General features: G+C 45.8%; 1 long non-coding RNA gene across 1 annotated transcript; it reads right to left on the bottom strand.

The window, feature by feature from the left end:
• Window positions 1-71,898: 71,898 nt before the first annotated feature.
• Window positions 71,899-235,507, bottom strand: LOC141264509 (uncharacterized). Its single transcript, XR_012319977.1, has 3 exons — window positions 235,012-235,507; window positions 197,275-197,370; window positions 71,899-72,151 (listed from the first exon to the last, which is right to left on the bottom strand). It is a non-coding gene; the product is annotated as an uncharacterized lncRNA (long non-coding RNA).
• Between the last annotated feature and the right edge of the window lie 52,851 nt (window positions 235,508-288,358).

The following is a 288,358-nucleotide window of genomic DNA, read 5'->3' as shown; positions in this document are numbered from 1 at the left end:
AATTTTTGGTAGCCCTTGCAGTAACTGCATATGCAATAACAGTATAGGAGACCCACTCTTTAATAATGGGAACAACAAAGCATAGCCGACTGCTGGCCCTTTAAGAATAGTAAGGCTGTAAAAATAGCGTTTGTGACTTTCACAATCCCTCCTTCATAAATGAAACATGATGTGTCTGATGATATTTCACACAACACATGGCCAGATAAGGTTGTAAAATGTTAAAATTTCCCGGTGAATGCATTTGTCTTGGTTGAAAGCAATGCAAAAGTGCAAAAACGCATCAAAAACGCTACGTGTGAACACAGCCCAAGGTGTGGAGGAGAATTTTTGCTTTTGGTTATTTATTTTACCTTATATACAATTCATTATCCTGGAAAAGATGTTCCTTAACATTCTTCCCAGGAAAATCCATTTTGGTTTCGTTTTTGTATGTTTTATTGTGAGTCCGTAAAAGTGGCATAATACCTCTGACAACATTGTTGATAGCAGTGATCTGGGAGTCAGAAATGCTTACAGGGGTCTTCCCCATGCTGTTCCTATGTCATTTGAGCACTGTTCCCATTGATTTTGGCAATTTTTAGGCCCTCTGCAGACCGCTGGGGGGAGTCGCTGGAAAAATGCTCGAGTTTCCCATAGACTTACATTGGGCTCGTTTCTTGGACCGAACACTCGAGCATTCCAATTTGCTCGACCCGAGCAACGAGTACCCGAGCCTTTTTGGTCATCTCTCATCACTTCTAGGGATTCTTCTCTACCACTGGTGGTATATTTGAATTCCATCTCATTCCACCTCTGAGAGTCTGAGCCCGATATCTTCTGCAGCTTCGGAGACAGAATAAGCCCACAGTCCCCGACATCTATCCCGAGTTTCCCAGGCCGGTAAAGAGGACCCATGCGGAGGGGTTCTATAGCAATCCACAGTTGTCCCTAGCAGCCTTTGAATTGAGCCTGCTGCTTGTCACCTCTCTTTACTGCTCACAAATGAAATCACTTCTTCCTGTTCCTGAAAACTACCAGAGATTCCCAAAGTGCCCACCCATTATAGGCTGTCCTCACACTTAGTTAACTCTACCATAACTGTCTCTATTCCTGCTGTGTAACTGGGCAGACTTCACCTTTTACCTACTTTCTAGACAGAGACATCTTGTGACAGTTAATACAGCTGCCCATTGGGAAACATATTAGGATTCAGGAACAAAACATTATTCACATTCAATACCACAGCAGCATTGATGTCTTCAGGGGGAACACAGCAGCTGGTCCATTTCCTAACACAAATACAAGTACCTAGAAGTACTAATATTGTTTTAAAGGCAAAGGGTAGTCACGTCAAATATTGATTTTGATTTCTATTTTTAGTAATTCACTTTGCCTTTTGTTAATTGATAAAAATAAACTATGAACACTTCTATTTTTTAAGGCATTCTTACTTTGTAGCATTTTGTCCCCCACATCCTGCCTAAATCTTTGCACAGTACTGTATGTACCCCAAATGATGGCATTATAAATAACTACCTCACCAAAAAACAAATCCTCATATGCTTACACCAAAAATGAAAAAAAGATATTAACCTATAAATATGGGTTTAATATACAGGTTAAATTGCATTATAATCTAGCCAGTGCCTACACTTAGACCACTGCTGCTGGGAGAAAATTAACTTTATTCCTCCCCTTAGAGTTCGGGTTTCGGTTATGGGATCTGTGCTAGCATTCATTCTGTTATTGATCTGTGTACAGAGCGTGGTGGCTGCAACCGTCCCGGCGATGACTGACAGCCGGCCCTAATGCTGAGTTGCTGTCAGTCAGTGCCGGAGGTGCAGTTACAGCCGCCGCTCTCTATACACAGAGCAGTTACTGAACCCGCATTGGTGCTGCCCCTGTGACTGAAACCCAAACGCTACCGGGATGAATATAGTTAATTTTCTCTCCGCAATGGGGGTCTAAGTGCAGGTGCCGGGCAGGTTCAAAAACCACTATTAACCTGCAGAATAGCCCAATATCTGCAGGTTATAGTGTTTTATTTCACGTGACAGGTTCACTTTAAGCCCTGCCAAAGAAACATCTGCACAGGTTTAATACTGTATAATTAGTATTCCAATGTCTTCTTATGAAATTGTCTCTATCGTGTGTGTACAAATTACATTGTGTGCCCTTGAGACCAGAGGGTTATTTTGCCATTATATAAATACTGGGAAACACATTGGGTTAACATGCAGCAAATAATTTTTACATTCTTTCTAATAGATATGTGGCTGGCAACTGGGCCAAGTAAGGGGATTGGGAAGGGTTAACTCTGATCTAAGTGAATTGTATCCTTGTATTGTGGGATAAGGATAGTTTTGAGGGAAAATAATTGAAAAGGTATTATGGGATAATAGAGGGCAACACTATGACAATGAGTGTATAAAGATTGTATTGTAGTGTGAGAAAATCTATGATAAGCGATCAGGAAATATAAGAAGGAAAGAAAGGAAAAAGCAAAAGCATGAAAAGTAAATAAGGAGCATAACAAATAGCGGACAGTGTTGGCAGAGATTAGCGTTGCGTATTTACTAAGCTTGAGACCAACAATGTAGCATAGAAAATTTATCTTGGCACTAAGAGGTGGTATATAATGGGGGCTTTTTTACTCGATCATGAAACAGTTTAAGGGGTTCAATGGGAATAAAAAATTCTAATAAATATCTAAATGCCTTTTGTTATGAAATCAGAATTGTTCTGTCTTTGGAGTAGTCACTGTAATACATTAAAATGGCTGCCATCTAGTTAAATTAGCATAAACCTGTACTAGGATGTTGATAAGACAAGTGTACGAGAGCATGTGCAGTAGAAAGCTCTTTCACCTTCCTTTCATGTGTTGAAAGATGTGCTCTCTCTCTAAAGCTAGAAATACCAGAAGTACTGAGGTAAAAAGAGGCTGCTCGCACTGCTGTCCTCCATGTCTATCTGGTCTAATACTGAAGACACCAGGGGTGATGAGGTAAGAAGAGGCTGCTCACACTGCTGTCCTCCATATGTACCTGATCTAATACTGGAGATACCAGGGGTGCTAAAGTAAGAAGAGGCTGCTCACACTACTATCCACCCTGTCTACTTGATCTAATACTGGAGATACCGGGGTGCTGGGGTAAGAAGAGGCTACTCACACTGCTGTCTACCTTGTCTATCTGATCTAATACTGAAGATATCAGGGGTGCTAAAGTAAGACGAGGCTGCTTACACTGCTGTCCAGACAGTCTATCTGATATAATATTGGATTAACCTTGAGTGCTGAGGTAAGAGACCACTCACACTGCTGTATACCTGGTCTATCTGAATATTACTGGAGATATAAGTGTGCTGAGGTACGAAGAGGCTGCTGACACTGCTGTCAACCCTGTCTTATCTAATCTAATACTGGAGATACCAGGAGTTTTGATGTTGAGAGGCTGCTCACACTGCTATCCACCATGTCTATCTGATCTGATACTGGAGATACTGGAGATACCATGAGTGCTGAAGTAAGAGGAGTCTGCTCACACTGTTGTCTACCCAGTCTATCGGATATAATATTGGATATGCCTGGAGTGCCAAGGTAAGAGACCACTCACACTGCTGTCTACTTCGTCTATCTGAATATTACTAGAGATATCAGGGTGCTGAGGTAAGAAGAGTCTGCTCACACTGCTGTCAAGCCTGTTTTATCTAATCTTATACTGTAGACACCAGGAGTACTGGGGTAAGAAGTGACCCTTCACACTGCTGTCCATTCTAATTAGCTATTATTTACCAAGACAATGAAATTCGGATTCTCATTGATTGCTTTGGGCAGAAAAGTTTTTATATATGAGGTCAAATGAGCCAATGTGGACTTTAATCTGGTTGAGAACATAGATTATAGGAACTGTATAAGACTTCCAAAGGCTGCCCCATTGAAAAGAGCCACAAAAGGTGTAGTTTATTAAGATCCACATTTAATGCATAATATCTTGACAGTTCTAGGGGTGGAACCAGGGCAGGCTTAAAATGACTCACAATTTTCAAAGTAAATGTTGAGAGGTATTGATGAGTCCCTTAAACCCATTAACACATTTCCGACTAGGCAGTTTTCCACTTTTTCATTTTTTCCTCCTTTTCTTCCAATAGCTATAACATTTTATTGTTCCTCACACAAAACTAGGTTTTGTTTTTGTGAGACAAGTTGTAGTTTTCAAAGATGCCATTCATTTAACCATTCAATGTACTAGAGATTGCACAAAATTGCACAAAAATCACAACTTTTTGGAGGTTTGTCCTTACCGTGTTTATTATGTGATAAAATTATTTTGGTAAAATGATTCTACAAGTTATTATGATTATGGCAATGCCAAACGTGCATATTTAATAAATAAAAAAAAATGCTTGTGTCATTGTGTTCTGAGACTTGAAGTGTTGATGTTTTTTGTTAATGCTTATCAAGGCTTATTGATACTATTTGGGGGTAAATACAAAGTTTTGCTAACTGCATTTCTTGTGGATTTGTGGCAACCAATAAAAATCAGAATTTGGGCGCTTTGATTTTTTTTTCCGATTAAATATTTAATATTTTAATAGATCAGTGGAAATACCAAATATGCATATTTTTTCTTTATTTCCTTATTTTTAATAGGATAAAGGTAGCGTTATTCCAACTTTTAGTTTTTTTTTTTAATTTTTAAAAACTTTTTATTTGTACTGTATTTTGTAGTCTCTTTGGAGGAGCATGCAATTGTTTGATCGCTTATAGTGTGTACTGCAATACTACAGCAGTGCCACATAAATAAAAAATCGCCATCTCCTATGAAGCCCAGAAACATGCTGAGCTCCATAGGAGCACTGTCTTCAGCATAACAGGGTATGGCTGACTTGGATTGAAACTACCCCGTCATCTCTCCTCCCCAAATCCACTTTCGTCCGTCTTCCCAATTAAAACAATGACACTTTTTACGCTTGGATAATTTTGACCACAGCGGCCATTTAATAAAGCATTACAACATTAATTTAAGAACAATACCATGTAGAGATCTGGCACCACCTACTAAAATTACTAAACGACCATTTTACTCTCAGCCGTGAACCCCAGCTCGAGGACACCATACTACCACAGCCTGTGATAGCTTACCAACCACAAGCTCCCAGGGTAAAACCCCATCCAGAGCCCAATAAAAGTCAGATCAGATCAACCCTTTTTCCATATTAAACTGAAAGTGAATTATCCAATATAATTCCTTCCACACCAATAATACAGCAACTCCAAGGACCCCCACCCCCCACAATAACCACTGTGACAATTCTTTTTTTTTTTTTAAAGACTCTATTTAAATATATACGCCTATACATGTGTAAGTAACTAGAATCATAGAATCATAGAATGGTAGAGTTGGAAGGGACCTCCTGGGTCATCTGGTTCAACCCCCTGCTCAAAGCAGGATTCACTAAATCATCTCAGACAGATGTCTGTCCAGCCTCTGTTTGAAGACGTCCATTGAAGGGGAACTCACCACCTCTCGTGGCAGCCTGTTCCACTCATTGATCACCCTAACTGTCAAAAAGTTTTTTCTAATATCTAATCTGTGTCTCCTCCCATTTAGTTTCATCCCATTGCTTCTAGTCTTTCCTTGTGCAAATGAGAATAAAGATGATCCTTCTACAATGTGACAGCCCTTGACATATTTGTAGACAGCTATTAAGTCTCCTCTCAGTCTTCTTTTTTGCAAGCTAAACATTCCCAAATCCTGCAACCGTTCCTCATAGGACATGGTTTGCAGACCAGTCACCATTCTGGTCGCTCTTCTCTGAACTTGCTCCAGCTTGTCTATGTCTTTTTTAAAATGTGGTGCCCAAAACTGTACACAGTATTCCAGATGAGGTCTGACCAAAGAGGAGTAAAGACCGATAATGACTTCACGTGATCTAGACTGTATGCTTCTGTTAATACATCCCAGAATTGTATTTGCCTTTTTTGCTGCTGCATCACACTGTTGACTCATGTTCAGTCTATGATCTATTAGTATACCTAAGTCTTTTTCACATGTACTGTTGCTTACCTCTATTCCTCCCATTCTGTATATGCTTTTTTCATTTTTATTGCCCAGATGTAGTACTTTGCATTTTTCCCTGTTAAAAACCATTCTGTTGGTTGCTGCCCACTGCTCCAGTTTATTTAGGTCTTTTTGAATCCTCTCTCTCTCTTCTCTACTATTAGCTATCCCTCCTAGCTTTGTGTCATCAGCAAATTTAATCAGTTTACCCTCAATTCCTTCATCTAAATCATTGATAAAGATGTTGTACAATACAGGTCCCAGGACAGAGCCCTGTGGTACCCCACTTGAGACATTCATCCAGCTGGATGTGAAGCCATTTACAACCACCCTTTGAGTCCGATCACTAAGCCAGTTATGAATCCACCTAACAGTTGCCTGGTCCATTGCATACTTGGTCATTTTTTCAATAAGGATGGTGTGAGATACTTTGTCAAATGCTTTGCTGAAGTCAAGATATACTATATCTACAGTATTTCCCTGATCCACCCAGTCAGTGATTCTGTCATAGAAGGAAATTAAGTTAGTCTGACATGACTTGTTAGTTACAAACCCATGCTGACTCTGGTTAATCATTTCATTCTTATCCATGTACTTACATATATGTTGTTTAATAATTTGTTCAAAGATCTTTCCTGGTATAGAAGTCAGACTCACCGGTCTATAGTTCCCTGGGTCCACCTTCTTCCCCTTTTTGAAGATAGGAACAACATTTGCTCTTCTCCAGTCTTCTGGGACTTCTCCTGTTCTCCAAGAATTTTCAAAGATTATGGAGAGTGGTTCTAAAATTTCTTCTACGATCTCCTTCAGTACTCTGGGGTGTAATTCATCTGGACCTGGAGACTTGAACTCATTTATGTTAGCTAAATATTCCCTCACAATCTTTCTGTTTACAGATAACTTGGATTCCTCTATTCCTTTAAAAGGACAGTGAAGATCAGTTGATGTTACATTTTCTTTCTGAGAGAAAACAGATGCAAAATAGGAGTTAAAAAGTTCGGCCTTCTCAACATCCTCTCTTACCATTTCTCCATTTTCATCCTGTAAAAATCCTATAGCATCTTTGACTTTTCTTTTACTTTTGACATACCCCCAAAATCCTTTTTTATTGCTTTTGACATCTCTTGCAAGCCTTAATTCATTGTCAGCTTTAGCTAACCTGATACGTGCCCTACAGGATCTGCAGGCTGCATTATAATCTTCTTTAGATATGCCTCCCTCTTTCCATTTAATAAACATTTCTTTCTTTCTTTTTAGCATGTGTTTAAGTTCTGTGTTCATCCATCCTGGTTTCCTTAAATGCTTCACATTCTTCCTACTTTTCGGGATTGTTAACGATTGTGCTTTGAGAATCTCATTTTTAAAAATTTCCCATCCTTCCTGGACATTTTGTCCTTAAGGACATCTAGTCATTGGATCCCTCCTATTCTCTTTCTGAGTCTATTAAAATCTGCCTTTCTAAAATCTAACCTTGAAGTTTGAGTCTTCATATGTCTTCCTCCTCTAGTTATCCAAAATTCTATAATAGCATGATCTCTGCCTCCTAGGGTCCCAGCCACCTTTACCTCCTCAACCATTTCCTCCCTGTTTATAAGGATTAGATCCAAAGTAGCAGATCCCCTTGTTTTCTCCCCTACCTTTTGGAAGATAAAGTTGTCAGCAAGAGAGGATAAGAATTTGCTTGACCTGTTAGTTTTACTTGAGAGAGATTCCCAACAAATGTCTGGATAGTTGAAATCTCCCATGACCACTACGTCATATTTTTTGGAGAACTTGGTCATTTGATACATAAAGAGTTCATCCATATCTTCAGCTTGCCCAGGTGGCCTGTAGTAAATGCCTACAATGGTGTCCTTTCCGTTGTTCTCTCCTTGTATTCTTACCCAAACAGTTTCCACAGAACTCCCAGTCTCTGAAGCTTCAATCTCTGTGCAGATATACGCTTTTCTAACATACAATGCGACACCTCCTCCTCGTTTATCAAGTCTGTTTCTTGCAAATAAGTTGTATCCTTTTAGCCTTTTATTCCAATCATGTGTATCGTCCCACTAAGTTTCAGTGATTCCAATGACATCATATTTCTTTTCCTGAATTAGTAGTTCCAATTCTCCTTGTTTGTTGCCCATGCTTTGTGCATTTGTATAAAAACATTTTAGTTTGTGATTGGTTTCTCTTCCTCCCATATTTTTATTATTTAACTATAAGGCTGTGTGCCCACAATGCGTTTTTAATGTGTTTCTGCAGCGTTTTTGCATTAAAAACGCATTAAAAACGCATGGTAGAAGGGCAGCAATGTTACCCAATGATAATCCGCATGTGCTGTGCACATGCTGCGGAAATTTCCGCTGCGGATTATCATTGCGGAAAAAAGCGCGGCACTACCAATTATTTTGCGGAAGTGCTGCATCTTCGCCGCCATTGACTTGCATTAGACCGCATGGATTACGCATCACTGTATATGTAGATGCGTAATCCATGCGTTCTAATGTGCGGATGGTACCCGGGTGTAGATGAGAGGAGAGTCTCCTCCACACCCAGGTACCATTAAAAAATCTGTAAAAAAAGAATAAAATAAAAAATAAATGTATATTTACCTTCTGTCGGCCCGCGCACCGCTCCTACTTGCTTCCCGGTACTTTGCAGTGAATTGAAGGACCTGCGCTGATGTCAGAGTCATGTGACGGGTCACGCGACGTTGACGTCGGCAGGTCTTTCAATTCACTGTTGCCGGCAAGGGAGAACGGAGTGAGCGGGACACCGGGGGCCATCGGAGGGTAAGTATATATTTATTTTTTTATTTTTACCACTCTCTCGGGTCACACTATATAAATCCATGCTGTTTGCATGGATTTATATAGTGTGACCTAGTTGTCACAAGCACTTTCCAAGTGATGCTAGCATAGCCTAACAACATATTGCCCCTACCAAACCCCGCTGCACTTCACAATGTCACTGACCCAAGAAGGCCCCTCTCTCCCACATCTTTCCCTAAATACCCCTCATCCTCCTCCCCCTTTTCCCAACCACCAATGACTACCCTTAAGGGAGCACCTGCATTATTTCAACTATCCCTCCCAACCAATCCCAGTCATGAGGGGCTTCCACCTAATTCCATTTGCCTTCGGCCCCTTTCTGACTTCTGGCTGTCATGGCTCTCCATTGTAAAGAGAAGATCCCGGGAGTGCCGATGAGTGCCTAGAACAATGTTTCCCTGGGCCATGCTCTTTAAATGCCACTGTCAGAGACCCTGCCAAAAAGAGCTTACACTATAATCAAAGTGGATCCTGCCAATAGGAGCTGCCACTCTACAGAAGAGAAGCTCCAGTCAAGAAGACCTTACACTCTACCGGAGAGATGGCTTTGCCCATAAGAGTTGACACTATACAGGAGAGAGGTTCCTGCCCATAAGAGCTTACACTCTACAGGAGAGAGGACCTTGTCCTTAAGAGCTGACACTATATAGGAGAGAGGTCCCTGCCCATAAGAGCTTACACTCTACAGGAGAGAGGTCCTTGCCCATAAGAGCTTACACTCTACAGGAGAGAGGTCCCTGCCCATAAGAACTGACACTCTACAGGAGACAGAACCCTGACCGTAAGAACTGACACTCTACAGGAGAGAAGACACTAACCATAAGAGCTGACACCCTACAGGAGAGAGGTCCCAGCTCATAAGAGCTTACACTCTACAGAAGAGAGGTCCCTGCCCATAAGAACTTACCCTCTACAGGAGAGAGAGAGGGGACCCCGCTGACCATAAGAGCTTACGCTCTACAGGAGAGAGGTCCCTCCCCATAAGAGCTTACACTCTACAGGAGAGAGGACCTTGCCCATAAGAGCTGACACTCTGCAGGAGACAGGACCCTGCCCATAAGAGCTTACATTCTACAGAAGAGAAGACACTAGCCATAAGAGCTGACACTCTACAGGAGAGAAGACACTAACCATAACAGCTGACAATCTACAGGAGAGAGGACCCTGACCATAAGAGCTGACACTCTGCAGGAGAGAGGTCCCAGTTCATAAGGGCTGACACTCTACAGGAAAGAGGACCTTGTCCATAAGGGCTAACACTCTACAGGAGAGAGCTCCAGCCCTAAAACAACTTACAATAAAATGGAGTAGGAATATTATGCACTAGGTATATAGCTAATATGGTTCAGGGGACCATCAGCCCATTATTCTGGATGGGGAGTATAAATAAAGCTAAATAATCAATCATTTACAAGTTGTTAGTAACTGAAGCAACACATGGAAAGTGAGGGAGCCAACAAGGATACCCAGTTGAGAACAGAACAGGCGGGAAATAAACTTTTTGTAACCAGGTCAGGTTGAGAACAGTACATGGACTATGTGCAGGGGCTGGCTGGCAACTTTTAGCCTGGGTGACAAGCACACAGCCATGGCTCATGAGTTGCGGTGGCCCATATTTAAAGCTCACCTGTCAGCAGGATTGTGCTCAGTAATCTACATACACTGTCAGGTGGGCAAGATTACATTGATTAAAATGATACCTTGGTTGATGAAATACGTCCTGTGGTTCTTGTGTAATCTTTACTTTCAGTTTGGAGATAATGATATGCTTATGCTCCGGGGTGGCCTGTGCAGGGCGCTCTATCTATCTGTTCTGTTTATATATTCATCTGTAAGCTTTTATGACAGCTTACTGATCATTCACTGACCTGCCTCCTATTTTGCATATTGCATCTAGTAGTGTGGGGCTAGGTAAAATAGGAGGCAAGTCAGTGAAGGCACTGTCCGTGACCTGTCATAAGAGCATACAGATGAATATGTAAGCAGAGCACCAGATAGAGCGCCCCCCACAGGCCGCACTGGAGCATGAGCATACAATACAATCAGGTAGCAACTGTGGCCCTATTTTTCACGGATTTTTTCACTGTTACAGCAAGTAAGCCCACTTGCTTTTGTCATTATTGATACAGTGCATGTGTTTCTTTTTTTATGTTTTAAATGTAAAATAATAAAATTTGATGTTATTAGTAACGTGGACTCTTGTTCTCTGTTTTATATCTTGTTTAGTTGCTACAAATAGATGAGTATTATTGATTATTGATCAGTATGTTAACCTGGAATGATTGAAAAATTATCAGGAATCTAAATGCAAATCTAGTAGTCCACTACACCAAAAAAATGAGTGGACTGCATACATAGCACTCATATATATATTATATATATATATATATATATATATACATATATATTTATATATATATATATATATTTATATATATATATATATATACACTGCTCAAATGAATAAAGGGAACACTTAAACAACAGAATATAACTCCAAGTAAATCAAACTTCTGTGAAATCAAACTGTCCACTTAGGAAGCAACACTGATTGACAATCAATTTCACATGCTGTTGTGCAAATGGAATAGACAATAGATGGAAATTATTGGCAATTATCAAGACACACTCAATAAAGGAGTGCTTCTGCAGGTGGGGAGCACAGACCACATCTCATTACCAATGCTTTCTGGCTGATGTTTTGGTCACTTTTGAATGTTGGTTGTGCTTTCACACTCGAGGTAGCATGAGGCGGACTCTACAACCCACAGAAGTTGCTCAGGTAGTGTAGCTCCTCCAGGATGGCACATCGATGCGAGCTGTGGCAAGAAAGTTTGATGTGTCTGTCAGTGTAGTGTCCAGACGCTGGAGACACTGCCAGGAGACAGGCCAGTAGACCAGGAGACGTGGAGGGGGCCATAGGAGGGCAAAAACCTAGCAGCGGGACCGCTACCTCTGCTTTTGTGCAAGGAGGAACATGAGGAACACTGCCAGAGCCCTGCAAAATGACCTCCAGCAGGCCACAAATGTACATGTGTCAGCACAAACGGTTAGAAACCGACTCCATGTGAGTGGTATGAGGGCCCGACGTCCACAGATAGGGGTTGTGCTCACAGCCCAACACCATACAGGATGCTCGGCATTTGCCACAGCACACCAGGATTCTCAAAGTCGCCACTGGCGCCCTGTGCTCTTCACAGATGAAATCAGGTTCACACTGAGCACATGTGACAGACGTGAGAGACTGGAGACGCCGTGGAGAGCAATCTGCTGCCTGCAACATCCTTCAGCATGACTGGTTTGGCAGTGGGTCAGTAATGGTGTGGGGTGGCATTTCTTTGGAGGGCCGCCGAGCCCTCCATGTGCTCGCCAGAGGTAGCCTGACTGCCATTAAGTACCGAGATGAGATCCTCAGACCCCTTGAGAGAACATTTGCTGGTGAGGTTGGCCCTGTATTCCTCCTAATGCAGGACAATGCCAGACCTCATGTGGCTTGAGTGTGTCAGCAGTTCCTGCAAGATGAAGGCGTTGAAGCTATGGACTGGCCCGCCCATTCCCCAGACCTGAATCTGATTGAGCACATCTGGGACATCATGTCTCGTTGCATCCACCAACATCACGTTGCACCACAGACTGTCCAGGAGTTGGCGAATGCTTTAGTCCAGGTCTGGGAGGAGATCCCACAGGAGACCATCCGCAACCTCATCAAGAGCATGCCCAGGTGTTGTAGGGAGGTCATACAGGCATGTGGAGGCCACACACAATATTGAGCCTCATTTTGACTTGTTTTAAGGACATTACATCAAAGTTCGATCAGCCTGTAGTGTGTTTTTCCACTTTAATTTTGGGGGTGACTCCAAATCCAGGCCTCCATTGGTTAATAAATTTGATTTCCATTGATTATTTTTGTGTGATTTTGTTGTCATCACATTCAACTTTGTACAGAACAAAGTATTCAATGAGAATATTTAATTCCTTCAGATCTAGGATGTGTTATTTGAGTGTTTTTTTAAACAGTGTGTATATATATATATATATATATATATATACATATATATATATATATATATATATATACACACCGTATTTTTCGGACAAGAAGGAACACCGGACCATAATACGCACCCCCTATTTTGGGGTGGAATATAGAAAACAAATATTTTTAGAAGATAGGGGTCCATCTTATAGTCTTAATAGGTACGGTATCTTACCTGGGGGGTGGTGGAGCAAGGGTCGCAGGAGGCAGGGTCCTTCAGAAATCCGGTGCTCCAACAGGGGGGATTTGTGGTGGAGCAGGATGGCAGGGCCCTCTGTTCCCTTCCTCAGGAATTTGGCGGCTGCAGCAGAAGAGATGTCTGGGGCCCAGTGCCTGGCTGGGGGCTGGTGCCTGGCTGGGGGCCTGGCTGAGGCCCAGTGCCTGTCTGGGGGCCTGGATTAGGGCCTAGCTGGGGACCTGGGGCATGGCTGAGGCCCTGTGCCTGGCTGGGGGCCTGGAGCCTGGCTGGGGGCCTGGCGCCTGGCTGAGGCCCAGTGCCTGGCTGGGGGCCTGGCTGAGGGCTGTGGGCCTGGCTGAGGGCCTGGTGTCCTGGCAGGGGGCCTGAGGCCTGGCTGAGGCCCGGAGCATGGCTGGAGGCCGTGACAGGTGTTTGGCGACCGGGGCCTGCCTGGGGGTTGGGACCGGGGTCTGGCTGTGTGCAATTGCCTGGCTGCGGGCCGGTGAGTGGCGCAGGTTTCCGGTGTGCACGGCCATCTTCCTGAAACTGTGATCTAGAGCAAAATGGCCGCCCAAGCTACAAGTCTGCACATGCGACAGCTCGGGCAGCCATTTTCCTGTGGATCACAGCTTCAGGAAGATGGCCGCGCACACCGGAAACCCACGCCGGCCCCCAGCCAGACACCCGCAGCATCTCACCTCAACATCCTTTGCTGCCGCCACAACTGCTGGGATCTTGAAGGAGGGAGGCCCTGTGATCCCACTCCACCACCACAACAGGTACACAATGTTCGAAGCATAAGACGCACCCCCCATTTTCCTCTCAAATTTGGAGGGTAAAAAGTGCGTCTTATGGTCTGAAAAATACAGTATTTACACATATACATACAGTGAGGAGAATATGTACTGTATTTCATAAACTGCCGATTTGGCTAGTTTTCTCACCTACAAAGAATGGAGAGGTCTGTAATTTTTATAGTAGGTACCCTTCACCTGTGAGAGACAGAATCTAAAATAAAAACCAGAAAATCACATTGTATGATTTTTAAATAATTAAATTGCATTTTATTGCTTGAAATAAATATTTGATCACCTACCAACCAGCAAAAATTCTGGCTCTTACAGTCCTGTTAGCTTTTCTTTAAGAAGCTTTCCTACTCTGCACTCATTACCTGTATTAATTGCACCTGTTTGAAGTAGTTACCTGTATAAAAGACACCTGTCCACACACTCAATCAATCACACTCCAACCTCTCCACCATGGCCAAGACCAAAGAGCTGTCTAAGGACTAGAGATGAGCGGTGTTCGACTCGAACTGTTCGCCAATCTCAAATTCGAGGTGTTTTGGGCGGTGTTCAAGCCGTTCGGCGAACACGAACGATTTGAAAAAAATTCAGCTGTTCGAGGTTATGTTCGATAACTGTTCGTGCACCAAAATCATAACTGGATTTTTTCTCAGTAATGATGAAAATTAATGTTAATACGCAGTTTGAGTGTACAGCGGGGCGGGGGGAGGGGCAGGGGATGGATCTCTGCAGGAATAATGAAGATCTCCATTTTTTTTTCTCTTTCCCGCATTTACAGTGGGGAGGTGCAATCTGTCAGCCTATCAGCAGCGCACACACGGAGTGAAGTGCTTTTTTTCACACAAGCAAGGGCATGTGTCAGTGGCAGTGTATGTCACATGTCCTTGCCCTATAAGACCCAGCCATTTTCCATGTCGCCACCATTTTCTCACTGCTGCAGCTGCGTGTTAGACGGCACCGCTGTTGCTGTGTGCGCTATACCTTGTTAATTTCAAGCCAATTTTCGCACAAATCTACAGATAGCTTGGGAGTAGGGAAGAGTTGTGATTGCAGTCCTTTTAAGGACTAGGTTACATCATTTCCTACGACTTTTATCAGGCAGGTCTGTGCTCTTAAATATATAGGTTGTGGGAGTAAAGACTAATTATAATTGCAGTCCTTTTCAGGACTAAGTTACATCAGTTCATATCAGTTTTTGCCAGGCAGGTCTGTGCCAGTGCTGTGTAAGTTTTTTTCACAGCATTTGGCTAAATCTAGCAAAGCTAATCCTTTTTGGCCTATTGCAGAGTGTGTTAGTCAGTGGAGTAGCCTATCTGTGTTGCAAGCTACACCACCTGTGTATAGAATACCAATTTTTTTACTGCACCTAGTGAAGTAAAACCTTTTGGACATAGCATCATTCTATTAGTCCATCTATACTGACCTCCATAAGGTTGCAAATTGAATATAATTTTTTTCTGCATCTAGCTCTGAAAAAATATTTGGCCTTCTAGCTGTGTGTAGGACTTGTTCTATTAGTCCATCTATACTGACCTCCATCAGGTTGCAAACTGAATATAATTTTTTTCTGCATCTACCTCTGAAAAAATATTTGGCCTTCTAGCAGTGTGTGGGACTTGTTCTATTAGTCCATCTATACTGACCTCCATCAGGTTGCAAATTGAATATGATATTTTTCTGCATCTAGCTCTGAAAAAATATTTGGCCTTCTAGCAGTGTGTGGGACTTGTTCTATTAGTCCAGCTATACTGACCTCCATCAGGTTGCAAATTCAAAATAATTTTTTGTCTGCATCTAGCTCTGAAAAAATATTTGGCCTTCTAGCAGTGTGTGGGACTTGTTCTATTAGTACATCTATACTGACCTCCATCAGGTTGCAAATTAAAAATAATTTTATCTGCATCTAGCTCTGAAAAATTATTTGGCCTTCTAGCAGTGTGTGGGACTTGTTCTATTAGTCCATCTATTCTGACCTCCATCAGGTTGCAAATTAAAAATAATTTTTATCTGCATCTAGCTCTGAAAAAATATTTGGCCTTCTAGCAGTGTGTTGGACTTGTTCTATTAGTCCATCTATACTGACCTCCATCAGGTTGCAAACTGAATATAATTTTTTTCTGCATCTACCTCTGAAAAAATATTTGGGCTTCTAGCTGTGTGTGGGACTTGTTCTATTAGTCCATCTATACTGACCTCCATCAGGTTGCAAATTGAATATAATATTTTTCTGCATCTAGCTCTGAAAAAATATTTGGCCTTCTAGCAGTGTGTGGGACTTGTTCTATTAGTCCATCTATACTGACCTCCATGAGGTTGCAAACTGAACATAATTTTTTTCTGCATCTACCTTTGAAAAAATATTTGGGCTTCTAGCTGTGTGTGGGACTTGTTCTATTAATCCATCTATTCTGACCTCCATCAGGTTGCAAATTGAATATAATATTTTTCTGCATCTAGCTCTGAAAAAATATTTGGCCTTCAAGCAGTATGTGGGACTTGTTCTATTAGTCCATCTATACTGACCTCCATCAGGTTGCAAACTGAATATAATTTTTTTCTGCATCTACCTCTGAAAAAATATTTGGGCTTCTAGCTGTGTGTGAGACTTGTTCTAATAGTCCATCTATACTGACCTCCATCAGGTTGCAAATTAAAAATAATTTTTATCTGCATCTAGCTCTGAAAAAATATTTGGCCTTCTAGCAGTGTGTCGGACTTGTTCTATTAGTCCATCTATACTGACCTCCATCAGATTGCAAACTGAATATAATTTTTTTCTGCATCTACCTCTGAAAAAATATCTGAGCTTCTAGCAGTGTGTGGGACTTGTTCTATTAGTCCATCTATACTGACCTCCATCAGGTTGCAAATTGAATATAATATTTTTCTGCATCTAGCTCTGAAAAAAATATTTGTCCCTCTAGCAGTGTGTGGGACTTGTTCTATTAGTACTTCTATGCTGACCTCCATCAGGTTGCAAACTGAATATAATTTTTTTCTGCATCTACCTCTGAAAAAATATTTGGACTTCTAGCAGTGTGTGGGACTTGTTCTATTAGTCGATCTATACTGACCTCCATCAGGTTGCAAATTAAAAATAATTTTTATCTGCATCTAGCTCTGAAAAAATATTTGGCCTTCTAGCAGTGTGTGGGACTTGTTCTATTAGTCCATGTATACTGACCTCCATCAGGTTGCAAACTGAATATAATTTTTTTCTGCATCTACCTCTGAAAAAATATTTGGGCTTCTAGCTGTGTGTGGGACATGTTCTATTAGTCCATCTATACTGATCTCCATCAGGTTGCAAATTGAATATAATATTTTTCTGCATCTAGCTCTGAAAAAATATTTGGCCTTCTAGCAGTGTGTGGGACTTGTTCTATTAGTCCATCTATACTGACCTCCATGAGGTTGCAAACTGAATATAATTTTTTTCTGCATCTACCTCTGAAAAAATATTTGGGCTTCTAGCTGTGTGTGGGACTTGTTCTATTAGTCCATCTATACTGATCTCCATCAGGTTGCAAATTGAATATAATATTTTTCTGCATCTAGCTCTGAAAAAATATTTGGCCTTCTAGCAGTGTGTGGGACTTGTTCTATTAGTCCATCTATACTGACCTCCATCAGATTGCAAACTGAATATAATTTTTTTCTGCATCTACCTCTGAAAAAATATTTGGGCTTCTAGCTGTGTGTGGGACTTGTTCTATTAGTACATCTATACTGACCTCCATCAGGTTGCAAATTGAATATAATATTAATCTGCATCTAGCTCTGAAAAAATATTTGGCCTTCTAGCAGTGTGTGGGACCTGTTCTATTAGTCCATCTATAGTGACCTCCATCAGGTTGCAAACTGAATATAATTTTTTTCTGCATCTACCTCTGAAAAAATATTTGGGCTTCTAGCAGTGTGTGGGACTTGTTCTATTAGTCCATCTATACTGACCTCCATCAGATTGCAAACTGAATATAATTTTTTTCTACATCTACCTCTGAAAAATATTTGGCCTTCTAGCAGTGTGTGGAACTTGTTCTATTAGTCCATCTATACTGACCTCCATTAGGTTGCAAATTAAAAATAACTTTTATCTGCATCTAGCTCTGAAAAAATATTTGGCCTTCTAGCAGTGTGTGGGACTTGTTGTATTAGTCCATTTATACGGACCTCCATCAGGTTTGCAAACTGAATATAATTTTTTTCTGCATCTACCTCTGAAAAAATATTTGGGCTTCTAGCAGTGTGTGGAACTTGTTCTATTAGTCCATCTATTCTGACCTCCATCAGGGTGCAAATTGAATATAATTTTTATCTGCATCTACCTCTGAAAAAATATTTGGGCTTCTAGCTGTGTGTGGGACTTGTTCTATTAGTCCATCTATACTGACCTCCATCAGGTTGCAAATTGAATATAATATTTTTCTGCATCCAGCTCTGAAAAAATATCTGGCCTTCTAGCAGTGTGTGGGACTTGTTCTATTAGTCCATCTATACTGACCTCCATCAGGTTGCAAACTGAATATAATTTTTTTCTGCATCTACCTCTGAAAAAATATTTGGCCTTCCAGCAGTGTGTGGGACTTGTTCTATTAGTCCATCTATACTGACCTCCATCAAATTGCAAACTGAATATAATTTTTTTCTGCATCTACCTCTGAAAAAATATTTGGGCTTCTAGTTGTGTGTGGGACTTGTTCTATTAGTCCATCTATACTGACCTCCATCAGGTTGCAAATTGAATATAATATTTTTCTGCATCTAGCTCTGAAAAAATATTTGGCCTTCTAGCAGTGTGTGAGACTTGTTCTATTAGTCCATCTATACTGACCTCCATCAGGCTGCAAACTGAATATAATTTTTTTCTGCATCTACCTCTGAAAAAATATTTGGCCTTCTAGCAGTGTGTGGGACTCATTGTATTAGGCCATCTTTACCAAGCTCCACCAACTTTTAAATTAATAATAATTTTTAGCTGCATCTAGCCCTGAAAATAATTTTTCTTCCCAATAGTGGTAGCAATAGAAATATGGGTCGCGCTCCTGGCTTACCAAAATATACTCTTCATAACAAAAAACACCAGCCTAGCGCACTGCATTAATAAGATGGCATCATCGTCTCTCCCAGTGCTAGGCCTTCTACCCAGGCTGGCATTCCTGTGGCTAAAACACAATGTATGGGTCCGCGCTAGCCACTATGCTGAGGGGTCTAAAGCTGCTGCTAACGCTTTATAACAATTCAATTGGCAGATTTTCACAGAGCTCTTCCACAATGCCCAACCATCGGGCAACAGTTGCCCACCTTCCCTATGGGATCTAGTGGCGAATAGTTGATTCCATTAATCAGAGCCTCAGTTGCCCCGTCGACGTGGCAAGCATACGGTAAGGCATGGGAAGAGTGGACACGACTAGTAGCAGGCAGATGGGTTGACCAATGTGAACAAGCCAGATTACAAGTCACCATAGAATTTCTCCACCAGCTAATGATGAGGGGCATATCAGGAGCGTCAGCGCAGCGGTGTCTGACCGGAGTAGCATTTCACTTCCAACTACTGAATTGGGGAGATGTGACAAAGATTCATCATCAGACAATCCATAAAAGGGTGGAAAAGTGGTCACCAAGTCAGGAGTGTAGACGTCCCGTCCCGTGTCACTAAAACTGATTTCTCACATCATATCCCTAACACCATTAACATGACAGTCACAATTTGAAGCAACACTACTGTCTACTGCATTTGTGATCGCCTTCTTCGGGGCGCTATGCATAAGCGAATTAGTCCCTCAATCCAAAATTACCACCAGTGGAGGCTTATTACACCAGGACGTGGTCATAGCCAATAATGCAATACGTCTACGCATACACAAATCGAAAACGGTTCCAGCGGGCAGGGGCACTTGGGTAATTCTACAACCCACAAACGGTACACTGAGTTGGGTAACAATAGTAAAAACATATCTAACCATCAGATCACAAAGTAATTTCTTCCTATCACACATTGATGGAACGCCATTATCAAGATACCAGTTCCAAGCTATATTTAATAAATGCATAACATCGGCAGGGAACCACCCCAAAGATTACGGGACACACTCATTCCGCATAGGCGCGGCCACGGAAGCAGCAAGAGCAGGACTGTCAGAAACGGAAGTTCAGAGGATAGGGAGATGGCGATCCACGTGTTTGGCAAGATACATAAGACCGGACTTGTTATCCTAACGTGGTTTGTTTCTTTTACAGGTGACGCTAAGCCAACAGTGTGGGTGATAGGCCACTCGTATATATATTGGGCAGAAAAAAGGGCGAAAGTCCGCCCAGGCGGGAGGAAATTAGAGTTTCATAGCACATATTTCAACTGGAGAGGTATTAGAGGCCTGCTATGGCCACAGGTACTAATGGAGGTAATCAAGGTAGGGAGAGAGGCAAGATGTCCGGTCGTCTTAGTTATACAGGCCTGGGGAAACAACCTAGGTCATCACAAGAGCGCATAACTAATGGCAATAATGAAACTAGACACTGAGCGCTTCAGAGAATTTTTCACAAAACTAGCTATAGTATGGTCAGAGATTGTGCCGATAGCGGTCTGGCAAGGTGCGCGAGACATCACGGCCATCGAACGGACAAGGCGGGTAATAAATATTCGGATGGCAAAATTTAGAAGAGACAGAGGTGGTGTAGTGGTACGACACCGACAACTGGAAGGAGATAAAGCAGGCCTCATACGGCCCGACGGTGTTCACTTAATGGATATTGGACTGGACATATTCCTGTCAGGACTCCAGGACGGAGTGGAACAAGCGTTAAGAGTGATGGGTGGGGGTCAGAGTCCTGCATACGAGTACGCAGGATCCTCCGTGGCCTGGAAATAGAAAGGACATGTTGGAGAGTTACACTTGTTGGCCAAGTTGCCGGAGTGGAGACCCAGGGCATGCTGCAACAAGCTGAATCATTTTAGAAATAAAATGCCTTTCTAATGGAATGAGTATAAAGAGTTAATAAAGCTGTGACCGATCCTCACCCATCCAGTTGTAAGAGTTACATTATTGTATTGTCAAGGAAAGGGGGGCGGTAGGGGGGCTGAGCGTTTGGGTTTGGTTGGGGGTCCCCACAGTCTGCCTAGGCTAGATGCATTTAAAAATTCTTATTAGATACACAGGCGGTGCAGCTTGCTTTGCAGCTGGGCTACTACGCCCAAAGTATTGCCTAGGCTAGATGCAGTTAAAAATTCTATGCTGACTAGCAGACACTGAAGATTTGGAGCAGACCTCTGAGTAAACAGCTCTTCAGACTCAACCATCTGTGTTACTCCAAGCCATAGTGTATGTAGTTTCTTACAGTTAAAAGGGGGGGGGGCGACCCAACACACCTGGAATTGACGATGCCAATGTCACGTAAGACACAGCAAGGGGACTCCAAAAAGAGTCTCCATTTTTTCCCAAAATTGTGGCACAGACACCACTTAACCCTAGAACGCATACCTGGGGCCTCGCAGTCCCGCCCTGTTAATTGTTTTCTATTTTCTGCAAGATTACTTTAGTTAGAATTTTGATTTTGAGTTATTCCATGTTATTTGCACACGGGCCTAAAAGGCCCCAGGTATATGAAAGTGTAGATTTTTATGGTCATGCTTTCTAGGGTTAAGTGGCATCAATTGCCCCACAGTTGCTTAAAACGGTTGGTGAGGTGATATTACCAAATCCTCAAGCTTTTAGTCTCCCAAGGATAACACAGGGTTAGAAAAGTCCTTGCGAATCCATGATTTGTTCATCTTTATGAACGTGAGTCTGTCTACATTCTCAGTGGACAGCCAAATGCGCTTATCTGTCAGCACACCATCAGCAGCGCTGAACACACATTCAGAGAGAACACTGGCTGCAGGGCATGACAAGATCTCCAAGGCGTGAGTGGTGAGCTCCGGCCATTTTTCCAGATTAGAATACCAAAATGAGCAAGGGTCCAGTGACACAGTCATGGCTTCGATGTTCACTTGGAGATACTCCTGCACCATCCTCTCTAGGCATTGACTATGTGTCAGACTTTTTGTCTCCTGTGGCCTTGCAAAGGATGGTCTAAAAAAGTGGTGAAACGATTCCACAAAATTGCTGTTACTAGCAGATACTGTGTTACTGTTACGGTTTGAGTGATGAAGACTCGACAGTCCCACGGTTTGCACGTTAGAACTGTGAGATTCACTTCGTGCACCACTAGTGTTTTGTGGAAAAGCACATGTAAGATTCTGCAACAGCGTCTGCAGATACTCCTGCATGCGTCAATCCCTTTTTATGGCAGGAATTATTTAGGCAAATTTACTTTTGTACCGGGGATCTAAGAGTGTGGCAACCCAGTAGTCGGGATTACTTCGAATTCTGCAATCTGAGGGTCATGTTGCAGGTAGTGCAGCAAGAAGGCACTCATGTGTCTTGCGCATCCAGGAGGACCAAGTCCTTGTTGTGTTGGTAGCGAGGTAAGAATCATGCTTCCTTCCTCTGCCCTCTCAACCCAACCTCGCACAACAGAAATGTGATCAAGGTCTCCCTCATCTGATGAGTCTTCCATGCCCATCGCCAGTTCATCCTCCACTTCTTCCTCGGCTCCCGCACCTTCCTCAACAGTTTGGCTGCTACCATGCGCCCTGGTTAATCCCTCTCCCCCACCCTCCCATGCCTGACACCTTGGTACTGCTAACCGTCTGGACCTTGGAGATGTTATCCCTTCCGCATACGAATCCTCCTCTACTTCCTCCACCTCCTCTTGTCCCACCACCTGACTCTGAATTCTGTTTAATGCGTGCTCCAGCATGTAAATCACCGGAATAGTCATGCTGATAATGGCATCGTCGTCAGCACTAAACATCTTCGTCGCCATTTCAAAACTGTGCAGAAGGGTGTGTGGCGCCCCTGAGAGTTCAGTCGCCACAGAGTTAGTGCATCTCACCCAGAGGTGTGGTATCTCACCCTCAGGTAAGGAAGGCGTATGGCTCGGGACCCTAACACCTGCATCCAACACATACCCGCAGTGGGGGTAGGGCGAGATTGCTCCTAAGGGAGAGCACAGTCCCAGGTCCCTAGCTGGTGGGAGGGACCTATGTAGTGGGTGCTTAGGGGAGCAGCTTAGGGGAGCACTTGACAGGGAGAGTATAAATAGGAAGCCATCTTAGAAAGAGCAAGCCAGTCAGAGGAGGAAAAGTGACAGGAGCAGAGGCTCGGCATGAGCTCTGCTCTGGAAGCGGGCCTAGCCTGGGAGGCCCAGGACTGAAGGAGAGAAGAGAGGAGTGGGAGCAGGAAGGCTCCAGGAACCGAAGGGACCCTAGGGCTATGGGCCGTGCAGAAGGCCACCGTACTCCCGCTGCTACCAGTAGGTAGAGGTGTCAGGCCAGATAAGGGGAACCGGTCCCTCAACTAGAGGAAAAACAGCAAGGCTCAACTAGAAACCGGAGGCTGCAGCATCTCATGTACTGCAGGCAAAAGTCCACACCAGTCTCACTAAGAAGGTAGCCACATAGGACCCAGGGGACGGAACACAAGTCGCCCGGCAAGGCCCGAGGATACCGGATAGAAGTGTCACTGGGTGTGAGGTGCAGGGAGAAGGCCAGAGAAAGGACACACAGAAGGGGGTCCTGCTAAGTACTCCGGAGCTATCTGGGGGTGGACTGAGCCCCTCACTGAGTACGCACAGCACGACGGGTGAGATTGCTCTGGTACCTGTAATCTGGACTGCAACAACTGTGAGTAAAGATCTTGGGACTGCATCACACGGACTCTGTGTTCATTACTGACTCCCTGCACTACAACCACCATCATCCACCCACACTGCCCTGAAGCTACACTCTTCCTGTGGTGAGTAATAATACCATTGCTGCAAAACCACCAGCTTCAGAGGACTGTTCCGCATCGGCGGCCCCTTTGGCCGCACTCCACAGGTGGCGCAGTCGGACATTATAAAATCCATATATAAAAATTACCGTTGGATTGACCGCCCTGGGTCACGGACCGGGTCATCGCCACAGTGACTACAACCCCCAGCGTCTACCGGCCCGGCTCAGGGTACCCCACGGCCCAGGGGGCGCGTCAACTTCATAGGTCCCAGATCTGAGACCACTCCTGCAGCGTGATTTGCCCCACCTCTGGATCTCGTTGGCCCAGGCTATACGTCAGAACGTATTGCACCAGGGCTTGTGGGTGCTGCCACAGTCGCTGCAACATGTGCAGAGTTGAATTCCACCGTGTCGGCACATCGCATTTCAGCCGGTGAACTGGCAGGCACAACGACTTCTTTAGAAATGTAAGTCGTTGAGCTGCGGGATGCGAACGGCGGAAGTGAGCACACAGCGATCGTGCCCTCTGCAGAAGGCCATCTAGTCCGGGATAGTGGGCTAAAAATTTATGGACAACCAGGTTCAACACGTGAGCCATACAAGGCACGTGTGTGACATTGCCCCGGCGAAGGGCCGCACCCAGGTTTGCAGCAATGTCGCACACGGCCTTCCCTGGTTGCAGGTCCAGTGGAGACAACCATTCATGAAACTGGGTCTCCAGAGCTGACCACAAGTCCTCAGCTGTGTGACTCCCATTTCCCAGATATTTCAAAGTAAACACTGATGCCGTTGAGCCCTGCTGCCAGCATAGTAAGGAGGTGTGCAGGATTCCTTCTGCGCAGTTAGAAAGCAGGTGGCATTACCAGACAGGCTTTGGGTGCAGGTGGAGGACCGAGAGGAGGTTGAGGAGGCAGAAGCAGTGGAGGAACTTCGAGATAAAGAGGATTGACGCAAAACTCGTGGGGATGGAAAGACTTGGACAGCAGCCCCTTGTCCTGCTGTCACCATAGTTACCCAGTGCACAGTCAGCGACATGTAACGCCCCTGTCCATGCCTACTCATCCCAGTGTCTGTGGTGAAATGCACCCTGTCACACACAGAGTTTCTCAAAGAAGCGGTGATGTTGTGTGCGACATGCTGGTGGAGCGCAGGCACACCATTCTAAGAGAAGTAGTGCCAACTGGGCATCTGGTACTTGGGCACTGCGACGGACATAAGGTCTCAAAAATCCACTGTGTCCTCCAGGCGGAAAGGCAGCATTTCTGTAGCCAACAGCTTGCAGACGAGGGCTGGCTGTTGTGCTTTGACGGGGTTGAGTAGGGTGTCCCCGGCAAACTGCCGGTCTGTGAGGAAGATGCAGGCGGACATGTTAGGTTGCCTTGATCCAAAGGTGGTGCTCTCGATGTCAGAGAGCGCTCAACACCAGCAGGTGTTTCCACTTCCCAATGAACTGACGACCTGCCAATCACACTGGCTGTTGCAGGTAAAGAGGTGACAGGTCTGCATCCAAAAACATGTGTGACTGCTGTCCCCCCAGTCACAGAGGATGAAGAGGCCGCGGATGCACAAGATGGGGCAGACGGTGGTTGGCCCAGCCTGCTAGGCCGCATTGTAGCACAGTGAGCTTCCCACTGCAACTTATGCTTCATATCCATGTGACGGTACATGCATGAAGTACTCAAACTATGGATTTTTTGGCCTCTACTTAGCTTTTGGTGACAAATATTACAGATAACACGAGTTGGGTCATCCTTATCGATCTGAATAAATGCCCAGGCTATGCAAGGCTTAGAGCCCATGCGACCTGAAGAGCCACTACAACTTGTGGTCAGAGGCAGAGTTGTGGTTGAGGATGCAGTTGTTGACGTGCTTCCAGTACTCCGTCTCTGTCCAGGAAGGCGCAACCTAACCTCGTCTTCAATAGCATCTGTGACGCCCCGCTGCGCTTGGTATCACAGATCCTAGAAGAGTGTATTGATGGAATCCTCCACAAGAGGCCCCCATAAACATTCACACATCTCCACCTTCCACCTCAGACTAGTAGAGGGAGCCCGTTAGGGATATAAATAGGGAAGGTGGAGCTAGGCAGTTCAGTTCCTCTGAAGAGTTCCTGCAGTAGAGAAGCCTAAGAGAGGTCAGTCTGCAGTGGAGCTCAGTCTAGTCTAGAGAACTCAGTTAATAGATCAGCAGTCAAGCACGAGGCTCCTGCTAGCTAGATTCAGGGTGCCCAGATAGAGCTTAAGGTGTGCCGGCGCCATAAGATCGGTGAAGCGCGGCAAGCTGCCGTTAGTGTGCATAGCCTAGTAAGGGCCCGAGTAGGCCGAAGGCGAGTGGCAAGTTAGTACATAAGGGGCAGAGGAGCTTAACCAGCTCACCCCGAAGCATTTACCAGACACCGGATCTGAGCTTACCGGGATCTCTCTGACCCAGTAAGACATAACCGGAATCCCTGGAGAACTACAAGTCCCAGGATCGCTAAGGTGCTGATACGTAACAGAGCCAGGAGACGCTTAGGCCCGCATACTGGGAGCGTGAACTCCAAGAGAAGGCCCTACCACAAGGTCAGCCAGCGCAGGACAGAGACAAAGTTAGGCCTAGCTCCCGGCAGGTCAGAAACTTACTACGCAGAGGCAAGAAACAGGAGGCCCTACACCCACTCATTGGGGAGGATCCTGATATGCACCCTTCACCCTACAGTGCTCCGGGATTTGCCTGAATTTCTTCCAGTAAAAGGTACTGAAGTGACTACCGTGTCCGTTCCCGTTCTTGCTCTGACCCAGCTGGGTCTCACCTGTCCTGCATTCCCCCTGCATACGCTGCCCTGAGACCTAGCTCCACCTGTGGGGAGCTATACCATTGAGCTGCCTTATCACGGGCCTCAGTGGACTGCTGCAGCGCTGGTGCTTCTCACCAGATACCACAGGTGGCATCACGAACTCTTATAAAATTAACAATTATCCACCCTTTTAAAGAGTGACCCCAGGGTATGGGCCAGGGAGCCGACCACCGCGACATCCCCAAGGCCAGGCAAAGGCCCGGGTGACCTCAACGACTGGCTGACTGTGGGTTGACAGTAAGTGGGATCTCCAACCTTGTCATCATCACCCTGTGTGTTATCACACCCGTCGTCCTCAAAGCCAACCTCTTCCTGCCCTGACTGAAAAGTCAAGTTGTCGCTCCATTCAGGTATTTGAGTCTCATCATCGTCTTCATCATTGTCTCCACCAACAGGAGTTACAGTTTGGGAACGAGGGTCTACATTATGCTCAGAACCTTCTTCATCTGGTCCTGGATCCGACTTATAAACATTCTGGGCATCAGTGCAGATCATTTCCTCATCTGGATTAACAGAAGCTCTGGAGCAGACCTCCGTTTCCCAGGCTATAGTATGAGTAAACAGCTCTGCAGACTCAACCATCTGTGTTACCCCATACTCAGACGGGCAGCTGGAGACTTGGGAGCTGTGAGGAAGCAAGTGCGATTGGGGTGACACCTCTGAGGACTGGAGTATTTGTGATGTTGAAATTGAGGTGGAGGAGAGCCCACTTGAAGATGTGCCTCATCTGGAATTTGTAGCGATGGGCGTGTCCGTAAGAAAGGGATCGTATCACATTGTCCACGAAAAGAAGTCCACATGTTAGTTTGGCTGGAAGATGGTCTTTCTTCTGCAGATGTTACTCCCCCCCACCACGGAGGGGCTCGACCCAACAGCGGACAGGCACCAGTATTGGGAGAGGGGGGCTGGCCGTCAGGGTCCACCGCGGCTCTGGCACAAACCCGGCGACACAGAGGTGGCACGGGCAGGAACGGACTGGCCATGTCGGCTTCTCACTTTTTGGATTTTAGAAGGGCATGACATGCCTATATCTGTGTCTCCCCCTCCTTTTACTCCTCCACCTCTTTTCTTTTCGTATGACTATATGTACTTGTCACTTTTCCATGTGTTAGTTATGTCTTCTGAGCAGTTTGTCAGCTTTTGGACACCTTTGAAGGTGTTTTCTATGTGTTTCCATGTGTTTTTGTTTGCCTGCCATTGGTTTTAACGGTGTTCGAAGGTGTTCGACGAACAGTTCGACAAACAGTTCGGCGAACACACGGGTGTTCGACGAACCGAACCGAACTTGAACACTACGAGGGACACCAGGGACAAAATTGTAGACCTGCACAAGGCTGGGGTGGGCTACAGGACAATAGGCAAGCAGCTTGGTGAGAAGGCAACACCTGTTGGCACCATTATTAGAAAATGGAAGAAACACAAGATGATTGTCAATCCTCCTCAGTCTGGGGCTACACGGGAAGACCTGGTCAATTACCTGAAGTGAGCTGGGACCACCGTCTCAAACATTACCGTTGGTAACACACTACGCCGTCATGGATTAAAATCCTGCAGGACACGCAAAGGTCCCCCTGCTCACTCCACCACATGTCCAGGCCCATTTGAAGTTTGCTAATGACCATCTGGATGATCCAGAGGAGGTATGGGAGAAGGTCATGTGGTCAAATGAGACAAAAATATAACTTTTTGGTATCAACTTCACTTGCCGTGTTTGGAGGAAGAAGAAGGATGAGTACAACCCCAAGAACACTGTCCCAACTGTGAAGCATGGTGGGGGAAAAATCATACTTTGCGGGTGCTTTCTGCAAAGGGGACAGGATGACTGCACCTTATTGAAGGGAGGATGGATGGGGTCATGTATCGAGAGATTTTGACCAGCAACCTCCTTCCCTCAGTAAGACAATTGAAGATGGGTCATGGCTGGGTCTTCCAGCATGACAATGACCCGAAACACACAGCCAGGGCAACTAAGGAGTGGCTCCGTTAGAAGCATTTCAAGGTCCTGGAGTGACCTAGCCAGTCTCCAGAGCTGAACCCAATAGGAAATCTCTGGAGGGAGTTGAAACTCAATGTTGAACTTCGACACCCCCGAAACCTGAAAGATCTGGAGAAGATCTATATGGAGGAGTGGACCAAAATCCCTGCTGCAGTGTGTGAAAACATGGTCAAGAACTACAGGAAATGTCTGACCTCTGTAATTGAAAACAAAGGTTTTTGTACGAAATATTAAATTCTGTTTTTCTATTGTATCAAATACTTAATTCATGCAATAAAAAACAGCTGTAAATCATACAGACGCAGGGACTCGAACATAATATACGAGCATGCAGAAGATACTCGGAAAGCACCCGAGCATGCTCGCTCATCACTAACCACATGCAATGTACAAGGTAATATGTAATAGGTGACTGGTATATGATACAATATGATGGTGTACTGATATGATGATATACAGACATTAGATGTTATACAGGATAGTATCTGATGGTATATATTATACTATGAGTACAGACATCAGATTTTACACCAGCCACATATTATCCTGTATATATCATCTGATATCTGTGCGCATAGTATGACACATATGGTTTACAGGAGAATATGTGATGGTATATGATAAACTGTTACTATAGACATACAATGATATATACTGTATAATATGTGACTGTTGTATGCTATGACTATAGACATCAGATGTTACACTAGCCACATTTTATCCTGTATATAACATCGGTGATACAGACATCAGATGTTATACAGTGTACACAGTCATATAGATGTACACTACCGTTCAAAAATTTGGGGTCACTTAAAAATGTCTTTATTTTTGAAAGAAAAGAACATTTTTTTTCAATGAAGCTAACATTAAATGAATCAGAAATACACTCTATACATTATTAATGTGGTAAATGACTATTCTAGCTGCAAACATCTTGTTTTTATTGCAGTATCTACATAGGTGTATAGAGGCCCATTTCCAACAACCACCACTCCAGTGCTTTAATGGTACACTGCGTTTGCTAACTTTGTAAGAAGGCTAATGGATGTTCAGAAAACCCTAGAAAACCCTTGCGCAAGTATGTTAGCCCAGCTGAAAACGGTTTGGCTGATTTGAGAAGCTATAAAATTGACCTTCCTTTGAGCTAGTTGAGAATTTGGAGCATTACATTTGTATGTTCTATGAAACTCTCAAAATGGTCAGAAAAAGAGAGCTTTCATGTGAAACGCGACAGTCTATTCTTGTTCTTAGAAATGAAGGCTATTCCATGCGAGACATTGCCAAGAAACTGAAGATTTCCTACAACGGTGTGTACTACTCCCTTCAGAGGAGAGCACAAACAGGCTCTAACCAGAGTAGAAAGAGAAGTGGGAGGCCCCGCTGCACAACTGAGCAACAAGACAAGTACATTAGAGTCTCTAGTTTGAGAAATCGACACCTCACAGCTCCTCAACTGGCAGCTTCATTAAATTGTACATGCAAAATGCCAGTGTCAACATCTACAGTGAAGAGGCGACTCCGGGATGCTGGCCTTCAGGGCAAAGTGGCAAAGAAAAAGCCATATCTGAGACTGGCTAATAAAAGGAAAAGGTTAATATTGGCAAAAGAACACAGATATTGGACAGAGGAAGATTGGAAAAAAGTTTTATGGACAGACGAATCAAAGTTTGAGGTGTTTGGATCACACAGAAGAACATTTGTGAGACGCAGAACAACTGAAAAGATGCTGGAAGAGTGCCTGGCGCCATCTGTCAAGCATGGTGGAGGTAATGTGATGGTCTGGGGTTGCTTTGGTGCTGGTAAAGTGGGAGATTTGTACAAGGTAAATGGGATTTTGAATAAGGAAGGCTATCACTCTATTTTGCAATGCCATGCCATACCCTGTGGACAGCGCTTGATTGGAGCCAATTTCATCCTACACAGGACAATGACCCAAGCACACCTCCAAATTATGCATGAACTATTTAGGGAAGAAGCAGGCAGCTGGTATTCTATCTGTAATGGAGTGGCCAGTGCAGTCACCAGATCTCAACCCCATTGAGCTGTTGTGGGAGCAGCTTGACCGTATGGTACGCAAAAAGTGCCCATCAAGCCAATCCAACTTGTGGGAGGGGCTTCAGTAAGCATGGGGGAAATATCTCAAGATTACCTCAGCAAATTAACAGCTAGAATGCCAAAGGTCTGTGACGCGCCCCCTGGGCAGTGCGGGCCTTGTTGGATGCTGGGGGTTGTAGTCACCATGGCGGTAACCCGGTCCATGACCCAGGGCGGTCAAACCAGTGGCAGTCTATGTGTATAGGTTTATATAATCCGACTACGCCACCTGTGGATTGCGGTTATGGAGAACCGCCGCTGCGGAGCAGTCAACTGAAGCTGGTGGTATGCGCAGCAAGTGTAGTATAACTCCCCACAGGAAGAGTGTAGCTTCAGGGCAGCGCAGGTGAATGATAGTGGTGGTTGGGCACGGGAGCAGTAGTAACGACTCAGAGTCTTGGCAGTGCAGTTCAGAGCCTTTACTGATGGCAATTATTAAGGTCCCGCAGGGATTACTGGCTAGCAGTGGAGACCCGGCCGGTCTGAGAGCAAACTAAGAGTTCCGCTGGCCAGGTGAAGTTGTAGGCCTGCCGTTGACTGTACTCTTTCTGGCTACCCTGCTGTAGTCATGTGGTAGCCCACGTCCCTGAGTGTACCGTGTGGTGCTCACCCGTATGGCTGGCGACTTGGGCCCTTGGTATTCCTCGCTCCTCTGTGGTGGTACCGGTCCCCTTCGTGTGGCTGAGCCTCTGGGCTTCCTATGGCCAGAGGACCTGAAATCCCCTGCCGTGTGGTTTCTGCTGCTGGGCGTATAATCCCCACAGCCTCGGACTCCGGTGTCCGGTTCGTGGTGTCTCCAGCCAGGACGAGCTCTAATCGCTCCCGTCCCTGGCTCTCTGCTCCTGTCTTGCCTACAGTGCTCCTTGCTTTGCTGCTCTGTCCCTGTCTCTGGAACTACTCCCTAACCCTGCCCCAGATCCAGTTTATAAAGGGCAGAATCCTCCCCTTCCTGGCCTGGGGCAGGAGGTGATGCATGTAAAGCTCTCCTGACCAGGAAACTCCTGCCTGCTCTCAGACATGGTATTGCTACCACTGTGGCAACCAGACCCCCTGGGGTGCCACATCTGCAATGCTGGAATTGCTGCAAAGGGAGCATTCTTTGACGAAAGCAAAGTTTGAAGGAGAAAATTATTCTTTCTAATAAAAATCATTATTTCTAACCTTGTCAATGTCTGGACTGGACTATATTTTCTAATCATTTTGCAACCCATTTGATGAATAAAAGTATGGGTTTTCATGGAAAACACAAAATTGTCTGGGTGACCCCAAACTTTTGAACGGTAGTGTATATACTATAGATATAAAGTTTAAAATTGCGCCAGCGATAGTGGAATAGATTGGGGAGACAGGCTAATTAGTTAAAATTCCTTTATTGGGTTACAATTTGTTATAAAAATGTGTAAAATTGGAATAGAGTAGGATAAAAGATAGTCCGTAAAAAGTACACTAGGTCCGGGTGTGTACGGTAAATATTCAATAGATAAAATAAAGTAAATAGAGTGCATAAATTTCAATACATGAGTATCAGTCAATAGGCCAGCAGGTAGTTCAATTGGACTGGGTCAGTACTGGCATATGGTTCCGGTTTTCCTTGATGGAGGTATTGGTGCGGAGACCTGGTCAGACGTGGTGATTGTTCCTCAGCGTAGAGGGGTTTTTTGCTCCTTTTTGGATTTAGCTAGCGAGGAGGAGGAGGGAGAGAAAATTTAAGTATAGAGTTGTGCATGCAGTTGGGTGATTGGCCCACTTTTATCGTTGATCCTGTCTGTGGGATCTGTAGGGCCTGTAGACTTCACAGTGTATTAGTCATATTCAATCGCTGGGTCAGATTCGAACATAGCCAATGTCCTGAGGAGGAAGAAGCGGGGTAAGTAGGATCCTGCCTGGGGACCCTGTTTAAGTGGGGTCTGACATAGGTGGGGTACCCGTCCTTTTGGACGTGCTTTAGTGTGTAAGTTCACTGACCTGTGATGGGTTCAGGGGGTGGGTGTCCTTACTGGAAGTCACCTGGGTTTGAGCGTGGTGGGTGCAGCAGGAGGCTCTGGCTGAGCTGTCCGTGGCGGCTGCGATGGAGGTTAACGTCCTGAGGGGCTGAACAAAAATGAGCAATGAGGGTGGTCCCAGAGTGCTGCAAAGCAAACACAGAGGGGTTTCTGTAGTGCAAGGGGTACTTACACCGAGTGGTTGTGCCTTTTGTAAGCCAAAGGGCTTAGTGGTGGTCCAGAGAGGTGGTAGTAGAGTATTATGGAGAAGCGCTCGGTGTCATACAGTCAGGTACGGCAGAAGATGCACTGGGTTTCCCAGGGTCACATGTAGCAAGAGGCTCTGGCTGCCCTATAGGGGAACAATGGTAGGCAGTCAGGAGGTAGCCACAGAGTGATGTAGGCTTATGTAGAGTGGTTAATATAGTGCAGGAAGTACCTTATATGAGCTGCAGGTGTATTGGTGGTCCAGAGGAGTGTCAGAGTTCAGTGCAGGGACACTGGGTCTCATAGGGTTAGGAAAGCCACCTGGTCTCATGCGGTCAGATGCAGCAGGAGGCTCTGGCTGCACTATGGGTAGTGTATATACATTGTATATACATCTATGTGAGTGTGTATACTGTTTAACAGTCGCATCCTGTAAAACAGCAGAGGACTTGACGGCCCTTTACAACTGCTTGGGTACCGGACTGGGGGGCATCTGCCCCTCTGCCACCCGGCCAAGTCCGCCCCTGACTATGTGTATGTGAAATAACCCCTCTTAAAGCAGAGGGGTTATCAGACTTCACAATATTAATTGGGTACAATACTAAATAGATCTATCAGTGCTTACTTTATTAATTTATCTTAGAATGGATATATGATTCTAAAATTATAAAATGCTGAACTCATAAAATGCTCATTTAAATATCAGGAGAGAAAAAAACTTTTAAAATGGATTATACAGGCATTCGGACATGTATTTTCAAAGTAAGTACACCAGCAACAATCTATTTAATCTTGTTTGCAGTTTGCATAGTGAAATCTGGCGACTAATCGGATTTAAAGTATTTATTTTTCAAAGTATACTTAAAGCTGGAAATGTAATGGGCAACTCTAATGGTGGTAAATTCAACAGAATTGGTGCAGCACGTGAGAAATCCAATAAATACTAATTAGAGGATGTAATAAGGAAGAATGAAAGTTGCAGATCATTGGCTGAGCAAAGAGGCATGAATAGGTTAAACTCTGTATCAATATTTTATTTCCAGAATTCATGAATAAAAGAGGACCTGTCTGCAGAACATTCGACCCCTAGCTGAAGGTGTGAGTGCAAAACCCCTTTAATGCATATTATATTCATACCTTGTTAGTAGAATTTCGTTGAGGCATTTTTGAGAAATTTATTCTTGAAGTATTTATGTTCATGTGCAGCAGAGCCGACACACTACTCCTCAGCTCTGTTGTAAATCGCCGCCCACCACCAGCTTCTGGTTATTGATTGACAGGTCTCTGTTTCCTCAGTGATCTGTCTCAGCTGTGCAGGTGCCATCATTGCAACAAACCTGGGAAATTATGGTGCCTGAACAGTGAACTCCTCATGACGTTGGAGCCACTGCATTGATCCTGCAACATTATCAGGAGCTGACTGTGCAGGTGTTGCCCCTTGTGATAAAATTAACCTAAACAATGATGGCGCCTGTGCAAAGGAGACAGATTACTGAGGGTTCTGTCAATCAATGACAAGAGGCCGGCAGTGGGTGTCGAAGTACAGCAGAGCTGAGATGTGATGTGCCCGCCCCACTGCACTTAAGAATAGAATGGATTTCTCAAAAAAGCCTCGATGAAATTCTACTAGTCAGATATGAATAGGATAAGAATTAAAGGGGCTTTACACTTTTACCTTTAGTTTGGAGTCGAATATTTTGCTGACAAGTCCTCTTTAAATTTGTTGCCTGTAAAAAAAACTATTTCAGTTTTTCAAACTAAATCACCTTTTACTTCCATCTGCATAAAAACTTGCTAATATTTATTAGGCAACATCAGTTTGTATGTAATCCCTGGCATAAAAAAATCCTTGTCACATCACACAGATGGGGGAGGGATGACACAACTTTACAAATAATGCATGGATTTCCCCTGTGAATGGTGATCACGCCATCTCTGCTAAAAATGAAAGAACTTGTATTTTTGATCATTTTTTCGTTGGTAAAATATCCCAAACCCAACAGGAATATCACTATTAGAAGTTGTCTCCGAGCCTACTGCTTCATAATTGCATAAAAATTCTAAACTATTCATGCTTGAAACAGTAGCCTGTCTTCTATCGGCATTTAATCCTCCTGTGGATAGAAAACCGACAGCTTTAATCAGTCTTTCCGTGTGAGTAAAACTGCAAAAAACGGCTTTTTAAAATAAAGGTTAAAATCGTATTTTATCAAAAACCAAAGGAGAAACAACATGAACATATAAAGCGATATCCAAGTTCCTTCTATATTTATAATGGTTGCACTTTCTAAAACTTAAGTAAAGATAATTATACCAAACATATTTCCTAAAGGTGGATTTGTAAATAGAGACGATGCCCCGGGGTGAAAAAAAAGAGTTTACATTAATGCAAATGTGGAAGACAGAAACTACTTTGATTGTTGAGCGGTAAGGTTGGCTCCCGGGGGGATATTGCTCAACACACAATTTCACCATTGTAGTCAGTCTCAGAAAATTTTTGGAAAGATACAGTTTTAGGCCACAAGACTTTTGCCCTTCTGTTTAAATATTACAGATCTTTAATTTGAATACTAGTTGTGTTCAGCTCCAAAGTATTCTAATTATTTTTATTACGGGAAAAGTTTTCTCGATGAGAAGTTGAATGTAGCCTAATTAAAGCGAATCAGGCACTACAACATGGCTTTTAAAGCGTTTCCATATACCCTGTTGGGAATTCTAAGTGAAGAACATTTATAAGAGTATCTCTCGATCAGGAGGACCTGTCCTGTCCTGCATTATACAGACAATATCTCTTTTTGTATGCTTCTATTCCTCTTTGGAGGTGTTACATGGTGTTTGAACACTTAAAAGTAGATATACCTCTTAAAATAACAGCAGATCATTGGGAGCTCCAGCAAGCAGCACGGCAAAAGAAACGCGTGGGTAGTGCTACCTTGAAGGAGGTCTGTGCATGCCCAGAAGGAATTGCCAATTCTCTCAGAAGTCTTATAATGCTCCTCTTATTCCATGTGCATGTTCAGGAGTAGTTGGAAAGTATGCTGTTAATGCTCCGCATTCATTAGCCTCATGATACTTGTTGATATTATGGCAGGTATCAGTAGATGTTACCTGTTTGGCTCACCTTTCGATGCGGAATTGTGTGAAGCAGGAATAACTAGAGATTCACTGGGCAAGTGGACAAGGCAGGTCATGTTAAAAGAAAATGTATTATTCTCCCTCTCTCAATCTAACCTATTGATTAGTATTCTACGTAAATTGAATTTTGGGGGAAAATTTGGCAAAGGTAGCACTTACGAAAAGAATCTGCGTCTGTGAATATGATTGCACCTTCTTTCCTCTAGATGTAGAGGATGCCCTCTTGTCTCCATCACAGGCTTAAGTGTAAAAAGATCATTAGAAAGATCTCTGTACTGTCCCTTCATATATTTATACATAATAATAAGATCACCTCTAAGCCTTCTTTTTTCTAAACGGAATAACCCCAAGTTTAATAACCTAACTTGGTATTGCAATCAACCCATTCCCTTAATAATGCTGTTCTCTCTTCTCTGCACCCTCTCTAGTTCAGCTTTGTCCTGGAGACAAAAATTGTACACAGTATTCTAAGTCTGGCCGTACTTCTGACTTGCATAGAGGAAAAACTACGTTTTTGTCATGAGCATCTATGACTCTTTTAATGCATCCCATTATTTTATTTGCCTTGTCAGCAGCTGCCTGGAATTGGTCACTAAAGTGGAGTTTGCTGGCCACCCATATGCCCAAGGCTTTTTTCAGTGACAATTTTATCCAGTGTTTTACAATGTAATAAATAAATAAGTAGTAAATGCACAACATGCATGCCTGTCTACATTACTGGTATTGGACTTTGATATTTCTGACTACCCTCCTGTCTACCCTCCTGACTGTGACGCGCCCCCTGGGCCGTGGGGTACCCGGTGCCGGGCCGGTAAATGCTGGGGGATGTCACAGTGGCGGTGACCCGGTCCGTGACCCAGGGCGGTCAATAAAAAGGGGTTATAGATAGGGGATTTATAGTGATTGTATAAAGTTCGTGACTCCACCTGTGGTATGCGGTTAGGGGAGCCGCCGCTGCGGAGCATGTCCTCTGGAGCTGATGTTACTGCAGCAGGGATGGTGTGGCTCTCCACAGGTAGAGCTTAGCTCCAGGGCAGTGTAGATGGTATGGGTTATGCTGGGCATTGTAGTGCAGGGTTTGATGGTGCAGCAATAATCACAGAGACAAGGAAGTGCAGTCCTCAGGGTCTTTACTCACGGTTATTGCAGTCCAAGTTACAGGCGCCAAAGTAACTTCCCTCATTGTGCTGCGCTTACTCAGGGAGGGGCTCAGTCCACCCTCAGATATCTCTGGAGTACTTAGCAGGACCCCTTTCTGTGTCCTCTCTCTGGCCGTCTCCCTGCACCTCATACCTAGTGTCCCAATCTGGTACCTGCGGGCCTTGTCGGGCGACGTCTGTTCCGTCCCCTGGGTCCTATATAGCTACCTTCTTGGTGAGACTGATATGGACTGTTGGCTGCAGGACTTGAAATACTGCAGCCTCTGGTTTCTAGTTGAGTCATAAAGTTCTCTGCTAGTTGAGGGACCGGTCCCCTTTGTGTGGCCTGACCCCTCCAGCTCCCGGTAGATTCGGGCGTATGGGTGGCTTACAGCACTGCCCGTACCCCTGGGGTCCCTTCTTCCGTTCCTGGAGCCCTTCCTGCTCCCATCTCCTTCTCCTTCAGTCCGGGGCCTCTCCTCATGCCCTCTGCCTGAGCAGAGCTCCTGCAGAGCCCTGCTCCACTCCTCTCACTGTAGACTGTTCTCTCTCTCTCTGCTCACTGTTCTGATCTGACTAAACAAGATGGCTTTTCTATTTATAGCTTCCTCTCATGTGCTCCGCTTACCTACTTCCTCCACGCACACCCACTACATGGTTCCCCCTCACTAGGTCCCCCCCCCACTCCAGCCAGGGAAGGGGCTCAGCAAGAACCAGAGGCATCTTGCCCCCTCCTGCTGGCCTGGAGTGGTGAGTTGGATGTGGGTGTTAGGGTCCTGAGCCGTACTCCTTCCTTACCTGAGAGTGAGATACCACACCTCTGGGTGACATGCAGTACCTCTGTGGCGACCGAACCCTCAGGGGCGCCACAACTGTCCTTCTGACTGCCCTTCTGATTACCCTGTTGACTGCCCTCCTGACTCCCCTCCTGACTCCACTCCTGACTGCCCTTCTGACTACCCTCTTGTATGCCCTTCTGACTACTCTTCTAACTGCTTTTCTGACTACTCTTGTGGCTGGCCTCCTGACTGTCCATTTGACTACCCTCCAGACTGCCCTCCTCACTATCCTCCTGATTTTCCTTCTGAATACCCTTCTGACTGTCCTTCTGACTACCCTCCTGCCTACCCTCTTGACTACCTTTCTGACTGCCCTTCTGACTACCCTACTGACTGCCCTCCTGATTGCCCTTCTGACTGCTATTCTGACTACCCTTCTGACTAGCCTCCTGACTGCACATCTGACTGTCCTTCTGACTACCCTCCTGACTGTCCTTCTGACTATACTCCTGACTGCCACCCTGACTGCCCTCCTGGCTGCCCTCTTGACTGGCCTTCTGACTGCCCTCCTAGCCGCCCTCCTGATTTCCCTTCTGACTACCCTCTTGACTGACCATCTGACTGCCTTCCTGAGTGCCTTCCTGACTGCCCTCCTGACTGCCTTCCCGACTACCCTTCTGAACACTCTCCTGACTGCTCTTCTGACTACCCTCCGGACTGCCCTCCTGATTGGCCTTCTGGCTACCCTCCTGACTACCCTCCTGACTGCCCTCCTGATTGCCCTTCTGACTATTCTCCTGACTGCCCTTCTGACTACTCTTCTGACTACCCTCCTGACTGCCCTTCTGACTGCCCTCCTGGGTGCCCTTCTGACTGTCCTTCTGAGTGCCCTCCTGACTACCTAACCTCCTGACTTCCCTCCTGACTGCCCTCCTGATTGCACTTCTAACTGCCTTCCTGACTACCCTCCTGACTTCTACTGCTGTTTAAAAGCACATAACAGCTATACATGGCCAAAGTTTCTCGACTATTGGCTAATGCTACTCAACTATGATACCACATCTCTGACTGTCAGACTCCCAAAGCCAACACCTGTACCATCTGACTATAACTCCTGGATTGGTCTTAGTTTCCCTCAGCTATCACTATCTAGAGAACTGACCAGTAGATATGATAGCGGCACCTAAGTATTGACATCAATTGATCTACCTCAATTCTAACCAGAGTCTTGGGAAAGGGAGCTGCTCTAGATGATCAGACCATTGTTAGAGTTATATAAGCAAGTGTTGGTGTATTTGCTAAACAAACCCCCACCACCTATGTTGCCAGACAGACAGGCAGACATTAAAAAGAAAAGTCCTTGTCAGTTAAGTGCATCACACACTATATCTTCAAAGCTTCTGAATTACTGAGATACTTAGGCACATGATTGGGATACTTGGGCATGTGATATCTATCAAGGATATTTAAAGGGAACCTGTCACGTCCTAGCTGCCCTCTAGACGGCCTCCATAGCGTTGTTCGTGATGCAATGTGCATCACTAACAAGCTGTTTTCATGAAAATTGGTGGTAGTATAATGATTTTATAACGTTTAATATACTTAGATCCTACCTGCGTTTTCAGTCATAGGGGCGTGCTTGTCATATTCAGTCATGGGCGGGCGCAGCATTCACTCACTGCTGGCGCCGCCCATGTATTTGAATCCTGTTCCCGGCAAGCGCTGATATTGTGGGGCGCAGGCGCACTTGTATATGTCCGGCAGCCTGCGCAGTGAGGTTGTGTTATTACCAGCGTCACTGCGCATGTCATAGCGCATGCGCAGTGAAGCTGATAACCACACAGCCTCACTGCGCATGCACGGGAAATAGAGCGTCATAGCGTATGCGCAGTGCAACTTCGAACTGCATAGCTTCACTGCGCATGCACTATGAGGCGCTATGTTCCCCGCGCATGCGCAGTGAAGCTGGTAATCACACAGCTGCACTACGCAGGCGGCCGGACATATACAAGTGCGCCAGCGCCTCACAATATCAGCGCTTGCCGGGAGCAGGATTCAAATACATGGGCGGTTGAGCATGAATGCTGCACCCGCCCATGACTGAATATGACAAGCACGCCCCTATGACTGAAAATGCAGGTAGGATCTAAGTATATTAAATGTTATAAAATCATTATAGCTGCACCGATTTTCATGAAAACAGCTTGTTAGTGATGCATATTACGTCACTAAAAACGCTGTGGGGGCAGTCTAGAGTAGTGTTGAGCCACCCCCGTAGTGTTCGAGTTCGGTTCGGTTCGTCGAACACCCGTGTGTTCGCCGAACTGTTCGTCGAACTGTTCGTCGAACACCTTCGAACACCGTTAAAACCAATGGCAGGCAAACAAAAACACATAGAAACACATAGAAAACACCTTCAAAGGTGTCCAAAAGCTGACAAACTGCTCAGAAGACATAACTAACACATGGAAAAGTGACAAGTACATATAGTCATGCGAAAATAAAAGAGGTGGAGGAGTAAAAGGAGGGGGAGACACAGATATAGGCATGTCATGCCCTTCTAAAATCCAAAAAGTGAGAAGCCGACACGGCCAGTCCGCTCCTGCCCGTGCCACCTCCGTGTCGCCGGGTTTGTGACAGAGCCGCGGTGAACCCTGATGGCCAGCCCCCCTCTCCCAATACTGGTGCCTGTCCGCTGGTGGGTCGAGCGAGCCCCCCTGTGGTGGAGGCAGCTCTAAGCTTTTTAATTTAAATTGTCTCTCTAATTTGAATGAATACACTTTAAATCCATTTACAAGGATCTTTTGGAGGGCAAGTCTCATGCCAGCAGCCGCGTAATTCCAGCTCCAGTAGCGTCCACTAAAGCTGCTGCAGTTAAAAAGCTTTTATAAGGATCGAGCTCGGCTGTCCACCGCAAGGCATCCTACTGCCAGTCCCAGCCCCTATGCCTTGGGGTGCCTCCTGATGCTCTTCACTAAGTATCCCATGGTCCCGAAGCATTTCCTTTGAAAAAATTAAGTGTCTAAACTACAGGTGGTGTAGCTTGCTTAACAGCCGGGATAATCCGCTGACTAGCAGACACTGCTACTAGGCACAAAGTATTTCCTGGGATAGATGCAGTTAAAAATTTGTAATTAGATACTCTCGTTGGATGCTGAGAAAGCATTCCATAGAGTCTCCTGGCACGCCATATATGATTCTCTTAAAAAGCTTGGGATAGTGGTCTAGGGGACCCTTTTATAGCCAAAATCACGGCCCTGTATCACAATACGTCACCTAGGCTGAAGATAAATGGAAGTGTAGCACCCTGAGGGCTCGGTTGCTACAGACGTATTGCACCTCACCCAGAGGTGTGATATCTCACTCTCAGGTAAGGATGGAGTGTGGATCAGGACCCGACACCTGCATGCATTACACCACATTGCCGTGGGGCAGGGCGACCAATATGCCCCTGAGATGGGCACGACAGTCCCTGTCCCTGGCTGGAGTGGGGGGAGGGAACACTGAGGAAGGGGAACCCTGTAGTGCAGGAGCAGGGAGGAAGCAGTTCCTGGGTGCATTGAGAAGGGAGTATAAAAGGTGGGCACCATCTTAGTTCAGTGCAGAGAAGTCTGAGCAGAAGTGGCAGGGAGCAGGGGCTCTGCATGAGCTCTGCTCCGGAGGCGGGCCTAGTAACAGAGGCCCAGGCCTGGAAGAGGGAGAAGGAAGGAAGAGGAGTGGAGAAGACTGCAGGAACGAGGAATGAAGGGATCCCAGGGGTGCGGACGGGCGAGTCGCCACCGCACGCCCGAATCCACCTGCGTGGAGGGGTCAGGCCAAAGGGGGAGACCGGTCCCCGAACTAGTGGAGGCAGGAAACGACCCTCAGCTAGAAACCGGAGGCTCTGACATTTTATGTGGCGCAGCCCCTCGCTACACCCGCTAGGAAGGCACCACATAGGGTCAGGGAAACTGGCGCCAAGTTTACCAAGAGGAGGCCCGAGGCAGCCGGACAGAAGTGTTGGTAAGAAAGGCCAGACAAAGGACACACAAAGGGGGTCCTGTGAAGTGCTCCAAAGTTATCTGGGAGTTGTCTGAGCCCCTCACCTGGTGAGCACAGTACGACGTGGGCAGCCGTTACCTGCAGACGTGGTCTGGATAATAAGAACTGTGAGTAAAGGCCCTGAACTGCATCACTGACTCCGTGTCGTTACTGCTGCTGCCCTGCACCATCACCCCCATCCTCCGCATACACTGCCCTGAGGCTATACTCCTCCCGTGGGGAGTTATGCTACGCTCTGCTGCACCCACAACACCAGCCTCAGCGGTCTGCCCTGTAGCGGCGGTTCACTCTGACGGCTATCCACGGGTGGCGTAGTCGTACATTTAAACATCAAAACCACATAAATAGTTCCGCCACTGGTTTGACCGCCCTGAGCCACGGAACCGGGTCGCCGCCACGAAGACTACAACCACCAGCATCCACCAAAAAGGGTCCGGCTCCGGGTGTCCCAAGGCCCAGGGGGTGCGTCAGAACATTTTCATCACCTTTCACAATCACCAATGGGACAAGGCAGGGATGTCCTCTGTCCCCTCTCTTATACATCCTAGTGACGGAGCACCTGCTCTCATCAATTCGCCATAACCCCAATATTAGGTGGATTGAGGTGGGAGGCACCGAGTACAAGTGCTCTCTATTTGCTGATGATGTCCTAGTATATATCACTCAATCACATATATCCATCCATGCTGTTATGGCTGAAATAGATCACTTTGTTACATGGTCAAATTTTAAAATCAATGCAGCGAAGTCTGAGGCCCTCGATGTCTCCCTCCCCAAATCCATATAGGATTCCATCCAGTCCAACTTTCCCTTTGCCTGGCCCTCACAGGGTATCAAATACTTAGGAATTCCTATTCATAGAGACCTCTCCCATCTATGTTATCTTAATTTTGGGCCCTTTATTGAACAACTCCATACAGACCACGGTTGGCAAGTTAGAACTGTAAGATTCACTACGTGAACCGCTGGTGTTTTGTGGAAAAGCACATGTACACTGCGTTCCAAATTATTATGCAAAAAGTGTTTAGGAGTGATAAGGGAAGAATTTGTTTGTTTGTCAGTTAAACTCATTGATGGTGATGTGTGTCAGGGCTCTTTATATCACTGTAAGCAATTGCAGACACCTGTGCTAATTAGTTTGGCAGGTGTGTCCAATGAAAGGCAAGACTACTTAAGAAGGCTCTCTCACATTATTAAGCAGCCTACATTTTCTGCCAAAATGGGAAAGAAAAAGGATGTGTCGGCTGCTGAGAAGCAACAAATTGTGGAGTGTTTAGGTCAAGGCATGACTACAATCAACATTGTGCGATGATCAGGATGAAGTGTCTTGGCAATCAAGAAGTATGTAGCTGATTCACAGTACACACGTGTGCGTGCTGATAAGGGCAAATTGAGGACTCTTTCCTACAGGCAATTACGTCAGGTTGAAAGAGCAGCGGCAAAAAAGCCTTGTCATAGCAGCAGACAAGTTTTTGAAGCTGCTTGTGCCTCCAACGTCCCCCGAACAACAAGATGCAGGGTCCTTCAGAGGTTTGCAGCTGTGCATACGCCATCCTGTCGACCTCCTCTATCCACTTCACACAAGCAGAAACGGCTCCAGTGGGCCACACATTACATGAAGATTGATTTCAAAACAGTTTTGTTCACGGATGAGTGCCGTGCAGCGCTCGATGGTCCAGATGGATGGAGTGGAGGATGGCTGGTTGATGGACACCCCACGCAAACACGGCTACAGCGCCAACAAGGAGGAGGTGGAGTAATGTTTTGGGCTGGAATCATGGGGAGAGAGATTGTCGGCCCCTTTAGGATCCCTGAAGGCGCTAAAGATGAACTCCATAATGTATGTGGATTTTCTCAAACAGCACTTCCTGCCATGGTTCAAGAAGAAGAACCGTGTATTTCACAGCAAGATCATTTTTCTGCATGATAATGCACCATCTCATGCTGCACATAAAACATCTGCATCTCTGGCTGATATGGGCATAAAAGGGGACAAACTTATGGTGTGACCCCCATGCTCCCCTGACCTCTACCCCATTCAGAACCTTTGGAGCATCATTAAAATGAGTGTCTATGATGGCGGGAGGCAGTTCACATCTAAGCAACAGCTCTGGGAGGGTATTCTGTCCTCATGCAAAACAATTGAAGCAGAAACCATCCAAAACCTGACAAATTCAATGGACGAGAGAGTTCAGAAGCTCCTTTCGAACAAGGGGTCCTATGTGAAAATGTAACATCACCTAGAATAAAGTTTTGAGTTGAAAACTGTTTGATTTCAGTTTCTAACAACCTGCTAATGCTTATAATTTCAAAAATGACCATTTTTTTGGTCTTTATTAAAATGAAAAGGTTGATCGAAAAGTTTGGGGGATCTAAGAGTGTGGCAACCCAGTAGTCATGATTACTTCGAATTCTGACAATATGAGGGTCATGCTGCAGGTAGTGCAGCAAGAAGGCACTTATGTGTCTTGCGCATCTCGGAGCCCCAAAATTATTTTCCGGGCTAGATGCAGCTAAAAATTATTTTTAATTTTAAATCTGGTGAAGCTTTAGTATAGATGGCCTAATAGGATCAGTGCTGCACACTGCTACAAAGCCCAAATTATTTTCCAGTCAAGATACAGATAAACATGATTAGTAATTTGAAAGCTTAAAACGGTTGGTTGAGTGATTTTAACCAATCATTAAGCTTTTACTCTCCCCAGGATGACACAGGGGTAGAAAAGTCGTTTCGGATCCATGATTTGTTCATCTTTATGAACTTGAGTCTGTCTACATTATCAGTGGAGAGCCGCGTGCGCTTATCTGTCAGCACACCACCAGCAGCGCTGAACACACGTTCAGACAGAACGCTGGCTGCGGGGCATGACAAGATCTCCAAGGCGTAAGTGGCTAGCTCCGGCCATTTATCCAGATTGGAAGCCCAAAAAGAGCAAGGGTCCAGTGACACAGTCGTGGCTTCAATGTTTACTTGGAGATACTCCTGTACCATCGTCTCTAGGCGTTGACTATGTGTCAGACTTCTTGTCTCCTGGGCCTTGCAAAGGATGGGCTAAAAAAGTGGTGAAATGATTCCGCAAAATTGATGTTACCAGCAGATACTGTGGTTCTGTTACGGTTTGAGTGCTGAACACTTGACGGTCCCACGGTTGGCAAGTTGGAACTGTGAGATTCACTACGTGCACCACTGGTATTTTGTGGAAAAACACATGTAAGATTCTGCAACAGTCTCTGCTGATACTCCTGCATGCGTGCATCCCTTTCTATGGCAGGAATAATTTCTGCAAATTTACTTTTGTACCGGGGATCTAACAGTGTGGCAACCCAGTAGTCAGGATTATTTCTAATTCTCACAATTCAAGGGTCATGTTGCAGGTAGTGCAGCAAGAAGGCACTCATGTGTGTTGCGCATCCAGGAGCACCAAGTCCCTGTTGTGTTGGTGGCGAGGTAACAATCATGCTTCCTTCCTCTGTCCTCTCCCCCCAACCTCGCACAACAGAAATGTGATCAAGGTCTCCCTCATCTGATGAGTCTTCCATCAGTTCGTCCTCCACTTCTTCCTGGGCTCCTGCACCTTCCTCACTAGTTTGGCTGCTACCATGCGCCCTGGTAAAACCATCTCCCCCACCCTCACATGCCTGCCGCCTTGGTGCTGCCGACCGTCTGGACCTTGCAGATGTTAGCCCTTCCGCATACAACTCCTCCTCCTCTACTTCCTCCATCTCCTCTTGTGCCACCACCTGACTCCGAATTCTGTTTAACATGTGCTCCAGAATGTAAATCACCGGAATAGTCATGCTGATAATGGCATCGTCAGCACTAAACATCTTCGTCGCCATTTCAAAACTGTGCAGAAGGGTGCATAGGTCCCTCATCTGAGACCACTCCTCCAGCGTGATTTGCCCCACCTCTGAATCTCGTTGGCCCAGGCTATACGTCAGAACGTATTGCACCAGGGCTTGTCGGTGCTGCCACAGTCGCTGAAACATGTGCAGAGTTGAATTCCACCGGGTAGGCACATCGCATTTTAGCCGGTGAAGTGGCAGGCCCAACGACTTCTGTAGAGATGTAAGTCGCTGAGCTGCGGGATGCGAACGGCGGAAGTGAGCACACAGCGACCGTGCCCTCTGCAGAAGGCCATCTAGTCTGGGATAGTGGGCTAAAAATTGCTGGACAACCAGGTTCAACACGTGAGCCATACAAGGCACGTGTGTGACATTGCCCCGGCGAAGGGCCGCACCGAGGTTTGCAGCATTGTCGCACATGGCCTTCCCTGGTTTCAGGTCCAGTGGAGACAACCATTCATGAAATTGGTTCTCCAGAGCTGACCACAACTCCTCAGCTGTGTGACTCACATTTCCCAGACATTTCAATGTAAAAACCGCCTGATGACGTTGAGCCCTACTGCCAGCATAGTAAGGAGGTGTGCAGGATCCCTTCTGCGCAGTTAGAAAGCTTGTGGCATGACCAGACAGGCTTTGGGTGCAGGTGGAAGACCGAGAGGAGGTTGAGGAGGCAGAAGCAGTGGAGGAACTTTGACATAAAGAGGATTGACGCACAACTCGTGGGGACGGCAAGACTTGGACAGCAGCCCCTTGTCCTGCTGTCACCATAGTTACCCAGTGCCCAGTCAGCGACATGTAACGCCCCTGTCCATGCCTACTCGTCCAAGTGTCTGTGGTGAAATGCACCCTGTCACACACAGAGTTTCTCAAAGAAGCGGTGATGTTGTGTGCGACATGCTGGTGGAGCGCAGGCACACCTTTCTTTGAGAAGTAGTGCCGACTGGGCATCTGGTACTGGGGCACTGCGACGGACATAAGGTCTCGAAAATCCTCTGTGTCCACCAGGCGGAAAGGCAGCATTTCTGTAGCCAAGAGCTTGCAGATGGTGAAATTCAACCTCTTAGCTTTCTCATGGCTAGGAGGAAATGGTCTTTTACTTGTCCACATCTGAGGGACCGAGGGCTGGCTATTGTGCTTAGATGGGGTTGATAAGGGTGTCCCCGGCAAACTGCCGGTCTGTGAGGAAGATGCAGGCGGACATGTTAGGTTGCCTTGATCGAAAGGTGGTGCTATCGATGTCGGACAGCGCTCAACACCAGCTGGTGTTCCCACCTCCAAAGAAAATGATGACCTGCCAATCACGCTGGCTGTTGCGGGTAAAGAGGTGGCAGGTCTGCGCCCCAAAACAGGTGTGACTGCTGTCCCCCCAGTCACAGAGGATGAAGAGGCCGCGGATGCACAAGATATAGCAGACGGTGGTTGGCCCGGCCGGCTAGGCCGCATTGTAGCACACTGAGCTTCCCACTGCAACTTATGCTTCATGTCCATGTGACGGTTCATGCATGAAGTACTCAAACTATGTATTTTTTGGCCTCTACTTAGCTTTTGCTGACAAATGTTACAGATAACACGAGTTGGGTCATCTTTATCGATCTGAAAAAATGCCCAGGCTATGCAAGGCTTAGCACCCATGCGACCTGAAGAGCCACCACGACTTGTGGTGAGAGGCAGAGTTGTGTTTGAGGATGCAGTTGTTGACGTGCTTCCAGTACTACGTCTCTGTCCAGGAAGGCGCAACCTGACCTCGTCGTCACTAGCATCTTCCTCCACCTCCTCTGCTGACCTCATCTCTTGGCTGACTGTGGGTTGACATTAAGTGGGATCTCCAACCTCATCATCATCACCCTGTGCGTTATCACACCCGTCGTCCTCAGAACCAACCTGTTCCTGCCCTGACAAAAAACTAAAGTTGTCGCTCCAATCAGGTATTTGAGTCTTATCATCGTCTTCCTCATTGTCTCCACCAACAGGAGTTACAGTTTGGGAATGAGGGTCTACATTATGGTCAGAACCTTCTGCGTCTGGTCCTGGATCCGACTCATAAAGATTCTGGGCATCAGTGCAGATCATTTCCTCGTCTGGATTCACAGAAGCGCTGGAGTCGACCTCTGATTCCCAGGCTATAGTATGAGTAAACAGCTCTGCAGACTCAACCATCTGTTCTACCTCATACTCAGACGGGCAGCTGGAGATTTGGGAGCTGTGAGGAAGCAAGTGCGATTGGGGTGACACCTTTGAGGACTGGAGTATTTGTGATGTTGAAGTTGATGTGGAGGAGAGCCCACTTAAAGGAGCACTTGATATCCGTTGAAGCACCTGCTGTTTTTGTGCCTCATCTGGAATTTGTAGCAATTGGCGTGGCCGTAAGAAAGAGATCTTATCACATTGTCCGCTAAAAGAAGTAGACATTTTAGTTTGGCTGGAAGATGGTCTTTCTTCTGCAGATGTTACTGTTGCTTTAACACCTACCCCACGGACACAACCTTTTTTCCCCTTCCCAACACGCCTATTCCCCTTTCCACCAGCAGCAGGCCTTTTTCCACTCATTTTGGTGGTTAACTAATTCACAACTCTGGAGTTGTTTGCACAAAAAAACAATGGATGGTAACCGAGCAGAGCTGAGTGGCCAAACTGTGGTATTAGGCCAAAACTATTGGCTGGGTTAGATGCAGAAAAAAAATTATATTCAATTTGCAACCTGATGGAGGTCAGTATAGATGGACTAATACAACAAGTCCCACACACAGCTAGAAGCCCAATATTTTTTCAGAGGTAGATGCAGAAAAAAATATATTCAGTTTGCAACCTGATGGAGGTCAGAATAGATGGACTAATACAACAAGTCCCACACACAGCTAGAAGCCCAAATATTTTTTCAGAGGTACTGTAGATGCAGATAAAAATTATTTTTAATTTGCAACCTGATGGAGGTCAATATAGATAGACTAATAGAGAAAGTCCGACACACTGCTAGAAGGCCAAATATTTTTTCAGAGCTAGATGCAGAAAAAAATTATATTCAGTTTGCAACCTGGTGGAGGTCAGTATAGATGGACTAACAGAGAAAGTCCCATACACTGCTAGAAGGCCAAATATTTTTTCAGAGCTAGATGCAGAAAAAAATTATATTCAGTTTGCAACCTGATGGAGGTCTGTATAGATGGATTAATAGAACAAGACCCACACACAGCTAGAAGCCCAATATTTTTTCAGAGCTAGATGCAGAAAAAAATATATTCAGTTTGCAACCTGATGGAGGTCAGTATAGATGGACTAATAGAATGATGCGTATTAACATTAATTTTCATCATTACTGAGAAAAAATCCAGTTATGATTTTGGTGCACGAACAGTTATCGAACATAACCTCGAACAGCCGAATTTTTCTCAAATTGTTCGTGTTCGCCGAACGGCTCGAACACCGCCCAAAACAGCTCGAATTTGAGATTGGCGAACAGTTCGAGTAGAACAACGCTCATCTCTAGATATTCGCGGTATCGGAATTCCGATACTTAATTCCGATACTTTTACAATATCGAATACCGGAATCAGAAGTTCCCATAAAGCCTGCGCTCTGCAGTGTCTCTGAAGGATGACAAGCTGAATGGCAGCGCTCAGCTGCGATCCAGCCTGTCATCAGAATGCCATCCCAGCGTGAGAGAATTCTCCTGATTGTTTAAAAGCCGGCGGGCAGTAAAAAGCCGCCGGCTTTTAAACAATCACACAGCCCCATACTGCTTCCCCGCAGCCTCCCACCCCGATCCTCCGCTCCCCTCGCCACCTCCCATCCCGATCGTAAGTTAGGACCGGGCGGGGAGCACAGCACCAAGGAGCGGGGAGCGAAGGACCCGGGTGGGGAAGCCAGCAGTGAAAAGACTTCACCGCCGGCTTTCCCGTTCTGTGCTGCGCTTTCCCGCCGGTTATTTCAAATGAACAGGTGAGGTATCAGGTAATGCCGATCAGCTGTTCATTTGAAGTAGCCGCGGTGCCCTCAGAGGGTTCATGTGAGTTCATGCTTGACTGCATTGCATGAACTCACATGAACTTTCCCACGGTCGCACAGGTCAGCCTCACTTCCCAGACCATCAGCCCGTTATGATTAGTGCGTGCAGGTGTCTGTGCGATGTCTGCGGGTGTCTGCGGGTGTGTGCGCGGTGTCTGTGCGATGTCTGCGAGTGTGTGCGGGTGTGCGCGGTGTCTGTGCGATGTCTGTGGGGGTGTGCGTGCAGGCAGACATAGGCCGATGTGACACTACTACTCCCATCGGCCTATGTCTGTCCCCCGTCCACTCGTGCCAGCAGGATCAGCTCGATGGGAGCAGTAGTTCCCATCAGCCTGATCCTGCTATTTAAATTGCCCTACTGTGTCCCCAATAAATTTTAAATACATGTCATTGGTGGCCAGTGGTTACCTACAATAAATTAGTTCATACATTACCTGTCCCCGCCGATCGCCACCTAAAATAAAGTAAAAAAATAAAAAACTACACCTATACTCACCTAGACACCTAATTCCCCGAAGCCATCGATCTCCTGTAATAAAATATAAAATAATAAGCCACAACCTTATCCTTACCCCTCCGTAGTAGTCCACGAGTGTCCCACGATGATCTCCAGTTTAGAGCAGCCACATAGAATGAGACCGCTCTGAACCGCTGCCGCCGCTAGAATGACGGGGCCGTAAAGCAGCCCCGTCACTGCATAAGCGGGTTCGCCGGAGTTCAGGCAGCGCTGCTCCGGGTAGCTCCTTTACGGCCCTGCTGTATCGTGAGAAATTCCCACGGTACAGCAGTGCCGTAAAGGAGGTCTCCGGAGCTGCGCTGCCTGAATGCACTCCGGTGACCTCAGTCAGGGGCTCCCGCTGCCGGGAGCGGACGTGTTCCCGGCAGCGTGAGCTTACAGCAGCCATGCACAGCTGTCACCATCTCCAGATGTGACAGCTGTGCATGGGAGATCAGTGCAGGAACGTGGACAGGTAACTATTTTTTTTTTTAGTAAACTAAGAATGAAATAAAATGGTGTGTTTTATTTCAAATAAATTATTTTTTTCTGGTTGTAGTGTGTGTTTTTCTTTTTAACACTTTGTAGGTTAGTAATGGGGGTGTCTTATAGACGCCCATCATTACTAACCTGGGCTTCATGGCAGCTGACGCTGACATGAACCCCAACCCCATTACCCCACTGCCACCGCTACAGGGCAGTGGGAAGAGCGAGGCTAAGTTCCAGAATTGGCGCATCCAATATTCATGGCACCCTTCCTGGGCTATTAATATCAGCCACCAGCTGTCTTCCTAGCCTTTGCTAGCTATTTAAATAGGGGGGACCCCACATAATTTTTTTGGGGGGGTCCCCCATTTTAATAGCTAGTAAAGGCTAGGTATTCAGCTGGGGGCTGATATTAGTAGCCTGGGAAGCTCCGTGGGTACTACCCCCTTCCCAGGCTTCAAACATCTGCCCCAGCCGTCTGCTTAACCTCCGCTAGAGACTAAAATTATGGGGAACCCCACGCCAATTTTTTTTTTAATAAATCCTTTATTTTAACACTAAATGACAAGTACAGTAATCAACACTATCACTGTACTTCTTATATATATGTGACTGACATGTTTCTATCTATCTAATCTATGTGTGATGCTCTATTCTTCCTATTCTAAATTGTCGGGTACAGATGCTGAATTGCCGGCTGGCTTTTTTAAAGAGACGGTGCATGAAAACACTAATATTTTTTTTAATAAATCCTTTACACTAAATGACAAGTACAGTAAGCAACACTGTCACTGTACTTCATATATATGTGACTGACATGTTTCTATCTATCTAATCTATGTGTGAAGCTCTATTCTTTCTGTTATAAATTGTCGGGTACCGGTGTATGCCGCTGCTGAATTGCCGGCTTTTCATGTTTCACTGTGAGCACTGTTCCCATCGATTTGGGCAACCACCTCCCCCAATACATTCTACATTATTGTTAGTTGTTTTCCTTCATGTAGAATTAACCTAAAAGGAAAGAAAGGGTTTATTTTCATTCCGATATTTGTGTCCCATTGACTTGCATTGGTTGCCGGCATCGGAATCGGCGATATCCGATACTTTTTAGGTATCGGCCCGATCCAATCCGATCCGATATTTCCTGATATTGGAAGGTATCGCTCAACACTAATCACAATCAGTATTTAAAAAAAAATATACAGTATAAAGAATTATTATATAAGAAATGTTTACACTGACCAATGGGGCAATTTTAGTCTCATACATCTTGTTTTTTTTTTCAGGATATTCACATGTACATTAGCAGCAATAGATTGACTCCCACTCTAGCATTTCTATTGAATTATCTAATGAGCATATGAAAAGGTTATTGTGAATGGAGGAGCAGCAGTGCGAGCTGTGACATCACCAATTGTGATTGGTGGTTCCTGTGTTATCATTCTAGTCCTGCCTCTGATGATATGGAAACTGCTGTAAAATCTTCCTGAAAGTTCAGGAAGCATAGCTCTAAAAAATTCCTCAGTGGCCAGTGGGAAAATTGCAACATTTCTGATTTTGCTTTGTTTTGTTTTTTTTGGATAAATTGTGATATTGAAAAAATCACATTGACAAAAAAATTAAAAATACATGTAACACAAAAACTTCATTTAAACAATAAGTCATTTTGTGATTGCGTACTCCCTTTTAAATACAGGTAATATAGGACTGTATACTCCACCTAGTGGTAATATTTGTACATACATAAAGGTAATATAGTATAAGTAAAATCAGTTTGCATAATAGTTTCATGCTTCTGTAGCTTTAAGCTAAGTCAGGGCAGTGATAATTTAACGGTTGTACAATTTATAGCATGGGACACGGTTTTCTTTTCCTTTGTCTTGTTATTGTGTTTAATGGCTAGTCTTTCATTTCCATGTCCACGCTTTGTCCTTAATCTGACATTTACATACCATTTCAACAGACGAATATTGGAAGCATCAATAGCTCAGTCCATTACATCCACCATCTGCCCAAAAATATTTCTGCATGTAGGATGGGCAGAGTACCTTCCCTCATTTTTACCTTTTTTTCAAAGGTAAAAATGTAAGTTTACGGCCTGGGCTGCAAGGAGACTCCGGTCACATAACAGCAAGTCGCTGGCAACCCAGAACATTTATGCCACTTATCTAATATCTATTTCATATAGATTGTAAGCTTGCGAGCAGGGTCCTCAATCCTCCTGTAACTGTTGAAATGTGATACATTGTATTGTTTTTATTGTCTGCACATGTCCCTACATAATTGTAAAGTGCTGCGGAATATGTTGTAAGAATATAAGTAAAAATTATTATTATTATATTATCATATCCATTGACCTATATATTGATCTATCTATCTATGTGATATCTTTCTATCTATTTCTATCTATTTATCTATCTATGTACAGTATCTCTCCCTATCAATCTATTTCTATCTATTTATGTATCTATCCATCTACATATATATTGATCTATCTATCTCTCTATCTACCTATCTAACATATACCTATTTATCTATCTATTGATTTCATATCTATCTAATGTGTATATACTGTATATATTTATGTATCTTATCTAATAACTATCCGTCTTTCTATCTATTTTGATCTAACTAGTAGTGTTGAGCCACCCCCGTAGTGTTCGAGTTCGGTTCGGCGAACACCCGTATGTTCGCCGAACTGTTCGTCGAACTGTTCGTCGAACACCTTCGAACACCGTTAAAACCAATGGCAGGCAAGCAAAAACACATAGAAACACATAGAAAACACATAGAAAACACTTCAAAAGGTGTCCAAAAGCTGAAAAACTGCTCAGAAGACACAACTAACACATGAAAAAGTGCCAAGTACATATAGTCATGCGAAAAGAAAAGAGGTGGAGGAGTAAAAGGAGGGGGAGACACAGATATAGGCATGTCATGCCCTTCTAAAATCAAGAAAGGCTGGAGTAAAAATCTAAAATCAGCCTACCAACACCCAGACGTCGTGACAAGAAAATTAAAAAAAGAAATATCTTTAGGTAGAATGGCGGTTCCATTCAGAACACTTTACTTACAAGACGTAGTGGTATCCCCATTGTGAGTTGTGCCAAAAACGGAAACCAATACATTCGGACTAATCCACCATTTGTCATATCCAAGGGGCAGGTCCGTAAACGACAATATCAACGCGGAACCAAGTACAGTAGTATATACTGTACATCCTTTGACAAGGCAATCAGGCGGATAAAGAAGTTGGGAAGGGTCACCCTAATGGCCAAAACAGACATTGATGTGGCGTTCCGGTTACTTACTACCTGTGCCTCCGAATAGTGTCCACCTATTGGACTGCTTCTGGGAAGGAGCATACTATATAGATCGCTGTTTGCCCATGGGGTGCTCCAGATCCTGCTCACTATTTGAGGCGTTTAGTTGCTTCCTCGAATGGGTTGTAATGGACCTTTCTAAGGGGGCACATATTATCCATTACCTCGACAACTTCTTATGCCTGGGCCCAAAAGATTCGCCACAGTGTGAATACACGCGGTAGTCCACCTGTGAGAAGGAGAGAGCTGGAGGGAGAGTGGACACCACAGAGCCGAGGGGTTAGATGGAGAACAGAAGAAGGAAAGAGGGCGAGGGAGGTAAGGGAGTACAGTGGAAGGCCGAACTGAGCTCCCCCACGTTCCTGCTGGGCGGGGAACAGCCCTGGGAAGAAAAGCCGCTTGCGCATCCCTTTGAGGTTACGGGCGCGAGCGGGCAGAGGGACTAGGCTGGAGTGCCAAGCCGACACGGCCAGTACGTTCATGCCCATGCGACCTCCGTGTCGCCGGGTTTGTGCGAAAGCCGCTGTGGACCCTGACGGCTAGCCCCCCTCTCCCAATACTGGTGCCTGTCCGCTGGTGGGTCGAGCCCCCCCGCGGTGGGGGGGGGGAGATCTGCAGAAGAAAGACCATCTTGCAGCCAAACTAAGATGTCTACTTCTTTTCGTGGACAATGTGATATGATCCCTTTCTTACGGACACGCCCATCGCTACAAATTCCAGATGAGGCACAAAAACAGCAGGTGCTTCAACGGATATCAAGTGCTCCTTCAAGTGGGCTCTCCTCCACCTCAACTTCAACATCACAAATACTCCAGTCCTCAGAGGTGTCACCCCAATCGCACTTGCTTTCTCACAGCTCCCAAGTCTCCAGCTGCCCGTCTGAGTATGGGATAACACAGATGGTTGAGTCTGCACAGCTGTTTACTCATACTGTAGCCTGTGAAATGGAGGTCTGCTCCAGAGCTTCTGTTAATCCAGACGAGGAAATGATCTGCACTGATGCCCAGAATCTTTATTAGTCGGATCCAGGACCAGATGAAGAAGGTTCTGAGCATAATGTAGACCCTCGTTCCCAAACTGTAACTCCTGTTGGTGGAGACAATGATGAAGACGATGATGAGACTCAAATACCTGATTGGATCGACAACTTGACTTTTCGGTCAGGGCAGGAAGAGGTTGGCTCTGAGGACGACGGGTGTGAGAACACACAGGGTGATGATGACGAGGTTGGAGATCCCACTTACTGTCAACCCACAGTCAGCCAGTCGATGAGGTCAGCAGAGGAGATGGAGGAGGATGTGACTGGCCCAGGGGATGGGGATGACTCGGTACCCGGGCCTTTGCCTGGCCTTTGGGATGTCGCGGTGGTCGACTCCCGGGCCCGTACCCAGTGGTCACTCTTTAAAAGGGTGGATAATTGTTAATTTTATAAGAGTTCGTGACGCCACCTGTGGTATCTGGTGAGAAGCAACAGACCTGCAGCAGTCCACTGAGGCCGGTGATAAGGCAGCTCAATGGTATAGCTCCCCACAGGTGGAGCTAGGCGTTAGAAAAGCGTATGCAGGGGGAATGCAGGACAGGCGAGACCCAGCTGGGTCAGAGCAAGAACGGGAATGGACACAGTAGTCACTTCAGTACCTTTTACTGGTGGAAATTCAGGCACATCCCGCAGCACTGTAAGGTGAAGGGTGCATATCAGGATCCTCCCCAATGAGCGGGTGTAGGGCCTCCTGTTTCTTGCCTCTGCGTAGTAAGTTTCTGACCTGCCTGGAGCTAGGCCTAACTTTGTCTCTGTCCTGCGCTGGCTGACCTTGTGGTAGGGCCTTGTCTTGGAGTTCACACTCCCAGTATGCGGGGCCTAAGCGTCTCCTAGCTCTGTTGCATATCAGCACCTTAGTGATCCTGGGACTTGTAGTTCTCCAGGGATTCTGGTTATGCCTTACTGGGTCATAGAGATCCCGGTAAGCTCGGATCCGGTGTCCGGTAAATGCTTCGGTGTGAGCTGGTTAAGCTCCTCTGCCCCCTATGTACTAACTCTCCACTCGCCTTCGGCCTACTTGGGCCCTCAGTAGGCTATACACACAAACGGCAGCTTGCCGCGCTTCACCGATCTTATGGCGCCGGCACACCTTAAGCTCTAACTCGGCTCCCTGAATCTAGCAAGCAGGAGCCTCGTGCTCCACTGCTGAACTATTAACTGAGTTCTCTAGACTAGACTGAGCTCCACTGCAGACTGACCTCTCTTAGGCTTCTCTACTGCAGGAACTCTTCAGAGGAACTGAACTGCCTAGCTCCACCTTCCCTATTTATATCCCTAACGGGCTCCCTCTGCTGGTCTGAGGTGGAAGGTGGAGATGTGTGAATGTTTATGGGGGCCTCTTGTGGAGGATTCCATCAATGCACTCTTCTAGGATCTGTGATACCAAGCGCAGCTGGGCGTCACAGATGCTATTGACTACGAGGTTAGGTTGCGCCTTCCTGGACAGAGACGGAGTACTGGAAGCACGACAACAACTGCATCCTCAACCACAACTCTGCCTCTGACCACAAGTCGTAGTGGCTCTTCAGGTCGCATGGGCTCTAAACCTTGCATAGCCTGGGCATTTTTTCAGATCGATAAGGATGACCCAACTCGTGTTATCTGTAATATTTGTCACCAAAAGCTAAGTAGAGGCCAAAAAATCCATAGTTTGAGTACTTCATGCATGAACCGGCACATGGATATGAAGCATAAGTTGCAGTGGGTAGCTCACTGTGCTACAATGCGGCCTAGCGGGCCGGGCCAACCACCGTCTGCCCCATCTTGTGCATCCGCTGCCTCTTCATCCTCTGTGACTGGGGGGACAGCAGTCACACATGTTTTTGGATGCAGACCTGCCACCTCTTTACCCGCAACAGCAAGTGTGATTGGCAGGTCATCATTTCATTTGGAAGTGGAAACACCAGCTGGTGTTGAGCGCTCTCTGACATCAAGAGTAGTGTTGAGCCACCCCCGTAGTGTTCGAGTTCGGTTCGGTTCGTCGAACACCCGTGTGTTCGCCGAACTGTTCGTCGAACTGTTCGTCGAACACCTTCGAACACCGTTAAAACCAATGGCAGGCAAACAAAAACACATAGAAACACATAGAAAACACCTTCAAAGGTGTCCAAAAGCTGACAAACTGCTCAGAAGACATAACTAACACATGGAAGAGTGACAAGTACATATAGTCATGCGAAAATAAAAGAGGTGGAGGAGTAAAAGGAGGGGGAGACACAGATATAGGCATGTCATGCCCTTCTAAAATCCAAAAAGTGAGAAGCCGACACGGCCAGTCCGCTCCTGCCCGTGCCACCTCCGTGTCGCCGGGTTTGTGCCAGAGCCGCGGTGAACCCTGACGGCCAGCCCCCCTCTCCCAATACTGGTGCCTGTCCGCTGGTGGGTCGAGCGAGCCCCCCTGTGGTGGAGGCAGCTCTAAGCTTTTTAATTTAAATTGTCTCTCTAATTTGAATGAATACACTTTAAATCCATTTACAAGGATCTATTGGAGGGCAAGTCTCATGCCAGCAGCCGCGGTAATTCCAGCTCCAGTAGCGTCCACTAAAGCTGCTGCAGTTAAAAAGCTTTTATAAGGATCGAGCTCGGCTGTCCACCGCAAGGCATCCTACTGCCAGTCCCAGCCCCTATGCCTTGGGGTGCCTCCTGATGCTCTTCACTAAGTATCCCATGGTCCCGAAGCATTTCCTTTGAAAAAATTAAGTGTCTAAACTACAGGTGGTGCAGCTTGCTTAACAGCCGGGATAATCCGCTCACTAGCAGACTCTGCTACTAGGCACAAAGTATTTCCTGGGCTAGATGCAGTTAAAAATTTGTAATTAGATACTCTCGTTGGATGCTGAGAAAGCATTCCATAGAGTCTCCTGGCACGCCATATATGATTCTCTTAAAAAGCTTGGGGTAGGGGTCTAGGGGACCCTTTTATAGCCAAAATCACGGCCCTGTATCGCAATACGTCACCTAGGCTGAAGATAAATGGAAGTGTAGCACCCTGAGGGCTCGGTTGCTACAGACGTATTGCACCTCACCCAGAGGTGTGATATCTCACTCTCAGGTAAGGATGGAGTGTGGATCAGGACCCGACACCTGCATGCATTACACCACATTGCCGTGGGGCAGGGCGACCAATATGCCCCTGAGATGGGCACGACAGTCCCTGTCCCTGGCTGGACTGGGGGGAGGGAACACTGAGGAAGGGGAACCCTGTAGTGCAGGAGCAGGGAGGAAGCAGTTCCTGGGTGCATTGAGAAGGGAGTATAAAAGGTGGGCACCATCTTAGTTCAGTGCAGAGAAGTCTGAGCAGAAGTGGCAGGGAGCAGGGGCTCTTCATGAGCTCTGCTCTGGAGGCGGGCCTAGTAACAGAGGCCCAGGCCTGGAAGAGGGAGAAGGAAGGAAGAGGAGCAGAGAAGGCTCCAGGAACGAGGAATGAAGGGATCCCAGGGGTGCGGACGGGCGAGTCGCCACCGCACGCCCGAATCCACCTGCGTGGAGGGGTCAGGCCAAAGGGGGAGACCGGTCCCCGAACTAGTGGAGGCAGGAAACGACCCTCAGCTAGAAACCGGAGGCTCTGACATTTTATGTGGCGCAGCCCCTCGCTACACCCGCTAGGAAGGCACCACATAGGGTCAGGGAAACTGGCGCCAAGTTTACCAAGAGGAGGCCCGAGGCAGCCGGACAGAAGTGTTGGTAAGAAAGGCCAGACAAAGGACACACAAAGGGGGTCCTGTGAAGTGCTCCAAAGTTATCTGGGAGTTGTCTGAGCCCCTCACCTGGTGAGCACAGTACGACGTGGGCAGCCGTTACCTGCAGACGTGGTCTGGATAATAAGAACTGTGAGTAAAGGCCCTGAACTGCATCACTGACTCCGTGTCGTTACTGCTGCTGCCCTGCACCATCACCCCCATCCTCCGCATACACTGCCCTGAGGCTATACTCCTCCCGTGGGGAGTTATGCTACGCTCTGCTGCACCCACAACACCAGCCTCAGTGGTCTGCCCTGTAGCGGCGGTTCACTCTGACCGCAATCCACGGGTGGCGTAGTCGGACATTTAAACATGAAAACCACATAAATAGTTCCGCCACTGGTTTGACCGCCCTGAGCCACGGAACTGGGTCGCCGCCACGAAGACTACAACCACCAGCATCCACCAAAAAGGGTCCGGCTCCGGGTGTCCCAAGGCCCAGGGGGTGCGTCAGAACATTTTCATCACCTTTCACAATCACCAATGGGACAAGGCAGTGATGTCCTCTGTCCCCTCTCTTATACATCCTAGTGACGGAGCACCTGCTCTCATCAATTCGCCATAACCCCAATATTAGGTGGATTGAGGTGGGAGGCACCGAGTACAAGTGCTCTCTATTTGCTGATGATGTCCTAGTATATATCACTCAATCACATATATCCATCCATGCTGTTATGGCTGAAATAGATCACTTTGTTACATGGTAAAATTTTAAAATCAATGCAGCGAAGTCTGAGGCCCTCGATGTCTCCCTCCCCAAATCCATATAGGATTCCATCCAGTCCAACTTTCCCTTTGCCTGGCCCTCACAGGGTATCAAATACTTAGGAATTCCTATTCATAGAGACCTCTCCCATCTATGTTATCTTAATTTTGGGCCCTTTATTGAACAACTCCATACAGACCACGGTTGGTAAGTTAGAACTGTAAGATTCACTACGTGAACCACTGGTGTTTTGTGGAAAAGCACATGTACACTGCGTTCCAAATTATTATACAAAAAGTGTTTTGGAGTGATAAGGGAAGAATTTGTTTGTTTGTCAGTTAAACTCATTGATGGTGATGTGTGTCAGGGCTCTTTATATCACTGTAAGCAATTGCAGACACCTGTGCTAATTAGTTTGGCAGGTGTGTCCAATGAAAGGCAAGACTACTTAAGAAGGCTCTCTCACATTATTAAGCAGCCTACATTTTCTGCCAAAATGGGAAAGAAAAAGGATGTGTCGGCTGCTGAGAAGCAACAAATTGTGGAGTGTTTAGGTCAAGGCATGACTACAATCAACATTGTGCGATGATCAGGATGAAGTGTCTTGGCAATCAAGAAGTATGTAGCTGATTCACAGTACACACGTGTGCGTGCTGATAAGGGCAAATTGAGGACTCTTTCCTACAGGCAATTACGTCAGGTTGAAAGAGCAGCGGCAAAAAAGCCTTGTCATAGCAGCAGACAAGTTTTTGAAGCTGCTTGTGCCTCCAACGTCCCCCGAACAACAAGATGCAGGGTCCTTCAGAGGTTTGCAGCTGTGCATGCGCCATCCTGTCGACCTCCTCTATCCACTTCACACAAGCAGAAACGGCTCCAGTGGGCCAAACATTACATGAAGACTGATTTCAAAACTGTTTTGTTCACGGATGAGTGCCGTGCAGCGCTCGATGGTCCAGATGGATGGAGTGGAGGAAGGCTGGTTGATGGACACCCCACGCAAACATGGCTACAGCGCCAACAAGGAGGAGGTGGAGTAATGTTTTGGGCTGGAATCATGGGGAGAGAGATTGTCGGCCCCTTTAGGATCCCTGAAGGCGCTAAGGATGAACTCCATAATGTATGTGGATTTTCTCAAACAGCACTTCCTGCCATGGTTCAAGAAGAAGAACCGTGTATTTCACAGCAAGATCATTTTTCTGCATGATAATGCACCATCTCATGCTGCACATAAAACATCTGCATCTCTGGCTGATATGGGCATAAAAGGGGACAAACTTATGGTGTGACCCCCATGCTCCCCTGACCTCTACCCCATTCAGAACCTTTGGAGCATCATTAAAAGGAGTGTCTATGATGGCGGGAGGCAGTTCACATCTAAGCAACAGCTCTGGGAGGGTATTCTGTCCTCATGCAAAACAATTGAAGCAGAAACCATCCAAAACCTGACAAATTCAATGGACGAGAGAGTTCAGAAGCTCCTTTCGAACAAGGGGTCCTATGTGAAAATGTAACATCACCTAGAATAAAGTTTTGAGTTGAAAACTGTTTGATTTCAGTTTCTAACAACCTGCTAATGCTTATAATTTCAAAAATGACCATTTTTTTGGTCTTTATTACAATGAAAAGGTTGATCGAAAAGTTTGGGGGATCTAAGAGTGTGGCAACCCAGTAGTCATGATTACTTCGAATTCTGACAATATGAGGGTCATGCTGCAGGTAGTGCAGCAAGAAGGCACTTATGTGCCTTGCGCATCTCGGAGCCCCAAAATTATTTTCCGGGCTAGATGCAGCTAAAAATTATTTTTAATTTTAAATCTGGTGAAGCTTTAGTATAGATGGCCTAATAGGATCAGTGCTGCACACTGCTACAAAGCCCAAATTATTTTCCAGTCAAGATACAGATAAACATGATTAGTAATTTGAAAGCTTAAAACGGTTGGTAGGGTGATTTTAACCAATCATCAAGCTTTTACTCTCCCCAGGATGACACAGGGGTAGAAAAGTCGTTTCGGATCCATGATTTGTTCATCTTTATGAACGTGAGTCTGTCTACATTATCAGTGGAGAGCCGCGTGCGCTTATCTGTCAGCACACCACCAGCAGCGCTGAACACACGTTCAGACAGAACGCTGGCTGCGGGGCATGACAAGATCTCCAAGGCGTAAGTGGCTAGCTCCGGCCATTTATCCAGATTGGAAGCCCAAAAAGAGCAAGGGTCCAGTGACACAGTCGTGGCTTCAATGTTTACTTGGAGATACTCCTGTACCATCGTCTCTAGGCGTTGACTATGTGTCAGACTTCTTGTCTCCTGTGGCCTTGCAAAGGATGGGCTAAAAAAGTGGTGAAATGATTCCGCAAAATTGATGTTACCAGCAGATACTGTGGTTCTGTTACGGTTTGAGTGCTGAACACTTGACGGTCCCACGGTTGGCAAGTTGGAACTGTGAGATTCACTACGTGCACCACTGGTATTTTGTGGAAAAGCACATGTAAGATTCTGCAACAGTCTCTGCTGATACTCCTGCATGCGTGCATCCCTTTCTATGGCAGGAATAATTTCTGCAAATTTACTTTTGTACCGGGGATCTAACAGTGTGGCAACCCAGTAGTCAGGATTATTTCTAATTCTCACAATTCGAGGGTCATGTTGCAGGTAGTGCAGCAAGAAGGCACTCATGTGTGTTGCGCATCCAGGAGCACCAAGTCCCTGTTGTGTTGGTGGCGAGGTAACAATCATGCTTCCTTCCTCTGTCCTCTCCCCCCAACCTCGCACAACAGAAATGTGATCAAGGTCTCCCTCATCTGATGAGTCTTCCATCAGTTCGTCCTCCACTTCTTCCTGGGCTCCTGCACCTTCCTCACTAGTTTGGCTGCTACCATGAGCCCTGGTAAAACCATCTCCCCCACCCTCACATGCCTGCCGCCTTGGTGCTGCCGACCGTCTGGACCTTGCAGATGTTAGCCCTTCCGCATACAACTCCTCCTCCTCTACTTCCTCCACCTCCTCTTGTGCCACCACCTGACTCCGAATTCTGTTTAACATGTGCTCCAGCATGTAAATCACCGGAATAGTCATGCTGATAATGGCATCGTCAGCACTAAACATCTTCGTCGCCATTTCAAAACTGTGCAGAAGGGTGCATAGGTCCCTGATCTGAGACCACTCCTCCAGCGTGATTTGCCCCACCTCTGAATCTCGTTGGCCCAGGCTATACGTCAGAACGTATTGCACCAGGGCTTGTCGGTGCTGCCACAGTCGCTGCAACATGTGCAGAGTTGAATTCCACCGGGTAGGCACATCGCATTTTAGCCGGTGAAGTGGCAGGCCCAACGACTTCTGTAGAGATGTAAGTCGCTGAGCTGCGGGATGCGAACGGCGGAAGTGAGCACACAGCGACCGTGCCCTCTGCAGAAGGCCATCTAGTCTGGGATAGTGGGCTAAAAATTGCTGGACAACCAGGTTCAACACGTGAGCGATACAAGGCACGTGTGTGACATTGCCCCGGCGAAGGGCCACACCCAGGTTTGCAGCATTGTCGCACACGGCCTTCCCTGGTTTCAGGTCCAGTGGAGACAACCATTCATGAAATTGGTTCTCCAGAGCTGACCACAACTCCTCAGCTGTGTGACTCACATTTCCCAGACATTTCAATGTAAAAACCGCCTGATGACGTTGAGCCCTACTGCCAGCATAGTAAGGAGGTGTGCAGGATCCCTTCTGCGCAGTTAGAAAGCTTGTGGCATGACCAGACAGGCTTTGGGTGCAGGTGGAAGACCGAGAGGAGGTTGAGGAGGCAGAAGCAGTGGAGGAACTTTGACATAAAGAGGATTGACGCACAACTCGTGGGGACGGCAAGACTTGGACAGCAGCCCCTTGTCCTGCTGTCACCATAGTTACCCAGTGCCCAGTCAGCGACATGTAACGCCCCTGTCCATGCCTACTCGTCCAAGTGTCTGTGGTGAAATGCACCCTGTCACACACAGAGTTTCTCAAAGAAGCGTTGATGTTGTGTGCGACATGCTGGTGGAGCGCAGGCACACCTTTCTTTGAGAAGTAGTGCCGACTGGGCATCTGGTACTGGGGCACTGCGACGGACATAAGGTCTCGAAAATCCTCTGTGTCCACCAGGCGGAAAGGCAGCATTTCTGTAGCCAAGAGCTTGCAGATGGTGAAATTCAACCTCTTAGCTTTCTCATGGCTAGGAGGAAATGGTCTTTTACTTGTCCACATCTGAGGGACCGAGGGCTGGCTATTGTGCTTAGACGGGGTTGATAAGGGTGTCCCCGGCAACTGCCGGTCTGCGAGGAAGATGCAGGCGGACATGTTAGGTTGCCTTGATCCAAAGGTGGTGCTATCGATGTCAGACAGCGCTCAACACCAGCTGGTGTTACCACCTCCAAAGAAAATGATGACCTGCCAATCACGCTGGCTGTTGCGGGTAAAGAGGTGGCAGGTCTGCGCCCCAAAACAGGTGTGACTGCTGTCCCCCCAGTCACAGAGGATGAAGAGGCCGCGGATGCACAAGATATGGCAGACGGTGATTGGCCCGGCCGGCTAGGCCGCATTGTAGCACACTGAGCTTCCCACTGCAACTTATGCTTCATGTCCATGTGCCGGTTCATGCATGAAGTACTCAAACTATGTATTTTTTGGCCTCTACTTAGCTTTTGCTGACAAATGTTACAGATAACACGAGTTGGGTCATCTTTATCGATCTGAAAAAATGCCCAGGCTATGCAAGGCTTAGCACCCATGCGACCTGAAGAGCCACCACGACTTGTGGTGAGAGGCAGAGTTGTGTTTGAGGATGCAGTTGTTGACGTGCTTCCAGTACTACGTCTCTGTCCAGGAAGGCGCAACCTGACCTCGTCGTCACTAGCATCTTCCTCCACCTCCTCTGCTGACCTCATCTCTTGGCTGACTGTGGGTTGACAGTAAGTGGGATCTCCGACCTCATCATCATCACCCTGTGCGTTATCACACCCGTCGTCCTCAGAGCCAAGCTGTTCCTGCCCTGACAAAAAACTAAAGTTGTCGCTCCAATCAGGTATTTGAGTCTTATCATCGTCTTCCTCATTGTCTCCACCAACAGGAGTTACAGTTTGGGAATGAGGGTCTACATTATGGTCAGAACCTTCTGCGTCTGGTCCTGGATCCGACTCATAAAGATTCTGGGCATCAGTGCAGATCATTTCCTCGTCTGGATTCACAGAAGCGCTGGAGTCGACCTCTGATTCCCAGGCTATAGTATGAGTAAACAGCTCTGCAGACTCAACCATCTGTTCTACCTCATACTCAGACGGGCAGCTGGAGATTTGGGAGCTGTGAGGAAGCAAGTGCGATTTGGGTGACACCTTTGAGGACTGGAGTATTTGTGATGTTGAAGTTGATGTGGAGGAGAGCCCACTTAAAGGAGCACTTGATATCCGTTGAAGCACCTGCTGTTTTTGTGCCTCATCTGGAATTTGTAGCGATTGGCGTGGCCGTAAGAAAGGGATCTTATCACATTGTCCGCTAAAAGAAGTAGACATTTTAGTTTGGCTGGAAGATGGTCTTTCTTCTGCAGATGTTACTGTTGCTTTAACACCTACCCCACGGACACAACCTTTTTTCCCCTTCCCAACACGCCTATTCCCCTTTCCACCAGCAGCAGGCCTTTTTCCACTCATTTTGGTGGTTAACTAATTCACAACTCTGGAGTTGTTTGCACAAAAAAACAATGGATGGTAACCGAGCAGAGCTGAGTGGCCAAACTGTGGTATTAGGCCAAAACTATTGGCTGGGTTAGATGCAGAAAAAAATTATTTTGAATTTGCAACCTGATGGAGGTCAGTATAGATGGACTAATACAAATAGTCCCACACACTGCTAGAAGCCCAAATATTTTTTCAGAGGTACTGTAGATGCAGATAAAAATTATTTTTAATTTGCAACCTGATGGATGTCAGTATAGATGGACTAATAGACCAAGTCCCACACACTGCTAGAAGCCCAAATATTTTTTCAGAGCTAGATGCAGAAAAAAATTATTTTTAATTTGCAACCTGATGGAGGTCAGTATAGATGGACTAATAGACCAAGTCCCACACACTGCTAGAAGCCCAAATATTTTTTCAGAGCTAGATGCAGAAAAAAATTATTTTTAATTTGCAACCTGATGGAGGTCAGTATAGATGGACTAATAGACCAAGTCCCACACACCGCTAGAAGCCCAACTATTTTTTCAGAGCTAGATGCAGAAAAAAATTATATTCAATTTGCAACCTGCTGGAGGTCAGTATAGAAGGACTAATAGAACAAGTCCCACACACTGCTAGAAGCCCAAATATTTTTTCAGAGCTAAATGAAGAAAAAAATTATTTTTAATTTGCAACCTGATGGAGGTCAGTATAGATGGACTAATAGACCAAGTCCCACACACTGCTAGAAGCCCAAATATTTTTTCAGAGCTAGATGCAGAAAAAAATTATTTTTAATTTGCAACCTGATGGAGGTCAGTATAGATGGACTAATAGACCAAGTCCCACACACCGCTAGAAGCCCAACTATTTTTTCAGAGCTAGATGCAGAAAAAAATTATATTCAATTTGCAACCTGCTGGAGGTCAGTATAGAAGGACTAATAGAACAAGTCCCACACACTGCTAGAAGCCCAAATATTTTTTCAGAGCTAAATGAAGAAAAAAATTATTTTTAATTTGCAACCTGATGGAGGTCAGTATAGATGGACTAATAGACCAAGTCCCACACACTGCTAGAAGCCCAAATATTTTTTCAGAGCTAGATGCAGAAAAAAATTATATTCAGTTTGCAACCTGATGGAGGTCAGTATAGATGGACTAATAGAATGATGCTATGCCCAAAAGATTTTACTTCACTAGGTGCAGTAAAAAAATTGGTATTCTATACACAGGTGTTATATCTTGCAACACAGATAGGCTACTCCACTGACTAACACACTCTGCAATAGGCCAAAAAGGATTAGCTTTGCTAGATTCAGCCAAATGCTGTGAAAAAAACTTGCACAGCACTGGCACAGACCTGCCTGGCAAAAACTGATAGGAACTGATGTAACCTAGTCCTGAAAAGGACTCCAATTACAATTAGTCTTTACTCCCACAACCTATCTATTTAAGAGCACAGACCTCCCTGATAAAAGTCGTAGGAAATGCTGTAACCTAGTCCTTAAAAGGACTGCAATCACAACTATTCCCTACTCCCAAGCTATCTGTATATTTGTGCGAAAATTGGCTTGAAATTAACAAGGTATAGCGCACACAGCAACAGCGGTGCCGTCTAACACGCAGCTGCAGCAGTGAGAAAATGGTGGCGACGGGGAAAATGGCTTGGTCTTATAGGGCAAGGACATGTGACATACACTGCCAATGACACATGCCCTTGCTTGTGTGAAAAAAAGCACTTCGCTCCGTGTGTGTGCTGCTGATAGGCTGACAGATTGCACCTCCCCACTGCAAATGCGGGAAAGAGAAAAAAAAATGGAGATCTTCATTGTTCCTGCAGAGATCCATCCCCTGCCCCTCCCCCCACCCCGCTGTACACTCAAACTGCGTATTAACATTAATTTTCATCATTACTGAGAAAAAATCCAGTTATGATTTTGGTGCACGAACAGTTATCGAACATAACCTCGAACAGCCGAATTTTTCTCAAATTGTTCGTGTTCGCCGAACGACTCGAACACCGCCCAAAACAGCTCGAATTTGAGATTGGCGAACAGTTCGAGTAGAACAACGCTCATCTCTAATCAAGAGCACCACCTTTGGATCAAGGCAACCTAACTTTTCCACCTGCATCTTCCTCACAGACCGGCAGATTGCCGGGGACACCATACTCAACCCCGTCTAAGCACAACAGCCAGCCCTCGGTCCCTCAGATGTGGACAAGTAAAAGACCATTTCCTCCTAGTCATGAGAAAGCTAAGAGGTTGAATTTCACCATCTGCAAGCTGTTGGCTACAGAAATGCTGCCTTTCCGCCTGGTGGACACAGAGGATTTTCGAGACCTTATGTCCGTCGCAGTGCCCCAGTACCAGATGCCCAGTCGGCACTACTTCTCAAAGAAAGGTGTGCCTGCGCTACACCAGCATGTCGCTCACAACATCACCGCTTCTTTGAGAAACTCTGTGTGTGACAGGGTGCATTTCACCACAGACACTTGGACGAGTAGGCATGGACAGGGGCGTTACATGTCACTGACTGGGCACTGGGTATCTATGGTGACAGCAGGACAAGGGTCTGCTGTCCAAGTCTTGCCGTCCCCACGAGTTGTGCGTCAATCCTCTTTATCTAGAAGTTCCTCCACTGCTTCTGCCTCCTCAACCTCCTCTCGGTCCTCCACCTGCACCCAAACCTGTCTGGTAATGCCACCCGCTTTCTAACTGCGCAGAAGGAATCCTGCACACCTCCTTACTATGCTGGCAGCAGGGCTCAACGTCATCAGGCGGTGTTTACTTCGAAATGTCTGGGAAATGTGAGTCACACAGCTGAGGAGTTGTGGTCAGCTCTGGAGACCCAGTTTCATGAATGGTTGTCTCCACTGGACCTGCAACCAGGGAAGGCCGTGTGCGACAATGCTGCAAACCTGGGTGCGGCCCTTCGCCGGGGCAATGTCACACACGTGCCTTGTATGGCTCACGTGTTGAACCTGGTTGTCCAGCAATTTTTAGCCCACTATCCCGGACTAGATGGCCTTCTGCAGAGGGCACGGTCGCTGTGTGCTCACATCCGCCGTTCCCATCCCGCACCTCAACGACTTACATCTCTACAGAAGTCGTTGGGCCTGCCACTTCACCGGCTAAAATGCGATGTGCCTACCCGGTGGAATTCAACTCTGCACATGTTGCAGCGACTGTGGCAGCACCGAAAGCCCTGGTGCAATACATTCTGATGTATAGCCTGGGCCAACGAGATCCAGAGGTGGGGCAAATCACGCTGCAGGAGTGGTCTCAGATCAGGGACCTATGAAGTTGACGCGCCCCCTGGGCCATGGGGTACCCGGAGCCGGGCTGGTAGACGCTGGGGGTTGTAGTCACTGTGGCGGTGACCCGGTACGTGACCCAGGGCGGTCAATCCAAGGGTAATTTGTATATATTGGTTTTATAATGTCCGACTACGCCACCTATGGAGTTTGGCCAAAGGGGCCGCCGCTGCGGAACAGTCCTCTGAAGCTGGTGGTTTTGCAGCAATGGTATTATTACTCCCCACAGGAAGAGTGGAGCTTCAGGGCAGTGTGGGTGGATGATGGTGGTTGTAGTGCAGGGAGTCAGTAATGAACACAGAGTCCGTGTGATGCAGTCCCAAGATCTTTACTCACAGTTGTTGCAGTCCAGATTACAGGTACCAGAGCAATCTCCCCCGTCATCCTGTGCGTACTCAGTGAGCGGCTCAGTCCACCCCCAGATAGCTCCGGAGTACTTAGCAGGACCCCCTTCTGTGTGTCCTTTCTCTGGCCTTCTTCCTGCACCTCACACCCAGTGACACTTCTAACCGGTATACTCGGGCCTTGGTGGGCGACGTGTGTTCCATCCCCTGGGTCCTATGTGGCTACCTGCTTAGTGAGACTGGTGTGGATTTTGGCCTGCAGTACATGAAATGTTGCAGCCTCCGGTTTCTAGTTGAGCCTTTCTGTTTCTCCGCTAGTTGAGGGACCGGTTCCCCTTATCTGGCCTGACCCCTCTACCTCCTTGTAGCAGCGGGTGTACTGGTGGCCTTCTGCACGGCCCGTACCTCTAGAGTCACTTCGGTTCCTGGAGCCTTCCTGCTCCCACTTCTCTCTTCTCTCCTTCAGTCCTGGGCCTCCCAGGCTAGGCCTGCCTCCAGAGCAGAGTTCATGCAGAGCCTCTGCTCCTGTCACTTCTCCTCCTCTGACTGGCTTGCTCTTTCTAAGATGGCTTCCTATTTATACTCTCCCTGTCATGTGCTCCCCTAAGCTGCTTTCTCCACCCACACCCACTACATAGGACCCTCCCGCCAGCTAGGGACCTGGGGCTGTGCTCTCCCTTAGACAAAATCTCGCCCTACCCCCACTGCGGGTATGTGTTGAATGCAGGTGTTAGGGTCCCGAGCCATACTCCTTCCTTACCTGAGGGTGAGATACCACACCTCTGGGTGAGATGCAGTATCTCTGTGGCGATGCCATTATCAGCATGACTATTCCGGTGATTTACATGCTGGAGCATACGTTAAACAGAATTCAGAGTCAGGTGGTTACACAAGAGGAGGTGGAGGAAGTAGAGGAGGAGTAGTATGCAGAAGGGATAACATCTCCAAGGTCCAGACGGTCGGCAGCACCAAGGCGGCAGGCATGGGAGGGTGGGGGAGAGTGATTAACCAGGGCGCATGGTAGCAGCCAAACTGTTGAGGAAGGTGCAGGAGCCGAGGAAGAAGTGGAGGACGAACTGGCGATGGGCATGTAAGACTCATCAGATGAGGGAGACTTTGATCACATTTCTGTTGTGTGAAGTTGGGGGGAGAGGGCAGAGGAAGGAAGCATGATTCTTACCTCGCTACCAACACAACAAGGACTCGGTCCTCCTGGATGCGCAAGACACATGAGTGCCTTCTTGCTGCACTACCTGCAACATGACCCTTGGATTGTCAGAATTCGAAGTAATCCCGACTACTGGGTTGCCACACTCTTAGATCCCTGGTACAAAAGTAAATTTGCCGAAATAATTCCTGCCCTAGAAAGGGATTCACGCATGCAGGAGTATCAGCAGAGGCTGTTTCAGAATCTTACATGTGCTTTCCACAAAACACCAGTGGTGCACGTAGTGAATCTCACAGTTCTAACTTGCAAACCGTGGGACTGTCGAGTCTTCATCACTCAAACCGTAACAGTAACACAGTATCTGCTGGTAACAGCAATTTTGTGGAATCGTTTCACCACTTTTTTAGACCATCCTTTGCAAGGCCACAGGAGACAAGAAGTCTGACACATAGTCAACGCCTAGAGAGGATGGTACAGGAGTATCTCCAAGTGAACATCGAAGTCATGACTGTGTCACTGGACCCTTGCTCATTTTGGGATTCCAATCTGGAAAAATGTCCGGAGCTCGCCACTCACGCCTTGGAGATCTTGTCATGCCCCGCAGCCAGCGTTCTGTCTGAACGTGTGTTCAGCGCTGCTGGTGGTGTGCTGACAGATAAGCGCACGCGGCTGTCCACTGAGAATGTAGACAGACTCACGTTCATAAAGATTAACAAATCATTGTTCTGCAAGGACTTTTCTACCCCTGTGTCACCTTGGGGAGACTAAAAGCTTGAGGATTTGGTAAAATCACCTCATCAACCGTTTTAAGCAACTGTGGGGCCATTGATGCCACTTAAGTGGTGTCTGTGCCACAATTTTGGGAAAAAATGGAGACTCTTTTTGGAGCCCCCTTGCTGTGTTTTACCAGACGTTGGCATCGTTAATTCCAGGTGGGTTGGGTCTCCCACTCCCCCCTTTTTACTGTAAGAAACTACATACACTATGGCTTAGGGTAACACAGATGGTTGAGTCTGAAGAGCTGTTTACTCAGAGGTCTGCTCCAAAGCTTCAGTGTCTGCTAGTCAGCGTAGAATTTTTAACTGGATCTAGCCTAGGCAATACTTTGGGCGTAGTAGCCCAGCTGTGAAGCAAGCTGCACTGCCTGTGTATCTAATAAGAATTTTTAAATGCATCTAGCATAGGTGTTATGTTCTGCTACCAAAGCTAAGGAAAGAGAGGAGATCTGTCCCTACTATAGGACTCAGCTGAATCCCTACGATGTAACAGGGAACCTGATCCTGCGATCAGACCTGCTAAAGTCCTAATCTAGTCTGTACGGAGACCTATAGATGTGGGGAGGAAATCCCTACAAGTACTAAGGACTGGGAGGAATATGGGACACCTCCTAACAGAAATAGTAGCAGACAGACGAACAAACAAAATAGATAGAACATAGAGGTCCGTAGACCAAGCAAACTAACAGAGTTAGATACAGAGCACAGGCTAGCTAGAAAGTAGATATACAATGAAGTCCAGCAAAGCCAGAAGGGCGGAGCAGGATTAAATAGGCCAACAAGGTCATGTGACCAGCAAAGGAAAAAAAACCTAACAGCAAGGTTCTAACAGTAGGTAGACTGTGGGGACCCCCAACCAAACCCAAACGCTCAGCCCCCCTACCGCCCCCCTTTACTTGACAATACAATAATGTAACTCTTACAACTGGATGGGTGAGGATCGGTCACAGCTTTATTAACTCTTTATACTCATTCCATTAGAAAGGCATTTTATTTCTAAAATTATTCAGCTTGTTGCAGCATGCCCTGGGTCTCCACACCGGCAAGTTGGCCAACAAGTGTAACTCTCCAACATGTCCTTTCTATTTCCAGGCCATGGAGGATCCTGCGTACTCGTATGCAGGACTCTGACCCCCATCTATCACTCTTAACGCTTGCTCCACTCCGTCCTGGAGTCCTGACAGGAATGTGTCCAGTCCAATATCCATTAAGTGAACACCGTCGGGCCATATGAGGCCTGCTTTATCTCCTTCCAGTTGTCGGTGTTGTATCACTACACCGCCTCTGTCTCTTCTAAATTTTGCCTTCCGAATACTTAGCGTCACCTGTAAAAGAAACAAACCACGTTAGGATAACAAGTCTGGTCTTATGTATCTCGCCAAACACGTGGATCGCCATCTCCCTATCCTCTGAACTTCCGTTTCTGACAGTCCTGCTCTTGCTGCTTCCGTTGCCGCGCCTATGCGGAATGAGTGTGTCCCGTAATCTTTGGGGTGGTTCCCTGCCGATGTTATGCATTTATTAAATATAGCTTGGAACTGGTATCTTGATAATGGCATTCCATCAACGTGTGATAGGAAGAAATTACTTTGTGATCTGATGGTTATATATGTTTTTACTATTGTTACCCGACTCAGAGTACCGTTTGTGGGTTGTAGAAGTACCCAAGTGCCCCTGCCCGCTGGAACTGTTTTCGATTGGCGTATGCGTAGACATATTTCATTACTGGCTATGACTACGTCCTGGTGTAATAAGCCTCCACTGGTGGTAATTTTGGATTGAGGGACTAATTCGCTTATGCATAGCGCCCCGAAGAAGGCGATCGCAAATGCAGGAGAAAGTAGTGTTGCTTCAAATTGTGAGTGTCATGTTAATGGTGTTAGGGATATGATGTGAGAAATCAGTTTTAGTGACACGGGACGGGACGTCTACACTCCTGACTTGGCTGACCCCTTTTCCACCCTTTTATGGATTGTCTGATGATAAATCTCTTTGTCACATCTCCCCAATTCAGTAGTTGGAAGTGAAATGCTACTCCGGTCAGACACCACTGCGCTGATGCCCCTGATATGCCCCTCATCATTAGCTGGTGGAGAAATTCTATGGTGACTTGTAATCTGGATTGTTCACATTGGTCAACCCGTCTGCCTGCTACTAGTCGTGTCCACTCTTCCCATGCCTTACCGTATGCTTGCCACGTCGACGGGGCAACTGACGCTCTGATTAATGGCATCAACTATTTGCCACTAGTTCCCATAGGGAGGGTGGGCAACTGTTGCCCGATGGGTGGGCGTTGGGGAGGAGCTCTGTGAAAATCTGCCAATTGAATTGTGATAAAGCGTTAGCAGCAGTTTAGACCCCTCAGCATCGTGGCTAGCGCGGACCCATGCATTGTGTTTTAGGCACAGGAATGCTAGCCGGGGTAGACGGGAGAGACGATGATGCCCTCTTATTAATGCAGTGCGCTAGGCTGGTGTTTTTTGCTATGAAGCGTATATTTTTGTTAGCCAGGCGCGCGTCCCATATTTCTACTGCTACCACTATTGGGAAGAAAAATTATTTTCCGGGCTAGATGCAGCTAAAAATTATTATTAATTTCAAAGCTGGTGGAGCTTGGTATAGATGGCCTAATACAATGAGTACCACACACTGCTACTATGCCCAAAATTATTTTCCAGGCAAGATGCAGCTAAAAATTATTATTAATTTCAAAGCTGGTGGAGCTTGGAATAAATGGCCTAATACAATGAGTACCACACACTACTACTATGCCCAAAATTATTTTCCAGGCAAGAGGCAGCTAAAAATTATTAGTAATTTGAAAGCTGGTAGAGCTTAGTATAGATGGCCTAAAAGAATGAGTACCACACACTGCTACTATGCCCAAAATTATTTTTCCGGCAAGATGCAGCTAAAAATTATTATTAATGTCAAAGCAGGTGGAGCTTAGTAAAGATGGCCTAATAGAATGAGTACCACACACTGCTAATATGCCCAAAATTATTTTCCAGGCAAGATGCAGCTAAAAATTATTATTAATTTCAAAGCTGGTGGAGCTTGGTATAAATGGCCTAATACAATGAGTACCACACACTACTACTATGCCCAAAATTATTTTCCAGGCAAGAGGCAGCTAAAAATTATTAGTAATTTGAAAGCTGGTAGAGCTTAGTATAGATGGCCTAAAAGAATGAGTACCACACACTGCTACTATGCCCAAAATTATTTTTCCGGCAAGATGCAGCTAAAAATTATTATTAATGTCAAAGCTGGTGGAGCTTGGTTTAGATGGCCTAATACAATGAGTACCACACACTACTACTATGCCCAAAATAATTTTCCAGGCAAGATGCAGCTAAAAATTATTATTAATTTCAAAACTGGTGGAGCTTGGTATAGGTGGCCTAATACAATGAGTACCACACACTACTAATATGCCCAAAATTATTTTCCAGGCAAGATGCAGGTAAAAATTATTAGTAATTTGAAAGCTGGTGGAGCTTAGTATAGATGGCGTAATAGAATGAGTACCACACACTGCTAATATGCCCAAAATTATTTTACAGGCAAGATGCAGCTAAAAATTATTAGTAATTTCAAAGCTGGTAGAGTTTGGTATAGATGGCCTAATACAATGAGTACCACACACTACTACTTTGCCCAAAATTATTTTCCAGGCAAGATGCAGCTAAAAATTATTAGTAATTTGAAAGCTGGTGGAGCTTAGTATAGATGGCCTAATAGAATGAGTACCACACACTGCTAATATGACCAAAATTATTTTACAGGCAAGATGCAGCTAAAAATTATTATTAATTTCAAAGCTGGTGGAGCTTGGTATACATGGCCTAATACAATGAGTACCACACACTACTACTATGCCCAAAATTATTTTCCAGGCAAGATGCAGCTAAAAATTATTATTAATTTCAAAACTGGTGGAGCTTGGTATAGATGGCCCAATACAATGAGTACCACACACTGCTACTATGCCCAAAATTATTTTCCAGGCAAGATGCAGCTAAAAATTATTATTAATTTCAAAACTGGTGGAGCTTGGTATAGATGGCCTAATACAATGAGTACCACACACTACTACTATGCCCAAAATTATATTCCAGGCAAGATGGAGCTAAAAATTATTAGTAATTTGAAAGCTGATGGAGCTTAGTATAGATGGCCTAATAGAATGAGTACCATACACTGCTAATATGCCCAAAATTATTTTACAGGCAAGATGCAGCTAAAAATTATTATTAATTTCAAAGCTGGTGGAGCTTTGTACAGATGGCCTAATAGATTGAGTACCACACACTGCTACAGGCCCAAAAGGTTTTACTTGGCTAGGTGCAGTAAAAAATTTGTATTACATACACAGGCGGTGTAGCTTGCAACACAGATAGGCTACTCCACTGACTAACACACACTGCAAGAGGCCCAAAAGGATTTGCTTAGCTAGATTTAGCCAAATGCTGTGAAAAACACTTGCACAGCACTAAAACAGACCTGCCTGGCAAAAAGTGATAGGAACTGATGTAACCTAGCCCTCAAAAAGGCTGGAATTACAACTAGTCACTACTCCCAACCTATCTGTTGATTTAAGAGCACAGACCTGCCTGGCAAAAAGTGATAGGAACTGATGTAACCTAGCCCTCAAAAGGGCTGCAATTACAAACTAGTCCCTACTCCCTAAACCTTTCTGTCTATTTAAGAGAAAATTTGCTTGCAATTCAGTTACACAATATAGTGCTAACAGCAGCAGCGGTGCCGTCTAACACTCAGCTGCAGCAGTGAGAAAATGGTGGCGACGGGGAAAATGGCTTGGTCTTATAGGGCAAGGACATGTGACATACACTGCCAATCACACATGCCCTTGCTTGTGTGAAAAAAAGCACTTCGCTCCGTGTGTGCGCTGCTGATAGGCTGACAGATTGCACCTCCCCACTGTAAATGCGGGAAAGAGAAAAAAAAATGGAGATCTTCATTATTCCTGCAGAGATCCATCCCCTGCGCCTCCCCCCGCCCCGCTGTACACTCAAGCTGCGTATTAACATTGATTATCAGCATTACTGTGAAAAAATCCAGTTATGATTTTGGTGCACAAACAGTTATGGAACATAACCTCGAACAGCCGAATTTTTTTCAAATCGTTCGGGTTCATCGAACGTCTCGAACACCGCCCAAGACAGCTCGAATTTGAGATTGGCGAACAGTTCGAGTCGAACAACGCTCATCTCTACTAACTATTCCAGTCATTATTTATCAACTATCTAATATGTATCTATAGTTCTACCTATTTCATATCTATCAATTTACATATCTCATAACTATCTAATATCTGCTGTACCTATCTTGTCCAGTCATTATTTATCATTAATCTCATATCTATCTATCTATCTATCTATCTATCTATCTATCTATCTATCTATCTATCTATCTATCTCATATCTATCATCTATCTATTTCATATCTACCTACCTAATATCTATCTGCTGTTTCTGTCTAGTCCAGTCATTATCATCTCTCTATCTCACATCTATCTATACATGCACATTACTTCTCATCCATATAATCATTACTAATCTGAACTTTCTAAAACTGCTTCAGGCAGAAAAAAAATGGTCACGTTGTTGCAGCTTCCTCCTCGATGAAGCGTTTTGTCAATGGATGCTTTGGGAGGGTGAATGGGTTGTCTGGGTGATTCCAATCAGAAGGCACTAACACGAGTTCATGCCCTCGCCTGGCACTTATTTATGTGTCCTTCGCTCTTTATTACCTTTCCTGCTTTGTTTGATAAACTGTATGAACGCTAATCACAAATTAAAGATGAGAGCATTGATGTCACAGAATCATTCACAGAGGCTTCCATGGACGTTCTGCTCCTGAGTGGGAGGAAGTCTGATATACAAGGACGGCCATACATGTGTTTGCTCGTTGAGTTGATGAGTATATAGACTCCACAGTAACCACCTTCTAGGTCAATTTCTTCAAAACTTCCAATTACGCCTTTCACAGGTTGGGTATGTTCACATAGGGCGGATTTGCTGCAGGTATTCTTTGGGATCTTCAAGACAGAAATTTTACAGTGTGTTACAGTGACTGCAATTATATGAGACTGTACCAAATCTCATCCACGAAGCACATACAATCAGTGCAAAAATTGACCTATTGGGCAAATTTAAAGGCACAGCAACTTATGTTGTAGATGATTTGGATTTTTACTATGAATTACCAATAGATGTACAACAAATTTCGCTACTTTGGTAAGATAGAAAAAACTTTTCACAGTTAAAAAGGTTTGTGCAAAGTTTGGAAGTTATTTTTTATACATAGATATTTTTTATACATAGAATAGTTATTTATTATACATAGAATAGTGGATAACTTCCTGATTGTTGGGGATTTAACAAATTGAAGCTGCACCTCAATCCATTCTCTATGAGACGGCAAGAGATAGCCGGGCAATGCTCTGGGGGGATTCATACATCTTCAGTCACACAGAATGACTGCAGACTTTTCACTTTAGACTGGACCACCCCTTAAAGGGTGCATCCACCTGTAAATGTGAAGAAAGCAATATGAGAGAAGTCTGACAGATGATGCCTTAGTGTTAAGAGGCATATCACATCAAAAACGGCTAGAAGACTGGTTACTGTGCTTAAGGGTTTGTGGTGCAGTGACTGTAACAGATAGACAGGAAGACGATGTAAAGTGACCAAAGAAGAAGTTACTGCAGATTATTGCTGTCATCCAAAGGTGACCATAAAAGAGCTTACGACCAACAGCGAGAGTGTGTGCAGAGCTGCTAAAAAGGTGACAAAAACCGTTACAGAATGAGGAACGTACCAGAAGACTGTCACAGGTTTTAGTAAATTGCTAGTCAGTTGCTAGAGTCAAATCATTGTTGTAAGAGTTAACCTGTTTCCTCTTGTAAGACTGCTGTAACCATAAGCTCATTGTATCTGTGTGAGTAAAGTTCTCCAACTGACATACGTGACAAACTGCAGCCTTTCGCCATTATGAAGTGGGGAATTACTCTACCACTGAGGGCAACTATAACCTAATTATATTTAAAAATTACAAACAATTCTAGACACCATCCCCAGGCATCCTTTAAATACCCTTATAGTCATTCTATTATGAAAAAAAGAAAGAATAATTTAGCAAAAATAACAAAGATTTCTAAATTCTGGAATATTGAAATGTAAAATGAAAAAAATAGTTAAAAAACAGAACATTCACAGTGAATGAACAAAAAAGAAATCTAAATCAAACTAATATTTGGTGTGACCACCCTTTGCCTTCAAAACAGCATCAAAGCATCAATTCTTTTAGGTAAATTTACTCACAGGAAGATTACTCCAAACATCTTGGAGAACTATCCACAAATCTTCTGTGGTTGTCGCTTGTGAAAATCGTTCTGTATCTTCATATAATCCCAAACAGACTCAATGATGTGAGATCAGGGCTCTGTGGGGCCGGATCATCACTTCCAGGACAACTTGTTCTTCTTTATGCTGAAGATAGTTCTTAATGACATTGGCTGTATGTTTGGGGTCATTGTTCTGCTTCAGAATAAATTTGGAGCCATTCAGATGCCTCCCTGGTGGTATTTTATTATGGATAAGCATTGAGGGCACCAAGAAATGGCAATGTTGAGGACCATAAACACAGTGGTTGGCCAAGAAAACGTAGTGCAGAAGATGAAAAACACTTTATGCTTTCCGTCAAATTAGGAAGTTATCCAGTAGTGCGATCAGCTCTGAATTGACAGCAACCAGTGGGATCTAGATAAACCCATCTATTGTTCAGAGTGATCTGGCCAAAAGTAGTCTTCATAGAAGAATTGCAGCCAAAAACCATACTTTAGATATGGAAAGAAGCCCAAGTGACTCAACTATGCACAAATACATAGGAACTGGGGTGTAGAAAAATGGCAGCAGGTATTCTAGACTGATTAATCAAAATGTGAAATATTTGACTTTAACAGAAGGCTGGAGAGTGGAACAATAATGAGTGTCTGAAGAAACAATAAAGCATGGAGGAGGGTCCTGCAAGTTTGGATCTACATTTGAGCAGAGTTGGGAATTTGGTCAAGATGAATAGTGTCTGAGGAATACAGACAGATACTTATACATCCTCAAGGAGGCATGTGATTGGCTCTAAATTTATTCTGCAGTTGGGTAACGACTAGTGATGAGAGAAGGTGCTCGCCACTGCTCGGTACTCGCCCGAGCATCTCACTGCTCGAGATGCTCGGTGCTCGCCGAGTATTTCCAGGGTTGCTTGGCGGCAGCTCTTTAGAGAGCCAATGAACATGCAGGGATTGTCTGCCACACACTGTAATGCCGCAGCCATGTTGGTTGTTGCATTACAGTGATTGGCTGGTTGCACAGCGTCATCAGGTCTATATCAGACCTGGCGCCGCTGTGCTCGTCACAGTCTATTCCGGAATCAGGCAGTGTAGGGAGAGGTGCTGCTGAGCTAGGGAGAGATTTGCTTGTTTCTTAATTAGTGTAGGTATACCACAATATATTATACACGTATCCATCTCAACTAACAGTCCTTCTGAGGACTAATCCAGCTGCATAGATATCAGTGCTAGGCAGGCAGGCAGTGTATGTGGCAGACTGCAGTGCATATGGCAAGTTCCAGTTCTGTCTCCTGGTACTTTTACAGATATTTCTAGAAATAGCCCCAGGTCTCAGGGGCCAGGAATCATTTTTTTTTCGGATCTTAATCCTGATTATTTGCTTAAAAAGCAATCCAGAGAACATTGTTTTTCTGCTCCATTTGCTTGTTGGCACTGCAGAATGCGGCCAGATCCTTTCCATATTACAGCGCTAAAAATCCATCTATTTAAAACTGTGCCATTTCTGGCCTCCATTGAAATTTTGTTGCAGTGTGTCAGTGAAGTTATTGACATGAGGTCACTGTTAAAAATAGTAACCTACAGGCCAGCTATCTAAAACTGTGATTTGTCCGTCACATGGATCACATATAAGTGCGCTGAAAATTCTGCCATTTCTGGACTCCATTTAAATTTTGTTGCAGTGTGTCAGCGAAGTAATTGACACCAGTTCGCTGTTGAAAATAGTTACCTACAGGCCAGCTATTTAAAACTGTGCTTTGTCAGTCACACAGATCACATATAAGTGTGCTGAAAATTCTGCCATTTCAGGCCTTCATTGAAATTTTGTTGCAATGTGTCAGTGAAGTTATTGACACGAGGTCGCTGTTAAAAATAGTTACCTACAGGTCAGGTAGTTAAAACTGTAGTTTTCCGTCACACGTATCACATATCAATGCGGTTCAAATCCAGCCATTTGTAGTGAACGTGGAAAATATTGTCCTCCATTTAAAAAGGGCAAGGCGCATGGCAAGGGACGGGGAAGTGGACGTGATGGTGATGAAGGTGCATGCAGAGGAAGAGGCCGAGGCCACGGGCTAGCTGAAATTGTGCCACAACAAACACCCGCATCTTCTCGCTCGACCTTCCTGTCCCAATTAATAGGGGACTGCAGAACACCACTATTGAACACAGAGCAGAGTGAAAAGGTTATTGGTTGGACAGCAGATAATGCTCAGATACCACCACCACCCTGTCTTCCACACGGTCAAGTCTCAGTAGTTGTGAGTCTGGACCGCATATTCCTCACCCTGATCCTCCTTCCTCCCACCATGCTGAGTTCCCGGAGACAACTGATCCAGCACTTGGACACTCCGACGAGCTCTTCATTTTCCATTTATAGATTTGGGCCTTTCACCCGATTCCCTTGAAGTGAGGCAAGAGGAGCTCACATGTAGCAATGTCCAAATATTTGAGCAGCCACGGTCACACGAAGGTGACGGTGGGAAACTGTCACAAGAGGTGGACAATGATGAGACACAATTGCCAGAAAGTCAGGAGGAGGACCAGGGTGCTGAAGTGGAAGACGAGGTGGTGGATTATATAGTAACTGACCCAACCTGGCAGGGAAACATACAGAGCGAGGACAGCAGCACACAGGGGGAGGGAGGCATAGTACCACAACAGGCAGAAACAAGCAGTGTGGTGGCCACAGACAGAAGGCGGGCAACCGTTCCCCGTAACACCAACACGAAAGAAGTTGCCAGTACAAATGTTAGGTCTTCCCGAGTCTGGTTGTTTTTTAAAGACTCTGCCGATTAACCCAAAAAGGCGATTTGCACCACCTGCCAGGCCAGTATCAGCAGGGGAATCAAAACTACCAGCCTGACCACCACCAGCATGATTAGGCACAGGGTCCAGGAACAGTGTCTACCGGTGGCATCACTGTTTCTTCTGATGTTGTGTGTGCAAGCCAATCCTCTGTCCACGGCGCATGCGATGATGCCTCCTGCCATGCACCTGTCATTGTACATTTTTAACTAGCACCATCAGCAAGCATGTCCACCTCCTTGTCCCAGTGCAGTGTTCAGTTGTCCCTACCCCAGTCCTTGGAACGTAAGTACAAATGCGCAGCCAACGCCCCATAGGCCTCACTACTAAATTAACACATTTTACGACTGCTTGAGCTCAAAATGTTGCCTTTTAGGCTTGTGGAGATGGAAGCTTTCCGCAACCTGATGGCGACTGCTGTCCCTTGGTACTCGTTCCCCAGCCACCACTTTTTCTCCCGGTGTGCCGTCCCCGCATTACACGATCACGTGTCCTACAACATTAGCCGTGCCCTCAACAACGCAGTTACTGGCAAAGTCCACATAGCCATGGAGACATGGACAAGTGCTTGTGGGCAGGGACGGCACACTGGGTTAACATAGTGGAAGCCGGGACCCAGTCGGACCTTGGGACGGAACACATCCTCCTGACGCTGAGGATTGCGTCTCAATCAGGGTTGCCCCCACATTCTACAGCTCCTGCACCTCCTCCTCCTCTTCAGCATCCATCTCCGAAATGACAACATCAGTTGCAAGCTGGAAGCACTTCAACACTGCCTCGGCCAAGTAGCAACAGGCTGTGCTGAAGCTAATATGCTTAGGTGATAGACCCCACAATGCTGAAGAGTTGTGGACAGCTCTGAAAGAGCAGGCAGATCTGTGTCTGACACCGCTAAACCTACAGCCAGGCATGGTCGTGTGTGACAATGGCCGGAACCTGGTGGCGGCTCTGAGGCGAGGCGAGCTCACACAGGTACCATGCCTGGCCCATGTGCTTAACCTCAGGGAATAGTGGTTTCTAAAAACCTACCTGGAGCTGCCAGATCTGCTTGTCAAAGTACAACGCCTGTGTGCCCATTTTAGAAAGTCACCTACAGCTTCCGCCACACTTGCCGTCTTTCAGCAGCGTTTACAGCTTCCGGCTCACCGACTGGTGTGTGATGTTCCCACACGTTGGAACTCTACATTGCAGATGTTGGGAAGGATTTGTGAGCAGAAGAGGACAGTTTTTGACTACCAGCATCAACAAGGCCGTCGGTATTCAGTTCAGACTCCACACATAAGACCTCAGGAGTGGACATGGATGTCAGACATATGTACCATCCTCCAAAACTTTGAGGACTCCACCAAGATGGTGAGCGGCGATGACGTCATAATTAGTATCACAATCTCGCTTCTCTGTCTTCTGAAACACTCTCTGCTCACAATCAAAGAGGATGCATTGCAGGCGAAGCATGATGAGATGGAGCAAAGAACCGTACAGGGTGATTACACACAGCCAAGCCTCATCTAATCCCAACGTGGATTGGGTGACAATGAGGAAGAGGAGGAGAAGCTAGTTTCATGCGCTATAGATGGTACTACCTGCACAACTGTCATACCGTCTGTTCAATGTTGATGGCCTGAGGACAGGGAGGAGGAGGTGTCACGGGTGTGTAAGAGGTGACAGACAGTAGCCCTGCAGTGCTCTGCAAGAGATCTCCACATTTGGCAATGCAGACAGCTGCCTAGTTAGGAGGCTATGTTTATGACCCAGTGATTACCTCCCTTTAGTCTAGGCGTATATATACCTGGTGTGTCTAGGTGGGTGTCGCCGGTCATACTCATTTCTATTTGGAACTTGGCTGAAGCAGCATCATGTCCTCTTTGGAGTCTTGAGGCCGTGTGCCCTGTTGGAGTTCTTTTAATGCTAAGTTATTATTAGTGTTGAGCCACCCCCGTAGTGTTCGAGTTCGGTTCGGTTCGTCGAACACCCGTGTGTTCGCCGAACTGTTCGTCGAACTGTTCGTCGAACACCTTCGAACACCGTTAAAACCAATGGCAGGCAAACAAAAACACATAGAAACACATAGAAAACACCTTCAAAGGTGTCCAAAAGCTGACAAACTGCTCAGAAGACATAACTAGAGATGAGCGGTGTTCGACTAGAACTGTTCGCCAATCTCAAATTCGAGCTGTTTTGGGCGGTGTTCGAGTTGTTCGACGAACCCGAACGATTTGCAAAAAATTCGGCTGTTCGAGGTTATGTTCGATAACTGTTCGTGCACCAAAAGCGTGTCCTGCATGTCTGGCGCTATTTAGAGCACCAATCATGCAGGGATTGTCTGCCACTCACTGTAATGCCACAGCCATGGTGGTTGTGGCATTACAGTGATTGCCCAAATCGATGGGAACAGTGCCAACAGTGAAACATGAAAAGCCGGCAATTCAGCAGCGGCATACACCTGTACCCGACAATTTAGAACCGAAAGAATAGAGCTTCACACATAGATTAGATAGATATAAACATGTCAGCCACATATATACGAAGTACAGTGAAAGTGCTGCTTACTGTACTTGTCATTTAGCGTAAAGGATTTATCAAAAAAAATAATAGTGTTTTCATGCACCGTCTCTTTAAAAAAGCCGGCCGGCAATTCAGCAGCGGTACCCGACAATTTATAACAGACAGAATAGAGCTTCACACATAGATTAGATAGATAGAAACATGTCAGTCACATATATATGAAGTACAGTGATAGTGTTGGTTACTGTACTTGTCATTTAGTATTAAAATAAAGGATTTATTATTAAAAAAATTGGCGTGGGGTTCCCCTTAATTTTAGGCTCTAGCGGAGGTTAAGCAGACGGCTGGGGCAGATGTTTGAAGCCTGGGAAGGGGGTAATACCCACGGAGCTTCCCAGGCTACTAATATCAGCCCCCAGCTGAATACATAGCCTTTACTAGCTATTAAAATGGGGGACCCCCCAAAAAAAATGACGTGGGGTCCCCCCTAATTTAATAGCTAGCAAAGGCTAGGCAGACAGCTGGGGGCTGATATTAATAGCCCAGGAAGGGAGCCATGAATATTGGCACCCTCCCAGGCTAGAAACACCAGCCGTCAGCCGCCCCAGAAATGGCGCATTCATAGGATGCGCCAATTCTGGCACTTAGCCTCGCTCTTCCACGCTGCCCTGGTGCGGTGGCAGGGGGTAATAGGGTTGGGGTTGATGTCAGCTTATAATGCCAGCTGACATCAAGCCCAGGTTAGTAATGGAGAGGCGTCTATAAGACACCCCCATTACTAACCCCATAGTCAAAGTTAAAAAAAACACAAACACCCAGAATAAAGTCCTTTAATTGAAATAAAGACACAATCCTTTATTGTTCTAAATTAAACCATACTTACCATCACGCCCATTCCAGCTGAAGCCAACGATCTCCTGCAATAAAAGAAAAATAATAAAGCAACCTCATCCTTACCTTTCCATGGTTCCCACGACAGCTTCAGCTCTGCTACATCGAGATGACAGGCTGGACCGCAGCAGAACGCTGCCATCCAGCCTCTCATCCCACAGACACTGAGAAGCGCAGGCTTGCTTGCGCTGCTCAGCGTCTCTCTGTGACGACATCCAGATGAGCCGAGTTCATGTCCAATGAACTCGGCTCACCTCATGCACGTCACTGACAGCGTGGGAAAATTCTCACGCTGAAGCGGTGAGTGCAGGAGAATTCTCCCACGCTGTCAGTGACGTGCATAAGGTGAGCTCATGTCCAATGAACTCAGCTCACCTCCTGCACGTCACTGACAGCGTGGGAGAATTCTCCTGCACTCAGCACTTCAGCGTGAGAATTCTCCCACGCTGAAGCGCTGAGTGCAGGAGAATTTTCCCACGCTGTCAGTGACGTGCATAAGGTGAGCTCATGTCCAATGAACTCAGCTCACCTCCTGCACGTCACTGACAGCGTGGGAGAATTCTCCTGCACTCAGCGCTTCAGTGTGAGAATTCTCCCACGCTGAAGCGCTGAGTGCAGGAGAATTTTCCCACGCTGTCAGTGACGTGCATGAGGTGAGCCGAGTTCATTGGACATTAACTCGGCTCATCTGGATGCCCTCACAGAGAGACACTATGGAGCGCAAGCAAGCCTGCGCTTCTCAGTGTCTGCGGGATGACAGGCTGGATGGCAGCGTTCTGCTGCGGTCCAGCCTGTCATCTCGATGTAGCAGAGCTGAAGCTGTCATGGGAACCATGGAAAGGTAAGGATGATGTTGCTTTATTATTTTTCTTTTATTTCAGGAGATCGTTGGCTTCAGCTGGAATGGGCGTGATGGTAAGTATGGTTTAATTTAGAACAATAAAGAATTGTGTGTTTATTTCAATTAAAGGACTTTTTTCTGGGTGTTGTGTTTTTTTTAAATACTTTACTAGAAATTCATGGTGGTCATGTCTAATATTGGCGTGACCCCATGAATTTCGGGCTTAGGGCCAGCTGATAATGCCAAGCTGGCCCTAACCCCTTTATTACCCAGTGAGCCACCGCATCAGGGCCCTGGATGAGTTGGGTACAGCGCCAGAAGATGGCGCTTCTATGAACGCGCCATTTTCCGGGGTGGCTGCGGACTGCAATTTGCAGCGGGGGTGGCCCAGAAAGCTTGGGCCTCCCTGCGCTGCGGATTCCAGCCCCCAGCTGCCTAGTTGTACCTGGCTGGACACAAAAACAGGGCGAAGCCCCACGTCAATTTTCTTTAAATTATTTCATGAAATAATTAAGAAAAAAAGGGCTTCCCTATATTGTTGTGTCCGGCCAGGTACAAATAGGCAGCTGGTGGTTGGGGGCAGCCCGTTCCTGCCTGCTGTACCTGGCTGGACACAAATATAGTGCGAAGCCCCACGTCAATTTTTTTTAAATTATTTCATGAATTTCCTGAAATAATTTAAAAAAATTGAAGTGGGGCTTCGCACTATATTTGTGTCCAGCCAGGTACAGCAGGCAGGAACGGGCTGCCCCCATCCACCAGCTGCCTATTTGTACCTGGCCGGACACAACAATATAGGGAAGCCCTTTTTTTCTTAATTATTTCATGAATTTCATGAAATAATTAAAAAAAATTGAAGTGGGGCTTCGCACTATATTTGTGTCCAGCCAGGTACAGCAGGCAGGAACGGGCTGCCCCCATCCACCAGCTGCCTATTTGTACCTGGCCAGACACAACAATATAGGGAAGCCCTTTTTTTCTTAATTATTTCATGAATTTCATGAAATAATTAAAAAAAATTGAAGTGGGGCTTCGCACTATATTTGTGTCCAGCCAGGTACAGCAGGCAGGAACGGGCTGCCCCCAACCACCAGCTGCCTATTTGTACCTGGCCGAACACAACAATATAGGGAAGGCCTTTTTTTCTTAATTATTTCATGAATTTCATGAAATAATTAAAAAAAAAGTACGTGGGGCTTCGCCCTATTTTTGTGTCCAGCCAGGTACAACTAGGCAGCTGGGGGCTGGAATCTGCAGCGCAGGGAGGCCCAAGCTTTCTGGGCCCCCCCCCGCTACAAATTGCAGTCCGCAGCCACCCCAGAAAATGGCGCGTTCATAGAAGCGCCATCTTCTGGCGCTGTACCCAACTCATCCAGGGCCCTGGTGCGGTGGCTCACTGGGTAATAAAGGGGTTAGGGCCAGCTTGGTATTATCAGCTGGCCCCAAGCCCAAAATTCATGGGGTCACGCCAGTATTAGACATGACCGCCATGAATTTCTAGTAAAGTATTTAAAAAAACACAACACCCAGAATAAAGTCCTTTAATTGAAATAAAGACACAATTCTTTATTGTTCTAAATTAAACCATACTTACCATCACACCCATTCCAGCTGAAGCCAACGATCTCCTGCAATAAAAGAAAAATAATAAACCAACCTCATCCTTACCTTTCCATGGTTCCCACGACAGCTTCACCTCTGCTACATCGAGATGACTGGCTGGACCGCAGCAGAACGCTGCCATCCAGTCTGTCATCCCGCAGACACTGAGAAGCGCAGGCATGCTTGCGCTCCTCACTGTCTCGCTGTGACGGCATCCAGATGAGCCGAGGTCATGTCCAATGAACTCGGCTCACCTCATGCACGTCACTGACAGCGTGGGAAAATTCTCACGCTGAAGTGCTGAGTGCAGGAGAATTCTCCCACGCTGTCAGTGATGTGCATGAGGTGAGCTCATGTCCAATGAACTCAGCTCACCTCCTACACGTCACTGACAGCGTGGGAAAATTCTCCTGCAATCAGCGATTCAGCGTGAGAATTTTCCCACGCTGTCAGTGACGTGCATGAGGTGAGCCGAGTTCATTGGACATGAACTCGGCTCATCTGGATGTCGTCACAGAGAGACGCTGAGCAGCGCAAGCAAGCCTGCGCTTCTCAGTGTCTGCGGGATGACAGGCTGGATGGCAGCGTTCTGCTGCGGTCCAGCCTGTCATCTCGATGTAGCAGAGCTGAAGCTGTCGTGGGAACCATGGAAAGGTAAGGATGAGGTTGCTTTATTATTTTTCTTTTATTGCAGGAGATCGTTGGCTTCAGCTGGAATGGGCGTGATGGTAAGTATGGTTTAATTTAGAACAATAAAGGATTGTGTCTTTATTTCAATTAAAGGACTTTATTCTGGGTGTTTGTGTTTTTTTTAACTTTGACTATGGGGTTAGTAATGGGGGTGTCTTATAGACGCCTCTCCATTACTAACCTGGGCTTGATGTCAGCTGGCATTATAAGCTGACATCAACCCCAACCCTATTACCCCCTGCCACCGCACCAGGGCAGCGTGGAAGAGCGAGGCTAAGTGCCAGAATTGGCGCATCCTATGAATGCGCCATTTCTGGGGCGGCTGACGGCTGGTGTTTCTAGCCTGGGAGGGGGCCAATATTCATGGCTCCCTTCCTGGGCTATTAATATCAGCCCCCAACTGTCTGCCTAGCCTTTGCTAGCTATTAAATTAGGGGGGACCCCACGTCATTTTTTTTGGGGGGTCCCCCATTTTAATAGCTAGTAAAGGCTATGTATTCAGCTGGGGGCTGATATTAGTAGCCTGGGAAGCTCCGTGGGTATTACCCCCTTCCCAGGCTTCAAACATCTGCCCCAGCCGTCTGCTTAACCTCCGCTAGAGCCTAAAATTAAGGGGAACCCCACGCCAATTTTTTTAATAATAAATCCTTTATTTTAATACTAAATGACAAGTACAGTAACCAACACTATCACTGTACTTCATATATATGTGACTGACATGTTTCTATCTATCTAATCCATGTGTGATGCTCTATCTTTCTGTTCTAAATTGTTGGGTACCGCTGCTGAATTGCCGGCCGGCTTTTTTAAAGAGACAGTGCATGAAAACACTATTATTTTTTTAAATAAATCCTTTACACTAAATGACAAGTACAGTAAGCAACACTATCACTGTACTTATTATATATGTGACTGACATGTTTCTATCTATCTAATCTATGTGTGAAGCTCTATTCTTTCTGTTCTAAATTGTCGGGTACAGATGCTGAATTGCCGGCCGGCTTTTTTAAAGAGACGGTGCATGAAAACACTAATATTTTTTTTAATAAATCCTTTACACTAAAAGACAAGTGCAGTAACCAACACTGTCACTGTGCTTCTTATATGTGTGACTGACATGTTTCTATCTATCTAATCTATGTGTGATGCTCTATTCCTTCTTGTCTAAATTGTCGGGTACCGGTGTATGCCGCTGCTGAATTTGCCGGCCGGCTTTTTTAAAGAGAGTGTCTTCTGAGCAGTTTGTCAGCTTTTGGACACCGTTGCAGGTGTTTTCTATGTGTTTCTATGTGTTTTTGTTTGCCTGCCATTGGTTTTAACGGTGTTCGACGGTGTTCTAAGGTGTTCGACGAACAGTTCGACGAACAGTTCCTCGAACATCCCGGTGTTCGACGAACCGAACCGAACCCGAACACTACGGGGGTGGCTCAACACTAGACATAACTAACACATGGAAAAGTGACAAGTACATATAGTCATGCGAAAATAAAAGAGGTGGAGGAGTAAAAGGAGGGGGAGACACAGATATAGGCATGTCATGCCCTTCTAAAATCCAAAAAGTGAGAAGCCGACACGGCCAGTCCGCTCCTGCCCGTGCCACCTCCGTGTCGCCGGGTTTGTGCCAGAGCCGCGGTGAACCCTGATGGCCAGCCCCCCTCTCCCAATACTGGTGCCTGTCTGCTGGTGGGTCGAGCGAGCCCCCCTGTGGTGGAGGCAGCTCTAAGCTTTTTAATTTAAATTGTCTCTCTAATTTGAATGAATACACTTTAAATCCATTTACAAGGATCTATTGGAGGGCAAGTCTCATGCCAGCAGCCGCGTAATTCCAGCTCCAGTAGCGTCCACTAAAGCTGCTGCAGTTAAAAAGCTTTTATAAGGATCGAGCTCGGCTGTCCACCGCAAGGCATCCTACTGCCAGTCCCAGCCCCTATGCCTTGGGGTGCCTCCTGATGCTCTTCACTGAGTATCCCATGGTCCCGAAGCATTTCCTTTGAAAAAATTAAGTGTCTAAACTACAGGTGGTGTAGCTTGCTTAACAGCCGGGATAATCCGCTGACTAGCAGACACTGCTACTAGGCACAAAGTATTTCCTGGGCTAGATGCAGTTAAAAATTTGTAATTAGATACTCTCGTTGGATGCTGAGAAAGCATTCCATAGAGTCTCCTGGCACGCCATATATGATTCTCTTAAAAAGCTTGTGGTAGGGGTCTAGGGGACCCTTTTATAGCCAAAATCACGGCCCTGTATCACAATACGTCACCTAGGCTGAAGATAAATGGAACTGTAGCACCCTGAGGGCTCGGTTGCTACAGAGGTATTGCACCTCACCCAGAGGTGTGATATCTCACTCTCAGGTAAGGATGGAGTGTGGATCAGGACCCGACACCTGCATGCATTACACCACATTGCCGTGGGCAGGGCGACCAATATGCCTCTGAGATGGGCACGACAGTCCCTGTCCCTGGCTGGAGTGGGGGGAGGGAACACTGAGGAAGGGGAACCCTGTAGTGCAGGAGCAGGGAGGAAGCAGTTCCTGGGTGCATTGAGAAGGGAGTATAAAAGGTGGGCACCATCTTAGTTCAGTGCAGAGAAGTCTGAGCAGAAGTGGCAGGGAGCAGGGGCTCTGCATGAGCTCTGCTCCGGAGGCGGGCCTAGTAACAGAGGCCCAGGCCTGGAAGAGGGAGAAGGAAGGAAGAGGAGCGGAGAAGGCTCCAGGAACGAGGAATGAAGGGATCCCAGGGGTGCGGACGGGCGAGTCGCCACCGCACGCCCGAATCCACCTGCGTGGAGGGGTCAGGCCAAAGGGGGAGACCGGTCCCCGAACTAGTGGAGGCAGGAAACGACCCTCAGCTAGAAACCGGAGGCTGTGACATTTTATGTGGCGCAGCCCCTCGCTACACCCGCTAGGAAGGCACCACATAGGGTCAGGGAAACTGGTGCCAAGTTTACCAAGAGGAGGCCCGAGGCAGCCGGACAGAAGGGTTGGTAAGAAAGGCCAGACAAAGGACACACAAAGGGGGTCCTGTGAAGCGCTCCAAAGTTATCTGGGAGTTGTCTGAGCCCCTCACCTGGTGAGCACAGTACGACGTGGGCAGCCGTTACCTGCAGACGTGGTCTGGATAATGAGAACTGTGAGTAAAGGCCCTGGACTGCATCACTGACTCCGTGTCATTACTGCTGCTGCCCTGCACCATCACCCCCATCCTCCGCATACACTGCCCTGAGGCTATACTCCTCCCGTGGGGAGTTATGCTACGCTCTGCTGCACCCACAACACCAGCCTCAGCGGTCTGCCCTGCAGCGGCGGTTCACTCTGACCGCAATCCACGGGTGGCGTAGTCGGACATTTAAACATCAAAACCACATAAATAGTTCCGCCACTGGTTTGACCACCCTGAGCCACGGAACCGGGTCGCCGCCACGAAGACTACAACCACCAGCATCCACCAAAAAGGGTCCGGCTCCGGGTGTCCCAAGGCCCAGGGGGTGCATCAGAACATTTTCATCACCTTTCACAATCACCAATGGGACAAGGCAGGGATGTCCTCTGTCCCCTCTCATATACATCCTAGTGAAGGAGCACCTGCTCTCATCAATTCGCCATAACCCCAATATTAGGTGGATTGAGGTGGGAGGCACCGAGTACAAGTGCTCTCTATTTGCTGATGATGTCCTAGTATATATCACTCAATCACATATATCCATCCATGCTGTTATGGCTGAAATAGATCACTTTGTTACATGGTCAAATTTTAAAATCAATGCAGCGAAGTCTGAGGCCCTCGATGTCTCCCTCCCCAAATCCATATAGGATTCCATCCAGTCCAACTTTCCCTTTGCCTGGCCCTCACAGGGTATCAAATACTTAGGAATTCCTATTCATAGAGACCTCTCCCATCTATGTTATCTTAATTTTGGGCCCTTTATTGAACAACTCCATACAGACCACGGTTGGCAAGTTAGAACTGTAAGATTCACTACGTGAACCACTGGTGTTTTGTGGAAAAGCACATGTACACTGCGTTCCAAATTATTATGCAAAAAGTGTTTAGGAGTGATAAGGGAAGAATTTGTTTGTTTGTCAGTTAAACTCATTGATGGTGATGTGTGTCAGGGCTCTTTATATCACTGTAAGCAATTGCAGACACCTGTGCTAATTAGTTTGGCAGGTGTGTCCAATGAAAGGCAAGACTACTTAAGAAGGCTGTCTCACATTATTAAGCAGCCTACATTTTCTGCCAAAATGGGAAAGAAAAAGGATGTGTCGGCTGCTGAGAAGCAACAAATTGTGGAGTGTTTAGGTCAAGGCATGACTACAATCAACATTGTGCGATGATCAGGATGAAGTGTCTTGGCAATCAAGAAGTATGTAGCTGATTCACAGTACACACGTGTGCGTGCTGATAAGGGCAAATTGAGGACTCTTTCCTACAGGCAATTACGTCAGGTTGAAAGAGCAGCGGCAAAAAAGCCTTGTCATAGCAGCAGACAAGTTTTTGAAGCTGCTTGTGCCTCCAACGTCCCCCGAACAACAAGATGCAGGGTCCTTCAGAGGTTTGCAGCTGTGCATACGCCATCCTGTCGACCTCCTCTATCCACTTCACACAAGCAGAAATGGCTCCAGTGGGCCAAACATTACATGAAGACTGATTTCAAAACTGTTTTGTTCACGGATGAGTGCCGTGCAGCGCTCGATGGTCCAGATGGATGGAGTGGAGGATGGCTGGTTGATGGACACCCCACGCAAACACGGCTACAGCGCCAACAAGGAGGAGGTGGAGTAATGTTTTGGGCTGGAATCATGGGGAGAGAGATTGTCGGCCCCTTTAGGATCCCTGAAGGCGCTAAAGATGAACTCCATAATGTATGTGGATTTTCTCAAACAGCACTTCCTGCCATGGTTCAAGAAGAAGAACCGTGTATTTCACAGCAAGATCATTTTTCTGCATGATAATGCACCATCTCATGCTGCACATAAAACATCTGCATCTCTGGCTGATATGGGCATAAAAGGGGACAAACTTATGGTGTGACCCCCATGCTCCCCTGACCTGTACCCCATTCAGAACCTTTGGAGCATCATTAAAAGGAGTGTCCATGATGGCGGGAGGCAGTTCACATCTAAGCAACAGCTCTGGGAGGGTATTCTGTCCTCATGCAAAACAATTGAAGCAGAAACCATCCAAAACCTGACAAATTCAATGGACGAGAGAGTTCAGAAGCTCCTTTCGAACAAGGGGTCCTATGTGAAAATGTAACATCACCTAGAATAAAGTTTTGAGTTGAAAACTGTTTGATTTCAGTTTCTAACAACCTGCTAATGCTTATAATTTCAAAAATGACCATTTTTTTGGTCTTTATTAAGATGAAAAGGTTGATCGAAAAGTTTGGGGGATCTAAGAGTGTGGCAGCATAGTAGTCATGATTACTTCGAATTCTGACAATATGAGGGTCATGCTGCAGGTAGTGCAGCAAGAAGGCACTTATGTGTCTTGCGCATCTCGGAGCCCCAAAATTATTTTCCGGGCTAGATGCAGCTAAAAATTATTATTAATTTTAAATCTGGTGAAGCTTTAGTATAGATGACCTAATAGGATCAGTGCTGAACACTGCTACAAAGCCCAAATTATTTTCCAGCCAAGATACAGATAAACATGATTAGTAATTTGAAAGCTTAAAACGGTTGGTAGGGTGATTTTAACCAATCATCAAGCTTTTACTCTCCCCAGGATGACACAGGGGTAGAAAAGTCGTTTCGGATCCATGATTTGTTCATCTTTATGAACGTGAGTCTGTCTACATTATCAGTGGAGAGCCGCGTGCGCTTATCTGTCAGCACACCACCAGCAGCGCTGAACACACGTTCAGACAGAATGCTGGCTGCGGGGCATGACAAGATCTCCAAGGCGTAAGTGGCTAGCTCCGGCCATTTATCCAGATTGGAAGCCCAAAAAGAGCAAGGGTCCAGTGACACAGTCGTGGCTTCAATGTTTACTTGGAGATACTCCTGTACCATCGTCTCTAGGCGTTGACTATGTGTCAGACTTCTTGTCTCCTGTGGCCTTGCAAAGGATGGGCTAAAAAAGTGGTGAAATGATTCCGCAAAATTGATGTTACCAGCAGATACTGTGGTTCTGTTACGGTTTGAGTGCTGAACACTTGACGGTCCCACGGTTGGCAAGTTGGAACTGTGAGATTCACTACATGCACCACTGGTATTTTGTGGAAAAGCACATGTAAGATTCTGCAACAGTCTCTGCTGATACTCCTGCATGCGTGCATCCCTTTCTATGGCAGGAATAATTTCTGCAAATTTACTTTTGTACCGGGGATCTAACAGTGTGGCAACCCAGTAGTCAGGATTATTTCTAATTCTCACAATTCAAGGGTCATGTTGCAGGTAGTGCAGCAAGAAGGCACTCATGTGTGTTGCGCATCCAGGAGCACCAAGTCCCTGTTGTGTTGGTGGCGAGGTAACAATCATGCTTCCTTCCTCTGTCCTCTCCCCCCAACCTCGCACAACAGAAATGTGATCAAGGTCTCCCTCATCTGATGAGTCTTCCATCAGTTCGTCCTCCACTTCTTCCTGGGCTCCTGCACCTTCCTCACTAGTTTGGCTGCTACCATGCGCCCTGGTAAAATCATCTCCCCCACCCTCATATGCCTGCCGCCTTGGTGCTGCCGACCGTCTGGACCTTGCAGATGTTAGCCCTTCCGCATACAACTCCTCCTCCTCTACTTCCTCCACCTCCTCTTGTGCCACCACCTGACTCCGAATTCTGTTTAACATGTGCTCCAGCATGTAAATCACCGGAATAGTCATGCTGATAATGGCATCGTCAGCACTAAACATCTTCGTCGCCATTTCAAAACTGTGCAGAAGGGTGCATAGGTCCCTGATCTGAGACCACTCCTCCAGCGTGATTTGCCCCACCTCTGGATCTCGTTGGCCCAGGCTAAACGTCAGAACGTATTGCACCAGGGCTTGTCGGTGCTGCCACAGTCGCTGCAACATGTGCAGAGTTGAATTCCACCGGGTAGGCACATCGCATTTTAGCCGGTGAAGTGGCAGGCCCAACGACTTCTGTAGAGATGTAAGTCGCTGAGCTGCGGGATGCGAACGGCGGAAGTGAGCACACAGCGACCGTGCCCTCTGCAGAAGGCCATCTAGTCTGGGATAGTGGGCTAAAAATTGCTGGACAACCAGGTTCAACACGTGAGCCATACAAGGCACATGTGTGACATTGCCCCGGCGGAGGGCCGCACCCAGGTTTGCAGCATTGTCGCACACGGCCTTCCCTGGTTTCAGGTCCAGTGGAGACAACCATTCATGAAATTGGTTCTCCAGAGCTGACCACAACTCCTCAGCTGTGTGACTCAAATTTCCCAGACATTTCAATGTAAAAACCGCCTGATGACGTTGAGCCCTACTGCCAGCAAAGTAAGGAGGTGTGAAGGATCCCTTCTGCGCAGTTAGAAAGCTTGTGGCATGACCAGACAGGCTTTGGGAGCAGGTGGAAGACCGAGAGGAGGTTGAGGAGGCAGAAGCAGTGGAGGAACTTTGACATAAAGAGAATTGACGCACAACTCGTGGGGACGGCAAGACTTGGACAGCAGCCCCTTGTCCTGCTGTCACCATAGTTACCCAGTGCCCAGTCAGCGACATGTAACGCCCCTGTCCATGCCTACTCGTCCAAGTGTCTGTGGTGAAATGCACCCTGTCACACACAGAGTTTCTCAAAGAAGCGGTGATGTTGTGTGCGACATGCTGGTGGAGCGCAGGCACACCTTTCTTTGAGAAGTAGTGCCGACTGGGCATCTGGTACTGGGGCACTGCGACGGACATAAGGTCTCGAAAATCCTCTGTGTCCACCAGGCGGAAAGGCAGCATTTCTGTAGCCAAGAACTTGCAGATGGTGAAATTCAACCTCTTACCTTTCTCATGGCTAGGAGGAAATGGTCTTTTACTTGTCCACATCTGAGGGACCGAGGGCTGGCTATTGTGCTTAGACGGGGTTGATAAGGGTGTCCCCGGCAAACTGCCGGTCTGTGAGGAAGATGCAGGCGGACATGTTAGGTTGCCTTGATCCAAAGGTGGTGCTATCGATGTCGGACAGCGCTCAACACCAGCTGATGTTACCACCTCCAAAGAAAATGATGACCTGCCAATCACGCTGGCTGTTGCGGGTAAAGAGGTGGCAGGTCTGCGCCCCAAAACAGGTGTGACTGCTGTCCCCAAAGTCACAGAGGATGAAGAGGCCGCGGATGCACAAGATATGGCAGACGGTGGTTGGCCCGGCCGGCTAGGCCGCTTTGTAGCACAGTGAGCTTCCCACTGCAACTTATGCTTCATGTCCATGTGCCAGTTCATGCATGAAGTACTCAAACTATGTATTTTTTGGCCTCTACTTAGGTTTTGCTGACAAATGTTACAGATAACATGAGTTGGGTCATCTTTATCGATCTGAAAAAATGCCCAGGCTATGCAAGGCTTAGCACCCATGCGACCTGAAGAGCCACCACGACTTGTGGTGAGAGGCAGAGTTGTGTTTGAGGATGCAGTTGTTGACGTGCTTCCAGTACTACGTCTCTGTCCAGGAAGGCGCAACCTGACCTCGTCGTCACTAGCATCTTCCTCCACCTCCTCTGCTGACCTCATCTCTTGGCTGACTGTGGGTTGACAGTAAGTGGGATCTCCAACCTCATCATCATCACCCTGTGCGTTATCACACCCGTCGTCCTCAGAGCCAACCTGTTCCTGCCCTGACAAAAAACTAAAGTTGTCGCTCCAATCAGGTATTTGAGTCTTATCATCGTCTTCCTCATTGTCTCCACCAACAGGAGTTACAGTTTGGGAATGAGGGTCTACATTATGGTCAGAACCTTCTGCGTCTGGTCCTGGATCCGACTCATAAAGATTCTGGGCATCAGTGCAGATCATTTCCTCGTCTGGATTCACAGAAGCGCTGGAGTCGACCTCTGATTCCCAGGCTATAGTATGAGTAAACAGCTCTGCAGACTCAACCATCTGTTCTACCTCATACTCAGACGGGCAGCTGGAGATTTGGGAGCTGTGAGGAAGCAAGTGCGATTGGGGTGACACCTTTGAGGACTGGAGTATTTGTGATGTTGAAGTTGATGTGGAGGAGAGCCCACTTAAAGGAGCACTTGATATCCGTTGAAGCACCTGCTGTTTTTGTGCCTCATCTGAAATTCGTAGCGATTGGCGTGGCCGTAAGAAAGGGATCTTATCACATTGTCCACTAAAAGAAGTAGACATTTTAGTTTGGCTGGAAGATGGTCTTTCTTCTGCAGATGTTACTGTTGCTTTAACACCTACCCCACGGACACAACCTTTTTTCCCCTTCCCAACACGCCTATTCCCCTTTCCACCAGCAGCAGGCCTTTTTCCACTCATTTTGGTGGTTAACTAATTCACAACTCTGGAGTTGTTTGCACAAAAAAACAATGGATGGGAACCGAGCAGAGCTGAGTGGCCAAACTGTGGTATTAGGCCAAAATTATTGGCTGGGTTAGATGCAGAAAAAAATTATATTCAATTTGCAACCTGATGGAGGTCTGTATAGATGGATTAATAGAACAAGTCCCACACACAGCTATAAGCCCAATATTTTTTCAGAGGTAGATGCAGAAAAAAATATATTCAGTTTGCAACCTGATGGAGGTCTGTATAGATGGATTAATAGAACAAGTCCCACACACAGCTAGAAGCTGTAACGGGTCTGGGAGGCGGAACCTCTGAGCTACTATACAAGGGGGCAGTCCTTGTAAGGGAGCGGGTGGCGACCAGGGAAGACGGGCAGGAGGTCACAGCAGGTGACCGGGACAGTCTCTGAGTGAACGGGCTGGAGGTCACAGCAAGTGACCGGGGCAGTCTCTGGATGAACGGGCTGATGGTCATGGCAAGTGACCGGGGCAGTCTCTGAATGAACGGGCAGATGGTCACGGCAAGTGACCGGGGCAGTCTCTGGATGAACGGGCAGATGGTCACGGCAAGTGACCAGGGCAGTCTCTGGGTAAAGGGTTGGTACGACCTGTGGCGGCTGATGATAGACGTGAGCTCCCAGGTGAGCAGGCGAGAGTCTCTGGATGAACGGGTGGTCACAGCATGTGACGGCGGCGCCTCCAGGAAGACCAACAGACAGGCGGCAGATGAGCGCTCCCAGGTGAGCGGGCAGAAGTCTCTGGACAGGCGGGTGGTCACAGCACGTGACGGCAGAGCCTCCAGGTAGGCTAGCAGACAGGCAGCAGATGAGCGCTCCCAGGTGAGCGAGCAGGAGTCACTGGACAGGCAGGTGGTCACAGCACGTGACGGCGGAGCCTCCAGGAAGACTAGCAGGCAGGTAGCTGGTGTGTGCTCCCAGGTGAGCGGGCAAGCTGGTCCATAGACAGACTGACAGGAGTTGGAAGGCAGACCATCGGACCTCAGGCAAGCAGGCAGGTGGCTGATGTGCGCTCCCAGGTGAGCGGGCAGGCTGGTCCTTAGACAGACTGACAGGAGTAGTAAGACAGACCGTCGGACCTCAGACTAGCAGGCAGGTAGCAGATAATCAGGCAGGAATCTGGCAGGTAACTGGCAGGTAACTGGCAGGTAACTGGCAACGGGACCTGAGGGCTGAAGCAGAGTAGTGAACAGTGCAACAACATTGCTCGGGCACCTCCATTTTGGAGGAGGTGCCTTATATATGGTGAAGTCCTCCGGCCATTGGCCGGGGACTCCTTAGGACGGCGCGCGCGGCCCCTTTAAGAGGGAGGGAGAGCGCGCGCGTGCGCCCTAAGCACAGTGGCCGGGAAGGAGCGCGCGCTGCCAGCAGAGCAGGAGGAGGACGCCGGGCACGGAGCAGGGAGGTGAGGGGAACAGCGTCCCTGCCTGGCAGAGGGCAGGGACGCCGGAGCTACAGTACCCCCCCCTTTAGGCCCCCCCTTTTTTAGGCCAGACAGAAATTTAGCTAGGATAAGAGGGGCATGGATGTTCTCCCGGGGCTCCCACGTTCTCTCCTCAGGACCAAACCCCCTCCAATCTACTAGAAAAAAGGTCTTTCCTCTTACCCTTTTGGTGGCAAGAATGTTCTCTACCTCAAACTCGTCCTCAGCAGAAACCGGAGCAGGAGGCGTACCTGTAGACTTGGAAAAAGAGTTAAGTACCACAGGTTTTAGGAGAGATACATGGAAGGAGTTAGGGATCCGTAAGTTGGCCGGGAGTTTTAATTTATAGGCCACCGGGTTGATCTGACTGATGACCTCCAGAGGACCGATGAACCGAGGCCCTAACTTGTAAGAAGGTATCTTGAGTCGGACATATTTAGATGAGAGCCAGACTTTATCTCCAGGACGAAATTGTGGAGGATCCAGGCGTTTTTTGTCAGCGTGTCTTTTCATCCGTTCGGACGACTGAAGAAGTGTGGATCGGGTACTCTCCCAAATGAGGAAAATTTGCTAACGAGAGATTCCGCAGCCGGGTTGTCCACAGAGGTGGAGACAGGAAAAGGAATCCGAGGATGCTGACCGAAGACTATAAAAAACGGGGATTTGGAGGAGGATTCGCTCTCGTGATTGTTATAGGAGAACTCGGCCCATGGTAGGAGATCCACCCAGTCAGAATGATGGGCATTAACGAAGTGCCGGAGGTAACTGGTCAGGTTCTGATTGATCCGCTCCACTTAACCATTGGACTGTGGGTGGTAAGCGGAAGAGAAGTCCAGGGTGACGTCTAGCATTTTACAAGTGGCTCTCCAGAAACGTGAGGTGAACTGTACCCCACGATCCGACACGATGTGGAGGGGCAGGCCATGAAGACGGAAGATGTGGCGGATAAAGTCTTTAGCCAGCTCGGGTGCAGACGGGAGACCAGGCAGGGGAATAAAGTGAGCCATCTTGGAAAAGCGGTCAGCGACCACCCAAATTACCGTACAACCGGCAGAGACGGGGAGATCAGTTATGAAGTCCATAGCAATATGCTGCCAGGGGGCAGCAGGCACAGGAAGCGGAAGAAGGCGACCGGCTGGCAGGTGTCTCGGGATTTTGTTGCGGGCGCAGGACACACAGGCAGAAACAAAGTCTATTACGTCCTTGTGCAGGGTAGGCCACCAGTAGTGCCGGGCAATAAGCTGGAGGGTCTTTTTCTGACCGGCGTGGCCAGCTAGTTTAGACGAGTGACCCCAGTGTAGGATCTTCTCCCGATCAGGTACTGATACGAACGTCTTACCGGGAGGGAGACGATTTAGGCTCACGGGAGCCACCTGCATTACTCTGGCGGGATCGATGATATGTTTAGGTTCCTCCTCGAGATCGGACACCAGAAAGGATCGGGACAAGGCATCTGCTTTGACGTTTTTGTCAGCCGGGCGAAAAGGAAGAACAAAATCAAAGCGAGCAAAAAACAAGGACCACCGGGCTTGGCGCGGGTTAAGTCTCTGGGCATGCTGGAGGTAAGCCAAGTTCTTGTGGTCAGTGTAAATTATTACAGGGTGAAGAGCCCCCTCGAGTAGGTAACGCCACTCCTCCAATGCCAGTTTGATGGCCAATAACTCTCGGTCTCCTATGGAATAGCTGCGCTCAGAAGAGGAGAAGAGTTTGGAGAAGAAGCCACAAGTTACCATTCTCCCGGAAGATGATTTTTGAGTAAGTACCGCTCCGGCTCCAGAGGAGGAGGCGTCAACTTCCAGGAAGAACTGCTTGTTGTCGTCCGGGCGATGCAGCACCGGGGCGGAAGAGAAGGCCTGTTTTAGGGAAAGAAAGGCTTCCTCTGCTTCGGGCGGCCACTCTTTGGGATTAGTACCCTTACGGGTGAGCGCGGAAATTGGGGCAGTCCGGGAAGAGAAGTGTGGTATGAAGAGGCGGTAGTAGTTGGCGAAGCCCAGGAATCGCTGAATGGCCTTCAACCCCTCCGGTCGGGGCCATTTCTCGATGGCAGACAGTTTCTCTGGATCCATTCGTAGGCCGGTCTGAGAAATAATGTAGCCCAAAAACGGAAGCGAGGTCTGCTCAAAGAGGCACTTCTCGTATTTAGCGAAGAGGTGATTCTGCCTGAGCCTGAGCAGGACCTGATGAACGTCCCTCCGGTGAGTCTGGAGATCCGGAGAGAAGACCAAGATGTCGTCCAGGTACACCACTACGCAGGAGTAGAGAAGGTCCCGGAAGATGTCATTGACCAACTCTTGAAAGACGGCAGGAGCGTTACAGAGACCAAAGGGCATTACCAGATATTCATAGTGGCCGTCCCGGGTGTTGAATGCCGTCTTCCATTCATCCCCCTGACGGATACGAACCAGGTTGTACGCCCCACGGAGGTCCAGTTTGGTGAAGATTCTAGCCCCCCTCAGACGATCAAATAACTCCGGAATGAGCGGAAGGGGGTATTTATTCTTCACCGTGATCTGGTTAAGGCCTCTATAGTCTATACAGGGACGGAGAGAGCCGTCCTTCTTTTTGACGAAAAAGAAGCCTGCTCCCGCCTGGGAGGTAGATTTCCGGATGAATCCCCTGGCCAGATTCTCCTCAATATATTCGGACATCGACCGGGTCTCAGCAGCGGATAAAGGATAAATACGCCCACGGGGAGGAGTAGTACCAGGTAACAGGTCGATAGGGCAGTCGTATGGTCTATGAGGAGGCAGTGTCTCTGCTTCCTTTTTATTAAAGACATCAGCATAAGACCAATAAGGAATCGGAAGTCCAGGTAGATTAGCTGGGGTAGGAGAAGGACGGACGGGATGGACGGGAACCAGACAGGTCTTATGGCAGTCCTGTCCCCAGCGAAGGACTTCTCCGGTCTGCCAGTCAAGCACGGGTGCATGTCTCTGGAGCCAAGGTAGGCCTAGCAAGAGGGCGTGAGAGAGTCCAGGCAGAACATGAAAGGAGATACTCTCAGAATGCAGCATTCCCACCTGCAGAGTAATGGATTCGGTGATGAGTTGGATGGGGCGTGGTAAGAGGCCCCCATCCACGGCAGCAACAGATAAGGGTACAGCCAGAGGTTTGGTGGGGATGCAGTATTTCTCTACCAGGGACTGTGAAATAAGATTCCCGGCTGCTCCAGAGTCAAGTTGGGCTAGTTCAAAATAACGGTTCTCCCCGCAGACGATTGAGACTGACAGCAGCAGAGATGGAGAGGATTTATTCTTGTCTAGGTTGACCTCTCTGAGCGAACCTAGACACAGGCGTTTCCCGACCTCTCCGGGCAGGCACGGATCCGGTGCTCCTTACTGCCACAGTAGAAGCAGCTCCCCTCGGCACGGCGTAAGTCCTGACGGGTTTTGACCATCTTGGTCTGGTCGACCTGCATAGACTCAGGAGAGTGTACCTGGGTAGAGACGGAGGGAGTGACGGGTTTCTGAAAAGTAGGAGCTAGACATGGTAACCTCCTCTCACGGGTGACCTCTTTGGCACGCTCCTGGAACCGTAGGTCAATCCGCGTGGCAAGAGTTATTAGGTCATCGAGAGTGGTAGGAATGTCCCGACCGGCAAGTTCATCTTTAATACGGCCGGACAGACCCTCCCAGAAGACGGATACCAGAGCGTCATTATCCCAGGCCAGCTCCGAGGCAAGGGTACGGAACCGTATGGCATATTGGCCCACGGTGAGACTTCCCTGACGGAGGCGTAGCAGTGATGATGCGGATGAGGTCTTCCGTCCGGGTTCGTCGAAGACTTTCCGGAAAGCCGTGAGAAAAGCAGGCAAGTTGGACACCAGGGGGTCTCCTCTCTCCCATAGAGGATTTAGCCAGGCCAGGGCCTCCCCGGTGAGATGGGACATGATGAATGCAATTTTGGCCCGGTCGGAGTTAAACTGGTGGGACAATAGTTCAAAGTACAGGGTGCACTGATTTATGAAGCCCCGAGCCTGGGCGGAGTCGCCTCCGAAGCGAGGAGGTGCAGAAAGCCGGGGTCCGGGGTAGGATACCATGGTATTAGTGGGCAGTGGAGCTGCCGGATTGCGAGACATGGCACTGGCGGAGGTTGCTGGTGGAGCAGTCAGAGTGTCCAGGCGAGTATTGACATTCCGCAGGTGACCCAGGATGGACTCTTGTTGGGACCTTTGACGGGACAGTTCATGACACAGGTCCGAGAGCGAGGGAGCTTGGGTGCCACCGGGTTCCATGGCCCGAGCAAACTGTAACGGGTCTGGGAGGCGGAACCTCTGAGCTACTATACAAGGGGGCAGTCCTTGTAAGGGAGCGGGTGGCGACCAGGGAAGACGGGCAGGAGGTCACAGCAGGTGACCGGGACAGTCTCTGAGTGAACGGGCTGGAGGTCACAGCAAGTGACCGGGGCAGTCTCTGGATGAACGGGCTGATGGTCACGGCAAGTGACCGGGGCAGTCTCTGAATGAACGGGCAGATGGTCACGGGAAGTGACCGGGGCAGTCTCTGGATGAACGGGCAGATGGTCACGGCAAGTTACCGGGGCAGTCTCTGGGTAAAGGGTTGGTACGACCTGTGGCGGCTGATGATAGACGTGAGCTCCCAGGTGAGCAGGCGAGAGTCTCTGGATGAACGGGCGGTCACAGCATGTGACGGCGGAGCCTCCAGGAAGACCAACAGACAGGCGGCAGATGAGCGCTCCCAGGTGAGCGGGCAGAAGTCTCTGGACAGGCGGGTGGTCACAGCACGTGACGGCAGAGCCTCCAGGTAGGCTAGCAGACAGGCAGCAGATGAGCGCTCCCAGGTGAGCGAGCAGGAGTCACTGGACAGGCAGGTGGTCACAGCACGTGACGGCGGAGCCTCCAGGAAGACTAGCAGGCAGGTAGCTGGTGTGTGCTCCCAGGTGAGCGGGCAAGCTGGTCCATAGACAGACTGACAGGAGTTGGAAGGCAGACCGTCGGACCTCAGGCAAGCAGGCAGGTGGCTGATGTGCGCTCCCAGGTGAGCGGGTAGGCTGGTCCTTAGACAGACTGACAGGAGTAGTAAGACAGACCGTCGGACCTCAGACTAGCAGGCAGGTAGCAGATAATCAGGTAGGAATCTGGCAGGTAACTGGCAGGTAACTGGCAGGTAACTGGCAACGGGACCTGAGGGCTGAAGCAGAGTAGTGAACAGTGCAACAACATTGCTCGGGCACCTCCATTTTGGAGGAGGTGCCTTATATATGGTGAAGTCCTCCGGCCATTGGCCGGGGACTCCTTAGGACAGCGCGCGCGGCCCCTTTAAGAGGGAGGGAGAGCGCGCGCGCCCTAAGCACAGTGGCCGGGAAGGAGCGCGCGCTGCCAGCAGAGCGGGAGGAGGACGCCGGGCACGGAGCAGGGAGGTGAGGGGAACAGCGTCCCTGCCTGGCAGAGGGCAGGGACGCCGGCGCTACAGAAGCCCAATATTTTTTCAGAGGTAGATGCAGAAAAAAATATATTCAGTTTGCAACCTGATGGAGGTCTGTATAGATGGATTAATAGAACAAGTTCCACACACAGCCAGAAGCCCAATATTTTTTCTCAGGTAGATGTAGAAAAAAATATATTCAGTTTGCAACCTGATGGAGGTCTGTATAGATGGATTAATAGAACAAGTCCCACACACAGCTAGAAGCCCAATATTTTTTCAGAGGTAGATGCAGAAAAAAATATATTCAGTTTGCAACCTGATGGAGGTCTGTATAGATGGATTAATAGAACAAGTCCCACACACAGCTAGAAGCCCAATATTTTTTCAGAGGTAGATGCCGAAAAAAATATATTCAGTTTGCAACCTGATGGAGGTCTGTATAGATGGATTAATAGAACAAGACCCACACACAGCTAGAAGCCCAATATTTTTTCAGAGGTAGATGCAGAAAAAAATATATTCAGTTTGCAACCTGATGGAGGTCTGTATAAATGGATTAATAGAACAAGTCCCACACACAGCTAGAAGCCCAATATTTTTTCAGAGGTAGATGCAGAAAAAAATATATTCAGTTTGCAACCTGATGGAGGTCAGTATAGATGGACTAATACAACAAGTCCCACACACAGCTAGAAGCCAAATATTTTTTCAGAGGTAGATGCAGAAAAAAATATATTCAGTTTGCAACCTGATGGAGGTCTGTATAGATGGATTAATAGAACAAGTCCCACACACAGCTAGAAGCCCAATATTTTTTCCGAGCTAGATGCAGAAAAAAATATATTCAGTTTGCAACCTGATGGAGGTCTGTATAGATGGATTAATAGAACAAGTCCCACACACAGCTAGAAGCCCAATATTTTTTCAGAGGTAGATGCAGAAAAAAATATATTCCGTTTGCAACCTGATGGAGGTCAGTATAGATGGACTAATACAACAAGTCCCACACACAGCTAGAAGCCCAATATTTTTTCAGAGGTAGATGCAGAAAAAAATATATTCAGTTTGCAACCTGATGGAGGTCTGTATAGATGTATTAATAGAACAAGTCCCACACACAGCTAGAAGCCCAATATTTTTTCAGAGGTAGATGCAGAAAAAAATATATTCAGTTTGCAACCTGATGGAGGTCTGTATAGATGGATTAATAGAACAAGTCCCACACACAGCTAGAAGCCCAATATTTTTTCAGAGCTAGATGCAGAAAAAAATTATATTCAATTTGCAACCTGATGGAGGTCAGTATAGATGGACTAATAGAATGATGCTATGCCCAAAAGATTTTACTTCACTAGGTGCAGTAAAAAAATTGGTATTCTATACACAGGTGGTATATCTTGCAACACAGATAGGCTACTCCACTGACTAACACACTCTGCAATAGGCCAAAAAGGATTAGCTTTGCTAGATTCAGCCAAATGCTGTGAAAAAAACTTGCACAGCACTGGCACAGACCTGCCTGGCAAAAACTGATAGGAACTGATGTAACCTAGTCCTGAAAAGGACTCCAATTACAATTAGTCTTTACTCCCACAATCTATCTATTTAAGAGCACAGACCTGCCTGATGAAAGTCGTAGGAAATGCTGTAACCTAGTCCTTAAAAGGACTGCAATCACAACTATTCCCTACTCCCAAGCTATCTGTAGATTTGTGCGAAAATTGGCTTGAAATTAACAAGGTATAGCGCACACAGCAACAGCGGTGCCGTCTAACACGCAGCTGCAGCAGTGAGAAAATGGTGGCGACGGGGAAAATGGCTTGGTCTTATAGGGCAAGGACATGTGACATACACTGCCAATGACACATGCCCTTGCTTGTGTGAGAAAAAGCACTTCGCTCCGTGTGTGCGCTGCTGATAGGCTGACAGATTGCACCTCCCCACTGCAAATGCGGGAAAGAGAAAAAAAAATGGAGATCTTCATTGTTCCTGCAGAGATCCATCCCCTGCCCCTCCCCCCACCCCGCTGTACACTCAAACTGCGTATTAACATTAATTTTCATCATTACTGAGAAAAAATCCAGTTATGATTTTGGTGCACGAACAGTTATCGAACATAACCTCGAACAGCCGAATTTTTCTCAAATTGTTCGTGTTCGCCGAACGGCTCGAACACCGCCAAAAACAGCTCGAATTTGAGATTGGCGAACAGTTCGAGTAGAACAACGCTCATCTCTAGTTATTATTTCTCTGTGCTGTCTTCCCCTTTTGTCTTTAGAGTGCTAGAGGAGGTTGACTAGTGCTCATCTCCTTCCACCCCCAGCTTTAGCCTTACGCCAGTGATAGTAGGGTGAGGCACGTGATTGGCGACAGCTGCGGAGGGTGTATTGGGACATTAAGGGGAGACAGGGTGACTCTAGTCTAGATTAGGAGGTCACCTCTTCCCCCTTTCCCTAGTGGCTGGGCTCCCTTTCCCCTCTGCGTTGCACTCACACTTGGCATGACTCTCTGTGTTGCACTCACACCTGGCGTGACATTATAACAGATCCTTACTCAAAAGGTACGTAGAACCTCTTGAGCCCTCACCTCTACCATCGTCCCCAGTAATGGTTGATGATAATTTGGAGTTTGAGATTTCAAGGATAGTAGATTCTCGTCTTCAATGTCGTTTTCTGTAATACATGGTGCACTGGATAGGCTATGGTCCGGAGAAGAGAACGTGGGTTTCAGCGTCAGAGGTGAACGCTCCCAGATTGGCTCACTCTTTTCACACCTCTTTTCCTAAGAAACCTGGTCCTTAGTGTCGGGAGGCCACACATAGAGGGGGTTACTGTCACGGGTGTGTCAGAGTTGACAGTCAGTCGCCCTGCAGTGGTCTGCAGGAGATCTCCACATTTGGCAATGCAGACAGCTGCCTAGTTAGGAGGATATGTTTAGGACACAGCGACTACCTCCCTTTAGTCTGGGTGTATATATACCTGGTGTGTCTAGGTGGGCGTCGCCGGTTATACTCATTTCTACTTGGCACTAGGCTGAAGCAGCATCACGTCCTCTTTGGAGTCTTGAGGCCATATGCCCTGTTGGAGTTCTTTTAAAGCTAAGTTATTACTTCCTTGTGCTGTCTTCCCCTTTTGTCTTTAGTGTGCTAGCGGAGGTTGACTAGTACTCATCTTCTTCCACCCCCAGCTTTAGCCTTATGCCAGGGATAGCAGGGCGAGGCACGTGATCAGCGACAGCTGCGGAGGCTGTATAGGGACTTTAGGGGGAGACAGGGTGACTCTAGTCCAGATTTGGAGGTCACCTCTTCTCCCTTTCCCTAGTGTCTGGGCTCCCTTTCCCTTTCCCCTATCACACCTGGCGTGACTCTCTGTGTTGCACTCACACCTGGCGTCACAGGAGGAGGAGGAGGAGAGCATGGTCAGTCGTCCTTTTGGTGAGGACATGGAAGTCTTGCCTATTACCAGTCTGGAATGCATGGCTGATTTTATGTTACGCTGCCTTTCCCGTGACCCTCGTGTTCTGCAAATTTTGGGTGACAGTCATTACTGGTTGGTGACACTTCTAGATCCACGCTACAAGGAGAACTTTCAATCTCTTATTCCTGAGGCGGACAGGTCTACTAAAATGGGGCAGTACCAGAAGGCCCTTGTTGCGGAAGTATTAAAAAAATTCCCATCTGAAAATGCTGGCGGCAGAGGTCACAGTTCATTGGACAACCAAGGAGAACAGGTGAGAGAGACACAACTCCAATCTAGCAGAGGCAGGGGAACACTGTCAAAGTTCTGGGACAGTACTCTCAGACCCTCCCATCTTAGAGGCCCTGACGCGTGGGGTACTCTCACAAAGAGTGCAGAAGTTTGGGAGGATGGTGAGGGAGTACCTTGCCGACCGCAACAACGTCCACCGTGATTCCTCTGAGCTTTATAATACTGGGTATCCAAGCTGGACACATGGAATGAACTGGCTCTCTATGGCTTGGAGGTCCTGGCCTGCCCTGCCGCTAGCGTTTTATCAGAGCTGGTTTTTAGTGCCGCTAGTGGGATTAAACCAATAAGCGCATCCGCCAGTCAAATGAAAATGCTGACAGGCTGACTCTTATAAAAATGAACAAGGTCTGGATTGGGCCAGACTTCTCAACACCACCGAATGATAGCAGCGTAACATAAACTCAAATCCAGTGTCTTTTTTTGGGAGGTCTATTCTCATGCACCTCTTCACACCTACACATGGGTATACGCTTCCTGATTTTGTCTATTTGTTGATGTCCTCCTCCTTCTCCTCATCCTCCATGACCATATCTTTCATCACCATATCTACCATATCACCTCCTCTACGTGTCTTGCAAGGGGAATTGAAGTGCCTCCAGCTTTTACATTCACTGCATGTGCAAACACTATGGGAGACCCACTTCCTAATTTTGGGAACATTGATTTTAGGAGGCTCTCTGACCTCTACGTCTATTCCAAGGGGCACTGGAGTGCCTCCAAATTTTTGGAAGCTTTTGCATTCACTGCATAGGCAAACAATATGAGAGACCCACTTCCTAATAATGGGAACATTGTTTTTAGGAGGCTCTCTGACCTCTATGTCTCTTCCAAGGGGCATTGGAGTGCCTCCAAATTTTTGGCAGCTTTTGTATTCACTGCATAGGCAAACACTATGGGAGACCCACTTCCTTATAATGGGAACATTGTTTTTATGAGGCTCTCCAACCTCTACATCTCTTCCAAGGGGCATTGGAGTGCCTCCAAATTTTTAGCAGCTTTTGTATTCACTGCATAGGCAATCACTATGGGAGACCAACATTCTAATAATGGGAACATTGTTTTTAGGAGGCTCTCCGACCTCTACGTTTCTTCCAAGGGTCATTGGAGTGCCTCCAAATTTTTGGCAGCTTTTGCATTCACTGCATAGGCACACACTATAGGAGACAAACTTCCTAATAATGGGAACATTGTTTTTAGGAGGCTCTCCGACATCTATATCTCTTCCAAGGGGCATTGGAGTGCCTCCAAATTTTTGGCAGCTTTTGCATTCACTACATAGCAAACACTATGGGAGACCCACTTCCTAATAATAGGAACATTGTTTTTAGGGGGCCTTCCGACCTCTATGTCTCTTCCAAGGGGCATTGGAGTGCCTCCAAATTTTTGGCAGCTTTTGCATTCACTGCATAGGCAAACACTATGGGAGACCCACTTCCTAATAATAGGAACATTGCTTTTAGGAGGCTCTCCGACATCTACATCTCTTCCAAGGGGCATTGGAGTGCCTCCAAATTTTTGGCAGCTTTTGCATTCACTGCATAGGCAAACACTATGGGAGACCCACTTCCTAATAATGGGAACATTGTTTTTAGGAGGCCCTCCGACCTCTACTTCTCTTCCAAGGGGCAATGGAGTGCCTCCAAATTTTTGGCAGCTTTTGCATTCACTGCATAGGCAAACACTATGGGAGACCCACTTCCTAATACTGGGAACATTGGTTTTAGGGGGATCTCCGACCTCTACATCTCTTCCAAGGGGCATTGGAGTGCCTCCAAATTTTTGGCAGCCCTTGCAGTCACTACATATGCAATAACAGTATAGGAGACCCACTCGTTAATAATGGGAACAAAAAAGCATAGCCGGCTGATGGCTCTCTAACAATAGCGAGGGCCGACTGCTGGCCTTTTAAGAAAGGTAAATGCTGTCAGATGGCCCTATAAAAATAGGCTTTGTGACTTTCAGAGTCCTTCCATCATAAATGAAACAGGGTGTGTCTGATGATGTGTCTCACACCACATGGCCAGATAAGGTTGTAAAATGTTAAAATGACATTTACCAGTGAATGCATTTGTCTTGGTTGAAAGCAATGCAAAAGTGCAAAAACGCATCAAAAACGCTATGTGTTAACATAGCCCAAGGTGTGGAGGAGCATTTTTGTTTTTGTATATTTATTTTGCCTTATATACAAGTCATTTCCCTGGAAAGGATGTTCCTTAACATATTTCCCAGGAAAATCCATTTTGGTTTCGTTTTTGTATGTTTTATTTTGAGTCCGTAAAAGTGGCGTATTACTCTGACAATGTTGTTGACAGCAGTGACCTGGGAGTCAGAAATGCTTCCAGGGGTCTTCCCCGTGCTGTTCCCATGTCATTTGAGCACTGTTCCTATCGATTTGGGCAATTTTTAGCCCCTCTGTAGACCGCAGTGGGGAGCCAACTGAAAAATGCTTGAGTTTGCCATAGACTTACATTGGGCTCGTTGCTCGGGTCGAGAACCCAAGCATTCCAATTTACTCGACCCAGGCATCGAGCACCAGAGCATTTTAGTGCTCGCCCATCACTAGTAACGACCCAAAACCTATTTTCTGCATAAAGAAGAACAAGGACTCCTCGAAGTGATGATCTGGCCCTGAACATTATCGAGTCTGTCTGGGATTACAGGAAGAGACAGAAGAATTTGCATAAGTGACATCCACAGAAGATCTGAGGTTAGTTCTCCAAGATGTTTTGATCAACCTCCTGCCAAGTTCCTTCAAATTAAGTCAAATCAAGTGTACCTTAAAGAATTGAAGCCAAAAAATGGGCTGTCATGTAAATACTGCGTCACGCAAGGTGAGGGAAAGAATAAGTGTACAACGATGGGAAGAGGGGAAAGGGAGCCCTACAACTAGGAAAAGGGGGATTGGAGACCCATAGGTAGATCTAATATCACCCTGCCTACCCTATCATACCTATATAAGTTCTGCACCTTTCGCCGAGCAGGAACCTAAACCCTGAATGTCCCTAGAGCTAGGCCCTAGATAGGCAGGGGACGGGGTTAGCACTAGTCAGGCCCCACTACAAACTAAAGACAACAAGGTAAACAAACAAAGGGAATACACTTAGCTAGAGCAGACACCAGAGAGATAATGCCAACTGTCCTCCAAGGGCACCAAATATGACCAAATACGAGACTAGCCGACTGCCAGTATGCCAAGCCTGCACAGAGGTACATAGAATTGTCACCGGTGACTCTCTGGATAAACTGAGAGTTTTTAACTACCAAGCAAGGGTGTGTCAATCAGCAGCAGAAGGAGGAAGTCGCTGCTGGGTCCTAAATGGAGAAGGATATAACTATACTACAGAGCTGAAAGGATCAAGAAGGCATCTACAATGCAAAGTGCAGTGACCTTCTACAGCCGGATCCAGAGCGACCGCCTGTCAAACCTGACACACTCATGACATATTGATATATTGATTTGATTTAGATTTTTTCTTTTGTTTATTCACTTTGCATTTGTTAATTGATAAAAAAAACTACTAACAGTTCTATTTTAAAAAGCATTCTTAATTTTTAGTATTTTTCCACACCTGACTAAAATGTGTGCATATATATACCTAGATATATATACACTGTACATATATAAATATATATAGAGAGAGATAAATATATCTATATAGATATATATTTATCTGTATATACATATCTTTATATAGATAGATATGTATATACAGTATATATATATTGCAGGACTATGTGGAATAGCAAATCTCGTGTTCAGTCCAGCTTCTCCAGGGTTTCCATGATGTCTCCCTTTGAAGTTTGACCAATGGGACTCCCTGCGTCAGCGAGCCATACAAAGAGCTAGATTCTTTCCCTTCCCTTTTTACTTCTGCTGCAGGTTTATTGTCCTAAAACATAAAATTTATGTTTCCAATCATCACAATGACTTTAGAAACTTCTTCAAAGACTTTCCATAATTGAGAGAAGGCCCCCTCGTGAGAGTCTATCGCTCCGGGTTATTTATTTGTTCAGAAAGTCTACTGACTATTTACATCTGCAATTTGTCTAGATTACTATTCCCAGGCTGCCGACTCCAGGCATCACATCCAAGTCTCCATCCGCAAAAGTTATCATCTCCATATTGGTTCTGTAAACATTTCTTCTTACTATTATTGAATATAACGGATGTTAATAATCAGTTGTTTCATCACCTACATCCAACTTTCTTACTTGGGAAAAAGCTGGTTTCTATTTGTGTTTTTGTTATATGAAACTTAAGACTATAAAATCTTTAGTAACCTGTCTTTGTCGTCTCTACATTTTGGAAGCCAAGTTTTTTTTTTCTTTTTCTGCAGACACACCTGCATGCAAGAGGGTTGTGGGTTTTTTTTTGACCTCTTGATCCAATTTTTTGGACCACAGAATCCACTACTTTATACGAAGATGGCACTGTAACACAGGTGGGCTTTCTCTGAACTCTAAAACCGAGAGGCGCCTAGCTTGTTGGCTGCAATATATGATTTTTTTTCACAGATGCTTGATGATTACACAACAACTTAGTTATTTAAAGGGGTGGTCTGAAATCCAAATTAATTTTCATCCGAAATTCCTATCTACTTAATGCCATAATCGAAACTCTTTTCTAATGTACCTGAATTAAAAATTCCCTATCCATCCGTAACTACACTATATAACTGCTTTCTTTTTAGTAAACTGATTTATCCAGACTATTAGTACTGTGATTTACTATTTTCTTTCTTTCTCATTTACTATGTGTTACCCACTGATGGTTACATTACAGATAATAAACTGCACAAATTCTAGAACATATCTATGTTTAATGACACAAAGACGAAAGCATCAAAGAAAATGTGTCATCAGAAAATGACCTATTTTTTAAACTGGGTGTTTATGTTAAAAATATATATTCTTTTACTTTTGATAATGTTTTTTATTTTTCAATTTTCCATATTACTATCTATATAAAAAATCTGAAATCTTGGCATTTTCACATTGGCCACTAAGCCCAAAACTAGACTCCCACATCATGTTCTATCCTGAAACATAGACATAAGCAGCAATAGACTGAATCTGAATATTTGTACAAGTTTTTTTCTGCTCATGCCTTGATTTGGGAAAAAGTCATTGGGCAGGGAGGGGTAGGAAGTGAGCTGCGACCTTCACGTATTTTGAATGGTAGATCATGTTATCTACTGTACATAGCTCTCATACTAAATCTGTCTACGTGTATAGTAAAAGATCTAGTGGCAAGTGTGATAATTATAAAGATTATAAATAAATATATATATTTTTTTTTTTTTTTCATTTAGTGAGATGGAAATTTGAAAAAATATATATTTTTTATATAATTTAAAAAAAATATTTGAAATTAAAACCTCATTTAAACAATAGGTCAGTTTCTGAAGTCACATTGACTGCTATTCCCAAATAGTGCACTAAAAACTTAGCTGGCTACTGTCATGAAAGGACTCAAGTTTGCAGCTCTGTTCTTTAACTTTCAGAGACTTTAATGGAAAGGGAAGCAACCTCGCCATTGAATTCAACCAGAAAACAGCTGGGACTTTCTCCTCCTGGCTACTTTTTTTTCCTGCATTGCACTACTCTGGCTGCATGCATATTCCAGTTCATGACTTTTTAAAGTGCAACTCTTCGTTAATTGTCCTTGACTCAAGCCAATACCAAAATGCCTCAGTCTTCTTAAAGACCCTTTCTTTATTTCTATTAAGGCTTGTGGAGACGGCTGTAATAATGGGACGAGTTCTCTTCATCGTTTTGACAGATAGCGCTCATCCCCATGATATTCTATTCGGCCGTGGTTATTCTATGAGGCCGTGCACATGTCCATTTTTTTTCCATGGACAAAGACTGTACAAGGAAAAAGTCATAACATGCCTGAGTTTAATCCAATATTCGGTTCGCACGCTGTCATGCAAGTCACTGAGCCCTTGGAAAACATCAGACTGCACTGTGGTAGATCGTCTCACTCGGCTGCACATGGAGGTAGGCACAAGAACGCTGTCTCTTTAAATTTCTTATTGGTTATTAAAATGCGACATAAACCAATATAGAGTTCATCAAAATAAACACGGCCCTTCTGGCATGACGGCAAAATAAAAGAAAATGTACAGCACAATCCTTACGTCTGCCAGGATCCGGCTGCTCAGACGCGGCTCAGGTTAACGCACACACAAGCTCCTCTCTCAGGAGCTAGCCTCTTCATATACACTGAACACTGAATGCTTCAGCAGGTCGTCTATTTAAATCCAAGACCACACTCTGGGGTGGAGATATGTAGAACAGCTTCCCTCCCGCTCTATGGTTGTTCTCAAAAACCCAGCCCTTAAAATGTCTGCTTAACCCCTCTCAACACTTAGTGTGCTGAAGCAAAACTTCTGGGTTTCAAATCACTGCAGCTAATAGCCTCAATGAAACATACCTCTCCTTGAGCACTTTGCCATTGACTTTGTCACCTTTGTCACAGAACTCTGATGACATCTGAGTGTGGTCCGATTTCCACGCACTGACAGAATGGACATGATGGAGAATTTTTTTTCTCCATCTTCTCCTCATCTGGGAAAATCAGATCACACTATGATCACACTCTGATCAAACTCTGATCAGAGTTTGACCAATGTGATTTGCATAATTGACCCGATTTTCTTGGATGAGTGATTCTACAGCTGTATGCACCTAGCGTTAATCTGAGCAATAAAGGTGTTTTTTTGCTTTCTGAGCCTGCAAGGGTGCCCCATGCTGACCACTATTTCTGTCCAAGGCCTTTCAACTTTGTGTTGATGCCTTCAGCTTATCTTCATGTTAGCCTTTGCCACTGGAGAATATCCCTAGGGTGCGGGCATGGATATTCTCTGCCAGATGGTTCACATCACCTTAGGGCCCCTTCACACATTAGTGTCTCCAGTACATGTGGTGACAGTTTTCACACGTACTGGAGACACTTACACATGTAGACCCATTTAAATCTATGAGGCTGCACACATTTCCGTGTGACCCAAAAGAGGACATGTCTGTTTTTTTCCGGCAGCATAGACGTCAATATGTCTCGCACATGTGCACACTGATGACACACGAATGACATCCGTGTGAAAAGTACCGGAATTAAATGCTCCAGCAGCAGGGAAGAGCAGAACAATCAGCGCTATTCCCAGGGCGCTGACTTCAACTGTCAGCATCCTCGTCTGGTCTCCCTGTGATCAGCAAGACCAGACAACGCTGATGACAGTTGTAGTCAGCACCAGCCTGGGAATAGTGGCAAGTTTTCTGTTTTTCCCTGTCGCGCATTAAATGAATAGGGGGTCCCCCCTATATTTTAAAACTAGCGCAGATAAAGCAGACAGCTGCGGACTTCTATTATCAGGCTGGGACAGTCCATGGTTAATGACCCATCAGAGCCAAAAAATAGAAGCCCGCAGCAGCCCTAGAATTGGTGCATCACATTAGATGCGCCAATTCTGGCACGTTACCTGGCTCATCCCGATTGCCCTGGTGAGATGGCAATCGGGGTAATATATGGATTTGATGACAGCTGTGATTTGTTAAAAATCATAGTTGCCATCAAGAACTGGGGTTAGTGATGGAGAGGTGTCAGTCTGACATTACTAACCCTGTAAGAAAAATGATTAAACACACACACATACACACACACAGAAAAGTCCTTTATTTTAAAATAAAAGGTAAGACACCCTCTCTCACCCATTTATTTTCCAAAAAAACACCCCCACAGGTCTGCCGTAATCCTGATCGATGTCCCACGATGATCCCCGACTCTGCTACATCTGGAGGCTGTGATGAGTGGTGACATCAGTAACTTGACCGCTCACTATAGCCGCCAGAACACACTGAGAACCAGCGGCAACCATGAGCGGTGACGTCATTAAAGTTCTCACTGCAACCTCTGTGAGAGCTGGCCAGCTGTGAACTGATGTAACCTTATGGAGTTCTTGGCAGTTCACAGCTGCCGGATCACACAAAGGTAACCATCAGAACCACCGACTGTGAACTGCAGTAACCTCAATGTAGTCACCGCTCATCCTGTTTGCTTACACATGGACACACAGATACGGATAGCACCGGTACTGGATTTTTCAGTATCGGAAATATCAGGACATGTGAAGGAGGCCTTACTGTGGATGATCGCAAAGAACACACAAACCCCCTAAGGCTACATTCCCACAATGAGCTTTTGGTGACTTTTTGATATTGCAGATTACTTGGATTTTTTCAAAAATACGCAGAGTAAAAAACTCACCAAAAACTCATCATGGGAACATAGCCATAAAGTATGTTTTTACGTAGCCTTTTTTTTTTATATACTTTTTGTGTGTGTTATTTTTTGTTGCAAAACTTCTTTGATCTCAATGGGAAAAACCTGTAAAAATGGTAAAAGAACTCACATGCAATGTTTAAAAAAACAGTAGGTTAAAAACAAAAGGAGAAAAGTGTATCAGGTAAGTATGTTTTTAGAAATATAATTCATTTGGCTTTTACTGTAAAACGCATGTTTTTTCCATCTCCAAGAATGGACAGAAACAAATGCATCAATAACTCTATTTGTGAACAAGGCCTTAGAATAAGTAGCTATAGCATATCAACATCAGAATTTGGAGAAGAGACATGTGGGTTTTGTTGAGAATTTTGTAGACAATTTCTCAAAAAAAAATTATTAGTAAGGCCACGTTCACATGTTCAGTATTTGGTCAGTATTTTACATCAGCATTTGGGAGCCAAAACCAGGAGTGGGTGATAAATACAGAAGTGGTGACGTGTTTCTATTATAATTTTCCTCTATTTGTTCCACTCTTGAGTTTGGCTTACAGATACTGATGTAAAATACTGACCAAATACTGAACGTGTGAACGTGGCCTAAGAGAGAATTCTGCACAAAGAATTGACATGCTCCAGATTTTAATAACCGCTCCCCGGGTTAATTGATGCACAAAAAATTATGGAACGTGTCGATGAAATTTTTTAAAAAAATCATTAATTTAGCGCTGTGGATTTTCTGCAAGCAAATCTGCATGGAAATTCACACCAAATACATATGTCATGCACGTTTACTCTGCTCCGCTCTCAGATTTATCTCTACATCACTTCAGTGGTTGCCGTTATTACACTCCAAATCTTGTAGAAAGCATTCCCGCAAAGCCGTGTTCACACGTTCCGTATTTGGTCAGTATTTCACATCAATATTTGTAAGAAAAAAACAGACGAGAGTGAAAAATACAGAAGTGGTGACGTGTTTCTAGGATACTTTTCCTCTGATTGTTCCTCTCCTGATTTTCACTTACAAATACAGATGTAAAATACTGACCAAATACTGAACGTGTGAACATGGCCTGAGAGTAGAAGTTGGTATAGTAACAAAAGGAAGTCCATCTTAATACTAATTGGAATTGAATGATGAACAGGCTCATGTATGGGTGATAGTCAACATACATTTGGCCATAGAAGGTTATTTTTTGTTTTCTTCTACATCTGTAAACCAACAGCGATCCCATGAGATTACGGGAATAAGAGGAAAAAACTTAGTAAAGAAAGTGAAGAATTAAATGTAAGTTTATAGGTTTGGCTGAATTTCGAACGCCCTATTTTCCACCGGAGGGAATGCGGTCTACTTAGAACAATTGCAGTGTGTTCAGCTTGGTCAATCCTCTGGGTGAGAATTCCTTTTTATTCTTATTTATCCTGTATTCTGAATCCCTCTAAAGTCCTATAATCCCTCTGCTGGAGCCATGTGGATACTCCACAAACATGTCATGGCTGCTCCTCAAGCTTCTCTCTGTAACTTCTAAAGCTAATCAGCAATAGATTATACCCTTAGTTACTTGGGGGAAGCAGGTTATACCCCAAGGCCTATACATAGGAGAAACAATCTAAAATATCTCCAACTTAAAAGACTGATAATCTTATTTTTTTCAGACATAAGCAGTTAAGCCGACTGTACAGCATCTAGCGCTTATTGTTCTCCTCCTTGTAAAACTTTTTAAGATTCAGCTTTTTTTTTTTACCATAGCATTTAGTTATATAGATGTGAAACCTTGCTGGCTTCCTACAAATAAATACTGGGTAAGCATAATTCTTGGAAATATAAAACAATTGTGGCATATTTCCTTTTTAATTAAAAATAATGGAAAAGGCGTATTTCACACTAAGCTACCATTATATAAATAAATAAATCTACATATATATATGTAGACAGATTGATAGATATACATGTGCCATGCATCAAGCCCACTTTGAAGTGCAGAAAATGTAAACAGGTGCGTCTAATCATTCTACCACTAGGTGGTGCTTTAGTGCCTTTATGATCGTGATCCTCATCGCTTACGGAAATGAACCTTAATAGCGCATCAAGTGGTAAAGCATGGTACTGCAAGTAAAATAAATCAATATACTTAAAGAAGTTGCCCGGTTAAGAATGCCCATTTTTAAAATACCATTATAGGAATTTCTAATGGGTAGCTCCCTATTCTAGACCTATTGCAAGTAGTCAGAGCTGATCTAAGCCGCAAAGAACTTGTCTTGTTCTGGAGGACTCAGCACTCCAGTACATTGCACAGATTTCCAGAACCATATGTGTGCTGTTATATAATGTTAACATACAGCGGCTTATTATTGAGTTACTCTTCCATTGCAAAAATTCTTCTGTTGCAGCAAACATTCTTACTATGTCTATGACATGTAATGGAACTAGTGATAAGTGGAGAAAATTCTAATTGAATTGAATTCGACTAGTATTTTACAAAAACCGGCATTTGCCAAAATGCTGATTTTTAGTAATTTGCTTCCACATGGATTCATCAAAATGGTGGCCGCTGGCCTCCATTTTTCTGAACCATAAAAAGCCATTAAAAGGCTAAAAAAAATCCTTTTACTCACCTTACTGTTCACCTCTCTGGCCCCTTCCACTGCTCACCACCACCCATGTGGTACTTGCATCTTCTAACACCCCACCTCTCCTGCTGGATTCCCCGGGCTTCTCACGCTGAGCCAGGACTTCTGGCTTTCATGAAACCCAGGAGGGTTCTGTTATGTCATGATGTCTCCTTGACCTTCTGTAAACTTTTACAGAAACCTCCCCGACCACGATAAACATGAAGTCCCTGCTGATAATGAGAGGCATGGTGATTCCAGCTCAAGCGGTGGAGGATTAAAGGTTGCATTGAGAACTGGACGGGTGGTGGTGGGTAGAGGACAGGCTGGAGAGATGAGCAGTAAGGTAAGTATAAGGATTTTGTCTTTTTTAACATATTATATTTATTATGCTCTGGGGTCTAAATCATGGATATTAAATTTGCGGAGAATATCTATTCCGTGAATTGAATTTCTCAGTAAAAAACTGGACGAAGGGTATCTCGCAATAACAACCTTTTATCTTAAGCTTTATTAAATTTCAGAGAAGGGGATCTATCACCCAGTATCCCACTCTTTTAGTTACAGGACAGCCACTTAAAAACATATCTGATAGACCAGTTGTCTTAAAGCAACAACTCCTCTGCAAATGGACAAACAAGCGTAAATATACGATTATAGTTTAGATGCATGTGCCCATCTCTACTAGCATGTGTGGCGCCCCTGCGGGTTCAGTCGCCACAGAGGTACTGCATCTCACCCAGAGGTGTAGTATCTCACTCTCAGGTAAGGATGGAGTACTGCCCAGGACCTAAACACCTGCATCCAACACTACACTACTCCAGACCAGCAGGAGGGGCAAGATGCGCTGCTCCTCTGCTGAGCCCTGTCCCTGGCTGGAGTGGGGGGAACCAAGAGAGGGGGAACCATGTAGTGGGTTTGGGTGGAGGAAGGAGTTTAGGGGAGCACTTCAGCTAGTGTACAAAAAGGGATGGAACCATCTAGAAGGGTTCCAGTCAGAGGAGGACAGTGAGTGGGAGCAGGAGCTCTACAGGAGCTCTGCTCAGAAGAGCGGGCCTAGTGAGAGGCCCAGGAGGTGAGACTGACTGAGGAGAGGAGAGGAACAGAAGGGAAGGCTCCAGAAGGGAAGAGGGGATCCTAGGGGTACGGGAAGTGCTGGGAGCCACCCGTACACCTGAATCTACCAGGACGTGGAGGGATCAGGCCGCAGAGGGGACCGGCCCCTAACTAGTGAGAATTGCAACGTTCAGCTAGAAACCAGAGGCTTCTGTACTTTTAGAGTGCAGTTGCCACAGCCACAATTACATCGCCGAAAAGGTGGCCACAGAGGGTCCAGGGGACTGGAGGTCGCCCGACAAGATCCGAGGCTACCGGCTTGGGACACTGATTGTGAGGCGCAGGGCAGGAGGGTGAGAACCAGCGCAGGAAGACGACTGAGAAAGGCACATAGAACGGGGTCCTGTTAAGTGCTCTTGAATCATTTGAGGGATTGCTGAACCCCTTCCTTGGTGAACGCAGGACGACGTGGGTGGTTATAATCCGGAAAGTGTAACCTGAGGAACTTAAGAACTGTGAGCAAAACCCCGAAGACTGCACCCCACTGTCTCTGTGAATAATTGCTGCGCCATCACCTGCCTGCGCTACACAGCACCTGTCACATCTACCTCATACAACATCTATACTGCCCTGGAGCTAAGCTCTACCTGTGGAGAGCTAAACCAACTCTGCTGCATTAACAACAGCTCCAGAGGACCTGCTCCACAGCGGCGGCTCCCTTTAGCCGCATACCACAGGTGGCATCACGAATATTATCTCTAGAAACTTAATTCCCCTTTCTCTAATCATCTTTTATTGACTGCCCTGGGTCACGGACCGGGTCACTGCCACTGTGACATCCCTCAGCATCAACCGGCCCGGCTACCGAGTACCCCATGGCCCAGGGGGCGCGTCATAATTTGCGTCACAAACAGGATATGAACCCACCCGTTATCACTGGGTATTGTGCGCCTAGAGACTGTTTTCTATACTGAATGTGGCGCCCACCCCAGAAGAACGGGCGCCATTATGTGCGTTATCAAAGGCAACAAAGAACCTCCCATTGTGGGCCGGGTCCCAGAATGGCGCCAAAAGCGCAACCCGCCCCATGCGCCTGTGGCCATACACCTGGATCTGTCCATCAGTCTGGGGAATCTGCCCCCAGGTGTGGCCAACAACAACAAGCAGCCATGGGACCGTCCCAGAAAGGGGGGAGGAGAGAAGAAACCTTGGAGACAGGGCGGAGTCTCCATCAGTCTAGACAGACCGCACCCGGCAGGCAAGATGGAGGGAGGTCAGCCAGAAGCTCCGTCTTGTGGCCTGCAGCCCACTGCAGAACCCCTCATCGTGGAGGGGGTCCTAGCAAAGTTGTCCCTGGAGGACACCAGCTTCATCCGGGATGAGATGCAAGAACTGGGCAGGAGAATGGAGGAGGTCCAACAAGATGCTGTCGCCATATGGAGAAGCAAGTTGCTGGAGAAGTTGGTGACCCGGCAGCAGTCGGCGCTGCAAGTGACCGGCAGCGCCCCGGCCCCGGAGGAGCCACACACAGACCAGGAGGTGTCAGTCGCGGGAGCAGGTAGGAGTGAAGTCCCTGTCCAGGACCCGGCTGTCGCTGCTCCATCCCTGGTCCCCCTGCAGTCAGAGGCTGATGACCCAGCTGGGCCAGCCTAGAGCAGACAGGTGTCTCCCTGGAGGGAGCACCACTACTAAGCACAGTATGTGAAACTGAACTGAACTGTATATAGTTACCCGAAAGGGTGTAGCAGGGATGCTGCAGGTTTAAACAGTCGATGTGTGTGTTTACTTAACTACCCAGTAAGAGTACCAAAAACTGACAGGCTGAGGACTGTGAGCAGCCAAAAACTTTTACATTGTACATAGTTTGCACTTATTAAAGTGCCTCTTATTTGTTTTATATAAATAGACCGCAGAACAAAAACCCATTTGGTGTGGCCGAAAACGTGGTCCAACACCCGGATCACCTATGCCCTGTAGCCACGCCCAGGGCCTACGCTGAGGGTTTTCAGACGGGTCCCTCATGTTCATCAGATTGCATCTTCTCCAGTGAAATGAACACCCGGTTATGGATCTCACTGTGTTGAGTTGAAAGATGTGTTTTATGAAAAAAAAGTGTTTTATAAATGTGAAGTAAATTGTATTGAAAAAGCTTTATAATGTTTTATAAGCTAATAAGTAACCTGTAACGTTTAAGAAATGTGCATCCCATAAAGGGAAGAAAAAGTTTGTTTATGATCTTATATGCGAATGCATTCTAAAAATTTGTATGTCTTTAAAATACTTTGTGTTTTTACTTTGTTCCAGCCCGCGGACGTGCTGTGTTTTAACAGGGGGTTATGTAGCGCCCCTGTGGGTTCAGTCGCCACAGAGGTACTGCATCTCACCCAGAGGTGTGGTATCTCACTCTCAGGTAAGGATGGAGTACAGCCCGGCCGGGACCCAAACACATGCATCCAACACTACACTACTCCAGACCAGCAGGAGGGGCAAGATGCGCTGGTCCTCTGCTGAGCCCTGTCCCTGGCTGGAGTGGGGGGAACCAAGAGAGGGGGAACCATGTAGTGGGTGTGGGTGGAGGAAAGAGTTTAGGGGAGCACTTCAGCAGGTGTATAAAAAGGGATGGACCCATCTAGAATGGTTCCAGTCAGAGGAGGACAGTGAGTGGGAGCAGGAGCTCTACAGGAGCTCTGCTCAGAAGAGCGGGCCTAGTGAGAGGCCCAGGAGGTGAGACTGACTGAGGAGAGGAGAGGAACAGAAAGGAAGGCTCCAGAAGGGAAGAGGGGATCCTAGGGGTACGGGAAGTGCTGGGGGCCACCCGTACACCTGAATCTACCAGGACGTGGAGGGATCAGGCCGCAGAGGGGACCGGCCCCTAACTAGTGAGAATTGCAACGTTCAGCTAGAAACCAGAGGCTTCTGTACTTTTAGGGTGCAGTTGCCACAGCCACAATTACATCGCCGAAAAGGTGGCCACAGAGGGTCCAGGGGACTGCAGGTTACCCAACAAGATCTGAGGCTACCGGCTTGGGACACTGATTGTGAGGCGCAGGGCAGTAGGGTGAGAGCCAGCGCAGGAAGACGACTGATAAAGGCACATAGAACAGGGTCCTGTTAAGTGCTCTTGAATTATCTGAGGGATTGCTGAACCCCTTCCTTGGTGAATGCAGGACGACGTGGGTGGTTATAATCTGGAAAGTGTAACCTGAGTAACTTAAGAACTGTGAGTAAAACCCTGAAGACTGCACTCCACTGTCTCTGTGAATAATGCCTGCGCTACACAGCACCCGTCACATCTACCTCATACAACATCTACACTGCCCTGGAGCTAAGCTCTACCTGTGGAGAGCTAAACCAACTCTGCTGCATTAACAACAGCTCCAGAGGACCAGCTCCGCAGCGGCGGCTCCCTTTAGCCACATACCACAGGTGGCGTCACGAACATTATCTCTATAAACTTTATTCCCCTTTCTCTAATCCCCTTTTATTGACCGCCCTGGGTCACGAACAAGGTTACTGCCACTGTGACATCCCCCAGCATCGACCGGCCCAGCTACCAAGTACCCCACGGCCCAGGGGGCGCGTCACATGGACACATAGCAAAAATGTCTCCCAATAGAAGACCTAATGGGTCATTGATAGCACTAAATCTATGGATTTGAATCTGACCATGGTAACATCTACATTGCATAATGCTTGTACATACTCCTCACATTCCCAAGGACTTTCTAAGAAACCTCCTACTAGGTATGCTGTTTTTGTAGAGGAGAGGAACTAATATTGTATTTTTCTAAGGTTAATTAGCATCCTGTCAAAAATGGTGCCATGTAAAAGAAAATAATGTGTTCATTGGCTAACAGTGAAGCTTGGCTATCATACTGGCTGAAGTGCAGAAGGACAGCAAAAGGTTAAAATCCCAAAATTATAACCTAATACTCACCACTCTCCTGACCCGGCATCCCTGCTGCCTCCAGTGTCAGCTGCCTGCCATCCGGTCCTCAGGGCCTCTTCTTTACGCAGTCATTCATCAGTGTCTTCACGCTAGAACATGACTTCCAGCCATAACCAGGCATCGGAGGTCACAATGTGTCCTAATGTTAGGAAATCATGACGTTCTCCATGACTTTAAAACACGCCATAACCTACGAGACTTGGTCACAGCCAGAAGTCCTGTTCTAGAATGAAGATACCTGTGCATGACTGCATAAAGAAGAGGATCTGAGAACTGGACCTGATGTCCTAATGTTGGGACATCCTGACATGCTTTGTGACATTAAAATGCACCATAACCTCCAAGACCTAGTTACGGCCTGAAGTCCTGTTCTTAAATGAAGATACCTGTGTGTGACTGCGTAAAGAAGACCTGAAGACTGGACGACAGGCAGCGTAGTCAGATGATGTGTCAGTGAGGTAAGTATTAGATTAATATTTGTAACCCAGAACCCACTAGAGCTTAATGAGGAACATTCAATTCACAGAGAATAACCCAATAAAATCTGTGCGATTTGGTGAATCTTAATATTGTTAGATCCGCTCATCTCAAATGATGACTCTTTGCTAGAAGAGGACCTTGAGGATACTTGAATATGACTAGGGCAACATCTACATGAAGTTTTCATGTGTTCCCTGTATTTATATGGATTTTGTAAGGGTGTTCTGGTATCTTCCCTATAAAAATAGTCCCTTTACTAGAGCGTTCTTCAGATATAACATTATGATTGACATTTAGCATAGTCAACAACAGTCAACAAGATCTTAAACTGTAGATATGAATGCATTAAAAAATAAAAATTCTACCGCCAGCAATGAAAAATCATGAGAAAATATAGCTTCTGCATTCAGCAGATCAGAATCGTAACCGTTTATGACCTTTCGAGAGGCTTTCTAGTTGGCTTTTGAATTACGTCGCAATGAGGAATTTAAATTTACTTAATAGCTAAAAATGTGAACTGCAATTATGTGAGTGAATAAAATGCCTTTAACGCGAGCAGAACAATTATGTTCTTTATGGACATTGCGTATTATTAATAGCATAGTATGATGTGTGAACTCTGGTTTTTGTGGACTTTGTTAGACAAAGGCAGTGAGACACACGTAGACATAGTTTCATTTGGCCGGCGACATCCCATCACAATGAAGCACGTTCTGTCAGGCATGTACCACATTACTGAAAATTATTCTGTTGATCAATGACATCATTTCTATTACTTTTATATAATTTGCAAATGTGATTTTTCATTGCATAGATTTAACTATTTTTATAAATTTATACAGATGTTGATTTGTAGCGTTTCTTTTTCTTTTTTGTTGATGAACATTTCTTTACACATCTATAATAAGAATGAAAATTTTTTTCTTAAGGGTACATTTACACCTACCAGAGTTGCAGTTGATTTTCCACCTGGGTCTTCCTCCTATGGAAAACCCTCAACGGAATACAACAGCAGAAAACAAAACTTATCCATACATTGCAGAAACTTTCCTAATGAAAACGGACTTGTGTGCAGATTTTTAAATCCACAGCCCTCTCTGTCTCCACATCACCCATCCCTCCTCCCTTACAGCATGATCCCAGTATATTAAAGGGGTGTCAAGGCATCTAAGGTTACAATACAGTGATCACAGGTTCAAGTACTTTACAGGAGGGATGAAGAACATTTTTTTCTGCAAAGGTCCATTTGTATATTTATAACATCAGTTGCAAGCCATACAAAATATGAACTTGAAAATTACCCTGCTATATTTGGTTAAACAATTCATTAACTCACCACTAATGTGATCGCTGCAACTGCTGACTGGAAAAACCGAGACTGCTGTCTACATCACATAGGAGCCACTGAGACTGCTACATACTTTACTGTACATAAGAAACATTGAGATTATTGTATATAAATCATATAGGAGACACCAAGACTGCTGTGTATACATCACACAGGATATATCGAGACTGCTGTAAGCATCACATAGGAGACACCGAGGTTGCTCTACATACATCACATAGGAGGCACCAAGACTGCTGTATAAACATCACATAGGAGACACCGAGACTGCTGAATATTCATCACATAGGATACATCGAGATTGTGGTAAACATCACATAGACATTGCGGTATGTACATCACATAGAGGACACTGAGACTGCTTTATATACATCATAGGGGAGACACGGGAACTGCTGTATATACAGTACAGACCAAAAGTTTGGACACACCTTCTCATTTAAAGATTTTTCTGTATTTTCATGACTTTGAAATTTGTACATTCACACTGAAGGCATCAAAACTATGAATTAACACATGTGGAATTATATACTTAACAAAAAAGTGTAAAACAGCTGAAAATATGTCTTATATTCTAGGTTTTTCAAAGTAGCCACCTTTTGCTTTGATGACTGCTTTGCACACTCTTGGCATTCTCTTGATGAGCTTCAAGAGGTAGTCACCGGAAATGGTCTTCCAACAATCTTGAAGGAGTTCCCAGAGATGCTTAGCACTTGTTGGGCCTTTTGCCTTCACTCTGCGGTCCAGCTCACCCCAAACCATCTCGATTGGGTTCAGGTCTGGTGACTGTGGAGGCCAGGTCATCTGGTGTAGCACCCCATCACTCTCCATCTTGGTCAAATAGCCCTTACATAGCCTGGAGGTGTGTTTGGGGTTACTGTCCTGTTGAAAAGTAAATGATGGTCCAACTAAACGCAAACCGAATGGAATAGCATGCCGCTGCAAGATGCTGTGGTAGCCATGCTGGTTCCGTATGCCTTTAATTTTGAATAAATCCCCAACAGTGTCACAACCAAAGCACCCCCACACCATAACAGCTCCTCCTCCATGCTTCACGGTGGGAACCAGGCATGTAGAGTCCATACGCTCATCTTTTCTGCGTCGCACAAAGACACGGGGGTTGGAACCAAAGATCTCAAATTTGGACTTATCAGACCAAAGCACAGATTTCAGCTCGTCTAATGTCCATTCCTTGTGTTCTTTAGCCTAAACAAGTCTCTTCTGCTTGTTGCCTGTCCTTAGCAGTGGTTTCCTAGCAGCTATTTTACCATGAAGGCGTGCTTCACAAAGTCTCCTCTTAACAGTTGTTGTAGAGATTAGTGGTGAGCCACCCCCGTAGTGTTCGGGTTCGGTTCGGTTCGTCGAACACCGGGATGTTCGTGGAACTGTTCGTCGAACACCTTAGAACACTGTCAAACACCGTCGAACACCGTTAAAACCAATGGCAGGCAAATAAAAACACATAGAAAACATCTTCAAAGGTGTCCAAAAGCTGACAAACTGCTTAGAAGACACTCTCTTTAATTCAGCATCGGTACCCGACAATTTAGAACAGAAAGAAAAGAGCATCACACATAGATTAGATAGATAGAAACATGTCAGTCACATATATAAGAAGTACAGTGACAGTGTTAGTTACTGTACTTGTCATTTAGTGTTAAAATGAAGGACTTATAAAAAAAAAAAATTGGCATGGGGTTCCCCGTAATTTTAGTCTCTAGCGGAGGTTAAGCAGATGGCTGGGGCAGATGTTTGAAGCCTGGGAAGAGGATAATACCCATGGAGCTTCCCAGGCTACTAATATCAGCCCCCAGCTGAATACCTAGCCTTTACTAGCTATTAAAATGGGGGACCCCCCAAAAAATGACGTGGGGTCCCACCTATTTTAATAGCTAGCAAAGGCTAGGCAGACAGCTGGGGGCTGATATTAATAGCCCAGGAAGGGTGCCATGAATATTGGCCCCCTCCCAGGCTAGAAACACCAGCCGTCAGCCGCCCCAGAAATGGCGCATCCATAGAATGCGCCAATTCTGGCACTTAGCCTCGCTCTTCCCTCTGCCCTGTAGCGGTAGCAGTGGGGTAATAGGGCTGGGGTTGGTGTCAGCTTATAATGCCAGCTGACATCAAGCCCAGGTTAGTAATGGAGAGGCGTCTATAAGACACCCCCATTACTAACCCCATAGTCAAAGTAAAAAAAAAACACAAACACCCAGAATAAACTCCTTTAATTGAAATAAACACACAATTCTTTATTGTTCTAAATTAAACCCTGGGGAGAATCTCACTATTGACGAAATGCTCCCTGGTTTTCGTGGTAAATGTGCCTTTCGTCAATATATTCCATCAAAGCCTAACAAATATGGAATAAAAATGTATGCCCTTGTTGATGCCAGTAAGACCTACACTTACAACCTGGAAGTTTATGCAGGAAAACAACCAGAAGGTCCTTACTGTGTCAGCAACAAACCCAGTGATGTTGTAAAAGACTGGCTGAGCCCTTATTTGGATCGGGTCGCAATATAACAGCTGACAATTGGTTTTCAAATTGTGATCTGATTGATTATCTGAAAATGCAAAAGCTTTCATATGTCGGAACTGTAAGAAAAAATAAAAAAGAATTGCCTACACAGTTTGTAAGTGTGAAAGGGAGACAACAGTACAGCAGTATGTTTGCATTCCATAATGGAAAGGTTTTGGTTTCCTATGTACCACAAGCAAAAAAAATTGTACTTCTTCTATCAACACTTCATGATGACGATGCCATCGATCCTGGGACTGAGGCACAAAAAAAATGGAGATAATTACATTTTATAATGCAACCAAAGGGGGTGTTGATACAGCTGATCTGATGTGCTCAACTTTCAACGTCAGCAGAAACACCAAACGCTGGCCAATGGTCATATTTTTTGCTATGTTGAATTTGGGTGGTATAAATTCACAAGTCATTTACCTTGAAAACAAGCTTGAACCACTCCGTAGACGATTCTATCTGATAAAATTGGCCCATGAACTAGTGCTTGGAGAGCTACGCAGGAGAAGTATGAAAACAATCGGTATCCCCTCTCGCCTTCAAGTTCAGCTCAAAAGATTCCGCCCAGAAGATGATAGTGAAAATTCACCACCTGCACCACCTCCCAAAAGAAGGAGATGCACCACCTGCACCACGGAAAGCGGAATCAGAAGGCTTTCTAATTCTGAATGTCACAAATGTCATAATGCAATCTGCCTGACACATGCAAAAATGATGCGTAATTCTTGCTCTTTGCTCTGCAAGTGTAATTTTTCTGGGGAAACTTCAGGATCTAATTCTGATTGAATATGAGTTTAATAGTACTTAAGGTACCTTAAAATTAAGTTTGTTTCCATAACTTTTCTTTGTACAGTTTTTTGACAGAGTCGAACTGGGGACTATTTGGCGGGAGTTTTGAAATGTTTGTATTTCAGAGTTATTAGTTTTATGTTAAGTAAATGGTTTTTTTTTGCACCTGATTATGTGTAGTCTCTTTTATCACATCCCTATGAAGGTCACTGATCACTTTCAGAGCACTGAAATTGCAAACATTACATATTATAGGTATTTTTCTAGCCTGCGCCTGACAGTCACATTGTATGTGAACTCGTTAGAACCGATATTGTATGTGACGGAGGGTTAATAAATCCTTTATTTTAACACTAAATGACAAGTACAGTAATCAACACTATCACTGTGCTTCTTATATATGTGGCTGACTTGTTTCTATCTATCTAATCTATGTGTGATGCTCTATTCTTTCTGTTCTAAATTGTCGGGTACCGATGCTGAATTGCCGGCCGGCTTTTTTAAAGAGACGGTGCATAAAAACACTATTATTTTTTTTAATAAATCCTTTAACACTAAATGACAAGTACAGTAACCAACACTGTCACTGTACTTCTTATATATGTGACTGACAAGTTTCTATCTATCTAATCTATGTGTGATGCTCTAATTTTTCTGTTCTAAATTGTCGGGTACCGGTGTATGCCGCTCCTGTATTGCCGGCTTTTCATGTTTCACTGTGAGCACTGTTCACATCGATTTGGGCAACCACTGTAATGCCACAACCACCATGGCTGTGGCATTACAGTGAGTGGCAGACAATCCCTGCATGATGTAAAAAAATCCAGTTACGCTTTTGGTGCACGAACAGTTATCGAACATAACAGCCGAATTTTTTACAAATCGTTCGCGTTCGTCGAACGACTCGAACACCACTCAAAACTGCTCGAATTTGAGATTCGCAAACAGTTTGAGTCGAACACTGCTCATCTCTAGTAGAGATGTGTCTGCTGCTAGAACTCTGTGTGGCATTGACCTGGTCTCTAATCTGAGCTGCTGTTAACCTGCAAGTTAGGAGGCTGGTGACTCAGATAAACTTATCCTCAGAAGCAGAGCTGACTCTTGGTCTTCCTTTCCTGGGGCAGTCCTCATGTGAGCCAGTTTCTTTGTAGCGCTTGATGGTTTTTGCAACTGCACTTGGGGACACTTTCAAAGTTTGCACAATTTTTCGGACTGACTGACCTTCATTTCTTAAAGTAATGATGGCCACTCATTTTTCTTTACTTAGCTGCTTTTTTCTTGCCATAATACAAATTCTAACAGTCTATTCAGTAGGACTATCAGCTGTGTATCCACCTGACTTTTGCACAACACAACTGATGGTCCTAAACCCATTTATAAGGCAAGAAATCCCACTTATTAAGCCTGACAGGGTGACTGTGAAGTGAAAACCATTTCCGGTGACTACCTCTTGAAACTTATCAAGAGAATGCCAAGAGTGTGCAAAGCAGTCATCAAAGCAAAAGGTTGAAGAACCTAGAATATAAGACATATTTTCAGTTGTTTCACACTTTTTTGTTAAGTATATAATTCCACATGTGTTATTTCATAGTTTTGATGCCTTCAGTGTGAATGTACAATTTTCAAAGTCATAAAAATCTTTAAATGAGAAGGTGTGTCCAAACTTTTGGTCTGTAGTGTATATCACACACATGTTTTGAGCCTTCCAATTGACTTGCATTGCGAAGTTTAGATTGACTTTAGAGAGGAAAATACCTGAAAAATCATCCAGTCACTTCTTTAACTTCTTGGCATTTTGCGAAACTCAAAAAACTGAACATATGAACAGCAAGTAACTTTTACACATAAATGCTTATGATCATGCGTTTGAGTGTTTATTTAATACTTTTTCAGGTGGTTTCAGAGAATACCCACTGAAAAAGATGGTGCTCCATTGATGAAAAAATAAAAATAAACAAGTCTCATAAAACAATGATTGCTGACCATATTATACATAAAAAATTATATTAATTTAGTATTTCCATAATCATACTAAAACCTTTAAAATGAATAAAATTCAAAAAATATATATTTTTCCATTCTACTGCAAGAAGTTATAATAGATTCATTCAACAAACAATCCATCTTACTGCTATATTGATGTAAAACTATTAAAACTGTGATGAAAGAAAACAACACAAAAAATAAATCGCTGTATCATCAGGGGGGCCAAAATCTGAGCCTTGAAATGTGTTGGCTTATTTGTTAAACCAGAGGAACCTAACTGTGGGCAGCATAATTGAAAGTTGTTGTTCCTTACCAGTACAAAGACAAAAAAATAACAGAGACAAAGATAGAGACGGTTATCAATGAAAGGATTGTATCATTTCTAAATTGGTGCCTAAGGTATAAAATCATCTCTGCCAAGACTTAATGTTCACATTGCAAAATATTGGAAATCCAGAGGTCCCTATTTGGAGTATAATGAGCGAGGTCAAGGATAACACAAACAGAGCTTTGTATGAGGCCCATTGTCTCCATTCATGGTTGCAGCATTCTTAAAACTTGCAACATTCTGCATTCCATCGGAATCTCCATTAGCTTTTTATAATGATATTTTATACATAAAGCTGGCATGAAATTGCCCCGTGAAACATCTTGCAGGCACAAAGGTCATGAGCAACAACATTAGCATATTTGTTTTTAATACCTGAGGTTAGAGAATGCCTCGCACAGCGAGCAGAAGCAAAGATTTGTGTTTAAAGCCGAGCATATTCATTTCTCTTATTATGCAGAATTGTCTCTGCTTTCATTCTCAGTAGAATACATTTAATAATGGAAAATGGTTGTTTATCATTGAATATTGGAAAGGAATTTTCTTTTTTTTCTTTTTAATAACCTCAGTATTCAGTGATGTTTACAAGACTGCACACTATGTATTGTTTGAAGACATATTCGGGGAGATCTCCAGAGGCTTGTTAGGTTTTTATACCATCACCACTCAGAGCCAAAGTTTAATATGATGAGAGTATCATTAATATGTAGTTGAGTTAGTGTGATGTCCTCCTGGAAAATCGGGTTACTCTGGAATAATAGCTAGTTAATTCATGGTCTTCAACTATAGCACCCTCTCTCTTGGAAACCTGGAAAGTTCACTACTACTCAACTGTGTCAAGGACATCAACACATTACTATTCTTCTTCATCAACTCTTCAATTCATGAACTTAGATCATGACCACAGGTGTGGTGAGTTAAGCAAGAGCAAGTTCATGCCATAGACAAGAAGAGGAGAGAAAATAGTGAGGCCAATTGAAATATTGGAATCGTAGACTTATAGACATTTGGCATATTCTTTAGGAACATCATGTAAAAGCTCAGGCATTGAAATAACAATGGACAATGACAGCTAAATATAACATTGATTACTTTATCTTATCATAGTGCAATAGAATAGATTGGGAAACAATCAGTATGTTACATGTTTGAAGCAGGAAACATGGGAAATAGTAAGGAACAGAGCAACTTTGGCCAAATTGTGATGAATAGGCAACTGGGTCAAAGCGTTTCTAAAATGGCAAGTTTTGTGGAGTGCAACCATCGTGTAGTGGTTAGTGACTACCAAAAATGGTCCAAAATAGACCATGGCAACAGGTTGTTGGCTTCTTACTGCTCATGGAGAGTAAAGGCTAGCATGCCTGTCCCAATCCCACATGATAAATGGAATTTCCTTGATGGAAAGGGAGAAAGAGTAGCTCTATCTGAGCGTGGTAAAATTGAAACTATCATGAACATAAAAAGGAAAATAAAAAGACAAACTTCTCATCTGATAGAGATGTGCATGTAGGGCAAAACTTCATATAATATGTATGAGAAGAGTTTAAAATGGGTACAGATGACCTGGTGGGCTGCAGGAATTTCCTCCTAGAAGAGTTCTGGCAGAGCGTGATCAAGGAACAAAAGCCAGGTGATAAGTAGAGATGAGCGTTGTTCGATAACTGTTCGTGCACCAAAATCATAACTGGATTTTTTCTCAGTAATGATGAAAATTAATGTTAATACGCAGTTTGAGTGTACAGTGGGGTGGGGGGAGGGGCAGGGGATGGATCTCTGCAGGAACAATGAAGATCTCCATTTTTTTTTCTCTTTCCCGCATTTGCAGTGGGGAGGTGCAATCTGTCAGCCTATCAGCAGCGCACACACGGAGCAAAGTGCTTTTTTTCACACAAGCAAGGGCATGTGTCATTGGCAGTGTATGTCACATGTCCTTGCCCTATAAGACCAAGCCATTTTCCCCGTCGCCACCATTTTCTCACTGCTGCAGCTGCGTGTTAGACGGCACCGCTGTTGCTGTGTGCGCTATACCTTGTTAATTTCAAGCCAATTTTCGCACAAATCTACAGATAGCTTGGGAGTAGGGAATAGTTGTGATTGCAGTCCTTTTAAGGACTAGGTTACAGCATTTCCTACGACTTTTATCAGGCAGGTCTGTGCTCTTAAATAGATAGATTGTGGGAGTAAAGACTAATTGTAATTGGAGTCCTTTTCAGGACTAGGTTACATCAGTTCCTATCAGTTTTTGCCAGGCAGGTCTGTGCCAGTGCTGTGCAAGTTTTTTTCACAGCATTTGGCTGAATCTAGCAAAGCTAATCCTTTTTGGCCTATTGCAGAGTGTGTTATTCAGTGGAGTAGCCTATCTGTGATGCAAGATATACCACCTGTGTATAGAATACCAATTTTTTTACTGCACCTAGTGAAGTAAAATCTTTTGGGCATAGCATCATTCTATTAGTACATCTATACTGACCTCCATCAGGTTGCAAATTGAATATAATTTTTTTCTGCATCTAGCTCTGAAAAAATATTGGGCTTCTAGCTGTGTGTGGGACTTGTTGTATTAGTCCATCTATACTGACCTCCATCAGGTTGCAAACTGCATATATTTTTTTCTTCATCTACCTCTGAAAAAATATTGGGCTTCTAGCTGTGTGTGGGACTTGTTCTATTAATCCATCTATACAGACCTCCATCAGGTTGCAAACTGAATATATTTTTTTCTGCATCTACCTCTGTAAAAATATTGGGCTTCTAGCTGTGTGTGGGACTTGTTGTATTAGTCCATCTATACAGACCTCCATCAGGTTGCAAACTGAATATATTTTTTTCTGCATCTACCTCTGAAAAAATATTGGGCTTCTAGCTGTGTGTGGGACTTGTTCTATTAATCCATCTATACAGACCTCCATCAGGTTGCAAACTGAATATATTTTTTTCTGCATCTACCTCTGAAAAAATATTGGGCTTCTAGCTGTGTGTGGGACTTGTTGTATTAGTCCATCTATACTGACCTCCATCAGGTTGCAAACTGAATATATTTTTTTCTGCATCTAGCTCTGAAAAAATATTTGGCCTTCTAGCAGTGTGTGGGACTTTCTCTATTAGTCCATCTATACTGACCTCCATCAGGTTGCAAATTGAATATAATTTTTTTCTGCATCTAACCCAGCCAATAGTTTTGGCCTAATACCACAGTTTGGCCACTCAGCTCTGCTCGGTTCCCATCCATTGTTTTTTTGTGCAAACAACTCCAGAGTTGTTAATTAGTTAACCACCAAAATGAGTGGAAAAAGGCCTGCTGCTGGTGGAAAGGGGAATAGGCGTGTTGGGAAGGGGAAAAAAGGTTATGTCCGTGGGGTAGGTGTTAAAGCAACAGTAACATCTGCAGAAGAAAGACCATCTTCCAGCCAAACTAAAATGTCTACTTCTTTTAGCGGACAATGTGATAAGATCCCTTTCTTACGGCCACGCCAATCGCTACAAATTCCAGATGAGGCACAAAAACAGCAGGTGCTTCAACGGATATCAAGTGCTCCTTTAAGTGGGCTCTCCTCCACATCAACTTCAACATCACAAATACTCCAGTCCTCAAAGGTGTCACCCCAATCGCACTTGCTTCCTCACAGTTCCCAAATCTCCAGCTGCCCGTCTGAGTATGAGGTAGAACAGATGGTTGAGTCTGCAGAGCTGTTTACTCATACTATAGCCTGGGAATCAGAGGTCGACTCCAGCGCTTCTGTGAATCCAGATGAGGAAATGATCTGCACTGATGCCCAGAATCTTTATGAGTCGGATCCAGGACCAGACGCAGAAGGTTCTGACCATAATGTAGACCCTCATTCCCAAACTGTAACTCCTGTTGGTGGAGACAATGAGGAAGACGATGATAAGACTCAAATACCTGATTGGAGCGACAACTTTAGTTTTTTGTCAGGGCAGGAACAGGTTGGCTCTGAGGACGACGGGTGTGATAACGCACAGGGTGATGATGATGAGGTTGGAGATCCCACTTACTGTCAACCCACAGTCAGCCAAGAGATGAGGTCAGCAGAGGAGGTGGAGAAGATGCTAGTGACGACGAGGTCAGGTTGCGCCTTCCTGGACAGAGACGTAGTACTGGAAGCACGTCAACAACTGCATCCTCAAACACAACTCTGCCTCTCACCACAAGTCGTGGTGGCTCTTCAGGTCGCATGGGTGCTAAGCCTTGCATAGCCTGGGTATTTTTTCAGATCGATAAAGATGACCCAACTCGTGTTATCTGTAACATTTGTCAGCAAAAGCTAAGTAGAGGCCAAAAAATACATAGTTTGAGTACTTCATGCATGAACCGGCACATGGACATGAAGCATAAGTTGCAGTGGGAAGCTCAGTGTGCTACAATGCGGCCTAGCCGGCCGGGCCAACCACCGTCTGCCATATCTTGTGCATCCGCGGCCTCTTCATCCTCTGTGACTGGGGGGACAGCAGTCACACCTGTTTTGGGGCGCAGACCTGCCACCTCTTTACCCGCAACAGCCAGCGTGATTGGCAGGTCATCATTTTCTTTGGAGGTGGTAACACCAGCTGGTGTTGAGCGCTGTCCGACATCGATAGCACCACCTTTGGATCAAGGCAACCTAACATGTCCGCCTGCATCTTCCTCACAGACCGGCAGTTTGCCGGGGACACCATTATCAACCCCGTCTAAGCAGAATAGCCAGCCCTCGGTCCCTCAGATGTGGACAAGTAAAAGACCATTTCCTCCTAGCCATGAGAAAGCTAAGAGGTTGAATTTCACCATCTGCAAGTTCTTGGCTACAGAAATGCTGCCTTTCCGCCTGGTGGACACAGAGGATTTTCGAGACCTTATGTCCGTCGCAGTGCCCAAGTACCAGATGCCCAGTCGGCACTACTTCTCAAAGAAAGGTGTGCCTGCGCTCCACCAGCATGTCGCACACAACATCACCGCTTCTTTGAGAAACTCTGTGTGTGACAGGGTGCATTTCACCACAGACACTTGGACGAGTAGGCATGGACAGGGGCGTTACATGTCGCTGACTGGGCACTGGGTAACTATGGTGACAGCAGGACAAGGGGCTGCTGTCCAAGTCTTGCCGTCCCCACGAGTTGTGCGTCAATCCTCTTTATGTCAAAGTTCCTCCACTGCTTCTGCCTCCTCAACCTCCTCTCGGTCTTCCACCTGCACCCAAAGCCTGTCTGGTCATGCCACAAGCTTTCTAACTGCGCAGAAGGGATCCTGCACACCTCCTTACTATGCTGGCAGTAGGGCTCAACGTCATCAGGCGGTTTTTACATTGAAATGTCTGGGAAATGTGAGTCACACAGCTGAGGAGTTGTGGTCAGCTCTGGAGAACCAATTTCATGAATGGTTGTCTCCACTGGACCTGAAACCAGGGTAGGCCGTGTGCGACAATGCTGCAAACCTGGGTGCGGCCCTTCGCCGGGGCAATGTCACACACATGCCTTGTATGGCTCACGTGTTGAACCTGGTTGTCCAGCAATTTTTAGCCCACTATCCCAGACTAGATGGCCTTCTGCAGAGGGCACGGTCGCTGTGTGCTCACTTTTGCCGTTCGCATCCCGCAGCTCAGCGACTTACATCTCTACAGAAGTCGTTGGGCCTGCCACTTCACCGGCTAAAATGCGATGTGCCTACCCGGTGGAATTCAACTCTGCACATGTTGCAGCGACTGTGGCAGCACCGACAAGCCCTGGTGCAATACGTTCTGACGTATAGCCTGGGCCAACGAGATCCAGAGGTGGGGCAAATCACGCTGGAGGAGTGGTCTCAGATCAGGGACCTATGCACCCTTCTGCACAGTTTTGAAATGGCGACGAAGATGTTTAGTGCTGACGATGCCATTATCAGCATGACTATTCCGGTGATTTACATGCTGGAGCACATGTTAAACAGAATTCGGAGTCAGGTGGTGGCACAAGAGGAGGTGGAGGAAGTAGAGGAGGAGGAGTTGTATGCGGAAGGGCTAACATCTGCAAGGTCCAGACGGTCGGCAGCACCAAGGCGGCAGGCATGTGAGGGTGGGGGAGATGGTTTTACCAGGGCGCATGGTAGCAGCCAAACTAGTGAGGAAGGTGCAGGAGCCCAGGAAGAAGTGGAGGACGAACTGATGGAAGACTCATCAGATGAGGGAGACCTTGATCACATTTCTGTTGTGCGAGGTTGGGGGGAGAGGACAGAGGAAGGAAGCATGATTGTTACCTCGCCACCAACACAACAGGGACTTGGTGCTCCTGGATGCGCAACACACATGAGTGCCTTCTTGCTGCACTACCTGCAACATGACCCTCGAATTGTGAGAATTAGAAATAATCCTGACTACTGGGTTGCCACACTGTTAGATCCCCGGTACAAAAGTAAATTTGCAGAAATTATTCCTGCCATAGAAAGGGATGCACGCATGCAGGAGTATCAGCAGAGACTGTTGCAGAATCTTACATGTGCTTTTCCACAAAACACCAGTGGTGCACGTAGTGAATCTCACAGTTCCAACTTGCCAACCGTGGGACCGTCAAGTGTTCAGCACTCAAACCGTAACAGAACCACAGTATCTGCTGGTAACATCAATTTTGCGGAATCATTTCACCACTTTTTTAGCCCATCATTTGCAAGGCCACAGGAGACAAGAAGTCTGACACATAGTCAACGCCTAGAGACGATGGTACAGGAGTATCTCCAAGTAAACATTGAAGCCACGACTGTGTCACTGGACCCTTGCTCTTTTTGGGCTTCCAATCTGGATAAATGGCCGGAGCTAGCCACTTACGCCTTGGAGATCTTGTCATGCCCCGCAGCCAGCGTTCTGTCTGAACGTGTGTTCAGCGCTGCTGGTGGTGTGCTGACAGATAAGCGCACGCGGCTCTCCACTGATAATGTAGACAGACTCACGTTCATAAAGATGAACAAATCATGGATCCGAAATGACTTTTCTACCCCTGTGTCATCCTGGGGAGAGTAAAAGCTTGATGATTGGTTAAAATCACCCTACCAACCGTTTTAAGCTTTCAAATTACTAATCATGTTTATCTGTATCTTGGCTGGAAAATAATTTGGGCTTTGTAGCAGTGTGCAGCACTGATTCTATTAGGCCATCTATAATAAGCTCCACCAGATTTAAAATTACTAATCTTGTTTATCTGTATCTTGACTGGAAAATAATTTGGGCTTTGTAGCAGTGTGCAGCACTGATCCTATTAGGCCATCTATACTAAAGCTTCACCAGATTTAAAATTAATAATAATTTTTAGCTGCATCTAGCCCGGAAAATAATTTTGGGGCTCCGAGATGCGCAAGACACATAAGTGCCTTCTTGCTGCACTACCTGCAGCATGACCCTCATATTGTCAGAATTCGAAGTAATCATGACTACTGGGTTGCCACACTCTTAGATCCCCCAAACTATTCGATCAACCTTTTCATTTTAATAAAGACCAAAAAAATGGTCATTTTTGAAATTATAAGCATTAGCAGGTTGTTAGAAACTGAAATCAAACAGTTTTCAACTCAAAACTTTATTCTAGGTGATGTTACATTTTCACATAGGACCCCTTGTTCGAAAGGAGCTTCTGAACTCTCTCGTCCATTGAATTTGTCAGGTTTTGGATGGTTTCTGCTTCAATTGTTTTGCATGAGGACAGAATACCCTCCCAGAGCTGTTGCTTAGATGTGAACTGCCTCCCGCCATCATAGACACTCCTTTTAATGATGCTCCAAAGGTTCTGAATGGGGTAGAGGTCAGGGGAGCATGGGGGTCACACCATAAGTTTGTCCCCTTTTATGCCCATATCAGCCAGAGATGCAGATGTTTTATGTGCAGCATGAGATGGTGCATTATCATGCAGAAAAATGATCTTGCTGTGAAATACACGGTTCTTCTTCTTGAACCATGGCAGGAAGTGCTGTATGAGAAAATCCACATACATTATGGAGTTCATCTTTAGCGCCTTCAGGGATCCTAAAGGGGCCGACAATCTCTCTCCCCATGATTCCAGCCCAAAACATTACTCCACCTCCTCCTTGTTGGCGCTGTAGCCGTGTTTGCGTGGGGTGTCCATGAACCAGCCATCCTCCACTCCATCCATCTGGACCATCGAGCGCTGCACGGCACTCATCCGTGAACAAAACAGTTTTGAAATCAGTCTTCATGTAATGTTTGGCCCACTGGAGCCGTTTCTGCTTGTGTGAAGTGGATAGAGGAGGTCGACAGGATGGCGTATGCACAGCTGCAAACCTCTGAAGGACCCTGCATCTTGTTGTTCGGGGGACGTTGGAGGCACAAGCAGCTTCAAAAACTTGTCTGCTGCTATGACAAGGCTTTTTTGCCGCTGCTCTTTCAACCTGACGTAATTGCCTGTAGGAAAGAGTCCTCAATTTGCCCTTATCAGCACGCACACGTGTGTACTGTGAATCAGCTACATACTTCTTGATTGCCAAGACACTTCATCCTGATCATCGCACAATGTTGATTGTAGTCATGCCTTGACCTAAACACTCCACAATTTGTTGCTTCTCAGCAGCCGACACATCCTTTTTCTTTCCCATTTTGGCAGAAAATGTAGGCTGCTTAATAATGTGAGACAGCCTTCTTAAGTAGTCTTGCCTTTCATTGGACACACCTGCCAAACTAATTAGCACAGGTGTCTGCAATTGCTTACAGTGATATAAAGAGCCCTGACACACATCACCATCAATGAGTTTAACTGACAAACAAACAAATTCTTCCCTTATCACTCCTAAACACTTTTTGCATAATAATTTGGAACACAGTGTACATGTGCGTTTCCACAAAACACCAGTGGTTCACGTAGTGAATCTTACAGTTCTAACTTGCCAACCGTGGTCTGTATGGAGTTGTTCAATAAAGGGCCCAAAATTAAGATAACATAGATGGGAGAGGTCTCTATGAATAGGAATTCCTAAGTATTTGATACCCTGTGAGGGCCAGGCAAAGGGAAAGTTGGACTGGATGGAATCCTATATGGATTTGGGGAGGGAGACATCGAGGGCCTCAGACTTCGCTGCATTGATTTTAAAATTTGACCATGTAACAAAGTGATCTATTTCAGCCATAACAGCATGGATGGATATATGTGATTGAGTGATATATACTAGGACATCATCAGCAAATAGAGAGCACTTGTACTCGGTGCCTCCCACCTCAATCCACCTAATATTGGGGTTATGGCGAATTGATGAGAGCAGGTGCTCCGTCACTAGGATGTATAAGAGAGGGGACAGAGAACATCCCTGCCTTGTCCCATTGTTGATTGTGAAAGGTGATGAAAATGTTCTGACGCGCCCCCTGGGCCTTGGGACACCCGGAGCCGGACCCTTTTTGGTGGATGCTGGTGGTTGTAGTCTCCGTGGCGGCAACCCGGTTCCGTGGCTCAGGGCGGTCAAACCAGTGGCGGAACTATTTATGTGGTTTTGATGTTTAAATGTCCGACTACGCCACCCGTGGATTGCGGTCAGAGTGAACCGCTGCTCCAGGGCAGACCGCTGAGGCTGGTGTTGTGGGTGCAGCAGAGCGTAGCATAACTCCCCACGGGAGGAGTATAGCCTCAGGGCAGTGTATGCGGAGGATGGGGGTGATGGTGCAGGGCAGCAGCAGTAATGACACGGAGTCAGTGATGCAGTCCAGGGCCTTTACTCACAGTTCTTATTATCCAGACCACGTCTGCAGGTAACGGCTGCCCACGTCGTACTGTGCTCACCAGGTGAGGGGCTCAGACAACTCCCAGATAACTTTGGAGTGCTTCACAGGACCCCCTTTGTGTGTCCTTTGTCTGGCCTTTCTTACCAACCCTTCTGTCCGGCTGCCTCGGGCCTCCTCTTGGTAAACTTGGCGCCAGTTTCCCTGACCCTATGTGGTGCCTTCCTAGCGGGTGTAGCGAGGGGCTGCGCCACATAAAATGTCACAGCCTCCTGTTTCTAGCTGAGGGTCGTTTCCTGCCTCCACTAGTTTCGGGGACCGGTCTCCCCCTTTGGCCTGACCCCTCCACGCAGGTGGATTCGGGCGTGCGGTGGTGACTCGCCCGTCCGCACCCCTGAGATCCCTTCGTTTCTCGTTCCTGGAGCCTTCTCCGCTCCTCTTCCTTCCTTCTCCCTCTTCCAGGCCTGGGCCTCTGTTACTAGGCCCGCCTCCGGAGCAGAGCTCATGCAGAGCCCCTGCTTCCTGCCACTTCTGCTCAGACTTCTCTGCACTGAACTAAGATGGTGCCCACTTTTTATACTCCCTTCTCAATGCACCCAGGAACTGCTTCCTCCCTGCTCCTGCACTACAGGGTTCCCCTTCCTCAGTGTTCCCTCCCCCCACTCCAGCCAGGGACAGGGACTGTCGTGCCCATCTCAGGGGCATATTGGTCGCCCTGCCCCACGGCAATGTGGTGTAATGCATGCAGGTGTCGGGTCCTGATCCACACTACATCCTTACCTGAGAGTGAGATATCACACCTCTGGGTGAGGTGCAATACCTCTGTAGCAACCGAGCCCTCAGGGTGCTACAGTTCCATTTATCTTCAGCCTAGGTGACGTATTGCGATACAGGGCCGTGATTTTGGCAATAAAAGGGTCCCCTAGACCCCTACCCCAAGCTTTTTAAGAGAATCATATATGGCGTGCCAGGAGACTCTATGGAATGCTTTCTCAGCATCCAACGAGAGCATCTAATTACAAATTTTTAACTGCATCTAGCCCAGGAAATACTTTGTGCCTAGTAGCAGGGTCTGCTAGTCAGCGGATTATCCCGGCTGTTAAGCAAGCTACACCACCTGTAGTTTGGACACTTCATTTTTTCAAAGGAAATGCTTCGGGACCACGGGATACTCAGTGAAGAGCATCAGGAGGCACCCCAAGGTATAGGGGCTCAGACTGGCAGTAGGATGCCTTGCGGTGGACAGCCGAGCTCGATCCTTATAAAAGCTTTTTAACTGCAGCAGCTTTAGTGGACGCTACTGGAGCTGGAATTACGCGGCTGCTGGCATGAGACTTGCCCTCCAATAGATCCTTGTAAATGGATTTAAAGTGTATTTATTCAAATTAGAGAGACAATTTAAATTAAAAAGCTTAGAGCTGCCTCCACCACAGGGGGGCTCGCTCGACCCACCAGCGGACAAGCACCAGTATTGGGAGAGGGGGGCTGGCCGTCAGGTTTCACCGCGGCTCTGGCACAAACCCGGCGACACGGAGGTGGCACGGGCAGGAGCGGACTGAACGTGTCGGCTTCTCACTTTTTGGATTTTAGAAGGGCATGACATGCCTATATCTGTGTCTCCCCCTCCTTTTACTCCTCCACCTCTTTTCTTTTCGCATGACTATATGTACTTGTCACTTTTCCATGTGTTAGTTGTGTCTTCTGAGCAGTTTGTCAGCTTTTGGACACCTTTGAAGGTGTTTTCTATGTGTTTCTATGTGTTTTTGTTTGCCTGCCATTGGTTTTAACGGTGTTCGAAGGTGTTCGACGAACAGTTCGACGAACAGTTCGGCGAACACACGGGTGTTCGACGAACCGAACCGAACTCGAACACTACGGGGGTGGCTCAACACTAGTGATAAGTAGTAATGGGCGAGCATGCTAGGCATTGCTCAATACTCGATCGAGCATTGGGGTGCTTGATTGAGTATGAAGCAGTGCATAGTATTGCGTGGTGCTCAAGTGCTTGGTTCCCTGTAATAAACTCATTTGATTCTGAATCAGTTGAGCTGTCCACCATACTGAAGCCAGGAATTCCCCTGCTGGAAGAGCAGAATCTGTCAGCCTGACTCTTTGTGAGTTGAAGAGCTCCGGGGACGTGGTCTCTCTCTCTCTCAGCCGTAAGACGCTCATTTGATTCATCTAAGCAGAGCGCCGCACTGAAGACAGGTATATACAGTGGGTACGGAAAGTATGTAGACCCCTTTAAATTTTTCACTCTTTGTTTCATTGCAGCCATTTGGTAAATTCTAAAAAGTTCATTTTTTTCTCATTAAAGTACACTCTGTACCCCATCTTGACTGAAAAAAAAACAGAAATGTAGAAATTTTTGAAAATTTATTAAAAAAGAAAAACTGAAATATCACTTGGTCATAAGTATTCAGACCCTTTTCTCAGACACTCATATTTAAGTCACATGCTGTCCATTTCCTTGTGATCCTCCTTGAGATGGTTCTACTCCTTCCTTGGAGTCCAGCTGCATTTAATTAAACTGATAGGACTTGATTGGGAAAGGCACACACATGTCTATATAAGACCTCACAGCTCACAGTGCATGTCAGACAAAATGAGAATCATGAGTTCAAAGGAACTGCTCAAGGAGCTCAGAGACAGAATTGTGGCAAGGCACAGAACTGGCCAAGGTTACAAAAGAATTTCTGCATTACTCAAGGTTCCTAAGAGCACAGTGGCCGCCATAATCCTTAAATGGAAGAAGTTTGGGACCACTAGAAGTATTCCTAGAACTGGCCATCCAGCCAAATTGAGCAATCGTGGGAGAAGAGCCTTGGTGAGAGAGGTAAAGAAGAACCCCAAGATCACTGTGACTGAGCTCCAGAGATGCAGTAGGGAGATGGGAGAAAGTTCAACAAAGTCAACTATCACTGCAGCCCTTCACCAGTCAGGCCTTTATGGCAGAGTGGCCCGACGGAAGCCTCTCCTCAGTGCAAGACATATGAAAGCCAGCATAGAGTTTGCTCAAAAACACATGAAGGACTCCCAGACTATGAGAAATAAGATTCTCTGGTCTGATTAGACGAAGATAGAACTTTTTGGTGATAATTCTAAGCGGTATGTGTGGAGAAAACCAGGCACTGCTCATCACCTGCCCAATACAATCCCAACATTGAAACATGGTGGTGGCAGCATCATGCTATGGGGGTGTTTTTTAGCTGCAGCGACAGGACGACTGGTTGCAATTGAAGGAAACATGAATGTGGCCAAGTACAGAGATATACTGGATGAAAATCTCTTCCAAAGTGCTATGGACCTCAGACTTGGCCGAAGGTTCACCTTCCAACAAGACAATGACCCTAAGCACACAGCTAAAATAGCAAAGGAGTGGCTTCAGAACAACTCTGTGACCATTCTTGACTAGCCCAGCCAGAGCCCTGATCTAAACCCAATTGAGCATCTCTGGAGAGACCTGAAAATGGCTGTCTACCAATGTTCACCATCCCACCTGACGGAACTGGAGAGGATCTGGAAGGAAGAATGGCAGATGATCCCCAAATCCAGCTTGTTGCATCATTCCCAAGAAGACTCATGACTGTATTAGCTCAAAAGGGTGCTTCTACTCAATACTGAGCAAAGGGTCTGAATACTTATGACCATGTGATATTTCAGTTTTTCTTTTTAATAAATTTGCGAAAATTCTTTATTTCTGTTTTTTTTTCAGTCAAGATTGGGTGCAGAGTGTAGTTTAATGAGAAAAAAAATGAACTTTTTAGAATTTACCAAGTGGCAGCAATGAAACAAAGAGTGAAAAATTTAAAGGGGTCTGAATACTTTCCGTACCCACTGTACAGCTATGTCTATCTATCTCCATATCTATTTCTATCTATCTCTATCGGATGGTTGGATATGGATGGTTATGGATGGATGGATAGATATGGATGGATGGATGGATATGGATGGATGGATATGGATGGATGGATGGATGGATATGGATGGATATGGATGGATAAATGGATATGGATGGAAGGATATGGATGGATGGATATAGATGGATGGATATAGAGGGATAAATGAATATGGATGGGTGGATATGGATGGATATGAATAGATGGATATGGATGGATGGATATGGATGGATGGATATGGATGGATATACCTGGCTTCATTGCGGCTTGCGGCTCAGATTATTCAAGTGAGCTTCTTACAGGTAAAGAGAGACCACGCCCCCAGAGCTCTTCAACTCATAAAGAGTCCAGCTGACAGAGGAGTCCCTGCTCTCCCAGCAGGGGAAATCCAGGCTTCAGTGCAGCAGGGTTCAGCTGATTCAGAATTAAATGATCTCCCTCCTTGCCTATAGAGATCTCTCCCTCTCTCTTATCGTCCGCCTACCTGGCCGTTGAGTGCAGATATCGTGGAAAAATACTCGAGTCCTTCATTGACTTTATGCTCGGTACTCGAGTCGAGCAGGTCCGAGTGTCTGGTCTGACCTGCTTGATTGGAGTGCCGAGCACTCGAGCAGCTTACTGCTCACTCATCACTAGTGATAAGCACTCCCACAGTGATGAAAATGGAAATTGGAAAACTCACCATAAAAATAAAGATATTTATTAAAAAATACACAATGAGTTTCCGCTATACCCAGCCTTCATCAGGTGTCTGGGGATTAGTCAGTAGAATGAAGCTTACATATACATGTCTCCATGATTCAGTAGATGGAAAAGATCCAAAAGCAAGTATCCCAACAAGACCTCAGCAGTGATTGGGAGGACAGGAAGGATAGGACTCAACCATATGGTGGAACAGGTTTTTCCGATGATCAGGTCTTGTTGCGATATTTGCTTCTGATTCTTTTCACTTTGCGTTTCCAGCTATTAAATGGACAGTGTTTTCTCTGTTTTTTGAGCCTCATCAGCTTCCATCACATCTGCCATACAGTTAGTTTTAGCTGTCCTGCTAGTTAATGGACAACGTTTTCCTTGATCTTCTACGCATTATTGGTTCTGTTGAATTTGTCTCGCCATATATGATTTTCTTAACAATGGCAATGTAGAATTTCAGCGTTTTTTTCCATTTACAGAGGTGAATTATATGTTATTTTTGTCTGCATATGTTTTCTTTCCTTTCTGAGTTTTAATTTATTTTGAATATATGAATCATCAGTTTTTATATATACATTTTTGTATGTTATGATCTATTACATTATATTTTATTGTATGTTTTTAATGTCACAAATTAGAGGGTGGATGCTGTTGTCTTGTGGAACTAATATTTTGTGTATATATTTTTAGGTTATTTTTTACATTATTCTTGTAATTGTTGAACAGTAGCTCTGCCTACTCAATAATGTACATATAAACTCCCCAGACACCTGATGAAGGCTGGATACAGCTAAAACGCGTTGTATATTTTTTAATAAATATTTTTCTTTTTATGGTGAGTCTTCCACTTTTCATTTTTTATTAATGTGGTAGAACACTTATCACCTGCTTATTTTTTCCTTGTCCAAATCCCACGGAAAACAGTAGTAATGAAAACATTAACCCCCTAGTGACAAGGTCAAATTTTTCAAATCTGACATGTGTCACTTTATGTAGCAATAATACTGGAATATTTCAACATATCCCAGTGATTTTTAGATTTTTTTTGTGACACATTATATTTTTTTATAATGTTAAATTTAAGTCGATATGGTTTGCATTTATTTATAAAAAATATCAGAAATTTTACAAAAAGTTCTGAAAATTAGCAATTTTCAAACTTTGAGTGGCTATCCCTTTAATTCAAATAGTCATTCCACACAAGATACGTCTAATAGATTAATAAATAAAATTTCCCTCATGTCTGCTTAACATCAGCACTAGTGATGAGCGAGCATGCTCATTGCTCGAGATTTACGAGCATGCTCGGGCGAGCACCTATTATCTTCAGCGTGCTCGGGGGTTAAGTTTTCGTCGCTCTGTGAACATGATTTGCGATTGTTTGACAGCTTTAATACATGTGAGGAATGCTGAGAAAACAGGCATTCCTCACATGTATTAAAGCTGTCAAAGAGTCAGAAATCATGTTCACAGAGCACGCTGAAGATAACAGGTGCTCGCCCGAGCATGCTCATAAATCTCAAGCAACGAGCATGCTCGCTCATCACTAATCAGCACCATCTATAAAATGTTCTTTTAATTTGAAAGGATGTAAAAAGGTTTAAAATTGTAGCAGAAATGTTTCATTTTTTCAAGGAAATTTACAAAAACTCCTTTTTTTGGGACATGGTCAGTTTTGAAATGACTTTGGGCAACCTATATATTGGAAAACTCCAAAAAGTGATGCCATTTAAAAAAAAGCACCCCTCAACGTATTCAAAAGCGCTGTCAGGTAGGTTATTATTAAGCTTTCAGGTGCTTTCCAGGAATTAATGCAAAGTGGCATAACAAGAAAGAAAAACATAATTTTTACCACCTAAATGTTGCTAACGTCTGAACAGGTCGCTATAGCCGGCAGACTCTAAGGCCTTTATTTGGCCGTGAATTGCAATAACCATCAGGACCACACAGTCATGATCTCAGGCTACTGATGGGTTTATAGAGGGAGCCCCCACACTTTTACCCATCTAGATAACAGAGAGCAGCTGCAGCCCTGACTTCCTGTTGATGTTCGACACATCCAAAGACGGCGCCAGTGAAGCTAGCGCTGATTGGGCGCAGGGCTCTCGTGACATAACAACCTTATGTGAGCCCTGGGAATGAAAGTGCTGACACCGCTGGAACGGTGCCAACACGGGAGGTGAGTATAAGTGCTTTATTTTAATGGGGTGTGGGGTTTCTACTCACTTGGGTGCAACAGGAGGCAAACAGGAAGCATGTTCTTTTAAATGTCCATGTCGGTTTATTGCTTCAGAAACCCGACAAAAGCAAAAGGAATACAAACAGCCTTTAGCTCAGGCAAAAACAAAGTAAAGAGTCCTTAAGGCAAAGTCTCTGGTTAGCCAGTCCTATGGGCACACAGGTGGGATAGCACCCTGTTCACTGGCTCTGTCGGGAGACAATAGCATACAGGAGGCCTTCTCCCTCCACTCCCAGACCATGTGCCAAACAACGGCCTCCATTTTATGTCTTAACCACACCCAAAGGTGAGGTATGTGGGTAGCAAGACCCGTCCATCTCTCCAACTACCCTTAACCTGGCCCCAGGTGCTCCAAACAGTCCTCTTAGTGCTTACGTGCACTAGAGCAACATTCTGGGTTACATCACAGAGGACAGCCATCTCTGTGATACATACCCCCATTAACTATGTGTCCATTATCCACCTTACAGGGGGCACACATTCAGTTTAAAAATGGGTTGTCCACTACTAGGACAACCCCTTTAAATTCCCCAGATCTCCATTGCTCTATTTTTTATGGGTTGACTCACAAGTAAATTATTGGACCTTATTGGTGAAATATCCTATTTGTTAAATGAATGCATGAAATGTACACATTGCCGATTCAGTGCTGTAGGCTCTTCTCAGTCTTTCTCTGCATAGTGGTGACTCTGCTACCTACCGTGCTGGGAAACCAAAGCCCAATCCCATTCAAGTGCACAAAGCCAGGGTATCCTAACGATATGCAATCACTTAATTATGTGGGAATAGCCCTTTAATAAGCTCTCTTTCATTAACATGACCCTTTAATAAGGCAATGTTTTTATCCTGTGCTTTGCTATAATAATCAGTTTGATCGTTAGATGAAACCTGAGTTGATTTTCCTTCCAACCCATAAAATAAATGATTCTCTGTCATTATTCTTGTGATGATTGGAAACACAATAAAGCTGATGAAGACACGCTGCGCCTATACAGTAAAGCGAGCACTAATGAAAGCTGACTTTGATTACTGAAAATATTATCTTAACCATGGCAGATTCCTAGATAGCTTCAAATGAATCCAATCAGAGGCGCAATAATCATCCATTACCGAATTTTACTTTAGATGTTAATAGGGTTCAGTATTTTAGACCTTCAATTCATATTTGCTGTAGTCTATAAGTAATCTGGAGAAAAGCACATGTTATCAAGACCTCTTCAATTTCTATAGTATAGTAGTAATAATTAGAGGTCATTACACAATGAGGTCAAAAAAAGTTGTGTCTACCGTACGGTGGGTGGCAGGATTAACCTGGCTTTTGGATTAAGCTCTTTTAATGCTGTTCTCTTAATACAGACTAGGCTTTATTAACTCATTCACTATTACTGCTCCACTATTCATATCCTATTTGCATGTAAAACACATTGGAACCAGCGGGAAAAAAAGATGCATATTGGACTAACACTGCATCAGCCTAATCATTCTCATCTTACAGGAAACTCAAATATAACCCGTTGACAAAAAAAGTGCCACATGCACATACTTTATATACTCCTATAACTAACATCTCAATTGCACCTCATTTTGGGGTTGTGGGGCTTACCACATGAACCCAACAGCTTAGCCCAACATATAAACCTATACAGAAGAATGCAGCTCTTGTCCATCTCCACGAGTCCCATAGATAATGAATAGGGTATTGGCGTGCATGCTTGGCCACCCCTCCATTCAAATGGAATACTTAAGAGCCTCATTACCAGAATCAGTGGGGATTCCAATGATGTGTATTCCCCTATCACCTTGAAATAAAAAAAAAACACAAAATAATGTGACATTTGTGAGTGCCACTTATTTATTTTCTCTTCTTACTATTTTTGAAGACTGTGTTGCTGCACTGTTGAGTGTAACGTGGCACGGGGCGGTAGCCATGGGCGAAGTACTTGGGCGTTGTCTAGTGTGGGACTACACCCTTGCAGTCCGCATGATGCCAGGGACTTTGGCTGGCCAGGACCATATGTGGAACAGTTCAATGAGGGTGACCACCACTCAAATTACTTCGCAGTAGCTTTGTTATGTTCTGCTATCAGAGCTAAGGAAAGAGAGGAGATCTGTCCCTACGATAGAACTCAGCTTAATCCCTACGATGTAACAGGGAACCTGATCCTGCGATCAGACCTGCTAAAGTCCTAAGCTAGTCTGTACGGAGACCTATAGATGTGGGGGAGGAATCCCTACAAGTACTAAGGACTGGGAGGAAAATGGGACACCTCCTAACAGAAATAGTAGCAGACAGACGAACAAACAAAATATATAGAACATAGAGGTCAGTAGACCAAGCAAACTAACAGAGCAAGACACAGAGCACAGGCTAGCTAGAAAGTAGATATACAATGAAGTCCAGCAAAGCCAGAAGGGCGGAGCAGGACTAAATAGGCCAACAAGGTCATGTGACCAGCAAAGGAAAAAAAAACTAAGAGCAAGGTTCTAACAGTACCCCCCCTTCTAAGAGGATCCTCCGGATCCCCTAGGACCAGGCTTATCAGGAAATCTCCTGTGAAACGCTCTGATAAGTCTGGACGCGGAAACATCATCCGACCTCACCCGAGAGTTATCCTCGGGACCGAAACCTTTCCAGGCCACAAGATACTGCAAACTACCTCTATACCGTCTAGAGTTAAGGATGCGAGAAATTTCATATTCCCCGTCCTCCACCACCGGAGGAACAGAGGCAGAGGCGTCACAATCCGATACAACAGCTTTTTTCAACAGAGAGACATGAAATACCGGATTAATTCTCCAGGAGGTAGGAACCTCCAACCTAACAGCAGATTGGTTGACAACCTGAAGCACCTTAAAAGGCCCTACAAACTTGGGACCCAATTTCTTTGAAGGAATCCTCAACCGCAGATTCCTAGAGGACAACCAAACCATGTCACCAACAGCGAACAAAACCTCCTGTCGTTTCCTATCAAAGTAGTCTTTAGATTTTCTGTTGGCCTCCTGAAGATTACCACGCACATCCGTCCAAACTCTCTCCAAATCACCGGAAAAATTCTCCTCCTCAGGCACTGCAGATCCCAACTTGGAGAACGACCCAAACGACGGATGTCTCCCAGAACAACAAAAAAAAGGCGAACAACCAGCAGAAGAAGATGTATGATTGTTCAGAGCAAATTCAGCAAGTGGCAGAAACTCAGACCACCCCTCTTGATTGTCTGCCACAAAACAACGCAAGAACTGCTCAACATCCTGGTTTTTCCTTTCTGTCTGGCCATTAGATTCAGGATGATATCCGGACGAGAACGACAAATGAACTCCCAACCTATCACAAAAGGCACGCCAAAAACGAGCCACGAACTGAGGACCCCTATCAGAAACAATGTCAGTAGGAACGCCATGAAGTCTGACAATTTCCTTGACAAAGGCCTTAGCGAGAGTTTTAGCGCAGGGCAGTTTGACGAAAGGAACCAAGTGACACATCTTGCTAAAACGGTCCACGACCACCCAGATGACAGTAAAACCCTCAGAGGGGGGAAGGTCAGTTATAAAGTCCATAGCCAAATGTGTCCAAGGAGCACTGGGAACCTCCAAAGGACAAAGCAACCCCGCAGCAGGAGTATGTGAGGACTTAGCTCTAGCACATATAGTACATTGACGCACCCACTTAATGACTTCCTTCTGCCATCCAGGCCACCAAAAACTGCGACCCACCAGTCTCTTGGTCTCAGAGATTCCGGGATGACCTGCCAACCGAGATTCGTGACACTCAACAAACAAATCTCTCCTAAAGGTCCCAGGCACAAACAACCTCCCATGAGGAGTGTTAGAAGGGGCATTCTCCTGTGCTTTAAGAATCTCATTTTCCAAAACGGAGTCCAAAGCAGCTATCACAACACCTTCTTGTAAAATGTTCTCCTCTTTCTCAGCACCGACTATGGGAGAAAAACTGTGAGACAAGGCATCCGCCTTAACATTCTTAGTACCAGGAATGTAAGTAACGGAGAAATTAAACCGCGAGAAAAACAGTGCCCACCTAGCCTGACGGGCATTCAGGCGCTTGGCAGCATCAAGATATATCAGATTTTTATGATCCGTAAGAACCTGAACGGGAAATTCCGCACCTTCCAAGAAGTGGCGCCAGTGTTCAAATGCGAGTTTAATAGCCAATAATTCCCGATTACCAATATCGTAATTCAGTTCAGTCTCCGAAAATTATTTTGAAAAAAAGGCACAGGGATGTAATCCATCCCCGTTATCCTGAGACAATACTGCGCCAACCCCCACAGAGGAAGCATCAATCTCAACCAAAAACGGCCTAGTAACATCAGGCTGCATAAGGATGGGAGCAGAGGTGAACCTCTCCTTGAGATACACAAAAGCTTCAATGGCCTCAGAAGACCACTGAACCGCATCAGCACCTTTCCTGGTGAGATCAGTCAGAGGTTTGACAATACTAGAAAAAATTTTTATGAATTTTCTATAGTAATTGGCGAAACCCAAAAACCTCTGTATCGATTTCAAACCAATAGGCCTAGGCCATTCCTGCACAGCCTGAACCTTAACCGGATCCATCTCAAAACCTTTGCTGGAGATAATGTAGCCCAAAAAACTAATTCTCTGTACAGCGAACTCACATTTCTCCAGCTTAGCAAAAAGCGAATTGTCCATTAATAACTGTAATACCTCACGCACGCTCCGCCAATGAGACTCCAGATCCGGCGAATAAATCAAAATGTCATCCAAATACACAACCACATTTTTACCGATCAAAGGTCTAAGGATGTCATTAATCAGATTCTGAAAAAAATGCAGGAGCATTAGTAAGACCAAAAGGCATAACCAGATTCTCAAAATGACCCACAGGAGTGTTAAAAGCAGTCTTCCATTCGTCACCCTCCTTCATGCGCAACAGATTGTATGCCCCCTTAAGGTCAATTTTAGAGAACCACTTGGCCCCCATTAACTGGTTAAACAGATCAGGAATCAATGGCAGTGGGTAAGGATTGCGTACAGTAATTTTGTTAATCTCACGAAAATCCAGACAAGGACGTAAACCGCCGTCCTTTTTTTTTACAAAAAAAAATCCAACCGCCACAGGAGACTTAGAGGGCCTAATGTGACCGGCGGCCAAACTTGTCTGCATGTATTCCTCCAAAGCCTTCCTCTCAGGAATAGTAAGGTTAAATAAACGACTTTTAGGAAGAGTCGCTCCAGGGACAAATTCAATAGAACAATCATAGTCTCTATGGGGAGGCAAAACCTGCGATTCCTTCTCAGAAAAAACTCTCCAAAAATCCTGAATAGGAACAGGCAATTCTCCCCTATCCAAAGCTGCAATACGCCCATTACAACACTTGTCATAACATTTATGGCTCCAGGATTTAATTTCACTGGTAGACCAATCCAGTACAGGATTGTGAAATTTTAACCAGGGCAATCCCAATATTACTGGAGAAGGCAAGTTATTCAACACTACCAAATCCAATTTCTCATGGTGAACACCATTAATAGTGAGAGGAAATTCACAGACCTTGAGAGTAATATTCTTCAAAGGGGAACCATCCACAGAAACCACAGCAATGGGGGATGATAAAGGTTCAGGTTTTAAATTGAGTCTTTCCACGAATCCCCCATCAATTACATTCAGAGTAGACCCACAATCGACAAACACCCGAAATTCCATTAATTTTTCCTGAGCAATCGTGGAAGCAGCTAAAAATACACCCTTGGAATTTAAACAGGCAATACGGGCATGACTGACCATTTTTTTTTCTTTCTTCATACGAAGCTCACAGCCTTTAATCAAATGACCAGATTTTCCGCAATAGAAACACAAGCCTTCAAAAAATCGACGGTCTTTTTCTTGAGAGCGAGGTGCCACCGATCCAATCTCCATCGGTTCACCACTGTTAGTACACATATTCTTATAACCAGAAACTGACATAGCAGAGGATTTGCTCTCATTAACCCTTGCACGCAGTCTTCTATCCACCCGTATAGCTAATTGCATAGCCTGTTGCAAATCTTCAGGTGTAGGATAAGCAATTAGCAGGTCTTTAACCCTTTCACTGAGCCCAGCAAGAAATAGACTTTTCAGAGCAGAATCGTTCCACCCTGTTTGAGTAGACCAACGACGGAAATGAGTACAATATTTTTCCACATTACCTGATCCTTGTTTTAAACGTCTCAACTCAGTCTCAGCTGATGCGACACGGTCAGGATCATCATATAATAGTCCCAAAGCAGAAAAAAAACTATCCACTGATCTGAAGCATGTATCACTAGGTTGCAAAGAAAAGGCCCACTCCTGAGGCTCTTTGCGCAAAAGTGACATTATGAACCCTACGCGCTGGGATTCATCCCCAGAGGACTTAGGTCTCAAACGAAAATACAATAAGCAAGCATTTTTGAATGAAAAAAATTCTCGGTGTTCACCAAAAAATAAATCCGGCAAACATACCTTAGGCTCCAAGAAATGTGCTCCAGGACAGTTACTCACGTGCTGACGGAGCTCGGCCACCTCCAGAGAGAGTCCCTGCAGGCGATGAGCCAAATCCTGAACCGACACCATGATGGAACAGAAAAATCTTTCCTTAGAGAATTTGCAGGCTGGACTTACTGTTATGTCCTGCTATCAGAGCTAAGGAAAGAGAGGAGATCTGTCCCTACGATAGAACTCAGCTTAATCCCTACGATGTAACAGGGAACCTGATCCTGCGATCAGACCTGCTAAAGTCCTAAGCTAGTCTGTACGGAGACCTATAGATGTGGGGGAGGAATCCCTACAAGTACTAAGGACTGGGAGGAAAATGGGACACCTCCTAACAGAAATAGTAGCAGACAGACGAACAAACAAAATATATAGAACATAGAGGTCAGTAGACCAAGCAAACTAACAGAGCAAGACACAGAGCACAGGCTAGCTAGAAAGTAGATATACAATGAAGTCCAGCAAAGCCAGAAGGGCGGAGCAGGACTAAATAGGCCAACAAGGTCATGTGACCAGCAAAGGAAAAAAAAACTAAGAGCAAGGTTCTAACAAGCTTGGTGTGAACTATGCACCATAGACATCGGGTGTATAACTTCACAAAGGTTTCCTTTACAATGCAGAGCATTTTCACACATAGTCCCTTCTTTACTTCTTCCAAATTTACTTGTTTCAGCCTCAACTAGTCACATTTCCTTCAACACACGACAGCACGATACTACAGTCCAGTTAGTCAGTGTCCTATTCTTAACCCACGGTTCCGCATCCTCTCTTCGTCTTAAAGGAACTAGTTTGCTACTGACTCGCCCAGGGGGATATGGGGGAGACTCGGTACCCGGGCATTGACCTTCTGTGGGATGTCACGGCAGTCGGCTCCCGGGCCCGTACTCTGGGGTCACTCTTTAAAAGGGGTTTTGTTAACAGTTTGTCTCGTGACGCCACCTGTGGTTCCCGGTAATAAGTACCGGCGCTGCTGCAGACCTCCGGGGGTGATGGGATGGCAGCCGGGATATTTCTGCTCCCCACAGGCGGAGCGGGCCCCGGGGCAGTGTAGTTGCAGATGGTAAAGCTGGGCGTTGTAGTGCAGGCGCGGTAGCGTGATGAAAATAACTGACAGAGACAGTGGAGTGCAGTCATCCGAGTTTACTCACACTTCTTTTTAGGTTCCTCGGGTACACTGTCCAGGTGTCAGCCTCCCGCATCGCACTGCGTTCGCCAGACAGGGGTTCAGCACTCCTTTAGGTACAGTACAGATCAAAGGATTGGACACACCTCATTTAAAGTTTTTTCTGTATTTTCATGACTTTGAAAATTGTACATTCACACTGAAGGCATCAAAACTATGAATTAACACATGTGGAATTATATACTTAACAAAAAAGTGTGTGAAACAACTGAAAATATGTCTTATATTCTAGGTTCTTCAAAGTAGCCACTTTTTGCTTTGATGACTGCTTTGCACACTCTTGGCATTCTCTTGATGAGCTTCAAGAGGTAGTCACCGGAAATGGTCTTCCAACAATCTTGAAGGAATTCCCAGAGATGCCTAGCACTTGTTGGCCCTTTTGTCTTCACTCTGCGGTCCAGCTCACCCCAAACCATCTCGATTGGGTTCAGGTCTGGTGACTGTGGAGGCCAGGTCATCTGGCATAGCACCCCATCACTCTCTCTCTTGGTCAAATAGCCCTTACACAGCCTGGAGGTGTGTTTGGGGTCATTGTCCTGTTGAAAAATAAATGATGGTCCAACTAAACGCAAACCAGATGGAATAGCATGCCGTTGCAAGATGCTGTGGTAGCCATGCTGGTTCAGTATGCCCTCAATTTTGAATAAATTACCAACAGTGTCACCAGCAAAGCACCCCCACACCATCACACCTCCTCCTCCATGCTTCACGATGGGAACCAGGCATGTAGAGTCCATCCGTTCACCTTTTCTGCGTTGCACAAAGACACGGTGGTTGGAACCAAAGATCTCAAATTTGGACTCATCAGACCAAATCACAGATTTCCACTGGTCTAATGTCCATTCCTTGTGTTCTTTAGCCCAAACAAGTCTCTTCTGCTTGTTGCCTGTCCTTAGCAGTGGTTTCCTAGCAGCTATTTTACCATGAAGGCCTGCTGCACAAAGTCTCCTCTTAACAGTTGTTGTAGAGATGTGTCTGCTGCTAGAACTCTGTATGGCATTGACCTGGTCTCTAATCTGAGCTGCTGTTAACCTGCGATTTCTGAGGCTGGTGACTCGGATAAACTTATCCTCAGAAGCAGAGGTGACTCTTGGTCTTCCTTTCCTGGGGCAGTCTGCATGTGAGCCAGTTTCTTAGTAGCGCTTGGTGGTTTTTGCAACTGCACTTGGGGACACATTCAAAGTTTGCCCAATTTTTCTGACTGACTAACCTCATTTCTTAAAGTAATGATGGCCACTCATTTTTCTTTACTTAGCTGCTTTTTCTTGCCATAATACAAATTCTAACAGTCTATTCAGTAGGACTATCAGCTGTGTATCCACCGGACTTCTGCACACCACAACTGCTGGTCCCAACCCCATTTATTAGGCAAGAAATCCCACTTATTAAATCTGACAGGGCACACCTGTGAAGTGAAAACCATTTCCGGTGACTACCTCTTGAAGCTCATCAAGAGAATGCCAAGAGTGTGCAAAGCAGTCATCAAAGCAAAAGGTGGCTACTTTGAAGAACCTAGAATCTAAGACATATTTTCAGTTGTTTCACATATTTTTGTTAAGTATATAATTCAACATGTGTTAATTCATAGTTTTGATGCCTTCAGTGTGAATGTACAATTTTCAAAGTCATGAAAATACAGAAAAATTGTAACATGCCTGGTGGCGGGCTTGCATGGTGCACCATCTCTCACCATGCAAGATCGCAAACTTGATCTTCAGTCCAGTCTGCTAGCCTGGCTTCTATTCATGCTGTCTGTTAGTCTCTGTTCTGACTGCTTAGGGCGGGGCCCGGTTACTTCCAGTTTCTTGTAGCTGCTGTGGGCACACCCCTAATGCGTCCCCAGCCTATTGCTGTCTTTCACTTGATATTTAAACCAGCTCCACCTTGGAGCTGAGGCCTGAGCAACTCTATCATTCAGTGTGCTCCTTGACTCTGAATGTGCCAGGTCCTGTTCGGTTTTTGCCTGTCCGCCAACCTGGGCGCTGTATTCCCAGGCCTGTCTGAACTATCTCCTAGCCTGTTGTCTGTCTGCCTTCCTGGAGGCAGCATTTCCAGGCCAGTCTGAACACGCTCCTAGCCTGTTCGTTCCGCCTTCTGGGGGCCGCATACCCAGACCCGCTCCTGTATCTCGCTGCAGTGTCAGTTTCTGTCTGAACACTCAGTTCCTGTCTGAACACTCTCCTAGTCTGTTACCTGTTTTCCTCTATGTTCGTACCTTCCCTTTTTCTGCAGAGTCTGAACCTGCACCTAACTCCTACTCGTTGTCGCTGTACTTCCGTTTGTGAGTTTAGAGTCCACTCACTACTTCATTGCAAGTATCTTGTGTGTGTCTGGTTCTGCCTTTCCCTTCCAGTCTGTTCTGTGTGAACAGAGCCCTGTTCCCTCTGCTCTGCCTTGCTCACCGCTCCGGCGGTTTCTGCCTGCTCTGCCTTGCTCACCGCTCCGGCGGTTTATCTCTACTCTGCCTTACTCACCGCTCCGGCGTTTTCTGCCCGCTCTGCCTTGCTCACCGCTCCGGCGGTTTCTGCCCGCTCTGCCTTGCTCACCGCTCTGGCGGTATCTCTCTGCTCTGCCTTGCTCACCGCTCCGGCGGTTCCTGCCTGCTCTGCCTTGCTCACCGCTCCGGCGGTTCCTGCCTGCTCTGCCTTGCTCACCGCTCCGGCGGTTCCTGCCTGCTCTGCCTTGCTCACCGCTCCGGCGGTTCCTGCCTGCTCTGCCTTGCTCACCGCTCCGGCGTTTTCTGCCCGCTCTGCCTTGCTCACCGCTCCGGCGGTTTCTGCCCGCTCTACCTTGCTCACCGCTCCGGCGGTATCTCTCTGCTCTGCCTTGCTCACCGCTCCGGCGGTTCCTGCCTGCTCTGCCTTGCTCACCGCTCCGGCGGTTCCTGCCTGCTCTGCCTTGCTCACCGCTCCGGCGGTTCCTGCCTGCTCTGCCTTGCTCACCGATCCGGCGGTTCCTGCCTGCTCTGCCTTGCTCACCGCTCCGGCGGTTCCTGCCTGCTCTGTCTTGCTCACCGCTCCGGCGGTTCCTGCCTGCTCTGCCTTGCTCATCGCTCCAGCGGTTCCTGCCTGCTCTGCCTTGCTCACCGCTCCGGCGGTTCCTGCCTGCTCTGCCTTGTTCACTGCTCCGGTGGTTCCTGCCTGCTCTGCCTTGCTCACCGCTCCGGCATTTTCTGCCCGCTCTGCCTTGCTCACCGCTCCGGCGGTTTCTGCCCGCTCTGCCTTGCTCACCGCTCCGGCGGTATCTCTCTGCTCTGCCTTGCTCACCGCTCCGGCGGTTCCTGCCTGCTCTGCCTTGCTCACCGCTCCGGCGGTTCCTGCCTGCTCTGCCTTGCTCACCGCTCCGGCGGTTCCTGCCTGCTCTGCCTTGCTCACCGCTCCGGCGGTTCCTGCCTGCTCTGCCTTGCTCACCGCTCCGGCGTTTTCTGCCCGCTCTGCCTTGCTCACCGCTCCGGCGGTTTCTGCCCGCTCTGCCTTGCTCACCGCTCCGGCGGTATCTCTCTGCTCTGCCTTGCTCACCGCTCCGGCGGTTCCTGCCTGCTCTGCCTTGCTCACCGCTCCGGCGGTTCCTGCCTGCTCTGCCTTGCTCACCGCTCCGGCGGTTCCTGCCTGCTCTGCCTTGCTCACCGATCCGGCGGTTCCTGCCTGCTCTGCCTTGCTCACCGCTCCGGCGGTTCCTGCCTGCTCTGTCTTGCTCACCGCTCCGGCGGTTCCTGCCTGCTCTGCCTTGCTCATCGCTCCAGCGGTTCCTGCCTGCTCTGCCTTGCTCACCGCTCCGGCGGTCCCTGCCTGCTCTGCCTTGTTCACTGCTCCGGTGGTTCCTGCCTGCTCTGTCTTGCTCACCGCTCCGGCGGTTTCTGCCTGCTCTGCCTTGCTCACTGCTCTGGCGGTTCCTGCCTACTCTGCCTTGCTCACCGCTCCGGCGGGTTCCTGCCTGCTCTGTCTTGCTCACCGTTCCGGCGGTTCCTGCCTGCTCTGCCTTGCTCATCGCTCCGGTGGTTCCTGCCTGCTCTGCCTTGCTCACCGCTCCGGCGGTTTCTCCCTGCTCTGCATGCTCACCGCTCCGGCGGTACCACTCTGCTCCGCCTTGCCCACCGCTCCGGCGGTTCCTCTCTGCTCTGCTTGTTTACCGCATCTGCAGTTCTGTTCCTGAATCCCAGTCTGTACTGGACCCTATCCAGCCTGTGCTCCAAACTGCTAGTACCTCTCCGTCTGCACGCCAGCCGTACTGGTCAGTACCCTCCTGTCTGCATACCAGCCGTGCCTGCCAGTATCCTCCTGTCTGCACTCCAGCCGTGCCTGCCAGTGCCCACCTGTCTGCATGCCAGCCGTGCCTGCCAATACCCACCTGTCTGTATGCCAAACTAACCTGCCTGTTCCTGTATTCCCCGGTGTGGGTCAACAGCCATGTCCGGGGTCTGGCCTGGAGTAGCACCTGGTCCCTCTGCTCGGTTCCTCCCTGGTGCACGGCGTCGTTAGCCGTCGTGCGACCTTGGTCGGATCGGGTAGATACTTAGTTACGCCCCTCCAGGCACTCTCCGGTTCATGGCACAGTGGAATCACTAAATCACGCACAAGCCAGTCAGCCCGGGCGTGTGCATAACAAAAATCTTTAAATGAGAAGGTGTATCCAAACTTTTGGTCTGTACTGTATATCAGAAGCACTTAACGGGACCCCCATTCTTTATGTTCCTTCGTTGGCCGACTTCCCGCGCTGGGTCTTCTCCCTCCTGCCCTGCTCTCCCCACACACAGTCCCGATCGGGTACTCTGAGGTCCCTCTGAGCAACCTGGAGTTCACCGACCTACTTGGTGCCTTTCATGGCGACTAGGGTGAGGCTATGGCAACTGCACCATGGAAGTGCAGAAGCCTCTGGTTTTCCAGCCGAGACCTGGAGTAACACGGCTGGTCCAGGGACCAGTTCCCTTCCTGCGGCCTGATCCCTCTGACGCCAGGCAGATTCGGGTGTACAGGTGCCATCCTGCACTCACCGTACCTACTGGGATCCCTTCTGTTCCTGGAGCATTCCTCCCTTGCTCCCACTCCTCTCCTGGGCCTCTCTCACTAGACCCCACTCTGGAGCAGAGCTCCTGAAGCAACTCTGCTCCCCTCCTCTCCTCTTGCTGTTACTTACTTACTGCACTGCCACCCCAAGATGGCTCCCCTTTATAAATCTACTATTCAAGTGCACCCCTGTCCTACATCCTCCACCCACACCCACTACTGGTTCCCCCTCTCTTTGGTCCCCCCCACACTCCAGCCAGGGACAGGGCAGCAGAAGAAGTGTATAATGCTTTTCCAGCCGGCCTGGAGTAGTGTAGTGTTGAGTGAAGGTTTTGGGGTCATGGGCAGTACTCCATCCTTACCTGAGAGAAGGAGATGCCACACCTCTGGGTGAGGTGCAGTATCTCTGTGGTGACTGAACCCTCAGGGGCGCCACACTACTATGGCCGGCAGTCTAGTTAGTCAGAGTCCTATTCTCAACCCACAGTTCCACATCCTCTCTTGTTTGCCACTATGGCCGGTACTTAGCTTCTCTACTTCTGCTTATGATGCCTTGAAACTACCGCCCACGGCACTCTCTTCGTCTCACATTCCTTTTTCCATCCTGGCCCGTTACCTCTCTGAGTTATAAACACGGGGCTGTACTGTTAGTCGTCCTGTACCAGGAACCATCTCCGGTAAATCACTCTGTCCTTCTATTGCTTTTCCTTTCTCTGCTCAGGATCACACTATCCACTGTCTCAATCTCCACTCACTTTGAGGACACCTAACTCATGCGGCTCTACTGCGTACTCAGACCAAAGGTCTGCTCTAACTGCAAGCTAGGTCCTGTCTGACTCACTACAAGGAAGTCCTCTCTGATCTTGCTACATAGCCCCTCCATCTCTGGGCTAGTCCCAACTCTTAACTCTATCCATACATTTGCTGAGCAGAACGCAACTCTATTACATAACAATGTAAAACATTATAATGCATCACATCACAGCACATATCAACAAGGGAGAACGTGAGCACTACCATCTTCTTACATAAGCACCACCATGTCTGGCATTCTCTTTAAACCATCATTGAATACTCCAGTGGTATATACTTGCTGATCTTTTGAAATGGATGAATTTTTGATCTTTATTCAACTAGTAATTCATTGAAACCATCAGTTAAAAACATTGCCCCAAGGCAACTGTATAACTTTGATTATAGCCAAGATAGGCCGAAACACTTCTTTTTGTGCTTCCTTACTCCATGTTGCTTCTTGTGGTGATAACTAGTAATGAGCGAACACTAAAATGCTTGGGTACTTGTTGCTCGGGTGGAGCAAATTGGAATGCTCTAGTGCTCGGTCCAAGCAACAAGCCCAATGTAAGTCTAAGGGAAACTTGAGCATTTTTCCAGTAGAATCCCCCCCCCCCCCCCCGGCAGTCTGCAGAGGGCCTAAAAATTGGCCAAATTGATGGGGACAGTGCACAAATGACATGGAAACAGCATGAGGAAGAGCCCTTGAAGCATCTCTGACTCCCAGGTCACTGCTGTCAACAACATTGTCAGAGTATTACGCCACTTTTATGGACTCACAATAAAACATACAAATACGAAACGAAAATGGATTTTCCTGGTAAAAATGTTAAGGAACATCCTTTCCAGGGTAATGACTTGTATAGAAGGCAAAATAAATATACAAAAACAAAAAGGCTCCTCCACACCCTGGGCTATCTTCACACGTTGCGTTTTTGATGCGTTTTTGCACTTTTGCATTGCTTTCAACGGTGAAAATGCATTCACTAGGAAATGTAATTTTAACACTTTACTACCTTATCTAGCCATGTGGTGTGTAAGACATCATCAGACACATTCATACAGTGCTGAAAAGACATAGGAACAGCATGGGGAAGACCCCTAGAAGCATCTCTGACTCCCAGGGCACTGCCTAAAGCTGTGGTCATTTCATCAGACGTGATCCTATACTACTGCGAGAAAAATACAGGCATTTTTGGCAACGTGACAAATCTTAAACTCCATTTAAAATGGGCAGGGTGTGTGTCAATGATGGGGAAGTGGACGTTATGGTGATGTTGATAGTGCACGCAGAGGCTGTGGGCAAGATGAAACTGTGCCTCCTGAGGGAGCACAACAAACACCCACATCATATTGAACTACCTTCCTGTCCCAATTTCTAGGGGGCTGTGGAACACCACTATTGAAGCCAGAGCAGTGTGAAAAGGTTGTTGGTTGGATAGCAGATAAAGCTTCCGCCACCACCACCCTGTGTTCCACATGGTCCAGTCTCAGAAGCCGTGAGTCTGGACCACATTATTATTATTACTTTATCGCCATTTATTCCATGGCGCTTTACATATGAAAAAGGGGTATACATCGCAAAAACAATTACAATAATCTTGAACAAAAATGTGACCGCGACTAGTAAAGGAGAAGAGAGGAGAGGACTCTGCCTGTGAGGGCTCACAGTCTATAAGGGATGGGTGAGGATACAGTAGGTGAGGATAGATCTTGTCGTGAAGCCGTATGGTGGAGCGAGGGTTACTGCAGCTTTTATGCATGGCGGAAGAGGTGGGTCTTCAGGTGCTTTTTGAAGGTTTCAACAGTAGGTGAAAGTCTGAAGTAGTCGGGTAAAGAGTTCCAAAGAAGAGGGGATGCACAGGAGAAATCTTGTATGCGATTGTGGGAAGAGGAGATAAGAGGGGAGTAGAGAAGGAGATCTTGTGAGGATTGGAGATTGCGTGCAGGTAAGTACCGGGAGACTAGGTCACAGATGTATGGAGGAGACAGATTGTGGATGGTTTTGCATGCCAAGGTTAGACTTTTGAACTGGAGTCTCTGGGCAATGGGGAGCCAGTGAAAGGATAGACAGAGAGGAGAGGCCAGGGAATAGTAAGGGGACAGGTGGATTAGTCAGGCAACAGAGTTTAGGATAGGTTGGAGGAATGCGACAATGTTAGAAGGAGGAGCAGGAGGTTGCAGCCATCAAGAAGGGAGATGGTGAGGGTGTGCAATAGTGTTTTTGTAGATTCGTGGTTGAGTAATGTAAGGATCTGGGAGATTTTTTTACTTGGTCTGGCATCTTCCTCACCTTGATCCTCCTTCCTCCCATTCCGAGTGCCCTGAGACAACTGATCCCACACTTGGACTCTCCGAAAACCTGTTTTGTTCATCTTTCCATTTATAGATTCTGGCCTATCGCTCAGTCCACTCGGAAGTGGTAAGAGCTTGGATATGTGGTTTGAAGGAGAGATTAGAGTCCAGGGTTACCCCAAGAGCTGTTCACTTTTCCATTTATAGATTCAGGCTTCTCGACAGGCCAGCTTCGAGGAGGGCAACAGAATATTGTATGTAGCAATTTGAGTAGCAATGGTCACCTGAAGGTGACGGTGGGAAATTGCAATTACTGTCGCAAGAGGTGGATAATGATGAGACACAAAGGACAGAAAGTCAGGAGGAGGACCAGGGTGCGGAAGTGGAAGACGAAGCGGTGGACGATGAAGTCACTGACCCAACTTGGTAAGGGGACATGCAGAGCGAGGACAGCAGCACACAGGGGGAGGGAGGCGTAGCACCACAACAGGCAGGAACAAGCAGTGTGGTGGCCACAGACACAAGGCGGGCACCTGCTCCCCGGAACACCAACACGACAGAAGTTACCAGTACAACTGTTAAGTCTTCCCGAGTCTGGTTCTTTTTTAAAGACTGTTCAGATAACCCCAAAAAGGCCATTTGCAACATCTGCCAGGCCAGCATCAGCAAGAGCACCAAAAACACAAGCCTGACCACCACCAGCATGCTCAGGCACATGACAGCAAAGCACCCGACTAGCTTGGCCTAACACCAAGGTCCAGAAACAGTGTCTGCATGTGACACCACTGCCTCTTTTGCTGTTGTGCGTGCACACCAATCCCCTGTCCATGGCACATGCGGAGATGCCTCCCGCACTGCACCTGTTGTTGCAGACTTGCAACTATCACCGTCCACGTCCTTGTCCTTTCGCAGTGTTCAGTTGACCCTACCACAATCCTTGAATTGCAAGCACAAGTATGCAGCCAACCACCCACCTACAGGCTGCAATACTAAACTGCCACCTTTCTGGACTGCTTGCTTGCACTTGAAATGTTGCCTTTTAGGCTTGTTGAGGCGGAAGCTTTCCACAACCTCATGGCAGCGGTGGCCAGGTGTCAATACTCAGTCCCCAGCCGCCAATATGTCTCCTGGTATTGTCGTCGCCTTCCCCAAGTGCTTGTCCCAGAACATTACCCATTACCTCCCCAGTGCACTTAAGTGGGAAGGACCGCCTAACCACAAACACGTGGTCAAGTGAATATAGCCAGGGATGGTACATCTTATTGGAGCCAATCCACAGTAAAAAAGCAGCAATAAAGTGTCCGGGAACCTTCCCACAGACTTTTCTTAGCCAGGACTGCTTCTCGGCAGGGTTGGATGGGCCCACCAGAGAACTGGAGACTCCTCCGGAGGGCCCTGGCTTCTCCTTCAGGAGAGTTCATATTGCCAAGGTCATGATGATGATAGAGGCCACCATCTCCTTTGCTTGCTGCTGGTACTTTTCTATGGGAATCAGCTTGGCTCCAACCAGTCTGGAATATTTCCAGAGAACTATGGCACGACGCCATGGTATTAGCAGTGCTCCCAGTACCAGTAGCAAAGCCATCCACAATTTCCTTCTCAGGAATTTTATTTTGTAGATTGAGTGGCTGGCCAAATGCATTAGTTTCTCACAAAGACACTGAAGATACTGTGTGGCAGTAGGTGCAAGTTTCTCCAGCATGTTAAATATTAGAGGGAGAACAGAGAGGGCAGCACAGTGGCTCAGTGGTTAGCACTAAAGTCTTGCAGCGCTGGGGCCTGGGTTCAAATCCCACCAAGGACAATACCTGCAAGGATTTTGTATGCTCTCCTCGTGTTCGCGTGGGTTTCCCCCTCAGTAAAAAAGTAGCCATAGAGTGTCCGGGAACCTTCACACAGCCTTTTCTTAGCCAGGGCTGCTTCACAGCAGGGTTGAACGGGCCCATCAGAGAATCCTTGGGTGAGCCCTGGCTTCTCCATCAGGAGAGTTCATGATAGCGCAAACTTTGTAGCTGCTATGGGGCTCTTGAGCGGGGGAGAAAGGTGGGCCCTCAGAATCAAATCCTCTGGTGGGCCCAATGTTTTTCAGTCTGACACTGCTTCTCGGTGAGAGTTGTGTTTCACCTCAGCCATATTCTTTAGCTCAGTGAAAGGACTGGCATAGAGGGAAACCGTATCTGTCATTTCTCCGCCACCTGGTTCCGCCCATTGTCACACATGACAATGCCTGACTGTATGTTCAGCGGTGAAAGCCACAGATCAGGCTGATGTGTTACAGCTTTCAACAATTCTGCAGCGGTGGGCGGTTTATCACCTAAACATTAAGCATATTATCTTCAGCACAGCCTGTTGCCACTTGGCCAAGGCAGTGCTGCAGTGCTTCCAGCTTGTGACTGATGTGGTAATTTCTGAGATGGAGGCCGAACAAGAGGAGGAGGAGGAGGTCCAGGAGCTGAATAATGTGGTTACATTGAGGTTACATTGGCGGGTCTGGTTTTTATACTAAAGAAAGATCCTACTGTGTTTTTATTTTTTTTTATGTCTCTTCAAATGTGTATTGGAGTTTGTCCTAATTTTTGGCAGCCCTTGAAATTGCTGCATATGCAATAACAGTATAGGAGACACACTCCTTAATAATGGGAAGGACAATTCAAATAGATTCTATATTCTAGAATATTAACTGTCATATCAGAAATTCTTTTACGGGTGAGGTATCGCAGTATGGATAGTGTATTACACTGATCCAGCCAGGTATTATTGCCTTACACTGTGTGCTGCTGGTGCTGCCCAAAAAAAATTAAAATCTATTTTATTCCCTATCGATAATGCTGTTAGATGCATTTACAATAGGGACAGGTGCCGCTAGGTGGTATCATCCTCAGCTCCAGATGAGTGTTCATTCTGGTCGCATAAATGTCTTCCACAGTCCATAACTTTATTTTTTTATTTCTTTGGCTAATATACAAGTCATTACCCTGGAAAGAATGTTTCTTAACATTTTTTCCATTTTAGCTTGTTTTTTGTATGTTTTTTTGTTGTCAGTCCGTCAAAGTGGCGTAATACTCTGACAACATGGTTCACAGATATGCTATTTGTCAGCGGCCAACTGTGAATAGCTTTGAACCCATAACTGCAATACTTTAAATGGAGTGTAATATTTGACACACTCACAAAAATTGCTGGATTACTAGGGCAGTCATATGGGATAATATCTGATGGCCACAGTTTCAGGCAGTCACTTAATAGTATGGTGTTTGTCAGTGACCATGTGTCAATTGGTTCAACAAAACACAGGTGGATGACTTCAAAAGGAGTGGAATATTTGGCACGCTTCACAAAATTTCTGTATTATTACAGCAGTCATATGGATCACATGTGTCTGATCATTGAAAAAAGTTCCTCTGCTTCCACATTACCGTAATATGAATAAAACTAAAAAAATCTGGCTGTATTCTGTGAACAAGCAAATGGAGCTGTAAATTGGTGTACACTGACACTGCTATAACCTATAAATGGAGGACAATATTTTTCACATTGACTATAAATGGCTGATTTTGGAACGCAGTTATATGTGATACGTCTGACGGAGAACCATGGTTTTAAAAAGCAGGCCTGTAGTTTACTAATACTATTCTTCACAGCAACCTCATGTGAATAGCTTCACTGACACACTGCAACAAAATGGGAATGGAGGCCAATATTTTCCACGTTCACTACAAATTTCTGGATTTTTATCGCTGTAATGTGGAAAAGATCTGGCTGTATTCTGCAGTACTAACAAGCAAATGGAGCAGAAAAATTGTGTACTCTGGATTGATTTTTAAGCAAATAACCAGGATTAAGATAAAAAAATAGCCCTGACCCCCTGATATCTGGGGCTATGCCTACAAATATTTGTCACAGCAGGATCAGTCAGAAGTTGAACGTGCAATGGACCCTCTTGTGCAGTATCATGCACTGCAGTCTTTCACATACCCTGCCTGCCTTGGTTTTTAAGCAAATAACAGGAATAAGATAAAAAAAAAATGCCCTGGCCCCTGATATCTGGGGTTATGTGTACAAATATCTGTAAGAACAGCAGCAGCAGACAGGAAATTCAATGGACCCTTTTGCACTATATGCACTGCAGTCATACATTGCCTGCCTGCCTAACTCCTGCTAATGCGACACAGGGTCTTTAGATGCAGTGACACAGAAACACAGAGCAGCCAGTACAGGGTTAATAAACAGGGGGAATTTTATGTAAGAGGGTCAATCTCCACACAGGGAGTAACAGGGGAAATATGGGGACAAAAAGGGAAGTAGCAGTTAACAGGCTATAACCAACAATCCACAGTTTGGCTAGATGTAGCAGAGTCGAAAAGGTTGTAATCGGCAGTTTTACACTTAGCTGACTCTTGTTCCCCACAAAGCAGTTGCCGGCGGATGCCTGTGTTGTTTTCTTCTGGCTTCCCTGCCTAAACAATGCTCCGTCTTCTGGCGGCAGCGGGCGGTCTCCAGTTTGACCAGCTGAGCCCCTAGTCCATAACACTGCACCTCACTTGCTCGACTCCACGGACCCTGCGTCTCTTCTCCCTCTAGTCGGGCTTGACTCCAACTGTCAACTGCCTGCTTTCCCGTGCAAACCTCTTATTTCTCCCTCTTCCTAGACACGCCCCCAGCTCCGCAGTCACCTGACTCCTGAGCTCTCGCTCTGGACACGCCCCCAGCTTCCCAGTCACCTGACTCCTGTGCTCGCAATCTGTCTTCCCCTGCAACCAGATGCACGGCCCCGGTAGTTCCGGATCCCTTGTTCTGAAAGTACTTACACCCCGGCCTTCCCCTTTACACTCCCGCTCTCCTTTAACTCGCCATTGCACGGGCGAGAGTTCCTTCACCAAACGTTCACATTCTTGGGCTTCCTGGGTGATACGTTGCCATATAAATTGATCTTATTCGTAACGGTGAGGAGGCATTCCTGCTGTTGTCCGCTCTGACCGGCGTAACTCAGTTTGACCGATGGGGGGTGCAGGGTCACTCGGATTCCCAATCTCCGCCTGCCCGGTGGCTTCAACCGATAGTGTTCCCTCGCCACCTGCACTGGGGACTGCAGGTAATCGAGTGCTGGGGCTCGGAGATAGAATCAACAATTCTTCTTCATCCACATTGTGGCTTGGGGTAACTGTGACAGGATCCTCTCTAGAATCAGGTGATCCTTCTTCATCCTCGTCATCTTTAGACAGACAGGGCTGCAGCATACTACGATGAACAACTCTGGTAGGGGCTCCTTCAGCCTCCTCGGGTTGAACTTCATACACAGGTCCTTCAGCGCCAACCCTGCGCTTCACTCGGTGTGTGGTCTGTTCCCACCGCCTACTCAATTTGCCCCAGGGCCGCCTGTCTCGAACCAACACCCCCTTCCCCGGGCCTCAGAGCTGTCCCTCAAAGAGGCAATGTCTCATGATGTTTGAGCTCCCGAAACTTTTGTTGTACCAACCATCGGAGGGTCTGCAGTCGATGCTGGTGTTCCCGGACCCAGGAAGACATCCCTGTCTGTGGGTAGTCCTCCTCGGGGTCCAGCTCCAACTTGGTAATCTCTCGCCCCTCTCACCCGAACAGTAAGGTATAAGGAGTGAACCCCGTCATACTATTCACTCAGTTGTGGTAGACCCACACCAGCTCGGCCACAAACTCAGGCCATCGTACCTTCCGATCTTCCTCCAATGTGCGGAGCATTTGGATCAGTGTCTGATTAAAGGGTTCACAGGCCCCATTTCCTTGAGGGTGGTAAGGAGTAGTCCGTGACTTCTCAATCCTGTACAACTGGCACAGCTCTTCCATCACCCGGCCCTGGAAGCAGGCGCCTTGATCGGAATGGATCCTCTTTGGGCAGCCATACACCCGAATGAAGTCTCGGCAGATGGCCTGCGCAGCTGACTCGGCGCTCTGGTCTCTGGTCGGGGTCACCGCTGCAAACTTTGTGAAGTGGTCTGTCATTACCAGGCAATGTTCATACCCGAGATGTGCCGGTCCAACAGTCAAATAGTCGATCATCAGCACCTCCAAGGGGGCAGAAGTCACAATGGTTTGTATGGGGACCCGCTGCTCCGGGGGCTTAACCAGCTCACAGCTCCGACATCTTCGGCAAGTGTCTTCTATTGTTGCTCACAGTCGGGGGTGATACACCAGCCTCTGTAACCACTGAAATGTCTTCTCTGGTCCGAAGTGAGCCCCTCGTTCATGAGCCTCCTTAGCCACTAGTCCACCAACTTCTCTGGGATCACCACTTGCCAGGTGATCCTGAACTCTCGCAGTAGCTGTACCCGTCCGTACAGCAGCCCGTCTCGCAAACAAAGTTTCTCCCATTGTCCCAGCATTTTCAGCGCCCCCGGGGACAGGGTACTCCTCTCCTCTCAACTGGGGACCTGTCTCAAAGCCACTCATTGACGTAATTGGGCAACTTCTCTGTCAGTCTGTTGAAGTCGGACCCAGTCATCTCTTGGCTGCCCTAGCACTTGTTCTTCCGACGTCTCTCCGATCTGTCCCTATGCCGCGACCAGTGGTCCCACGAAATTTCGGAAGCTAGGGACCTCATCCGCCTCCAAATCTTCATCGCGGTCATGATCAGGCTGTTCATATGTCACTCTGGAGAGGGCGTCGGCGTGAGTATTCTCTGCCTTAGACCAGTAGGCGATCTTATACCGGTACCTGGCCATGCGGGCCACCCACCGCTGCTCCAGGGCCCCCAATTTTGCATTCTCCAGGTGAGCCAGTGGGTTGTTATCTGTTCTCACCAGTACTTTGGACCCGGACAAATACTCTGCAAACTTTTCGGTCATTGCCCAAACCAGAGCCAGCAACTCTAATTTGAAAGAGCTATAATTATCTGGGTTCCTCTCAGAGTTGTGAAGGGAGCGACTGGCGTACGCAATCACACGCTCTTTCTCCTCCTGTACTTGGGGTAACACGGCTCCCAGACCATGTAGGCTCCCATCAGTGTGGAGTATGAATGGTTGGGAGAAATTCGCATAGGCAAGTTTTGGGGCTTCGGTCAGGGCCATTTTTAGGGCACAGAATGCCTCTTCCTGGCTGCTTCCCCACCGAATCACCCAATTCTTGGAGCCTGCCGGCACTCCCTTAAGTAGCTCCAGCAATGGGTTGGCTATGCGGGTGAAGTTTTTCATGAATCTTCAGTAGTACCCGGCAAGTCCCAGGAAGGCCCAAACTTCCTTCACTGTCTTCGGGGTAGGCCACTCCTGTACGGTGGCCACCATTTCCCGGGTGGGCCTGACTCCTTCACCGGACAAAGTATGACCGAGATATTTGATCTGTTTGCGGAACAGGTGGCACTTCTGGGGCTTCACCTTTAGCCATGACTCTGTAGGCGACTCAGTACTTGCTCCAGTCACTGGAGGTGCTCCTCGAAGGTGGCGGCATAGACAATTATGTCGTCAAGATAAATCAGTGTCGCCTCGAAGTTCAAATCGCCCAGGCACCTCTCCATCAGACGCTGGAACGTCCCGGGGGACGTTAGTCAGGCCGAAGGGCATCCGATAGAACTCGAACAGTTCCATGGGTAATATTAACGCCGTCTTCGCATGGTCATGTTCAGTCACGGGCACTTGCCAATATCTGCTGACCAGATCTAAGGAGGAGAAGTATCTTGCCTTCCCTAAGGCCGACAGGGACTCTTCGATACGGGGTAGTGGGTAAGAGTCTCGTACTATACAGGCATTAAGTCATCTATAGTCCACACAGAACCACAGGGTCCCATCTTTCTTCCAGATCAGGACAATCGGGGCTGCCCACGGACTCTGACTCTCCCGTATCACATCATTCTGTAACATATGGGTTAGCATCTCTTTAACCTCTTTATACATCTGGGGAGGTATCTGCCGGTATCTCTCCCGCACTGGGAATCTCGTGAGTAATGGCTTCGGTGGAACCAAAATCATCCTCATGGCGATCAAAGACTTCCTGGTACCGCTCCAGTACCTCCTCAACCTGCTGCACCTGTCGAGGTGAAAGTCCCATCAATTCAGCCCGCATTTGTTCTAGGATTCTTCGTCCCCCCTTCGCACTAGCATGGTGGGATTCCGGTGGCACGGTGACCGCCAGAGTCCAGGGGTCTCCTCGTACAGTGGACAGCTGTACCACATCAGGTCGCACCAACTTTTCTGGCATTCCCAGAATCTGGGCTATTTCCGCCCTGGGAGGGAGTGTGAGATCACCTTCACCCCGGATTAACGCACTGCACTATAACATTGCCACCCTGGACGGTGGCCAGTGTCCGAGCCACCAGGAGTCTGGGGGGTACTTTGTCCATCGATGTTGGTTCTATCTGAACTTCGACCCCCTCAAGAGGTGTGCAGGCCCGTGCGGGTAACATGAGTACAGTTTTTCCTAGCGGTAAGGTGAGCGCCGTAGCTGCTGGTACTATTATTTTCCCCAGGACCTTCCCTTCACTCGACGTCTCCTGATCCTGAGCGGTTCGGATTAATTGTTGAAAAACCCTCCTTTGGGGGGCTCGTGGGTCCCACCAGTCTAGAGGAATTTCCTTTGGCTCACTAATCAGGATTTGCCCAATCTCTTTCAGCACATTCATTCCAAGGGTCACTGGGGGTCCACTTTCAGTTCCCCCTGTGACCAAGACGACCCCTTTTTTTCTCACATCTTTTCCACACACTCGGATCTTCATCCATACCACCCTTGCAACTGGGATGGGTAATTGATTAGCTGCTGTGAGTCTAATTACTGGTCCCCATTCAGGCCGCGCTATCTCTGGAAATCGCTGTTGAAAGGCTTCTGTCATCGTAGTCACCTGGGATCCTGTGTCAATCAGGCAGTGAACAGCCCGACCGCTTATTTTGGCCCAGACAGTCGGGCTGGTGGAAAGTAGGTCCTTGGGACTTCCTCTTTTTCTTTCCCCTTCCAGAGGCTCCGGGCTGTGTCCCCCAAACACGGAGCCCATTAATTTAACGGCTGCCGTGACAGGGGCCGCCCTCGGCTAGCACAGCCCCTGGTGTAATGTCCTGCGCCTCCACACTTCCAGCAGGTCATGTCTCTGTCTGTGTAGGGCTGCCTCACTCCTCTATGGAACTCTCCTGCAGGGCGGGGTCTGAATTCAACTCTTTAACTGGGGCAATCGATCTGGGTATCTCTAGTGTCGGTGCAGAGGTCTTCTTGAGACTGGAACATTCACCCCGCATCTCCTGTATCTCCTTTTGCATCTCTCGAGCCCATTCCAGTTCAGCTGCAGGCGGGGTGGGTACCTCGTTACTCTGGACCATCCCTGCCAGGGCCGTCACCCCCTTCTCCTGCTCTCTCACACGTGCCTCCGCCCCCACTTCTAGAAAAGTCATACGTGGGTTAGCGCGCAGGCGCTCCCGCAAGGCCTGCTTCAGCTGCACATCCCTGAGGCCTGTCACAAATTGGTCCCTTAAGATCACGTAAGGGGGGCCCATTCCCAAATTCTCCATGTCGTCTTTTCTAGTGATATAGGCATGCACCCTCTGTAATGCATTAACAGACTGCGTCACAGTCTCCCCCTCCTGCTGCACTTGGTGAAACAGTCGTATCCTCAGCTCTCCTACATTGGTGGGATCCCCATGCATCTCCTCCAATATCCGCACCACTTTTTCTACAGTATCCCGGTCATGTGGAGGGCAGTACATCACGGAGTGCCGGGCCTCGCCGTCCAAGACCAGTAAGGCTATTTCGGCTTGCATAGCTAGGGTCATTGGATGGATACGTAACAACCCTAACTCTCTCAACCCAGTCCCACAGCATCATACTGTCCCCGGTGAACTTTAGGAGATTGCTGAGCATGGCCCCCAGCGGCAAGCTAGTTCTAGGGGTTCCCAGGATGGACTGATCTGCAGTGTCTGTGTCTAAAGACTGCATCCTGCCGACTACGCCATATGTGACACAGGTACTTTAGATGCAGTGACACAGAAACACATAGCAGCCAGTACAGGGTAAATAAACAGGGGATATTTATTGTAATAGGGTCAATTTCCACGCAGGGAGTAACAGGGGAAATATGGGGACAAAAAGGGAAGTAGCAGGTAACAGGCTATAACCGACAATCCACAGTTTGGCTAGATGCAGCTGAGTCTAAATGGTTGTAATCAGCAATTTTACACTTAGCTGACTCTTGTTCCCCACAAGGCAGTTGCCGGCTGATTCCGGTGTTGCTTTCTTCTGGCTTCAATGCCTAAACAATGCTCCGTCTTCTGGCGGCAGCGGGTGGTCTCCGGTTTCACCCACTGAGCCCCTAGTCCATAACACTGCACCTCACTTGCTCGACTCCACGAACCCTGCGTCTCTTCTCCCTCTAGTCGGACTTGACTCCAACTGTCAACTGCCTGCTTTCCCGCACAAACCTCCTTTTTCTCCCTCTTCCTAGACACGCCCCCAGCTCTCCGGTCACCTGACTCCTGAGCTCTCGCTTTGGATATGCCCCCAGCTTCCCTGTCACCTGACTCCTGTGCTCGCAATCTGTCTTCCCCTGCAACCAGAGGCACGGACCCGGTAGTTCCGGATCCCTTGTTCTGAAAGAACTTACACCCCGGTCTTCCCCTTTACACTATCACCACTAAATATATGCAGCTGGATTAGTCCTCATAAGGACTGTTAATTCAGATGGATATATATATATATATATATATATGTTGTGGAATACCTATACTAACTATAAACAAGCAAATCTCTCCCTGACTCAGCAGAGCTCTCCCTACTCTACCTGTTTCCGGAGTATACTGTAACGAGAATAGCGGCGCCAGATTTAATATAGACCTGATGACGCCAATCACTGTAATGCCCACAACCAACATGGCTATGGCATTACAGTGCATGGCAAGCAATCCCTTTATGTTCATTGGCTGTCTAGAGAGCGCCAAACATGCAGAGCGGGGACCTGAGTTCCCGCCCGAGCAACCCGGAAATACTCGCCAAGCTTGTCGAGCACTGTGATGCTCGGGCGAGTACCGGCGAGCAAGTTCGCTCATCACTAGTGATAACATAAATCTATATTGCGAAGGTCAGCAATTAATTTTCCCATGGGACTGCATGAGAGACTTCTGCTATGTCACTAATGGAAATCAGTTTGAATATTTCTAGTGTACAGATAAAATTTGGATAGATAGGGTGTCTTTTCAAGTTAATAAATTTCTATTATGTTCTATCGTTTATGAATACCTAGGCTATAATTTTGCATAATCCTTTTTGAATAACCCTGTATCGATTTATTTTAATGGATTCTATCACTATGAAACACCCAGCACTATTCCCTCTGACCAAGATTGTGTTCTGTATGTAGCTTGAACCACTTCCTGCTCTTCCTGCACTCCCTCCATCAATGTACACATCTCGAGTCACTGCAAACTTGGAGAGGATCACAGGCCACACACCCCCATTACATCAGCGTTATGAGCAGAGAATTGGTGGTCAAACCACAACTGGATAGCTATACTTAGTGCCTTCAATAGAATCAGACTGTAGCAGAAGTAAGGAGCTAGATGTCTCATCACCACATGTCACTGCTCAGAAACAGAGCACAAACAGCAAGTAAACTATGATGTTTCTTCACTTCTGATAGTCTTTACAATATTTAATTAATTTGTGTACCCAGATGTAAAGATCTGAGGTTGTGGGTTGTAAGTAATCACCTAGGCAGATTAACGATGCAACAATATTTTATTGATCACAGCCATGGTAATAAAGCAATTCTAGGTAAATGGCCAAAAAAACAGTTCTCTCAGTCCTCAAATTCCCAATCTGGGTTCAGTAGTTCCACTGGCTTTGTATAAGGCCATACAAACTGTCTCCCAACTTTTGGTTGGCCCACAGATTTCGTATCTCCAGCCAGTATAGTCTGTAGCCACAGTCCATGATCCTCTAGACGGCAGATAAAACGATGAAAGCCCAGGTATCCAGTAGCAGCAGTCCTTTTAAGAAAGTGTAAATCCAAACAACATAATCCATAATGGGAACATGTTTATCCATTCATCCTTCCAAGTCCACGGTCTCCATCTTCTTCCTTCAATCCTTCCACACAACACTCACTAAAACATGACTCTCCTTTCTTTCCCTGGGATCAGTCCCTTCCCAGGTCAGAAGTGATCACCCTCCCCCTCAAGCATTCACTGTAAGCCAAAAAGCAATGAGGAATTTTCTAGAAGCGTTCATCTGAGACTGCATGTAAGACCCCCTGTAGTGACGGCTCCACTGTCTCTCAATCCACACTCACCTAATGAGACCATTGGCTGTTGAAACAATGGACTCCTGAGATAAAGATGAGATTAGTGGAATGCTGGACATTTTACAAGTGAATCTTCCATACTGACAAGTAAGCAGAACTACTGTATATAAAACATAACAAGTAAATCACCAATAATACACAACAATAATATTGACAAATATGGTGGTCCGTTGCTGGAAAAGCACCACAGTCTCTAGCAAGTGGGCAGCTCCTCACACTAGACAACCCTTTTAAATAATGAATCAGTCTCTTTTTCTTAAAGAGAGAAATTTGAATTTCTTCACCCTTAACTTTTACAAGCCAACAACAAAACTGAAAACTGCTTCATTTTGATGCCTAATTTTGTCGCCCATGTGAGAACAGCCAGTGTTTGTTTCCTCCTACACAACCTTTTCATTACTCTTAGGGCCTATTACTTACCCTTGCATATGTCCTCATAATCATCCATTCAACCGCCCATTGGGAATTATGCCAAACAAGACTGGGCCTCGTCTCTCCGGGGGCCTCTTAACAATCACATGCTCTACATCTATGGTACATAGATCCTAGCTCATGAGAGCTGTGAGCAATTCCATAATTAATACTACCATCTCAGCTTATCTTGGTTGAAAAACTCAAACTAAGGTTAGGTAAGGGAAAAGAAGATGGATTTATCTTGAGCTCTCTTTTGTTTTTCCACTCCTTCCCAAAATAGAACATACTGCAATGTTCTATGGGAGGTTCTTGTATATAGAGCTGGTTCAGGTGCTGAGCCAGCTCCATATTGGGCAGGCACAGGCTGTGTTAAACAGCTGGAACCAGCATCTAACAGTAGCAACTGGAGCTAACATCAGATTGCTGCTGTTTAAACATTTAAATGCCACTGTCAATCTCTGAGAGCAGTATTAAAATGGCATGATGTCAGCTTATATCAGTGTCCAGTGTCCTCTCCCCTGGGGCACAATTTCAGGGGCCTACTAAAGGCCCCCTGTCATCCCCATTTTTTATTCCCATTTTTTTTAACTGTTAAATATATTAAAAAAAACAATGCAAGTGTGGTTTCACCGCATTTTTACCGACCTGAAGAATTGTGTTGCCAGGTAATTTTTTTCCGCAGCAAATTAATGCTGTAAAAACAACAGAAAAAAAATAGCAGAATTACTTTTACCACTATTTCACCCCACACCCGCACATTATAAGGTAAAATAAATAGTTTCATTCAAAACTGCAACAAACAAGCCCTCTTATGGCTACATTATTGAAGAAAAAATAAAACAAGAAGAAGGGAAGGAAAAAGCAAAGGGCAAAAAATGGAAATAAATGACAGCAATGAAAGGGTTAAATGATTGCCTTTAAAAAAAAATACCCCATGAAAGTACAACAATAAAGAAATAAAATATATCTAGAAAGTCAAACTAATATTCTTGCTGCTGTAAAAGTTGTTTCATACTAAGGAGTTAACGATGTCAAACTACACACGGAAAATGTGCAATGGAAGCCGTCATACCTGCGGACATCAAGCACGATGGAATGTTTCTACAGATAATTTATTACATTGTCTTTTCTAGTTTCATATACAATTCAATACAGTTCTGAGTAACAGTAGTCAAAGGCTTTTCCTGCGAGCTCCATAGCCAGCTTGTCATATTGATGTATATTTTGGCTGAATACAAAACCATATCTGTCAGGTTTTATGGTCCCACAAAGTGTTTTACAGTTTTGGACAATGTCTCTGTCATTGACTTGTCACTGAAACCGCGAATCAACTCAAAGTTCTGAGCAGTGCTTTAGAAAAGTGAGAAAAAAGTGGGAATTTCAGTATCTAATAAAAAAAAAAAATATATAATATTGGACCAGTACGAAATTATCCATTGACATAACATTGTATAGGAACTATATATTTAAAAGGGAATCTGTCAGCAGGTACGTGTTATGTAATCGGAGAGCAGCATGATGTAGGAGCAGATATCCTGATTCCAGTAATGTCACTCACTAGGCTGCGTTTTGCTGTTTCAATACAATCAGTGTTTTTTCAGCAAGTGATTATCACTATAGGACAAAGTGTTTGCGTAACTCCTGGTCCTGATTAGTAGCTTTCTGTCAATATACTCTGTATGAAGGAAGCAGCCAATCAGAAGTGTGGGCGGGCTTATACAGAGCTCAGCATTCTGAGCTCTGCTAGATCTGCAGCAGAGAAAACTGTGATTCTATCACAAGTGCAGCATCCAGTAAACTAAGTGACACATCACTGGAATCAGGGTCTCTGCCCCTACATCATGCTGCTGTCAGATAAAACTTTCTGACAGATTTCCTCTAAAACTGGGGTCACACAAGCATATAACAAATCAGGCCTATTTTCATCCAGAAAAGTAGGACAATTTTTTTTCTCACTCCTCATCCGTTTGCGATCCGTTATTTTACTCAACAACTAGTAATCTTTTACAGAACCATTTACAGTTTTCTATGCTACAGAATGGTAATGTATCTGTTGGAATCAGATGCCATACTGACGGTACCTTAGGGCATCTGATTTTTTTCTCACACCCATCTGATTTGGGAGCGAAATGATTCTTTTTCGGACAACGAATACGGCTGAGAAAAAATAAAAAAATACACAGATCTTCAATGCCTCATTGAATAATATTGGTCGGAGTGTAATCCCTTTTTATATCGAATTGCACTCATCCAAGTTATATACTTGTGTGAGCAAGGCCTTAGCCCACATTCACACGTTCAGTATTTGGTCAGTATTTTACATCAGTATTTGTAAGCCAAAACCAGGAGTGGGTGAGAAATCCAGAAGTGGTGACGTGTTTCTATTATACTTTTCCTCTGATTGTTCCACTCCTGGTTTTGGCTTACACATACTGATATAAAATACTGACCAAATACTGAACGTGTGAACGATGCCTAATCCACACAGAGACATGTCCATATTTTACTGGCAGCATGGATGACAAAGGCCAATACAAGTCTATAGGTCCTTGTAAAACACCTTACAGCACACGGATGGCATCCATGTGCCACTTCTATGCTGTACATGTTTAACATTGGAAAGTTTAAGCTTTTTAATTTCTTTTTCTTTTGCCATTCCATAAAAACACTGATAACAAACTGATAGCACACTGATGACACACTAATGACACACTGATGACACACTGACAGCGCACTGATGACACACTGACAGCATACTAATGACACACTGACAGTACATTGATGACACACTGACAGCCCACTGATGACACACTGATGACATACTGACAGCACACTGATGACACACTGACAGCACACTGATGAAATACTGACAGTACACTGATGACACTCTAACAGCACACTGATGACACACTGACAGTACACTGATGACATACTGATGACACACTGACAGCATACTGATGACAAACTGACAGCCCACTGATGACACACTGATAGCACACTGATGACATACTGACAGTACACTGATGACACACTGACGACATACTGACAGTACACTGCTGACACACTGACGACATACTGACAGTACACTGATGACACACTGATGACACACTGACAGTACACTGATGACACAATGATGACACACTGACAGAACACTGATGACATACTGCTAGTACACTGATGACACACTGACAGCACACTGATGACATGATGACACATTGATGACACACTGACAGCACACTGATGACACACTGACAGCACACTGATGGCACACTGTTCCAAAACACTGATGACACCGGTACTGTTTTTTCCGGTACCGGTTTTATACGGATGTGTGAAGGGGGTCAGATATAATCAGGAGTATGATGAACCAGCATTGTGATGTGGCTGGAGACAAATTGGATAAGAGATATAAAAGTAATTAATCATTCATTAAAAATACTTTATTTCAGACACCTTCATTAGATAAGATATAAAAGCAAAAGTGTTGAGCGATCATGCTCGACACTGCTCAGTACTCGCCCGAGCATCTCACTACTCGGTATGTTCGGCGACCACTGAACATTTTCGGGTTACTCGGGCGGAAGCTCAGGTCTCCGCCCTGCATGTTTGGCGCTCTTTACAGAGCCAATGAACATGCAGGGATTGCCAGCCAGTCACTGTAATGCCGTAGCCATGTTGGTTGTGGGCATTACAGTGATTGGCTGGCCGCACAGCGTCATCTTGAGTATTTAAAACCGGGCGCCGCCATCTTGGACACAGTCGCTCCGGATCAGACAGTGTAGGGAGAGTGCTGCTGAGCTAGGGAGAGATTTATACTGCGAAATAGGTAGTGTAGGGTCTATAAAGCCTGCAAAATCAAACAAACAGTCCTTCTGAGGACTAATATCCATCCCAGATATCAGGCAGGCAGGCAGGCTGTATAGGAGACGCAATGGTTATGCCAACAAACACTGCATTACAGTCCTGTGTACTGCTGCTGCTCAAATTGCTAGACTTAGCCCCAGGTCTCAGGGGCCAGGAAAAATCCTTTTTTTTTTTCATCTAAATCCTCTTTTTTTTTTTTTTTTTCCTCTGTCAGACTGTACAAATATCCGTCTTATTAACCTTTTGGTATTTCCCCCCTCCACAAAAAAAAATTGAGTGTGTCTGTGAGTGTTCAGACACAAATATATCTGTTTAAAAGAGTCTGGTTTCGACCAGATAACTAGAACTGTGATTTTGCAGTTTCACGGTTGAAATCTCTGTATTATCCACTTTTTTTCCATGAAAAAAACAGTTTGAGTGTCTCGCTGACTGTTCAGACACAAATATATCTGTTTAAAAGATTCTGGTGTAGGCCAGAGAACTAGAACTGTGTTTTTTCTCTTCCACGGTTCTAATCTCCTTTTTATTACCCTTTTGCCATTGATAGTGCGAGTGTAAGCTATTTTACTTCATTTACAATGGGTAAGACGCATGGCAAGGGACGTGGAACTGGACGTTCTGGCAATGGTGCGTGCAGAGGACGGGGCAGTGGCCAAGGTGAAAATGTGCCACAACCAACAGCCACATCTTTTCGCTCCCAGTTCTTGACCGAATTACTAGGGAAGCACACTACAACACCACTATTGCCAACTGATCATAGTGAACAGGTTATTAATTGGATAGCAGATAATACTTCCAGTCACCTGGGCACCACCACCTCCGGTCTGTCTTCCACACGGTCAAGCCTTAGTAGCCGTGAGTCTCAAAAGCATACTCCTCCTCACCCTGATGCTCCTTCCTCCCACCATGCCGAGTGTCGTCAGACAGCAACTGATCCCACAGTTGGGCACTCTGAAGAGCTGTTCACTGGACTATTTCCATATTTCGGCCCCTCGCCTGCTCCGCTTGAAGTGGTGGAAGAGGAGATCCCATGTAGCGATGGCCAAATATTTGAACAGCCACGGCCACAGGAAGGTGACGCTGGCAATTTGTCACAAGAGGTGGATGATGACGAGACACAATTGCCACGAAGTGAGGAGGAGGACCGTGGTGTGGAAGAGGAAGAGGAGGAGGTGGTGGATGATCTAGTAACTGACACCGACATGGCAGGAGGACACGCAGAGCGAGGCCAGCAGCACACAGGGGGAGTGAGGCAGAGTACCCCAACAGGCAAGAAGAAGCAGTGTGGTGGCCGCAGACAGAAGGCGGGTAACTGTTCCCCGTAACACCAACACGAGGGACGTTGCCAGTACATCCGGTAGGTCTTCCAGAGTCTGGAATTTTTTTAAAGCCTCTGCTGATAACTAGTGTTGAGCCACCCCCGTAGTGTTCGGGTTCGGTTCGTCGAACACCGGGATGTTCGAGGAACTGTTCGTCGAACTGTTCGTCGAACACCTTAGAACACCGTCGAACACCGTTAAAACCAATGGCAGGCAAACAAAAACACATAGAAACACATAGAAAACACCTGCAAAGGTGTCCAAAAGCTGACAAACTGCTCAGAAGACACTCTCTTTAAAAAAGCCGGCCGGCAAATTCAGCAGCGGCATACACCGGTACCCGACAATTTAGACAAGAAGGAATAGAGCATCACACATAGATTAGATAGATAGAAACATGTCAGTCACACATATAAGAAGCACAGTGACAGTGTTGGTTACTGCACTTGTCATTTAGTGTAAAGGATTTATTAAAAAAAATATTAGTGTTTTCATGCACCGTCTCTTTAAAAAAGCCGGCCGGCAATTCAGCATCTGTACCCGACAATTTAGAACAGAAAGAATAGAGGTTCACACATAGATTAGATAGATAGAAACATGTCAGTCACATATATAATAAGTACAGTGATAGTGTTGCTTACTGTACTTGTCATTTAGTGTAAAGGATTTATTTAAAAAAATAATAGTGTTTTCATGCACTGTCTCTTTAAAAAAGCCGGCCGGCAATTCAGCAGCGGTACCCGACAATTTAGAACAGAAAGATAGAGCATCACACATAGATTAGATAGATAGAAACATGTCAGTCACATATATATGAAGTACAGTGATAGTGTTGGTTACTGTACTTGTCATTTAGTATTAAAATAAAGGATTTATTATTAAAAAAATTGGCGTGGGGTTCCCCTTAATTTTAGGCTCTAGCGGAGGTTAAGCAGACGGCTGGGACAGATGTTTGAAGCCTGGGAAGGGGGTAATACCCACGGAGCTTCCCAGGCTACTAATATCAGCCCCCAGCTGAATACATAGCCTTTACTAGCTATTAAAATGGGGGACCCCCCCAAAAAAATGACGTGGGGTCCCCCCTAATTTAATAGCTAGGAAAGGCTAGGCAGACAGCTGGGGGCTGATATTAATAGCCCAGGAAGGGAGCCATGAATATTGGCCCCCTCCCAGGCTAGAAACACCAGCCGTCAGCCGCCCCAGAAATGGCGCATTCATAGGATGCGCCAATTCTGGCACTTAGCCTCGCTCTTCCACGCTGCCCTGGTGCGGTGGCAGGGGGTAATAGGGTTGGGGTTGATGTCAGCTTATAATGCCAGCTGACATCAAGCCCAGGTTAGTAATGGAGAGGCGTCTATAAGACACCCCCATTACTAACCCCATAGTCAAAGTTAAAAAAAACACAAACACCCAGAATAAAGTCCTTTAATTGAAATAAAGACACAATCCTTTATTGTTCTAAATTAAACCATACTTACCATCACGCCCATTCCAGCTGAAGCCAACGATCTCCTGCAATAAAAGAAAAATAATAAAGCAACCTCATCCTTACCTTTCCATGGTTCCCACGACAGCTTCAGCTCTGCTACATCGAGATGACAGGCTGGACCGCAGCAGAACGCTGCCATCCAGCCTGTCATCCCGCAGACACTGAGAAGCGCAGGCTTGCTTGCGCTGCTCAGCGTCTCTCTGTGACGACATCCAGATGAGCCGAGTTCATGTCCAATGAACTCGGCTCACCTCATGCACGTCACTGACAGCGTGGGAAAATTCTCACGCTGAAGCGCTGATTGCAGGAGAATTTTCCCACGCTGTCAGTGACGTGCAGGAGGTGAGCTGAGTTCATTGGACATGAGCTCACCTCATGCACATCACTGACAGCGTGGGAGAATTCTCCTGCACTCAGCACTTCAGCGTGAGAATTTTCCCACGCTGTCAGTGACGTGCATGAGGTGAGCCGAGTTCATTGGACATGACCTCGGCTCATCTGGATGCCGTCACAGCGAGACAGTGAGGAGCTCAAGCATGCCTGCGCTTCTCAGTGTCTGCGGGATGACAGACTGGATGGCAGCGTTCTGCTGCGGTCCAGCCAGTCATCTCGATGTAGCAGAGCTGAAGCTGTCGTGGGAACCATGGAAAGGTAAGGATGAGGTTGGTTTATTATTTTTCTTTTATTGCAGGAGATCGTTGGCTTCAGCTGGAATGGGTGTGATGGTAAGTATGGTTTAATTTAGAACAATAAAGAATTGTGTCTTTATTTCAATTAAAGGACTTTATTCTGGGTGTTGTGTTTTTTTTAAATACTTTACTAGAAATTCATGGCGGTCATGTCTAATACTGGCGTGACCCCATGAATTTTGGGCTTGGGGCCAGCTGATAATACCAAGCTGGCCCTAACCCCTTTATTACCCAGTGAGCCACCGCACCAGGGCCCTGGATGAGTTGGGTACAGCGCCAGAAGATGGCGCTTCTATGAACGCGCCATTTTCTGGGGTGGCTGCGGACTGCAATTTGTAGCGGGGGGGGGCCCAGAAAGCTTGGGCCTCCCTGCGCTGCAGATTCCAGCCCCCAGCTGCCTAGTTGTACCTGGCTGGACACAAAAATAGGGCGAAGCCCCACGTACTTTTTTTTTAATTATTTCATGAAATTCATGAAATAATTAAGAAAAAAAGGCCTTCCCTATATTGTTGTGTCCGGCCAGGTACAAATAGGCAGCTGGTGGTTGGGGGCAGCCCGTTCCTGCCTGCTGTACCTGGCTGGACACAAATATAGTGCGAAGCCCCACTTCAATTTTTTTTAATTATTTCATGAAATTCATGAAATAATTAAGAAAAAAAGGGCTTCCCTATATTGTTGTGTCCGGCCAGGTACAAATAGGCAGCTGGTGGATGGGGGCAGCCCGTTCCTGCCTGCTGTACCTGGCTGGACACAAATATAGTGCGAAGCCCCACTTCAATTTTTTTAAATTATTTCAGGAAATTCATGAAATAATTTAAAAAAAATTGACGTGGGGCTTCGCACTATATTTGTGTCCAGCCAGGTACAGCAGGCAGGAACGGGCTGCCCCCAACCACCAGCTGCCTATTTGTACCTGGCCGGACACAACAATATAGGGAAGCCCTTTTTTTCTTAATTATTTCATGAAATAATTTAAAGAAAATTGACGTGGGGCTTCGCCCTGTTTTTGTGTCCAGCCAGGTACAACTAGGCAGCTGGGGGCTGGAATCCGCAGCGCAGGGAGGCCCAAGCTTTCTGGGCCACCCCCGCTGCAAATTGCAGTCCGCAGCCACCCCGGAAAATGGCGCGTTCATAGAAGCGCCATCTTCTGGCGCTGTACCCAACTCATCCAGGGCCCTGATGCGGTGGCTCACTGGGTAATAAAGGGGTTAGGGCCAGCTTGGCATTATCAGCTGGCCCTAAGCCCGAAATTCATGGGGTCACACCAATATTAGACATGACCACCATGAATTTCTAGTAAAGTATTTAAAAAAAACACAACACCCAGAAAAAAGTCCTTTAATTGAAATAAACACACAATTCTTTATTGTTCTAAATTAAACCATACTTACCATCACGCCCATTCCAGCTGAAGCCAACGATCTCCTGAAATAAAAGAAAAATAATAAAGCAACATCATCCTTACCTTTCCATGGTTCCCATGACAGCTTCAGCTCTGCTACATCGAGATGACAGGCTGGACCGCAGCAGAACGCTGCCATCCAGCCTGTCATCCCGCAGACACTGAGAAGCGCAGGCTTGCTTGCGCTCCACAGTGTCTCTCTGTGAGGGCATCCAGATGAGCCGAGTTAATGTCCAATGAACTTGGCTCACCTCATGCACGTCACTGACAGCGTGGGAAAATTCTCCTGCACTCAGCGCTTCAGCGTGGGAGAATTCTCACACTGAAGCGCTGAGTGCAGGAGAATTCTCCCACGCTGTCAGTGACGTGCAGGAGGTGAGCTGAGTTCATTGGACATGAGCTCACCTTATGCACATCACTGACAGCGTGGGAGAATTCTCCTGCACTCACCGCTTCAGCGTGAGAATTTTCCCACGCTGTCAGTGACGTGCATGAGGTGAGCCGAGTTCATTGGACATGAACTCGGCTCATCTGGATGTCGTCACAGAGAGACGCTGAGCAGCGCAAGCAAGCCTGCGCTTCTCAGTGTCTGCGGGATGAGAGGCTGGATGGCAGCGTTCTGCTGCGGTCCAGCCTGTCATCTCGATGTAGCAGAGCTGAAGCTGTCGTGGGAACCATGGAAAGGTAAGGATGAGGTTGCTTTATTATTTTTCTTTTATTGCAGGAGATCGTTGGCTTCAGCTGGAATGGGCGAGACGGTAAGTATGGTTTAATTTAGAACAATAAAGGATTGTGTCTTTATTTCAATTAAAGGACTTTATTCTGGGTGTTTGTGTTTTTTTTAACTTTGACTATGGGGTTAGTAATGGGGGTGTCTTATAGACGCCTCTCCATTACTAACCTGGGCTTGATGTCAGCTGGCATTATAAGCTGACATCAACCCCAACCCTATTACCCCCTGCCACCGCACCAGGGCAGCGTGGAAGAGCGAGGCTAGGTGCCAGAATTGGCGCATCCTATGAATGCGCCATTTCTGGGGCGGCTGACGGCTGGTGTTTCTAGCCTGGGAGGGGGCCAATGTTCATGGCTCCCTTCCTGGGCTATTAATATCAGCCCCCAGCTGTCTGCCTAGCCTTTGCTAGCTATTAAATTAGGGGGGACCCCACGTCATTTTTTTGGGGGGGTCCCCCATTTTAATAGCTAGTAAAGGCTATGTATTCAGCTGGGGGCTGATATTAGTAGCCTGGGAAGCTCCGTGGGTATTACCCCCTTCCCAGGCTTCAAACATCTGCCCCAGCCGTCTGCTTAACCTCCGCTAGAGCCTAAAATTAAGGGGAACCCCACGCCAATTTTTTTAATAATAAATCCTTTATTTTAATACTAAATGACAAGTACAGTAACCAACACTATCACTGTACTTCATATATATGTGACTGACATGTTTCTATCTATCTAATCTATGTGTGAAGCTCTATTCTGTCTGTTATAAATTGTCGGGTACCGCTGCTGAATTGCCGGCCGGCTTTTTTAAAGAGACGGTGCACGAAAACACTAATATTTTTTTTGATAAATCCTTTACGCTAAATGACAAGTACAGTAAGCAGCACTTTCACTGTACTTCGTATATATGTGGCTGACATGTTTATATCTATCTAATCTATGTGTGAAGCTCTATTCTTTCTATTCTAAATTGTCGGGTACAGGTGTATGCCGCTGCTGAATTGCCGGCTTTTCATGTTTCACTGTTGGCACTGTTCCCATCGATTTGGGCAATCACTGTAATGCCACAACCACCATGGCTGTGGCATTACAGTGAGTGGCAGACAATCCCTGCATGATTGGTGCTCTAAATAGCGCCAGACATGCAGGACACGCTTTTGGTGCACGAACAGTTATCGAACATAACCTCGAACAGCCGAATTTTTTGCAAATCGTTCGCTTTCGTCGAACAACTCGAACACCGCCCAAAACAGCTCGAATTTGAGATTGGCGAACAGTTCTAGTCGAACACCGCTCATCTCTACTGATAACCCCAAAAAGGTCATTTGTACCACCTGCCAGGCCAGCATCAGCAGGGGTGACAAAACTATCAGTCTGACCACCACCAGCATGATCAGGCACATGTCAGCAAAGCTCCCGACTTTGAAGGGTGAACCCTAGGATCCACGACCAGTGTCAGCGGGTGTCACCACTGCTTCTTCCGCTGTTGTGCATGTAAGAGAACCCCCTTTTGTGTGTGCAAGGCAATCCCCTGTCCTTACTGCATGAAAAGATACCCCCTTCGCTCAGTCTTCACTTGTTATGGCAGTTTCTCAAGAAACAGCATCAACGTCCACGTCCATGTCCCACCGCAGCGTTCAATATCCATATCCCAGACCTTTGAACGAAAGCGCAAATTCGCAGCCATCGCCCCACAGGCCACAGTCCTAAATTTGCACATTTCACAACTGCTTGCGTTGGAAATGCTGCCTTTTAGGCTGGTGGAGACAGAATCCTTCCGCAACCTTATGGCAGTGGCCATCCCTCGGTACTCGGTCCCCAGCCGACACTATTTTGCACGGTGTGCCATCCCCGCACTACACAAGCACGGGTCCCAAAACATCAGCCGTGCCCTCAACAACGCAGTTACTGGGAGAGTCCACCTGACAACGGACACGTGGACAAGTGATTGTGGCCAGGGATGGTACATCTCCCTGACGGCACACTGGGTAAACATAGTGGAAGCCGGGACCCAGTCGGACCTTGGGACGGAACACATCCTCCCCACACCGAGGATTGCAGGCCCTATGTCAGTCAGAGTTGCCCCCACAGTGTACAGCTCCTGCTCATCATCCTCCTCCTCCTCCTCATGTTCAGCCTCCATCTCAGATATCACCACATCAGTTACAAGCTGGAAGCACTGCAGTACTTCCTTAGCCAAGCGGCAACAGGCTGTACTGAAACTCATAAGCTAAGGTGATAAACCTCACACTGCTTGTGAGTTGTGGACAGCTGTGAAAGAGCAGGCAGATCTGAGGCTGCCTGGCTCATGTGTTTAACCTCGTGGTTCAGCGGTTTCTTAAATCGTACCCCGAGTTGCCAATTCTGCTCGTGAAAGTACGCCGCCTGTCAGCTCATTTTCGGAAGTCGGCTACAGCTTCCACCGCCCTTGCTGTGTTGCAGCAGCGTTTGCAGCTTCCAGCACACCGACTGGTGTGTGATGTCCCCACATGTTGGAACTCTACCCTCCACTTGCTAAAAAGGATTTGTGAGCAGAAGAGAGCAGTTGTGGAGTACCAGCTGCAACAAGGCCGTCGATATTCAGTTCAGGCTCCACACATAAGACCTCAGGAGTGGACCTGGATGTCTGACATATATACCATCTTGACAAACTTTGAGGAGTCCACGAAGATGGTGAGTGATGATGATGCCATCATTAGCATTAGCATCCCACTTGTCTGTCTTTTGCAACACTCCCTGCAGAAAATTAAAGAGGAGGCATTGCAGCCAGAGTATGGTGAGATGGATCAAGAAGCCGTAGTGGGCGATTACACACAGCCCAGCCTCATATCATCCCAATGTGCATTGGGGGACAATAAGGGAGAGGAGGAGGAGGAAGAACAGGAGCTGGTATCATGCGCTGTAAACGGTAGTACCTGTACAACTGTCATACTGTCGGTTCAGTTTGGGTGGCCTGAGGACAGGGGGGAGGAGGAGGAGGAGAGTATGGTCAGTCGTCATCTTGGTGAGGACACGGAAGTCTTGCCCTTTACCAGTCCGGCACGCATGGCTGACTTTATATTACGCTGCTTTAACCATGACCCTCGCTTTGTCAAAATGTTGGGTGACAGTCATTACTGGTTCGTGACACTTTTAGTCCCCCGCTACAAGGAGAATTTTCACTCTCTTATTCCTGAGGCGGAGAGGTCTACAAAAATGGGGCAGTAGCAGAAGGCCCTTGCTGCAGAACTGTTAAAAAAATTCCCATCTGAACACGCTAGCGGCAGAGGTCCCAGTTCGTTGCCCAACCAAGGCGTACAGGCGAGAGAGACGCAACTCCAATCCAGCAGAGGCAGGGGAACACTGTCAACGTTCTGGGACTGTTTTCTGAGACCCGCCCAGCTTACAGGCCCTGGGGCGCGGGGTACTCTCACAAGGAATGGAAAGTTTCAAAAGATGGTGAGGGAGTACCTTGCCAACTGTACCAGCGTCGTCCGTGATTCCTCTGTGCCTTTTAATTATTGGGTATCCAAGCTGGACACTTGGAATGAACTCACTCTGTACGCCTTGGAGGTACTGGCCTGCCCTGCTGCTAGCGTGTTATCGCAGCGTGTTTTTAGTGCCGCTGGGGGAATTATAACTGATAAGCGCACTCGCCTGTCAACTGACAATGCTGACAAGCTGACCCTTATCAAAATGAACAAGGGCTGGATTGGGCCAGACTTCTCATCACCACCAAATGACAGCAGAGTAACATAAAGTCAAATCCACTGTGTTATTTCAGGAGGTGTATTCCCATGCACCGCTTCACATCCGAACATGGGTATTCGCTTCCTCATTTCGGATGTTTTTTGCTCTTCTACTTATCCTCAGCCTCCACCACCACTATACCACCAGGGTGACCATGGTCCATGTTGCCAGCATTGCAAGTTCCTCCGTCCTAATTTTTGGCAACTTTTGCTTGGAAGGCATAGGCAAAGACTTTGGGAGACCCACTCCCCAATAATGGGAATAATGTTTGTAATATGCTGTACTGCATGGTTCTTGTAAGGGGCATTGCAAGTTCCTCCATCCTAATTTTTGGCAGCTTTTGCTCGGAAGGCATAGGCAAAGACTATGGGAGACCTACTCCCCAATAATGGGAATAATGTTTTTAATATGCTGTAGTGATGAGCGAGCATGCTCGCCACTGCTCGGTACTCGCCCGAGCATCTCAGTACTCGAGATGCTCGGAGCTCGCCGAGTACTTTCGAGATACCCGGGCGGGAGCTCGGGTCCCCGTCCTGCATGTTTGGCGCTATTTAGAGCACCAATCATGCAGGGATTGTCTGCCACTCACTGTAATGTCACAGCCATGGTGTTTGTGGCATTACAGTGATTGCCCAAGTGGATGGGAACAGTGCTCACAGTGAAACATGAAAAGCCAGCAATTCAGCAGAGGTATACACCGGTACCCGACAATTTAGAACAGAAAGATTAGAGCATCACACATAGATTAGATAGATAGAAACATGTCAGTCACATATATAATAAGTACAATGACAGTGTTGGTTACTGTACTGGTCATTTAGTGTTAAAATAAAGGATTTGTTTAAAAAAAAATTGGTGCGGGGTTCCCCATAATTTTAGTCTCTAGCAGAGGTTAAGCAGACGGCTGGGGCAGATGTTTGAAGTCTGGGAAGGGGGTAATATCCATGGAGCTTCCCAGGCTACTAATATCAGCCCCCAGCTGAATACCTAACCTTTACTATTAAAATGGGGGACCCAAAAAAAAAATGATGTGGGGTCCCCCCTATTTTAATAGCTAGCAAAAGCTAGGCAGACAGCAGGGGGCTGATATTAATAGCCCAGGAAGGGTGCCATGAATATTGGCCCCCTTCCAGGCTAGAAACACCAGCCGTCAGCCGCCCCAGAAATGGCGCATCCATAGGATGCGCCAATTCTGGAACTTAGCCTCGCTCTTCCCACTGCCCTGTAGCGGTGGCAGTGGAGTAATAGGGTTGGGGTTGATGTCAGCTTATAATGCCAACTGACATCAAGCCCAGGTTAGTAATGGAGAGGCGTCTATAAGACACCCCCATTACTAGCCCCATAGTGAAAGTTAAAAAAAGCCACAAACACCCAGAATAAAGTTCTTTAATTGAAATAAAGTCACAATTCTTTAATGTTCTAAATTAAACTCTACTTACCGTCACGCCCATTCCAGCTGAAGCCAACGATCTCCTGCAATAAAAGTAAAATAATAAACCAACCTCATCCTTACCTTTCCATGGTTCCCAGGACGGTTCCAGCACTGCTACAATGACATGACAGGCTGGATCGCAGCAGAACACTGACATCCAGCTTGCCATGCCGCAAATCCTTTATTTTAACACTAAATGACAAGTACAGTAACCAACACTGTCACTGTACTTATTATATATGTGACTGACATGTTTCTATTAGTGTTGAGAGAGCATGCTCGACACTGCTCGGTTCTCGCCCGAGCATCTCACTACTCGGGATGTTCGGCGAGCACCGAGCATTTTCGGGTTACTCGGGTGGGAGCTCGGGTCTCCACCCTGCATGTTTGGTGCTCTTTACAGAGCCAATGAACATGCTAGGATTGCCAGCCAGTCACTGTAATGCCGCAGCCATGTTGGTTGCGGGCATTACAGTGATTGGCTGGCCGCACAGCGTCACCTCGTGTATTTAAAAGCGGGCGCCACCATCTTGGACACAGTCGCTCAGCATCAGACAGTGTAGGGAGAGTGCTGCTGAGCTAGGGAGAGATTTATACTGCGAAATAAGTAGTGTAGGGTCTCCAAAGCCTGCAAAATCAAACAAACAGTCCTTATGAGGACTTGCACGGGGATAGACAAGGACTTGCACGGGGATATTTGCAAGTCTGCACCTTCTGATGCGGCAAGGATCACTTCTGATAGGCACACTTTTAGGCAGTGACCTGGGTGTCAGAGATGCTTCCAGGGGTCTTCCCCATGCTGTTCCCATGTCTTTGCAGCACTGTATGCATGTGTCACACAGCACATGGCCAGATAAGGTTGTAAAATGTTAAAATTACATTTCCCGGTGAATGCATTTGTCACGGTTGTAAGCAATACAAAAGTGCAAAAACGCATAAAAAATGCTACTTGTGAACATAGCCCAAGGTGTGGAGGAGTATTTTTGGTTTTGGTTATTTATTTTATGTTATACACAAGTCTTTACCCTGGAAAGGATGCTCCTTAACATATTTCACAGGAAAACAGTTTCAGTTTTGTTTTTGAACGTTTTATTATGAGCCTGTAAAAGTGGCTTAATACCTCTGACCACGTTGTTGACAGCAGTGACCTGGGGGTCAGAAATGCTTCCTGGGGCGATCCCCATGCTGTCCCCATGTCATTTGAGCACTGTCACTATCGTTTTGGGCACTTTTTAGGCTTTCTACAGACTGCCGGGGGTGCCGCCGCAAAAATGCTCGCGTCTCCCATAGACTAACATTGGGCTCATTGCTTGGGTCGAGCACCCGAGTATCACGGTGAGCTCGGCCCGAGCTTCGAGCACCTGAGCATTTTAGTGCTCGCTCAACACTAGTCAGGACTTCTATTATTACTGATAACTGGGATTAGAATTATCACAGTTATTTTTAAATGTCTGCATTTTATCTTTAAAAGGATTGTTTTGCATCCTCAGGGTATGTTCACATTGAGATGTTTTAGAGCAGAAACTGTGCTGAAACTTACCAAAAAATCTTCCTTAAAAACTTGGGCCCCATTTTATCAAGACTAGCAATCTTCATGCTGGTCTTGATGAAGGGGCTCAGTGGAGTGAGGCTCATGCTTCATTAAGAGGCGCACACCTCTGATGAGTGACGGCCACCTTCGTGTGCGCCTTGCTACAAATCTTACTCCTGTAAAATTTGTGTTGTAGCAAATGCTGGAGCTCATCATAAATTTGACAAGCGGCGGTCGCCACACCCCAATCCTATGCTAACCCCACCCACTTTGTCAGACCTCTGCTAAATGTTATGGAAATGCCAAAAATCACAAAATGTTGTCATTCACAATTTAAATTTTGTGCGTTTTGGTATTCTCACAATATTTAAGCTCTAAATGCACAATACACCCTTAGAGTAATTCCTTGATGGGTCTGGTATTCAAAACAAGGTCACTTGTAGGGGTTTCTGCTGTTTTGGTACCTCAGGGGCTTTGCAAATGAGAAGTGGTGTATTCTAGGTAAATTTACACTCCATATACCAAATGCCTTTTTCCCTTCTGAGCCCTACCGTGTGTCCAAACAGAATTTTTTTACTACATGTGGGTATTGCCACACTGAGAAGAAAGTGGGTAACAACCTGTGGGGTCGACTATTTCATGTTACCTCTTGCAAAAGTGAAAAATTTGGGGCTAAAGCAACATTGTTCTGAAAAAAAATGAAATTTTTAAATATGATTAACTAATATTATCAAATATTGTGTAGTACCAGTGGGGTCAAAATGCTCACTATACCCCTGGATAAAATACTTGATAGGTGTAGTTTCAACAACGGGGTCAGTTGTGGGGTTTTTCTGCTGTTTAGGCAGCATAGGGGGTCTGAAAATGTGACATGGTGCCCCCAATCTATTTCAATCAAATATTTGTTGCAAAATTCAAATGGTGCTCCTTCCCGTATGAGCCCTGGAGTGCGGAAAAACACCTGAAAGATTAAAAAAAATTCCTGACACTGACAGCAGTTTTGACGTATTTGAAGGGTGCTGTTTTTAAAATGTTATAACTCTTGAGGAGTTTCCAATATATAGGCCCCTCAAAGTCCATTTAAATCTCAATAGGTCCCTAAAGAAACAGGTTTTGTAAATTTCTTGAAAAAATTACAAATTGCTTCTAAACTTTTAACCCTTCTAACTTCCTAACAAAATAAAATGACATTTGAAAAATGGTACACATATAAAGTAGACCTATGGGAAATGTTATTGATTAATTATTTTATACAGCATGACTAACTGGTTAAGGAAATAAAAATTGAAAGTTTGAAAATTGCAAATTTTGTAAACCTTTGGTCAAAATTCCAATATTTTCATAAATAGATGCAAAATATGTCGACCTAAAATTACCACTAACATAAAGCACAATGTGTCATGAAAAAACATTCTCAGAATTGTAATCTTAATTGTAAAAGTGCTGCGGAATATGTTAGCGCTATATAAATATAAACTATTATTATTATTATTATTATTATTAAGATTAGAATCACTGCAGTATGTTGAAGTGTTCCAGAGTTATTACCACATAAAGTGACACTGGTCAGATTTCAAAAATTTGAATTAGTCATTAAGGTCAAAATTGGCTTGGTCACTAAGGGGTTAATAGCTAAATGATCTGTTTTTTCTTGTGAACACCCCTGGATAAAAAAATTTGGACCAGAAACCAGCCAACCTGCAGTATAACTTTTCCTTAGTAGTGAGTGACTTGTGCCTTTTTGGGATAGGAACTCGAATATGATGTAGTTCTATCGTAGTCGGCATGAGGAACATTGGTTAGATATTATTATTGACTTTTGACGACCTACAAACTTTCCCTACTGTTCCAAACCGGCTCCATTTGGGAATCGAAGTTTGTAGCAAAGTCCATATGTTTTTAATAGTTTATTTTCCTCATTTCATCTCTGTTCAATACGAGCATGTCAGGAGTAATATTACATGAACGATGCAAAGATATTCCAGCCATAGAGCCCGACACAACAGGAATCACATTTGCATCTTATTTTCTAAACATACATGTTTATATGACCTTTAAAATATATGAAGACAAGTTTCTTAAGGTTTTTTTTATAAAAACAAGAAAAGATGGCAAAAACAAGACATTTAACAAGTGGGTAGAATAGAATCTAACAGAATAGTCATTATTTTTTTTATGTGAGCAGTTTAAATGCCATGTGGAATACATTTGTAGCTTTCAGAAATAAACAGATTAAAATGCAAATTGTAAAAATGCTCCGCACGTATTTTACAAATCAGATGCTTGTAGTAATTCATAAAAGCAAAGGTTAAAGACCTGTAAAGCAGAGTTGTTGTGAGGCAAGCAAATGAGACTTCAGTGGATTGTTTTCTTAAAAAATAAATGTAACTGTATAAATGATCAGTCTCGCTCTTAAATCTTTCAATATATTTGTTTGCAAAAAGAAGATAACTCAATTAAAAAAACAAACATTTTGTTCCTTCTTTTGGAAAAAGGAACATCATCATCAGTTATCAGAGGACTACTTTTTTCCTTACTCTGGAAATGTTCAGAAATCTCCATTGGAGAGGAAGGAGGGGAGAGGAGGGAGATGCAGCTGCAGATTTTAATTTAAAATTTTGATGAAACAGAAGGAAGTAAAGATGATATCAGCAGGTGGTAGACTTGTGATTATTCTGATAAGCTTTTAAAAAAGAAAATGAACAGTACATGAATTAAATACTAAAGATGGGTGGATCAGGCAAAATTTGAACTTGACTGTTATTCTCTGGAAATTCGATTCCCTGAGAACTTATTGTCCATTATTTTAATGTCTCTTCTTGTGATCTGGGGTTTCTTCAGATACCAGAACATAATAAACATAATATATAAAACAAAAATCATTATACTCACTTCTCCGACCCCTTCGATACTAACCGCCACCTGTCCAGTCCTCACCGCATCTTATCTCTTGCCACTCGTGTTGGAATATTCAGTCGTCTTGCACTGTGCTATAGCACCCAGGATGGTTCTGTGCAGATGCAGTGGAGGTCAGTGGTGTCATGATATCATGATGTGTTCCAGGACCTCCTACATTCCTGCGCAGAACTCACCCAGGTACTATGACACCCAGACATCCGGCACAATGTGAGATGCCCCAATATTACATCGCATGTTATGGAGGATCAGAAGATGTGGCGAGGATCAGATGGATGACGATAAGTAGCGGAGGGGCCGGAGAGATGAGCAGTGATGTGAGTATAGCTAGAATTTGTTTGTTTCTTTACATTTTGATAGTCCATTATGTTTAAGAAAAATAGCAGTCAGCGGCAGATATTTTGCTACTTCCATGTCGAAGTTAATAACAGAAAAATCAATATTTTGCCGAATGCAGAATTTTTGTAAAATTCGAGTTGAATTTCATTCCACTCAAATCTATTCACTCATCTCTATTCATTACACATAAAGATGAAAAATATTTACACATATCCTACACCTCTACTTTGCCCATTAGTGGTATACTAAAATACTTTATCCTCTCCAGAGAATAGATTATTGTACACCAGTCTTGATGAAGAGTGTACTTTCAGCCTTTTTTCTATTTTAATTTGTACACCATTTGTGCGCCATAAATTATGGTGAATTTGTCAGCTGCTCTTAACCACTTTTCAAAAAGTTGACTGAGCTGGTCAGTACTAGCATAAAACTGACAAAAGTTGCAAAATTATGCAAACGTTGGGCAAAAACGTTGCAACATTTCAAACCATTTTATTCTGAAATTCTGGAAAAAAATGTGATAAATCAAATGTCTCTTTTATTTTTTACCCTTTTCACTGATTATCATTTTACAACTTTGAATGTGACTTGACTCTTTCCATTTAATTTATTAGTTAAAACTACAATTAGAAATGTTGCTTTTCACTAGAATTTTGCGTTAATGTAATTTCTAGTCAAAGGCTCTTCTCTGATCACCAAAAAGCAACTGGTCAATCATTTTTTCCAACATAAGCCATAATGGGGAAAATGTATCACCATATGCAAAGTAGAGTTTTGCACTTACAAAAGTTTTTGGACATCCAAATGCTTTAGTTGTATATATGGACAGGGGTTATGTTTATCAAACAACCACCTAAAACTTTTCAACTCTATGGCAGTTGGTTTCAAGATCATCCCAGTAATTATGCCAAAGAACTAAAAATGTAGAACCAAACAAAAAATGCTGATAACACAAATTCTTCTTTTCTGACAGTATGTCGGTGCCCCAAATGGTCAGCTGTGGCTCATGATGGCACAAGGTGGAAAATTTTAAATTTCCTTGCAGCTCCATCACAGGAGAAAACACACATTATTCATTTTTCATTGAAATTAAAGGGGGGTCCATGAAAATGTTCTCAAGTGTAAAATATGCTATTTGAAGCTGCACACTTGGGCATTTGAAATTAAGTTTTCTCAACTAGATAACTCCTTTCACTTTTTAATATAATCCAAATACTACTTTTTGGCTTTATAATAGTAGTAACACAATTTGACTAATAACTGTTAACTACTTTCAGACCACCCATAGACTTTATATATCTGAGTGGTACACATTTTACTCTGCACTGACGTTGTACAATGTCAATGCAGAGTAAGTTGCTTGCACACGATCACGCAGCTGCAGAAGAAGGGAGCCACTCACAGACACAACTGACCCGCTTACAGATTTGCTTTAAAAATAATCATTGAAGAAAAAGGTCCATACGTCTGGTGGAACCAATTGAGGACTTCCATAAGAGACAAAATGGTATACTCAGTGAAATAGCGAGATTAATATAAGCAAAAACTGGACACATTTGACCAGCTGACAGGTCCTGTTTAACAACTATTCTCCCCATCAATCATTTTAGTTGCTTTTGCTTTTTTATATCACCCTTTTAAGTCGTTTTTCTGAACATATTGTTCAACATTTGATCCTGCGACATGTTCATCTAAGGTCTTGGGGAGGGTGAGATACTCACATTATTCTTGAAAGTTTCCCATTAGCTTTTCTTAAGAGCTTTCTTTTTGAGAGTGTATTGATCAATGTTTAGGTTGTTTGTTTGATTTTGTTATTACTAACGTTTCTGCCCCCTGGATTTACTCGGTTTTTATAGTTTACAGATTTGCTGCCATTCATGGACTGTATTGATTTTTTAAGTGGCTGCTAACAGCTTTGTATCTTTCTGCGGTGTTACACTTTATTTTGATTTATTTGAGATTTCTTTGTTTTTCCTTTACTTTACCTTTTTGACATTGTTGCTTTATTTTAGTCAGATCCAATATTCTTCATCTAATTGTTTGCCTTGTCTCTCTTCCACTGTCAAAGACATAGCAACACACTGTGGAGAAAATATAACAGGTCAATATAACAGGTCTCACAGGCTGATTTATGCATCAGTATATGTAAAGGAATGTTGTACATTTGTGGGGGTATTTGATAGATTTTTTTATTTTAAGAGGAGACATTAATCTGATGCTGTTAAATTGTTTCTTTTTGCAAAAAAAAAAAAAAAAAAGTATTTGCATCCTAGAGATGAATGAATCTGTTCAATGCAAACTGAATTCAAAGTTTTAGAGATATGTGTTGAACCTGGAGATTTTGAACAATTTAAGATTGAACTCAAGAGAAAGAGAAGTCAGAGAAGGGCCCATATGGCCTCAGGCGTGGCCAGGTGAGCCTCCTCATAGTGCCTTGCAGCTATCACATCACATCAAATGGTATTGCACAGCAAGTCGGAAGGGACTATAATATCCAAAAGCAGAGGCAGGGAATACTACATCCCTTTTGTGGTGAATCTGGATAGTGAGAGAATAGTACCGCTTAAAACTTAGCAATAAAGACAGAAAGAAAACTCATAAAACACTGAATAAACATAACAGACAGTGTATGACAGCACAAGACTGAAAATCAATTATCATCCTACAAACTACAGCCATATATGTTGAGGTCACTTTGATATTACAAAAACTGTGTGTTAAAGAACTTAAAATTAGTTGGTACATCTCAAGAAGACTTCAAACTTCTTTTTACAACAATTGAAATACTTGCAATTTGCTGCAAATTAATTAAAAAAAATACTCTGCAAATGTGGTGAATTTGAACTTAAAAAGATTTTATTATCTCTACATCCTGGTTTTCTAAATCAGGACAGGTTATCAAATTTGGCGTTATTTAGTTTGCAAAAATGACAGCTTAAAGGAGCAATTCTCAAGTTTTTAAATTGCTTTAATTAGTTGGACAGCATCAAAATAAGCAAATTTGTAATGGACTTGCTTTTTCTATCTGTTTTCATTTCCCTGCAATGGAGATGGACATTTCAGGAGAGGGGTTAACTCTTAATATCCTAGTCAGCTCTCTCCATCCTATTGATTTTTAAATAGCAGTTAGCTGCTCACTTCTCTCCCTCCTTTCCCTTACCATCATCTTCTGAAGAGGTGCAGTTGTAAATCACCAGCCCTACAGCTTTCACAGCAGGCCTTCTGTCTGGAGCTGTATGCTTGTGAGAATGCCCTGTTATCTTTATGTGTAAATACAATGATGGCAGTGTAGACTCTGAGCTGTCACTCAAGAAGGAGGAGTGCACGTCCTGCTAGAAAACAGGAAGTAAGGAAACTAAGGAGAGTGCATTGCTCTGAACTGCTCAAGAAAAAACTTGAAAATACCCCTTTAAGTGCGATCTATTTACAATGTACAAATATATGAATGCACAGTACATAGATCATTTTACACTTAGGCCTGTAGCTCTGACCAAAGGGCATCCTGTATGTCTAAAGGAAAGAATGTTTAATTGTCATCACAGATCACAGATGACAATTCTTTACTGCGTGAGCAGTTACACTATGGAATGCTGTGCCAAACCATGTTGAGATACATGCTCAATTAAACAAATTCAAGAAAGACCTGGATGCCTTTCTTGAAAAATATAATACTATAGGTTATGGGTTGTAGATTCTGTAATTGAAACATTGATCCAGGGAACTAATTGATTGCCATATTTAGAGTCTGGAAGTAATTTTCACACTAACATGGGGAAATTAGCATTTTCCTCATGGTGTCAGCATTCTGTTGTCCTGCGGGTTGACCACTAGTGCCTACAATTATTCACTTTGCTTAATTGTGGTACAATTACCACTAGAGGCTGTTATTGTGTTCTGCTATCAACCTATTGTAAAATGGGCAATGTTGAACCTGTGGAAGCCATCTTTTTCCTGATTGGGACTACTTATGCCACATGGAACATTCATTCATTGCTTGGATATTGTGACTAGCCTTCAGTCTAGTTCCAGTCTGTAGAACTGACCAGACTGTTCCTACTCCTCTCCGGATTGTTGCTATGATCTCCATTGCTTCAACCAAGAAATCAAGCTACTATTTGCAGTTCCTGATTGTGTGTCTCCGCCGGCCATTGGATTCCAGCCTTGCTCCACCAGTATTGTAACACATGGTTTTTTTTTGCCTTTCTCTGGATTAACATGTTAGGTTATTATAGGCTGAAATCAATAGACTTGTGTTTTCTTGTTTTCTTTAGACGTTAAAACGATAAACTGATATAAGCTCCTCTTTGAAAAAGATTTTATACAAACCAACCGGAGACTTGAAAGCCATGGGTAGTTTTAAAACTCTCTGCATGTGGCTCACTAGCAAAAAATTAGCAGCATGCTAATATACATCTGAGGAACCAGGGACATTATCAGCACAAAGAACTATATTGTATCACTACTAGTTGACATCAAGATGAGAACCATATTGTAAGAAGTCTTGATATCAAAGTAGGTTTCCAGGGTCAGACTTGGGGCTCAGCATGGTCTAGGGGCTCCTTGGTTTGTACCAATTAACCTCTATTAGTGAGGTAGCCTTCACTTAAGGGTAGTGATGAGCGAGCACTAAAATGCACGGGTAGTCGTTGTTCGAGTCAAGCAAATTGGAATGCTCGAGTGCTCAGTCCGAGTAACGAGACCAATGTAAGTCTATGGGAAACACGAGCATTTTTCCGGCGGCTCCCTCCAGCAGTCTGCAGAGGGCCTAAAAATTGTGAAAATCGATGGGAACAGTGCTCAAATGACATGGGAACAGCATGGGGAAGACCCCTGGAAGCATTTCTGACTCCCAGGTCACTGCTGTCAGCAATGTTGTCAGAGGTATTATGCCAATTTTACGGACTCACAATAAAACATACAAAAACGAAACTAAAATGGATTTTCCTGGAAAATTTGTTAAGGAACTTCCTTTCCAGGTTAATGACTTGTATATAAGGCTAAATAAATAACCAAAAACAAAAATGCTCCACCACACCTTGGGCTGTGTTCACACGTAGCATTTTTGATCCGTTTTTGCACTGTTGCATTGCTTTCAACCAAGACAAATGCATTCACCGGGAAATGTTATTTTAACATTTTACAACTTGATCTGGCCATGTGGTCTGTGACACATCAGCAGACACATCCTGTTTCATTTATGATGGAGGGACTCTGAAAGTCACAAAGCCTATTTTTATAGGACCATCAGGCGGCCCTTACTATTCTTAAAGGGCCAGCAGTCGGCCCTCTCTATTATTAGAGAGCCATCAGCTGGCTATGCTTTGTTGATCCCATTATTAATGAGTGGGTCTCCAATACTGTTATTGCATATGCAGTGCCTGCAAGGGCCGACAAAAATTTGGACGCAACCCAATACTCCTCTGAAGAGACATAGAAGAGGGTCTCAGTAAAAAAAAATGTTCCCATTATAAAGGAACGGGTCTCCTATAGTGGTAATGCCCATGCTGTGACTGCAAGGGCTGATAAAATTTGGGAAAAACCCCACTAACAATTTAAAGACCCATATAGCTGGGCCACAGTAACGACATGTTCCCATTACAAAGGAGAGGGTCTGCTATACAGTTATAGGCTATGTAGTGAGTCCAACGGCTGCCAAAATTTAGGAAAAAACACACTAACAATTTAAAGACACATAGAGATGGGCCTCAGTAATGACATATTCCCATTAGAAAGGAGAGGGTCTCCCATTCTGTTAGCCTATGCAGTGACTGCAATGGGTGTAAAATATTTGGAGGCACTCCAATGCCGCTTGCAAGAGATGTTGAGGTCAGAGGGACTCCTGAAAACAATGTTCCCATTATTAGGAAGTGGGTCTCCCATACTGCTTGCCTATGCAGTGAAGCAATGGCTGCCAAAAATTTGGAGGAACTCCAATGCCCCTTTCCAGAGACATTGAGGTCAGAGTGCCTCCTGAAAACAATGTTCCATTATTAAGAAGTGGGTCTCCCATACTGTTTGCCTATGCACTAAAGCAACGGCTGCCAAAAATTTGGAGGAACTCCAATGCCCCTTGCAAGAGACGAAGAGGTCGGAGGGCCTCCTGAAAACAATGTTCCCATTATTAGGAACTGGGTCTACCATACTGTTTGCCTATGCACTGAAGCAACGGCTGCCAAAAATTTGGAGGAACTCCAATGCCACTTGCAAGAGACGCAGATATGTTTATATGGTACACACAGTGGTGATATGGTGGTGGAGGATGAGGATGCGGAGAAAGAGGAGGACAAGAGCAAATAGACAAAATCAGGAGGCATATACCCATGCCTGGGTGTGAAGACAGAGGTGCATGGGAATAGAGTTAGACCTCCCCAGAAAAAGGCACTGTATTTGAGTTTATGCTATGCTGCTATCATTCAGTGGTGTTGAGAACTCTGGCCCAATCCAGCTCTTCTTCATTTTTATAAGTCAGCCTGTCAGCATTTTAAGTCGATAGGCGGATGCGCCTATCGGTTATAATTCCACCAGCGGCACTGAAAAACCCGCTCTGACAAAACACTAGCGGCAGGGCAGGCCAGGACATCCAAGGTGTAGAGAGCCAGTTCATGCCACGTGTCCAGCTTGGATACCCAATAATTATAAAGCACAGAGTAATCACAGAGGACGTTGGTACGGTCGGCAAAGTACTCCCTCAGCTTCTTCTGAAACTTTTCCCTCCTTGTGAGAGTTCCCCACGTATCAGGGCTTGTGCGATGGGAGGGTGTATGAAAACTGTCCCAGAACATTGACAGTGTTCCCCTGCTTCTGCTGGATTGCATTTGTGTCTCTCTTGCCTGTACTCCTTGGTTGTCCAACGAACTGTGCCCTCTGCCGCCAGCGTTTTCAGATGGGAATTTTTTAAATAATTCCGCAACAAGGGCCTTTTCGTACTGCCCCATTTTATTAGACCTATCCTGCGCAGGAATAAGAGAGTGAAAGTTCTCCTTGTAGCGTGGGTCTAGAAGTGTCACCAACCAATAATGACTGTCACCCAAAATTTGGAGAATGCAAGGGTCACGGGAAAGGCAGCGTAACATAAACTCAGCCATGTGTGCCAGACTGCAAAGAGGCAAGACTTCCGTGTCCTCACCAAGAGGACGACTGACCATGCTCTCCTCCTCATCCTCCTACTCTTCCTCCTCCTCCCTGTCCTCAGGCCATCCACACTGAACAGACAGTATGACAGTTGTGCAGGTAGTAACATCTATAGCGCAGGAAAGTAGCTCCTGTTCTTCCTCTTCCTCCTCCTCTTCCTCATTGTCACCCAATTCACGCTGGAATGAGATGAGGCTGGGCTGTGTGGAATCACCCTGTATGGTTCCTTGCTCTCATCGTGCTCCACCTGCAATGCATCCTCTTTAATTGTGAGCAGAGAGCATTTCAGAAGACAGAGAAACGGGATGGTGACGCTAATTATGGCGTCATCGTCACTCACTATCTTGGTGCTGACCTCAAAGTTTTGGAGGATGGTACATATGTCTGACATCCATGTCCACTACTGAGGTCTTATGTGTGAAGTCTGAACTGAATACCTACAGCCTTGTTGATGCTGGTAGTCAACAACTGCCCTCTTCTGCTCACAAACGCTTCCCAACATTTGCAATGTAGAGTTCCAACGCGTTGGAACTTTGCAGATCAGTCTGTGAGCTGGAAGCTGGAAACGCTGCTAAAGCACGGCAAGGGCGGCAGAAGCTGTAGGTGACTTTCTAAAATGGGCACACAGGCAGCATACTTAGACAAGCAGATCTGGCAGATTAAGCACATAGTCCAGACATGGTACATGTGTGAGCTTGCTTCACCTCAGAGCCGCCACCAGGTTCAGGCAATTGTCACATGACCATGCCTGGCTGTAGGGTCAGTGGTGTCAGCCACAGATCTGCCTGCTCTTTCAGAGCGGTCCACAGCTCTTCAGCGTTGTGCGGTTTGTCACCTAAGCATATTAGCTTCAGCACAGCCTATTGCTGCTTGGCCGAGGAAGTGCTGCAGTGCTTCCAACTTGCGAATGATGTGGTCTGAAGAGAATGCAAGAGGTGCAGGAGCTGTAGAATGTGGGGGCAACCCTGATAACCTAGGGCTCGCAATCCTTGGCGTCAGAAGGACGTGTTCCGTCCCAAGGTCCGACTGGGTCCCGGCTTCCACTATATTAACCCAGTGTGCTGTCAGCGAGATGTAGTGCCCACAAGCACTTGTCCACATGTCCGTGGTTAGGTGGACTTTCCCAGTTACTGCGTTGTTGAGGGCACGTCTAATCTGGTGGGACACGTGCTCGTGTAATGCAGGGATGGCACACCGGGAGAAATAGTGGCGGCTGGGGACTGAGTACCGAGGGACGGCCACCGCCATCAGGTTGCGTAAAGCTTCCGTCTCCACGAGCCTAAAAGGTAACATTTCGAGCGCAAGCATTTGCTAAATGTGTGAATTTAGTAGTGTGGCCTGTGGGGCATTGGCAACATATTTGCGCTTGCGTTCCAAGGACTGGGGTAGGGACATGGACGTGCTTGTTGATGGTGCTAGTTGAGAGTGTGCAACGACAGGTGCAGAGCGGGAGGCATCCTCACATGTGCCATGGACAGGGGATTGGCATGCACGCACAACAGCGGAAGAAGCAGTGGTGTCACCCGCAGACACAGTTACTGGCCCCTGGGGCTTGACCCACTTAGTCGGATGCTTTGCTGCCATGTGCCTTATCATGCTGGTGGTGGTCAGGCTGCTAGTTTTGCTACCCCTGCTGATGTTGGCCTTGCAGGTGGTGCAAATGGCCTTTTTGGGTTTATCTGCAGAGTCTATAAAAAATAACCAGACTAGGGAAGACCTAACAGTTGTACTGGCAACTTCCGTCGTGTTGACGTTAGGAGAAAAGCTTTCCTGTATTGTGCCTGCGGCCACCACACTGCTTCTTCCTTCCTGTTCTGGTGCTACGCCTCCCCCCACTGTGTGATGCTGTCCTTGCTCTGTATGTCCCCCTGCCAGGTTGGGTCAGTTACTATATCATCCACCACCTCGTCTTTCACTTTCGCACCCTGGTCCTCCTCCTGACTTTCTGGCAATTGTGTCTCATCATCATCATCATCCACCTCTTGAGACAGTAATTGTACTTTCCCACCATCACCTTTGTGTGACCGTGGCTGCTCCAATATTTGGGCATCATTACATGCGTTCTCCTCTTGACTCGCTTGAAGCTGGCCGCGTGAGAGGCCCGAATCTACAAATGGAAAAGTGAACAGCTCTTTGGAGTGTCCAAGTGTGGTATCAGTTGTCTCCGAGCACTCGGCATGGTGGGAGGAAGGAGGATCAGGGTGAGGAATATGCAGTCCAGACTCACGGCTACTGAGACTTGACCATGTGGAAGACAGGGTGGTGGTGGTGGTGGCAAAGTGATTGGAAGCATTATCTGCTATCCAACCAACGACCTTTTGACACTTCTCTGGGTTCAATAGTGGTGTACTGCTGTTCCCTAGTAATTGGGACAGGAAGGTAAAGCGAGAAGATGTGGGTGTTTGTTGTGGCACAATTTCACCTTGCCCACGACCACATCTTCAGCCTCTGCATGCACCATCACCATCACGTTCACTTCCCCGTACCTTGCCACGCACCTTGCCCATTATAAATGGAGGACAATATTTTCAATGTTCACGAGAAATGGCTGATTTTTGAATGCAGTTATATGTGATACGTCTGACAGAGAACCACGGTTTTAAATAGCAGGCCTGTAATTTACTAATACTATTCTTCACAGACACCTAGTGTGAATAGCTTGACCGACACACTGCAGCAGAATGGAAATGGAAGAAATGTCTGATTTTGGAACAGTCTTATAGATGATATGTCTGACAGAGAACCATGCTTTTAAATAGCAGGCCTGTAATTTACTAATACTATTCTACACAGAGACCTAGTGTGAATAGCTTGACCGACACACTGCAACAGAATGGAAATGGAAGAAATGGCTGATTTTGGAACAGTCTTATAGATGATATGTCTGACAGAGAACCATGCTTTTAAATAGCAGGCCTGTAATTTACTAATACTATTCTTCACAGACACCTAGTGTGAATAGCTTGACCGACACACTGCAACAGAATGGAAATGGAAGAAATGGCTGATTTTGGAACAGTCTTATAGGTGATATGTCTGACAGAGAACCACGGTTTTAAATAGCAGGCCTGTAATTTACTAATACTATTATTCACAGACACCTAGTGTGAATAGCTTGACCGACACACTGCAACAGAATGGAAAGGAGGCCAATATTTTCCACGTTCAGTTCAAATTTCTGGATTTTTAACGCTGAAATATGGAACAGATCTGGCTTTATTCTGCAGAGAGAACAAGCAAATGGAGTACTCTGGATTGCTTTTTAAGCAAATAACCAGGACTAAGATAAAAAAAAAATTGCCCTGGCCCCTGCTATCTGGGGCTATGTCTACAAATATCTGTAATTATTACAGCAGCAGCAGACAGGATGTTTAATGAACCCTCTTGAGCTGTATCATGTACTGCAGTCTGCCACATACCCTCCCTGCCTGCCTAACTCCTGCTATCACCACTGAATATATGCAGCTGGATTAGTCCTCACAAGGACTGTTAGTTCAGTTGGATATACAGTACAGACCAAAAGTTTAGACACACCTTCTCATTTAAAGATTTTTCTTTATTTTCATGACTATGAAAATTGTACATTCACACTGAAGGCATCAAAACTATAAATTAACACATGTGGAATTATATACTTAACAAAAAAAGTGTGAAACAACTGAAAATATGTCTTATATTCTAGGTTCTTCAAAATATGTCTTATATTCTAGGTTCTTCAAAGTAGCCACCTTTTGCTTTGATGACTGCTTTGCACACTCTTGGCATTCTCTTGATGAGCTTCAAGAGGTAGTCACCGGAAATGGTCTTCCAACAATCTTGAAGGAGTTCCCAGAGATGCTTAGCACTTGTTGGCCATTTTACCTTCACTCTGCGGTCCAGCTCACCCCAAACCATCTCGATTGGGTTCAGGTCTGGTGCCTGTGGAGGCCAGGTCATCTGGCATAGCACCCCATCACTCTCCTTCTTGGTCAAATATCCCTTACACAGCTTGGAGATGTGTTTGGGGTCATTGTCCTGTTGAAAATAAATGATGGTCCAACTAAACACAAACTGGGTGGAATAGCATGCCGCTGCAAGATGCTGTGGTAGCCATGCTGGTTCAGTATGCCTTCAATTTTGAATAAATCCCCAACAGTGTCACCAGCAAAGCACCCCCACACCATCACACCTCCTCCTCCATGCTTCACGGTGGGAACCAGGCATGTAGAGTCCATCCGTTCACCTTTTCTGCGTCACACAAAGACACGGTGGTTGGAACTAAAGATCTCAAATTTGGACTCATCAGACCAAAGCACAGATTTCCACTGATCTAATGTCCATTCCTTGTGTTCTTTAGACAAAATAAGTCTCTTCTGCTTGTTGCCTGTCCTTAGCAGCGGTTTCCTAGCAGCTATTTTACCATGAAGGCCTGCTGCACAAAGTCTCCTCTTAACAGTTGTTGTAGAGATGTGTCTGCTGCTAGAACTCTGTGTGGCATTGACCTGGTCTCTAATCTGAGCTGCTGTTAACCTGCGATTTCTGAGGCTGGTGACTCGGATAAACTTATCCTCAGAAGCAGAGGTGACTCTTGGGCTTCCTTTCCTGGGGCGGTCCTCATGTCAGCCAGTTTCTTTGTAGTGCTTGATGGTGTTTGCAACTGCACTTGGGAACACTTTCAAAGTTTGCCCAATTTTTCGGACTGACTGACCTTCATTTCTTAAAGTAATGATGGCCACTCGTTTTTCTTTACTTAGCTGCTTTTTTCTTGCCATAATACCAATTCTAACAGTCTATTCAGTAGGACTATCAGCTGTGTATCCACCTGACTTCTGCACAACACAACTGATGGTCCCAACTCCATTTATAAGGCAAGAAATCCCACTTATTGAACCTGACAGGGCACATCTGTGAAGTGAAAACCATTTCTGGTGACTACCTCTTGAAGCTCATCAAGAGAATGCCAAGAGTGTGCAAAGCAGTCATCAATGCAAAAGGTGGCTACTTTGAAGAACCTAGAATATAAGACATATTTTCAGTTGTTTCGCACTTTTTTGTTAAGTATATAATTCCACATGTGTTAATTCATAGTTTTGATGCCTTCAGTGTGAAAGTACAATTTTCATAGTCATGAAAATACAGAAAAATCTTTAAATGAGAAGGTGTATCCAAACTTTTGGTCTGTACTGTATATACAGTATGTTGTGGAATACCTATACTAACTATAAACAAGCAAATCTCTCCCTGACTCAGCAGCACCTCTCCCTTCTCTGCCTGTATCCGGCGTAGACTCTGTCAAGCATAGAGGCGCCAGGTCTTATATAGACCTGATGATGCTCTGCGGCCAGCCAATCACTGCAGTGCCCACAACCAACATGGCTATGGCATTACAGTGCATGGCAGGCAATCCCTGCATGTTCATTGGCTCTCTAAAGAGCGCCAAACATGCAGGGAGGGACCCCGAGTTCCCGCTCGAGCAACCCGGAAACAGTCGCCGAGCTTGTCGAGCACAGTGATGCTCGGGCGAGTACCGAGCAGTGGCGAGCACATTCGCTCATCACGACTTAAGGGTTTTTTGGGCTGCATCTGCATAGTAGTGATGGACTGAGTGTTACGTACGTGCTTGTGGAACCACTGTGCCATGGTCAGACCCTGGAGGGTCGTAACTAAGCTAACACCTGGTTCTTCACTAGAGCCCATGATGGTGTGGTTAGACTTGAACCCAAGTGGACACCAGGTGCTACTCCAGGACAGATCCTGGAGCCATGGCAGCTGACCCCCAAAGGGGCAGGGAAGCGGGAAAGGGCAGGAAGCGTATTAGCAGGAGGGATATGACTGGTAGACAGATGCAGAATTCATGTACAGACTGGAAAGGTACAGGAACATGGGGCGGCCACATGTAAGAGATCACAGGTGCAGGTACACAGGTGGAGGTTCAGACAGATCAGGAACAGAACTAGGCACAGACAGGGCAGATTAGGATATAGGTACAGCAGTGGCTGGGACCTGGACTTACACAGGGGTCTCTGGGCTAGGGCCACAGAGTCAGCTGCTGTTCAGTGGTGCAAGCTGGCAAGGATAGTCAGGAAGCCAGGTAGCCAGGTCAGATCCAGGAGGTACGGGAGGTACAAAATCATCAGCACGGAAAAATGTCAATAAGCTAGCCGAGGTCAAGGAACAGGATAAATCAGGAAGAAACACCAGAAGTACAGCACTTAGGTAAAGCCAGGTAGCACAAACATAGACTGGCAGTAGGAACTGGCTCTTAGGGTTTATATAGTAACAGAAAATAACAGGATTAACCCCTGTAGATTCTGGACTTGCCAGAGCCACAAGTCCTAGTAATAATTTGGGATTGATGCTGTTAAGCATCACCAGCAACACAGGTGCAGCGCCGCCTAGCGGCCAAAGCAGTAGCCTGCATTTATATTACAATGGGCTTTTGTGATTCGCCTGTCAGCCAGACCAACTAGTTGTGTCAGATTCCTATTAATCAAGCTGGCTGGGGGGTGACTGAAAGAGATAATCTGCAAGGAAACAGAGTAAGTTCTTATGCAGGCATGCTTGGATGCACGGACTCCCTACGGGTCTCCCAATCCAAGCATGACAGCCTCATAGAAATATATGTTGCTGTCATTCTCAAGAGACCCACAGCCGATTGTGCATTGAAGTCCATGATCAGACAGAAATCCAAGGATGTTAGCCTGAGCTAAAAAAATATGACACCAAAGTTTCTTTTCTTTTTCTCTTTCTTTATTTTTTTTTTTTTTATGTAGCTCCACATTTGCATGTTATGTTCCTGGAATGAACATTGCCAGATAGTACACATTATTTGTTTTTTTATGTGATCTTTTTTTTTTCTTAAAGTGTTTGAAAAGAGGCTACTTGGGCCCATCGGAAAAAAATTACTCTGAAGACCCATCAGAGTAAATAATTCTTAAGATCTGCTCTCCATCTGAAAAAGTGCATGTCCACTTTGCTTTATTACTATCAACGCAAATGCAGGACATAACATCTGTTCGTATGATTTTTCTGTTTCTTACTCCATGAGAAATAGACCTTAGTGTTTGTCTCCAAATAAGTTCCAATTGGGGTTGGTTTATAAGGTCCATTATTGCATCAGATCTTGGACCAATCTAAGTATCCCACCCTACTGTTTTGGACCAGACCGACCTTAATGTTATATTTGTACTTGCCACTTACTAAAGAATTCATATTTATAATGTCTGTCCACCTATTTTCCTATTTTCAGTCAAGTGATATTAACGTCAATGTCCCAGTCCTTCTAACAACGTTCCAACAAGTACACATTATATGTGGAAACCAAAAAATATGGTGCCAAGAAGCACTGAAATTACACAACACTGGCAGTTTGGTATGTAACACGTATATTTTTAAGCATCATATGATGTTGTTAATATCATACATTAATATTTTAGCCAATTATTTGCTCACTGCATTAAACAATATCGTGAAAAGAAATGACTTCCTTTCTTGTGCCAATATACGGGGTGTGGTTGGCAGAATTTGTTGCTCAGTTTTCCAGAGAACAGCGACCTTATGCCAAAATCTCATGACAAAAAGTACTTATGTGTAATGTCAACAGTTTCCTTCCTGTGATTCACAATTGTATGTCAAGAAAATCTTCTTCAAATCTAATGCATTGGGATTTAAGAATTTGGCCGATGGCCGAGGTCTAAGCGTGTATTTTATCTATGCAACATTTATAAATGCTAAAAACAAATCATATGAAAGCAAATCTGCATGTATTATCTGTAAGGGGACGTTTCAATGATCCATACAGGAAAGATAACTAAAGATAAGTAAATATATGTTTGTCGCGATTCTCTCATCTAAGCAGATAAAGAATTAACCTTTTCACAAGAATGTAAAAAGATTCCGTCATACTTGACAGTTTATAGCTTGGTTTAGGTAATAAAATTAAATCACACTTTTTTTTTTCTGGAAACTTATTTTTACGGGTAATTAATAGTCAGGAACCAACTTGTTTCACTTCAAATTTGCTTTCAATACAACAGTGGGAATCATTAACAAAACAAAAAAAGTATCAAAGATCATTTTAATAGTAAAAGAAAATGAATAATGTTTCTAATTATTTTTTAAATTGGTCTTTTCTTTGACTATTAGATACTCAATAATGGTTTTATGCAAGATCCACTTCTGAATTTGGCTTGAAGAGATTGTCCACCACTTTTTGATCAATGACCTATGCTTAGGATAGATCAATGTCTGATTGTCCGGGACCCGGCACCCTCGCCGATCAGCTGTCATTGGGTGGCGGCGGCCGCCGGCTGAAAGTGCTCACTTTGTGAGCTGGCCGTCTTCTGGTAGTGGCCGAAGCTTGCTACTGCTCATTAGCCTACTATTCAAATCAAAAGGAGGCAGATGTGTAGTACCCTGCAGCAACCACTACAAGTAGACGGCCAGCTCCGCAAGTAAATACTTCTGGCCGCCCATCACCACCGACACCTCTGACAGCAGATCAGAGGTGTGCCGGGTGTCGGACCCCGGCCGATCAGACATTGAAAACCTATCCTAAGGGCTCTTTCCCACGTCAGTGTCTCCGGTACGAGTGGTGACCGTTTCCACATGTACCGGAGACAATGACACACACAGACCCATTCAAATCAATGGGTCTGTGTACACCTCAGTGTGTTTTTGCGGACCGTGTGTCGGTGTGCTCCACACAGAGACAAGTCGTTTTTTTTGCAGACACACGGCCCGCAAAACGTACTACACGGATGACATCCGTGTCTGTCATCCGTGCGACACGTACCGGCGCCTGGGAATGTTGCTGTTCCCAGGTGCCGGTGCTGAACACTGCCCTCATCATGGTTCCCTGCAGTCACTGCGATCAGCACCAGCAAGGACCATGATGAGGGTAGTAGTGTACTCTCAGTGTCCCCACCTGTAAAATTAAGAATAAAATAATACAATCCTTATACTCACCTCTCCTAGGTGTCCCCCGCTGTCATACATGTGACCGCTGATGCAGAGAGCATGGCTTTAGGCTTCTTTAACCCCTTCACGACACATGGCGTGGATGTATGTCATATGTCATGTCCCTGCCTTTGATGTGAGCTCGGACTCTGAGCCCCCTGCTCTCCCGGCTGATGATGGCTAATTTAATCATACATCATATGCCTTTAACAGCCACAGGTGGATCAGAGCTCCGCCCACAGCTGTTAACCTGTTAAATGCCGCTGTCAATCTCTAACAGGAGCATTTGGGGGGGGGGGAGTCATTCCACATGCCTATCGGTGGGCCCGTAACGTGATCGCGAGGTGCTGATGGGTTGATATGTCTGCTGATGACCCCTGTGCCTGTGCATGTCATTATGATCCTCTAGTGAAGGCCAGAGTTTACCTGGTGTTCATATTAGATTGTGATTTTCTCAATACATAGCAGGGCTGATGTATTGGTGTTAAGAGAAAATAAGCAAAATGTATTGAGCTATTCCTAATTTTGTTTCTAATGGGATTTTCAGTTTTGGTGAGCTTTTGAGGTTGCACATTTTCTGCACCATTTCTCCTCCTAGTAGGCTACAAGTCCCATCCACTTTGCTGGTACTGTGAGATGCTCCATTTTTGACGCAGCAAAAATACCCTTTGTCAAAAACTCAACAAAAACTCATCATGTGCACAGCACCTTAAAAAATAATAGGCAGATGAATAATGTGCCAAGTAGTGTTGAGCGAGCATGCTCGAAACTGCTCGGTACTCGCCCGAGCATCTCACTACTCGGGATGTTCGGCGAGCACTGAGCATTTCCGGGTTACTCGGGCGGGAGCTCGGGTCTCAGCCCTGCACGTTTGGCGCTCTTTACAGAGCCAATGAACATGCAGGGATTGCCAGCCAGTCACTGAAATGCCACAGCCATGTTGTTTGTGGGCATTACAGTGATTGGCTGGCCGCACAGCGTCACCTCGAGTATTTAAAACCGGGCGCCGCCATCTTGGACACAGTCGCTCCGGATCAGACAGTGTAGGGTCAGTGCTGCTGAACTAGGGAGAGATTTATCCTGCGAAATAGTTAGTGTAGGGTCTCTAAAGCCTGCCAAATCAAACAAACAGTCCTTCTCAGGACTAATATCCATCCCAGATATCAGGCAGGCAGGCTGTATAGGAGACACAGTGGTTATACCAGCAAACGCTGCATTACAGTCCTGTGTGCTCCTGCTGGTCAAATTGCTAGACTTATCACGCCGGTCTCAGGGGCCAGGAAAAATCCTTTTTTTTTCATCTAAATCCTGTATTTTTTTTTCCTTAGTCAGACTGTCCAAATACGCGTCTTATTAACCTTTTGGTACTCCCCCCCCCCCCCCCAAGAAAAAAAATTGAGTTTGTCTGTGACTGTTCAGACACCAATATATCTGTTTAAAAGAGTCTGGTGTAGGCCAGAAAAATATAACTGTGGTTTTGCAGTTCCACGGGTCAAATCTTTGTATTATCCTTTCTTGGGTATTTTTTGCCGTAAAAAAACTGTAATAGTGTCTCCCTGACTGGCCAGACACAAATATATCTGTTTAAAAGAGTCTGGTGTAGGCCAGAAAAATATATCTGTGGTTTTGCAGTTCCACGGGTCAAATCTCTGTATTATCCTGTTTTTGTCATTTTTTACCAAAAAAAAACAGTAAAAGTGTCTCCCTGATTGTTCAGACACAAATATATCTGTTTGAAAGATTCTGGTGTAGGCCAGAAAAGTATAACTGTGCTTTTGCAGTTCCACGGGTCAAATCTCTGTATTATCCTTTTTTTGGCATTTTTTGCTGTAAAAAAAAACTGTAATAGTGTCTCCCTGACTGGTCAGAAACAAATATATCTGTTTAAAAGAGTCTGGTGTAGGCCAGAAAAATATAACTGTGGTTTTGCAGTTCCACAGGTCAAATCTCTATAACTCCTTTTTCTGGCATTTTTGTCGTTAAAAAAAACTGTAATAGTGTCTCCCTGACTTGTCAGACACAAATATATCTGTTTAAAAGAGTCTGGTGTAGGCCAGAAAAATATAACTGTGGTTTTGCAGTTACACAGGTCAAATCTCTGTATTGTCCTGTTTTTGGCATTTTTTGCCATAAAAAAAAAATTGTAATAGTGTCTCCCTGACTGGTCAGACACAAATATATCTGTTTAAAAGAGTCTGGTGTAGGCAAGAAAAATATAACTGTGGTTTTGCAGTTCCACAGGTCAAATCTCTGTATTATCCTTTTTTTTGCATTTTTTGCCGTAAAAAAAAATGTAATAGTGTCTCCCTGACTGGTCAGACACAAATATATCTGTTTAAAAGAGTCTGGTGTAGGCCAGAAAAATATAACTGTGGTTTTGCAGTTCCACAGGTCAAATCTCTGTATTATCATTTTTTTGGCATTTTTTGCCGTTAAAAAAACTGTAATAGTGTCTCCCTGACTGGTCAGACACAAATATATCTGTTTAAAAGTGTCTGGTGTGGTTTTCCTCTGCCACGGTTCTAATCTCCTTTTTATTACCCTTTTTCCATTGATAGTGCGAGTGCAAGCTATTTTACTTCATTTACAATGGGCAAGGCGCGTGGCAAGGGACGTGGAACTGGACGTTCTGGTGATGGTTCGTGTAGAGGACGGGGCCGTGGCCAAGGTGAAAATGTGCCACAACCAACAGCCACATCTTCTCACTCCCAGTTCTTGACCAAATTACTAGGGAAGCACACAACAAGACCACTATTCCGAACTGATCAGTGTGAACAGGTTATTAATTGGATAGCAGATAATACTTCCAGTTGCCTGGGCACCACCACCTCCGGTCTGTCTTCCACACGGTCAAGTTTTAGTAGCCGTGAGTCTCGACCGCATACTCCTCCTCACCCTGATGCTCCTTCCTCCCACCATGCCGAGTGTCGTCAGACAGCAACTGATCTGAAGAGCTGTTCACTGGTCCATTTCCATATTTGTGCCCCTCGCCTGCTCCGCTTGAAGTGGTGAAAGAGGAGATCCCATGTAGCGATGCCCAAATATTTGAACAGCCACGGCCAGAGGAAGTCGACGCTGGCAATTTGTCACAAGAGGTGGACGATGACGAGACACAATTGCCACGAAGTGAGGAGGAGGATCGTGGTGCGCAAGTGGAAGAGGAGGAGGTGGTGGATGATCTAGTATCTGACCCAACGTGGCAGGAGGACACACAGAGCGAAGCCAGCAGCACACAGGAGGAGGGAGGCAGAGTACCCCAACAGGCAGGAAGAAGCAGTATGGTGGCCGCAGACAGAAGGCTGGCAACCGTTCCCCGTAACAACAACACGAGGGATGTTGCCAGTACAACCTAAAGGTCTTCCAGAGTCTGGAATTTTTTTAAAGACTCTGCTGATAACCCCAAAAAGGCCATTTGTACCACCTGCCATGCCAGCATCAGCAGGGGTGACAAAACTACCAGCCTGACCACCACCAGCATGATCAGGCACATGGCAGCAAAGCACCCGACTTTGTGGGGTGAACCCCAGGGTCCACGACCAGTGTCAGCGGGTGTCACCACTGCTTCTTCCGCTGTTGTGCATGTAATAGAACCCCCTGTTGTGCATGCAAGGCAATCCCCTGTCCATACTGCATGCAAAGATGCCCCCTCCTCTCAGTCTTCACTTGTTATGGCAGTTTCTCAAGAAACAGCATCAACGTCCACGTCCACGTCCCACCGCAGTGTTCAATTGTCCATATCCCAGACCTTTGAACGATAGCGCAAATTCGCAGCCAACGCCCCACAGGCCACAGTCCTAAATTCGCACATTTCATGACTGCTTGCGTTGGAAATGCTGCCTTTTAGGCTGGTGGAGACGGAATCCTTCCGCAACCTTATGGCGGTGGTAGTCCCTCGGTACTCGGTCCCCAGCCGACACTATTTGGCCCGGTGTGCCATCCCCGCACTACAAAAGCAAGTGTCCCAAAACATCTGCCATGCCCTCAACAACGCAGTTACTGGGAGACTCCACCTGACAACGGACACATGGACAAGTGCTTGTGGCCAGGGACGGTACATCTCCCTGACGGCACACTGGGTAAAGATAGTGGAAGCCGGGACCCAGTCGGACCTTGGGAGGGATTACATCCTCCCCACACCGAGGATTGCAGGCCCTATGTCAGTCAGAGTTGCCCCCACAGTGTACAGCTCCTGCGCATCATCATCCTCCTCATGTTCAGCCTCCATCTCAGATATCACCACATCAGTTACAAGCTGGAAGCACTGCAGTACTGCCTCAGCCAAGCGGCAACAGGCTGTGCTGAAACTCATAGCTTAGGTGATAAACCTCACACTGCTTGTGAGTTGTGGACAGCTGTGAAAGAGCAGGCAGATCTGTGGCTGAGACCACTGAACCTACATCCAGGCATGGTCGTGTGTGACAATGGCCGTAACCTGGTGGCGGCTCTATGGCGAGGCGAGATCACACACGTACTATACCTGGCTCGTGCTTAACCTTGTGGTTCAGCGGTTTCTTAAATCGTAACCCAAGTTGCCAGATCTGCTCGTCAAAGTACGCTGCCTGTCAGCTCATTTTCGGAAGTCGGCTACAGCTTCCACCGCCCTTGCTGTGTTGCAGCAGCGTTTGCAGCTTCCGGCACACTGACTGGTGTGTGATGTCCCCACACGTTGGAACTCTACCCTCCACATGTTGCAAAGGATTTGTGAGCAGAAGAGAGCAGTTGTGGAGTACCAGCTGCAACAAGGCCGTCGATATTCAGGTCAGACTCCACACATAAGACCTCAGGAGTGGACCTGGATATCTGACATATGTACCATCCTGACAAACTTTGAGGAGTCCACCAATATGGTGAGTGGCGATGACGCCATCATTAGCATCAGCATCCCACTTGTCTGTCTTTTGCAATGCTCTCTGCAGAGAATTAAAGAGGAGGCATTGCGGCCAGAGTATGATGAGATGGATCAAGAAGAAGTAGTGGGCGCTTACACACAGCCCAGCCTCATCTCATCCCAACGTTCATTGGGGGACAATGAGGGAGAGGAGAAGGAGGAGGATGAAGAACAAGAGCTGGTATCATGCGCTGTAGACGGTAGTACCTGTACAAGTGTCATACAGTCAGTTAGGCGTGGGTGGCCTGAGGACAGGGGGGGGAGGAGAAGGAGGAGAGCATGGTCAGTCATCATCTTGGTGAGGACACGGAAGTCTTGCCCGTTACCAGTCTGGCACTCATGGCTGACTTTATGTTACGCTGCCTTAACCGTGACCCTCGTGTTATCAAAATGTTGGGTGACAGTCATTACTGGTTGGTAACACTTTTAGACCCCCGCTACAAGGACAACTTTCACTCTCTTATTCCTGAGGTGGAGAGGTCTACAAAAATGTGGCAGTACCAGAAGGCTCTTGCTGCAGAACTGTTAAAAAAATTCCCATCTGAACATGCTAGCGGCAGAGGTCACAGTGCGCTGACCAACCAAGGCGTACAGGCGAGAGAGACGTAACTCCAATGCAGCAGTGGCAGGGGAATACTGTCAACATTCTGGGACAGTTTTCTGAGACCCGCCCAGCTTACAGGCCCTGATGCGCGGGGTACTCTCACAATGAATGGAAAGTTTCAAAAGATGGTGAGGGAGTACCTTGCCGACCGTACCAGCGTCCTCCATGATTTCTCTGTGCCTTTTAATTATTGGGTATCCAAACTGGACACTTGGATTGAACTCGCTCTGTACGCCTTGGAGGTCCTGGCCTGCCCTGCCGCTAGCGTGTTATCAGAGCGTGTTTTTAGTGCCGCTGGGGGAATTATAACTGATAAGCGCACTCGCCTGTCAACTGACAATGCTGACAAGCTGACCCTTATCAAAATGAACAAGGGCTGGATTGGGCCAGACTTCACATCACCACCAAATGACAGCAGAGTAACATGATGTCAAATCCACTGTGTTATTTCGGGAGGTGTATTCCCATGCACCACTTCATACCCACACATGGGTATACGCTTGCTCATTTCGGCTGTATTTTGCTCTTCTCCTTATCCTCAGCCTCCACCACCACTATACCACCGAGGTGACCGTGGTCCGTGTTGCCAGCATTGCACGTTCCTCCGTCCTAATTTTTGCCGGCTTTTGCTTGGAAGGCACAGGCAAAGACTATGGGAGACCCACTGCCCAATAATGGGAATAATGTTTTAATATGCTGTACTGCATGGCTCTTGTAAGGGGCATTAAAATCGTCTTGTTAAGCTACTGCGACCTCCACCATTCTTCCAAGGGGCATTTAAACTGTCTTGTTAAGCTACTGCAACCTCCACGTCTCTTCCAAGGGGCATTTATACCGTCTTGTTAAGCTACTACGACCTCCACGTCTCTTCCAATGGCTATTAAAACCGTCTTGTTAAGCTACTGCGACCTTCACGTCTCTTCCAAGTGGCATTAAAACCGTCTTTTTAAGCTACTGCGACCTCCACCACTTCTCCAAGGGGCATTAAAACTGTTTTGTTAAGCTACAGCGACCTCCACCACTTCTCCAAGGGGCATTAAAACCGTCTTGTTAAGCTACTGCGACCTCCACCACTTCTCCAAGGGGCATTAAAACCGTCTTGTTAAGCTACTGCAACCTCCACCACATTTTCAAGGGGCATTGATATTGTCTTTTTAATCCACTGTGACCTCCACGTCTCTTCCAAGGGGCATTAAAACCATCTTGTTAAGCTACTGCGACCTCCACGTCTCTTCCAAGGAGCATTAAAACCGTCTTGTTAAGCTACTGCGACCTCCACGTCTCTTCCAAGGGGCATTTAAACCGTCTTTTTAAGCTGCTGCGACCTCCACGTCTCTTCCAAGGGGCATTTAAACCATCTTGTTAAGCTACTGCGACCTCCACGTCTCTTCCAAGGGGCATTGAAATGTTGTTTTTAATTAACTCTAACCTCCATGACTCTTCCAACGGGCATTGCATTTCCTCCTAATTTTAGTCAGCTTTTGCTTTTCAATGCATAGGCGAACACTAAGGGAGACCTACTCCCCAATAATGTGTAGAAGTTTTTTAGTATGCTGTTATCCACGTCTGTTTCAAGGGCCATTGCAGTTCCTCATAATTTTTGGAAAGCCTTCCATTCACTGCTTAGGCCAACAGTGCACAGGAGACCCAGTTGCTATAAATGGAAAAAACTGGTTAGTTAAGGCCCTCTGACCTCCATGTCACTTCCAAGGGGCATTGGAGTGCCTTGAAGTTTTTGGTAGGCATTGCACTCACTGTATGCCCTATAACTGTGTAGCCGAACCGCTCCTTTTGGTACAGAAACATATCCACAAGACATATGTTGTTGACTGGCCTGATATTGATGTGAATGGTCCCTGTTCCTCCTGCTCTTTCTCCTTTGCCACCACCTCATCCATCATTCATCACCTGAAGCTTTGTTTTAACGGGAGTCATAGAACTGGGATAGTAGCAGGAAAACATCCAGCAATGCTCGGAGGAGGTAGAGTATGCGCCAAAAGGCTGACCACCACAGGCCTAGCCGCTACTACATACATGCGCTTGCATTCCAAGGAACAGAAAGCTAAGGAGATGGATTGCCTCATGATTATGAATAATTTACTCGTTGCGTAGGAGGCCGATCACTGCTGCTGTCTACCTTTTGAACTTTGTGTTGAAGCCTGATTGACCCAGGACCCACAATCCTCTATGTCTGGAGGACATGTTGCATCCCAGTATCCAACTATGTCCCGGCTTCCACAATATTAACCCAGTGTGAAGGCGTGAGATGGAGCATCCCTGGCCACATTCACTTGTCCACATGTTTGTGGTTAGGCTTTCCTTCAAATAGGGGCGGCTGGGGACCGTGTGTGGACACCTGGCCGCGGGGCAGCTGGGGACCGAATATGGACACCCAGCCGCCCCCTGGCGGCTGGGGACCGAGCTTGGACACACGGCCGCCGGGCGGCTGGGGACTGAGTATGGATACCTCGCTGCCGAAGCAGCCATGAGGTAGTGGCCAGCTTCGGCCTCCTCGAAACTAAAAGGCCCCATTTCAAGTGCAAGCTAGCAGCATGGTATTGCAGCCTGGGGGTGGGTGGGTGGCAGGTTGCACACTTACGCTTGCATTCCAAGAAAACAAAGCAGATGCTAACTTCTATCATCATCATCATGCTCCTCACCTTGGCACTCTCAACTCCCCTGATGGAGAAGCCAGGGCCCACCGCAGGAGTCTGGTTCTCTGATGGGCTCGTCCAATGCTGCCCTAAAGCTGGCTGGGCTAAGAAAAGTGTGGGGGGATGTTCCGCGGAGAAATAGGGGCGGCAGGGGACCTTTTATGGACACCCGGCCATCCCCAGGCGGCTGGAGACCGTGTGTGGACACCCTGCTGCGGGGCAGCTGGGGACCGAGTATGGACACCCGGCCGCCCCCTGGTGGCTGGGGACCGAGCATGGACACCCGGCCGCTGGGCGGCTGGGGACTGAGTATGGATACCTCACTGCTGAAGCAGCCATGAGGTAGTGGCCAGCTTCTGCCTCCTCCAAACTAAAAGGCCCCATTTCAAGTGCAAGCTAGCAGTATGGTATTGCAGCCTGGGGGTGGGTGGGTGGCAGGCTGCATACTTGCGCTTGCATTGCAAGGAATGGGGGAGGTACAATTGAACACTGCCCTGGGACAAGGACTTGCACTGGGAGAGTTGCAAGTCTGCATCTTCTGATGCGGCAAGGATCACTTCTGATGGGCACACTTTTAGGCAGTGACCTGGGAGTCAGAGATGCTTCCAGGGGTCTTCCCCATGCTGTTCCCATGTCTTTTCAGCACTGTATGCATGTGTCACACAGCACATGGCCAGATAAGATTGTAAAATGTTAAAATGACATTTCACGGTGAATGCATTTGTCACGGATGAAACCAATACAAAAGTGCAAAAACACATGAAAAATGCTACTTGTGAACATAGCCCAAGGTGTGGAGGAGTATTTTTGTTTTTGGTTATTTATTTTACCTTATACACAAGTCTTTACCCTGGAAAAGATGTTCCTTAACATATTTCACAGGAAAACCGTTTCAGTTTTGTTTTTGAATGTTTTATTGTGAGCCCGTTAAAGTGGCTTAATACCTCTGACCACGTTGTTGACAGCAGTGACCTGGGGGTCAGAATTGCTTCCTGGGGCGATGCCCATGCTGTCCCCATATCTTTTGAGCACTGTCACTATCGTTTTGGGCACTTTTTAGGCTTTCTACAGACTGCTGGGGGTGCCGCCGCAAAAATGCTCGGGTCTCCCATAGACTAACATCGGGCTCATTGCTCGTTGCTCGAGTATCACGGCGAGCTCGGCCCGAGCTTCGAGCACCCGAGCATTTTAGTGCTCGCTCAACACTAGTGTCAAGTATTGCATGCTCTATTCAAATCTAAAGAATTAACAATGAAAGGTAAAAGCAGTGCGTTCACGGCCACCATCTTCATATATTCATTGCTGTTGATTACAAATGAAGCATAAGTAAGGACAAATGTGCGACGTTCTGCTCCTCCGGGACACAGATTTGTTGCCAGAGGAGAAGCAGAAGGAAACAGTGCACTCGAGTTGTCTGCACACGGAAAGCATGGAAAAAGTAGGAACCACCTTAGAATGAATGTATGAATCGACAATGAATGATGCAATTTTATGAGACAGGATAAGGTACAATACAGATTTATCTGCCTGTAATCGTACAGTGTTGAAATATGAATCAAGAAAGTGCACATAAAAATTATCCTGACCCTTCCCTGCACAATGATGTCTCTCTGCTAAATAAGAAATATGTATGTAATTCTGTCTCCTGCAGACAGAGACCTTGTAAAACATTTTAATCACTGTTGACAAATTATAGTGTCTGCCAAAGAAAAGATCCATATATAATTTACCACTTGTAACCTCCTTATTTTCTACTCCGGCAATTCATTATTTTATACAGAACTTTCACCTAAGAAACAAAGGTGTCTGATAAAAAATGCAGAAGTGGATTGCGAGAACATGTGGATGATGGAAAGCTGAAAAAGTGTCAATAAAATTAAAAAGAGAAGAAGGGTCTCCTCACCTTGACAACCTCTGGTTTTAGGGTAAACTGTCATCAAATTGCACGTAAAGTTTAGATTGATATCTTAGATCTGCTCCTCAGGGTGCAGGATGCGATTTTCATTTGTTTTTTGGATTTAACAACTGTGTGCCACCTGTTTTTTATGTATGCAAAAAAAAAAGCTGATGGGGGTTTTAGAGATGAGCCTATCATTTGAAATGCAAATTTGCGGGTTTCCTCAAATTTTCCACATCAATTTGATTTGCAGCTAATTAATTTGCCATGAATCGGAATCCAAGTAAAGTTTTGAATTACTTGGAAAATGCATGTATAACAATCTTATGCCCCGATTGATCACAGCTTTGATGCCAAAAAACTGGCATGAAAAGCTTGGAAAAGTTGTAAATTGTTTGCACTGCAGAAAAAGTGTCTTTTGGCAGTTTTACGCCATTTTCGTCCCCAGCTCTGAAAAATTGAGTGGGACTGGGACCTGACGTGGTGTGTTGACCACAGCTCATTAAATTCATGGTGAGAGGTGGTGCTCCTTGTGCCACAAATCTTACTACACTCCCTGACTGGAGTAAGATTTGTGGCGAAGCACATGGAGGTGAACGAACACCACTTGGCTTCTTGCCTGATTCATTAAGATGCATGTGACTCTTAGTGAATCAGGTACCTCGCACTTCACTTGGCTCCCTCCTCAAGAACGTCATGAAAAAAGCTGGTCCTGTGGTCCTGATAAATCGGAAAGGAAGAAAAGAGGGAGAGATTTTGTTTCAATATGATCTGTATTGTCTGTGCTTCACTGGGAATCGATGTGCTCCTCTGAGACCCGATGACCTCTGATACTGGCCTGGCCACCACCATGCAAGGTATGATATTTTTCTTGGGAAAGTCCATGTGATATCATAGTTGCAAAACTCAAGCGGCAGTGCAAAATATCATTAGCCCACTCTCAGGTGTTTCAGCAGTGTGGAAAATGTTGCCATTTTTTGGGGGGGATCCACATAATCTCAAGTGTTCAAATTCATGTGGAACAGCAAATTTCAGGAAATTTGACTCAAATACGATCCTCCAAAGCACACAGATGCATTTTGGATGACATCATATTGCTGTCCTTTATTTTTCACTGACCACTGATTCACTTGACCAGAAATAGAACCAAAGTAGGATATCATACCTCCCAATCCAGTGGGACAGTGCCAAATTGGTGTAAAAGTGCAAAATAAAAATTGTGTCCCTCTTTCCTGACTTTCAAAGTCATGGGATATGTATCTTGTTTTTTATGTGTTATTCATCAATCATCAAAAGAAAACCTGATTTATAAAACACTTGAAAATACTAACACAACACGTACAAACGAACGGACGTGTGAATAAGAATTTAGAGTGATTTCTACCAAATTTGTCAAAAGTTGTACGTATTTGGACAACACCTTCTTCAATACTGTATTTCCTAGTGTAAAATAAAAAGAACCGGTACTCAACTCCTGCTTCGTCACAGTTCTAGTGATGTCAGCGCCAGACCTTTCGGTGCTTGCGTGATTTTGTGATGCTGAATAGGCGCTAATGGGCTACAGCGCTCACATTACATAACAATGTCACATGAGTGCCATGAGCCGTGGAGCCAATATCACTGGAAACGCAATTGTGTCTGAGGGAAGTATTTGCTATTTTTATTTTAAAGTGGGAAATAGAGTATTTAAGAAGGGGTTGTATAGTGGTAATTTAAACAAATTGGTGCATTTACACAATGTAATAGTAACCAAATCAAATCTACGTCTGCTGTGATTAGTATTAGATTTGTGATAAAAATTGTGATCTTTTTAGGTCTTTTAGCATGGCATCTTTTACGATATTTTTCCATCCTTAGATCTCAACTAAAAAAAATAACTGCACAGAAAATTAAACAGTCTATTTTACAGAAGTTTCCATTTTGGAACAGTTCCCACGATGTTTTGCTTTTGTTTGTTTCTTTTCGAAATACTAATTTTGCTAATATTGACCCCAGAAGTTATTGTATGTTCCAAAATCTTGTGAAAATTACCAAAAGGGTGAAGGATCAACCACAAACAGTTGAACATAATTTGAAGCATCCAACAAAAATATATCAATTTCCATAAATACACTTTAACAATACGTTTTGTTTCGATAGTACCATTAGTGAAGTTAATGAAGATAAAAGACTGAGTAAAAACTTGTAATAAGAGATAAGTGGGATGACCTTTTCAATCATGCAATTTTAAATTCCTCATCTAATAGTCAGTAGTAGCAAGTAATCCAATTGAGATACCTGGAAAATCTGGATTATCTGATGATTACACATTATTATCATTATTATTTAAATTTTTCCCAATTTAAATTGATCCACAATGGTTACAGAACAACTAAATGCAATGACAAAACTGCAGTCACAGGATGACTTTAATTATTCCCATTAGCAATAAAAGTTGCATAAGAAATGAAACTTTTGCCTTTGTGTGGTCCCATATTACCCCTATAGATTAGGCTTTCAGTGAGAATCCTTGCATAATTTGGTTTATATGGCTGATCTAATACAGATTCAAAATAAGATGATATACAAGAAGCCTAAAGGGGTTATTCAGCCTTTCAAAGTTTATTGGTTTACCCTGAGAATCTGTCATTAAATATGACAGGCGGGAGTCTGACACTCCATACCTCAAAAGCTGTTAAAATGGGATCAAGGTCATTGTGCAAGTGCTACAGCCTTTTAAATCAGATCCAGGCCTCTTTATGAAACTTATTGGCAGAGAAGTTCTAAAAATAAACCATCTGTTACCTCTCTTGGATCCAGCACATGCTGCAGCTTCATCCTCTGCTTTTCAGCATGCACCTCTGATTTCAAGCTCTCAGGTCTTTTTGGTCAGCTCAGATGGCAAATCTTCACCTGAGTATTCAGGTAGTTGGCATCCAATTCACTACTTTGGATAGCTTTTGCTTAGCTGTGCTACACCAAGATGCCTTCCGACAAATCCAGGTCGAATGCCTCACTGGACTCTACTGTATCAAGGTGCCATCTGACAAACCTAGCTCTACTGCATCACTGGGCTCTGCTATAACAAAGCAAATTCTGAAAAACCTAGCTCTGCTACATTGCCATAAGTTTATTAACAAACTACTGTACAGTGCTGGCATCTGCTACACTCCTACAAGCGTGTCTCCTTTATCATTGGGCTTTATTACAACACTCAATATTGCAAGCACTATACTCGGCTATTACCAGCTGTGCCATAGACAATCAATGGACTGGTGGCAGCTATGTGTAACGTGGCGCAGGGCAGTAGCCACAGGAGAGGTGCTCGTCTCCAGCGCCCTAGCACATTACATGAAAGTGTGGATCTTGGCTGGGTGTGTGGACTTGTGCTGTGAGGGCCTTATAGCCATGCAGACCACATGTAGTCGGTGTTGTGGGCTTGCCAGGGCCAGATGTTTCATAGTTCAACGAGGGAGACCGCCTTTCCATAAGAAGCTCTTTACTGAACGGTAACTTATTAAGGGTTATATACAAGAGACAGCAGATACAAAGTCTTATGTACATTTCCTTTATAGTGGGAAGTATTATTCCACACAGTATCTTTCCTCTGTAGTATACTCCAGGGCTTTCTAGGCACAGTGTTTATCCCTACTTTGGCACAACCCAGCTTTAACGCTACAGTCCTGATCAGCAAGTCTCCTTTACTTGCTCAGCGGTTCTGTGTACTATTTCTTCCACTACTGGTGCCCTGGATCTACCGCTATGTCCCCCTCACTACTCCCCATCTCTCAGTACTACTAAGGCCCGTTACCTTTTGCGTTACAAGCTCAAAACTTATAACTCTACTCTCCATCTGGCTAAACAAGTCTGCTTTACCACTCTCATCACATCTCTAGCCAAGAATCCTAAACAATTCTTTGAAACCTTCCACTCCCTCCTGAGCCCTAAAGTACAGATCCCCGTCACCAACCTAAGTGCTGATGATCTGGCCACTTATTTCCTACTAAAAATCAATCATATCCGTCAAGACATTCTTGCACAATCCCTTCCCTCCTGCACCTCAAGTTCACTTTCCATTTTCGAGCCGGTCACAGAAGAAGAAGTGACCAGACTACTCGCTTCTTCTCGCCCTACAACTTGCAACAGTGACCCTATTCCCTCATATCTCCTTCAGTCCCTTTCCTCAGCTGTCACTACCCACCTAACTAAAATATTTAACCTCTCTCTTTCTTCAGGCATCTTTCCCACTTCATTCAAACATGCCATCATAACCCCTTTACTTAAAAAGCCATCCCTGGATGAGAATTGCACTGCTAACTACAGACCAGTCTGTAATCTTCCCTTCATCTCTAAACTCCTGGAACGCTTGGTCCACTCCCGTCTGATCCACTATCTCTCAGATAACTCTCTTCTCAACCCTTTACAATCCGGTTTCCGCTCCTCACACTCTACTGAAACTGCCCTCACAAAAGTCTCTAATGATCTACTAACAGCTAAATCTAATGGTCACTACTTCCTGTAGTTTCTCCTGGATCTCTCTGACACTTTTGACACTGTGGATCACCAGCTCCTCCTCACTATTCTCCGCTCTATGGGCCTCAAGGACACCGCTCTCTCCTGGTTCTCCTCCTATCTGTCTGACCGCTCCTTCACGGTATCTTTTGCCGGCTCTTCTTCCTCTAATCTTCCCCTTACTATCAGGGTTCCACAAGGATCAGTCCTAGGTCCCCTGTCTCCTACTTGTATACTGCCCCTTGTAACGGGTCTGGGAGGCGGAACCTCTGAGCTACTATACAAGGGGGCGGTCCTTGTAAGGGAGCGGGTGGCGACCAGGGAAGACGGGCAGGCAGTCACAGCAGGTGACCGGGACAGTCTCTGAGTGAACGGGCTGGAGGTCACGGCAAGTGACCGGGGCAGTCTCTGGATGAACGAGCAGGAGATCACGGCAAGTGACCGGGGCAGTCTCTGGATGAACGGGCAGGAGGTCACGGCAAGTGACCGGGGCAGTCTCTGGATGAAGGGGCAGGAGGTCACGGCAAGTGACCGGGGCAGTCTCTGGATGAAGGGGCAGGAGGTGACGGCAAGTGACCGGGGCAGTCTCTGGGTAAAGGGTAGGTACGACCTGTGATGGCAGAGCCTCCAGGTAGGCTAGCAGGCAGATGGTTGATGTGTGCTCCCAGGTGAGCAAGCGAGAGTCTCTGGAATGGCAGGTCGTCACAGCACGTGACGGCGGAGCCTCCAGGTAGGCTAGCAGGCAGGTAACAGGTGTGTGCTCCCAGGTGAGCGGGCAGGAGTCTCTGGACAGGCAGGTGGTCACAGCACGTGACGGCGGAGCCTCCAGGTAGGCTAGCAGGCAGGTAACAGGTGTGCGCTCCCAGGTGAGCGGGCAAGCTGGTCCATAGACAGACTGACAGGAGTTGGAGGGCAGACCGTCGGACCTCAGGCTAGCAGGCAGGTAGCAGAGAAGCGCTCCAAGGTGAGCGGGCAAGCTGGTCCTTAGACAGACTGACAGGAGTCGGTAGGCAGACCGTCGGACCTCAGGCTAGCAGGCAGGTAAGCAGACAGCAAACTGGCAGGAATCTGGCAGGTAACTGGCAACGGGACCTGAGGGCTGAAGCAGAGTAGTGAACAGTGCAACAACATTGCTCGGGCACCTTCATTTTGGAGGAGGTGCCTTATATATGGTGAAGTCCTCCGGCCATTGGCTGGGGACTCCTTAGGACGGCGCGCGCGGCCCCTTTAAGAGGGAGGGAGCGCGCGCGCGCGCGCCCTAAGCACAGTGGCCGGGAAGGAGCGCGCGCTGACAGCAGAGCGGGAGGAGGACGCCGGGCTCGGAGCAGAGAGGTGAGGGGAACAGCGTCCCTGCCTAGCAGAGGGCAGGGACGCCGACGCTACAGTACCCCCACCTTTAGGCCCCCCCTTTTTTTAGGCCAGACAGAAATTTAGCAAGGATGAGAGGGGCATGGATGTTCTCCCGGGGCTCTCACGTTCTCTCTTCAGGACCAAACCCCTTCCAATCTACTAGAAAAAGGGTCTTCCCTCTTACCCTTTTGGTGGCCAGAATGTTCTCTACCTCAAATTCGTTTTCAGCGGAAACCGGAGCAGGAGGCGTGCCTGTAGACTTGGAAAAAGAGTTAAGTACCACAGGTTTGAGGAGAGATACATGGAAGGAGTTAGGGATCCGCAAGTTGGCCGGGAGTTTCAATTTATAGGCCACCGGGTTGATCTGACTGATGACCTCCAGAGGACCGATGAACCGAGGCCCTAACTTATAGGAAGGAATCTTGAGCCGGACATACTTGGACGAGAGCCAGACCTTATCCCCTGGACGGAATTGAGGAGGATCCAGACGTTTTTTGTCAGCATGTCTTTTCATACGCTCGGATGACAGAAGGAGTGCGGACCGGGTACTCCTTAGGACGGCGCGCGCGGCCCCTTTAAGAGGGAGGGAGCGCGCGCGCGCCCTAAGCACAGTGGCCGGGAAGGAGCGCGCGCTGCCAGCAGAGCGGGAGGAGGACGCCGGGCTCGGAGCAGAGAGGTGAGGGGAACAGCGTCCCTGCCTAGCAGAGGGCAGGGACGCCGACGCTACACCCCTATTGGACAAACCATCAGCAGATTTGGTTTCTAGTATCATCTCTATGCTGATGACACCCAACTATACACCTCTTCACCTGACATCACCCCCACTCTAATATAAAATACCAGTGATTGTCTGTCCGCTGTCTCTAACATCATGTCCTCCCTCTATCTGAAACTGAATCTCTCCAAAACTGTACTCCTTGTTTTTCCTCCCTCTACTAACCTACCTATACCTGACTATGCAATTTCTTTGGGTGGCGCCACCATAACTCCCAAGCAGCAAGCTTGCTGTCTTGGAGTCATATTTGACACACAACTTTCCTTTATTCCCCATATTCAATCACTCACTCGCTCATGTCACCTGTACCTTAAAAACAACTCCAGAATCCAACCTTTTCTCACCTTTGATACTACAAAAACTCTTACTGTCGCTCTTATTCACTCTCGCCTGGACTGCTGCAACTCTCTTCTAATTGGTCTCCCTCTAAACAAACTCTCTCCTCTCCAATCCATTCTGAATGCAGCAGCCAGGGTTGTTTTTCTATCAGGCCGCTTCACCGACGCTTCTACCCTGTGCCAGTCATTGCACTGGTTACTCATTCACCACAGAATACAATACAAACTCATCTCTCTCACCCACATAGCTCTCCATAGTTCTGCACCGCCCTATATCTCATCCCTCATTTCTGTCTATCGCCACTCCCGCGCCCTCCGTTCTGCAACTGATCTAAAACTAACATCCTCCTTAATCCAAACCTCACACCTCCGTTTCCAAGACTTCTCTCATGCCACGCCAGTTTTCTGGAATGCACTGCCCCAAACGATCCGACTGATATCTAACCCCCATGTCTTCAAACATGCTTTAATAACACATCTGTTTAGACAAGCCTATCACCTCAACTCACCAACCTAACTCTCCCCTGTTCCCTCCTAAATGTTTGTCTTAATCTGCCCCTGCCTATTCATCTGTGTCCCATCCTCCATGCACCAAATACCACAAGGTAACTGCCCTTAGACAGATACTGGCTATTGACCATGTTCTACCTATTGTGTCTCCCCTTTTCCATATAGATTGTAAACTTGCGAGCATGGCCCTCAATCCTCCTGTAACTGTTGAAATGTGATACATTGTATTGTTTATATTGTCTGTATATGTCCCTACTTAATTGTAAAGTGCGGTGGAATATGTTGGTGCTATATAATTAAAAAATTATTATTATATTATTATTACAAGCTCAAAGTATTGTGGCTAGGCATGCTCTCCTAGTCCTAGGATCTGTCTCTGGAAGGCAACTCTGTCTCTTTGGTCACGTTTTCTTCAGGATCGCACTATCCCTTCTTCTTAGAATCCTTTCACACAGGGTGACCCTTTATGCAGCTCTGCTCACTTTGCACTCCAAACTCTATCTGACTAACAGGAAGCAGTCACTTTCCCTAACACTAACCCCTCCCACTGTGGGCTAGTCCCAACATTAACTGTTTCTGACCCTGCAGTCTGTTGCTGGGCAGACTTAACCTTTCACACAGTTCTATGCAAATATTATGATAGCTATCTCTACCACGAATTGCATTACTATACATAATACCTTAGATTATCACATTATACATTACCAACATTACCTATAACACTGCTACACACTATGTATGTTACACTTACAATACTTATCACACTCTATACATTCCAATTCACATGACGCGATATTTACAAAGACGCAGGACATTATCCACATTACAATACAACGCATAAGGCTGTATGCCCACTATGCGTTTTTCAAGCGTTTTTGCCGCGGAATTTCCACAGCGAAAATGCTTAAAAAATGCTTGGTAATACGTGCCCCATGGTCCCCAATGATAATCCGCATGAGCTGTGCACATGCTGTGGAAATTTCCACTGCGGATTATCATTGCGGAAAAATACGCAGCATGTCCATTAATTTTGCGGACACGCAGTGTAATTACCGCCATTGACTTGCATTGAAACGCTTGATATCCGCATCACTACATGTGCACATGCGGATATGAAGTGATTCAATGTGCGGATGGTACCCAGGCCTGGAGAAGAGGAGACTCTCATCCAGACCCGGGTACCATGGTACCTGTAAAAAAAAAGAATTTAAAATAAAAAATAAAGATTATACTTACCTTCCGATGTCCCCGGTTTCCTGTATGATGCGTCCGGTCTCTTGTTCGACTGCTGACGTCGGCGGTCGCATGACCTGTCACATGACTCAATGACATCATGGCAGGTCCTTGTACACAACCACGAGACATCGGGGAAACCGGACGCATCGGAGAAGGAGACCGCGGGCCATCAGAAGGTAAGTATAATCTTTATTTTTTATTTTTTTACCATTCTTATTCTTTTTTTTTAACTATTACTTGGTTACACCAGTTGCATGGATTTATATAGTGTGACCAAGTTGTCAAGCACTTTTCCAAGTGATGCTAAAATCGCTTGGAAAAGCGCTTGATAACCCACATGCGGAAATGCATGTGAAGAACGCTTGACAAACGCTTCTACCTGGCGGGAAAAATGCATGTAAAATCCGCATGCGTTTTTCCTGCCAGGGAGAAGTGGAAAAAATATGCAGCATTTCTGCATCGTGGGCACATAGCCTTACGCTATTGGTGCATTCAGGGGTAGGAACGCGACAGCACAGTCCACCACTATTACATGTGCACTGCCACCACTCTATTCAAATGGGGAATTTCAGAGTCTCTTACTCAGGATTGGTGGGAGTTGCAGCCATTGGACCCACAATAATCCCCAAGTTATGTTCTGTGGAAAGGTGATAATTTGCCACATTAGGTTATAACTCTCATGTAGCTTTGCTAATTTCTTTGCCATACAAGGCCAAAATAAAGATCATTTTGTAAGATACCTCCAAGTTATTTGCTGTCGTGATTCTGTTGATGATAAGACAGATTATCTTTGCCACTAGAGTCAGGTGCGGGAGGGATTAAATAGTACATTGTCTGTGTGCACACAATGAGTATTCAGCCCCAAGCTACCCAAGTTTTTAGTTTTCTAACCCTTATATAATATTTGTAGAAACTGGAACACAAATGAAAAGAGTAAACAATGGAGTATCCAAACCCTAACCGAACTGATCATCTATCCAGATATCATAAAACACCTGTCGGGTGTTTAATACAATCTGCAAAATAAGGAGATTAGTTTAAAGGGGTTACTTTTTACTATTAAATATTTTAAACATTGGGCACATTTTGGTCCAATAATTTAAAATCAATATATACTCACTTACTGAACCTCTGCAACTTCTCCATGCAACTGTTGGTGTCCCCTGACGGTCTCTTGTCTACCTCTTCTAGCTGGTGTCATTAAGTAGCAGTTGTAGACAATTAGAAAAATATGCAACAATCATTTTCTGTCCAAGCCAAAAGAAGGAGTCAGGAGACTGTTTCTTCTGGGTCAAACAGAAGGTTGCCACAACAGACAACTGACGCCTAACCTAGATGAAGACCAGGAGACCAGAGGAAAACACCGACAGCAATAGAGGGGAATGGTGGGCTAACATGAAGATGCCATCACAAGAGAATGGGATTATGGTGTGGGGTGGCTTAATGTATGGTAGTCAGATGTCAGATACCTCTACACTTCATTCCAGGTACACTAACAGCTCTGATTCCATTGATTTGGTCGCAGAACCAGTGGTACAACCACTTCAAAAAAGTAGCCAAGGAGATGATTTTCAACACAACACCAGGCAGACTGTGAGAAGCCTGCATGGCCTCAATGTGCTACCATGGCCTGCAGTGTTGTTAGACTTGTCTTCCGTTTAGTATATCTGAGACATAATTTGTGGAAATTGCAAAGGAAGCTGCCCGTAGCAGATCTTGATGATTTGCTTAAGTGCTTTCAGGGTGGCAGAACATTCTTCAGACAACCATAAATAACCTCTACTACTACATTCCCCACTTCAAGTGAGTGTCTCTCTTGTTCTTTGTTTTTATTTTATATATTTAGCAATTATTTTCTTTATCAATTTTTGTACCATCATATTTAATAAAGTACTATAATTGATATATTATTTTGACTATATCTCCTGTTGTTCTCCGGTTGATTTTAACCAGAAATAACCTCATTGATGGCAGTGAAGGCTATAAGTGCGGTAATTTCTTCATGTGGCGATCATAATCAATAATGAATAAATCAAGACATTTTGAAAATGTTGTTCCCATATTTTCATAATTTGCATATCATTAACATGTTTATCCATACTGTGATTTCCATAATTCTGTTACTTTTCCTTCAGGTGTTCCAATTTTAGAGTTGAGGTGTGCATACAGTCATGGCCAAAAGTTTTGAGACTGACAAAAAATTTTGTTTTTCACAGTTTGCTGCTTCAGTGTTTTTAGGTCTGTTAGTCTTATGTTAGTCTATGGTTACTGAAGTACAATTAAAATAATTTAAGTTTTTAAACTTTTATTGAAAAATACATCAAGTTTATGCAAAAATTTAGTGTAGACCAATATTTTTTAAGACTTCTGCCCTTCGCCCTGACAACTGGATATCAGCTTCTGGGCCAAATCCTGACCGATTCTTGTCCAATTAGTGCTTGAAGCTTTTCGCAATTTCTGTGTTTTTGTTTGTCCACCCACTTTTTGAATATTGACCACAGGTTCTCAATTGGATTGAAATTGGCTTTCATGGCCATGGAAATATCAATGTTTTATTCACCAAGCCACTTCGTTATCACTTTTGTCCCTTGTGACATGGTCTCCATCATGCTTGAAAAAGCATTGTTCTTCACCAGATGGCTCCAGGATACTTTCCTGTTGACATGACACAGGTCTCTTGGTAGCGCTCACCTTTTCTTCTCTGGACAATCATTCTACCAGATACCCCAAAACAGTCTGAAGGGAACGTCAGCGCAAACCAGTGAGCGTTTTAAATGCCGCTGTGAGAGATTGGCAGCATTATCTAAATGCTTAACATCAGCAATCAGAGCTCAGCTCCATTCACTGCTGTGTAACATTGCTGTCATCTACCGAATATCGCTCCAAGTCCACTCTACACTTGCAGACTCCATCATGGACGTATAGTTACATCCATTAGCGTTAAAGGGTTAAAGGTTAGCCACCTCTAGTTAACCAGCTTTCTTACTGATGTATGGAAAATTAGCTTATTTATATTTTCCCAGGGAGCATAAGTCTACCTACACCAGCAGACAGTGTCCACAAGAACAAAAATTACCACTTAGGAACATGACCATACACTCTGTATTGTCTGCAGCAGCTCATCTACAATGTGAATAACAAAAAAGTGAATAATTACACATTAAAGCGCCGGTCCAGCTAGGAACATCTATCGCTTATCATCCTCCTCATTCATCATCACTGTGTTAAGCCATTTCTTGCTGAGCATTCCTCCTGCCTGTCTTCCAATGTGACTGATGTGCTGGCTCTGTGCCGAGCCTATGGAGAGTCCTTATGTTATAGGCACTGCAAAGTGCAATCTACATAAAGCAGTACATTTATATCCACACCTACTCACACATACATATGGGAAGTAATGTAAGATAATGCATAATCTTTCACAATGTAGCAGATTAATCTTAGCAGTAAACACATGCTGCTTGCTCTGTTCTAGCTCCAACCCATGCAATGGTCTGTTATCCACCTGCTGCTTACATATATCACACATTTTGTTTCTATATTCTAAAATCATAGCGTGAAATAGTTAATTTTAGGCGTTCCGTAAATAAGTTTGCAATCTAGAGATGAAAATTTCTGATGAATATCACAGATAGAGAATTCATAACAAATCAATTTATAACAAATCAAATTTGTTACAAATTTCAACAATATCTTAGATTCACAATCTGAAATTTTGGGGATTTGATTAACAAGAACTGAGCAATATAGCCAGAAGCAGATTTAGGTTTTCCAGCACTTAGGGCATGAATTCAATTTGGCGCCCCCTCCTGTACACAGTTCAAGTGGCTTGAGTAGTCGTCATGTGATCACTCATATGTGATTTGTACATTTACAGTCGCGTGCCAACTAGCTGCTCTTCCTAATTCTCTCAATGCTCAGTCCGATACTACAGCCCCTGCTTCATTGACACAAGCAGGAAGAAAAGCAAGTCGGCACATGACAGTAAGTATTAGAATCATATATGAGTGGTCATGTGATGATCACTGGAACTGGCAAGCAGAGCTAAACCCTGACAGTGAGTATATTACACGCTTTTAGCATTGAGCATGCCACAATGCTGAATATAATAATTAAAGAGGATATCCATGTTTGTAATGAAAGTCTGCAGTCACTCTATGTGACTGAAGACTTCTGCATCATCTAATCATACGCACTGCACGCTGTCAGAATTCTCTAGTAGCGTTGAGCGAATGTGTTCTGCATTTCAAATTCGTGCTCATGTTCGGGGTTCCGGCTTGTTCGCGCCAAAAAATTGGCTCCACCCACGAACATTCCTCATTTGCCACACTGTCACGCAGATTTTATCTAAAGTAAAGTGACTGCAGACTTTCATCACAAACCTGGAAAACACCTTTAATGCTCCTGATATAAATACAAATGTAATAAGTCTTAACTTATCAGACGTCACAATACTTTATTAACATAGTCAATGTATCAAGTTATCTAACTAGTTATGGATTGTGTTCAGGATCAGAACGAATAACATCACAAAACTATATCACCAGAACCACCATCAGTACAGAAATACAGCATCACAACCCACATCAGTACAAAAACACAGAATCACAACCCCTATTAGTACAAATATATATAATTGGACCCACCAGCAGTACAGAAATACCTAACTAGAATGACCATCAGTACAGAAATACATCACCAGAACCACAACTTGTGCATCAATACATCACCAGAACCACGATCAGTACATGAATACATCAACAGAACCACCATCAGAACAGGAATACAGCACAAGAACCACCATCAGTGCAGGAATACATCACCAAGCTTAGTACAGTGGTCAGTTGTAATGTCAGGACCATACTACTGTTGAGACACAGTCAGTATCACAAATAAACATTTACATCTTGGTACCTTGTAGGTGACGTCTTTTCTGATTACAGTTGTTCTCCTTTTTGTCTCCATCTTATTCAGACACCATCATAACTTTTTACATCCACAGCTCGTCTTTGTAGACTTCCCACTCCTCTGGTCTTCTGCATCACAGTGCGAAAAATTCTGCCCTACACTATGCTCTTGATTAAATAGCTGCCCAACACTATTCTCCCTGCACAAAATATGACTCACACACTGTCCCTCTTATGGTACATGCTCTCAACGCTGCCCTCTCCTTTCCATACTTGGCCTCCTCTTCACAATGTCCTCTCACACTATGTCCCCCTTATAGTGTCCAGTCTTTATACTGTGCCCCTCCTCACGCTTCCCATCCTTGACATACTGTCACCTCCTTGTTGTGCCCTCACACTGTCTTTCCATGCCTTTCCATTTCCTCCCACTCTATACTGCCTCCCACACTATTTGGTCTCACACTTTTTTTCCTCCAAACTATCTCCTCACACTATACCCCTCTCCTCACACATTTCCCCTCTCTCTCCCCGTACAGTTTCCTCAAACATTTCCCTCCTCCCCATACTGTTTCCTCACACATTTACCCCTCTCTCCCTATACTGTCAATTCACACATTTACCTCCTGCTCCCCATACTGTCTCCTAGAGCTTTGAACCTACATGCAATTGCATTGCAGAAGTATAGATGAATTTTTTATACACAGATTCACCCAGTGCACTTCCAAGCTACATTACTTGTACTGTAGGTTCAAAGTTCGATTTTTCAAGAAAGGCATATCAGGTTCCTACAAGACTGGAATAATTTTTAGGGCTCACTCACACCACACGATCGTATAACATGGCCGAGTGCTATCTGATGTTTTATCTATGGGGCAGTGCACATCTGCAATTTTTTTTCTCATGCCGTTTTGGCATAAGAAGTAAATAACAGCATGCTGTGAGTGCATCCAATAATTCTATGGGTACGGGTAAAACATAGGACTGCACTTGGATGTCATCCGAGTGCAGTCCGATTTACGCAGGCACTAGTGATGGGCGAGCACTAAAATGCTTGGGTGCTCGATGCTCGGGTCAAGCACATTAGAATACTCGGGTGCTCGACCAGAGCAACGACCCCAATGTAAGTCTATGGGAAACTCGAGCATTTTTCAGGCGGCTCCCCCCAGCGGTCTGCAGAGGGCCTAAAAATTGCCCAAATCGATGGAAACAGTGCTCAAATGACATGGGAACAGCATGGAGCAGACTCCTGGAAACATTTCTGACTCCCAAGTCACTTCTGTCAACAACGTTGTCAGAGGTATTGCACCACTTTTACGGACTCACAATAAAACATACAAAAACTAAACCAAAATGGATTTTCCTGGGAAATATGTTAAGGAACATCCTTTCCAGGGTAATGACTTGTATATAAAGAAAAGTAAATAACCAAAAACAAAAATACTTCTCCACACCTTGGGCTATGTTCACACTTAGCGTTTTTGATGCGTTTTTGTACTTTTGCATTGCTTTCAACCGTGACAAATGCAGTCACCAGGAAATGTCATTTTAACATTTACAACCTTATCTGGCCATGTGGTGTGTGAGATATTATCAGACACATGGTGCTTCATTTATGAAGGAGGGACTCTGAAAGTCACAAAGACTTTTTTATAGGGCCATCAAGCGGCCTTTACTATTTTTAAATGGCCAGCAGTCGACCCTCACTATTCTTAGAGAGCCATCAGCCGGCTATGTTTTATTGTTCCCATTACTAGAGAGTGGGTCTCCAATACTGTTATTGTGTATGCAGTGAGTGGCAGGGCTGTCCAGAATTTGAACGCACCCCAATACCACTTTGAAAATTTGGACGCACCCCAATACCCCTTTGGAGAAACTTAGAGGAGGGCCTCCTGAAAACAATGTTCCCATTATTAGGAAGTAGGTCTCCCATTGTGTTTGCCTATGCAGTGAATGCAAGGGTTGCCAAAAATTTGGAGGCACTCCAATGCCCCTTGGAAGATATGTGGAGGTCAGAGGGCCTCCTGAAAACAATGTTCCCATTATTGCGAAGAAGGTCTCCCATTGTTTTTGCCTATGCAGTGAATGCAAGGGTTGCAAAAAAATTGGAGGCACTCCAATGCCCCTTGGAAGAGACGTGGAGGTCAGAGGGCCTCCTGAAAACAATGTTCCCATTATTAGGAAGTGGGTCACCCATTGTGCTTGCCTATGCAGTGAATGCAAGGGTTGCCAAAAATTTGGAGGCACTCCAATGCCCCTTGGAAGAGACGTGGAGGTCAGAGGGCCTCCTGAAAAAAAAGATCTCATTATTAGGAAGTGGGTTTCCCATAGTGTTGGCCTATGCAGTGAATGCAAGGGCTGCCAAAAATTGAGAGGCACTTCAATTCCCTCTTGGAAGAGACGTAGAGGTTGTAGAGCCTCCTAAAAACAATGTTCCCATTATAAGGAAGTGGGTCTCCCATAGTGCTTGCCTATGCAGTGAATGCAAAAGCAGCCAAAAATTTGGAGGCACTCATAAAAAATGTTCCCATTAGAAAGGAGAGGGTCTCCTATACTTGTAATGCCCATGCACTAAGTGTATGGGCTGACAAACATTTACCCCTCCCTGCGGGGTATACATGAACTTACTGTATAAAAAAAATGTTTTAAGGGCGTCATAAACACCCTTTAAAAAAATATGTGGGTGTTGCATCACGGACCACGGTCACCCTGGTGATATGGTGGTGGAGGATGAGGATGAGGAGAAGGAGGAGGACAAGAGCAAATAGCCAAAATCAGGAAGCATATACCCATGTGTGGGTGTGAAGAGGTGCATGGGAATACACCTCCCAAAAAAAGACGCTGTATTTGAGTTTGTTACGCTGCTATCATTCGGTGGTGTTGAGAAGTCTAGCCCAATCCAGCCCTTGTTCATTTTTATAAGAGTCAGCCTGTCAGCATTTTCAGTTGGCAGGCTGATGCACTTATCAGTTATAATTCCACCAGCAGCACTAAAAACCAACTCCGATAAAACGCTAGCGGCAGGACAGCCCAGGACCTCCAAGTAATAGAGAGCCAGTTCATTCCACGTATCCAGCTTGGATACCCAATAATTATAAGGCACAGAGGAATCATGAAGGACGTTGGTACGGTCAGCAAGGTACTCACCCAGCATCTTCCCAAACTTTTCACTCCTTGTGAGAGTACCCTGCACCTCAGGGCCTGTGCGATGGGAGGGGCTGAGAAAATTCTCCTAGAACTTTGACAGTGTTCCCCTGCGTCTGCTGGATTGGAGTTGGGTCTCTCTCACCTGTACTCCTTGATTGTCTAATGAACTGTGACCTCTGCCGCCAGCGTTTTCAGATGGGAATTTTTTTAATAGTTCCGCAACAAGGGCCTTCTGGTACTGCCCCATTTTTGTAGACCTGTCCGCCTCAGGAATAAGAGATATAAAGTTCTCCTTGCAGCGTGGATCTAGAAGTGTCACCAACCAGTAATGACTGTCACCCAAAATTTTGAGAAAGCGAGGGTCATGGGAAAGGCAGCATAACATAAACTCAGCCATGCGTGCCAGACTGCTAACAGGCAAGACTTCCGTGTCCTCACCAAGAGGACGACTGACCATGCTCTCCTCCTCCTTCTCTCTGTCCTCTGGCCATCCACGCTGAACAGATGTATGACAGTTGTGCAGGTAGCACCATCTATGAAACTATCTCCTGTTCTTCCTCCTCCTCTTCCTCATTGTCACCCAATCCACGTTGGGATGAGAAGAGGCTGAGCTGTGTGTAATCACCCTGTATGGTTCCTTGCTCCATCTCATCGTGCTCTGCCTGCAATGCATCCTCTTTGATTTTGAGGAGAGAGCATTTCAGAAGACAGAAGCAGGATGGTGACGCTAATTATGGCGTCATCGCCGCTCACCATCTTGGTGGAGTCCTTAAAGTTTTGGAGGATGGTACATATGTCTGACATCCATGTCCACTCCTGAGGTCTTATGTGTGGAGTCTGAACTAAATACCGACGGCCTTGTTGATGTTGGTACTCAACGACTGCCCTCTTCTGCTCACAAATACTTCCCAACATCTGCAGTGTAGAGTTCCAATGCGTGGGGACATCACACACCAATTTGTGAGCCGGAAGATGCAAACGCTGCTGAAACACGGCAAGGGCGGCGGAAGCTGTAGGTGACTTTCTAAAATGGGCACACAGGCGGCGTACTTTAACAAGCAGATACGGCAGCTCCGGGTAGGATTTGAGAAACCGCTGAACCACGAGGTTAAGCACATGGGCCAGGCATGTTACATGTGTGAGCTCGCCTTGCCTCAGAGCCACCACCAGGTTCCGGCCATTGTCACACATGACCATGGCTGGCTGTAGGTTCAGCGGTTTGAGCCACAGATCTGCCTGCTCTTTCAGAGCTGTCCACAACTCTTTAGCATTGTGCGGTTTGTCACCTAAGCATATTAGCTTCAGCACAGCCTGTTGCCTCTTCTCCGAGGCAGTGCTGCAGTGCTTCCAGCTTGTGACTGATGTGGTCATTTCGGAGATGGAGGCTGAAGAGGAGGAGGAGGCTGAGGAGGAAGATGTGCAGGAGCTGTTGATTGTGGGGGCAACCCTGATTGACATAAGGCCCGCAATCCTTGGCGTCGGGAGGACGTGTTCAGTCCCAAGGTCCGACTGAGTCCCGGCTTCCACTATGTTAACTCAGTGTGCCGTCAGCGAGATGTACCGTCCCTGCCCGCAATCACTTGTCCACGTGTCAGTGGTTAGGTGGACTTTCCTGGTAACTCCGTTGTTGAGGGCACGGCAGATGTTTTGGGACACGTGCTTGTGTAATGCGGGGATGGCACACCGGGCGAAAGAGTGTCGGCTGGGGAGTGAGTACCGAGGGACAGCCGCCGCCATCAGGTTGCGGAATGCTTCCATCTCCACGAGCCTAAAAGGCAACATTTCGAGCACAAGCAGTCGTGAAATGTGGGAATTTAATAGTGTGGCCTGTGGGGCGTTGGCAGCATATTTGCGCTTGCATTCCAAGGACTGGATGGACAACTGAACGCTGCACTGGGACAAGGACGTGGACATGCTTCCTGATGCGCTACTTGAGAGTGTGCAATGACAAGTGCATGGCAGGAGGCATCTTCGCATGCCCCATGGACAGGGGATTGGCTTGCATGCACAACAGCGAAAGAAGCAATGGTGCCACCCGCAGACACTGTGCCTGGACCCTGTGGTTCAGCCCACAAAGTCGGGTGCTTTGCTGCCATGTGCCTGATCATGCTGGTGGTGGTCAGGCTGCTAGTTTTGCCACTACTGCTGATGCTGGCCTGGCAGGTGGTGCAAATGGCCTTTTTGGTGTTATCAGCAGAGTCTTTAAAAAAACAACCAGACTCGGGAAGACCTAACAGTTGAACCGGCAACTTCCTTCGTGTTGGTGTTATGGGGAACGGTTGCATGCCTTGTGTCTGCGGCCACCACATTGCTTCTTCCTGCCTGTTGTGGTGCTCTGCCTCCCTCCCCCTGTGTGCTGCTGTCTTCGCTCTGCATGTCCTCCTGCCAGGTTGGGTCAGTTACTATATCATCCACCACCTTGTCTTCCACTTCCGCACCCTGGTCCTCCTCCTGACTTTCTGTCAATTGTATCTCATCATCGTCCACCTCTTGTGACACTTTCCCACTATCACCTTCGTGTGACCATGGCTGCTCAAATATTTGTTCATCGCTACATGCGATCTCCTCTAGACCCCTTCAAGTGGACCGGGCGAGAGGCCCGAATCTATAAATGGAAATGTGAACAGCTCTTCAGAGTGTCCAAGTGTGGGATCAGTTGTCTCCAGGCACTCGGCATGGTGGGAGGAAGGAGGATCAGGGTGAGGACTAAGCGGTCCAGATTCACGGCTACTGAGACTTGACCATGTGAAAGACAGGTTGGTGGTAGTGGCTAAGTGACAGGAAGCATTATCCGCTATCCAACCAACAACCTTTTGACACTGCTCTGGGTTCAATAGTGGTGTGCTGCGGTCCCCTAGGAATTGGGACAGGAAGGTCGGGCAAGAAGATGCGGGTGTTTGTTGTGGCACAATTTCAGCTTGCCCAATGCCTCGGCCTTGGCCTCTGCATGCACCATCACCATCACGTCTAGTTCCCCGTCCCTTGCCACGCGCCTTGCCCATTTTAAATGGAGGACAATATCTTCCACGCTCACTACAAATGGCTGAATTTGGAGCGAAGTTATATGTAATCCGTGTCAGGGAGAAACCACAGTTTTAAATACCTGGCCTTTAGGTAACTATTTTGAACAGAAAACCGGTCTCGAAAACTTTGCTGACACACTGAAAAAAAATTAGAATAGAGGCCAGAAATGGCAGAATTTTCAGAAAACGTATATGTGATCTGTGTGATGGACAACCCACAATTTTAAATACCTGGCCTGTAGGTAACTATTTTGAACAGCAAACAGTTGCCAAAAACTTTGCTGACACAGTGAAAAAAAATTTGAATGGAGACCAAAAATGGCAGTATTTTCAGCGCAATTATATGTGATCAGTGTGACAGACAAACCACAGTTTTAAATAGCTGGATTTCTAGCGTTGTAATATGGAAAGGACCTGGCTGTATTCTGCAGTGCCAACAAGCAAATGGCGCAGAAAAACGGTGTTCTCTGGATTGCTTTTTAAGCAAATAATGAGGATTAAGATCCCAAAAAAATATTCCTGGCTCCTGAGACCTGGGCCTTTGTCTAGAAATATAACAGCAGCAGAAGGCAGAATTGGAATGGAGCCTCTTGTGCTATATGCACTGCAGTCTGCTATATACACTGCCTGCCTGCCTATATACACTGCCTGCCTGATATCTCTGCAGATGGAATAGTCCTCAGAAGGACTGTTTGTTGAGATGGATATGTGTAATGTACTTGTTTTCTCCCTACACTACCTAATACACAAATCTCTCCCTAGCTCAGCAGCATCTCTCCCTACTCTGCCTGATTGCGGAGTAGACTGACGAGCACAGCGGCGCCAGGTCTGATATGTGGCCAGCCAGTCACTGCAATGCCACAACCAACATGGCTGCGGCATTACAGTGAGTGGCAGGCAATCCCTACATATTGATTGGCGATCTAAAGATCGCCAAACATGCAGGGAGGGGACCCGAGCATCCGCCCGAGCATCTCGCATGTACTCAGCAAGCTCCGAGCATCTCGAGTACTGATATGCTCGGGCGAGTACCGAGTACTTGCGAGTATGCTCGCTCATCACTAGCAGGCACTGAAAATGGTGAAAATGGAGAAATTAAGTTCTCCATCTTCTCAATACCTGTGTTCCGATTTTCGCATGTGAGAGAATTGGATCACAATAAGGGCTCGCTCACATGAGCATATTACACAGCCAACAGCAGTCTGATTACCGCGGATGCCGGCAATGGAGGAGATGGAGAAATTACTTTCTCTGTATCCTCCGCACTTGTGCAGCGATTATCTCATTGAAAATCTACGGCCGTATGAGCGAGCCCTAATTGTTGTACCATAACGTATACAGTCATATCACTAGTTTGGCTAGTAAAATCATCCAGACTGGTACTCTTTAAGCTAAACAGCTGAATCATGTCTGATATTTGGGCTGCAAGGGATGAAAGCATTTTCAAGGAATCACAAAAAACAGCAAACTCATAAACTTGAACATAGTATATTATCCCTCCTTTCCTACCCAAAAAAGTCACATTGAGTAGTTTATATGAAAGACATAATTTTGGAAAACAAAAGCATGAAGGAAATCATGAACTTACTTTAATCATTCTAACTCAATTATTGCAATGTGAACAGACAGGGCAAATCACAATTTGCTACCTCTGCAGTTTTAATAAATTAAATTTTCCCTGTTCTAAAAACTACAATATGTGCAAACCAAAAAAAATAATCCCCGAGTTTCAACAGGCTGAAAAGCTTCACAACATTTGAGCAGAAAAAAAACATTGTCTAAGTACTCACATGGTTTGGCTTTGGCAGAAGTAAAATCTTCATGAAATCATTCATTTATTGCTTTTCATTATAAAACAAATGTTAAGGATCTGTCAAGCATTAGGAATGAATAATGGCCATGATCTGGAACAATCTTGAAGCGTGATTTCCTCTCCGACAGCTTCCAGTATTTTCAGTATTTGTCAACAGTTTGATGTACTTATCTCACATAATGTGAGCTTAAATATATTGTAGAATGACATATGGGCCTATTAATATACATGCACATGTTATGTAATAGCCTATTGGATTATTTTTTAAGAAGAGACACTGTTGAAAGGTTATTCCATAGAAATGAGTGAATTGATTTGAAGCAAATAAAATACATGCAAAAATTTTTAGGAACTCACAGAAATTGACAAATTTGAATAATATGTGAATTTTTCACATACAAGGAGATTTGCAAGAGTTAGAGAAGGATGATGTTACCTAAGTCCTCTTATTCATAATGCATTGCAGCTATCACATGGTACAGCACAGCAGATCAAGAGGGAATATAATAGCCTGTATAAAAGCAGAGACAGGGAATGCAGCAGTCAAACTGTGGTGAATCTGGATAGAGATAGAGGACATCAGGGGCGTAACGATCGCGGTCGCAGAAGGTGCTACTGGGCCATTGATGGGGGAGACCGCAGACGCCAATATCTACTTACATCCAGCTGAACTGTATTGCATCGCATGGACCCTCTGCCTCTCTGCAGTGCAATACACGCTGCCGGCCAATCAGCGGCCAGCAGCTGACGGATTGCCAGGCATTGGTGTCGCATGGCAGTGACATCATGAGTTGCCATAGCAGGCATGCCGATGTCAGCTGCTGGCCCCTGCGCTGGCTACATAAGAGGACGCCAAACATTGTGGAATTGGAGGAAGGTGAGAATAATGTTTTTTAGGTTTTTTTCATGCAATGACAGTACAGGGGACATATATACCAGGAAGGAGCCCAGGATGGGGGACATAAATACCAGAATGGGATCCAGGATGGGAGACATATATGCAAGAATGGGGACTTATATATATCAAGAAAGGGACCAGGATGGGGGACACATATACAAGGATGGGGGACTTGTATATCAGGAAAGGAGATATGTATGCCAGGATGGGGGAAATATTTTCTAGAAAGGGGCCCAGGATGGGAGACAAATATGCCAGGATGGGGGGCATATATACCAGAAACAGACCCGGGATGGGGGACATATATACCAAGAAGGGGCCCAGGATAGGGGACACATATACCAGCATGGGGGATATATATATACCAGTATGGGGGACATACTGTATATATCAGGTAGGTGCACATAATGGGAAACATACCCAGGATGGAGGACACATATACCAGGTAGGGGGACATGTATACCAGGATAGGGGACATATATATCAGGAATGGCCCAGGAAGAAGGACATATATACCTGGAAGGGGCCCAGAAAGGAAGACATGTATACCAGGAAGGGGCCAAGGATGGGGGACATATATACCTGGAAGGGGCCGAGGGTGGGGGATGTATATAGCTGGAAAGGGCCCAAGATGGACTGACATATATACCGGGAAGGGGCCCAGGATGGGGAACATTACTATATAATGAAGGGGGGGTGAACACATATGTTTTTATAGGATTTAGAATGCTACCAGGGTCCATACATCTGAAAAATATGCAGGTGGAGGCCCAGGTCCAAATTTTGCACTGGGCTTCACCGGACTCTAGTTACTTCACTGGAGGACATCATACCTTACAGCTTAGTCAATAAGATAGGGATAGAAAGCCATGAAACACTGAGGAAACTATAGATAGTGTGTGTGACAGCAAAGCAGTAAAGACGATTAGTGTATGAGGAAAAGAGAATAATATAGATTGATTTGGAGACACAGATAGGAATTTGTGTCTATGATGCCGGGCCAGCGAGGGCCAATTTATCTATTCATTGCAAATCAAATTTCTTGATGAACTTCAGCAATGCAATTCAAATTTCAAAAGATTTGCTCATCATTATTATTATCATATTTTGTCATCGGGAAAAGAATGAAAAATTATTCAAAATTAAAAAATTTTACAATTAAGTTATTAAAATTCCTCTTTTTTCTCCAGAATTCACTACTTTTTTATTTTATGTATTGTTTATTTTTAAGGGGACTCACCACCACTGTCAATTACTGGCATTGTCTTACAGAGCTTGTCCACTTCTTTAGCATTGATGACCTATCCTTGGGATAGGTTATCAATGTCTGATCGGTCAGCATCCGACACCCGGGACCCCCGTCGATCAGCTGTCATTGGTGTCGGCGGCTGCCACCATCTGGAAGTTCTCACTTGCAGAGCTGGCCGTCTCCTGATAGCGCCAGCCACAAGGTACTACACATCTGCATCCTACTGATTTGAATAGAAGGCGGATGTGCAGTACCCTGCCTTGGCCACTATCAGATGACGGCCGGCTGCGCAACTGAGTACATTTGGCCGGCCACCGTCGCCGACATCGATAACAGCTGATTGGCGGGGGTGCCGGTTGTCGTACCCCGACCGATCAGACATTGTTGACCTATCCAAGGGATAGATCATCAATGCTAAAATATTGGACAAACTTTTTAATATATGTAGTGCTCACAAGTTCTTTTGTGCTAAACTTGTGTGCACCGCACTGATGCCAACCAGGGTCACTGGAGCATGCTGGTAGCTCCCAACGAGGGCCGGCGTCAGCACCCAGTGTACCCGGGCAAGTGCCGGGGCCCTAAACAGGCAGAGGGGCCCACTGGCGGTCGCGTACCCAGCCGGGCTATGGGCGGAGGAGAGCGGTGTCAGCGCCCGCCCTTCTCCGCCGCTTGCTCAGGGCCCCGGCAGCCAGATACTTACCTTTCCCCGTGCCTCCACAGATCCGCTGTCTTCCTGCTCTGCGCTCCCTGTGACGTCTCAGGTCAGAGGGCGCGGTGACGTCTTTCCTCCGCGAGCTCCCCTGAGCCATCACAGGGAGCGCAGAGCGGGAAGATACCGGCGACGCTGGAGTCCGGACCCGAGCAGCTGCAGCAGGTGAGGAGGAGTGAGGTGAGTATTTGATTTTTTTTTTTAATGTATGGAGGCATGGGGCATAATATGGGGGGGGTGACATCCTGCATGGGGCATAATATGGGGGGGTGACATCCTGCATGGGGCATTATAAAGGAGGGGTGACATCCTGCATGGGGCCTTGTAAAAAGAGGGGGTGACATCCTGCATGGGGCATTATAAAGAGAAGGGGGGGTGACATCCTGCATGGGGCATTATAAAGAGAGGGGGGGTGACATCCTGCATGGGGCATTATAAAGAGAAGGGGGGTGACATCCTGCATGGGGCATTATAAAGAGAAGGGGGGGTGACATCCTGCATGGGGCATTATAAAGAGAGGGGGGGTGACATCCTGCATGGGGCATTATAAAGAGAAGGGGGGTGACATCCTGCATGGGGCATTATAAAGAGAAGGGGGGGTGACATCCTGCATGGGGCATTATAAAGAGAGGGGGGGTGACATCCTGCATGGGGCATTATAAAGAGAAGGGGGGGGACATCCTGCATGGGGCATTATAAAGAGAAGGGGGGGTGACATCCTGCATGGGGCATTATAAAGAGAGGGGGGTGACATCCTGCATGGGGCATTATAAAGAGAAGGGGGGGTGACATCCTGCATGGGGCATTATAAAGAGAGAGGGGGTGACATCCTGCATGGGGCATTATAAAGAGAGGGGGGTGACATCCTGCATGGGGCATTATAGAGAGAGGGGGTGACATCCTGCATGGGGCATTATAGAGAGAGGGGGTGACAGCCTGCATGGGGCCTTATAAAGAGGGGGGTACATCCTGCATGGGGCATTATAAAGAGAGGGGGGTGACATCCTGCATGGGGCATTATAAAGAGAGGGGGGTGACATCCTGCATGGGGCATTATAGAGAGAGGGGGTGACAGCCTGCATGGGGCCTTATAAAGAGGGGGGTACATCCTGCATGGGGCATTATAAAGAGAGGGGGGGTGACATCCTGCATGGGGCATTATAAAGAGAGGGGGTGACATCCAGCATGGGGCATTAAAAAGAGAGGGGGTGACATCCAGCATGGGGCATGATAAAGAGAGGGTGGTGACATCCTGCATGGGGCATTATAAAGAGAGGGGGGTGACATCCTGCATGGGGCATTATAAAGAGAGGGGGTGACATCCTGCATGGGCATTATAAAGAGAGGGGGGTGACATCCTGCATGGGGCATTATAAAGAGAGGGGGGTGGCATCCTGCATGGGGCATTATAAAGAGAGTGGGGTGACATCCTGCAAGGGGCATTATAAAGAGGGGGGGTGACATCCTGCATGGGGCCTTATAAAGAGGTGGGGTACATCCTGCATGAGGCATTATAAAGAGGAGGGGTGACAGCTTGCATGGGGCATTATAAGGGGGGGGAACAGCCTGCATGGGGCATTATAAGGGGGGGGGACAGCCTGCATGGAGCTTTATGTAGGGGAACGGCCTGCATGGGACATTATAAGGGGGGGCAGCCTGTATGGGGCATTGTGTGGGGGGTAACAGCCTGCATGAAGCATTATAAGGGGGGGACAGCCTGTATGGGGCATTATGTGGGGGGTAACATCCTGCATGGAGCATTATATGGGGGCCAGTATCCTGTATGGAGCGTTATAAGGGGACCAGTATCCTGTTTGGAGCGTTATATGGGGGCCAGTATCCTGTATGGAGCTTTATAAGGGGACCAGTATCCTGTATGGAGCGCTATATGGGGGCCAGTATTCCGTATGGAGCCTTATATGGGGGCCAGTATTCCGTATGGAGCCTTATATGGGGGCCAGTATTCCGTATGGAGCCTTATATGGGGGCCAGTATTCCATATGGAGCCTTATATGGGGGCCAGTATTCCGTATGAAGCCTTATATGGGGGCCAGTATTCCGTATGGAGCCTTATATGGGGGCCAGTATTCCGTATGGGGCCTTATATGGGGGGCCAGTATTCTGTGTGGAGCGATTCGCCGGTTTCTGAGCTATTGTGGAATTTACAATAGATATCGCTCATGTAATGTAAGAAGTGAAATCTTTGCATTGTACTATATATATACATTTCTCTGCGGTATCTGTGCATCATGAATCGTGGTATGTGTTATAGGGGCCCACTGAGACTCTTTCGTCCGGGGCCCAGAAAAACCTGGAGCCAGCCCTGCTCCCAATCCTTACTAGTCTCAGTCCCACAGCTAGAGTTGTTGGGAATAATTTTGCTTGACTCAGTCCCGCAATCAGGTCCGTAATTTCTGACTACTTGGTGGGTACCATGAGAACTGCCTCCTATATTTGCAGCCCTTCTTTTTATTAGCCAGCGTTGGCCAACATCATCTTTAATGTGATAAAGTTGTGCTCAAAAGTTTACATACCCCGGCAGAATTTTTGATTTCTTGGCCTTGTTTCAGAGAATATGAATGATAACAAAAAACTATTTCTCCATTCATGGTTATTGGTTGGATGAAGCCATTTATTATCAAACTACTGTGTTTTCTCTTTTTAAATCTTAATGACAACCAAAAACATCCAAATGACCCTGATCAAAAGTTCACATACCCCAGTTCTTAATGCCAAGTATTGCCCCTTCTAACATCAATGACAGATTGAAATCTTTTGTGGTAGTTGTGGATGAGGTTCTTTATTTTCTCAGATGGTAAAGCTGCCTATTCTTCTTGGCAAAAAGCCTCCAGTTCCTGTGAATTCCTGGGCTGTCTAGCATGAACTGCGCGCTTGAGATCTCCCCAGAGTGGCTCAATGATATTGAGGTCAGCAGACTGAGATGGCCACTCCAGAACCTTCACTTTGTTCTGCTGTAGCCAATGACAAGTCGACTTGGCCTTGTGTTTTGGATCATTGTCATGTTGGAACTTCCAGGTACCTCCCATGCGCAGCTTCCGGGCTGAGGAGTGCAAATTTGCCTCCAGTATTTGCTGATAACATGTTGCATTCATCTTTTCTTCAACTTTCACCAAGTTTCCTGTGCCTTTGTAGCTCACACATCCCCAAAACTTCAGGGATCCACCTCCGTGGTTTACTGTAGGAATGGTGTTCCTTTTATCATAGGCCTTGTTGACCTCTCTCCAAATGTAACGTTTATGGTTGTGGCCAAAAAGTTCAATTTTGGTCTCATCACTTCAAATTACCTTGTTCCAGAAGTTTTGAGGCTTGTCTTTGTGGTGTTTGGCGTATTGTAGGCAAGATATTTTGTGGCATTTGCGCAGTAATGGCTTTTTTTCTGGCAACTAAACCATGCAGCCCATTTTTCTTCAGGTGCCTCCTTATTGTGCATCTTGAAACAGCACACCGCTAGTTTTCAGAAAGTCCTGAATTTCAGCTGATGTTATTTGTTGGTTTTTCTTTGCATCCCGAACAATTTTCCTGGCAGTTGTGGCTGAAATTTTTGTTGGTCTACCTGACCGTGGTTTGGTTTTTACAGAGCCCCTGATTTTCCATTTGTTAATCACAGTTTGAATGCTGCTGACTGGCATTATCAATTCCTTGGATATCTTTTTGGATCCCTTTCTTGTGTTATATAGTTCAATTACCTTTTCCCGTAGATCCGTTGACAATTCTTTTGCTTTCCCCATGACTTGCAATCCAGAAACGTCAGTGGCTGGATGAAAGATGCAAGAGTCTGTCTAGATCCCAGAAACTCACTCATCTTTTATGCACACACACTGATGACAATCAAACAGGTCACAGGTGAGGATGTTACCTTTAGTAGCCATTCAAACCCATTTGTGTCAAATTCGGTGGATGTTATCAGGCCAAAATCACCAAGGTATGTGAACTTTTGATCAGGGTCATTTGGATGTTTTTGGTTGACATTAAGATTTAAAAAGAGAAAACACAGTAGTTTGACAATAAATGGCTTCACCCAACCAATAACCATGAGTGGAGAAAAAGGTTTTTTTTTATCATTCATATTGTTTGAAACAAGGCCAAGAAAGCAAAAATTCTGCCAGGGTATGTAAACTTTTGAGCACAACTATATGTGGAGATATCCCTATACTTTTGTTCATGCAATGTACTACCATGAATGTGTGATGTATGTAAGCAGCAGGTGGATAACAGACCATTGCATGGGTCGGAGCTAGAACAGAGCAAGCAGCATGTGTTTACTGCTAAGATTAATATGCTCCATTGCGAAAGATCATGCATTATCTTACATAAATTCCCATATGTATGTGTGAGTAGGTGTAGATATAAATGTACTGCATTATGTAGATTACACTTTGCAGTGCCTATAACATAAGGACTCTCCATAGGCTCGGCACAGAACCAGAACATCAGTCACATTGGAAGACAGGCAAGAAGAATTTTCAGCAAGAAATGGCTTAACGCAGTGATGATAAATGAGTAGGATGATAAGCGATAGATGTTCCTAGCTGAAATAGTGCTTTAATGTTTGATTATAAACTATTTTTGTAACTTAGACTGCAGAATGTGATTGGCTGGTGCAAATTATTCCGTCCAAATAAAGTAACTGGTCCTGGGGGCTACTGTCTGACTTTCCACTGCCATTGGGAAACTTATAGGCCAGGTGATGCACCCTAGAAAAAAATATATGAAAATTAGCCCTCCTCCTGAAGAAAGAAGGTAGATTCTCTAGTGTAACCTATTGGAAGAAGCTACCCTATATGTCAATGTGTAACACTTAGGCTATGTTCATACATTGCGTTTTTTCAGCTTTTTTATGCAAATTTTCAGCTGCGTTTTACAGAACCAGCAAAGTCTATGAGATTCCAGAAATCTCATGCACACACCTTGGTTTTTGTTTCATCAGTATTTTGTGCTTTGCATGTTTTTTGCAGAATAGAGCATGTCACTTCTTTCAGCATTTTTTTCAACATTTTTTCAGCGTTTTTCACCCATTGGAAGTAATGGGTGGTGAAAAAATGCCTAGTGTGAACATAGTTATCAGGTTCTTTTAGTGAAAAAAATAAATAAAGCAGTATGTGAAACGTATTTATTTTTGTGATTTTACCATCTTGTCTTGGTCATCTGAGATGGCAGTTTGGATTAGTACAGTTAAATTAAATTAGTGATGTGTAAAGTGTAAACATTGACTGAGCTAGGTGTGAGACTGAACAATACCTGTGGCTCATGGAGGTGTGAAATTGAACAATGCCTGAGCAATTCAATGGCAGACCATAGTGTGAAAATAAATAGTGTCCTTCAAATTCAATGCACTGCCAGTGTCTTGGAAAAACTATTACTGAACAATTCATCTCCCCCCACTGTTACATGTGTAATTTTTGTCTTCTTTGTATTGAATAGCAGACCCATGTTTGAGCTTTCCATCTTAACCCTCCATAGTGCGTCCTTCATTTCATCTATGCTTGTTGCTATCAATGTTGTATCGTCTGTGTTTTAAAACCCTTCATGACATCTGCCGTACATGGACCGCGCCGTGAAAGGTGCAGTGTTCGCTGAGACATTCACGTTGGCTCAGAGAAAGCATCATCATCAGTGGGCGTCAGCTATATATTATTGCCGACACCCTGCAGAAACGCTAGCACTGATCCCGGGCATTTAAACCCTCTGATGCCGCTGTCAATAGTGACAGCAACATCGATCAGCATAGCAGAGGAAGGGCGATCCCACTCTGCTCGGTCGACACAACGAGATTGTAATTGCGCTGTGCCGATGGTCCCTATGGTGACCCCAAGTCGAAAGATTGTTGCGGAGTCACCCAGGTACAGTGGCCTGTAAGTTCCTGCCCAGAGCAGGAGCTGACATGCTTCCTGCCTGCATGCGATGCACAGATCTAATACTCTGCAATGCAGGGAATTGCAGAGTATTAGATCAGCGATCAGACAGTGGAAAGTTGATGCCCCATCCTGGAACAAGGTAAAACCATAAAAATAAAATTTTTAAAAATTGTAAAAATATCTAAAGCTGTCACACTAGTTAACCCCTTTAGTGAACTCCGTAAAAATAATAAATAAAAAACGTGGTAAAAACTGCTTTTTCAACATACCACCGAACAAAAAGTGGAATAAAATGCGATTAAAAAGTTGAATGTAAATAAAAATGGTATAATTGAAAACGTCCTGTTTGTCTGGTAAAAAGCAAGCCACCATACTGCTCCATAGGTGGAGAAATAAAAAAGCAATAGCTCTCAAAATATAGCAACGCAAAAACAACTTTTTTTAAAAAAAAATTTCATTGTGTGAAAGCAGCAAAACATAAAACAAAATACACATATTTTCAATCAATGTGTTCAGAATGACCCAATCTAGAAAACTGTCACACTAGTTAACCCCTTCAGTGAACACCATGAAAAAAGTGGCAAAAAAATTATTCTTTTTCATCATACCGCCCAACAAAAAGTGGAATAAAACACTATCAAAAAGTCGAATGTAAATAAAAATGGTACAGATGAAAACATCAATTCCGCAAATAAGAATCCACTATATAGCTCCTTCCACAATGAAATAAAAAAGCTATAGCTCTCGGAATATAGAGAAGAAAAAAAAAATATTATTTTTAATAAAATTGTATTTATTCTGTAAAAGAGGCAAAACATAAAAACAAGACACTATGCGTTTTTCAAGCGTTTTTGCCGCGAAATTTCCGCAGCAAAAATGCTTAAAAAAACGCTTGGTAATACGTACCCCATGGTCCCCAATGATAATCCGCATGTGCACATGCTGCTGAAATTTCCACTGCGGATTATCATTGTGGAAAAATACACAGCATGTCCATTAATTTTGGGACACGCAGCGTAATTGCTGCCATTGACTTGCATTGAATCGCATAATATCCGCATGAGCACATTTGCACATGCGGATATTAAGCGATTCTATATGCGGATTGTACCCGGGTCTGGAGAAGAGGAGACACTCCTCCAGACTCGGGTACCATAGAACCTGTTAAAAAAAGAATTTAAAATAAAAAATGAAGATTATACTTACCTTCCAATGGCCCCTGGTGTTTTCTCCGCTCCGTCCGGTCTGTTGTACGGCTTGCAATGGTCTAAAAGGACCTTCCATGACGTCATTTAGTCATGTGACAGGTCACGCGACCGCTGACGTCGGTGGTCGCGTGACCTGTCACATGACTAAGTGACGTCACCGCAGGTCCTTTTACACCATTGCGAGCCATACAACAGACCGGAGGGAGCAGAGAAAACACCGGGGGCCATCGGAAGGTAAGTATAATCTTTATTTTTTATTTTTTACCATTTTTATTCTTTTTTTTTACTATTAACTTGGTCACAGTATATAAATCCATGCCGTTTGCATGGATTTATATAGTGTGACCAAGTTGTCAAGCACTTTTCCAAGTGATGCTAAAATCGCTTGGAAAAGCGCTTGATAACATGCATGCAAAAACGCTTGACAAACGCTTCTACCTGGCAGGAAAAACGCATGTAAAATCCACATGCGTTTTTCCTGCCAGGGAGATGCGGAAAATATCTGCAGCATTTCTGCATCGTGGGCACTGAGCCTAAATGTGGTATGGCTGTAATTGCACCAAACTGAAGAATAAAGCCATCTAATCACTGATAATGCACGAGAAATGAAGTAAAAATAAATAAAACCAATTCTTGACCTGCTGTTGATTTGTTCATTATGCCTCTCAAAGATCTCAGTATTGCTCGGCTCACATCTATCCTGCACTCTCTGCTGAGCGCTTACACCGGAGTTTCCATGTAAATCTCTGAAATACGTCATTCAGGTGGAACCCCCACTGGAAGATTACTTAATATGAGGCAGATGGGGACACTGTCGATGCCATCTGGTGTCTGTCTCTTTAAGCGTGCATAATCGAGAGGTCGGCCACAGTTTTGTGCACCTCTGAAAAGAAGGAGACTGCTGAATAGAGGCCATAAGGAGTCCAGAGTTATGCTGCTCCCTCATTATAGTGATTGGATTCATCAGGGGTGTTATCTGAATCATGGCATTCAAAGATTTCGATGGAAACCCCGATCTACAGTTGAAACCAGAAGTTTACATACACTATATAAAAAGACACATAAAAAGAAACATATGTATCTTTTTCTCAATATCTGACATGAAATCAGAATAAACCTTTCCCGCTTTAGGTCAATTAGGATTACCATATTTTTTAATATTTGCCAAATGCCAGAATAATGAGAGATAGACAATTTTTTAAGGCATTTTTATTACTTACTGCAAAATCAAAAGTTTACATACATTTCATTAGTATTTGGTACCATTGCCCTTAAACTGAATGACTTGGGTCAAACGTTTGGGATATCCTTCCACAAGCTTCTCACAACAGTTGGTTGGAATATGGGCCCATTCCTCCTGACAAAACTGGTGTAACTGATCCAGATTTGTAGGTTGCCTTGCTCGCACCTGCTTTTTCAGCTTTGCCCATAAATTTTCAATAAGATTGAGATCAGGGCTTTGTGATGGCCACTCCAAAACATTGACTTTGCTATCCTTAAGCCACTTTGTTACCATTTTGGCAGTATGCTTTGGGTTATTGTCCATTTGGAAAACCCATTTCCCCCCAAGCTTTAACTTCCTGGCTGATGTCTTGAGATATTGCTTCAGTATTGTCACATAATCTTCTTTTCTCATGATGCCATCTATTTTGTGAAGTGCACCAGTCCCTCTTGCAGCAAAACAACCCCACAACATGATTCTGCCACCCCCGTGTTTCACAGTTGGGGTGGTGTTTTTAGGCATCCAAGCTTCTTCCTTTTTCCTCCAAATGTAACGATGGTCATTTGCCCAAAAAAGTTCAATTTTAGTTTCATCAGACCACAAGACATGTCTCCAAAAATTAAGGTCTTTGTTCCTGTGTGCATTTGCAAACATTAATCTTGCCAGACTTGTGCAAGTCCACAATTCTCTTCCTGATATCTTGGCTGATTTCTTTAGACTTCCCCATGATGCTACACAAAGAAGCAGTGTGTTACAAGTGTGCATTAAAATACATCCACAGGTCTGTCTCTAATTAACCCAGATGTTGTCAAAAAAACTATCAGAAGCTTCTAAACGCATGACATCATCATATGGGCAGTCCAGAATTGTTTAAAGGCATAGTAATCTTAGTGTGTGTAAACTTTTGACTTTGCAGTAAGTAATAAAAATGCCTTAAAACATTCTCTCTCTCTCTTATTATTCTGGCATTTGGCAAATATTAAAAATTATGGTAATCTTAAATTACCTAAAATGGGAAAGGTTTATTCTGATTTCATGTCAGATATTGAGAAAAACATGCATATGTGTCTTTTTATATAGTGTGTGTAAATTTCTGGTTTCAACTGTAAGTGCTCAGCATAGAGCGCAGGATAACTGTGAACCTAAATGTTATGGTAAATGTTCCCAGTAAAAGCTTCAACTCAATCCACAAAAAAAGCAAGTCCCCACTCAGGTCCATCATCTGTTAAAGGAAATATAGAGGACTTTCACTTTATTGGTAATACAAAAGCTCTTGAAAAGCTAAATTGCTCCCCTCAAAAGAAATCCTGGGAATTCTGCACTCTCAAATCCAAATGTCCCCCTTCCTTTTGAGCCTCAGTGTGCCTAAACCACACTTAGCATTCACATGTTTGGTATTTCTGTAGCGATGAGAGCCCACTTAATTTACTGCATGGGTGTCACAAGAAGCACGAGCTGGGTACAATGTTCGGACACTACAGTGTACGTGCACTACAAGGTATTGGCACTACAATGTCCTGGGCACAACAGCAGCAGATTTGCAATTTTCACTCAACAACATCTGTCGCAGTTTGTTTCTGGAAAACACCCATAGAGTCAAAATCTACCAAGAGAACTAGGGAGCAGAAAGAGAGCAATATGGTTTTATCTGGTGGTGGCAATATAATGGTGTGGGGTGCTTGCTTTCCTGATGGGGTTGTGGAAACACAGCAATCTCAAGTCATCAATACCAACTGCTGCAATCTCACGTGTCACAAAACCAGGAGAATCGCTGTTGTGGGAATTGAGTGTTTTTTCTGCACTGCAGGTAAATTTCCACAGAAAAGACTAAGGACACACAGGATGAAAAAATTGCGGTTTTAATATCTACACGTTTTGAAGTTATCCAATTTCTTCCTCAGGATACAACCACAGGCAGACAGCAAAGGAGCCAAAATCATCACTATACCTGTAGAAACATTTCCAGAGGGGTGTAATTTCCAAAATGGAGTCACTTCAGGGGTGAGTCTGCTATTCTGGAACTTAGGGGCTCTGTATATGGAGTCCACAAACTTCTTGGAAAATCTGTGCTTCAAGAGTCATATAACGCTGCTTCCCTCCGGAGTGTCGCTGTATGGCTAAGCTGTACTGTACAGACACATATGGAGTATTATCACATTCAGCAGAAAGTGATCAACAAATTTTAGTACCATTTTTACAGATTTCCCAGTGTGAAAATGCAAAATATGTGGCTAAAACAAAGTTTTTGTAGTAATATTGTAATAATTTTTTTTCTTCACCACCCAATGGTATAAGGTTCTGTGACACACCTGTGTTGTCAATATGATCACTGCACCATTGAATAAATTCATTGAGGAGTGTAGTATGAAAAATGGAGTCACTTTTGGTATGGTTCTGCTGTTCTGGCACCTCAGGGACTCTGCTAATGTGACACCCGCAAGCCATTCTAGCAATATCTGCACTATAATATGGTGCCCTTTTCCTTCTGAGATTTGTACTGTCCTCCAAAGTAGTTTTTGACCACATAAAGAGTATTGGCGTACACAGAAAAAATTGTGCAATAAAATGTATTATTCATTTTCTCCTTTTTACCCTTGTGAAAATGAAAAATGTGGGGCTAAAGCTTAATTTTTATGGTAAAAACGTCATTTTTTATTTTCATAGCTCCACGTTATCAAATTCTGTGAAGCACCTGTGGGTTCAAGGTGCTCACTACACCTCTAGATAAATTTCTTGAGGGGTATAGTTTACAAATGGGATCACTTGTTGGGGGTTTCTACTGTTTAGGCACATAAGATGCTCTCCAAATGCAACATGGCGCTCACAAACCATTACATCAAAGTCTGCGCTCAAAAGCGTTGCTTCTTCCTTTCGGTGGTTGGCAGTGTACCCAAACAGTAGCTTCCCATCACACATGGGGTATTGACATACTCAGGAGAAATTGCACGACAAATTTTGGGTTCCATTTTCTACTGACACCCTTGTGAAAATGAAAAATTTGGGGCTAAACCAACATTTTTGTGAGAAAAATGTCTTTTTTTTTCACAGCTTAACGTAATGAAATTATGTGAAGCACCTGTGGGTTCAAGGTGCTCACCAAATCAAATTCCTTGAGCGGTGTAGTTTCTAAAATGGAGTCACTTGTTGGGGGTTCCACTGCTTAGGCACATCAGGGGCTTTGCAAACGCGACATGGCATCCACTGTCTATTCCAGACAATTTTGTGCTTCAGAAGTCAAATGGTGCTCCTTCCCTTCCAAACTCTGCCCTGTGCCCAAACAGTAGTTTTTCTCCACATATGGGGTATCGGTGTACTAAGGAGAAATTGCTCAACAAATGTTGTTGTCCATTTTCTCCTCTTACCCTTAGGAAAATTAAAAATTTGGAGCTAAAGCAATATTTTTGTGGGAAAATGTTATATTTTAATTTTTACTTTCACATTGCTTTAATTCTTGTGAAGCACCTAAATGGCTAATAAACTTCATGAATGTTGTTTTGAACACTATGAGGGGTGCAATTTTTAAAATATTGTCCTTTTTTGGTATTTTCTGTCATATAGGCCCCTCCCAGTCACTTCAAATGGGATGTGGTCCCTAAAAAGAATAATTTTATAAATTGTGTTGGAAAAATGAGAAATTGCTTATAAACTTTTAATCCTTCTAACTTCCTAACAAAAAAAATGATGTTTCAAAAATGATAGTGATGTAAAGTAGACATGTGGCAAATGTTACTTATTAAGTATTTTGTGTAATATACCACTCTGGTTTAAGGGCAAAAAAGTAAGAAGTTTGAAAATTGTGAAATTTTACAAATTTTCACCACATTTTTGATATTTTCACAAATATATGGAAAAAATATCGATTTAAATTTATCATTACCATAATGTACAATGTGTCACGAAAAAACATTTTTAGAATCACTGGGATACATTGAAGCCTTAGAGAATTATTACCTTGTAAAGTGACATTGGTCAGAATTAGAAAATTTGGCTTGGATAGGAAGGCGAAAACCGGCTAAGTGGTGAAGGGGTTAAGATTGTTGATGATCCGTTCAGCAATTTTGATTGCTTCATTTTTTTCAGCAAGTCCAGCTTTCCTGAAAATAGCTTCTGCATGTAAATTGAAGAGAAATAGTTAAAGAATGCAGCCTGTTCTGTGTTCAGTTCGGACTGTTGCTTTTTGGTCAATGTAAAGGTTCTAAGGAGGCTGATCAGATGGTTCCCTTATTCTTCATGTTACTTCAAAGATTTTGGTGATCAACACAGTTGAAGGCTTTACTGTAGTCGATGAAGCAAAAATAGATCTCCTTGTTGTATTCTTTGGCCTTTTCCATTACCAATCTAATGTTAATTACATCTCTTGTCCCTCTGCCTTTCCTGAATCCTGCTTATTCCTCTGGCAGCTCTATGTTAAAGTAAGGCATTAATTGTTTTGGTAGGATCTTCCATCTTTGGAATAGGAGTAAAAACGGATCTTGTCCAATCGTTGGGCCATTTACCAGTTGTCCATATCTGTTGACACAGGCGTATGATAACATCAACTGCTGCTTCAGAAAACTTTATTCACTCTATTGGAATATTGTCACACCAGGCGCTTTGTTGTTTGACAGTAGCTTTATCGTAGTAACAATTTTGTCCTTCAGAATGTTTTGCTCTCTATCATTATCTCAGTTTCTTCTTGTATCACTGATTCGATCTTGTAAAGATGCTCCATGAACTTTTCCATCTTTCCTTGATCTGTTCTGGCTTTCAACATGCCCACTCTTGGTTGAAACTTTTGTCATATCTCTTTGGTCTTTCGGATTGCTGTCATGGTCTTGCCCCTCAGATGTTCGCATTCTATCTCTGTGTAACACCTGCACATGGAACTGTCAGGGCAGCTACCGGTATACTGGAACTTACAGCCACTAAGAAGAGCTTTGCAGCTTCTGTAAAACAGGGACCTACAGACATTAACTGTTTTTCCCCTGAGCTGCAGTGGACTACAATTCCCAGGGACCCTTGTTTCAGTCAGATGACACAGCCTGGAAGGATAGAAGGAGAGAGTGGATTGGAGGAGGAGGGACTTGGGGGAGGGAGCTGGGCAGGAAGTGAAAGTAAAAGTTCAGAGGAGAAGGAGCGTGACAGCTTGCTGTGAAAGACGGAGCGGTGTGGATCTGCATTCCTCTACGCTGCAGAGTGTGGCGGCCCCCTCTGAGATACCCGTGCTGCTGGAGAGAGCGCGGACCTGTCACCCTCTGAAGCAAGTTACATCAAGGACTCGGAGAGTTCTGCCGGCACTCCCACTGTATAAAGGCCTGAATCCTGCCGCCCCCAACTGGTGTCCAGAGACCCATCTGACTGTTTGAGACACACAGTGAGTGCCCTTCTGAGACTTGTGGTTCTACCAGCGCTATTTACAGTGAGTACACTACAACCCAGACTATTGACATTAATATTCATCTAAGTGCACCAACGGTTCTAATTTGCGCGCCAACATCCGCGGCAACTGGGCCTCAACGTTTGGACTGAGTTAATACAAAAAGGGAAAACCTGTTACGTTATATTTGCAGGGTCGGAGTAGAAGTAGATTGTGATGTGTATATGACTTTTATAGAGCACCGTTACTTGTATTGTATGTTATTCCTTTACACCCACCTCAATTCTGCTGCATAGTAATAAACCTGTTAAAAGGTTTTACTCCTGTTCCCAGTGTGTGTACTGAGCTGTGGCAGGGGCTTCCCGAATCAGCCCCTGGCAGAAGATAACCGTCCTTCTGCAGTCCCAGAGCGAGAGCTCCAATCAAGATTCGGGTGAAGGCACTGCGCCCTAGAGAGGGGAGACCCCCCATAACACCCAGTATACCATGGTAGCCCTAAAGGGGTGTTACATCTGTACATATTTTTTGCTAATAAAGTTCTTAGTCTACTCGAATGGCTTTTTTTAGTATTTTACTGATGTTGTCTGTGGCCTGATTGTTTCCTTTTGCTTTTGCCATTTGTTAGCACTGTGTACCAAAAAATGCCCCAAAATGTTGGCAAAAAATTCTGTTACAATGTAAGCCACTAAGTCAAATAATAGATGATTTAAACATAGACTAAACAGTATGAAGGTGCGCTAATTTTTTCAAAGAGCATGAACTACTATGATAAATCTGGCACATTATATGACTGTCTAGTCTAAGTAAAGTCATGGCCAAAAGTGTTGGCACCCTTGAAGTTGTTCCAAAAAGTGAAGTATTTCTCCCAGAAAATTATTACAATTACACATGTTTTGTTATACACATGTTTATGCTCTTTGTGCATATTGGAATAACACAAAAACACATAGAAAAAAAAGGCAAATTGGACATCATTTCACACAAAACCTGCACATGGGCCGGACAAAATTTTTGACACCCTCAACTTAATATTTGGTTGCACACCCTTTGGAATAAATAACTGCAATCAATCACTTCCTATGACCATCAACAAGCTCCTTAAACCTCTCAACTGGAATTTTAGACCAATCTTCTTTTGCAAACTGTTCCAGGTCTCTCATATTTAAAGGTGCCTCCTCCCAACAGCAATTTTAAGATCTCTCCACAGGAAGTCATTGGGATTTAAATCCGGACTCATTGCTGGCCACTTCAGAACTCTCCAGAACTTTGTTTCCATCCATTTCTGGGTATTTCTTGAAGTTTGTTTGGGGTCATTGTCTTGCAGGAAGAACCATGACCTATGATGCAAATCCAGCTTTATGACACTGAGCACTATATTGCCACCCAAAATCCTTTTATGATCTTCAGATTTTATGATGTCTTGCACACAGTCAAAGTACCCAGTGCCAGAGACAGCAGAACAACCCCAACACATTTTTGAACCTCTACCATATATGACTGTAGGTACTGTGTTCTTTTTTATGTATGACTCTTTCCTTTTTCAGAATGATGTGCTTTACTAAAAAGCTCCATCTTGGTCCCATCTGTCCTAAAGATGCTTTCCCAGAAGGATTTTGGCTTTCTCATGTACATTTTGGCAAACTGTAGTTTAGTTTTTTATGTCTCTGTGTCAGCAGTGGCGTCATCCTGGGTCTCCGGCCATAGCGTTTCATTTTATTTAAATGTCAATGCATAGCTCACGCTGACACTGATGCATTCTGTGCCTGCAAGACAGTTTGAATTTCTTTGGAACTTGATTGGGGCTGCTTATCCACCATCCAGATTATTCTGCATTGCAACCTTTCATCAATTTTTCTCTGTCGCCCATATCGGTCCAGGCAGATGAGCTACAATGCCATGGGTTGTAAACGTCTTGATTATGTTGTACAACATGGACAAAGGGAGATTAAGATCTCTTGAGATGGACTTGTAACCTTGAGATTGTTGATATTGTTCAACAATTTTGGTTCCCAAGTTCTCAGACAGTTCTCTACTCTTCTTCTTTCTGTTCTCTGTGCTTAGTGTGGCACACACAGACACACAAGTAAAGATTGAGTCAACTTCTCCCCTTTTTATCTGGTTTCAGGTGTGATTTTCCTATTGCCCAATTGCTCACACTTGTTACTTGCCACAGATAAGTTTGAATTTGCTTGAAAAAAAATTTGTTTACCCACAATTTTGGAAAGGTGCAAACAATTTTGTCCGCACCATTTTTGGTGTTTTGTGTAAAATTATGTCCAATGTGCTTTTTTCTCAGTTTTTTTGTGTTGTTCAAATACACATAAAGGAAATAAACATGTATATAGCAAAACAAGTATAATTTCCAAAATTTGCTTGGAGAAATACTTCATTTTCTGGAACAATTTCAAGTGTGCAAACACTTTCAGCGATGACTGTATGAACTTTCCAAGAATTAGAGTATTAACAAAAATATATGCCCAGTGTGTGATGAGCTTGGTTTGGAGAAACTAGAGTTATAGTGGGGAATAAAGTAATTAGTCAGCCACCAATTGTGCAAGTTCTCCCACTTAAAAAGATGAGAGAGGCCTGTAATTGACATCATAGGTAGACCTCAACTATGAGAGACAAAATGAGAAAACAAATCCTGAAAATAACATTGTCTGATCTGGAAATAATTTTTTTTCAAATTTTGGTGGAAAATAAATATTTGGTCAATTACAAACAAGCAAGATTTCTGGCTCTCACAGACCTGTAACTTCTTCTTTAAGAGGCTCCTCTGTCCTCCACTCATTACTTTTAGTACTGGTACCTGTTTGAACTTGTTATCAGTTTAAAAGACACCTGTCCGCAACCTCAAACAGTCACACTCCAAACTCCACTATGGTGAAGACCAAAGAGCTGTCGAAGGACGCCAGAAACAAAATTGCAGCCCTGCACCAGGCTGTAAAGACTGAATCTGCAATAGGCAAGCAGCTTGGTGTGAAGAAATCAACTGTGGGAGCAATAATTAGAAAATGGAAGACATACAAGACCACTGATAATCTCCCTTGAACTGGGGCTCCACACAAGATCTCACTCCGTGGGGTCAAAATGATATCAAGAACGGTGAGCAAAAATCCCAGAACCACACGGGGGACCTAGTGAATGACCTGCAGAGAGCTGGGACCAATGTTACACAGGCTATCATCTGTAACACACTACGCCGCCAGGGACTCAGATCCTGCAGTGCCAGACATGTCCCCCTGCTTCAGCCATTATATGTCCGGGCCCGTCTGAAGTTTGCTAGAGAGCATTTGGATGATCCAGAAGAGTATTGGGAGATTGTCATATGGTCAGATGAAACCAAAGTAGAACTGTTTGGTAGAAACACAACTCATCGTGTTTGGAAGAGAAAGAATGCTGAGTTGCATTCAAAGAACACCATACCTACTGTGAAGCATGGGGTGGCAACATCATGCATTGGGGCTGCTTCTCTGCCAAGGGACCAGGATGACTGATCCGTGTACATGAAAGAATGAATGGGGCCATGTATCGTGAGATTTTGAGTGCAAACCTCCTTCCATCAGCAAGGGCATTGAAGATGAAACATGGCTGGGTCTTTCAGCATGACAATGATCCCAAGCACACCTCCAGGGCAACGAAGGAGTGGCTTCGTAAGTAGCATTCAAGGTTCTGGAGTGGCCTAGCCAGTCTCCAAATCTAAACCCTATAGAAAACCTTTGGAGGGAGTTGAAAGTCCATGTTGCCCAGCGACAGCCCCAAAACATCACTGCTCTAGAAGAGATCTGCATGAAGGAATGGGCCAACATACCAGCAACAGTATGTGCCAACCTTGTGAAGACTTACAGAAAACGTTTGACCTCTGTCATTGCCAACAAAGGATATATAACAAAGTATTGAGATGAACTTTTGTAATTGACCAAATACTTATTTTCCACCAAAATTTGAAAAAAATTTCTTTCCTAATCAGGCAATGTGATTTTCAGGATTTGTTTTCTCATTTTGTCTCTCATAGTTGAGGTCTACCTATGATGTCAATTACTGGCCTCTCTCATCTTTTTCAGTGGGAGAACTTGCACAATTGTTGGCTGACTAAATACTTTTTTGCCCACTGTATTTAATGATACTATTCATTTTATCAGGTGAAGTACTGGAAAGCAGAAAAAAAATCCAAGTACAGCAAAATAGTGAAAATTAGTTTTTTTATTGCAGCTCTGGCATTTTATTTTATTTCTTATTACGCTGTTTACCCATCGGGTTAATCAGTTTTATAATTTGATATATTGGACTTTTACTAAGGTAGTAATACCACATATGTGTATTTTTCTTAAATTATTTCTTATTTTTTAATGAGGTAGAAGGAAGGTGTTTCAAACTTTGTATATATACTGTACATGTATATATACAGTATGTGTATACATATATTTTTTTCCATGTTTTTTAAAACATTTTTAAAGATTTTTATTTTATTTGCTAGTCCCTATAGGGGACTTAAGCCTGCGATCACATTCTCCTATGAATGTCAGCCACAATCATGATATGGATGGGAGTCTTCAGCAGACCTCTGACTGTCATGGCTATCCATCGGCACCCCATGATCCCTTCATGGGCATGCTGAAGGGCGGTTAGACCAATGCGCCCCACTGGGACTCATACTGTAAATGTTGCTGTTATAGGTTGACAGCGGCATTTAAAAATTTAACACTTGTGGGTTGAGCTCTGCTCCATACAGCATATGGCTGGTAGAGGCAGATCATGTCTGCATAATACAACCATCATCTGCCAACAAAGAAGCAGGCTTGGTTCCTGAGCCTGTATCAAAGTTAGGGAGCCGGCATATGACATAACTGTATGTCATATGTTGGTAAGGGGTTAATAATTGTCTTCATATTTTACTTTACAGTGCTGGAATATACCTATTAGATAGTACTTTAGCCTGAGTAAAAATAATAAGAACTTATTGGACTCGGGCAGTTTGTACGTATATGGTATGGGCCTATAACAAGACAGAGGATTCACAGTTATACAAAAGAGACCTCTATGTCCTAGTATGACACAATCATTTGATCATGATAAGCAAGGACTTAAATCTCCATCATTAATGCAACACTATGGCTATATATTGTCATCTTCCCTTTCAGGAGAACATTTTGGCAGTTGCCACAACTTTAGCATGACATAAGTCTCATCACAGAACGTGAGGTGACTCCCTACAATGACGAGTCATGTTGTCACAAGAAGTTAAAATCCTCCTCTCCTCCCATCATACTCTAAGAATTACAGTATTTCCTCTGAATAAGTCTAGTCCCAGACCACTTATTTAAAGTGGTCATACAACAAATAAATCAATTTAGGAACAAATCAAGCCAGACATGTCAATTGAGCCAAGGATCATCAACTTACAACTTCCTACTTTGGACACATCATTCGAAGAGAGCAATCACTGGAGAAGGAAATCATGGTGGGAAGAAGATAAGGAACAAGGCGAAGAGGAAGAACAGCAAGTCAATGGCTTGATACAATCAAGATAATGGCAGAGAAGACCCTGGTGGACCTATCTAGGCTTGCACAAGACCGATCTTCCTACAGAGCTTTTATCCATCAAGTCGCCATGGCTCGAGATCGAGATGAAAGCTGTTATTAATAATAATCTGTAGAGTGAGGAGTAGTGTTGAGCGATACCTTCCGATATCGGGAAATATCGGATCGGATTGGATCGGACCGATACCGAAAAAGTATCGGATATCGCCGATTCCGATACCGGAAACCAATGCAAGTCAATGGGACAGAAATATCGGAATGAAAATAAACCCTTTCTTTCCTTGTAGGTTAATTCTACATGACGGAAAACAACTAAGAATACTGTAGAATGTATTGGGGGAGGTGGGGGAGACAATAAAGGCATAGAGGTTTAGCCCAATCAAATGGAATAGCAGGAATTAATATTTTTTTTAAGACGTTCTGAGTTACGGAAATATTGACTATGTTAAGTATTTTTATATTTTGTCAGATATTTAAGTTTCACTACTTCCATGCTCTTCACCTTCTTTTTTACTTCTCCCACACTTTCTCCTTCATCATCCTCAGCATCTTTTTCATCCTCTTCTTCTTCACCTTCTTCATCTTCTTCTTCTTCACCTTCTTCGTATTATTATTTTTTTTTACATTCTTCATATTCTACTTCTTCATCTTCTTCATATTCTTCTTCTTCTTCATCATATTCTTATTTGTGACAGGCATTCCTGTAGTTGTTATCTATAAAAGGTTGGACATTACACCTTTCGTTCTGCCCGTCACAAAAGATTTACAACAGGATTTGTCCGCGTTCAGTTTGGCCTGCAGCAGCAGGTCTTTTCCAGGGGCACCACGAGGAGGAACGGACTCACCCCCATACACTGCTTAGTCATCTTCAGCTTATAATTTAGATATTATCTTTTGTTCTGATATTTAGTCTTATGCTTAATGTTCTTCAGCTTTTTGTTCTGCAGCTTCTTGTATTTCTGCTTCTTGGTTTTCTGTCTCTTGTTCTTCTGTATCTTGGTGCTTGTCTTCTCTTCTTTGTCCTCTTGGTCAACTTCTTCAGGGTCATCTTCTTGGTCTTCTTCGGGGTGGTCTTCAGGGTCATTGTCTTCGGGGGTCCTCGTCTTCGGGGTCCTCGTATTCTTCGGGTTGGTCTTCTGGGTCCTCGTCTTCGGGGTCCTCGTCTTCTTCGGGGTGGTCTTCAGGGTCCTCGTCTTCTTCGGGGTGGTCTTCAGGGTCCTCGTCTTCAGGGTCATTGTCTTCGGGGTCCTCGTCTTCTTAGGGTTGGTCTTCAGGGTCCTTGTCTTCAGGGTCCTCGTCAGGGAGATCCAGAGTGATTACCAAGAACCATTTCAAAAAGCTTGAACTTGGAAATGTAGCAGAAGGTACAAGAAAGCTGAGGAACTACCGAGAACCAGCTGAAGGTACTGGAACCCGGATGGGTAGCAGAAGGTACAAGAGCCAATGGAACTGCCGAAGACCAGCTGACGGTACTGGAACTTGGTTACTAAGCAGGAGGTACCTGTGCCAGAAAGCACTACCAAGGACCAGCAGACGTTGGTGGAACTTGGATACCGAGAAGGAGGCACCTAATCCTTAGGCACTGCGGAGAACCAGCTGATGGTACTGGAACCCAGATGGGTAGCAGAAGGTACCCATGTAAAAAAAAGTTCAAGGCCGCGAGCCGGCCGCAGTTACCAAAACCCACAGTCCTACAGGGGGTGCTTGTCCTATTGGCACTATGGAACCAGCCTTCATTGCCAGATCCCGCAGCCCACATAGGAGTCACCTAAACTGCAGGCACCATAGAGTCGGCTAACCCGACCGCAACACGACAGGACATCGCATTGGAGGCAAAGTGACGTTGACACTACCCAGAAACAGCTGGCGTGCTGGAACCAGGCTGGGCAGGAGGGAGTACCCGTGCCAAAGTCACTGCTGAGAACCAGTTGACGGTACTGGAACCCGGATGGGTAGTAGAAGGTACAAGAGCAAATGGAACTACCGAGGACCAGCTGACGGTACTGGAACCCGGATGGGTAGCAGAAGGTACAAGAGCCAATGGAACTGCCGAAGACCAGCTGACGGTACTGGAACTCGGTTACTAAGCAGGAGGTACCTGTGCCAGAAAGCACTACCAAGGACCAGCAGACGTTGGTGGAACTTGGATACCGAGAAGGAGGCACCTAATCCAAAGACACTACCGAGAACCAGCTGACGGTACTGGAACCTGGATGGGTAGCAGAAGGTACCCATGTAAAAAAAAGTTCAAGGCAGCGAGCCGGCCGCAGTTACCAAAACCCACAGTTCTACAGGGGGTGCTTGTCCTATAGGCACTATGGAACCAGCCTTCATTGCCAGATCCCGCAGCCCACATAGGAGTCACCTAAACTGCAGGCACCATAGAGTCGGCTAACCCGACCGCAACACGACAGGACAACGCATTGGAGGCAAAGTGACGTTGACACTACCCGGAAACAGCTGGCGAGCTGGAACCAGGCTGGGCAGGAGGGAGTACCCGTGCCAAAGACACTGCCGAGAACCAGCCGACGGTACTGGAACCCGGATGGGTAGTAGAACGTACAAGAGCCAATGGAACTGCCGAAGACCAGCTGACGGTACTGGAACTCGGTTACTAAGCAGGAGGTACCTGTGCCAGAAAGCACTACCAAGGACCAGCAGACGTTGGTGGAACTTGGATACCGAGAAGGAGGCACCTAATCCAAAGGCACTGCCGAGAACCAGCTGATGGTACTGGAACCCGGATGGGTAGCAGAAGGTACCCATGTAAAAAAAAGTTCAAGGCCGCGAGCCGGCCGCAGTTACCAAAACCCACAGTCCTACAGGGGGTGCTTGTCCTATTGGCACTATGGAACCAGCCTTCATTGCCAGATCCCGCAGCCCACATAGGAGTCACCTAAACTGCAGGGACCATAGAGTCGGCTAACCCGACCGCAACACGACAGGACAACGCATTGGAGGCAAAGTGACGTTGACACTACCCGGAAACAGCTGGCGTGCTGGAACCAGGCTGGGCAGGAGGGAGTACCCGTGCCAAAGTCACTGCCGAGAACCAGCTGACGGTACTGGAACCCGGATGGGTAGTAGAAGGTACAAGAGCAAATTGAACTACCGAGGACCAGCTGACGGTACTGGAACCCGGATGGGTAGCAGAAGGTACAAGAGCCAATGGAACTGCCGAAGACCAGCTGACGGTACTGGAACTTGGTTACTAAGCAGGAGGTACCTGTGCCAGAAAGCACTACCAAGAACCATCAGACGTTGGTGGAACTTGGATACCGAGAAGGAGGCACCTAATCCAAAGGCACTGCCGAGAACCAGCTGACGGAACTGGAACCCGGATGGGTAGTAGAAGGTACAAGAGCAAATGGAACTACCGAGAACCAGCTGGCAGTGCTGGAACCCAGGGTAAATACTAAAAACAGAGTGGAGCCTGAGGTGTAATTGGAGCAAGTTTTAAATCAGTAGTACAGTGGATGTGGACAAAGCAGGAGAATTTGCCGGACACACAGCAGGGGAACAGCTGACGTTACTGAACCCCAATAACACTGGAGCAAGCGTTGACTGTGCAGACGGCACTTCTGAGCAGCAACTAGCGGTATTGGAGCCCAGGGTAAATACTAAAAACAGAGGAGCCAGAGGTGTATTTGGAGGAGGTTTTAAATCAGTAGTACAGTGGATGTGGACAAAGCAGGAGAAATTGCCGTCCGCACAGCAGGGGAACAGCTGACGTTACCGAACCCCAATTACACGGCAGCAAGTGTTGACTGTGCAGACGGCACTTCCGAGCGCCAACTGGCGGTGTTGGAGCTCAGGGATAATACTGAAAACAGAGGAGCCAGAGGTGTATTTGGAGGAGGTTTTAAATCAGTAGTACAGTGGATGTGGACAGAGCAGGAGAAATTGCCGTCCGCACAGCAGGGGAACAGCTCACGTTACTGAACCCCAATAACACGGCAGCAAGTGTTGACTGTGCAGACGGCACTTCCGAGCACCAACTGGCGGTGTTGGAGCTCAGGGATAATACTGAAAACAGAGGAGCCAGAGGTGTAATTGGAGCAACTTTAAAATCTGTAGTAGTGAGAATGTGGACAGAGCAGGAGAAATTGCTGTCCACACAGCAGGGAACAGATGACGTTACTGAACCCCAATGACACGGCAGCAAGTGTTGACTGTGCAGACGGCACTTCCGAGCGCCAACTGGCGGTGTTGGAGCTCAGGGATAATACTGAAAACAGAGGAGCCAGAGGTGTAATTGGAGCAACTCTAAAATCTGTAGTAGTGAGAATGTGGACAGAGCAGGAGAAATTGCCGTCCGCACAGCAGGGGAACAGCTGACGTTACTGAACCCCAATGACACGGCAGCAAGTGTTGACTGTGCAGACGGCACTTCCGAGCGCCAACTGGCGGTGTTGGAGCTCAGGGATAATACTGAAAACAGAGGAGCCAGAGGTGTAATTGGAGCAACTTTAAAATCTGTAGTAGTGAGAATGTGGACAGAGCAGGAGAAATTGCCGTCCGCACAGCAGGGGAACAGCTGACGTTACTGAACCCCAATAACATGGCAGCAAGTGTTGACTGTGCAGACGGCACTTCCGAGCGCCAACTGGCGATGTTGGAGCTCAGGGATAATACTGAAAACAGAGGAGCCAGAGGTGTATTTGGAGGAGGTTTTAAATCAGTAGTACAGTGGATGTGGACAGAGCCGGAGAAATTGCCGTCCGCACAGCAGGGGAACAGCTGACGTTACTGAACCCCAATAACATGGCAGCAAGTGTTGACTGCGCAGACGGCACTTCCGAGCGCCAACTGGCGGTGTTGGAGCTCAGGGATAATACTGAAAACAGAGGAGCCAGAGGTGTAATTGGAGCAACTTTAAAATCTGTAGTAGTGAGAATGTGGACAGAGCAGGAGAAATTGCCGTCCGCACAGCCGGGGAACAGCTGACGTTACTGAACCCCAATAACATGGCAGCAAGTGTTGACTGTGCAGACGGCACTTCCGAGCGCCAACTGGCGGTGTTGGAGCTCAGGGATAATACTGAAAACAGAGGAGCCAGAGGTGTATTTGGAGGAGGTTTTAAATCAGTAGTACAGTGGATGTGGACAGAGCAGGAGAAAGTGCCGTCCGCACAGCAGGGGAACAGCTGACGTTACTGAACCCCAATAACACGGCAGCAAGTGTTGCCTGTGCAGACGGCACTTCCGAGCGCCAACTGGCGGTGTTGGAGCTCAGGGATAATACTGAAAACAGAGGAGCCAGAGGTGTAATTGGAGCAACTTTAAAATCAGTAGTAGTGAGAATGTGGACAGAGCAGAAGAAATTGCCGTCCGCACAGCAGGGGAACAGCTGACGTTACTGAACCCCAATAACACGGCAGCAAGTGTTGACTGTGCAGACGGCACTTCCGAGCACCAACTGGCGGTGTTGGAGCTCAGGGATAATACTGAAAACAGAGGAGCCAGAGGTGTAATTGGAGCAACTTTAAAATCTGTAGTAGTGAGAATGTGGACAGAGCAGGAGAAATTGCCATCTGCACAGCAGGGGAACAGCTGACGTTACTGAACCCAAATGACATGGCAGCAAGTGTTGACTGTGCAGACGGCACTTCCGAGCGCCAACTGGCGGTGTTGGAGCTCAGGGATAATACTGAAAACAGAGGAGCCAGAGGTGTAATTGGAGCAACTTTAAAATCTGTAGTAGTGAGAATGTGGACAGAGCAGGAGAAATTGCCGTCCGCACAGCCGGGGAACAGTTGACGTTACTGAACCCCAATGACACGGCAGCAAGTGTTGACTGTGCAGACGGCACTTCCGAGCGCCAACTGGCGGTGTTGGAGCTCAGGGATTACAGTTCAGGTGGTAGAAACATGAACAGAACAGGAGACCTGGATACTTTTGCCAACAATTATTTATTCTGGAAGAGGACTGGCAAATTCATGAGAGATCCAGGCCTTGTTCATTTTGAGAAAAGTAAGCCAGTCAACGTTATCGGAGGATAGTCGCATGCAACGGTCTGTTAGTACACCACCTGCGGCACTAAAGACGCGTTCCGATAATACACTAGCAGCAGGGCAAGCTAGCACCTCCAATGCATACTGACTTAGCTCTGGCCATGTATCTAGCTTACAGACCCAAAACTTGAAGGGAGAAGAGCAGTCTGGGAGTACACTAAGAGGGCAAGACATGTAGTCTGTCACCATCTGACGGAAACATTGCCTCCTGCTGACTGGAGCCGTCTGTGATGGTGTAGAAATTTGTGGCGGCGGGGACACAAAACTTTGCCACATTTCGGCCATACTGGTCTTGCCTTGTGCTGAGGCGCTGCTTCTGCTCCCTCTTTGTGCAGAGCTTCCTCCACTGCCTCGACGCACTGAGCTGCTTTGTAAAGCACTAGCAGCACTGCTCTCGGTTGGAATGGAGAACATGATGGAATGCACCAGTGCGTCTTGGTACTCCCGCATTTTACGCTCCCGGTTCAACGGTGTTATGAGGCTTTGTAAGTTGTCCCGGTAGCGAGGATCTAGGAGGGTGGACACCCAATAATCAGCCGTGTTGAGAATGTGGGCGATGCGGCAGTCGTTTCTCAGGCACTGCAGCATGAAATCAACCATGTGCTGCAGACTGCCAACTGGCCAAGAAACGCTGTCCCCTGCTTGAGGCGTGATCTCTGCCTGCTCTGCATCACCCCACCCTCGCTCTAGATACTGACTACTAGAGCATTGTGTACCTCCCTCCTCTGGACAGATGTCTTCCTCATCCATTGACTCCTCCTCATCCTCCTCACAAAGTGTCCCCTGCCTAGGCCTTTGTGAGGAACCACGTTGCGCAGACTGTAGAGAAGCAGATGGCATTTGTGACTCCTCATCCTCCACCTCTTCCAAAACCTCATCCCTTAGTGCTTGCAGTGTTTTTTCAAGCAGGCAGATAAGGGGGATAGTCATGCTGACTAGTGCATCATCTGCACTCGCCATCCGCGTGGAATAATCGAAGGCACGCAAAATGTGGCAAATGTCCTTCATAGAGGCCCACTCAGTGGTGGTGAAGTGTGAATGGCGCGCACTGCGACTTGTTTGCGCCTGCTGCAGCTGGTACTCCATTACTGCTGCCTGCTGCTCACACAACCTCTCCAACATATGTAACGTTGAATTCCACCTGGTGGGTAGGTCACATATGATGCGATGTTCCGGAAGACGTAATCGGCGCTGCAGAGCTGCAATGCGTGATCTTGCATTGCTGGAACGCCGCAAGTGAGCGCACTCTATGCAGACCTTCTGAAGCAGTGCATCAAGATCCGGATAGTCCCTCAAAAAACTCTGCACGACCAAGTTGAGCACATGTACCAGACATGGGATGTGAATGAGGTTGCCTAGGCCCAGAGCTGCCACCAGATTTCGGCCATTGTCACACACTACAATGCCTGGCTGGAGATTCGCTGGCACAAACCACACGTCGCTCTGCTGCTTGATGGCATTCCAGAGCTCCTGTGCTGTGTGGCTTCGATTCCCCAAAGAAATTAATTTTAATATGGCCTGTTGACGTTTGGCCACGGCTGTGCTCATATTGGTCACCATAACAGGTAACCGTTCACGGGTCGATGTGGAGGTAGACCGTGACGGCTCCTGCAGCGCTGATTCAGAGGAACTGGAGTATGAGGAGGAGTCAATGTGTACAGACTGGATTCCTGCAATCCTTGGAGTTGGCAGAACACGTACAGCGCCACTCTCAAGATCTGTACCCGGCTCCACAACATTTACCCAATGGGCAGTGAGGGAAAGGTATCGTCCCTGTCCATGCTTACTGGTCCACGCATCGGTGGTCAGGTGGACCTTGCTACTGACGGCGTTTTGTAGCGCATGTTTAATTTTTCCCTCCACATGATGTTGCAGGGCAGGGACGGCTTGCCTGCTGAAATAAAATCAGCTGGGCACGTTGTATTGTGGGACTGCCAATGCCATAAAGTTACCGAATGTGTCAGCCTCCACCAGCCTGAATGATAGCATTTCAAGGGCCAGTAGTTTAGCAATGCCAGCATTCAGAGCCTGTGCTCGGGGGTGGTTTGCCGAGTATGGGTGCCTTTTCTCCCATGCCTGTGCTAACGATGGCTGTAGACTGGCCTGGGAGTGTGAGGATGACTGGGAAAGTGGTGCTGTGGGTGGAATTACACTGTGTCTCTGTACAACAGTGCCAGAGATTCTTCCATGGCGATCCTGTGAGGAAGCCGAACCAGCTGTGTGTGAGCTGGAGGAAGAGGCTACAACATGAGCTGAAGAGGTGGTAGGTGGCGCTGTAGGTTGGCCTAGGTCTTCAGTGTGTTTTTGTAACTCGGTCCGCACATGTTTCCACATATTTGTGGTATTGAGGTTGCTGACACTTTTCCCTCTTTTCACCTTCTGATTACACAGCTTGCATTTGACAAAGCAAATGTCATCTGCAACTGTGTTAAAAAAGGACCAGGCACTGCAAGTCTTGGAAGCGCCCGCTTTGGATTTTGGAAGAGCCATGCTCCTAATGGGTGCCGAAGTGGAGGCTACAGGCAACCAAGACTGCCCCCTCCCTCTCCCTCCTTTTTGGGCTGTTCGAGGAATCTCTTCCTCAGAGCTGCTCCCACCACCTTCCTGTCCCTCACGCCATGATGGGTCAAGGACCTCATCATCTACACCACCCTCTTCAAACAGCTGCTTCTCCTGGGTAGTCTCGACAGCACAGTACGCACCAGAAAGTGGCACCTGAGTCTCATCATCAGATGTGTACTGAGGTGTGCTGCTGACCATAGGCACTGGCCCACCCGCCTCTTCAGATTCAGAGAGACAAAACGGTTGCCCATCACTGCATACTACCTCTTCTTCAAATTCTCGAATTCTGCTTGGCTGGCCCCCTCTTTCCAAGCCAAGAGATTCAGAGAACAGAAGTAGAGATGGCTCCTGTCCAGGGCTCTCTGACTGCCTGGGCAATTTGGCAGGTGGTGAAGAGACAGATGGGTGCTCTTCAGTGCTCAGGACCTGAGAGGATCTGGAACTAATTGAAGTCGATGCGTTAGCTGCCATCCATCCGACAACGGCATCAATTTGGTCCTCCCGCAGCAGTGGGGTACGGCTAGCTCCTACAAAGCTGCGCATAAAGGACTGTTCCCTGGTAAAACTGGGGGATGCTGAGTCACTGGTGCCCGCAGCAGGCACAGAATCCCCACGTCCTCTCCCTGCAGGCACAGAATCCTCACGTCCTCTCCCTGCAGAAACTCCACGTCCACGCCCACGCCCATGACCACATGCCTTACTCCCTGCCTTCTTCATCTTGGTAAACTGATAAAGATAGGAAGAAAAGTACTAAGGGCTTAGTGTGCTTATTCCTGAACAGCTGCTAACAGGTATAAGAAACACTAATTTTATAAAGTGTGGACTAGACTTTAATATGAGCTAATGTGGCCTACACAACTGTAAAGTGGAGTGTTTGGTGAACTTTATTTAGGGTTTTTTTGTCACAAAAAGACACTGGATGTGCCTAAAGATGTAATAACGATAGTATCACAAACTTTTTGTAGCTATTACAATGTAGGAAGGTAACCTACAATGCAATAGATGAGGCTGCAAAAAATAGGCTAATACTAATCTGGCTGGGGCTGCAGGGCCCAATGCTGCAGAAAGGCTCCTCTAACTACTCCTATATAGTGTGTTTGGAACCAATTTAGCTGAATACGGAAGAAACCACCACAGTAATAGGAGAAATCAGGAAAAATTATGAATTGGCAAAAAAGGACAATGTATGAAGCAGTGACACACACTGAGTGCACTACAACCAGACGTGGTTGAAGCACACACTACAGGGTGAGCTGCACTCACACACCAGACCTTGCAGACAGCGGTGAACAGTACAGATGCAGAGCACTGTGCACTAGCGCTGCAAGACCAAAAAAATTTCTCTATCTACTCCTATATAGTGTGTTTGGAACCAATTTAGCTGAATACGGATGGAACCACCACACTAATAGGAGATATCAGGAAAAATTATGAATTGGCAAAAAAGGACAATGTATGAGGCAGTGACACACACTGAGTGCACTACAACCAGACGTGGTTGAAGCACACACTACAAGGTGAGCTGCACTCACACACCAGACCTTGCAGACAGCGGTGAACAGTACAGATGCAGAGCACTGTGCACTAGCGCTGCAAGACCAAAAATTTCTCTATCTACTCCTATATAGTGTGTTTGGAACAAATTTAGCTGAATACGGATGGAACCACCACACTAATAGGAGATATCAGGAAAAATTATGAATTGGCAAAAAAGGACAATGTATGAGGCAGTGACATACACTGAGTGCACTATAACCAGACGTGGCTGAAGCACACACTACACACTACAGGGTGAGCTGCACTCACACACAGAGACCTTGCAGACAGCGGTGAACAGCACAGAGAGCTGTGTACTAGCTCTGCAAGGCACAGCGATTTATAAAGTAGCTTGGGTAAAGCAGAATAGACCAAATAGGTAGCTAAAACTGTCCCTCAGAACAACAGCATCCTATCCCTAACTGAATTCACAGCAGAGTGAGCTCAAAATGGCGGCGGCGGCTTTTATAGTGCATCATGACATCATTTCAGCAGCCAATCACAGCCATGCCATTAGTTAAGATGCCTACATGCTTAACAGGATGTGCCCACACTTCTTAGGATCCTCATTGGCTGAATAAAATGAAAATGGCTCATTGCATTATGGGAACTTCCGATTCCGGTATACGATATTGCAAAAGTATCGGAATTAAGTATCGGAATTCCAATACCGCGAATATCGTCCGATACCAGATATTTCAGTATCGGAATGCTCAACACTAGTGAGGAGTAATACTTTTTTAAAAAAAGTTGATGCTCTCTGGTCCCCAGCTTGTTCATAACTATTCTTCAGCACTGGCGACATGACACTGGGACATGTGATCCCTGGAGCAAATCACTAGCTTTAGTAGATCACCTTTGCAATTAGTGATTGGCTCTGGTGGTCACAGGAGTGTGCAGAACTTAGAAGCTCTAAAGCAAAAAGCTTAGAAGTATAGCACTTTTTAGGTAGGAGACTAACCATCACTGATAGACTATAGGGCAGCAGTATAAAATAAAATTAAAAATCCCTCCATTTGAAAAGGATTGTTAATAAGTGGAAAATTGCAAAGTTGCTTTTTTTTTACAAGCACTTTGCAATTTTACCCATTGTAAGAAGATAAAAAAATCGCTTTAACACTTTGTGGGTTTCAAGGATAGCACACCTTATTGGGCAAACAATTCCCATTTAAGGAGAACTATTTGCAATAGCAGTATATAGTAACAGAGATTACAGCAACAATTGCACATTTCAGTTTGTAACATTGGTAAATAGTTTACTAATGAAATCCATGCACTCACTTGATTTTCTAAGCACCAGAACAAATTTGTGGGCCACTTATGAGATGTTCCCGTCATCATTTATGAGACTACGGAAATCTGCTCTGATTTCCTTTGTCTCGCTTGATCTCCTGGCTTGATAACTTACATTCCCTGTTTAAACTAAGAAACGCTCCTAACGGTGTGCCATCGATTCCTTCACCATGAATCCAAGTCCTCTCAAGTATAAATCGTATTTAATTGTTTATTCAGCTAGTAAAACTTTTAACAATGCCTTCAGAACATGCAACAATTTGAGGGAAACACCCAGCCGACTCAAGTCTTTACTGTACATTATTATCACATGCTTCACATAGTTTTCTGCTTGTTAACAAATGCGGTATAATATAATCATGCAAGATAAAATATCGTTTTATAAAACTTGATCGAAAAACTGTCAGACATTTTATTATCTGCCGTTAGATAGAATAAGTGTCTGCAAAGTTGGAACATTGGTTACAGTGTAACTGTACTTTCAAAAATACTTAAAGGGAATCTGTAATTAGGATGAAGCCTCCTAAGCAGTCTATCTGGGCATGTAGGTCATAGAAAGTTTAATAAAATGACACCTTGATATCTGCGATCTGGTGTCATTTATCAGAGTAATCCACATTTTTCTTAATATGTAAATGCATTGTTAAGATCTATGGGCCGGACATAGATCTCCCTGAGAATCTGCCTTCAGAATTTATTGTAAATGAAAGGGGTCATTACTAGTGTTGAGCGAGCACTAAAATGCTCGGGTGCTCGAAGCTCAGGCCGAGCTCGCCGTGATACTCGGGTGCTCGACCCGAGCAACGAGCCCAATGTTAGTCTATGGGAGACTCGAGCATTTTTGCGGCGGCACCCCCGGCAGTCTTTTAAAAGCCTAACAAGTGCCCAAAACGATAGTGACAGTGCTCAAATGACATGGGGACAGCATGGGGATCGCCCCAGGAAGCATTTCTGACCCCCAGGTCACTGCTGTCAACAACGTGGTCAGAGGTATTAAGCCACTTTTACAGGCTCACAATAAAACGTTCAAAAACGAAAGTGAAACTTTTTTCCTGTGAAATATGTTAAGGAACATCCTTTCCAGGGTAAAGACTTGTGTATAAGTTAAAATAAATGACCAAAAACAAAAATACTCCTCCACACCTTCGGCTATGTTCACAAGTAGCATTTTTTATGCGTTTTTGCACTTTTGTATTGCTTTCAACTATGACAAATGCATTCACCGTGAAATGTCATTTTAACATTTTACAACCTTATCTGGCCATGTGCTGTGTGACACATGCATAAAGTGCTGAAAAGACAAGGGAACAGCATGGGGAAGACCCCTGGAAGCATCTCTGACTCCCAGGTCACTGTCTAAAAGTGTGCCCATCATAAGTGATCCTTACCGCATCAGAAGATGCAGACTTGCAACTATCCCCATGCAAGTTCTTGTCCCAGGGCAGTGTTCAATTGTACCTCCCCCATTCCTTGCAATACAAGCTCAAGTATGCAGCCTGCCACCCACCCACCCCCAGGCTGCAATACCATACTGCTTGCTTGCTTGAACTTGAAATTGGGCCTTTTAGGCATGTGGAGGCGGAATCTGGCCACCACGTCATGGCTGTGTTGGCGGCCTGGAATCCATACTCAGTCCCCAGCCGCCCGGCGGCCGGGTGTCCATGCTCGGTCCCCAGCCGCCCCGCGGCCGGGTGTCCACACACGGTCCCCAGCCGCCTGGGGGCAGCCGGGTGTCCATAAACGGTCCCCAGCCGCCCCTATTTCTCCTTGGAACATCCACCCACACACTTTTCTTAGCCCGGCCTGCTTTAGGCCGCATTGGACGAGCCCACCAGAGAACCAGACTCCTCTGGTGGGCCCTGACTTCTCCATCGGTGGAGTTGAGAGTGCCAAGGTGAGGAGCATGATGATGATGACAGAAGTTAGCATCTGCTATGTTTTCTTTTAATGCAAGTGTAAGTGTGCAGCCTGCCACCCACCCACCCCCAGACTGCAATTCCATACTGCTAGCTTGCACTTGAAATGGGGCCTTTTAGTTTGGAGGAGGCCGAAGCTGGCCTCTACCTCATGGCTGCTTCGGCAGCGAGGTATCCATACTCAGTCCCCAGCCGCCCATATTTGTCCTGGTGTGCCTTATACATAAGATTAAGCGCGTATACCAAAACATTACCTGTGCCCTCCCCAGTGCATTTAGTGGGAAGGAGAGCCTATTCCGCTGTAGTGTGTGCATGCCAAACCCCTGTTCATGGTACATGCGAAGATGCCTCCCACCTTGCACCTGTCATTGCAGACTTGCAACTATCCCCATTCAAGTCCTTGTCCCAGGGCAGTGTTTAATTGTACCTCTCCCATTCCTTGCAATGCAAGCGCAAGTATGCAGCCTGCCACCCACCCACCCCCAGGCTGCAATACCATACTGATTGCTTGCTTGCACTTTAAATTGGGCCTTTTAGGCATGTGGAGGCGGAATTTGGCCACCATGCCATGGCTGTGTCGGCGGCCTGGTATGCATACTCAGTCCCCAGCCGCCTGGTGGCCGGGTGTCCCCGCTTGCTCCCCAGCCTCCAGGGAGTGGCCGGGTGTCCATACTCGGTCCCCAGCCACCCCTATTTGTCCCGGTAACCTTTCCCACACTTTTCTTAGCCTGGCCTTCTTTAGGGCAGCATTGGCCGAGCCCACCGGACTATCAGACTCCTCCGGTGGGCCCTGGCTTCTCCATCAGTGGAGTTGAGAGTGCCAAGGTGAGGAGCATGATGAGGATGATAGAAGTTAGCATCTGCTTTGTTTTGTTGTCATGCAAGCGCATGTATGTAGTAGCGGCTAGGCCTGAGGTGGTCAGCGTTTTGGCGCTTATCCTACCTCCTCCGAGGATTGCTGGATGTTTTCCTGCTACTATCCAAGTTCTATGACTCCCGTTAAAACAAAGCTTCAGGTGATAAATGATGGATGAGGTAGTGGCAAAGGAGAAAGAGCAGGAGGAACAGGTACCATTCACATCAATATCAGGCCAGTCAACCAGATATGTCTTGCAGGATATGTTTCTGTAACAAAAGGAGCGGTTCGGCTACACAGTTATAGGGCATACAGTGAGTGCAATGCCTACCAAAAATTTCGTGCCACTCCAATGCCCCTTGAAAATGAGGTCAGAGGGCGTTAACTAAACCTTTTTTTCCATTTATAGCAACTGGGTCTCCCGTGCACTGTTGGCCTAAGCAGTGAATGGAAGGCTTTCCAAAAATTATGAGGAACTGCAATGCCCCTTACAAGAGCCATGTGTGGCACCCCAGGGGTCTGGTCACCACAGTAATAGAGATATTACGTTGGAGAGCAAGTGGGAGGTTTCCTGGTCAGGATCCCTTAAACATGCAACATCCTCCTGCCCCAGTCCTGGGAGGGGAGAATTCTGCTCTTATAAACTGGATCTGGGGCGGGGTTGAGTGAGTCAGAGAACAGTCAGAGTCAGAGTGAGAGCAAGGGAAAGTAACAGCAAGGAGCTCTGTAGGAGCTAGGAGCTAAAGACCAGGGGCTGGAAGCTGAGCAGAGCTCGCCCTGGCAGAAGACAATAGGAACCGGACACAGGAGTCCGAAGCTGTGAGGACTTATATATCCAGCAGCAGAAACCAGCCGGCAGGGGATTTCAGGTCCTCTGGCCATAGAAGCCGGGAGGCTCAGTCACAAGCAAGGGACCAGCACCGCCGTCGTGGAGCGGAGACTAACAGAAGGCCCCAAGTCACCAGCCATACGGGTGAGCACTACACGGTACACTCAGGGACATGGGCTACTTCTACCTGCTTACAGCAAGGTAGCCAGGAAGAGTGCAGACAGACGGGGAGGCCTACAACTCCACCTGGCCAGGGGAACTCCTGCTTGCTCACAGACTGACCAGGCCTCTTATGCTAGCCAGTACTCCCGGGAGGGTCTACCTTATAATCATCAGTAAAGACCCTGAACTGCACTGCAAAGACTCTGAGTCATTCCTGCTGCACTCGTGCACCATCACCCCCATCATCCACACCCACTGCCCTGAGGCTATACTCCTCCCGAGGGGAGTTATCCCATTCTATGCTGCGCACACAACACCAGCCTCAGCGGTCTGCCTCGCAGCGGTAGTACTCCCTGACCACAATCCACGGGTGGCGCAGTCGGACAATTAACCTCAAAACCTAAGAAAGACTGCCACTGGTTTGACCAGCCTGAGCCACGGGACCGGGTCACCGCCACGGAGACTACAGACCCCAGAGACCCGGCACCGGGTATCCCACACACGTGTACACACGGCCCAGGGGGCGCGTCACATGCAGTACAGCATATTACAAACATAAGTCCCATTATTGGGGAGTGGGTGTCCCATGGTATTTGCTTATGCTTTCCAAGCAAAAGCTGCCAAAAATTAGGATGGAGCAACTTGCAATGCCCCTTAAAAGAGCCATGCAGTACAGCATATTACAAACATAAGTCCCATTATTGGGGAGTGGGTGTCCCATAGTATTTGCTTATGCTTTCCCAGCAAAAGCTGCCAAAAATTAGGATGGAGCAACTTGCAATGGCCCTTACAAGAGCCATGCAGTACAGCATATTACAAACATAAGTCCCATTATTGGGGAGTGGGTGTCCCATAGTATTTGCTTATGCTTTCCCAGCAAAAGCTGCCAAAAATTAGGACGGAGCAACTTGCAATGCCCCTTACAAGAGTCATGCAGTACAGCATATTACAAACATAAGTCTCATTATTGGGGAGTGGGTGTCCCATAGTATTTGCTTATGCTTTCCCAGCAAAAGCTGCCAAAAATTAGGACGGAGCAACTTGCAATGCCCCTTACAAGAGCCATGCAGTACAGCATATTACAAACATAAGTCCCATTATTGGGGAGTGGGTGTCCCATAGTATTTGCTTATGCTTTCCAAGCAAAAGCTGCCAAAAATTAGGACGGAGTAACTAGCAATGCCCCTTACAAGAGCCATGCAGTACAGCATATTACAAACATAAGTCCCATTATTGGGGAGTGGGTGTCCCATAGTATTTGCTTATGCTTTCCCAGCAAAAGCTGCCAAAAATTAGGACGGAGCAACTTGCAATGGCCCTTACAAGAGCCATGCAGTACAGCATATTACAAACATAAGTCCCATTATTGGGGAGTGGGTGTCCCATAGTATTTGCTTATGCTTTCCCAGCAAAAGCTGCCAAAAATTAGGACGGAGCAACTTGCAATGCCCCTTACAAGAGTCATGCAGTACAGCATATTACAAACATAAGTCTCATTATTGGGGAGTGGGTGTCCCATAGTATTTGCTTATGCTTTCCCAGCAAAAGCTGCCAAAAATTAGGACGGAGCAACTTGCAATGCCCCTTACAAGAGCCATGCAGTACAGCATATTACAAACATAAGTCCCATTATTGGGGAGTGGGTGTCCCATAGTATTTGCTTATGCTTTCCCAGCAAAAGCTGCCAAAAATTAGGATGGAGCAACTTGCAATGCCCCTTACAAGAGCCATGCAGTACAGCATATTACAAACATAAGTCCCATTATTGGGGAGTGGGTGTCCCATAGTATTTGCTTATGCTTTCCAAGCAAAAGCTGCCAAAAATTAGGACGGAGTAACTAGCAATGCCCCTTACAAGAGCCATGCAGTACAGCATATTACAAACATAAGTCCCATTATTGGGGAGTGGGTGTCCCATAGTATTTGCTTATGCTTTCCCAGCAAAAGCTGCCAAAAATTAGGATGGAGCAACTTGCAATGCCCCTTACAAGAGCCATGCAGTACAGCATATTACAAACATAAGTCCCATTATTGGGGAGTGGGTGTCCCATAGTATTTGCTTATGCCTTGCAAGCAAAAGCTGCCAAAAATAAGGAAGGAGGAACTTGCAATGCTGGCACCCTGGTGGTATAGTGGTGGTGGAGGCTGAGGATAAGGAGAAGAAGATTAAACAGCCGAAACGAGGAAGCGTATACTCATGTGTGGGTGTGAAGCGGTGCATGTGAATACACCTCCCGAAATAACACAGTGGATTTGACTTTATGTTATTCTGCTGTCATTTGATGGTGATGAGAAGTCTGGCCCAATCCAGCCCTTGTTCATTTTGATAAGGGTCAGTTTGTCAGCATTGTCAGTTGACAGGCGAGTGCGCTTATCAGTTATAATTCCCCCAGCGGCACTAAAAACACGCTCCGATAACACGCTAGCGGCAGGGCAGGCCAGGACCTCCAAGGCGTACAGAGCGAGTTCATTCCAAGTGTCCAGCTTGGATACCCAATAATTAAAAGGCACAGAGGAATCACGGAGGACGCTGGTACGATCGGCAAGGTACTCCCTCACCATCTTTTGAAACTTTCCACTCCTTGTGAGAGTACCCCGCGCCTCAGGGCCTGTAAGCTGGGCGGGTGTCAGAAAACTGTCCCAGAACGTTGACAGTGTTCCCCTGCCTCTGCTGGATTGGAGTTGCATCTCTCTCGCCTGTACGCCTTGGTTGGGCAACGAACTGTGACCTCTGCCGCTAGCGTGTTCAGATGGGAATTTTTTTAAGAGTTCTGCAGCAAGGGCCTTCTGGTATTGCCCCATTTTTGTAGACCTCTCCACCTCAGGAATAAGAGAGTGAAAGTTCTACTTGTAGCGGGGGTCTACAAGTGTCACCAACCAGTAATGACTGTCACCCAACATTTTGACAACGCGAGGGTCACGGTTAAGGCAGCGTAACATAAAGTCAGCCATGCGTGCCAGACTGGTAACGGGCAAGATTTCCGTGTCCTCACCAAGATGACGACTGACCATGCTCTCCTCCTCCTCCTCCTCCTCCTCTTCCTCCTCCCCCCTGTCCTCAGGCCACCCACGCTGAACAGACGGTATGACACTTGTACAGGTACTACCGTCTACAACGCATGATAGCAGCTCCTGTTCTTCCTCTTCCTCCTCCTCCTCCTCCTCTCCCTCATTGTCCCCCAATGCACATTGGGATGAGATGAGCCTGGGCAGTGTGTAATCGCCCGCTACGGCTTCTTGATCCATCTCATCATACTCTGGCTGCAATGCCTCCTCTTTAATTCTCTGCAGAGAGCATTGCAAAAGACAGACAAGTGGGATGCTGACACTAATGATGGCGTCATCGCCACTCATCGCCACTCAACATCTTGGTGGCCCCCTCAAAGTTTGTCAGGATGGTACATATGTCAGACATCCAGGTCCACTCCTCAGGTCTTATGTGTTGAGTCTGACCTGAATATCGACGGCCTTGTTGCAGCTGGTACTCCACAACTGCTCTCTTCTGCTCACAAATCCTTTGCAACATGTGGAGGGTAGAGTTCCAACGTGTGGGGACATCACACACCAGTCGGTGTGCCGGAAGCTGCAAACGCTGCTGCAACACAGCAAGGGCGGCGGAAGCTGTAGCCGACTTGCGAAAATGAGCTGACAGGCGGCGTACTTTCACGAGCAGATCTGGCAACTCGGGGTACGATTTAAGAAACCGCTGAACCACGAGGTTAAGCACATGAGCCAGGCATGGTACGTGTGTGATCTCACCTCGCCTCAGAGCCGCCACCAGGTTACGGCCATTGTCACACACGACCATGCCGGGATGTAGGTTCAGCGGTCTCAGCCACAGATCTGCCTGCTCTTTCACAGCTGTCCACAACTCACAAGCAGTGTGAGGTTTATCACCTAAGCTTATGAGTTTCAGCACAGCCTGTTGCAGCTTGGCGGAGGCAGTACTGCAATGCTTCCAGCTTGTAACTGATGTGGTGATTAGTGTTGAGCCACCCCCGTAGTGTTCGAGTTCGGTTCGGTTCGTCGAACACCTTCGAACACTGTTAAAACCAATGGCAGGCAAACAAAAACACATAGAAACACATAGAAAACACCTTCAAAGGTGTCCAAAAGCTGACAAACTGCTCAGAAGACACAACTAACACATGGAAAAGTGACAAGTACATATAGTCATGCGAAAAGAAAAGAGGTGGAGGAGTAAAAGGAGGGGGAGACACAGATATAGGCATGTCATGCCCTTCTAAAATCCAAAAAGTGAGAAGCCGAGACGGCCAGTCCGCTCCTGCCCGTGCCACCTCCGTGTCGCCGGGTTTGTGCCAGAGCCGCGGTGAACCCTGACGGCCAGCCCCCCTCTCCCAATACTGGTGCCTGTCCGCTGGTGGGTCGAGAGAGCCCCCCTGTGGTGGAGGCAGCTCTAAGCTTTTTAATTTAAATTGTCCCTCTAATTTGAATGAATACACTTTAAATCCATTTACAAGGATCTATTGGAGGGCAAGTCTCATGCCAGCAGCCGCGTAATTCCAGCTCCAGTAGCGTCCACTAAAGCTGCTGCAGTTAAAAAGCTTTTATAAGGATTGAGCTCGGCTGTCCACCGCAAGGCATCCTAGTGCCAGTCCCAGCCCCTATGCCTTGGAGTGCCTCCTGATGCTCTTCACTAAGTATCCCGTGGTCCCGAAGCATTTCCTTTGAAAAAATTAAGTGTCCAAACTACAGGTGGTGTAGCTTGCTTAACAGCCGGGATAATCCGCTGACTAGCAGACACTGCTACTAGGCACAAAGTATTTCCTGGGCTAGATGCAGTTAAAAATTTGTAAGTAGATACTCTCGTTGGATGCTGAGAAAGCATTCCATAGAGTCTCCTGGCACGCCATATATGATTCTCTTAAAAAGCTTGGGGTAGGGGTCTAGGGGACCCTTTTATAGCCAAAATCACGGCCCTGTATCACAATACGTCACCTAGGCTGAAGATAAATGGAACTGTAGCACCGAGGGCTCGGTTGCTACAGACGTATTGCACCTCACCCAGAGGTGTGATATCTCACTCTCAGATAAGGATTGATTGTGGATCAGGACCCGACACCTGCATGCATTACACCACATTGCCGTGGGGCAGGGCGACCAATATGCCCCTGAGATGGGCACGACAGTCCCTGTCCCTGGCTGGAGTGGGGGGAGGGAACACTGAGGAAGGGGAACCCTGCAGTGCAGGAGCAGGGAGGAAGCAGTTCCTGGGTGCATTGAGAAGGGAGTATAAAAGGTGGGCACCATCTTAGTTCAGTGCAGAGAAGTCTGAGCAGAAGTGGCAGGGAGCAGGGGCTCTGCATGAGCTCTGCTCCGGAGGCGGGCCTAGTAACAGAGGCCCAGGCCTGCAAGAGGGAGAAGGAAGGAAGAGGAGCGGAGAAGGCTCCAGGAACGAGGAATGAAGGGATCCCAGGGGTGCGGACGGGCGAGTCGCCACCGCACGCCCGAATCCACCTGCGTGGAGGGGTCAGGCCAAAGGGGGAGACCGGTCCCCGAACTAGTGGAGGCAGGAAACGACCCTCAGCTAGAAACCGGAGGCTGTGACATTTTATGTGGCTCAGCCCCTTGCTCCACCCGCTAGGAAGGCACCACATAGGGTCAGGGAAACTGGCGCCAAGTTTACCAAGAGGAGGCCCGAGGCAGCCGGACAGAAGTGTTGGTAAGAAAGGCCAGACAAAGGACACACAAAGGGGGTCCTGTGAAGTGCTCCAAAGTTATCTGGGAGTTGTCTGAGCCCCTCACCTGGTGAGCACAGTACGACGTGGGCAGCCGTTACCTGCAGACGTGGTCTGGATAATAAGAACTGTGAGTAAAGGCCCTGAACTGCATCACTGACTCCGTGTCGTTACTGCTGCTGCCCTGCACCATCACCCCCATCCTCCGCATACACTGCCCTGAGGCTATACTCCTCCCGTGGGGAGTTATGCTACGCTCTGCTGCACCCACAACACCAGCCTTAGCGGTCTGCCCTGTAGCGGCGGTTCACTCTGACCGCAATCCACGGGTGGCGTAGTCGGACATTTAAACATCAAAACCACATAAATAGTTCCGCCACTGGTTTGACCGCCCTGAGCCACGGAACTGGATCGCCACCACGAAGACTACAACCACCAGCATCCACCAAAAAGGGTCCGGCTCCGGGTGTCCCAAGGCCCAGGGGGCGCGTCAGAACATTTTCATCACCTTTCACAATCACCAATGGGACAAGGCAGGGATGTTCTCTGTCCCCTCTCTTATACATCCTAGTGACGGAGCATCTGCTCTCATCAATTCGCCATAACCCCAATATTAGGTGGATTGAGGTGGGAGGCACCGAGTACAAGTGCTCTCTATTTGCTGATGATGTCCTAGTATATATCACTCAATCACATATATCCATCCATGCTGTTATGGCTGAAATAGATCACTTTGTTACATGGTCAAATTTTAAAATCAATGCAGCGAAGTCTGAGGCCCTCGATGTCTCCCTCCCCAAATCCATATAGGATTCCATCCAGTCCAACTTTCCCTTTGCCTGGCCCTCACAGGGTATCAAATACTTAGGAATTCCTATTCATAGAGACCTCTCCCATCTATGTTATCTTAATTTTGGGCCCTTTATTGAACAACTCCATACAGACCACGGTTGGCAAGTTAGAACTGTAAGATTCACTACGTGAACCACTGGTGTTTTGTGGAAAAGCACATGTACACTGTGTTCCAAATTATTATGCAAAAAGTGTTTAGGAGTGATAAGGGAAGAATTTGTTTGTTTGTCAGTTAAACTCAGTGATGGTGATGTGTGTCAGGGCTCTTTATATCACTGTAAGCAATTGCAGACACCAGTGCTAATTAGTTTGTCAGGTGTGTCCAATGAAAGGCAAGACTACTTAAGAAGGCTCTCTCACATTATTCAGCAGCCTACATTTTCTGCCAAAATGGGAAAGAAAAAGGATGTGTCGGCTGCTGAGAAGCAACAAATTGTGGAGTGTTTAGGTCAAGGCATGACTACAATCAACATTGTGCGATGATCAGGATGAAGTGTCTTGGCAATCAAGAAGTATGTAGCTGATTCACAGTACACACGTGTGCGTGCTGATAAGGGCAAATTGAGGACTCTTTCCTACAGGCAATTACGTCAGGTTGAAAGAGCAGCGGCAAAAAAGCCTTGTCATAGCAGCAGACAAGTTTTTGAAGCTGCTTGTGCCTCCAACGTCCCCCGAACAACAAGATGCAGGGTCCTTCAGAGGTTTGCAGCTGTGCATACGCCATCCTGTCGACCTCCTCTATCCACTTCACACAAGCAGAAACGGCTCCAGTGGGCCAAACATTACATGAAGACTGATTTCAAAACTGTTTTGTTCACGGATGAGTGCCGTGCAGCGCTCGATGGTCCAGATGGATGGAGTGGAGGATGGCTGGTTGATGGACACCCCACGCAAAAACGGCTACAGCGCCAACAAGGAGGAGGTGGAGTAATGTTTTGGGCTGGAATCATGGGGAGAGAGATTGTCGGCCCCTTTAGGATCCCTGAAGGCGCTAAAGATGAACTCCATAATGTATGTGGATTTTCTCAAACAGCACTTCCTGCCATGGTTCAAGAAGAAGAACCGTGTATTTCACAGCAAGATCATTTTTCTGCATGATAATGCACCATCTCATGCTGCACATAAAACATCTGCATCTCTGGCTGATATGGGCATAAAAGGGGACAAACTTATGATGTGACCCCCATGCTCCCCTGACCTCTACCCCATTCAGAACCTTTGGAGCATCATTAAAAGGAGTGTCTATGATGGCGGGAGGCAGTTCACATCTAAGCAACAGCTCTGGGAGGGTATTCTGTCCTCATGCAAAACAATTGAAGCAGAAACCATCCAAAACCTGACAAATTCAATGGACGAGAGAGTTCAGAAGCTCCTTTCGAACAAGGGGTCCTATGTGAAAATGTAACATCACCTAGAATAAAGTTTTGAGTTGAAAACTGTTTGATTTCAGTTTCTAACAACCTGCTAATGCTTATAATTTCAAAATTGACCATTTTTTTGGTCTTTATTAAAATGAAAAGGTTGATCGAAAAGTTTGGGGGATCTAAGAGTGTGGCAACCCAGTAGTCATGATTACTTCGAATTCTGACAATATGAG

This window comes from Phyllobates terribilis, unplaced genomic scaffold (genome assembly GCF_046119375.1).
Source record: "Phyllobates terribilis strain yellow unplaced genomic scaffold, ASM4611937v1 Scaffold_4__5_contigs__length_816908805, whole genome shotgun sequence".
NCBI classification, from domain to species: domain Eukaryota; kingdom Metazoa; phylum Chordata; class Amphibia; order Anura; family Dendrobatidae; genus Phyllobates; species Phyllobates terribilis.
Note: the sequence above shows the minus strand (reverse complement) of the source record. Positions and strands in the feature narration are given on the sequence as shown.